We start from the raw sequence: 253,761 nt of genomic DNA, 5'->3' as shown, positions 1-253,761 counted from the left end.
CAGCAATAGGCAGCATGTTCAGTGATAAGCAAAAACTGTGAGTTGAAAAATTGAAGCACAAGCTGTATCTAACGTTTGTTAAAGGGCAAGCCAACTGGGTTTCTTCCCTAATCCAGTTGCCTTGCCCTGTTCAAACAATTGATACGTCCACCTCAGGGTTTGTGGACTGTAATTCTGAAAATAGTAATAAGCCTTGGAATCCTTGACATCATAAAGCTGCTGAATTGTTGGCAGGTTATCAGACATCTGTTCTTTTACTTAATCTGAGTTTTAAAACTAGGTTATGACAGGTGATAAGTATTGGAGTATGAAAAGCCAGTTGCCCTGACGAAGATTTGTCACTCTTGACCCTTCTTGCCAAACTCCATACACCATCCTACTAATTCCTCTCGATTTCACCCGGATTCCGTCTCTGACCCATCAGGTTTGGCTCCTAACCCTTGTAATGGTCCAGGCCAATCAGCCTAGTGATTTTTAGTTCAAACGTTGACAAACCTAATACAATATGCTCAGCTTAACAGTTGGTACATCCATCCTTAGAGCCTCCTTATAGGCACAGCACGTCTTATCAAGTGTTGTGTATAACCTGATCCTATTGTGTTTTGGGGAGGCACTCATTGCACTGTGATGTCTTCTTCCAGAACACACCTTACAGCAGCTAGTTGCAGCAGACTCCAGAGCTCTAATACACCCCAAAAGCCAATTCCCTAAATACAATTCTTAGGCACGATCCAAAGAAGTGTATGGCTTAGCACCATGTACAGCAGCTTCATTCTCAGGCTCCTTTCTTCCCAAAGTCATAATGTTGTGATAGCCACTAAAAAGAGGAAGTCCAGAAAATGTCAATACACACATGTGAATTTTGGGGCATGTACGCAGAGCTTTGGAGGTCCTGATAATTGAGTTTGTGGCTTCTTTGAAACAATATTTTTAATCATTAATTGATTATAGTTGTGTCCCACCCTTCCTACAAGAGGTACGCAGTGACTTTAAAGACATTCTTAGCAATAATGGAGTTTACGGAGACTTCAACACAAATTGTGAGCTACAGCACTTAAAAATAAAGACGCACATTGCACACCAACAAGGTGAGAAAGTTGGTGGTATTAAACATCTGAACATGTACATCCAAGGCTTGGTGACATCTTTGTGACTATGAGACTGCAGAGTGAAATTCACAGTCTAGGGCAGGAATGGACAACTTGTGGCCCTCCAGAAGTTGTTGGACTACAGGTTTCTTCATGCTAGCTACAGCTGAAGGGAATTGCAGTCCAGCAACATCTGGAGATCTTCATGTTTCCAAGCTCTGGTCTAGAGGTCATCTTCCTTTTGTTATCCTTACTAGCTCAACTCTCTCCCCAACCAGGAAACCTGAGACCTCAGTGTCCAGCCAAGTGTTTCCCCACTCTGATATGTGAGATGCAAGTTAAAGCAAATACATGTATTCAAATGTCTGCAAAGGTTACAATTAGATGGAAGCTTGTAACACAAGATATACACACAAAATAGGAGCTCACAAATCTAAAATGTAATGTTGTGAATGGCTGATTCTATTATATTCAAGGGTATATAACTGTTACAAATAAATAAATTGATCAAAATCTTGGAGGACAGATTGAAATCCAGGACACTAAATCCTGGCTTTTACCAGGATTATCCTTGAATGCAGTTGCTATCTAATAACCAGTATCCCTGTTTCCAGAGTGAGAGAGTTGCTCTAAGCAGGAGCAGATGGCCTAACACATAGAGTTTGGTCTTCAGTTATGTTCTAATGACTTGGTTAGGGTGACCATATGAAAAGTTCACCATATGTAAAGGTCACCCCTACAAAAGAGGGCAGGGCTCCTGCAGCTTTAACTGTTGTGATGAAGAGGGATTTTCACGAGGTGCTGCGTGATACTTGCTGAAATTCCCTTTTCTAAACAACTGTTAAAGATACAAGAGCCCTGTCCTCCTTTTCATATGGTCACCCTAGACTTGGTTGTACTAGAAGTTGCCCTAGCCAAGGCACTGTGGCAGAGGAGCTTAGATCAGTTTAAGAACGCAATTCAAGCAGTGATGCAGCAAAATGGCAGCAGTAATTCCTTTACTTTTCAGGAGATCAATCAGCTCAGGCAGATGACCAGCAGATAAGTGGTATGCAACAGTTCCTTTACCTCATAAGAACAGTGTAACAGTCTTTGCAAGATGGACCTTTTCTCATGAATATTTATTAGTTTGCAGTCAACATTTATATAATGTATAATAAAGAAGAAGGACCCTAGTCCCTATAAATACTGAAGACAATGTTGGGTGAAAATGCTAGATGAATGCTATAATTATATGAGTATATTTTTTATAAAACCATGTCTGGTGCTTTTTCAGTGCTTTTCCAACATTTGCTTGGAACAAATTCTAGGCTTTCCCACATTTCCCCTTCTTTGTCTAAGGCACTAATAAACTGGCAGGTAACACATTGCTTTGTTTTGCTGAGCATGAAGAATGCTCCTGATATCAAATCAATACTGCTATGTACTAACTCTTTCACTCCAAACCAGCTAAGGAGACCAATGAGTGGTAACTGTGGGGACTTGAAGATCCCATGCCCTTGAACAACCAAAATAGTTGTACAGGGAGTGCTAAGTGAGGGGACGATCAGAACACAAGCTCCATTTTGTGCTGGAACATCACCCAACTACTAAGGAAGGTAGAATGTGTGCATAAGCTGAATCTGCATCCATAGCTTGTGCAGTTGCTCACCATCTTCATTAGCTCTAGGTATTCTTGCAGGGTTTATTCAGAAAGACAGCATGCTTTATATACCTGTGCTGTAAAATGCATTCTCTGTTCAGAAGAATGTCACACAAGTTGTGCAAGAATACCCTGGAGATAAGAACATAAGAACAGCCATGCAGAATCAGACCAAAGGCTCATTCAGTCCAGCATTTTGTTCACACAGTGACCAACCAGCTGCCTGTGAGAAGCCCACAAGTAAGGCATGAATGCAGTAGCACCATCCCACTCATCTTCCCCATCAACTAGTATGCATAGCCATAATGGCTCCAATACTGAGAGTAATATATAGCCGTCGTGACTAATAGCCGTTGATAGCCTTACCGTACATCAAGGCTGTTTTCTTTGCATTCTAGACAGGACGTGGCCTTCTCTATGGTGGGCAGAGATCGATCGCTGTGAAGAGATCAAGCACAGTGTAGGATCCAGGTTTTGAGGCCCTTTGGTCAACAAACCCTCAGTGGATTCCCTCCTTCGGTGACTCTACCTTCTCACTGCCACTGTCACCAGCTGCTCCTCATCCTAGCTCTCATCATTCATGCCATTTGACAGACAAAGAGCAAGTAGGCAGTGACATCACCTGCCCTTCCTCTTCACCACTATCGTTGTCTGGGCCTGAGTGAGATGCAAATGAAAAAGTAGTTTTCAATGGTAAGGAGGAAGACTGAGTCCAGGAAGCTCCTGTCATTGGGCCCCTGCTGGGGTGTGGGCTCTCAGCAGGTGTCCAACCATGACTACCCTTGATGCCAGCTCTGGTCAAGCAGGTAAAGGAGCCCCAGGAGTGGTTGTGCAGCATATATAGCTCCATCCTCAGAGGGGAACAGTTGGGGAGTTCAGGAGGATGAGTCAGGGGGCTGCCACTGTTGCCCCCCCTCCAGAATCTACCACCTGAGGCAGATTACCTCACTCTGCCTAACGGTAGAGCTGGGCATAGTATGAGGCGTTATTGTGGAGATAGGGCCTGTGATAACGGTTATAGATGGCAAAGACACTGGTTGACAAATGTTTTCCTGTTTTCACAAACCTGGTCAGTGCCATCTACGAAAGATCATCTGTGTGGCCAGGGATCATGAGGAGGTTTCCAAACTGCACAACATTTTATTTTCTTCTGGCTCACCCCTTGTTTGATCATTGACCTTCCTGCCATTTTATTTTACAACGTCTTCATATATTTTTCAAGGCCTGAAGTAATTATGATAATCTAGCCTGCTGCCTTATGTTACAAAATCAATACACTTTTACCCCAGTCACCCTCCCCCAGCAGTCCATCACTCCTTGCTTGCGGTTCTGTTTAGATCCTGAGGCAACAGCAGCAGACTCTTAGAGCCACAGTCTGTGAGGTAGATCCCTCCCACAAAATGGAAGATATTGTATCAGGTTTCCTTTCTTCTTACACAAAGAACATTTGCGCTTCCTGCATTTGTTGGCTTGAGGTCAGAAAGTTTGTCATGGAAATAGCAGTGATTAAAAATTTAGTAGTCTGAGTTCCTTTTCGGGTGGGGGGGAACCTCAAGGTTTGTGTCTCCTTCAGCAGGAACAGTGAGCTCATTAAAAAAGAAGAAGGGTGGGGGAAAAGAAATAGAAAAACGTAATGCTGTGACTTTCATTGATTGACAAAGGAACAAAGCCTCCCATTATCAAAAATTAATGGGACCACTTTGCCAAACCCCTTCAAACATCTCTATACTTTATTAAAAATATATAATTTTCTAGTTATCATCACAAGGTCACTAATCCTTATCACCTACCTCAGCATCAGCAAGCAAGCTATAATAAATAAATACAAAATCCTATTCCTCATATCCTGTCATTTTAGCAATCGGATTCAAACAGCAGACAAAAAAAGAATTTCTTGGGATGTGTTTGAGAGAATTCTTTGAGTTCCTTTCCAAGTCCTGCAGCTTTTATAAATGCAAGGGATTTCACTCCAGCACATTCACTACTGAGATGTTGAACTACTACAGAAATTGCCCCAACCTTCAGAGCCTTCCCCAATGGGGTACACTCCAGATGTGTCAGACTACAAATCCCATCATCCCCAGCTGGCATAGCCAATGGGCATGCTGGCTGGGGCATGCTGGGAGTAGTTCATTCTATAGTGTAGACATCTCCTGATGTAATTTACTTAAGCCCCTCTGGTGGAGCATAGCAAAGCACCTCACACTGGATCAGACCATTTATCTATCTAGCCCTGTGGTTCTCACAGGCAGAAGACTGACACATCACCTGCTACCATATGGTAGAGGGCAGCTGGCTGACCATGGGTCATTCTTCGTGCAAGGTATATGCACATATGCTCAACCGATGAGGTCCCCAGCTTTATTGCAATGGTGTATGGAGTGAGGGCATAATACAACGTGTGGACACTCCACCATCAGCAGAGGACTAAGCCATTATGTACGGTTTAATTCATGCATTCCCTTCTTAAATCATTGGGTTCATAGCTCTTCCTCAGATGGAGGGAACAAGATGGAGGGAACAAATAATTACTTATACTATGGGCACATGGACCAGAGTTAAGAGGGGCGGTTGTGAATGGGCTGGAGGTTGGGTGCCAGATCAGGCAAGCAGGGCCCAAGGGCTAGAAGCATGAGACACGGTCAGGCAGTCTGGAGTTCAAATACTGGATTGGATGATGAAGCCAAATTAAGCAGGGCACATAAAGGGGGAGGCTAGAAGTGAGGTTAGGCAGGTACAAATCAAAGGTGGAGAGAGAGAGGAAGAAGGAGACAGCATTATTACTCAGTATGGCAAGTTGCTCCTACTGCTCTCCTAGGCCAGAAGGAAGACTATAGGTCCAAGGTGTCTCATTGGTTTAGGAGATCAGCTGACTCTGTTCAGGATATGGCATCAGCTGACAGCACTCAGGCAAATACTGCACCGTACAGGTTACCTTTGACTAGAGCACTGGTGACACAGGAGATTCGGTGCCAAAGACTAGCTGCTGGAGCCCCCTTTTCAGATCTCGTTTGCCACCTTGCAATCACCTTCTGAGAAACATAGCTAACAGGACTATCACAAAAAGTAACTCTGCCCCCCCCCCCCAATCCCACATAATTTGAGGACGGGCCCTCACAGAACGTACTCCTTCTGACTAACAAAGCCACTTGTGCAGTAGTTTGCAGTAAGAGTGTGAACAAATGTATCAGAAGCTGATAACAAATATTTTAGGGGAGGAGGGAAATGAGATCTGTCGGGTAAAGCCCAATGTGGAGGAATTTTATTACTGGCAGAACAGCATTAGTTTAAACATTCCTATGCTGGATGTAAATACAATAGAATAGGGCTAGGTAAGGACAAGATTGAGATAACCTTATACTATTAAAACCTTGCCCAAATCTCTTATTATGGCTGCTGTGTAGAAGCCCATGCTTAAACCATGTAATTCAGAGAGGGATTATAAGGTGACTCTGCCAAAGTGCCCTGACAAGCTGTAGTGAGGCATTTCATTGGTGGCCTCGAGTGAGAAAGCCGTCACAAACTGTTTGTTGTGGGACTAATGAGAAGTAAGCTTCTGTGGAGATTAGCAAAGCCATAAAAACAACAGGCAGCTACTCTGGGGTAGTTTAATCAAAAGCAGATGATTAACTTATCTAATTAAATCTCAGATGAATCATTTTCCATCTCCATACTGGAGCCAAAAGTGTATGTGTCCTAAACTACAAATCACTTTGCTTTAGAATCATAGAATCATAGAACAGCCGAGCTGGAAGGGGCCTACAAGGCCATCGAGTCCATCCCCCTGCTCAATGCAGGAATCCACCCTAAAGCATCTCTGACAGATGGTTGTCCAGCTGCCTCTTGAATGCCTCTAGTTTGGGAGAGCCCGCAACCTCCCTAGGTAATTGGTTCCAAAGGGTCCTCTCCAGTGCAACTAGCTCCCTGGGCTGGTTTATTGGGGACCCACGGGCTATGAAATAGGCAGCACAATGACTAGAATGCAGATGACACAAATCTCATAGTGAAGATGACAAGTGAAAGTACCTTATCTTGCAAAAAATTGTGGTACTTTTGGAGGCTAATTGATTATACTCCTCTGCCTCCTTGAGGTAGCTGTCCATGAGTACCTGTCCAACAGAGCTTTTCAAGGTGATTAATATGTTGTTGAAATCAGACCTAAGTGGGGATGTGGTGGGACCCTAGAAGAATTACTGTGACAACTTTGCAAGGAACTTTAGGGCAAAGTCACTCATATCTGCACTAAATTTGATGCCATCATTGATACAGTTCCACTACAGATGTCCAGAGCATCATCTAGTCTGGTTTTATGGGATCAGTTTCAATAAATTATTTATTGATTTATTTATTTATTTATTACATTTCTATACCGCCCAATAGCCGGAGCTCTCTGGGCGGTTCACAAATGCAGCTTGAGGATGTGGACGAAGTGCTCAGAGGGGGAGTGTCCGCCCACTTGCATTCTTGATTCCTGCCTATCTTAGCTATTAACAACTGGGTGGGGTGGGGAGCTCACTAGAATGGTCCAGGTAATACTTAATACCTCCTTGAGGGGCTAGTGCCGGCTCCCTTGAAAAAGGTGGTTGTGTACCCTCTCCTTAGGAAACCCTCTTTGAATTGGGAGGATGTTAACAAATATTGCCTGGTTGCTAATATACTTTCTTGGACATGATTTTGAAAAGGCCAGTGGTGGATCAACTCCAGACCCTTTTGGAGGAAGCAGGTTATCCAGATCCATTTCAATCTGGCTTTAGGCCTGGATTTAGTACTGAAATGGCTTTGGTCACCCTGACAGATGACTTTTGTCAGGAGAGGGGTGAAGTGCAAATCTATTGACCTTGACCTCGTAGTTTTTGATACCACTGATCATGGTATCTTACTGGATTGGTTCTGTGGGTTGGGTATCAGAGGTATGGTGATAAGGTGGTTCCAGATTTAGTGATAGACCCACTGAAATCAGTGGGCCTTGAGTTACTCATGACTAACTCACTTCCCATTTATTTCAAAGGGCCTACTCTATCTGTGACTAAATATGGATCCAACCCATTATATTTGTACACAACAGTGGTATCCACATGGTCAATGCTTGTGGGTTCCTAGTCAACAGCTGGTCAGCCACTGGGTGAACAGAATGCTGGACTAGATGGACCCTCGGTCTGATCCAGCAGAGCTCTTCTTATGTTCTTATGAAGGGTAGTTTAAAAATATTTTAATAAAAGATAAACCCTATTATTATTATTATTATTATTATTATTATTATTATTATTATTTACATTCCCTTTTCCTCCAAGGAGCTCAGGCGGCATACACGATCCTCATCATCATCATTTTATCCTCACAATATCCCTGTGAGGTAGGTTAGACCTAGAGTCAGTGAGCGGCCCCAAATCACTCAGTGATATGTGGAGAGGAGGTCACTGTCTTCACTGGTATGCCACCACTAAAGTCTATCACCTGTGGGGAAAACAATGCCACCTATAGATTATCTTATTTTTAGCAATGTTCATATTTCAGGGCCCGAGGAACTCATTGCCATTATAACTCAGGGTTCCACAAGTTTTGTGCTGCAACCAATTGTCTTAGAATACTTTAAAAAAAAACTAGTATAAATTAAAAACTGATTAGCAAGAAAGGATACATAATTATATGTAAGCATTTAGAGACAGGAATAAACAAAGAATCCCCAGGTTGCTTCAAGTCAGAAATTGGCCTCTGACGAATTGTAAGATCCAACAGCAAACCTCCTCTAATATTGAAGGGCTGAAGGGCCTTTCTCATGTGCATGCAAGCAGAGTGTTTGAAGTGAACTGAATTGTTATTGCTTTCACACCATCTGCCTCAGAGCTGCCATTTCCAGTTGCCTGCTTAAGGGCGGCGGGGGGTGGGGGGTGGGGGGAGGGATGACTTTGAATTGCTTCGTGCTCTTGAGCATCCATTGCCCCTGAAAAAGCAAGACCACTACAAAAGATGTCCGTGTTCTGGCTATTTTTATGTTTGGGGCCCAACATTGAATCAGTGCTCCACTGAAAAACAACAGCAAGTAAGAAAGCAGCATCCGTATGGCTGAACAATGGATTTCAATGACTTTCCCTTCTCCTAACCCAGCCACAATGGTAAGAATGAAAATCTGTTAATTCAATGCCAGTTTTCACTTCCATGACACTCCCCAGGTGCACTGACAGGAGCAGCTGACTGATGGAGTGTTGTCATAGAATGAGCTGAGTTTCAGTGGCTTTGATTTCTAAAGCTAAAAGGCCACAGGGAGCATCCCGTAGAATAACAGGCCCATTTAATCACACAGTAAGGAAAACAATAAAGTAAAGCAACATGATAAGTTAAAATGCCCCACTTTAGTAAGCACACAGAAAGAGAAAGACCCCCTCAATTTTCAGGGATCCCTCCTTCACCACTGCCTACCCCCAATGTTCTGTGTAGAATTGGGATGTACGTGTAAGAGCTGTGGTAGGGTGGGTCAGGGGGAATTTGCTTCAACCAGATAATAGGAAGGTACTGTGTAAATGAACATAATTTCCCACAAACACTATATACTGGAAAGCCCACAGATGCAATTGACACTTTCCTTCCTGCACAATGATTTTAAAATATAGGTATTACTGTTCAGGAACATTCAATAACGTCTCCCTCATTTAGCTTTAGATGTATTAATTGCTTGCTTCTGGAAACCAATCAGCAAATTCCCCTAATATTTTAAAATTGCTATTATTATTTTTCTCTTTATCACCACTGCACATCACTCAGTTATGTGTTGTTTGTATCCTTCTATTCGCAAGATCTGCAGTCTTCCAACATGATTAAATGAGTCCCGAGGAGGGGGGGAAAAGTTTCGGTCTTCCCAGCTAAAGTTGTAGTCCTATACATACTTAGTTTGAATAAACCTCATTAAGGGGTTTACTTCTAAGTAACTATATATAACATAGGAATGTAAGAAGCTTCCTTATATTGAGTCAGACCATTGGTCCATTTAGCCCAGTATTGTCCACACTGACTGGCAGTGGCTGTCCAAGGTTTCAGGAAGGATTTTTTCCTTGCCCGACCTGGAGAAGCCAGGGATTAAACCTGGGACCCTCTGCATGCAAAGCAGATGCTCCATCACACTGAGTTCTGGCCCCTTCTTTGACAATGAAGATATTGCTTTTTAAAAAACAAGCCATGTATTGGAAAGCACGTAAATGCAATGGACGGTGCAAGAGAATTCATTTTACGCAAATACAAGGACCTCGTGAGTTTGTTGAACAGCATTCAAACCAAGAAGAGTGCAATGATGTCTCTACTGACGAAAGAGTTAGGCTTTGAACTGCCCCCCGAAGTGGTAATATCCCTGTGCTCTTGGGCCATGCCGATTTTTCCACTTCTGATTTTGCTAAATTAAATCAGCAGCCAGAATCCCCAAGAGACTTCCAGTGAATGCTCTCTTTAATAATGCACAGTTCAATTCAAAAAACCTTCACTTGGAAGCAGAGACCATGTGCTTATTGTCACTCGTTGGTCTTAGAAAGGAAAATGATGTTCCAGTAGTCTGAGCATAGGGCTAGAAATCAGAAACGCTTGAATCCCAAGGCAGGATCTGCTACTGTGGTCTCGTGCATCATACTGAGAAGCTTCTTTGCCCTCCCCCTCAGACTTGGGCTGGGGTGCTTCTAGACCAGGGTTGTTGAAAACCTTTCATCCCACGGGTCAAATTCAACTTTGGAGAAACCTTCAGGAGCAACATTACAGTGGTAGGTGGGGCCAAAGGCAAAGGAGAGGTGGACCAAAATAACAAAAACACCAGCATTTTTAATTAAAAGCACTTACTGTCCGTAACTAAGCCTTAGACGAGGCATTTCCTAAGTAATATCAAGACTAGACTACTGCAGTCCGCTCTAGGCAGGGCTGCCCTTAAGGCCAGTCTGTAAGCTGGAGCTAGTGCAGAATAGATTTTTCAGCATGCAATGCCTTTGCTGAGTGGAACTACAGTGGTTGCCTATTCGCTACCAGGCTAGGATTAAGGTTTTGGTACTAGCATATAAAGGTTTTGGGACCACAATACCTGAGAGAAAGCACCTTCTCCTTTATTGATCTTCCGGACCACTGAGGTCATCAGAGGGGAATGCTCCGAGTGGTTCCACATGGACCAATGGCCTGATTGGAGTCCACCTGAAGAAGACCCTTCAATGTGGTGGCCCCCTGTCTATGGAAATCCCTGCCTTTGGAGATCAGGTAGGCACCAACATTGTATTGTTTTCAGACCTTCTGAAAACATCTTTAATTCAAGAAGCTCACCTTGATGACCAATCATTTTTTTATTGCTACTCTGTTTTAACAACATTTTTTTAATACGGTGTTTATTCTTTTTATCTGTTATTGTTCACCACTCCAGAATCTGTCTAGATGTGGAGCAGTATATAAATGTTGTATAGAAAAAATAAATAAATGTCAACCTTGAAGAATGGGAGTGGGGGGGCCTGTGTGAAAGCCAGGAAATCACTAAATGATCAGCTGTTAAGGAACGGGTTGGGGCTAGAGGAAGAAAGCATAGCCACCTAGAGAACCTTGGAGGGCCAGATTGGGGACTCCTGATAGTCTGTATTTGGTCCATGGGCCTGAGGTTCAGTGCATTTTGGCAGCAGGGCACAAGCTCAAAGGATCAAGCTCTGATGGTTAAAAAAAAGTTGTCATATGAAACAAGCAGCAGAGGAACTTCCCAAAATACACAATGATAGGAAACACCATTTGACTAAAACTGAACAGACCTCAACGTAGCACATCCTTCCCACAGGGTCTTGTTTGGCCAGCTTTCTTCTGGCTTTTAAGACAATGGGGGAAACATGTTCATTTTAGCAACCTTTGGGGGCAGGAGATTGTAATCGAAAAAGAGTATTTTCCTGTTATTTACCTGCTGCTTTACACAATATAATTATGTATTTTTATGCTTTCAGTTCTTTTTGATATATTGAGGGATTTTACTGCTGCTTTCAGTTTGGTTGTTTTACTATAAGCCAATTCTGTGACATTTCTATATAGCTGTACTGGTGAGACTAAAAATACCCAATTCCAAATAAATACATAAAAAATCCCTTTTTTCAATTTGAATATTTAGACTTCATTAAACTGCTTGAGAAAGCATCTCACAAAATTATGTGGAGGGGGGATCATGTGAATAGTGTTAGGTTGTGATACTATGAAGTGAAGTGGGAACTCTGACTGCATGCAAAGCAGAAATCATAGTTTGGCTAAAGGGTATTCATGCCAAGGTCATGCAGTGGTCAGGTTGCATTCTATTTCATGAACTGTTGCCACTAATGATATTAAAAAGCACATTAACTAAATCCATGTATAATACAAACCCAGAGGAAGACTTACATACATGGAAAGTACAGACGATAAATGGAACAGACCAATTAGACAAATAGTCAGGAATTAACAATATGAGATTCTATTTGGAAAAATGCAAGCTAATACATTTAAGAGGAAATAATCCAGGACACATCTAGAAAACTGGACAACAATGCTTGTAACATAATCTTTTTTGCTGGCAAAAGGCTCCTGTGAAGCTACAGTGTGAGAGGGCAGGGGATGCAGGTACCCGTACTGTGCTTGTATTTTTTTCAGCTGCATGGCTAATTGTAAGGCACATTGGGTTTCATGCAAGAGAAAAAAGTGGAATATAAATGTGATGATGATGATGATGATGATGATGATGATGATGATGATGATGATGATGATAGAGAAAATATATACCACTGGCTACGGAAGTTAAAGAATTATGGCAACTATGTTATATTGGTTTTTAAATCTTATGTGATTTAAAGAGCTTCGGCTATGGGCCGGTATACAAATGGAATAATAAATAAATAAATAAATAAATAAATAGGAAAAAGTTACAATTATTCCAGCATCACCAGCATGACATCAAGTTTTTTTGCAGAAAACCTTCAGAAACTGGGCCTGCCAAAATACATCTACACCAGCATGCAGAAAACACTCACACTTTAAACATGTTCAATAGTTAGGAAATTTCTGAATCAGTAAAAGACAGCATAACCTGGCAAAGTCCATCATGACCATCTAGGCAAACCGCCATAAGCGAGAAAAGAGACAACAACATCCAGATGGCAAATGTAGTTCAATGTAAGCAAGTGTAAGGTGACAAATTCACCTGCACATCAGATTCAGCAGAGAAATGGAATTGTCAACCCAAGGAATTGTCTCTTGATCTGGGAGACCAGTATGGTGGTTACTTATGCATCGCCAAAAAAGAGGACAGGTTTGTATAAATTCTGCATGTGTTAATTTATATGTGTAGAAGCAAATTTAGAAATAATTACTGTAATTTAAATGGAAACACAACACCTCTTGGAGTAGTGGGGAAGACTGTGATGAGATGACCTGTATACCTGCTCAGCTAACTGTTGTTACACAACTTCAAGACCCTCCTGCTCCACCTTCTTATGATTCTTTACCTTTAAATTGGACTTGGGCTGAAGGTATGCCCTTCACATAGGGCATACCTTCAAATAGAGGACTGCCCTTTGACAACCATTCAAATGGGACTGTCCTCTGTAAATTAGGCCACATGGTCACCTTAGAGGCCAGGGTTGACCTTGCCATGCAGCATGGTGAAGCAACTTGATTCAGCTGGAACCATAAATTTAGGAATTGCTGCATGAATGGTTCAACAATACATTTTAAAGAGTTGGCCTTGTGTGTGTGGTGGTGGTGGTGGGTATTTGGCTCCAGTCAAGGCAGCAAAATGTCTTTGACCAGAACTGTGGGAGATGGTTTAACTAGTTAACAAAAGTCAACCGTTCCTTTCATTTTTTAAACAATCTTCAGGTTTAGCTACTTGGGTAAATAAATGCACATATAATTTGTATAGGCCAACAAAAGCAATGTATAGAAATCATTCAATGTGCCTTTCCTGCCCAGGCAGCTGAAATTCTCATGCAGGTTTCTGTCATCGCATTCCTTTCAAATCCTTCTAATTTGTACTCCCTAGCCTCCATAAAATGCAGTTATGACATTACTTTTCCTGATGTATACAGTGCAATTACAAGGAAATGTTTTTAAAAGAGAATTGCTATGAACAGTATAATAGCTGTACTTAACCATGAGAGAAACAGACATGCTATATTATTATTATTATTATTATTATTATTATTATTATTATTATATTATTATTATTATTGAACTGTCCCCCACTACGATATCTCTTTATAAGCTACTTCTACTAAGTATTCTCATTCATAATGTGATACAATTGTCAACAACCTCATACTTACTTTGTAGGATACTGTCTTGCTAATGCTACCAACCTGAGAAAGTATTAAGCAGGTGGTGGCGGTAGTAGTAGTAGTAGTATCACCATTATTATTATACTCTCCCAGCATGAACCTAACCATATACTATGCTTAGCATCTGAGAGGCCCTCCAAGAAACTTTTCCGAGAAAGACTTGGAAGACAGCAATGGAAAGTTCCTTCTCACTGGTGGCCATGTGATTATGGAACAGTCTCACCAGTGTGGCCGGCCTGGAGCCAACACTGTCATCATTTTGATACAAGGTTAAGTCGTTCCTCTACTCTAAGGCATTTGATAAGGTTTTTATCTGTTCCTGACATTTCTTACTGTTGATTGTTAAAATTAAATGTGTGTGTGTGTGCGTGTGTTTGTGTGTTGCCTGTTCATATGTCTGTATGTTAATGGTTTTTATATTATGTACAATATTGTACTTCTAAGATTTTTTTATCTTTGTAAACAACCCAGAGTTTTGGATATTGGGCAGTATAGAAATGTAATAAATGAAATGAAAATATTATTAACATTAATATTATTATTATTATTATTATTATTAGACTAAATAATAGTAAGGATGAGTTCTCATCTACAGTTTGCACAGTTCTTTTCAATGCGCTTTTTCTCTGCTCGATTCATTGGAAGTGCTACCAAATACTTATTTCTTAAATGAATGTCATTTACATAAGGTTACTTCACTTTAGTTGGGCAGGAGCTGAATCTAGCTGATCACATTAGAGCTCTTCACCAAGAGCTTAGATCCTCTGCAAGCTGATTAGAGCTGGGTTATCTGAGGAACAAAAGAGCAGAATAAATGGAACTCTGGCTGCACAATCCTTGAGGCCCAGCATTGGGCAAAAGGCGGGATACAAATAATAATAATAATAATAATAATAATAATAATAATAATAATAATGCTTTTCATGGAGCTGCTGCCTCTGCAATTGTACTAATACAAGCTAATCAAGAACATCCCATTTAGGCTGTAACCCTGGAATTTGTGATGGTCTGTCCATCACTCTATGAGCCCTCTGTGTACTTCTCACACACTCCTTTTCCCATCCTGAGTTCTCTACAGTCAAGATATACCCAAGACTCAGTGAGGCACAGCACCTGATTGGGTGAGTGGGTTTATTTATTTATTTGTTTATTTATTACATTTTTATACCGCCCAATAGCCGAAGCTCTCTGGGCGGTTCACAAAAATTAAAACCATAATGAAACAACCAACAGGTTAAAAACACAAATACAAAATACAGTATAAAAAGCACAACCAGGATAAAAACATGCAGCAAAATTGATATAAGATTAAAATACAGAGTTAGAACAGTAAAATTTAAATTTAAGTTAAAATTAAGTGTTAAAATACTGAGAGAATAAAAAGGTCTTCCTCTGGCGACGAAAGGAGTACAGTGTAGGCGCCAGGCGGACCTCTCTGGGGAGCTCATTTCACAACCGGGGAGCCACAGTCGAGAAAGTCCTCCTCCTAGTAGCCACTGGGAGGTACAGGGTTGTACTGTCACCACATTACATGGCATGTGATGTTCTCCTCAGAGAGTCTCCACTTGGTGCCTACCTTAATATATTTTGGGCACTAAGCAGAAACCTTATATCAACCACTTAAAGAATTTGGAATGTGGACAAGCATGCCATAGAAAAGCCAAATGTTTGAGAACACATATGCTATGAACCAGGAACTTTTTGAATGACTCTAGGCAAGCAACTCTACCTAGGTCTTTGTGTTGTGACAGTATTTATACAGCACTTAATGTTGGATGAGGGAGATGATGATCTCAAGGTACTTAGGGTGATGGCCAGGGGATACAGTGGAGGAATAACAGACTCCAGAGTCCCTTGGATCATCTTAATTTACAAAGGGGAAAGTAATTTTCTAAAGGGAAATCATCATCATCATCATCATCATCATCGTCATCGCCTAGGGCCAAACAGCAGTATGGGATATTTGCATCTGGCTTCCCACCTTGACATAATCTCCAAATGAGATAAATTATATCTTGCCACCTTGCTTTCCTTTTTTCTGATTGCTTTATGCTTGGCAAGGATTTCATTGCCCTTTGCTCATTTGACACAAAGATGAAAGAGAGACCCTTGCCAGGTCAGAGAGCCTCAGAAGCAAGAGCAAGGGAAGGGAGTAACAGGCTCCTAGGCAAAGGCAGTACCAGTAGCACTGGATCTCCAGCCAGGAGGCAGCAGCTACTGGGCCTTGGTGCTTGGGGTAGACCATCCCTATGAAGGGAAGCCATGCCAAATAGTCCCCATGACTAGGGAGGCCATGTATCCTCTTTTTACAGAAGTCAGCCCTCTATTTGAAGGTGTCTTCTATTTGAAGGGTTGACCAGCTCAAGACCAGTTTAAAGATAAAGAACCATCAAAAGGAAACTCTGAGCCTTAAAGTTGTCCATCAACACCACCTGAACAGCAGACTGAGCAAGGCACACAGCCTTTCACTCTAGGGTGACATGTACTGTATTTCTATCTAAACTATTATAACAATAATTTCTAGCTTTGAGCTATATAGCATGTACAAATGAAATGCATGCTGGTGTCCTCTTTTTTGGTTAATGAATTTCCTCTTTTTTGGTGATTCTTAAGTGGTCACTCTTTTTGTGAATGCACCCAGAGGTTGTATACCAGAAAATCAGCATGACTGAATAACAGAGGTGTTGATCTATAATGGCCTCATGTGGCGCAGAGCGGTAAAGCAGCAGTTTCTGCAGCTGAAACTCTCTCCACGGCCTGAGTTCGATCCCAGCGGAGGCTGGTTTCAGGCAGCCGGCTTGAGTCGACTCAGCCTTCCATCCTCCCGAGGTCGGTAAAATGAGTACCCGGTTAGCTGGGGGAAAGGTAATAATGGCCAGGGAAGGCAACGGCAAACCACCCCGCTATAAGGCCTGCCAAGAAAACCTCCAAGTGTCAGTAATGACTCAGTGCTTGCACGAGAGGTTCCTTTCCTTCCTGATCTATAATGTGGTGCTGGATAGAACAGCTGTTCCTGCTGTAAAAGATCAAAAGGAATACAGATTTGGTTTCTGAAGTTCCACTCTTTACTACCCAAACTGGAGACAGCAATCCTATGAATCTGAGAAGAGCCTTACTGGATCAGACCAAAAGCCTACAAGATGCCTATGGGAAGTCCACACCAACAGGACATAAGGACAATAGCTCTCTCCCACTGCTGTTCCCCAGCAACTGGTATCCAGAGAATTCTTCTTCTGATTCTGGTGGTAGCATAAAGCTATCATGACTTATATCCTGGATAAGTGGTTGAACTCCATCTAAATTTGGACAATATCTTCTCCATCTCTGTTCTTAGAATGTGGAGGTAGGTCTTTGTTGGAGCCAGGGTTGCACATTGTAAGTTTCTGACCCCAATGCCCTAGAAGTGAGTGCTCCTTCTGCATAGATTCAGAAGAATGGGAATGATATCAGACAAGGGATGGCAGCAAGGCAAAACCCCAGCTAACTAGCTGTCTGTTAGCATAGCACATAGTTCAGCAAATAGTGAAATCCCAATGATGGGCGCAAGGAGAGGGAACATTAAAACAATGTGTTGGCATCTTACTAGAATGCCGGGGAGTGCAAAGTGCACAACTCAGCAGCACATTAATTATTTATTATGCTATATTTACTTATGGCTTTTATATTAAACTGCAAATTATGTATTGAAGGTTATTGGGGGGAAAGCAAAGGGTCTGCCTCTGTTACTGATGAGTGAAGAAAAATGAGCCGCTGGCGAAAACTCACAAAGTTGACCAAAGAAATATTTCTGTTTCTCAGGACTAAGAAAAGTAAAGGAAAAAAATATGCAGCCCACCCTATGTGATCATCTGAGGAAAAATGTAAAAGACTGATAGCTTTCCCAGCAGGAAGAGCAAAATTAGCATACTTCCTAATTTGGAAAGAAATACTACTGAATGATTCAGTGGGGGAGAAGCAGGTTTCCTGCTAATGTGAACTCAATCTATCTCTGTGTGTGTGCAAAAGAGCGTGTAACAGACAATGTTTTCACAGAGATATGGGAGCCCAGAATACGGTCAATGTAGACAAAGCTCCCATGTTCTTTAATCCAGTAATAAAATGCTATGATTGGCAATTAAAACAATCATGCTGGGCCTCATAAATTGCTCAGTACACAGTTTAATTCCCAAATATTTTTTTAAATGAAGCTCCAATGGAGCCATTGCAGAAGCAGCTCCGCCTACAAATTCCATTGCACAAACAAGACCCATCACTTGTACAATGGAGATTTAACACTTCCATTAGGAAGTCCCAAAATTAGTGGAAACACTCATTTCTGGAATGCAAGTTCCGCCTACCTGCCCTGTCCCAGAAAGGCCTGTTTCCACCAATCTCTGCTTGCTCCAAAAGTGCTCATTCTCTGTTGCACAAGTAGTAGTGCAAAATAGAATTGGCAGGGGTGCAACGGAATTGAGGGGGGGAACACAGCACCCTGTTGGATAGTGTCCAGTGAAATAATTGAGAGGAATTCAATGACAGGGGAAGGTAAAGTAAACTATAAACTATAACGATTTTGTTTTGGCAGGAAAAATAGATTACATGCCCAAAAGGATTTTTTTTAAAGTTTGCTTTTGGAAACTCTTTTGCAGTTATATCCTGTAAAATCTTCACAAATAGCACTTTTTTTTAGAGTTTACTTTGTTCAAGAGCTCCGTGGTTCAAATCTTGACATAGGTTAAAACAGTGAAGAGCCATTGCCTTCATGGAAGACATTTAACAATGCAGTCTTCTACAGATGTAAGACCCACTGACAGTTATTACTCTCTAGTAACTGTCTACAGGATTGCAGTTTAAATCACTCACCTTTCAAATAAATCTACCTAGTTATGAAGAGTATTAGGTTCATGGATAATTTTCCTTAAATATATTCCTTAACCAATAGCTGGGATTCTTCCATAAAGGGTTGGTTTGATTATTATTTTCCTCTACTGCAAAACATCATTTTACCATAGCTTCATAGCACACATGCACACCCACCCACAAGAAATTCAACCTGTTTGCTGCATGAATTAAGAGGCCATTGTAAACAAATCAATTTTTTCAAGAAATAAAATCTATTTTCGGGGCGGGAGGAATCAGGACAATTGGGAAAACCAAATGCAATTGTTCAGAAAATCCACCGTACATTATAATGTTCTAAAATAGGTGTAGACAGTTGTCATGACTTTATGAACCTTTGGCCTGGAATACAAGTGGAATAAGGTGGAAATGAGATAGTAGGGTCAACAGAGGCTCTTCTCACTCGTCCACCGCTAGGGGCTTTTCAATGGTTGAGTATAAGGGAGAGGTCTTTTTAGTAGTAGCCCCAGACCTCTGAGATGAGCTACCATCAGGGGTACATCAGGCCCCTTCTCTGCAGAGGACTGTCTATAAGCAGCCAATGCTCCACAGTGCCTGCGAATCTGTGTTGCGTCAGTTATATGACGCAGCTGCAGATTCGCAGCCACCATGGGGCTTTCCCATGAAGTTGCGCTTTGAAAAAGTCGAGGACTTAACCCAACTTTTCCAGTGGGAGCGAGGTCAGTATGGGTCTTCTGCTATCTGACCTCACTCCAGAAACTAGGAAGAAGGGGGGGTCCAATACCCAGATGAATGCGGGAAACCCACACTCCCTCCTTTGCATAAGAATTACCCAATGCCAACCCAGGTTAGAGAAACTGCGGGATTTGGGGTGAACGCGGCACCAATTCGGCAACATGAAGACAGCCTACAGGTCTTCAGGAAAGCTCTAAAGACCAGCTGCAGATTTATCATTAACGTCTACATTCTAATAGTTCTAAATAATTTAGCCTCAACTGAGGCTCTTCTACCTTTGTTTTGAAATGGTAAGTCTGCTTACGGTACCAAACAAGATATGCTTTCTAAACCAATGTTAAGTTTTATTGAAATAAAGATTTTTCAGAGCTTTCTCAGACTGCTACACCTCTCTTTAGACCAGAAGAAGTGGATGTTGGTCTTCTAACTAATTCCTGGTTCCTCCCAGCAAGTGTAACACAACGAACTGAATCTTGGTTCTTCCATATTGTTATTCTCTCCTCTCCTCTTCCTTTCCTTCCCCACCCCAAAATAAAATATTGCCCTCCCATTTCTTTGCAAGCTACGCCCTCCACCACTTAAGCAGACATCTTGCTTTTTGAAAAGAAGAAACCCTACAGCAAGAATAGTCAATATTTATTACATCTGGATACATGTACTTTTGCTCTAACAAAGCAAATAGGGACCTGGAGAAGGGGGTGATTGTTTTCAGGGGAGGGGGAATGGCATGGGGGAAACCTCCACTCCTTCCAGTGCATTGATCCCTGCCCAACTCTCCCATCCTCCACTGGCTGCTTTTTATTAAAACTTAGAGGCAGGCAATCTGGACGTAGACATCATAACCTGTCATTATCATCTAGTTTGGGATTAAACATTTCATTATAGTCTTACAGAAGTATTCCATAAAAAGGGGGAACCCAGTTAGGACATATTTTGGCAGATCACTTGGTGTCACTTGGGCAGGGATCAATGCACTGGAAGGAGTGGAGGTTTCCCCCATGCCATTCCCCCACTCCTGAAAAAAGGTTCCTGTTTGCTTCGTTAGAGCAAAAGTACACATATCCAAATGTAATAGATATGGACTATTCTTGCTGTGAGTTTGAACATGCTTTATGAGGTTGAACATGCTCAACATTACTGGGAACACAAAATACTTAGAATAAAAAACAAAACATAAAATAGAAAAAATGGAAATTCTAATTTGTTTTACTGAGATTTTATCCTCAGGACATGACTATTTAGGCTAGGTAGTGTACAAGAATGGCATTCTAATGGGAAGAGTTATTCCCACCTTTAAAAGGACTATTGCCATCATACTAAAGGGAAGACAAAGAACAATAAGCTGATAACACATTTTAAAAATGCGTACTGATCTCTAAATACATATCTTCTATAAACAGAGCGTAAGAGTTGTTTTGTTTTTTAAATAATTATACTAAGTGATTTAAGCCTAATGATGCTTATCCTTTTTTAAAAAAAGCCAAGGGCAGAATTAAGGGCAGGATTAAGCACATCAGATGTGTTGTTGTCATTATTGAAAGCAATCATATATTCTCAGTGGCCAAAGCCCTTTCTGGCAGCAACCTCTCTGCGGATTTATCATTAACATCTACATTCTAATACTCCTAAATAATTCAGCACAGCTTTCAGCCTTATGCCCTTGCCTGCCTACCCAGAAACCATTTTCACTATTTACATTATATCAAATAAAAATACAAAATGTGGCTGGTTTTTCTTCCTCCTCTTCTTTGTGGAGCATTTTATTCTCTCCCTTTACACACGTGGGTGCTCCCTTTCTCCCCATCCCAGACGAAAAGAAGTATTTATTAGATCTCTAAATTTAGAAAATTATTTATCCACTCTGAATTAGGACCATGTGGTCTCAGATGCTCATGCAAATTCCCCTTTAATAATCCTAATGCAGGCAACCCTCCAATCAGAACACTATCCCATCTCTGATACCTGATGCCAGCTTTTCTGGTAATGTAGGCCACTGAAGCAAATCCAGAGAGATTGAGTTGGAAGACGGAGTAGCATCTGAGATTCATTTGGCCACTGCGCTGCTACTTTCCCCTTCTTTGCTTCCACCCGACAGGAAAGAAATTCAACATGTTTTTTAGCTGAGACAATCCTAGCTGGGCCAAGCATAAGAAGAAAGGGCACTGTTGAAAGGAAACCAAAAAGCAAGGACCCGAATGAAAGCATGAGGTGGCTCTTGGGCAGCAGCTGGAAGAAATTTGGACATGCGGACAGGGGAAACTATGACTGGTTAACTAGTGAGCCAGATGTGCCATTGCCGGAAACACAACTACAGGTCTGTACCAGAAATCCTTTTGGTGCCCTGTTTGCTGGAATCTCACTCTTTCAAACTGTCTTGTTTTAATGGAGGATGTTAGATTGAATGACCGCTTTGGTAGAATTGTGATTTTTGAACATCACAGCAGATAGAATGATTTTTAGAAAAAGCAATTCATTGTTTTCCATTGATTATTCTGTTTCCCGTCATTGGTCTTCTGTTTTGCAACTTGAGAGGAAAATACATTTGCAGACAGCAATGCTAAAAGTTTAGTCCGAAACTGACCCTGATGACCACATCATCATCAGGTTTCTTTCTGCAAACCCTTCCACAGATGTTAGAGCAAGTGATATCCAGCAATGAACTCTTGTTCTCTAAAGCTGTACAAATTACTTCACAGAGTGGTGGGAAGTGGCAAGGGGAGGGAATGAGAAATGCCTGCCAAAATTGGGCACGGGATGGGTGGGGGAACTGCCATGTATATAAAGGGAGAAAAGAGAGAGTTTTGATAGAAAGAGACTTTAAGAGCCACCTTTGCTAATGGTGTAAATTAATATCCCTTGGTGACATTTAATCCAGAAAATAGGTTAGTCCACGGTCTCTAAGCAAGGGCCTATATATACTGAATCAAAAATGAAATTATGGGTCTTAGAGCAGCATGTGTGTATTAGTTCCAGATTGGCAGTGCAATCCTAGGCATATCTCCTCAGAAGTAAGTTCCATCGGGCTCAATAGAATATATTCTCAGGTAAGCATGTGTAGGATTACAGCCTAAATTAAGCAGAATAAAGCTATTTTCAACAAGAGCAGAATAACAGATTTTAGATGCCAATAAACTGTTTTCTGTGGTGGTATTATTTCAGTAAAATGTGCAGCTGGAAATATGTACAATTTTCTAGACTCACTCACATATGCATACTTTTTTTAATCACTTGATGGTTTTCAATACCTGACTGCGTGTCTGAACTAACACTACTGAAAAGTATAATGTTGAAGTTGATGCTGAGTGATTTGGAAGTTCTGTCTGGGGTATTTCTGTGATGGCTTATTTACATATGCTCATCATTATTTGATACTAAAATCAACAAGTTATAACTTGCATGTGTGGATTGGACCTCTTGTTAAAATGTCACATCAAACCCCTTACACAGATCCTTTCCGCTCTTGGTTGAAAGAACTTGCAGTTTATGCATAATTCCTGCCATTAATTTAGTTATCAATTCCAAGCGACCTAAACCTTATCCACCATAGTCACCAAACTAGTTTTTCCTTGGGAAACCTGCTTACACTTACATATTCATGAAAGACCAAGCAATCCCATGCAGACTTAGAGATAAACACACCATGCAATGCTGTACCTGCAAATATTTATTTGGCAGCAAAAGTCAACCTTACCCATTCATTAGTTTATGAGTTCCACTTAGAAAGAAATTAGAATTGCATGTGAATCAACAGGTTTTTAGTTTGTCACATCTTAGTATTAAAAAGTACATAGCATTAGTAGCTATGCCTACTAATGTTGGAATCAAACAATTCAGCTCTTTCTAAAAAGGGGGGGACGGCATACATCTTATGTGGTGTTTTTCTCCCTTCTTTTGCAATCAAAATGCATAACAAGGGGGATTAGAACTGTCAAATGAAAATAAAGAACACTAAAAATGGTAATGCTTCTTCCATGGAAGGATACCCAGGTTCAAAATCAGGCAATAATTTTTTTAAAAAACTTAAAGTAATTTGCTTCCCTTGGCATTTCTTTTCAACTGTCATGTCTGATTTTTCAGGTTTGTGAAACAATACAAAAAGCTGCAAAATTTGCCAAATCTGCTTACTAGGTTTACTAGAGTGGAATCCAGTGGAATCAGTGTATATATGACACAACTTTCCAGTAAAAGATTACCCGTGATCTTTCTTTCTGACTTCAACTATCTGGGGGGAAAAATCTCCAGCCACAGTTGCATTTACCAAAAGCAACATTTTAAACAATCAGCAAACTGACTACAATACAGGTTTCTTTATGTACAAAGCATAGGATATTCAAACACATCTGATTACTCATATTGAAAATCTATGCAACAAATGCTTTCACCGCTCCTGCGCTTGGAAATATTGATCCATTTCTCTTTTCCCTGATGAGACGTAAAAACCAGAAGATAGAAAGCACACTTAAGAGTCATTTGGAATGCATCCTATTTATGATGATACCATTAGGCCGTAAATAGTACTAAAATGGATTTAAAGACAAAAGTCACAGCTTTCCCTTATTTTTTTCATATTACAAAGCATTTATTTTCATGGAAACAGTATTTGCCTGCCTGATTTCAAAATTCATATTTGGGGTTGGGTTTTTGTTGTTGTTGTTGCAATATTTAATATCCACAGTAACCAATCTGCAATAAACAACATTGAATATGCATCCAATGAGGATGCAATTAAGGAACTGTCCATATCGTACTTTTAATTTAGGCTGTTTTAATCCCCAGCCCTACCCCCGTTTTCTTCTGTGTCACATTTTCACGTTTAAATGGGTAGCCAACTCCTTTTTTGTCACCATGTTACTACACCAGTCTCTCTCTTGGTACACAACAAATGTTATACACAAACCCCAACTTAAACTTGTATACAGCATCTACTTAGTAAACAGGTTTTTCTTTGTAGTACAATTCTTGCATATTTGATACCATATTGTAATATAGCACCAAAAAAAAATACACAAAATGCTCCCACCCATTAGGTGAAGCCAGCAAAGTCAAGCCGGCTGGGTGCCTCCTTCAGGCACTGTACACTATCCCGATTGGTGTGGTACGTGAAAGTTGTGTCCCTTCCCTTCCCTTAGGATGAGTGCTGTGCCAGTGTTTTGCAGGGCCACTCCTGCAAACAGTGCTGAGTGTTACAGTGCTACTCTCAGTCCCAGTTGGGATGTCCTTTTATCTCTGATCTGATAACCGATAACAAGGGAGTTACGCATTGCACCTGCTTGTCCTGCCATTGAGAGGGGGAGCGGCACACTGGAGGATCCCCTTTTTATTTCCGATCTCAGATTGGGCCTATTCAGACAACATGCTTACCCATAGTTAGGCCACTATCCCTTTTGCAGCAAATGGTTAGTGAGCATGTTTGAGCCGTTATTATGTAGCCACCATGGTTAAGAATGGTTCACACGATACACTATGTCATAATGTTTAACTCAAAATGCTTAACCACCATGTCTTAACATTTCGTCTGAACAGGACTATTGGAGATAACAAGGGGATTCCTGTCCTACCTCCTCCAAAGCCCCTGATAGCATTTCGGACAGCTGGCAGGGCTTGGGATAGAAGAGGAAGGGGCTGGTGGAGGGAACCCAAACCTTCACGGGCTGGATAGGGAACCGCCATAGATTACTCCCATGACCTGGGGATTCCCCAGCCCTGTGTAGGGAAAACGTGGCATGAACCAGTTAGCACCAAGTAAAGATTTTAATCTACTCCCAGGCATTGGATGGCATATAATGAGGTTTTTAATAATTGTGTTTTATCTGGTTTTGGTATTTTATTCTTAAAAACAAACAAACAAACAAAAACTTTAAAATGTTTGTATGTTAAAGATCTTATATTATCTTTCTGTGTATTTAGAATTGTAATTTTTGTGAACTGCCCAGAGAGCTTTGGCTATTGGGCAGAATAGAAATAAAATAAATGGATGAATGAAATGAATACATATATGTCATCATATGTAATTAATCCTCAGGCATATTTTGCAATGTGTACACGCAAAAGAACACTGTTGCTGGTTTCCTATCATGTATTTGTGATGAAATAGACATGCTTGGAACTGTGTGTGTGTGTTTCACTATGCATTGCATAGCAGTGCAATCATTCAATGACTGAAGTTATAACAAACATGTATTTGAGTGGAAAACACACTTACCAAACACAACAGCACCCACAGTCCCTCTCCTCGTTCTCCTCTAGCTGCCTCGTTCCTGCCCCCTTGTTTCTTTCCCCCTCAGCACGGGGAAAGTTCACTCTTGCGTTCCTTCCCATGCAGATGCCGGGAAGGAACGCAAGTGCGGGAGCCAGGCGCCAAAGCGCCACCATCAAGCTGGGGGCTATCTCTACTTCTGTTTGGTGGAGCTCATTTCAGAACTCCAAACAGTACTAGGCACAGTTTGAGAACATCCTCAGTAGCACACACAAAAAGCAGTAGACTGGACTGCTATTGTAGATGGAGCAGCAGATATGTATGAGTGCTGGTGATAAAGAGGAGCATTGGTAGAGCATTCCCAAATGTCTGACATATTTTCTTTCTTTGGATGCTTTTCCAGAGCCAACATAAAATAAGCTCAACCAAAGAAGATATCGAGCCATTCTTATGCATCATCCTGCCGGCTACTATGATGCTCTTCCTGGCATTCCTGTTGCTATTCCTCTACAGACGCTGCCAACGTCGCAACCCTCAGGCTCAGATCTTTAGTATTGACCTCCCAGAGTCCCTTCCAGAACATGAGGTGACTGACTTCCTCTCAGTGCTGCCCTGGAGTAGTGAGCAGAGTTTTCACTACTCTACTCTTCCTCCTGAAACTGCCTTTCTCACCGTGTGCTTGCCTCCATCGTATGAGGAGGCCACCATGAAAGCCTCCATGGAAGAAGAACACATCCAGCTCTTTCAGGATCCAGTGCCTCCTTATGAAGAGACCAAACAACAGTAAACACATGGAAATACCTTTGGTCAAAGTTCTCAGCAAGCTATGGGCTTAAAAAACAAGCAAAACTCCAAATAAGGGAATAGCTAAAAGCACAAAGAAGCTTCTACTGATTAATATGTTTAATTATGCCATTTTAAATGGCATGGAAAACTAACTGCAACAAATTGCTGTGTAGGATGGAGAAAAGTATAAAATTAATGCTGTACCTCAGAATTTTTTGCAGTGACAGAGTTGTTTTAGAAGGCTATATCTGAGTGATTTGGAGCTCCATCACACCAGCGTTTAATTGCACTGTCATCCTGCATTGTTTACCATTTTGCCCCACAACCCTCAGATGACATCATCCCCGTCTTGCAGTCATCTTGCCTCTTCCCCTCTATTTTCCAGGTTTTTCTAGGGCGGGGAAAGTGCAGTATTTTTCCGCACACAGGATAAAACTGCCCTTCTGCCCCCATGTATTACCATCCTCACACTCTATTGCAGAACGTCCCTTCTTGGGGGCGTGTACGTTGAAGGACGGACTTGCTGAGGACGGGGGCAGTTCTCCTCCAGTGAGCTGGGTGAGTCCAATGGACTTGTGCTGCTCCAACTCCACTCTCATTGCTCTATCATCCACCCATTTCAACTTCCCTCTTGTTTTTGCCCACTGTATGAGCTGCCCAGCCGATGAAACGCTAAATCACTAAACTTTAGACAACAAAACTGGAGCGAGGGGGGTGGAGGGCACCCATGTCCATCAGAATGTCCATCAACCACAAGAACCAATGAACTGTAGGGGGAAGGAGAAGGTGTGGGGTGGGGCAGTGATATCAGGAATCATGAGCCAGCGCAGGTGAAAAGGTAAACAAGGCGAAATAGTGCAACAACGCATGCAGATGAAAGTGACCAGCACTTTGACACGCTAATGAAATGGGAGGTGGAAATCGTGGATGCATACCAGGAAAAAAAAAGTAGGTGTGATGGAGCTCTTGGACTGCAGCAGTGATGAGGAAAAGAGCTGTTCTGGAGATATTACATACATACACCAATCACTAAAAGGGCTTTAACAGATTTTTTTAGTAATGCACTAATCTATAGGACATTTTATGAATTTAACAAATAATCAACCACGAATCTTTACATACACAAAATACAGGCTGTGTAATGATAATTAACATGAATCTGAAAAGTGAGGCCTGAAAATGCCTATATATCAGTCTATTCCATTATGGTGTTTGGCAGTACCCTGCCACCATGGTTCAGACCTTCTATTGTTCCAAAGGTTTGAATATAGGTAAAAAGGATTCAAAAAGATCCAGCCGTTCTGTGGATGACACAATGGTACAACAAGATGTTCACGCATCAGTAAGGTAGAGTCTACAAAGTATATAAAATGATTTTACCTTGTTTTCTACTTTTCAATAAAGAAAACACAAAGTCTGTAACCATTCAGTTTAAAGCATAAGATGGAGTAAATCTAGCTAAATTAAAACCAAAATATTAAAAAAAAGTTTGTTTGTTTTTCAGCCTATATGACTTTGTCCTTATGGTATTAGGAAAATATATGTAGAGACAGTTTGCTTAATGCAAGAACCTAAGGAATTTTGAACACACATGAATTAATTCAGCTGATAATCTTACCATACTGTATAGTTTCTTTTGTGGGGAGATAGATCTAGGTTGTACCTGTACCATCAGAGAAAAAGGTGGGGAGATAAAACCCTGAGGATGGATTTATTTATTGATTGCGTTTTTATACCATCCAATAGCCGAAGCTCTCTGGGTGGTTTACAAAAATTAAAACCATAGAAACCATTCAAATTATAAAACAAACAGTATAAAAGCATAATATAAACTACAATACAAAAACACAGTCAGGATAAAATCAAGCAGCAACGCAGAAATTACTACAGATTTAAAATAGAAATTTAAAACAGCAAAGTTAAAATTAATTTGATAGACTGTTCAAATGCAGAGAAAATAAAAAGGCATCTAAAAGAGTATAAAAGAGGTACCAGGCGAACCTCTTTAGGGAGCTCATTCCACAGCCAGGTTGCCATAGCAGAGAAGGCCCTCCTCCTGGTAGCACCTGCCTCACCTCTCCTTTGGCAGTGGCTCACTGAGTGGCTCACGGAAAAGGACCGCTGAGGATGACCCTGGGGTCCAGGCAGGTGAGGCTTGATCATGATTTTCACTGCCACCTATATTCTCTTCCTCCTTTTACAAGCATTTACAACATAAATTCAATACATTTTACTGTCAGTCCACTCCCTTTGTTATATTCCCACATTCTCTGACACTATATTTCATTTTAAATCTTTATGTCACAAGAATTTTATCATGGCATGCATCTGGTACATATCAATGTAGATGTGTGCCTGTGCGTGTCAGCAGTAGGGGTAGGGGAGAACAGTTTACACTCCCAAAATAACCTATGGCACCTACCATGATGGTGTCAACTTGAAGGCCAACTTGCACTCCAGAGCTTTAATTTAGGATTCATCACTGAAGGCAAACTTAGTGATTACTTGTCAACTAACCCCCCCCCCATGTGATGATATTAATTGACCCAAACACAAGAAATTCTAGGCCAAGTTAAAAAAAAATACCCCAGATGAGCTACGTGTATGCTGCATTCATATATATCTGTTTCAAGTGCAAATGTTCATTCCAGATAGACAGAATATTCCATAACGGCCAAAACAATGCTGACTCTACACTAAAAAATGAGTTATGTTGCTTCAGTTCATCAGTGATGCACCATAAGATTGTTTTCTATTTGCATCAGCACGTGACTTCTCACACAGTTGTTAACAAAGTTGCTCATTTATTCTTAGCTGCAATGGTTATGGAACAACTAGGAGGTCAACAGGCCAATCTTATTTCAATTCAAGCCAACTGACACAGACTTATCTAGTTGGATTTGGCCATGTATTGAAGTAATAAATATTGAGGAAAAACAATATTTTCAGACTGCCACTAATCTCTGTGATGAAAGTTTCTTTTCAGCTCCTGTTTTCTTTAATTTTTACTGAACTGCGATATATTATGAAAGCCAAGCATACTACAAATAAACAAATTGAAACAGATAAGGACTAGTGGGAGAGATCCACTGAACACATGAAGCTTTATGGCTTTTTGTGGCTACCTCATTCATTTCAATGGAGGAAGCATATTTACATGAAACAAGGGGGTTGTCTTCACAGTGCAGGGCACCAAGGAGGAAGCAAAGGATTTTTGAGCAGCCATCGAGGTCATGAAGCCTCCTATTGGAAGGAGACCAATAGCTGGTTGCCTTCCACCAGGCTCTGCCCCCAGGTTGGCCACAGAGCAACGTTACATGGCCGGAAGCCCCGTGTTGACATCACTCCTTTTGAAAAAGTTGGGGTAAATCCCCAAGTTTTTCAAATCGCTGCATCACAGAGAAGCCCTGCAGTAGTTGTGAAGCTGCACCTGCATCATTTAAGCAATGCAGCGCAGATCCAAAGCCACCACAGGGCTTTCCCCACATGTAGACAGCCCCCAGGAATATAAACAAACATCTGCTAATTCAGTTGAAATTAATAGGGATAGCCTTGGCATACAAAGCTCCATGGGTACTGAAGAAATTAAAATTACAAGTCCTTAAAACTTTGGTTTTACTCAGGACTAGTTCCCAAAGTTCTCCCAGTGGGTAGACTCAACATGCAATAGAGCACAACAGTAATTCTCGGGTTCACATCCATTATGTGTAGAATGACACTTATGATTGGTGAATATAGCTTATCCACATTATCTGGCCATATTATGTGGATAGGTATGCACACATGTATCAATGATAAATGTATCAAGCAACATGTGATGTTCTACAAATGGTATATTGGGACTTGTGGCACAGGTGAGCCTGAGAACTGTTCACACTCCCCATAGCATCTATCATATTCCTCCAGTCTTGGTCTCCCATTTCAAATCTGACACTTTAGAGCCAAAACTATCCAGAATGTAAATGATGAATGCTATTTTCTTTTTGTCTGTTAATCTTCCTATTCTTCCCTCCCATTTTATTCCATTGAACAGCAGACATGATAGCAGCAAATCTTATTGTAAAGGGGGACTATTGATCAATGTCTTTCAAAATTTGGAAGAATGGGGTTCCAGAAATAGTTGGCTTTCATTTTAATATGGGTTTATTCTACGGCAGTGCCAAATGGCCTCTTGAAATTCTCTGCCCTAATTGTGGATAGAGAAACTGGCCAACCGTTTCACCAAATTTCTTCAGGGGAAGAAACAGTTTCTTGGAGGTGGGGCTCACCACTTGCATCTTCCACAATGCCCTATACCCAGCATCAATCTGGGGCGTTGTATATTTAACAGAGAGGGGGGGGAAGGGAGGCAGCCTCCCTCCCCCCAAAAAAATGTTGGACAAAATTTGAAGAAAATTCTGCAAAATAGCCTTCTATATAAACAGGAGCTTTCCTCAGAACAATTTCTTTTTAGATATTTTGGCTCACCACCTCCAATTGTCATTCTTCATGGTTCAGCACCTTCCCCAGGGTGTCACAAATGTTAATTTCTGAGGGGTGTTCATGGCTACGTTTTGTCTCTAATGAAGATGCTTATAAATACTGCTACTATCTTGCAATCCCTAAAGTGGGGAGGGGGGGCAGTGTTGTGTTCCACTTCAGGGAAGTGGTGTGCTAAAGCCTACCCTCTAGTTTCCTGAAAGTTTGCTTTCCCCATGAAAGTGGCTTCTCTTTTTGTCTCATTCTCAGGACACTTTAATTTTTAAAAAATTATTCTGTTTTGACCTTACCTTACCATTGAAAGGTAGCTGAGGGTGCTGTGTATCCTGATCTGAAAAAGCCATATGGGAGGAATTACTTCATGATGATTTCCCCTGGGATTTAACTGAAGTGTGGGAAATCAGTGAGGCTGCTGGAGTGATGATTTGGGACTCTTACCTTGCAAGAAACATAAGCGCAAAAACTCCAAACCCCACCCATGAGAATTTCTCTCCAAAATTTATACTTTTTACATTTTTTTCAAATGCAATTTATTTTCTATCAAACTGACTGAGAATGGACACAAAAAAAGTGAGATCAATTTTTGGCACAGCACTCCGAAGGAAGTCACAGCTGTGCCATGTTGCAATTAATACAGGGAATTCTAACAGTGAGCTTTTGTGCAAGATGGGACTTGTGGGAGAACTCATACCATAACACTATCATAACTCTCTGTCCAGCACACTGGAGATTCCCAACAGGAAGGGGCCTATACAGAACGATGGAATCAGAGATGAAAAGTAATAACAGAAAACAAGCCCAGACCAGAAGTAAGCCTCTTATGAACCTGCTTTTTCCTCCCTAGATTCCCAATCTCCAGTTATCTCTCAGCCTATTTAATTCACTTTTATGCCAGATACATAAAATGAATATAAAAGCTGCAACCTTAATTCTATATAGCAACTTTTTCGGCCCCTCAGATCAAAGCATAAATGTATGTGCAATTTCTTAAGTCATAATCTCAAATAAAAAACAATTTTGTCCATTACAAAGTACTTACAGGAGAACAAACATGTTAAGCAGATACTGACCTAGTTCTCACAAGTAGCAGCTGAAGTAGTAAACCTATGTCAGAACTGTGAAGAAGACTACAGGTGGGAACTCACATGATTTGGGGGCTTTCCTCCATTTTAAGAAAAATACATAAAGTTATTCATAGGAAAATAGAATGTCCAGGTATAAAGCTAAGCTAGAGACAATATGGCTGTACACTAGCTGTTTGTGGAGGTCAAACAACACGCTACATGCAGAGCTAGTCCTGCGATGCAGCAGCAGAAGTGACCTGAGGGAAATATAGAGGAAGGCAGGAATTAAGTGTCTGAATTCTGAAATGTTTTTAAATGATGGCCCTAATGAAGGAGATGCCATTTGGGCTCTGCTTAAAGCAGCAAAATGTCTGTGGTTACACAGATTTGCATGTAATTTTGCCTAACATTTTTTATTTACTTATTTATTTATTTATTTATTTATGTTTTGTCTTTTTCTCCAAGGAGCGCAAGGTGGCATTCATGACTCTCCTCCTCCCCATTTTATCTTCATAACAACCCTGTGAGGTAGGGTAGGCTGAGAGTTACTGACTGAATAAAATTCACCCAGGAAGCTTCAAGGCCATGTATGGACTTGATCCTGGGTCTCTTCAGTCCTAGTCCAACACTCTAATCACTACACCACTTAATGAAACTTAATGAAAAGAAGCTGTGTAAAATGCAATCTTGAGCTGAGGAACACTGGCAGGGGAAAGCTGGAAATAAGTGCTGGGAAGCTGTGACTATTAATGGTCAGAGTTCCATATTATTTTATTTTATGTATTTAAAAGAGCATTTCTAGAATGCCTTTCAACCCTAAAGGCAATCCCCACAAAGAACTTTACAATACATTCAAAACCAATAAATCCCTGAGGCGAGTAAAAATGTTTTTACTGCTTGCATAAAAACCATCAGGGATGGTACTTCCATGAAGTGACACTAATACTATGGGACAAAACAAAACATGATCCAGAATTACAACAGAGTAATGCTGGTGCTACCTTCTTAGTGCTACACTGGTGCTCTGCTGCTTTTATGCAGCTACAAGAAAATTTAGCACCGTCAGCAAAAATAGATGGGTGATGGGACCTGTTTAATGTCACAACAATATGTGATATTAAAGGTAAGTTCACATTTCCTTCCCTTATTTTCCTCTTTTTCCCCAATCCAGGAATGGTATCATTATCAATAAGTGTTCTCCACTGGAGCCTTACTGTCCTTGTGGTTCAGGGGATTTAGAGACTGCAATGCATGCATTACAATATTGTAATTTTTATCATGATATTAGGAAAGAACTAATTTCGCTGCTATTATCTAAGTTCTCAGTAGAGAGATAATGAGCCTGTTCATTGCTTACCGTATCATGTTGGGCTCCCCATGGTTAAAAATTCTGTGTAAAAAACATGATGACCATAGAAACTGCCACCTAGAACAGCTGCAACTTCCAGCAACACTCTAGCCAGCATGGACTTTATCTATGGTTGAGATTGCCACGTGCCAGGTACAGCATTTGGTGTGACCCAATTCCTGCTGCTGGGATATGCAGGTGCAGTAGCGGAGGACGACAAACTAACCACGGAGTGGCAAAAGGTAAGGGAACCACACAGCGCTGCATCATTCCACAGTCATGTGACAGCCCATGTGTCGTTGCTTTGTAAACTCTTCTCGCTCCATAGTCCTAACCACCCTTCCTCTGTGCTCATGTGAGCAGGATCAATATGTTCTACATGTCTTATGTTTTAGCTGACATAATACCTTTAGTTAGTAAAAAGATGGCAAAGTTCTTTTGTGTTGCAGTTAAACTGAGAGTCCAGGTAACTTCTTGATTTGTCTATTGCTGATTTATTTAAAATGCTTCATTTTTCAGTGTCCTACTTTTTTGTATTTTAATCTGGTAACTGACTGCAATAAAAAGAAAGGTGTGGTATCTTTCTTATATTTTTTCATATTACATAGCCAATGTTAAGTTATGTGACCTTTACAAACATTTTTGTTAAAGCTACGGCATAAGTTTGGCTACTTTAATGCTTGCAATGTGTGCCATAAAGATCAGGAGCAACTACAGTTTAAAGAGCATCAAACCCTTTTAGAAAAAGATAAGATCCACATTCTGGATATTATCTTTACATCAACTAATTCCCCTTAAATCTGATTTTCATTTGGTCTGGGCCTTCATTTATAAAAGCAGATGCAAAATAATTGCTTAATATGTCCAGAGCTTCTCTTATCCTCTGGTTCTAATTCCCTGCCAGTCTTTCTTACCCAGGATGATCTTTTCCCATTATGTTTTCTGCTGTGCATATGCTTGAAAAGCCTTTTATGGTGTTATCAAAGCTTTGACTATTGGCTTCACTGCAATTTTTTTACTAGGACTTCTTTATTGGACATGGTCTGCGAAAGCATCCAGCCAGACAGCTCCTAATGCTATCAATCAAAAGACATTGTGCAGCTATTCCATCCTTTGGATCTTCTGTGGTAAGGAAGAATCTGGAAGAAACAGTGGGAAAATACAGGAGGGTTACAATTGGAAGAAGATGGCATCTGGACCCTCAGTAAAATTCTGTGAATGAGGCAGGATGACCGCACAATAAAATATCCTTTTGCAAGCACCCTGCATTACGATTATTTCCACATCTAGATTTTATTTATTTAGATTTTTACCCCAGACTATCACCAAAAGGGACATGACCATTTACAATAAAAAGAAAAGAAAAAGTTTAGTAGATAGTGATTTCTCAATACCACAAGTGCACTGTTCGGGTTGCCCTATAAAGTGTGAAGCAGCATAGCAGAAAGCTGGTCTGCAGTTCACAGATCACTTACATCAAGAGTTAAATTCAAACTAAGCCGAAGAATTTATGGATCACCCTGGGAGTAAATTCGAGTGCCAAAGTTGCCTCCGCGTTTCTGCTTCCTTTAAGGGCTATTATGCACAAGTTTCTTCTTGCTCTCAGTCACAGGAGGTGCCATAGAATGCAAGGAACACACCCTCGTCTGAGGCAAAACACTCCCCCGTACATTCTATAGTACTTGATAATAGCGGCACCACTTATGGGTCTAATAGTTCCTCACAAAAAAGCAGTGTAATGGTGTGGGAGTGAAGAGGAGAGAGAGACATGCCAATTCCGTCTGTTTCAAAAGGTCCTATTCATCTCTGCTCGCCCTCCCTCTTTAGGCATAGGACAATATGCCATTAGCTCACTCTTGCATCCCCAGAACCGCTGTGCCAGCACAACAAGCGACATCTGACACCGAGTACCACTGCAGCAGCAGGGCGAGAGAGAAAGGGCGCGTTTCCCGCCCACCTTCCCAGCGAGCAAAACAGCCGCCCCTTTGCCGGCCGCCCCTGAAACATATACACACGCGCGCACGTGCCTAGCCGCCACTTCCGTGCAGCCAATCACTGCTCTTCCCGTAGGCTGACTCGAAGGGGAGCCAATCCCCACCCCCCGCCCCACAAGTGCCGTCAGCGTTCTTTTCCACAGCATTTCGAGGGTGGGAGATGGGGGGACGTCGTCTCCCTCCTTTGCAGCCTGGACGAGGCAGCTCCGCCCCACCGCCCAAGGGTGTTCCCAGCGCCACGGAGAGCGTCGCGTGTCGAGCGTTATTATTACACAAGGCGCTGTTGCCTTATGCAAGTTTCTGGGTTGGAGAAAAGGAGGAGAGGTCTGCTTCATACCGTTCTCAGAGAAAGCAAGGCGGGAGGCTAGCAGAAGGTGAGTGTGTGGGGGGGAGGGGGGAGGAAGGAGGCTTTGAACCTGCGCCTTTAACAGCGGGTAATAAGCCAGAAGTCAACAGGTGCAACTTTTTCCAACACTGCGTCTCAATTCAGGAAAAGTGCTTCACCGGTTTGAATTTGTGGGTATCTTCAAGCTGTTCAAAACACAGAATCTCTGTGTTGAATACAAAGGTACCTATCCTAGAAGGAATAAATCAGCTTTCCCAAGCCTAGTGCCCTCTAGATGTTTTGAACTTCAGCTCCCATCAGCGTTAGCTAGCATGGGTAATGGTCAGGAATTCTGTTAGTTATAGTCCAAAAATCTGGAGGGCTGCCCGATCCGTGAAACCTGGAATATGTTATTCCAGTGATGGGCAGACTTGTGGAATCTAGTTTTGTTTTTACTAGAACCTCGAGGTCCACCAACTGGAAGCTGGTGCTAAAAAGTGAGGGTGTGTGTACAACGTACTCCTACAATTAAAGGAGAGGGTGCCTCTGAGCAAATGCTTAGGCCTGGAGTTTGTTTTCAGAACCAGAATTGAGCTTCCAGACATTCACACAAAAATACAACCCAGTGTGTGGAGGTACTACTATAACTATTCTTTTCCTTTATCCAGGATGCTGAAGACTATAAAGCAAGCACTCTTTTCTACTGGGCTGGAGATGCCCAAATGGACAGCACTGCCAAACCAGGTGACCAGTGTTTAAATTTCTAAAATGAGTGGAGTTTAATTAACTTCCATCTAATTCAAGAAGTTTAGGGGTTTGGTTACCTGAATAGTGAGAGAGAGAAAGAAGATTTGCACAGGCATAAAGGAATTGGCCACATGTTCCTAAACTGACTCTTGAGACCTGGTTGTAGGGCTATTCCCAGAGATTGATCCTTTCATCATGAGTGAGACACTGGAGCAAAGGTTCACACATGGATGATTTGCTAATGGAACTACTACTGGAAATAATATAAGCTACTGACATGAAGTCTGCACTACACTGGTGCTAGTTTTGTATACATGCAGATTTATTTTCACTCCATGATTCAGGAGTCTATACAACTATCCCAGGAAAAACAATGTTAAAGGGAGAATGTAAATAGTTTTGTCCCATTTCCAACAGAAGCAATTTAATGTAGTCTTTCTCCAGAGTGATGTTCGACATCTCATACTTATTTATTATTTATTTATTTATTTATTACATTTTTATACCGCCCAATAGCCGAAGCTCATACTGCTATATTCCACCCTTTCCTGTGAAGTGGAAGGACTGGAAATCCCCAAAACTGGCCCTATAGTTAGGCAGAGTGAGGCCTGAACCCCTTTAGCTGTTCCCCTGTAGCTCCCCCATTATTCCCACCTTCATGAGTAAATGCCTTGGCAGTGTGGCTTACTAGCTTCTGACTTGGGGGACTGTCTGGCTCACCTAGGCAGGATCTACACTACACTACATTATTATTATTATTATTATTATTATTAACTGCATTTTTATACCGCCCAATAGCCAAAGCTCCCTTGACCACATTGAAGTGCACTGACAACTGTTGGGGCCTGTGACACATTCCATATATCTTTCTCAAACCACTTTCGAAGTGTTATATCCTGCTTGGTGTAGATCTGGCCCTAGTCGCAATGCATCACGTACAGTACTGTTGGAAAAGGCCCAAGTGAGCAAGCAGGCAGAGAGGCAACCAGCCCAGGGATACATTCCAGCAGGCATTATTAAAAGTGTGTGTGTGTGGTGATGAGTTGTCAGGAAAGGCTGAATTTCAATGATTGATAACTAGCCGAATCTTTGGTGACTGTTCTTGAGTATATATCTCTGGAGTGTTACTACATTAGAACTTCAATCCAATTAACACTTACTTAGAATTACTGCCAGTGTACCCAGCAAAGCCATGAAATATTCTCTCGACTACTTTTTGTCCTTTTTTAAAAATGAAAACAGCCATGGGATTGTGGGGTAGATATAGAAATGCTAGGGGAGAGACTTCTTAATACTTCACCCTTTAGCACTTTTTCCCACTCAAAATTACCCTCAATATCTTTCCCCATGTACATGGAGAAGCAGATGGAAAGAGATTTTAACTGAAAAAAATGGACTGAGGAGTGAAAGTTTACCAATTCCCCACCCCCTCTGCAATTCCTTTGCTCTGGATTTCTGTTTCTTGTGGCTACTTTTTATCCAAATCATTAGCAAGCTGTTACAGTCACCTACATGTGATGACTAGTTTGGTCCTAGACGCTCAGTCTGTGTAGTATAGGACGTGGCAGCAGGATAGCAGTAGTAAAATTGAGAAAAGAGATTTGCCTTTTTTTGTTAGCAAGAAACAGTGATGTAGTAACAATATACACTGTGCAAATGTGTTTTCTTTGTCTAGAACTCATAGGGAACATAATTTAACATAACTGTTTCTTAGTTGCTGTTCTCACTCCACTTTTAATGAATTTATTAATAAGTGAAAACTATTAGTTAACAATGTCTTGATTTTTCTTCCATGTTTTTGTTAAGGCTACTGATTATGAAATTCGACAGTATGAACCAGCAAAATGGGTGTGCACATCTGTCAAAACTGTGGAGTGGGACTCCGCTATCAATACTGGTTTCATGAAGCTCTTTAACTATATTAAAGGGAAGAATGAAAAAGGTAGGAAGTATTTTGCTCTGTTTATATTGTAATGTTTCCTTGCAGTCAGTCTCCTCCATGCAGGAGAGAAACCATAAATACTAGGTACACATACTTCATTGTTCTTGAAATGTGTTAGCTTTTCACATGTCTCACATAAATATTCTAGAATGTATTTGTTGTTGTTGTTAACATGCAATCAAAGTTTTTAGACTAACATTGGGGTTGTAAACATTTCTAATATTTTACCACATAGATGAAAAATATGCGGGTCTACAGTTTATGTGGGGTCTTCTGCAGCACTTTTGTATTCTCTGGAATGAGCCCTTCTTTGGGCCAGAGGAAGAGGAGTTACAGAATACAACCTGCTGTTGGTTTGTCAGACAATAATTTTGCTAGTGGAATGCAAGGTAGTCTGGACTCTAAAGATGAAAGGGAAATAAACACAAAGATGGTAACTTAAGTAAAAAGGTGATGATGAAACTATGTTTATATGAAAAATTTAAATATGTTATTTATAATTGTGCTCCTCAATTCAAAGGGATAGCCCCAATATTGCCCTAGAGCCTGCTTTCGCAGAGCCACTTTGCTGCTAAACCCCGCAGTTTTGCTACTGCAGGGGGCAGCAGGTAATCCCAATGAAGGAGGCAGCATGGGCTGCTCAGTGGCCATTCGGCTTGCTGGGCCCGCCCCTTGCCCGATTTCTGGCAACCAATCAGAGGTTGCATTCCACCCGAGTATGCCCCCAGCTCGATGCCAGAGTGAAGACAGATGGCGGAAGAGCCATGCTGACCTTGCTCCAGCAGGAAAAGTTGGGGTAAGTCTCGGATGCTTCGTCTATTTGCCCTGCAGTGGCTGTGAATTGGTGGCTGCGTCATGTAACCAACACAGTGCCAATTTGTAGCCACCACAGGGCAAAGACAACATTTAGACAGCCCCCTAGTTGCAGAAAGCACATGGCCATATTCAGTCACTCAAAGAATATTTCCTGGGCTGTAAAGTCCCACACTGACCTTGTTGGCAAATTGTGGATTAATTAACCTATCATTTGCAATGATGTGTGCATTCTGCAGCTATTTTGTCCAAACCATGACACATTTCACACAACATACTGAGTTATCATGGGTTAAACAACCAAAAATGAGTTGTGATGACTGCCATTTTGAATATTCAACATACAATTTGAGGTTGTGTCATGTCATACCAACCTGGCCACCGTGAGTTAAAAGAGGATTAAACAAGCCTTGCATAATCCTTGATCAGTGGTCGGGTTTACATTTATTTATTTATTTATTTATTTAAAATATTTATTTCCCGCCCTATATCACTAAGATCTCAGGGCGGCGTACAGATAAAAATATACAGTATAAAACAATAAATATACACAGTTAAAAACAAATTAAACCATAATCCAAGTTAAAACAATATATAATTTAAAAGCAATAGATGCAGTTAAAATAGTTAAAACAATGTGCCAGTGAGTTTAACCACATGATACGACACAACCCCCAAATCGTCCAGATCAGTGGTTGCATATTAAAAAATCGTGGATTATTGTGGATTAAATAACCCATAAAGGCCTGACCGTGTTGTGTGAACTGGCACTATAGGTTAATCATAAATTAAACTACCCACAGTTAATCTGCAATTAATGGTTAGGTGTCATATGGCAAATAGGCTGAACACAGACATAATACAAAAACAGAGCTCATGGTGAATGTGAGTCTTGTTTACTCTAGTCCTTGCAACTGAAATGACAGATGTCTATACTAGGAAATCCAAATCCAATACTATTTCAGTGGTAAGTATTTCTTCTCCTCCTGTTCTACAGTTTGGCTGTCCCACATAATGTTAACTAAAAATAATCATTGCTGCACACCCCTGGCTTCTGCTTGACCTTCGCAAAGCTCTTTCCCCCTCTCCCCTCGACTTCAAAACCAGACAGGAATAGCTGCATTTGAACTGAGTGTGGCAAGGGCAATTCTAGAGAAAACTCTTTACTCTAAAAATATGTTGCGTCCCTTAACCCCTGATTCACTGAATTGGCTTTAAGTTATCTAATCCTGCTTTAAATCATTATGAGCACAACACTCTGCCATTGCTGCTCAATAGAGGGCTCCAAGGTCCATGCCCAAACTTCGTGCATAGCACCCCGTAACATGCTACACAGCTAAGGGAAGTAACGGAAAAATGAGAACATGAAGGGGGCATCTGGGGAGATGAGACACTTCTAGTTTGGGGTTGAGTGGGCGGGTGCTGCTAGATCCAAAATTATAGCTAAGGGGATGAGTTCCATGGGTGGTGGTGTTTTTTTTACTTTTGAGACAGTTTAGTGAGCACAGGTATGTTTTGCGTATAGGTTGCTAACTGAACTCCCCCCTAACATGATGCATGACAGCAGCAGTGGGCAATCCAGTGCTGTCCAAGCCACCTATCAGCTTTTAACAGCTGTGGGGCATTCAATGGGCAGGGTTAGGGCTCTGTGCACAATCTGTTACTAGGCAGATCTTGGAATCGAGTTGTGCTGGCCAGACTAGAGTGCCAGCCACCACTTTGACTGCTCTTGCCTCATGACTCTGTGGCTGATAAAATAACCAACAGTGGCTGATAAAATAACCAATGGTACGTGTCACACACACGATAACCAATGGTGGTTCAAATAGCCAACGCTCCGCTCAACATCTAAGGTCCTCCTCAAGGTGCCTACTCCGAGGTAAGCTCGGAGAACGGCAACAAGCGAGAGGGCCTTTTCAGTGATGGCCCCTCAATTGTGGAATGATCTCCCTGATGAGGCTCGCCTGGCGCCCATATTGTTATGGTACCCGTCACACACACGATAACCAATGGTGGTTCAAATAGCCAACATTACGCTCAACATCTAAGGTCCTCCTCCAGGTGCCTCCAGTTGGCCCCTCAATTGTGGAATGATCTCCCTGATGAGGCTCGCCTGGCGCCAACATTGTTATCTTTTTGGTGCCAGGCCAAGACCTTTCTCCCAGGCATTTAACAACATATGCTGAGTTTTTTAACTGACCCCAGAATAGTTGTTTTAAACAGATATTGTCTTTTTTTGTTTGTATTTTATGCTTTTATGGTTTTAAATTTTGTATACTTGTTTTTAATGTTCACTGTTTTTAACTTCTGTAAACTGCCCAGAGAGCTTTGGCTATGGGATGGTATAATAAATGTAAATAATAATAATAACAACAACTCTGTACAGCGTTAGTTATTTGCATTGGATATCTTGGTTGTATAACCAACCATGGTTTAAAAATACCCACTAGATGACCTAAAAACCAACTGTTATTCAACCCACTATTGACTAAACCACTGTTAATTATTCTGTCATCTGAACCCAGTCACTGTTTATTGGATGCTTCCTCATGAGGAAAACCTGCATAAAATTTCTTCCCATTCCTGAAAACTTTCAAGGATTTCGAGCCACCCCCTTTTTTGGTATGAAGTATTTTTCACTTGCGCAGGGTTTTATGTGTATCTGGAGCTTCCCCATGAGTGAAACTTGTGTATGAAATTTCCTCCCATTCCTACGAACTTTCAAGCTAGGATGCCTGCCTGCCCGGGGACAGGCGACAGACGAAGAAATAAGCTATGCTCAGTAGCTTATTTGCCTGATCATGTGACAGGGCACAGTGGGTTAGTTCCAAAATAAGCTACTATGCGTAGCTTATTAAAGTGACATGTGAACCTCTTGTTTAGACATCATCCCAGTTTTGTTTACATTTGACAGCATCATAGAACTTACAGAGAACGGGCTTGTTTCCATGCCTAAAATGACCCAGGATCTTTCCCTGGAGAGACGAACTCTTGACCTACAAAAGAAGATACTAGGGAAATAGCCAGGGCTAGGAAATTGCACCACTTCGCCTAAGCCTTCAAAGTGGACACCAAAAAGGCTTGTTACTAATAAAAGTGCTTTTTTACTTCTTTCTCATGCCACTTATTCTAAGTTGTGATTATTTAAATATATTTGTTCTATATCTGACCATCTGCATGATTGCATAGTTACAACATACTGAAATATCCTGTGCAGCTGGGAATCTGCATAATATATCTGCAAATTCCAGCCTCCTTTCTGAGCAGTCATGTAAGAGTTTTAGATGATAAACTGGAGTGTTTGTTATTCCATATAAAGATATTAAACACCCAAATTGTCCTACCAGGAATTTATAAGGGCAGCATTTGAAACTAGAATGAATACTTTAGATTCATTTTGGCTAACGTGACAAGTTTATTTGCTCCAATCCTGTAAACCTTTCTTGACAAACTGTAAAAGCCTTTCATAATTGCATGGAACAGTTCATCTATATTAGTTGTGAAGTTCATTCCCAAATATTTTAAAATTTTATTAATCCATTTGTGTGGAAGTTGGGCTTTTATGTGGTGATGTTCTGTCCACTAAGGCTAATAGGCCTAATTTTTGGTTTTTATTGATTCGCCTTAAAGCCAGACACTTTACCGTAGTTATATATTATCTCCTGCACAGGCAGTAAGCAAGGTTCCATTGAAGTGACGTATAAAACCATCAGAAAACAGTCCTATTTTATGTTGGACAGCATTGGTGGTAGGTCTCTTAATCTCTGAGTCTAGCCTAAGCAGTGGCACAGTTCCCACTGGTTCTAGGGGCAGATGCTTCTCCCTTTTATCTCAGCAGTAGCCCTGCCCATCAGAGGAGGAGCATTGCTTTAAGAAACTTCCAACCTGCAGCAGTGAGCAAGTCTTCACTCATTCACTAGAAACAGAAGCTCCACTTCCACTGCTTTTACTTTGCTGCAAAATGTTGTTTTCTTTAAGTGCAGTTTCAATTGCAAACTGCACACAGAATTCAGCAGCAGCACAGACTTCGCCATAACGGAAATTAGGAGCTCATCTCCCAGGAGGCAGGAAAAAGAGCAGAGGTGGCAGGGTAAAAGAAACAAACTCTTATTTTATTCCTGGAATCAGGAGTCTTATAATTGAGAGTTTTAAATGCAAAACTGCACATGCTCAGAGTATTTTATAACTGCTCCCTCCCCCATTAGGTAATACCTTTATCTGGACCAACCAAATGCCACAAAAGTGTGTGCAAGCGTTAAAGTTCTTAGAACTGCTCTTCAAGCTAGGTCAGGTACCAGCCCCTGCTTTTTATACCACCTCGCCTGATGAAGAATTCCAGAGAAGCTTGCACACACACCCTTGTAGCATTTTGGTTGTCCCAAATTAATGTATTGCTTAATTGTAAATATATGTACTAAATAATAAACTCTGGGGGGTTTTACTCATGGATCACCGAAACTATCTTTTTAAAATGTTTTTGTTTCTTTGGCTCTAATGTATCAGGCGTATAGAAGTAGTTGTGAAACATAGTGGTTGTGAGTGGGGAAAAATCAATGTTACTTGGGTGCTTTGCAACTGAAATAATAAAAATGGTCATCTTAAAGCATCTCCTTACTCTCCATTTTGGGAAGTCCAAGATCTAAAATTACCTAGCTGCACCACTGGGCATTTTCCAAAAGGCTCAATAGACAGAACAAAGAGCAAGGGAGAAAGAGTACACTCCTATGAAATTCCTCATCCCGTTGGAAACTCATCTGACCTAAAATAATTGATTTTAACGTGAGCTATATATTTAGTAGAGAGAAACTTCATTGGCCAGTGGAAGCCAGAGCTTCTGAGCAGCTTAAAAAGAGATCATAGAATCATAGAGTTGGAAGGGGCCCCTGCTCAATGCAGGAATCAATGTACATGGGGTTCCCAGGTAGTCACCCTTCCAGAAACTGACTAGGCCTAAACCCGCTTAGCTTCATCAAGGTTGCAGGTGATCAAAGGGAAGGATCATAGCTCAGGGACAGAGCACATGCTTTGCACAATATCCTGGAGAGCCACTGCAAGACCAGGGATAGACAATATGGTGCACATGGGCACCAATATGTCGCCGGTCACCTTTCTTGGTACCCACCAAGGTACTCTACCCCTCCCACTTTTTTTAAAAAATTAATGTTTTCTTACTGGCATCTTGGATTGTTGTGAAGTAGGTTTCCATTGATGCTAAAAACCGTGGGTTCAGGTCCCACTTCTGCCTTGTAGAGGGAGAGTCCTTTTGGCAGGTTACTTGTCCTTTGTCATGCCTTGCAGGGGAGCCATTTTGTAGTGGTACCCAGAAGTGTTTTCCAAATTGCCAAATGTGCATATGGGCCAAAAGGAATGCATATCCCTGGATGATGTTGCACTAAATTGACCAGTGGTCTGAATCAGTATAAGGAAGCTTTCTATGTTCCTAAAGCCTTCTCCACATCTGGTAAAACTGCAAGTAGGAGGCCTAGATGCTTGCAATAATATTTAAAGTTTTCTGCTCCTTTGTCAGCTGTGTCTGCCCAGGATGAAGCCATTTTGATCACATTTGTATGCCACATGAACTGATGATAGTGTTTAATCTGTGTTTAATCTATGAACTAAGACTAATGTGAAGACCTTTGTATCTTGGTTTAATACTTTCTTTTTAAATGTTTTAAATCTTTATTCTCTTGCAGGAATAAAGATCGATATGACTGCTCCTGTGACATGCTATGTGCAGCCGGGTGCTGGCCCATTCTGTGAGTCTATCACAACTGTTTCTTTTTATGTGCCATCTCAACACCAGGCAAATCCACCTAAGCCCTCAGAGGCAGATGTCTTCATTGAAACCAGGCCAACAATCACTGTGTTTGTCAGGTAAGCATTAGGCTATGTGTCGCTGCAACCTACAGATTATAAATCTGTATGTATCTTTAATTTAATGCCTATTAAAGGGTCCAATTAGATGTTCTATAGCTGCTGCATTTTACTTTGCCCTGAATTTGGGAGCTTCTCCTCCCCCTCTTCCAGCAACCTTTATATGCTCTGAACCCAAGCAGAAACAATAACTGGGAAGGAAAATAGCACAGATCTGGTGTGCATTGTCTAGCTTGGCCTAAGATTCCCTCATTTCTGCGATGATTTCTCCTAGAAAAAGTAATTCTGCTAACTTCTGTCTGCCACCTTGTGGTGACTGAAGTATGTAATTCAATGTATTTTGTCCAAGTTTAATTAGGTTCAGAATTCTGGGGACTTAAGTTTTGGTTCCCAGAATTAAATTAGAAGTTTTAGAAATATTATTCGATACTTTTGCAGTTGTTTAAAAGAGAAGACATTTCCCCAATTAATGAATAATTTTGTACCAGTTCTACTTGCTGAATAGAGCTGTAAAAATTGTAACTGCTCTTCATGTAATAGTCCTGGATTAGTGAAAAAAGTTCTGCTAACCCTTTCCTAATATAAGGCACAGATTTGTACCCACAGACCCTTTTTCTGTGTCGTCTCATTTCTTTTTTCCCTTAAAAGCACCCTGAAACTAATCTACACATTATTGGTCACACATAGAGGTCACATTAAGCAGCCTCATGTGGCAACTGCAATGTTAAGAGCAGGTTTATATTTGCTGTCAAGCCCCACAGAAGCATGAGTTCACAACACACTTTAAGTGGGCTGTGCTCATATGGAGGCACTGTTACCATCCCAATCGGCACAATCATGTCAGCACTTCTAAGCCACTAGTTGTGAGAATTATCCCTACTGGGTGTATACAGCTTCTTTGTAGAGATGCTGGTTCACACACTAACGAGGCATCTAAGCTCAGCCAAATGCAAGCTCATTATTGCCCTACCTTCTCACATGGCGTTCTCACAGGGACTACCAGCTTGTGGGAACTTCCTTGCAGAGTGGCTTACGAAGTTCCCATCATGGACCAACTCTACATGGTTGCTGATATTCCTGCCTGTGGAAGATTATGTAGCTGCCACAAAGAAACGTTCATGTGTGTGTGTATAATATAAACATCAGGAACCTTTCAGAGCAAGCTTCCTACATCTCTTTGGATCTGTGCACTAAAATATTTCTTTCACAACTGGAAGGATTCTCCTGTTGAATCAACATAAATTAACTTAAGTATAAACAATATCATTTCTTCAGTTTTACCTTGATGAAGGGAGATTCTCGTACAAAACATTGGTGCTGCTGTCTTGTATCTTGTTTTGGCTTTTACAATTGTTTCTTTTTAAATCTTTTGTTGCTGCAAACATGTATCGACACTCTTTTTTCTTTTTTGCTGTTCTTAACAGATCATTTGGAGGATTTACCAATGCTAAAAAGAACCAGGAAGAAATATTGGCACTTGCTGAAAGTTTGAGGCGGGATGGGAGAGGCTTCCAAGAAAAGGTCTATTATAGCGCTGGCTATGATAGTCCATTTAAATTGCTGAACAGACACAACGAAGTTTGGCTTATCAAGAAAAGCTAAAACCTCAGCAATGCAGATTATAGTCTTAACATCCAAATGTGTCCTTAACAAAATTTAACTTTTCCTAACAGATTAAAGCCAATTTTTTGTATATTTTTCTAATATAATTCCCTAAGTTTCCTGCTGCCTAATTTTTTGTGCCCTGGTATGTATCAGTGCCAATATGGAACAGATATGTTGTTTCAGTATGGACTTGTGTGCGGCAACATATCTAAAGGCTGAAGATGTATATTACTACTAAAGTAGTAATATTTTCAGTAGATGTGAAAATATACCTTGAAAATGTGACCAAATTCTCTTCCTAACGTTAATTCTCTATCCATATAACCTGGCTAAACTTCTTGTTGTGTTGACTGAATGCAGTTAACGTAGGTTAACATGTTGTCTGAAAGCAATAAGTTTTCTGCAAGGTGGATTATTGTGCTGACTGAACCATTGTATTTTCTGCAGGGCAGCTTCTTAACCATGCAGTGTGATTTATTTTTCTCGAACAAGCCACCTTGATAACCCATATCTTGTTGGGTTGTTCAGGGCGGTTAATTAGTCACACTGCCTGGTTAACAGGCAACCCTGTGGAAAACGTGCTACGTTCAGACACCACGACAACCCACAGTTCAAGAACAACACATACTAGATGGCTTAGCGTGTTGTGCGAACCCAGGCACTATGTATGACTGATTAATATGTTGCCACAATGAAATTTAGCACAGTTGGGCCAGAGAACCATGTTGAATAACCAGTTTGATGGACATATTTTAACGAGGAAGTTAATATGTCATGTCCATCCTCATAGATACTTCACTCTGTATTATCACATGGGGCCAACTGTAACATTTTAATTACTCATTAAGCTTATTGGGGCAGGTACTTGTCTATTTTTGCCTATGAAGCATTGCAAGGTGCTATATAATAAATCTTAATGTGGATATTGTGATGTGGAGTTCAATCCATGCACCTCAATTGAAAAGTGTAGAATATATTAACCCAAATTTTAACATGAAATTGAAAATGGTGAATTTATTACTTCTACTAGCTGAATTATTGACATATACCAGTTCTCCTCTTACAACCTCTTCCACATTTATACTTCTGAAAATATTGAGAGGAGCCAGAGAATAGCAAACTGTGAGAGGAGAAGAAATGTATGTAACACATGAATTTCATATTAACGTGAAGGGGCACTTGCACATTTTAACACTAACCTCTAAACTGTGGCAAGCCAGAAAAGCCTTTCTTTCAGACAGGGTGAGGAATTAGTGCCCCTCCAGATGTTGTTTGACTCCAACTCTCAGGATAGCTAATGATCAGAGGTGATGAGAGTTGTAGTCCACCATCATATGGGGCCCCAGAAGTTCCCCATTCCTGCTTTAAGATGTCATGTTAGCTTGCACAGAAGCAAACACAGGTGCTTTCTGTACGGAACTGCACAGGTAATGTTCAAAGTAGATAAACCTTTGACAGGCTATAAAGGTAAGTGTTGTCTGTGGCAGCTTTTCTGTAACCTGGTGCCCTCCAGATATTTTCGATTAAACTCCCATCATCCCTGACCACTGGACCATGTGGACTGAGGTTCATGGGACTTGTAGTCCAAACATTTGGAAGGTGTCAGGTTGGAGAAGGCTGGTCTACAGTAAAGTATGAACAGACAACAGGAAAGAAAGTTTTTATTCCTTCATTTACTTAGCTACAAAAAATACTGACCATCAGTAATGACTCTCCTAATGTGGGAAGCTAATGTTTTTTACAATTTATTTACATTAGCACCTGTGACATTTATTACTAACCGATGAAAACACAATGGGTATTTCCCTGGCATCTGTTCCGTTACCCTGAAATTGTAAACTTTGTTCAGCTGCAGTGGGATGCTGCAAAGCTGCATATTACACTTGCAATTAATATCAATAATAAGTCTCTTGTCAGCTGTTAAAGGGTCCGGTAATAAATACATATTCAAAAATGTAAGCTTCTGCTTTTAAAATAACAATGTTGGAATATTTATAGCTGTTAAAAGTTCTTATGGCTATACATTTTCCAAGGTCCATAAACATTACTGCCCTCGTATGTATGACAACGGGATTGATCCTCTTTGAATATAAACCTGAATTTTCGTTGATTCGAATCTACGCAAAGAGCATCACACTGCAGCAGCAACAGCAATTTATCTCCTGATTTATTTATTTTTTGTAGTGGAGTTATTAATGCACACATATGATGCTATGTAGTATAGATGAGCGAAGTTATAAATTTTATCTGTGGAGCTCCGGTGGGGGGGGGGGGGAAATGAGCCAGCACAGGAAGATACCCGGGGAAGCGGGGGAAGCAGCGTGTTGCAAAGGACAACCCTCCAAAAAGAAAAGTTTTCCCAAAGGCAGAAAAAGCACAGGGGCGGGTGGAGAGGAGGTCAGCTGAAGAGAGAGCAGCCTGTCAGTAGCGTTTAAACACTGAGCTTTTCTTCAATGAGCGAGAGGGGGGCTGAACATGTCTCCTCCTTCTGGCTGCCCGTTCCCCCCTCTTTGTTTTAATAATATAAGCTCTATCTGCAGAGCTCCGCAGGAACGAGGGAGCCAGAGGATGCTGCGATAGGTGGGAAGGCAGGAAATTGGCCAATCACTTTGTCATGCCGAAAGCTACACCCATATGTCAAAATGTGATTTAACTCCCCCAACGACAAAACTCTTAATGCGGTGCAAACTCGGAAGTTAATCCAAAAGTCGCAGTAAATTGCAACTACGAATATGCACATTATCGCTTTAAAAACCTGGCATAACGGCAAATAGGCACCTGCGTCCCAATCTGCATGTTTAGGTTGGGGGTAAAGAACAAGTATAGACATCCCCACGGTCATGCACAGACAGGGACGTTTCATCCTTTTGTGAAACAGGCTAACACTTAGCCAATAATAATGGGAAATGCCTACATTAGCATTAATACCTACATTAGCATTTCTTTCAAACAGAGAACTCTGTGGAACACAGATAGTGGCTCAGCTCCACTTGTGTTAATTCCCATTTCCTTCAGTGGGATGTAACATGCGTACAGAGCCTACTGCTCCTGCCCAAGAGCCAGGCCCTGTACAAGAGCGCCACAGGCTGGTTTTCCATGGAATGGCATCCACCATTTTCCAAGTGTTATTAACTTGACACACAAGATGACAAATGACAGCCTGTTTATTGAAGCAGAGTCACAGCATTGTCCCCCTCCCTTTCTTGAGCTGAGTGAAGGCCCCTGAAACTGACAGTACTAACAAATACAGAGATGGAAAGAAAAGAGTCAAGTGTTTATCAGTAAAATAAATTATCTACATAGAAATCTTTCTTAACGTCTAAAAACGTAGAACTTTCAACACTGGCAGGACAAAAGTTACCTTAAGAACTTCGTTATGTACAAATATTATAAAAACCATACAGACTATCAACTTATGCAAAATTCCTTTTCAAAAACTAAACGCTTCTTTAAAAAACGTGTTCAAAATCGTAGCTGATGTTTTATCAGTAATTTTTTTTACAAATAAGAAAATGTTATTTTTTTTAACACATTGGTAAATACTCAATAAAATTAAGCAAACTCTCCTAAATGTTTACAGTTTTTTCCTCAAGTCAAGGAAATTCTGACAATATAGTAAAAGTAATTGTAATGTATTCTTTGGTAACTAAAAGTTAGGAAGTGTTGAATATTTCAAGTGATATGTTATTCAAAAATCTTCCTATTTTGATGAAGAAAACCTGGCAGTGCTGCAATTCCCACAGAGTTTAATTGAAAAGTAAAGGGAACTCTGTACAGTTCTGTAAGTTCTCAAATGTTGGATTTGTTTTCAGATTTAGAACCTAATGGCGGTTTGCTTATTTTATCTCACCATTACTCTGAATTTATGTACACCCTAATTACAAATCTGCAGCTACATATTTTTGGCCTCCAAAAGGATTTCTCAATTTCCATTCAAAGAAAGAAGTCCATGATGGGGAGGCATCTGAAAAAACAAACAGGTGGGCTCTAATATGGCTGCATAGCAGCCACTTCTGTATTTCAACAGTGCCTTTTCCCCTGTTGGATTTTTAAAAATTAATCCAGACTCTGGATGGCCTGTTGTTATCCTGTTATGAGATGATTAGTCCAGCAAAGGAGCCCACACTAGAAGAAGCAGTGGGACAATGTCAATCCTGCTAACTCATAATAGGCTGCGTATTTCATTCCAAAAGTCCCTGCTCAAAAGAGATTACGTTTCATAAATATAAACTTAAAAAGCTACTGCCACCCTGTACCACTGAAGTTTCCCATTTTCTCTGCAGGCTTACTTTAATTTTTTACACCCTCAAAAAAAAAAAAATCACAAGTAACCCAGAATTTGAGAATATCTGGCTGTTTGTTTGTTTGTTTTTCATCTAGAGGATTTTTAAGGCTTTAATGGAGAAGTCTGGCTACTGCTTTCAAACCAAAATGTCTAATCCAACAAAGCCATAAAAAGAGGTATCAGTACTGCAGTATCCGTACATGAGCGGATGTTAAATGCTTGGCAAAGAAATTGTACTGAATAGGCGTTTCTGCTAGGCCTGGCTCTCTTACTCATTACATACACCTTCTGAAAGTTTAACATCACAGTGCCTTGCTCCTTCCTCCTCACTTTAAAGTTTTTCAGCTGATGGGCATACATACACACTTAAAAGGATTCGGTGTCACCATTAAGATATCAAGTCTGGGTGCGTTGTGGTGTCCTCACTGGAGCCCACATCTTCATTCATGTCTATTTCGTCAAAGTCAAACACATCAAGCTGACCCTCTTGTTCCTCTTCGAAAGATCTATGAGTCCTGCCCTCTGAAGTTTCTACTGCTTCCACATCTCCCTCGCTGATAACAGTCATAGGGCTACTCTGGATCCGGTTTCGAACATTGTATTTGCTACTTGCAGCAGAAGGTGGGGTTCGAGATCGGCTATACCTGGTGCTGGAAAAGGACAGACTCCTTGGCATCAGGCCTTCACTCTTGGCCCATTCTTCCTGAGCCCGCCTGCTTTTAGTAGGAGAACAACTTGTGGTACTGTCAGCCAGGTCCCAGGGTGAATCTACCTTGGCTCTTTGAAACCTTGGGTCTGTATTCTTTAACATCTCTGCCGCTGACATGCGAGAACTGGTGTCTGAGCGACTCCCTTTTTTAAGCAGCAGTGCTTTGAAGTTATCGTTGCTGGTGCTACTCTTGCGAATATTTCTCTGAATTGATCCTGCCTGCTTAAGGGAAGAGAGATTTGGGGAAGCACCAGTAGGTGTAACTGGGGGTGATGGAGAATGATTTCTGGTGCGGTCCTCTTCAGAGTCTTTGCGGCCAAGGACTTTCCTTTTGGATCTGTGATTTTGAGGAAGAAAAAGAGGAAAGCAGTATTAGCCTCTCACAGAGAGCTTCCTATTCCACAAGTTAATATAAGCAGTTTATGCTTATTAACAAGCAAGCAGATGAATAATAGCTATTGCAGAACTTAACAGGGAGATGATATTGGAAAAAGGAATAGTAAAATTCCAGTAGTAGGAGTCTAATTCTGAAATAAAACATTTATTTCCATGCACTAACATGGAACTAAAAATTATTTGTGAGCTATAATGTTTATTTTCTCATTCGTATTTTGTGAAGCCAATATCTGAATCCTGCCAAATCTTACTTTCTTAATGAAGCACCTTTCCACTATAGTAGGGATCCCTACTTTCCACTCTCTTCTAAATGAATGCAGGCTACAAAATATATCCTAGTTATATTTGTCAAGGGATTCAAAATGAAAATGCCAATGGAAGGGAAATTAATGGTATAAATGCAATTCATATTGTCTGTGGGAAGCTAGTAACCTAACAAGCTTTTAACTTGCCTATCAAATATGTATAATAATACAGCATGTAACAGCTGTATTATCTTGAGGAGAGAGAAAGGAATAGGTCTTAAAATAACTAATTAATATGCACAGAGGCGATACCACAAAGCTTATAGGTTAAAAGCAGGAGTTGTGACATAGGAGCGCGCCCAGGCACACCCTAATGTCTTAAGCAATAAGCATCAAATTTGGGGGCCACTGAGGGGAATTCCCCTCTCCAGAGGGGAATCCAGATGCAGCAGGAATGGTCCTCCAGCTGCCCTCTGGCTGCTCTGCTGCCCCCAACAGCACGCTGTTGCTCGCGGCAGCAGGAGCGAAAGGGAATCGCTCTGCCGGGAGCCACACTTCAAAGAGGCCAGGAGGAGGGCCCCCGAAGGCTAATATCGCCTCTTAAGCCCCTCCTCTGGCCAGTGTCACCACAAAGCCCTTCCAATGCTGGGGATTGAGGAGCGTCTCCTCATCCCCCCCCCCCCGCACACCTGCAACAGCCCTCCTGTGGTCAGGCAAGCTGAACGCGGAGTAGGGCATCAGGGTGCACACCCTAATGAAATGTACTGCGCATGCCTATGATGCGTGATTATAACTAGGTAGGATAAAATACAAGTAGTGTTCTTTTCAAGTTAATGCCAACCAAATATGAATGTGATCCAAGCACTCCAACTCATTTAAAAACAAAACTGGAGCCTTTATTTGAACAAGTATGGCATAGCCATTTCCTTTGGCTTGTGATTATTGATGATAAAGTAATATCACTTTTTTAGAAAATATTCTGTAGTTAGCCAGTTCGGAAAATTGAGCAATGTATTCACTTGCCAATTTCCAGGAATAATCTTCATCCCGGTAGAAGTCTTGGATATTTGCATGCCCCTCATCCTCACCACAGGGAGAAAGTAAAAAATGAATGTGACTGTACTGTATTTATTTAAACACTGTATATCTCTGGGGACACAATTTTCCTCTGGAAATAACAAGGTATATGTTTAAAAAATCAGGGGTCACAGATATACTGCATTCAAATAAATTTTGTTCACTCATTATCTTTTCCAAGTAATGAGAAAGAAGGGGTGTATGCACTCCTGGGTTAAAATAAATAGGCCTAAACCATTTGATGATGTATATGGATACATGTGCCTAAACTAAAAACAGGTTTCAAATAGAGCCTTGCAAAAGAGTTCATATAAAATTATTTGCAAAAACAAATCTGCAAAGCATTTACAAAGTTAGGATTTCAAGAAAAATAAGGAAAATGTCCTTTTTCAATGTTCATTTCAGCTCAGAAACAGAGAGAGAGATAAGTTTATTCATATAAAATCAGAAAAGCCTGGAAATGCAGATAAAAAATAGAGCCATATAAATGTGTACTGCTGATTTTTATCTTTATGGGTCAGTAGTACATAACTAAATGAAAGATTATATATATAATACTGGGTTCTAATATGGATATTAATATGGACGGGCATTCTCAGTACTTATTTGTACGTAAGTTTAACATAAAACACACACATTCCTTTGTATAAACTTGCAATACAGACCATTCCCCATTATTAAAAACATAAAGAGCGCCATTCACAGAAAATTAAATAGCCCTAAGCACAAAAAGGCTCAACAACACTTAAGAAAATGTACTTTTATTACGGACAAGTTATTTATTCTGTGAGTCCTTTCTCTAGTTAAACAATCCAGAGTTGATCTACAATATATTCTTGGATTAACTCTGGGTTTTTAACACCTAAAAAAAAATCAGAGTGCCTAGGTTTGGATGTCACAAAAGCATCCTATGATCAGGTGAGCATAGGTTGCAAAATGAAACTGGAAGAGAGAAGCGCACCAAAGACAATGCACTCACTCGCTCCCAGCAAATCTTGGGTTTGTTTCCCTTTCTATAAAAGTCATCATTCCTTCTTACACAAAGAGAAAGTATTGGGATTCAGCTCCCATGTGCGTAAGTGAATTCAGTCAAAATCTAGGAAGTGTGTGTGTGACCCATGTAGCCAATTTCAATTACACTTTCAAAACCTGTTCAATAAATGACCACCAGATGGAACCAGTGTTGCAAATTAGATATTCCAAGTGGAGATTAGTCAGTTTTTTTCAGGGTAATTTTTCCCTTCCAACCAAAGTTCTCAAAAGTTTGTGGTGGGTTTTTTTGTTTCTTTGGGGGGGGGGGGGGGAGAATAGGCTGTTTTCTCAGGGAAATTTTGTTGAAATTACTAATTAATGGAGCTTTCTTTTCCTTTTTAATCAAGGGAGAATGGGTCAGGGAGGAAATTGTCTGTATTGCAGTTTTCAATTAACAAATCCGTGTGCCAAAAATTAGTCCATCTTCAACTGGATTATGGCCATCTATAATCCAGCTATTGTCATATGTTTTGCCATATGACTGATCGATTTTGTTTACTTGCCAGTTTAAGCCAAGCTTGCCATGAAGCATTAGAGTTGAGCCTCTGTCCCAAACTGCACCATATAATCAGCGGAGAAGAGTAAAAAAGGATGGAGGGCAGAGGGAATGAAACAAAAAGATACACAGAGAAAGCAATAGTATATGTTAAATCAAGCAGACTGAGAGCAACAGTACAATATAAACAAGGGGTCATGGCATGAAAAAGGGGGCAAAGGTACCAATCTTATGAAACTGGATTTTGTTGTTAGCAAAGTTTAGTTTCAAAATTAGTAAAACGTTATTACAAATCAGTGAAAGATGCATATTTATGGTGTAATTTGATTACATAATTCTGGCATCTAAAGTGAGTTTCTTTAAGAATTAATATCATCACCATCCATCAACCTTGTGCATGAAGGGAGAAGTATATTAAAGAAACTACAAAGGGTAATGGATGGAGGAACACAAATAAGCCAATTTCATCAATACCTGTGAATGGCTGCAAAAAGATCCTCAGTAGTCCTTGGTCTAGTTGGCATTGCCAGCACCTCATTGCCTTCCCCATAAGTAGGGCTTTGCAGTAAAATGCTGTTCACTGCATCTGATTCAAACACCTCAGCTAAAATGCAAGTATGAAAATTACATGGCTTTAAAAACTCCCAGCATCAGAAAGAGAAGTTATCACAGTTCAGTAGGCAATAGAACAAACAAACAAATACCGTTTGTAAATTTCCTTAAATGTACACATGACCATCACAAAATTATTTTGGGTAATTGCAGTCTGCAAAAAGCTTTTGTTTTCAAGGAACATAAAACTCCCTTTGAGGTTTGGGGGTTCCTCTCCCCTCCAAAATGGCTACCATTGCTGTCTCAATTTAAAAGCTACAAATGCATACCAGGACTTTTTAGAATAGGGATACAAAACCTTGATCTTAAGTGAAAAAGGCAGTACGGAATTTTTTTTTTACACATAACTAACCTAAGCTCTATGACTTTCTTTAAGATATGTATGCATTTGCACTGAGGGCTTTGATACAATAACCTTTCCTGCTCTACTCCACCCCCAAGTATGTTCAGTCACTAATACACTAGGTGAAGATGGAGAACAAAATGGAAAACAGACTTACCACTTTCATCACTTTGAGGCAGGTGCCTGTCTGCTCTGGAGATGCTGTCTCCATTTCTGTCAGAACGGCTCCTCTCACATATGCCAGGCTGCTCCCCCTGCTTGGGCTGCAGTGTAGAGACACTGGTTTCCAGGGTTTCACAGGAGGTGGAACCTGCAGCTCCTCCTTCTGGAACAAGGCTGCCAGAGTCCATTTCATAAGAACAGAGTCCATCTGAAAGACAGTCTTTAGGCTGACTGTACTGTGCAACTGCAGCATTCCTTGTAGTTACACTCGGAGAGCTTCTGACGGTTTCACCCACTTCAGCTATTTTTTCTGCTGTAACATCAGGCTGTGGGGGTGGCACAATCAGGAACAGTTTGGGTTTCTTTGAAACAGGTGGCGGCTTCTTGTTTGGCGATATACCCTGAGGCTTGTTGAGAGATCCTGACTGTCCCTGAAGTGATGAACTTGCAAGTTCACTGTGAGAACCTTGATTCTGCACTGGTGCTTCTTCAACACTGGCTGGTGGTAAATCACTGACAACAGAGTTAGCTAGATTGGCTGCACTTCCAGGCATTTTACCCCAGGTAAGTTCAGGGGTACTGCCGCTGCAACCTGGATAAGGCCTCTGACTAGGGCTGTAAACAAAGCTTTTCTCAAAAGCTCTAGGCGGGAATACCTCGTCTTCATCCAGGCTGTCGCTATACCCTACTGACACACATGGTTTTAAAGGCGACTGAGATATGAGAACTTTAGACAATTTTTCCTGAGAATTGATTTTGCAATCTGATTCAACTGTCTGTTCAGCCTCTGACATAGCAGTTTTCCTCACAGACCTCAGCTGTACCATTTGCAGTGCTTGGGTAGTTACTAGAGGCATTGCAGGCCGAGTGGGACCTTCCTTATTTAATAGTGTTTTTACCGGGCTGGGACAAGAATCTTCCTGTTTACGTTTCTTGAAAGAGTATGGTGCATGTTTATATGCATCTTTTGTGAATTTGGGGTCCAAGGGTGGTGCTGGTGGAGGAACTGAAGAAAGGAAAGGAGGTGGAAGGGGAGGAGATGGGTCAGGTAATGATGAGGAATAAAAATGACTCAATGATCTATCTTGACAATTAAACCATGGAACACTCTGAGGAAGTGATGCACCTATAACAGCTTCTGGTGGAGGTGGTGGGAAATTGGGAGAGCCAGGTAGAAGAGACAAATCCATAACATCTGTTAACGGGGGTGGTGGGGGAGGAAAAAGAAGATGGTCAGCAGAGTCTGGAGACATTAGTGGAGAAGTGACAAGAGGGAAGCTCGGACCAGGATCGGGCTTCTTCACACTCACATTCCCTTCAGCAGATGTATTGGAAGAAAGAGATGTGGAGGAGGAAGACATGGAAACTGAAGACAGCAGGGATGACTTCCTTTCAGGCACTTTAGGCTTCATCTTTGTTTTCCCATTCCCTGTCGACATAGATTTTAGAATGACGGGCACTGGCGTAAGTGCTGTGGGTGTGTTGGATTGGCTAGAATACCCACTAGATGGCGATGTAACTCTGTGTGACTTTTCCGGAGAAGCTGCCTTTGGTTTGGTCAACCCGCTGGGCACATGCGGTGCAGAAGCCCTTGACCCGTCATTAAGGCGGCTGACGTGATAATCATTCAGCCTGGGTGCAGTATTAGCTGAATGCACTACGGGGGATTTTAAATTATCGTCAGGCATCCCGGGACAGTCACTGTAGTAGCCCCATTGATCAGCATACTCTGACTTGATACTGCTTGTCTCACTCTGGGAGGGGGTGACAGCACAGATGGAGTACATGTTCAGGCCTGCTGCAGACATCATGCTGCTGCTGGCACTCACAGAGCTCTGGCTACGAGAGCGCAGCACCCAAGGGTCATCATAATCACTGCTGGGACTTTGAGATGGTGAGCTGCCATTTTTGCACTTGAGGTTCAACTGCAGGGAGTGTTGCAGGCTAGCAATCAGCATGTCATCCAGAACTTGCCCATTGGACTGAGCTTTCTTCTTAGGGACCCTTCTAAGAGAGTCTGTTCTAGATGGTGGCAGAGGTGGCTTCTTTGCCTTTTTTAAGGAGATGCTTCGTGAGAGGGACTTGTCGCTGCAGCAGGACAAGTCTCCCAGGGATTTTTTCTCAACCCCATCAAACACATTAATGACACTATGTCTGGGATTTCCAAAGCCATTATTACTACTGCAGCTGTTACCAGACTTGAGGCCCGAGTCCACATGCATGGAAGTATAATAGCCGTCATGGTCCACAGAATATAAAGAGCTTGAGTCTTCCTTGACTGAAACTCTTTCAAGGCTGCCCGTACTTAAGTTGCTCACAGGTGTGGAGCATCCTGGAGTGGCACAGCTGGGCTTGTGTAAAGGTGTCCCATCATTTCCAGCATGCTTCAACCCACAATGTTCTGTGCTATTCTGAACTTTGCCCTGTGTTTTGTCCATCAAGTAACTCGATTCACTCCTGTTGTCACTGTCCTGAGAGTGGCTTGGAAAACTGAGGTTGTTTCTACAGCTGTAGATCGTATTTTGGGGGGCATTTTCCACAGTTCCTGCACCACTAAGACACACCCCTGAATCTCCAAGGGCAAGCACCATCGCAGCATTTGATGAGATAGTAATGTCTGAGGACTGTGAGTGATGAATTGAACTGGTCTCACTCCAGGTACCACTAGAAGAATGGTGTTGTTGATCTTTTGTGCTTACTATGCTGTTGGCAACAAGACTGTCTCTAGCCTTGGAATATGAAGAGGAGTTGGTGATTTTACTATCTATTGATCCAGCACTTTGTGGTGTGTGAATAACAATTACCTCTGAAGAGGATGAGAGGGTAGCATTTGGTATGATGCTGGTTGAAAACGTAGCATGTGGTGAGACCACACATGCTGGGCTTTCTGCTTGTCCACCCTCAGGGCTCCTTACTTCTTGAGACTTTGGCCTTTGAAGCACACCTGTTCTGCTGCTATTCCTCATGTGGTCTATACTATTGTCCACTTGCAATTTGCTTATTGGATGCGACAAAGCTCCATCTTCTGTTGACTTAGAGAGGCTATGCCTACGTTCCAGTAACTGTAAGGACACTCTTGCCCCAGGCCGAGGTAGACTGTGAAAACCTAGGTCATCATTTAGGCGAGAAGCAAATACTACCCCAGCAGAATCACTCATCACAGACATGTTTCCAGAGGAACTGGACAACTGTGACATCTGGGCTGCAATTCCGTGACCTTTCTGTGCACGTATTCGCCTCACTGAAGGTGGCACCACTTTAACTTCTTCTGTCTGACAGCTGGAGTCCTTGGTGTCACATTGCTGCATAGAAGAATGATAGCTATCAAGTCTTCCTAGCGTGGAATAATGATCAGGGACACATAAAGAATGGCCACGGAAGTCACTTTTACCACTGCCAACTGTTGAAGTTAAAATAAAACAACTGTTACACAACTGACAACACATTTAGACGGCATTAATTTGTTGCTGTAGCAGTTATAAATATGTTCGTTTCTTCCAAATATCAGCAAGAACTTTAAGTCCATTTATATTTACATTAATGATTCTCCTCTCCTGTTCTTGGATATTTTTTTTTAAATGATATATGATAATAGCTGCTGTTATCCAAACCAAAAGGTGGAAACCATTTGATACCAGCCTACTTGGCTGCCTGTGTACTTCACTTTAAATACATTTAAAATCGTATCAGGCATTGTTATTGTTGCTTCCAACAGTCCATAATGCTTGTCACAATGTACTACACTATTCTATATACATGCCATAAAATATCGCACTATCCTTAATTCCTGGGGCAAACACGGAAGAGAATATCCAAATTAGACAAGCGGTTTCCCTACCCTTGTGCTTTCCAAACCTTGGCCATGACTTCATGTTGGACCCATTCAGACAACACGCTAAACCATGCTACTTAACCACGAAATGGTTAACAGAATGCATTAAGGTTGCATTCCATTAACCATTTTGTTGTTAAGCACCATGGTTTAGTGTCTTGTCTGAACAGGGCCGTTGTATCTTCCTTTCACAAGGAGTATGGAATTCATGAAATCCACACAATTCCACAGAGACTCTATTTCTACTCTATTTCTATTATAGAATCATAGAATAGTTGAGCTAGAAGGGGCCTATAAGGCCATCCAGTCCAACTCTCTGCTCAATGCAGGAATCCACCTTAAAGCATTAAATTGTTAATGCTTAATGCTTAAATTATTCTGTTTGCATTGTGATATATTTATTTGGGGGCCCTCGCTCTATGTCACAGAGGAAAAACCCAGCCCTAAAAATTGTCTTTAAAATCACCAACCTCCTTAAGTAAAGTCAGAATGAAGAAATTTCAGCATATTTAATAAAGAAAACCAAGCACTTAAGAACAGTGGTTTCCAACCACAATTTTCAATGAATATCAACAGAATTGTGGTTCCACTTTTGATGATGAACAAAATGTGCAAAACCAGCATTGGTCACTACCTATTGAGGCAAGCTGTGCTCCCTAATTAGTCTGTGGACTAGTTCGGACAACACGATAGCCCATCATGGACTAATAAACCCTCAAGGGGCTGCATTATGTGATGTCTGCCATTATGAATATGTAACCACTGACCAGGGGTTGCCATGGCTTGTCGTGTTGTCTGAACCCAGCCAGGGAGGGTTATTCGAGGGTTTAAAAACCCTCATATGACCCTAGACAAGACCATGGGTTATATGAGTGTTTAACCCTTCCTGGCCGGGTTCAGACAACATGACAAGCACTGGCAGCCCTTGGCCGGGAATTGCATATTTATAATGGTGATGCCATGCGCTGCAGTCCCTCGAGGGTTAATTAATCCACAGTGGGCTGTCGTGTCATCTGAACCAGGTCAATGGCTGCAGTCTGAAATGCAGATGAAGAGATTGCTCATGAGATATTGAACCTGTCCACATGATTGCAGAGTGCTTAATAAGCCATGGTGGCTTATTAACCATCCTGTGTGTGCCAGCCAGATCAATATAATTACTCTTGCTGGCGTGGCTTGTTGTGATGTCCAAGTCCAGCGAGGGTGGGTGATTGGGGTCTGAGGATGATGGGGGTTGTAGCCCAAGACATTTTGTAGTGCTCCAGGTTGGTAAAGGCTGTTCTAGGATGTACTAGAACAGTTCACATGAAGTGCTGACTTCACTGTTACGCACTGTGAGCTGAGACTGATCTCGATTACAACCAACGTTCTTCTGTCATTGTGCATTGCTGGGGAAAATCAATTGTGGTTTGCTGTCTTTCAAAGATGCTTGCTTGCCATTACTGATTGTTTTAAATTGAGGAACACCAACAAACCTCTGAGGAACCTTTACCAGAACAGTTTGAAAGCCATTGAGCTAAGACTAAGTCTTTCAGGTGTTTATATCCTTATGTATTATTGCATTACAAAAGCCATTTTTGTATTGTACCTTTCCTTCTTCTTCACTACCCCAAATTGTACTGGGATGGTGTAAAGAACAGAAAAGGGGCAGGGAGAACTTTGTTATCCAAAGTGTTGCAGGTCACTGAAAAGGAACAACCCAGACATTTAGAAATGCCTGCTTCTGAGCTGCTCTTGAGAGTTTTTATGGCATGTCAGATAAGGAGTTCCCTCCCAGACCCTTTCAATACTCTTAATTGTTCAATGCAATTGGACTGTGAACAGCAAGGGCGTTCTTTCCATAAATTTTAATAGCTGTTTAAGCTACATACACTTGTTTTCCTTGGCATACAGTACACTAGCATTTGAACAGAATACGAGACTGGGACGAAAAGTTAAGGGCAAGGGCATTTATGAAACATTAACTTGCTTTTACTATTTCAATTCAAACAAAATTAACCCTTTACATACATTTTCCTGCATTTGGCCTGCTTTTGAAGTATTTTTGTTTTCAAAAGGCATAAATTGAAGCCCTGATCCCACTGAAGTTAGTGAGGTTTTACCAGGGACTTCAATGCAGTGAGAACATGACCTTTAGAATTTTTCCAGGATAATGGGTTCAAGTGAGAAATTACATCACGTCCCTTCAACTGCTGGCAAGCAGCAGGGTAATTCCAAACAGAAGAACTTTATCAAAAGGTCTATAGAAACAAAAGCTAATCAAAGAAAGAGGGGGGAAAACCCTCCACTCATATGGACAAACTGTGAAATTATATTTACTCATTTTTAAAGTGAGAGGAAAAAATGGGCATTTGCCAAATGCCACAAAATATTTTGTTTTTATTTAAATCCAAGCATGGACACAACATAAATCTGCATGGAAATACGTAACATACCTGTCTCCATCTTTTAAAGGTGAATGCACACCATCACATTTTTCACATGCAATAATAGGGGCCCTATGAAAATGACATCACATTAAGAGTCCTTTGCACTGCGATCCTATGCTTGTTTACTCAGAAGGAGTAAGTTTGTGTTCAATTGGACTTAGTGCCAGGTAGATGTGTATAGGGTTGCATCCTTACCTATATGAAGGCAGCACTTGTAAGCGGGGTGGGCAACCCACAGCCCTTAGCCATTCTTGGTCTGTAAGAGCCAGTAAGACCCCCTCAGATATATGATGAGCACTTTAAGTCCCACTGTATGTAGGCATCTGTGTATGGTAAGTAAACTTTTCTTTTTCCTAAAGCTTTTAAAACTTGATGTTGTGCGGACTTTATACTGTTAGTTTTACCCTACCCTGTGCCTGCTTACCCTACCCTGTGCCTGTTTGCATTCTCTTCCCCTCCTTATTGTTTTACTATGATTTTATTAGATTGTAAGCCTATGCGGCAGGGTCTTGCTATTTACTGTTTTACTCTGTACAGCACCATGTACAATGATGGTGCTATATAAATAAATAAATAAATAAATAAATAAATAAATAAATAAATAATAATAATAATAATAATAATGCAATCACTTGCAATAACCTGGTTCATAAGCCATGGCTACCCACGGTTTGTTTAAACCTGAGGTAGTCATGAATGAGCTACCCAGCTCCTGGATGCTCGCCCACTCCCACTGAGCTAATGATGTCTGAATGCAGAATTGTGGGTTTTTGGAAAAGAGCAACCCAGTTTGCGTTGAACAATCCTCAGTAATGCTAGTGTGGCATTCTCACCTTGACATTTTGTTCATTTTCAAAAGTGAAACCACAACTTTGGGTCACATTTCATCCCAAATGAAAACAAGAATAATTGGAAACTGAACGTTTAAGTTCGTCTGAAGTGGGTATGGACAAGCTAGGATTTGCAGGACTAATTTGTAGAATGTGGGTGGGAACTGATCCCTTAAGACTCTACCAACACTTTTCCCACATTAGGTGCTTAGGACTTTGAGAGTGTACATTTTGCCCAAAACAAGTCTGCCCCACTAGAATTTCCTCAGTCCGACTGAGGTAAATTTTCTGAATGCAGCAGTGTCCCTAGATTTGGGTAGAGAGCAATTACAAACTGTCCTTTTCCACACGACTTACTAAGTCGCAGAATGAATTATAAATGGCCTAGAGGCAGGAATAAATTAAGCAGTTCCTGGATATGAAAAGTAGTGCAATAACAAAGGAATGATTGAAAGTTGGTGTTAATCTCTTGCCAAACACTAAAAAAACAACAGTTTGGTCACCATCTAGTCAAGATTCTTTTCATTTATGGCTAGAATCCACAGAACCATGCAACTAATTTTGTCTGCCTAAGGAGGCTTGTCTTTCTCAAACAACAGTTTTTCATATCAAGGGACAAATCACTTTTTAAACTAAGAAGATTTTCATAAGAGCTGTATGGTATTACATGAGGATCTGTAAAACCTCTACTATATACGATTTGGGTATTACTAAAGTAGCTTTTCAGATCCAGCCTACGTTTTAGTTATTTGTACATATTCAAAAACACAAACCTTCCTTCTTTGGAAAGCACTTTAAATAGTTATTAATCTCTGTTCCCTTGCTCCCCCTCTTGTTCTTGATATATGTGTGACTAGACTTTGCATGAACCGTACAGCCACAGTAAAACTTGAAATAATGTAGAACTCACAATGATTTTTGATCAGATATAAAAACCTTGACAGAAAAGAAAATCTATAGTATATACTATTGCAGTTTTCTTTCATCTGCTCAATATGGCAGTATAACCTCATGACACTTTAGTCAATTGTAACAACATATTGCATCTAGTAATCCTAATTCTAAACCATATTGCCTATGTCAAGTCTTTCACACAGTTCGCATGTTATGACAGCCCATAACTGGACCCAACAGTTTGGGGCTGTTGGGGTGAACGGAAGAGGGCAGGCACACTGCCACTTTTACTTTTAATTAACAACATATGATTGGCCTGTTCATAGGTTGAGTATGACGTGTGAACAAAGAAGGGAGGGTTGTTTAGGGGCTAAACAACCCAGCAGTTAACCCAGCAATAAACCATGGGTTAACTGCAGGATTATTAAACCCCTGAACAATCCAGCCCTCTGGGTTTCAAAGTCACAACCTATGAACGAGCTGATTAAAAGCAGAAGTGGGGGTGTGCTGCAAGCAACATGCCCACTCTCTCCTGTTTGTTCATGACGAGCTATAAGTTGTTTAAACTATGGGTTGTCATTATGGTCCATGTGTCCATTTTAGCTTCCTACAACAATTTCATCAACAAATGAGCCGCAGTTGGATTTCCTTTCAGGAGTTAATCAGACAAGTGTATGTTTTGTTTTTAAATTGTTTGTTTGTACTGACTTTATAGTGCACTCAAGGAAGTCATCCAGAACTAAGCTGCTGTGAGTGTGATTGTCCATAAAGAAGCCAAACTGTTTGGCATCACAAGGCATGGATCTTCAATTCTATTTTTTAACCATTAAAGAAAACTATTTTTGATTTTATTCCTCCTCATCCACTTAGCAAACTTGTGACAAATGGCCACATAACATTTACAAAAAAAAAAAAAAACCCTGCTAGTTTAGGACCAGAGTTAAGGCTATCTCATGTTGGCTCAAGTTTCACAAGACCAAGAAACTGAAAGCTAGGGCTAGCACTTTAACAGACATGCCCTATGATGTTGTGCAATCATAAATTGTGCTTGCTTACTACTTACCCTCCCCACATCCACACTTTTCCTTGATGTTTCAGGCCCAAATCCAGATGGGGAGGATGTACTCCTTTTGGCACCTCCTGCAAACATCATTATTCCAGGAAGCCTTTCCTTTATGTCCAGCCATGAGTCACTGTATTTGCTTCTTTTAAAATCTGTTTTAAGTGTTTTATTCTGTTTTTATTTTTATTTTATCTTGTATACCACTCCGAAATTTTCAATGGGAAGCAGTATATAAATATTGTAAATAAATAAATAAATGGAATGTATGGGACCAGCAAAGATGCCCCCATGTTGTCCTAATCTTGCATTGCCTTATGCAGCATCTGAGCTTTACTAAATTGCTAGAGGAATCCTCCTGTGAGATGTTGCTTGCTTGATTACATCAGTCACTGACAGGCTAGGTTAAACAGTGAAAGATGGGGGCCTCCTCTGAAAGAGGAGGTGAGAGTGGTACTGCTCATGATGATTTGGGGTGTGGTGCTTGTAGCTGTGTTTTTAAGCATCCTCACAATTGATGATGTAATTATCAGTAATTACTGATGTCAGTAATTAAATATGTCAAAGCAAGATTTAAAAGTAATCCATCTGTGGGGATGTACTGATTTTGAGCAGGAACGGGTTACTTGTTTCTTCCACTCTCAAAGATGTTCACATGGACTTACCTAGAATATCAAGTTAGACAATTGAGCTCACAAAGCTTAGCCTACACATCTTTTCTGTTTTGAACTGATATTGGGGAGATGCAATCTGAAGCAAAGAGGTGGTATTCTGGAAAAGGGCGCATTACCCTTCCACTTATCACTTCTTTTCAACTGCAACACAATACCACCCAGTCTGTTTTATCTGCATCATGCATCTTGGGTTCCAAACCAATGGCAGATGTCTTACCGCATGCCTGCTTGTGGAAATCTTAACATGATACTGAATGAATATTGTTTATTATGTTACAGTTCCAAATCCAGAATTTGAAACTTAAATTCTCATGTCATTCAGTCTTACTGCAATGCCACACAAAACATTTCTCTCCATTGAGCCAGCATAAGGATGATGAACGGTACTATAAGAGGGATCCCTCCCATGGTTTAACCCAGCCTTCCCCAATCTGATGCCGTCCAAATGTGCTTCAAACTGCAACTCCCACAATTACCAGACAGCATGGCCAGATTGGGGAAGGCCATCCTGCCAACTACTAATGGAAGCAACGAACAGACATGGGTCAACTCATAGGAGAATTCTTCTCGGTATGTCTTTCATTGATGTTTGTATTTATACCGGCTTTTAATTTGCCTGCTTAGACATTTGTATTCTGAACTTGTTATTTTTAACTGGTATGATTGTCTCAGTTTTATTGATATTTATGTTAAAGATACTGGTTTAGGGTTTTAGATAAATTAACTTAAGTTTGTGGAAATAAGGTTTCCCATTCTGTCTTCACTTCTGCAACCAACTTTACCCCTCAAAACATCTCTCTGAAAGGTTGGGGAACCCTTCTGAACAACGTAGGATGGCGCCCTGGAGGCCGTTGGGGAGGGGAGAAATGTCCCAAACTGGCCCACAAAAATGAGAAAGGATAGGTCACAGCAATTAAGATGAAACTGCATACCCCAGAGATATTATGTTTACCAAGCCATAGTTGCTTTCCTGTATTACAGATGGCATTCCTGGGGATGGTGTGGGGGGTGGAGAAGGACCACCTATGATGGATTTATTTATGATAGTCAGATTGGCTTTCACTCATTTGAAAAACATACTGAAAAATACTGTTTTCAGACCAATTAAGGATTGCATTCAATGAAGGATTACATTCAATGTCAAACACAGCAGCTCCATATCATATTATCTTGCCTCTCCTTATAATGTTTATTCAGATTTAGCCATACTATTTCCCCATGTTTCCCCATTATCAGCAGCAATGATGTGGAGCAAGGCAGGGAAACAATACAGGTCAATCAGACTAAGGGTGCAATCCTATGCATGTTTAGGCAGAAAAAATCCAAACAACTTCCAGCATTGTAGGATTTGGGAATTGTAGGATTTTTTCTGTCTAAACATGTGTAGGTTTGCATCTTAAATGTTTCAGAAAAAGGGAAGAAAACTCAACATAGTCAATTAGGTCAAGTGTCATATGTAGTTCTGCTCTGCAGCACCCTTAAATAAAAAGTTGAGTTGAGTTCAATAAATAATGGAACATTCACTTGCATGACTTTACTTTCCAAAAATATGATTATAAAAATGGCAGAATAAACAACCCAATCAACAGCCGTATTAAATAAACCTCATGGATCGTGGCCATCAGTTTCCCATTTACAACTGACTAGAAAAGTATTTGTTTGGAATAAGTACTGAAGGAATGTAAACTTCCACCTATGTCATGCACTCTGTTCTGACTGCTGCAATGCATTGTCACAGTATTCCAAGTATGATGGAATATGCGGCAATAGATTCAGAAAAGGTGTGATTCAATTTACACAGATGTACGTAGGACATATTCAGTAACAATTCTAAAGGCCAAGTCTCACAGTACTGTTCTGCTACATAGATAAACACATCCATATAAAAAACAGCATGTACACTGCCATAATCAACATGCATGTATTTCCTTCACCATATGGACATGCAATGAGAATATCTCTGTAGTAAAACCAACTGGCCTTGAAAGTGAGCAGAACATAGATCTGCTTCATTTGTTACCCTTGAATATGTCAATAGCACTATTGATTGACATTGAATTTAGACCAGTTTTAATGCAGCCAAATCCAGTCATGTATATTTCCTGCATTATAGGAATAAATATAATGTGAAATGGACATACTCAAATGTCACCCTGAGACATATCTTTAAAGTCAATGTAAATAAAAAGCAAAATCTGAAACAGTTCTTACATTCCTAATGATTTTTTATCGTCTCAGTACGTAAGTTCTGAAAATGGCAGCTTTTGCATTCAGTAAAAATGGAAATTTAATTTCTAGGTGGGGGCAAAGTAATCAATTTATGCATCGACTATTCTTTTTTAATGATTAGGCACATATTCATTTGAAACTTTTAATAGGCTATCAGACTGTATTGGCTTCATGAGCGCAGGTAAATGTTACGAGTTTAGTTACGGTAAGCAGTGACTATTAATTGGAATGGAATACAGTTCTGATGAGCCATACCTAGCTCTCTTTGGATGTTGTCTGGGATTCCTGTAATAGTCTTTCTCCTTTTCACTTTCTTCGGCCGCCTTACCACAGTGTCTGTGTAAATTAGAGACCTCCGTATGCTGGCTTGGCGGTCAAAATTCTCCCCTGATGTACAGTAGAACAAGCAAAGCACCATTACTTTCAAGCACGCTGACATCATGCACTTTCTTCCACTTGCTTATTGTAGAAATGAAGAAAAGGCATTAATATATGATGTTAGCTCAGTCATACAGAATGGATATACACTGAAGATAAGATACAACATACTGTCACTTTAAGGCTTAAGAATGTAAGGGATTATATGCTCCCATCAAAGGCTTTTGTCTCATCAGACTGAATCTGTATCTGATCTAAACATATCAACAAGCTTTACAGCTTGTACCAATGTTGATCACTTATAGGTGCATTATGTTTATGCTTAAGGGAGAGAAAAAGAGAGGCAGGTATGAGCTTGAGTAATAGGTACTGTATAGTAAGCCAGGTATTTTTTCATTTGCCCATGCCATAGTTAATCCTTTCAACTAAATTTCTAAACAAAGTCTTATGACAGTATGTGTAAGGTGAGGAAGAATTTGGAAAACATTCAGAGAAACAGGTTTCAGATTTGTCAAAATGAAATGGGCAGAATCTAAAAGGGTGCTTAGGCCTCTGCTGATTCTCTTGTGCCCCACTTATTCTGTTGCACAAGCAGTGGGTCACGCCAGTTCCACTGCACGAGCGGTATCCACCAGATGTGCAACAGAAACCCTGAAAGGAACAGAAACACTTATTTCTCAATCGGAGCAGGTCAGTGGAGCTCCCCGATGTGAACTCCACGGACCTGACCTACACCAGAAATGACTGTTTTACCTTGTTTCTGGTTTCTTCATAAGCAGTAAATCCTCCTTCCGCAAGAGGGAGATACCACTTGTGGACACTAATCAGTAGAGGCTTAAGCGCCCCATTGGATTCTGCCCCGAATGCCTGTATCTCTGAATTCTACTGTATTTTAAACCAGTGTTGTTGTTTTCCCTTTTTTCCAATATTGGAGCCCACAGATGGAATCAGAAACAGCTCCCTCAATACAGTTAAACCTGGATCAAAAGTTTCACACTCTGATCACTCCCAAACAGCCATGCCAACTGTCAGTGGTATTTAACTGAATAGTGTTATAAATTCTCTATATCAGGGGTAGGCCTATGATGTTGAAGAGATATCCTGCCCCCCGAACTTATTTCTTTCATCTTTTTAAAGTAACATGGTGCATGAGTGTGTGTGTGTGTGTGTGTGTGTGTGTGTGTGTGTGTGTGCAAAAGAGGAAGTAGAGAGAGCGTGTCTATGAGCCAGGTATGGGTGGTGAGCCAGGGTGATGAGGCAGAGCAGATGGTAAGCAAGGGTAAGAGAGAAAGAAGGGGGGATGAATTGACTAGGAGAGGAGGGAGAAAAGGGGTTTGCCTTCTGTGAAATAGATTTCTGATGGCACAGAAAACTGGGTTCAAAGGAATTGTTTTGTGCATTTAGATTCGAACTGCACCCCTGTCCTGTACTCAGTGTTTTAGACAGGTTACTTGTTCTTTGTGACTAGCCACTCTTCCCATGGTAGCCATTTTTCGGTGGTGCTCAGGACAGTTGTTTGAATTGTCAAATGTGTCCCATGGCACAGAAGGCTTGTCCATCCCTGCCCTATATAGGTTACACTTATAGCAAATTGCTCCTGCGCTTGTAATCTTAGCTATATTTAATTACCAGTAGTTACTGCATTTCCTAAAGCCATTGGGCCCAAATTAAAAACTTACATGCTGCGTGTAAAAGGAAAAAGCCTTATAGTTGACTGTATGTTGTATCATAACTGGACCCAGCAGCACTGCTACAGGTTGAGTAGCTTTAAACACATTCATTTTTCAATGATTTAATAACATGGCCATTTTTATTTTATGTATTTATCTACTTTTCTGTCATTTAAGGTGGCTTACAAATCACTTAAAACATACAAGTGGTTTAGAGTTAAAATCTCCTTTACATTTTTCTCTATCTTATAAATCCACAGGATGCTTAATACAGATATTTGCTTTGGCAAAGTTCTATTATACAATAATTTCACTTCACTTTAATTCAAGTAAAGGAAAATTGCAGGTATCTGAATACTTCCAAATTTTATTCTAAATGTCTGGATGGCCAAGTTATTTCTCATTGAAAAGTGCCTTTGGTATGTGCTAGAGTCTGCCACGTGTGTGCATGTGTCCTCTTTGCACCACGACACTTCACCAGAGCTTCTGACACAAGGAAAATGTGGAGAATGCCACTGACTTAAAAGATGCTACACAATGCACACTAATAGGTAGCACATGGGCTTCTGCAGAACACAGGAGCACAGGCTAAAGGACAGCTGTTCCATCATCAGTTACCATACGCAAAGTATTTGTTTTTCCCTGGATAACATTTGAGCACAAAGATATGTTGTTCTTGTTAAGCAAAACCTTTGCAACTCTAATAGTATGGCAGATGAGGGAAATGAGGAGCATTGGGAGTTTTACAGATTAAGGATTTCAGACCATCAGCCTGCTCCGTTCGGGAAGGGGGAACGCTTTCGATTGTTTATCTTTGAGCAGCAGTCCCCCATTTCACATCACAAATGCTACTGAAATTCCTCTGTTTTTCAAAAGGAGCTCACTCTGTGGCTTCAGCTTAAGAGGGAAGGAAGACTAGTCGTTGCAGGAAAAGGGTCTAAAATCCCACTGTGAACACAGAACTAGTATCACAGTTGTGTACATTGCACCAAAACCTGTGTTAAGGATACAATGCCAACTTTTATAAAATAATTTCTTAAGGGTATATACAGAGGATTAAGTGGTAACTACTTGGTAAGGCTGTAATACTGCACTCAATGGTTAAGGAGAAATTTACCACTCCTCTGCTTCATCAGGTTTCTGATTCAGTTTACACATGTGATAAAATTAGGAAATTTGAAAATTGGTTGTTACACTTTATTTCAAAACGTTAAATTTGATTTTTTTTATTAAAAAAAAATTAAACCACTCTTCTCAGCAGCCTTCTTTGGCCACAATCAGATAGAACGTTTACATACGCCTGCTTCAATGTCTCTTGTTCATCAAGGAGCGTCCCAATTAAGTCAGTGGTACTGAAGCAGATACTTCAGTAATTTGTGGAATGAAGCCCTTTATTTTTTAATTATGCCTTAGCTCAGCATCACCAGCTCCCATTGTCATGTGGCCCAGGATTAACAAGTAGAACAGGGTGTTTAAAAAGCATATGCTGCCAGTCCCTTGAAGACCACAACTTTGATTATATCCTTTCCAAAGCAAGCTCAGCTCCTGCTGACCCAAGAAACTAAATCCACTCCCAAACCTGGATAGTCAGTCAGCAGCTTGTCAGATTAATGCAATGCCCCCAACACCTTCAGGTTACCCACCAGATTTGCAGTACTACAATCTGTCCTACTGAACAAAGACTAACTAATGAAACCAAAGGGGGGAGGGTCTCATCTGTTGTGCAACCAAGTGAAAGGTCATGTTCATTATTAATTTATCTTATTAAAAAGGCTCTTAATTTCTAAAAAAGTACATCTAGGGTTAATATTTTATTTCAGAAATATTAATATTTTATTGTGATGAATAGCCCATTGCACTGTTGCTAGCTGAGACAGGCATAAATATCATCTTCCTATGAAAAAATAGACAAGGACGAAAATACATATTTCCTAGTCTTTACATCTCACTGTATTTAAAGAGTGACATAATTAATACAAGTTAAGAACTCATATATTTCTTCTTCCTTTCTCAGGTAAGAGTTGTAGTCAAAAACATCTAGAGGGTACTAGGTTGCCTACCCCTGGCTCCAAAGCATAAAAATTTACACTACTATGGCTTTCAGCTTTAGTATTTCAGTTTATCTGATACCTTTTTTCCTAACTCTATGAACAACCTTACATACTTTGAGCATTAAATAGGATTAAACCACAGACTTCTTCTCTAAATATATTTCTCTCTTACTGTAAAAATGCTGATTATTTTTCTGTCTTTTAACACCTGTGTGTTCTATGCTTTCAAGAAGGCAGAAACGGATAGGGAAAAACCTCAATGCAGTTTGTCTAACTGTTGAGTGCGCAAGAATATTTAATTCTATTTAGAATTTCTTCCTCTAGAATTTCTGATTACTTTTAAACGTTTCTTAATCATCTCAATCCATTGTATAGTACTGAAAATCTTGTTAATAAAATATTAGGGTTAAATGGTTATTAGTAAATAGATAGGAAAAGGTGTAACAAAGTTAATAACGTACATCATGTAATCCCAAAATCTAAAGAACAATAGAAGACTATGGGGCTTAACTGACATCAACTACTTGTGCCCAAGACCACTTAGACTGTGGCTTGTGGTTGCAATCCAGTAATGGTGTCATGAGCCCTGGTCTCCTGTTTTACCACAGTGCACCAGTGAGGAGGAGACACCTGCATGAGAATGACGGATCTCCCTCCCTAATGGAGCTGGAGGTCATCTGGAAGTCAGTTCTGTATTTTTCTTCTTCCAGTGCATAACTGTACAAAGAAACTTCACAAAATGAATATCCACCTTTGCTAATATAAAAATTGTGATATTTCTCGTTACTTCTATTCTCTACCTAATAAGGACCCTATGTGTTTTGCTTAATGCTGGAGACAGAGCTGGATAACTGGTGGATATTTTATTTTGGAAATGTGTTTGTTTTTGATCAGCCTCACTAGTGTAATCTGAAACCTGCATCACAGCTAGGTGAGCCTAATCCAACTAAGTCTGCAATCTCTTCCTATCACCATTTTAAGACTGTGAACAATACAGACTTTATGCCTTTAACACCAAGCCAGCCTTTGTTTTCTATACACCCCACTCTGCACTGTTTAAAATCCAGCCTGGTTAAGAGTTCTAGAGAATTCTAAGACCTGCTTCACACGTAATGATTACCCAAGGGTTGTTTAAACCATTGGTATTCAGGACCACACACACAAGTGAGCTAACATGCTGCCTACTGACCTCTCGAAGCTTCCACTCCTGTTCCTAGGTTGTGCTCCATGATGTCCAAACCTGGAACTCTAGGTTATTAAAGGATACACAACCCAGCGTTTTAACCCATGGTTTGTTGTTGGTTTAAAACACTGGATTGTTTTTCCCTCAACAACCAGAGTTATGGGTTGAGACATCATGGGGCACAACCAAGGAATGGGATGTTCCTGGGCTGTTTACGAAAACAGAAGCAGTGAGTAGTTGGGAGCATACTCACTCACAGTACTGATTTCCTGTGGTTTAAACAACTCATGGGTAGTCATTGGGCCAGTCTGCATGATCAAGCAAGCTTGTTTAAATCCCAGGGTGCCATTTGCCTAATTACCCACTCGGGTGCAGGCTGTTGCATCATCCTAACAATCAAATAACAAAACTACAGGATATTAGTTATTTGAGGGTTGTTTCCCCTCAAACAAGCCATGCTGCCTAGGTCTGCACGACAAGACAAGCCCTGCCCAGGTGGATAATTAGGAAAATGGAACCTGGCACACGCTGCAGATTAAAACAAACATGTTTTGATCATGTGAACTGGGTCAATAAATGCAAACTGGATCAAAAGCTTGTTCACTATTATGTGACATCTTAGTCGATCTTAATGAAGGCCCTACTGTGGATTTCAGAATTTTTCTTACAGGCCAATATATATATATTTATTTATTTATTACATTTCTATACCGCCCAATAGCCGGAGCTCTCTATATAGCTGCCTTTGGTTTCTGTATTCACACACAGTGTCTTGGATCTTGCCTAAGACTTTAGCAGCATAGACTTTCTATTGCTAAAATTTCATCTGTGAAGCCAACACACAGTAGTTGTAAACAGTTTCTAAATTGCTCCTATTGATAGTTTATTAAGACTAAGAAAGTACATGTCTCATCTCCAAGGTCCTCAAGTATCCCCCCATCACTATATGTACCAAAAGTATTTCTCCTATGATGGTGCAAGTGCCACAACAGAGAAACAATGTAAAATTGTTGGCTTGGGTGACTTTTTAAATATCCTTCACGGTTTGAAAGAGAAATAGATACTAAATTTTTATTAGGAAATCTTTTTGTTGAAGACCCATTATCCTTGGGTTTCAAGGTCATTATGCTAGAGTTGTCCTCTTACCAATATTCTTTATGTTCCCTTAGAAGTGGAGGTGCCACAATTGTTCGTTCCTCAAATGTTGGCTAGTAATTTAATCAGTACTTTCAACAGAGTTACCCTTCCGTTGCAAGTTTCATGAATACTTATGTATCTAAAGTAAAACTACAGTCCCCAATATTTATTGTCACATGAAATAAAAACCAATATCCATTTGAAATCCTCTTTTCTTCCTTACCACACAGCAACAAAATTAAAAGCCTACCCGTTACGTTAATAGGTATAACATCAGTTTGGACTGCTTGAGCCTGCTGTCGCATTTTCTCCTCTGGTGTTGGCAACGGAAGTGATTTGGTCCAATTTGTTTGAGTGTTGATATCAGAAAATTCATTTGGAATTTGTGCTTTGGGTCTCTTGATGCTAATAAGCTTTTCCTCTTCAGGAGAAGGGGTTGAACACTATAAAAAAAAAGCACACTATAAATTTATTGCACATATATGTATCTTGCTAGTGTAAAATAAAAACTACTGAAATTGTTCTTAAAAGAAAGCATCAAATACTGTAAATAACTCCTATGATTTCACCTTGGCAACTTCTAGATAAATTACTCAGTTCTTGATCTATGTACACATGAACCTACTTTTAATAAAAACTTTGCCAGTTCTTGTACAAAAAAAATTGTTACATAGTTTTAAGAAGGGGTTTTGGACATTGGTTTAAAACTTCTTATAACAATATTCTGAAATAAGTGGCTCTTTAATGGACACATCTAGAAAGTAACCACTCACCTCAATTCATACCTTAGAGTACTCTATGTTTTAAAAGTTCTCATATAAGGTGACATAGAGAGTTACTAAGAGACACCCATACCCCCTATCGGTTCCTGTTCTACTTATCTATCTAGAACAAAACAAAATATAAGCCCAACTCCATCTATTCTAAATGAAGGTGCACCCTTTTGTGCTGATGGTCAATGAAGAGGGATCAAGTGAGACAACTCCTATATTTTCTGCAAGTTTTATGCTTTTCGGAAGAATCCTTAAAGTAAGTTTCCTTTTGATGTGCTTGTTTCTTTACCAAAAATGAAAAGATTGCGCTCTTCTAGAACAGTCATTTTTCGTTTGTAACCTTAAAGCCAAATACACATTTATAAATTGTTATGTGAGCAATGCAACTTTCAAGAATTAGGAACTCATTCTTCAATTTAAATCTTAAAGTGATCAGTTTCTTACTCTGTTCCAAACAATAAGTACATACACAATACTTTCAACAACATCTATATATTCACAGGGGTATTTTAAATGTCAATAGTTTGCACAATGAATAGCAGTTCTCTATACTGTTATACTTGTGTCAGTTTGGGTTAAGTTTGACTAAAATTATGAGAGTGACTAATATCAGATAAGTATAACTAACACTGTATACTTTCTTGCTATTTAAGGCTTTTCTTCACAGCGAGTATGCACAACACAATATAATTATGTTGCCAAAACACAGGAGTGAACTGATTCAAGCATGGCAATTTTCACTAATTTTATAATATTAAAGGGAAAGGTTTTTTCTATTTAAAAACCCACACCTTTAACATTTGTGTAGCAATGAACACACTAAATGACAGAGCTACTCCATTTTCTCTCTGTAGCTTCATTTCTTAGCCATTTGTGTGTTCCCTACAACATGATGGGTGTCGAGACAGCATGCAAGATGCTCATTATGAAGCAGCATTAGTGCATTAAAGAAAAGAAAAGAGCATTTTAGTTGTGCACCAGTCTTAAAATGAAGCATTACATTTGGTATACTACCAAATCAAAGCCATGCCAAAGTGATTTTTCATTCTGCAGGTCCAGGGATAGTTTTGAAGATATATGGCTAGCAGAAATGGGAAGATGATGCCATTACTAGGATAACACATCTCCTCTAATGTTTTCATTTCTGAGTCATAAAGACAGAAGTGTAAACAATGATGTTATGCAATCATAAAGTATGTTTTTTATTTATTTTACTATAATGGCCAAATAGGCTCTCCCCCACCCCTCTCTCCTAGACTCGTGTGCCAAGAGAGTGATACCACAAGCATGGTGCTGCTATGTGATAAGCTCCAGTAACCTACTTTTTATTTGGTTGGTTGACACTGTCAAAATGAATAACTGTCATGTTATGTTGACCCCATATTGTATTCAAGAGCTAAGCTGCCATAAGCCAGTCACCAGGGGCTCTTTGAACATGGCAGGAAACAAAGATGTAAATACATACTACACAATTTTCCTTCTTTTTCGAGGCAACTGCACAGCTATGAATAAAGCATCTTTTAAAAGCACTTATAGTGATCCGATGGATGGCAAAATAACACAAAGTCAGAGAGGGAAGACGAAGGCAGAAATTCGGTTATACAAAATAATATAACATCCAGACTTTTGACATACAGGAAGCTTCGGCTATTGGGCGGTATAAAAATGTAATAAATGAATGAATAAATAAATAAAATAAAGTTAACTAGTCATTTGGTCAATAAATTAATTTGTTAAATAGGCAATCAGCAATTTGGGGGAAATGTATCAGATTTGTTCAAAACTCTCAACAATTTAGTGCATTAAAATGTTTTGGGTCAATTAAAGCATTCATAGAATCATAGAATAGCAGAGTTGGAAGGGGCCTACAAGGCCATCGAGTCCAACCCCCTGCTCAATGCAGGAATCAACCCTAAAGCATCCCTGACAGTTGCTTGTCCAGCTGCCTCTTGAAGGCCTCTAGTGTGGGAGAGCCCACAACCTCCCTAGGTAACTGATTCCATTGTCACACTGCTCTAACAGTCAGGAAGTTTTTCCTGATGTCCAGCTGGAATCTGGCTTCCTTTAACTTGAGTCCATTATTCCGTGTCCTGCACCCTGGGAGGATCAAAAAGAGATCCTGGCCCTCCTCTGTGTGACAACCTTTTAAGTATTTGAAGAGTGCTATCATGTCTCCCCTCCATCTTCTCTTCTCCAGGCTAAACATGCCCAGTTCTTTCAGTCTCTCTTCATAGGGCTTTGTTTCCAGACCCCTGATCATCCTGGTTGCCCTCCTCTGAACACGCTCCAGCTTGTCTGCGTCCTTCTTGAATTGCGGAGCCCAGAACTGGACGCAATACTCTAGATGAGGCCTAACCAGGGCCGAATAGAGAGGAACCAGTACCTCACGTGATTTGGAAGCTATACTTCTATTAATGCAGCCCAAAATAGCATTGGCCTTTCTTGCAGCCATATCGCACTGTTGGCTCATATTCAGCTTGCAGTCTACAACAATTCCAAGATCCTTCTCATTTGTAGTATTGCTGAGCCAAGTATCCCCCATCTTGTAACTGTGCCTTTGGTTTCTATTTCCTAAATGTAGAACTTGGCATTTATCCCTATTAAATTTCATCCTGTTGTTTTCAGCCTAGCACTACAGCCTATCAAGATCATTTTGAAGTTTGTTTCTGTCTTCCAGGGTATTAGCTATCCCACCCAATTTTGTGTCATCTGCAAATTTGATCAACGTTCCCTGCACCTCCTCGTCCAAATCATTAATAAAAATGTTGAAGAGCACTGGGCCCCGGACTGAGCCCTGTGGAACCCCACTCGTTGCCTCTCCCCAGTTTGAGAAGGTTCCATTGATAAGTACTCTTTGAATCCGATTCTGTAGCCAACAGTGAATCCACCTAATAGTTGTTCCATCTAGCCCACTTTTAGCTAGTTTGTTAATCAGAATATCATGGGGCACTTTGTCGAAGGCTTTGCTGAAGTCAAGGTATATGACGTCCACAGCATTCCCACAGTCCACAAGGGAGGTTACCCGATCAAAAAAGTGAGTTCAAATTAGTCTGACAGGATTTGTTCCTGACAAATCCATGTTGGCTTCTAGTAATCACTGCATTGATTTAAAGGTGTTTACAGATTGACTTCTTTATAATCTGCTCCAGAATTTTCCCAGGGATGGATGACAGACTGACTGGTCTGTAGTTCCCAGGTTCCTCCTTTTTGCCCTTTTTGAAGATAGGGACAACGTTTGCCCTCCTCCAGTCATCCGGCACCTCACCTGTCTTCCATGATTTTGCAAAGATAATAGACAAAGTTTCTGAGAGTTCTTCCGCTAGCTCCTTCATTACTCTAGGATGCAGTTCATCGGGCCCTGGAGATCTGAACGCATTCAAGGAAATTAGGTGTTCTTTGACCATTTGTTTATCAATCTCAAACTGCAATCCTGCCCCCTCAACTTCTGCTTCACTTTTTCCAGGGGGGGTCATAGACCCACTTTTGGGAGAAGACTGAGGCAAAGTAGGAATTGAGCACTTCAGCCTTTTCTTTGTCATCTGTTATCAATTTGCCATCCTCACTAAGCAGTTGAACCACCATTTCTTTCCTCTGTCTTTTGCTACTCACGTATCTGAAGAAAGCCTTTTTATTGCTTTTAGCATCCCTCGCTAATCTCAGCTCACTCTGAGCTTTAGCCTTCCTGACGCCGTTTCGGCACATCTGTGCCACCTGTCTGTACTCTTGTTTTGTAGCCTGGCCTTCCTTCCACTTCCTATATGTATCCTTTTTTGTTTTCAGGTCATCTCTAAGCTTTTTGTGGAGCCACATTGGTTTCCTCTGTTGTCTTCTATCTTTTCTCCTTGTTGGAATTGTTTGTAACTGTGCCTTTAAAATTTCCTTTTTAAATACTCCCACCCATCCTGCACTCCTTTTCTCATTAGGCTCACTTGCCACGGGACCTTACTTATCATAGTTCTGAGTATATTAAAATCAGCTTTCCTAAAATCCAGAGTACGGTATGGCTACACTCAACTTTTGTCTGTCATATTTTTAGATCACCCAATAACAACAATTCTCTACTGGAGTTCTTTTGTAAGGTCAATCCACTTCAATAATAGTTTTATCTTCCTATCATTATAGATAAAAAGTCCAGATTTAGTTTGTCTCCAGACAAATGGTGCCCCTCTCACCAAGTCAAAGTGCATAGTACTCAAGGCTAGTCAAGTTATTATGGCACCTGAAATAGAAAATCTCACAGGTGTCTCTCCTCTTTGCTGACAGTAAAAATGCTATTTTTAAAAAATATTATTATTATTATCATCATCATCATCATCTCCTCTCTTTTCTCATTCGTAACTTGTGACCCTCCAGGTATTTTGGCCTACAACTCCCATCAGCCTTCACCATTGACTATGCTGGCTAGGGGTGATGGAAGTTTTAGGCTAAAATATCTGTAAGGCAACAAGTTGCTCACCTTTGCTATATGAGGAAACATCAAATTGAACAGATTAATTAGGAAGCAGTCCTTACTTCCACCACCAAGAAACTAGGGCTACTCTCAACAATGGATAGGGAAATCTCAGAAGCTAAAAAGAAAGAAAAGCAGACTTACGCAGTTGAAGAAATTGTGTATTTTGAATTTACTTAATTTCACAATACATACAAGTCACACCGTACAGTTTTTCTTGGGACAATATTCCTCTTTCATATGGTGTCAATCAATTTCTTAAGGAACTTTCAAGAACATAGTCTTCTCAAGATGGGTTACAGAATAAAAACAATACAAATTTATGGCCAAGATCATATTAAATATAAATAATTTTAAATAAAACCAATTTCAATAAAATACCATTTCAAAATATCCCTAATAATCATAAGCCCCCAAACTCAGAAGCTTATGGTCATTCTATGCAGGACAGGAGAAGTGGCAGAGGCAATCTTTGATGCCCCGTCCTCACACCATTTTTTGCCAGGTGGGCTTTTTTTTTTTTTTTTTTTGCTTGTCTAGCTGGGACAATTCGGAGGAGGAGAGAAGGAGGCTGGCAGAGGCTATGCACAGATTGTATCCTAGCCTCTCCATTCTCCTCTGCCTCCTGCCCACCAAAATGCTCTTCTTCCCTTCTCCAAGGCCGAGTTCCCAACCTCAGAAAGCAGCCGGAGCAGTTCTTTCTGCACTGACTGCAAGGGGGAAGTGGGTCAGAGCTCTGATTCCCTCCTCTGAGGTCAAAGTATTGTCTCCAACGCTCAGATCAGGGAATACGAAATATCCTATGGCCCCTCATACACTCTTTAGGGGCCATAAGATTACTCCCTCAGGCTGCAATTCTACACACACTTACCTGAATGTAAGACCAACTGAATACAGTGGGACTTGCTTCCAAGTAAATATGCACAGGATGTGCTGTTAATTTACTTGCTTCAGCAGCCAAAATGTTAGTAAATTTCTTTTCTGCATATTGCTCTCTAAGTGTATTCTTTCTATATACTTTTCTCTAATGAAAGAAAAAGGTTTTGTTGTTGTATATTCTATTCAGAGGTCACCCAGAAATCCAGACTACTCAGGTGGCAAACTCAATCTCTAAAAATATCCACTTACAACAAAGAAACCTGAAACTTTTAATCACTTCTTTTTCATTTATTGAACAATGCAACCATCTCAGTAAATATAACCCATGGAAACACATCTTTAGTACAAATGCAGCCAAGCATACACACCGAGTTCTCCACAACAGAATAATATCAATTCCAGTTCCTATTTATCATTTTCATTCTGTTTTTCCCCTTACACTACACCTTCAGATTGAGTTTTAAGTTATGCAAATTAAAACCAAACCAAAAGACACAGGTGTCTGTCCTGACCAAAAAACACAGAAGGTGTCTGTCCTGATCAACTTTTGTTTATTTTATAGACTTGAGTGATGTCTATACTATCAGCCATGAATCCAGCTGCTTGTTCTTCTTCCAAACATTCTGAAGAGTTATTATTGACTTTGAGGCCAGTGTCTATATTTGAAATAGTAATTTATGAAAATGTGCACAAGGCACCGGTTTGCACATCATGCTAAACAACAGTGCATTGTCACCATGGGTGGTTGCAGATTGGATTAGCATGATGCCCAAACTTGGTGTGGCTTTTCCCATTGTGGTCTGTTTTTCGCAAACAAGAACCTACAGCTTGTTGTAGATAGTTTAGGGTGGCTTGTCATGACATCCAAACCCAGCAGAATTGCTTCAATGTGAGTTGTTTAAAACGGCAAGAGCTGTCTGGTAAGAGCAGCAAAAAAAAATACCTGCTGGCTACTCCTCACAATCTTGCTAATAATATCCCTTCTCTGTTACATCTTGAAATGACACTAGTCAATTTACTCCTGCACTTTGTCTCCTCCCTTGACAGTGACACCTTTTTTTTCACCTTTGGGAAGATTTGCACAAATTTAACTTTAAAAAACAACAACACAGAGATTTGCCCAAATCCACTAAAGTGCAGTAACTACTCTGCTTTAGTGCAGTAACTGCTGTGCTAAAACAGAGTAGTTACTGTGCTTTAGCAGATTTACACAAATCTCCCAAAAGGTGAAAAAAAGTTAAATATGTGCAAATCTCTCCGAAAGTGGGGTGGGTGGGGGGAGGAGATATTAAATGTGCACATTTCCCTGAAGATGAAAAACAAATTATACAAAAACTTTCTACTCTGCTAATGAGCACAAGGTTGCAGCTGAGGTTGTACTGCAAAGGCCCATGAGATATGTGCCAGGAGTGGGCAGGAGGACTTGGGGGCAAACAAGCCATGGCAAGCCATAGAGCACCTGATCGTTTGTCAGAAGTAACGTGGGTTAGCAAGCAAACAACCAATCCAACATAGCTTATTTTCAGGGTGGCTTACTGTGACGTGCAAAGCAGCCCATTGTCTCCCTCATTCTCTGTTGCTTTTTGAAAAAGAGATAGTTTTTTATTTGGCTGGAACACCTCCACTGGAAGAAGCCAGCTTTGCGTGCTGTCCTTGGTAGAAGGCCTTTGTGCTAGGAGGAACCTAATACATTTCTACATTAGAAATGTAACCTAGAAAGTATTTTCCACGTGGAGATATATTTTTCTATTTCAAGTACATACATTTTTAATTTGCAACAAATTACTGTGAAAACCATAACAAATTATGAAGAAGTTTGGAATAATTTGTAAACGTTAGTAAGTATTTATAATGTCCATTTGAAGAACTACAAATGTTAACAAAAAATGACGGACAGCAAAAATTAGTTGGTCCATTAGTTAGTTCTGGACTGCCAGCAAGTGAGCTAATAATATTTAAACAAAGAATAGGAGAATTCAGTGTTATTACAAGATTTCCTTTGTACAAGGGAATAAAGAAGCAGGAGGTGATAATTTAAAAATACCAACACATGTAAGAGTTGAGGATATTCTAAATGACAGCAACATCAAGCTGCAGAGATTGCAGCTGGATGATCCATTTTGGGGCTAGATACCTTGATCTTCCATGGAATCAAACAACAGCAGGCACTAAGGCAAGACTGAGAGAGGCAGTCTAACAGACTAGACTGTTGAGTGAGAGAGAAAAAGACAGTGAATGAGTGGCAAAGAAAAGAGAATGGGAAAACACATAAAAAGAGACAGCAGACACAATACATAACATAACATACACTAGAATACATGCTTTCAGAAAGGAGAGAGGAGTTGCTATATTGAGACACACATTTTCCATATGAACCAAATGTACTCAGAGTGATGGAGAGAGGAAAAATGGAAAACGGTTACTCTACTGGGTGATCATGTTTCAAGTAAAAGGGCAAATCCTTTTTTTTTTTAAAGAAAAACAACCAGTTCCGTGGGGAAGAATGTGGTTAAATAAGGGCCCACCACAATGACCTTACAAAAACTGGCTTGAATTGGGGCCAGTTCACACATTAAAAATCAGGCTTCGCATGATGCACCCCAACCCGTACCAAGGGATTAATTTGTGTGCAGAATGGTAGTCCAGACCTTTAGCGTGTAAGCTGGCCTGTTGCTGAAGCAGGTTCTGTTAAGTTGGGTGCTGTTTTTTAATTTCTGATAGTCTTGCATTTTTAATGGTGTTTTTAATGTATTGTTCTTTATGAGTTTATTTTAATCTTGGTTTTATCACTGCTAGTCATCTTAGGGACCATTCTTTGGTCAGAAAATGGAATATAAAACAAATCAAATCCATCAATAATATGTGAATCAAGTCACAAGCACATACAGACTATTTGTTTATCTATCCCAGTACTGTCTACTCTGACAGGCAACAACTCTTCAGAGTCTCAGGTCGAGGTCTCTCATATCACTTGTTACCTGACCTTAAGCATAGTTCAGTTTTTCACAGCATGCACTTTTCCAGAAAAGGTCTTAATTTACACCAGTTGTGGACTAAATAGATGGACATCATTTTTAGATATGGGGACATGTGCTACCTATGGCATATGAATGCACATGTGCAGCAATTGTTCATAATATAAAACACAATGACATAACAATCATGCACTTTTTCATAAAAGCACCAAATGTATATAATTTGCAAGTAATTCTATATAAGGAGACATGTGGTATAGTGCATGTGTGCACATGCACAGCTGACTGAAATAAATCTGAGCATGGTAAAACACATGTGCAATATCACATGCATGATCTAGAGAGTCTCACAATGTTTTAGTCAACCAATAGTATAAATTCGGTGTTTTTATGAAAAAATCCATGATTACAATGAGTCACTGTGTGTTAGAACAAAGATATGAAATTATCTGGTTATGCTTGCACACACATGCGCTGTAACAAATATCTGAAAATTCACTATACTTTTGTCCACAAACACTGTAAATTTGACAGTTTTGAGAAAAAGTATAAACATAACAGATTTTACTATCTCCACCAGGGACAAGTGCTGCCAAGAACAGCTTTTATACAGATCATAATGAAGCAAATGTTGCACAAAAAGCCATGAAAACAGAGAACATAATAGCATTAAGTCCACGTTATACAATTCAATGTGTGAATTAAGGAGAATGCAATGAAGGAGCGACCTTGTCATTTATTTGTGGTATCTTCTATGGGAAAAAATGGCAGGCCTGAAATCAAATACAAGCTGAACTTTGAATTTTCATTGTATTTTCTACAAAGCTAGAGGATTTACAAAGGGAATAAGGGCTCTATTCTCTGCTTGTTCATAAAAGCACAAAAAAACCAACCTAACCTGTTTTAAAATCAGTGCTTTTGTCTGGAACATTGCATTGTATTGTTATTTTCTTTTTTAAGTTGAGCTGCAGTATAGATCTTAAATGTAGTGCTTTTAAAACGGTTTTCAGCCTTTTCTAAATATGGAATAGAATAAATATGTAATTTGTGCATCTATAGTTTCATGCTAACTTAATTTTAGATTATTTGTGCAATATATTACACTGACCTGGCTCACACAACATGACAACCCACCATGGATAACTACCAATTGTGAGTTTTCATGATGTCCAAACCCAGCACGGTTTCCGCAGGGTAGCATATTTCTCACAAACAAACCACCAGAGAACCCATGGCTTGTTGCTGGGTTGTTCAGGATGGCTTGTTTTCAGGGTGGCTTACTGTGACTCTGAACCAGCAGGGCAACTTCATCATGTTTTTTCAGCAAGAACAGGACAATCTCACTAGTACCACCAGCATTCTTCCTCATCCCTTGTGAGTGCCCTCTGTCCTGTGCCCTTAAAAATCTAGAACAAAGGCCGGAGTCTGTTCCAAACACATTGGCACTCTTTTAAAAAACTGTTTTCAGTCTTGTGCAAGTGCGTTGATGTGAAAGTGGCTGCTATGAAATTTGTGTAATTTCCTACTCAGCTTTACTGCTTCACCATGAAATTTGTATATATTTATTGGCCTCCTTTACTGCTCTGCCATGAAAATTTGCAAAAGTTTTCTTGGAAATTGTGTATCTTTACCAATTCCCCTCACTGTTCTGCCTTGAAATTTGTGTAAATTTACTGATTGCCCTCACTGCTCTACAACTCACAAGTATATCTGACAGCTGACAATGGAGACCAGCGGAGGAAAGCTACAAACACAAAGATGGGTGTGAGCAGGGGAGCCAAAAGCAGCCAGCAACTGCAGGAGAAGGCTCTTTTGGGGTTGGATGTGTTTACCGCGGGAGTAGGTAAAGCAGCCTTTTAAAAAGACGTTCGCAAACAAGGGAAGCACAGAAGGCAAGGATGAAATTTAAATGGACATTGACAAGAGGGAGATATCAATATGCTTAGCTAAACAACAAACAGACGATCTTGAGCAAGACCGCGAAAAAAAGCGAACACATCACCGTCTTCATTAAGGCTCAGAAAATGAATTCCATTTGGCAATCTGATGCGGGGAGGGCAGGGAGTTTCTCTCATGAGCCATCAACCCCAGGGGATCAATTGCATAAAGCATGTTAATGTAGGAACCGAGGAAACAAGGAGTTCTGCTTTAAAGGCCCCTGGGATACGTGCGGGCAGCCAGTGGGAGGACTGAGGGGCACTAAGGGAAGGAACATGTCCTGGCAAGCACAGAGCACCCAGTCATCCGTCCGATTCTCAAGCCAAAAACCAATCTATAGTGACTTATTCTCAGGGTGGTTTAGCATGGCATGTGAACTCACCCACTGTCTCCTCAACCTTTTGTTCAATTTCTCACCTTTTGCTCAATTTCTTCATAATCATCTTGGTAACTTCCACAGAGTGCGCTGGAAGAGGACGAGAAGGTTGGACCCTGAGAATAGTACTGAGAACTTCTATAGCCATCTCTCCGTAGCTTGTCACATTCTGTAAGGGTAAGGGGAGATACATCATTACTGATCTTGGTGGTATACAGACTCTAAAGCAAGTGATGAAAACAATAACAAAGTCAATTTATTTAGCTTATACAACTTCATCACCCCAACACCCCCTCTGGAAAGCATCCACCTGAAAAAAACTGGCACGGTCTCCAGGCAACTGGCACTGATGGAATAATATCTGGGCAGGGATTTGAAACCAAAGGTTCACCCCTATATTCTGTGCCCAAAAAAACTCATTTCAAGGTGACCTAAATTCTTCTCCAGGAAAAGCAAAAATCTCAGACCTGAATAAATTCTACAAATTTAAAATATTTGAATATATTTTGCTATTTTAATAAATTCTGGCTTTGCTAGATATACATTCCACCTCAACCTCTGAAAGTCCTGCTATGTCTAGCTCTGGCTTCTGAGGTTCTACCAATGCACATATTTTCAAGTCCACTGTTGCAGCTAGATAATCTACTAATATGTTATATATAATAATGGATGCAGACATTCTCTGAAAATGGAGTGTTGTATCTAATGCTGTACTCCTAGCAAAATGTATTCCTTCTCTCTACTACAGCCCACCCCCACCCCCGTGTTCCCCATAAATTTGCTCTGGAAAGAAGGGACCCTATAGAGACAATTTGGGAGCTGTGCATAGGTTGCAGGGAGGGGGATCCCATTGTGCAAGCTTAAGTCCATTTGCATGATGTTGGATGTAGCTCTGAAGTTTATTCCCCACATGCAAATCATTTGATGAAAAATAGACCTAAGACAGCCCAAACTATGCTTTTCTCCAAACAATACTGGAGATAAAGCAGTATTTACTGTTTATATAACATAAAACATGTGCTATGTATAAGACATGCGTACATTTCACTTCTTTTTTAAAAAAAGTTGTCAAAAACAGACTGAGATCTTCCTTAAAGTATAGTCTGGATGGACAGATGGCAGTCTACTGCACCATTTAGGTAGAAGATTGCTTGTAACACAAGGCAAGGGACAGGGGTCTTATTCACCAGTCTGATAGTCCATAATATGCTTAAAATCTGAGTAGAGATCTTGCTCACAACTAAAGCGCCATCTGCTAAACAGCTTTGGCACAGACCACTCAGCAGACCGCTCTGCATGGGGATGAAAAAAGCTACTATAACATTTCTCCCCAACAGTGATGGGGGAGACAAAACACCAATTAAAACAAAAATTCTAACTTGGTCTTCTTCAGACCAAATAGGAATTGATGAGATGGAAAAACAAAACAAAAATTGAAATAATCTTTCCATGCAACTTCTAATCAGCATCCACTACATTAAATTGGCTAAAATCCCATCGTTTCGGTAGATGCTTTCCAATCTCTGCCTTCTTAATTGATATTCAGTGAAATGCTGCTAAAGAGTAACAGACGCTGGAGCATAAGGGAAAAATGAAATCTTTAAAATGTGAGTGAACATACTAATCTGCCTAGCCCAACTGCTTCTTTTACCTACCCAGAAATTCTGAGAAATTTCTTTTCTTCTGTACAATATGGATTGTAATGTCATTCCAACAGGTTTCATGAAGGATCAGGGTAGAGATATAGTGAAAGCCATTTAACAGTCTCATATATACACATATTCTGAGTCCAATTTAACCCTACGTTTAAATAAAATGTACTGTTAACAATCCAGTTTTAGAATCAAATATTTGTCCCATAAAAATACCTGAGGATGTATTGCAATTTGTTAATTCCAAATGAAATCATTTGCAACTAACAAAGCATGCTTTTATGGAGAACTTCCCATTTATAGTAAATAATGTCGAAGAAACAACCAGGGTCAATAATACTGCACAGTACATGATACCCAATAACAATGTGTGTGATCTAATAACTCCACAGTTTTTTAAATATAACACACACACAGCCCACATAATTATAACAGTTACATAAATATGACAGTAATTAACAGTGCAGTAATCTGAGTAGTTCAGAGAGCTTCGGCTATTGGGCAGTATACAAATGCAATAAAAAAATAAAAAAATAAAATTAACTTTAACCACAGATATTACAGAACTTGCAATCAAAGCACATAACAACCCAAACAGCCTATGTACAGTCATCAAATTTCACAACTGCATGCATATGATAGACAAAATGGTTTCATGGAAGCACATCATTGCAACAATTTTGTATCACTGCATCAGCCACAGAGATGGCACCTGCTCCTTTTCTTGATGTCAACAGTAGCTGGCACTAACAGTTCTCAAGCTACATCTCTTGACATGCAAGTTGATTATGCTCCAAGAATCAACCCAGTGTTTAACAATTCCAGACCCAGGTCCACGTCCACCTATATGCATGGTTTTTCAGTTTTCTCTATCATTCCAGAAGGGGCAGAATTGATCCCAGTAGCTATAAAGAATAAAAAACATCAATTTTCCACTATATTTACAAGGGGGAGCTGAAACATCACATAGTGCAGTATCCAACAATGTCATTCTGCTAAGGCAAATTATATTGCGTTAATGTAAGGACCTCTACTGCAACGCCAATAGTGTTAGCTTGCACAACAGGATTCCCCGGAAAACCTGTCACACCTCATCATGTGGTTGAAGAATAACAGAGGTGGGTAACTTTGGGATGTCTGGGGGCCACTTTCACCCTCAAGATTCCCCACAGGCCACATACACACACACACACACACACACACGTACGTGTGAGAAAAATAGAGAGGGGGGATATATGCTAAAAGATCAGCATTTCCACATTCAGATAGATAACATCTGTTTTGCTTCATTTTAGTTTTTCAGTGAGGTCTAGAACTTTCTCTACTGTCACCACTATTTTCCTCAGTTCGCCAGACTCACTTACTTTAAAGTTCAGGCATGAGCATCTGCCCTACTTCTTCTGCAATGAAGACAGGTGCAAATAATTTATTGCAGCATCTCATTTAACTCTCTAAATGATTAAGTAGACAATCTTTTAAGTATTCTTACTATCCTTTTGCAGGCCACCATTTTTATCACAGAAAAATATAGACCGGTTGACACATAGTGGCCCAGTTCAGATGATCATATTTCAGTTAATTAAACTAGAATACACACAAGCATTTTGCCTATGCAAACAGAACCTTTGCTTTTCCCTTTGTGAGAGCCATGATTAAACTAGTTCCATGCATATCTTGGTTTAATAAGCTCAGATAAAATAATCCAAGCATGGCCATTTACAAACCATGGTTCCCCATTATGTCGATTCAGGGAGCCATGGTTTGTTTTAACTGTGGTTAGTTAACAAGCCAAGATATTAACCCATACTTTGATCCTAGTTTCTTTTAACTAACTACCATCAGAACAAATCATAGTTCCCAGATTTCAGATGTAATGGGAAACTGAACTTAGTTCTAAAGTGGAAGTGGGCAGTTTTGATCTCTTCCTCTCATGTGCAAAAAGGTTTTTGCCTTTAAAAAAGAATGAGCATTTTGTGCTTTAAAAATGTATTTAATTCAAACGAATTTAATTTAAATGAAGTAGAAATTGTTCCCCAATTTTATTTGTTAATGTATAAGCAGAATGCACGTCCTGACCGTTTTCTCCTCTATAAAAAACTCACAGCTCCCATACAGGTGGAAATATTAAGACTACTTTTCAGGAGAAATTTTCTGTATGGAAATATTGAATAGAAGTATAGAAAAGCTGAATGTAAAGTACAACCAGGAAACAATGTTTCCTTTTGTTTTCCAGAAGGTTTTGCTCTTACTAAAGCCTAGCAAAGCCAGACCCGAAATTTATGTAGTCTAAATTTATTCATCAATTCCATTACCTAGTTTCAGTAGTCTTCCACAAAAGCACCAGTAAAAAAAGAACAAATTAAAACATGTTCTATGTTCATTTCTAGAAACAGAAAGCCTTTTTGTTGAGCCCAGGAACTGAATCCCATCTGACAAAGAGAGATTTTAATTGCAACGTTCTGAATAGGGTATAATGCCAAACTTCATGATTAAATTCAGAGGCGCAGGATTATGAGAGATAACCAGGTTTATTGTCTTCTCATCAGTATCTCTCATCTCCTAAACTCATCATATTACATGGGTACTTATCTCTTTTAAACACTACAGGAAACTGAGAAGTTCTAGCAAAACCTCATCAGATTTCTCGTCTTCAAAGCCAGCCTTTGTTAATAAAGACAGCATATTGCAAGCGCTATACAATACATTAGCAGAAATAATATTTTACAAGATTATGAAGATTATACAGAGGGATACTGAAGACCACCTACAAAAATGAAAAGGCAACTCTTAAAAGTCACCTTGACTTCTTATCTTATTGTATTTTTGTTTGTACTGATTCACAGTATTTTGGGAAACTTCACAAAACGCTTGACTACTTCCTTGCACACACATTACATTAAACACATTATATGTTAGCACATAATCCAAAGTATTCCACATTTACATATATCTCTTGCCCATCTGTGGCCCATGCTTGAACTGTCCATGCACATGGACTATAGTGACTTTCCCTTGTCTGGGTAGAAAAGACCACAAGATCAGACCCTGAGCATGTGGTTACAATTTATGCACCATGATATAGCACTGTAGGTTCTCACATGGCTGTGGGTTGAAGTTGAGTAGGTCTATGGTGCTACACTTATGAAACATTGGGAGGTTTTTCTTCACCAGTGTTAAACCTACAACTCAAATTGCATTGACTCAAGGACCCTTATACCCAATTCCCAGGATCCTAATGACTTTTTTTTTTGCATAGCTCAGCAGATCATGCAATTACAAGCCTCTAGCAATAGCTGCATCTAAAAATCTAAATGTTCAAGTTGTGTTTTTGAATCCAAGGGAAGACCAGACTACCCCCATCCCCTGTAAATTAAAAAGGGGAGATATTATTTAGATTTCAGAAAACAATACAAGTTCTCAGATATCTTGAGAAGCTGTAAGCGTACATTTTCTCTCTCTCTCTCTCCCAATCCCCCATCCCTTTTCTGAAAGAGCAAGCTACTCAGTAAAGAACCGGCTGGTTTTTGTGGGGAGGGGGGAGCAGGAGAAGCCAGAATGACAAGCTTCCCTCCTGCCCTTTGAGATTACTGCCAATTTTGTGTCATTTTGATGTCTGAAGCTAATGTTGCTTCCTATGTAGTTTGCCAAATTTTTAGAAATGCTTGGAAGGGGCAGATTTATGACTTTCTGGTTAGAAATAAATATATTCAATATATTTATGAAGAAAAAGCCTATGAATAACCAATCTTACATTATGGAGTGCTTCCTCACAAGGTTCTTATACTGGAACTCCAGGGCTACACAGAAAACTGCCTTTTTCTTCCCTTGCTCCTTTGATAACAGAACCATACATTAGTGAAAACCTTATTTTATTTTAATTAAAACACTGTGGGTATTTTTAGGAAGAAACGATTCCAATTCTCAAACATGCAAAGCTTTTGACACCTGGTTGTAGATCCCTTAAAAGATTTCATTATTTTCCCCACAAGTAATTTAGTCCAGGGGGAAAAAATGCTAGTTTGCTTCTCCTCATTCTGTGATTATTTAAACACATTTTTAAAAGCTCTATTTCTTTTAGACCTTCACATTAACTCTGTAGGCCGGGGTTCTCCAGATGTGCTAGACTGCAACTCCATCTTTTCCGGCCAGTATGCCATACTTCCTGGGAATGATGGGAGTTCTAGTCCAACGCATCTGGGGGAGGGGGCACCAGGCTGGGGATGGCTGCTGTGAGGAAATCATGTCGCAGTATGGTTTAACCATTTGAAGGCATGCAATTATGCTTACAAACACTATTGGGAAATTTATACACACATGTTGATCCCACCCCTCAAAACAGAGTAAAAATGGGGCTTTTTCAATGCAGAAAGACTAAACTTAGGTATGCCTTAAAGAGGTGGACAGGCTGCAGCCGTCAGGCTTCTGCAAAGTGATCAGTTCAAATCCTGGCAAGAGTGACTTGTGAGGAAAGGGAGAGGGAAGAAATGCAGCGTCAGAAGAAATTGGGATTTTAGAAAGCAAAAGAAAAGCAGATGGCTTCACCCACTACTGGCACATTGGAATGTCGCCGTTGACAGAAAAAGGGTGTCAGCTCCTGGTTTAAACGTTTAAAGTTACAAGGGAACATCTGAAATGGCCTTATACACGTAAGGACCAATCCACCATTGGTTGGAGCTGCTCAGGAACAAGCAAAGATACTGCCCCACACTCGTTCACCACTTTCATTTTGCATCTGGTTTAGTAAACAACCTAGGAATACCCTGAATGCAGACTCATCATTCAGGATTGTTGAGAGAGAAACAAAACAGATTTTTAACCCAATGACAAATCATGGGTTAAAACTGTGAGTTGTTTCTTCCTCAACAACCCAGAGCGCCTGACTTGCACATCACAGGAAACAATCCTGGAATGTTTCTGGGTTGTTTGCTAAACCACATGCAAAGCGGAAGCAGTGAGTGGGCATGAGGCAGTGTGCTCATTCACATGCAGCCACTGAGTCAGACCACTGTTCTATCTAGTTCAGCACTGCCTACTCCAACTAGGAGTGAGGATTCATATTCAATGTTATTTAAACTGTTGCCAAACAGTTCAGACAAAAGAACTGAATTTACATAAAACAAAAATCCAATTATGATTTATTTATTTATTTATCACAATCCAGATTGGGTGTTTGATTATTGTAATGCCTGCAGTGGTATAAAATCTGATATTTACAAACTTGAAATCTGGTATTGGGTGCAGAACTCAACATGCTTCAAGGCCTTAGCATTCTGGTTTTGTTTTTTTAAAGAAAAGTAAAGACCTTTCTAGCATTTATAGCTGAAAAGATGCACTTTCAAGCCTATGGGCAACACCTGGTGAGTCTCACAAGTCAATAAGGTGAGCCTAGAAGGAGGTACAGTGAATGCAACTTCAAAGGACAGCCTTACTCTTTGCCACGATTAGCAGAGGCAAGATTAAGCAAAATAGGCAAATATATTTACATGTCAGATAAATCAGATAGTGTTGATGCAGGATTTGGCTTAACTCCGTGGGAAAATTTATAAGCATATTTACTTAACGAAGCATTAAAAGCCCTGATTATACTACTTTCTACTAGCAATTCTGGGACAATATCACAGATCTGCTCTTACAATCTGCCTTATGGAAGTAGTTTTAATAGAGCTTTCCTGCATTCTACACTTCTGACATTTGGGTAGACCCAGGTGCTTCAGAAATGTTATATGGGTAACTATTTGACTGATACATTGCCTATTTGACTGATACATTGCACCCCGGTTGTGGAATGAGCTCCCCAGAGAGGTCTGCCTGGCGACTACACTGTACTCCTTTCGTTGCCAGCTGAAGACCTTTTTATTCTCTCAGTATTTTAACACTTAATTTTAACTTAAGTTTAAATTTTACTGTTCTAACTCTGTATTTTAATCTTATATCAATTTTGCTGCGTGGTTTTATCCTGGTTGTGCTTTTTATACTGTATTTTGTAATTGTGCTTTTAACATGTTGGTTGTTTTATTATGGTTTTAATTTTTGTGAACCGCCCAGAGAGCTTCGGCTATTGGGTGGTATAAAAATGTAATAAATAAATAAATAAATAAATATATTTTCAACAGCACATGCAGAAAACAGTCAAATTGGTCAACCACGTCATTTCAGGTAAAACAGTTCCACCACAATTTCAGAACAAGGATTAGAAATTAGAAATGAAGGTTGTAAAATGATTTTAACAATGGATCAACAATGGATACTGCAGGTACTGCTGCTGACCCATTACAAGTTTTACTAGCACATTGATAGGCAAAGCAGAACTATCACTACAAAGCTGATTCCATGGAATAGGAAAAACCTGAAGACTAAAAAAGAGAAAGTAAAAGAGCATATAGGAGCTATCATTAGTCCGGCAGTATCCCTGCAGTAGGTGAAGAGTGAAAATCTATTGGCAACATTTGCACGCCTGAAATGCTCAGCTTCACTAAATTCAGTGTAAATTCTTGGTTCAGCCTGTCATACTGTGTTCAGGAGAAAGAGGTGAGAAATTATGGCTATTTTTCACATGGTGGTCCTTTCAAGATAAGAGTTCCATGAAATTTCAAAATCTGACTTGCTCAGCACAAGAAAGCTGACTTGCTCAGCATTAAAAAAAAAGTGTGTGCATACAGTCATACTACTGATTTCTGACTGTTTTCAGTCTGGCAGCTGAAGGAGTCTGGTAATGATGGAGAAAGAACAGGTAAGTTGAAGCAGAAGGAACATGCACATGCAGATAGGGGAGGATGCATCCTGCATAATGCCCCCTGCCCCAAGTGTCTAGGTCTGACAGTGCTCTATGTAATCTCCTAAAATAGTTCATCTCTGCTATGTATTCCAATACTTGTGTGGGTTGATTGACCAGAAAACAGACTTGGGCTCTTCCCTACAGGCCTCTCAACCATATTTTACACTTCTGGTCCATATGAAGGTTCAGATATGAATAATGGAGTTTCTATTATATTGTTGATTTTATAATCCATCAACAATAGATACTGCAAAAGCACAAACCAGCTGGCAAAACATCTAGTTTCCAAAGCCATTTAGATCACAACAGCAGTTTGAAAGAGAATTCTTTCGGCTCTGATACAAGATCTATTTCTGTCTCACAGTCTAAATAAGGCGAACATCAGCTATTGAACCACACAAGAAGGTATTCAACTTGGAACAGGACCCATTTCTGTAGATAAAAATCCCCATATCAGCAACAGAAATGTGTTGTCACAAGGACTGCTCCATGTCAAGCTTAGTTTTAAAATGATGTTGGAGAGAAAAACCATTGCAGCTCTTGGTCTGTTGCTGAAAAACAGCCAGCATGGAATATAAAGCAGGTTCATGAACTTTATCCATAATACAATACACAGCAGTTTTGAAAAGAGAAACCCCTTTACTTTTTTACTGAGTCAGGAATTCCAACAGATGTAATGCCAAAGCAGATTAACTGAAATATGTTTGGTTTAACAGAATCTAGCTGATTTTGCTAAATTTGGCATGACATAAAATTACTCTTCTTCCATCATTAAATCACCAGACAACAGAAGGTTAGTTGTCCAGTCCACATAAATTATCTACACATGCATACAAGAACCAAACATGTAACCAGTCCTTCTTTTTAATTGTTTCCAAAGCCAAAGAGGCAAGCTAATGCTGAATTTTAAAAGTAGTTTGTTTGTTTTTGGCTATCAGAGATTCTGCTGTGAACATTTCAAGCCCTTTTTGTAAATAGCACCTTGGATCAACATTGAAATCTGAGTTGCAACAACTCCATCTCCATCTCTAAAGTGGAGAGGAGGAGGAGGAGGAGGATTATGTATGCCGCCTTGGGTTCCTTGCAGGAAAAAAGGTGGGATACAAATGCAAAAATAAATAAATAGCTTCCTATACCACTGAGATTTACGTGGGATAAGCCAACACACACTTTTAAAATAGAAGCCAGTGAAAGATGACACTAGCCACCTCTTGGTCCACAGCACCAAAAATATTCCTAATAGTTGTTCCATCTAGCCCACTTTTAGCTAGTTTGTTAATCAGAATATCATGGGGCACTTTCTCAAAACTTTTGCTGAAGTCAAGATATTTGATGTCCACAGCATTCCCACAGTCCACAAGGGAGGTTACCCGATCAAAAAATGAGATCAAATTAGTCTGACAGGACTTGTTCCTGACAAATCCATGTTGGCTTCTAGTGATCATCGCATTGATTTCAAGGTGTTTACAGATTGACTTCTTTATCATCTGCTCCAGAACTTTCCCAGGGATGGATGTCAGACTGACTGGTCTGTAGTTCCCAGGTTCCTCCTTTTTGCCCCTATCTTCAAAAAGGGCAAAATGCTGTGGACATCATATATCTTGACTTCAGCAAAGCTTTTGAGAAAGTGCCCCAGGATATTCTGATTAACAAACTAGCTAAAAGTGGGCTAGATGGAACAACTATTAGGTGGATTCACAGTTGGCTACAGAATCGGATTCAAAGAGTACTTATCTTGTGTTTAATCTTTTTTTATTATTTCCAAACATCAGTAAATAAAAAACACTAACAAAACAAACACATCCACAAAATAACACAAAACAAAATCAAACAAACAAAACACCAAATAAAATGTTCTTTCAATATTCTCCTCAGCAAAAATATATAATAATATTGTCATTATTATTGTTTTTCTTTATCACTGTCAAATCCAAATCTCTAATTTCTTATCAATGGAATACTTATCAATGGAACCTTCTCAAACTGGGGAGAGGCAACGAGTGGGGTACCGCAGGGCTCAGTCCTGGGCCCAGTGCTCTTCAACATTTTTATTAATGATTTGGACGAGGAGATGCAGGGAACGCTTATCAAATTTGCAGATGACACAAAATTGGGTGGGATAGCTAATACCCTGGAAGACAGAAACAAACTCCAAAGTGATCTTGATAGGCTAGAGTGCTGGACTGAAAACAACAGGATGAAATTTAATAGGGATAAATGCCAAGTTCTACATTTAGGAAATAGAAACCAAAGGCACAGTTACAAGATGGGGGATACTTGGCTCAGCAATACTACAAACGAGAAGGATCTTAGAATTGTTGTATATCGCAAGTTGAATATGAGCCAACAGTGCGATATGGCTGCAAGAAAGGGAAATGCTATTATGGGCTGCATTAATAGAAGTATAGCTTCCAAATCATGTGAGGTACTGGTTCCTCTCTATTCGGCCCTGGTTAGGCCTCATCTAGAGTATTGCGTCCAGTTCTGGGCTCCACAATTCAAGAAGGACGCAGACAAGCTGGAGCGTGTTCAGAGGAGGGCAACCAGGATGATCAGGGGTCTGGAAACAAAGCCCTATGAAGAGAGACTGAAAGAACTGGGCATGTTTAGCCTGGAGAAGAGAAGATGGAGGAGAGACATGATAGCATGCTTCAAATACTTAAAAGGTTGTCACACACAGGAGGGCCAGGATCTCTTCTCGATCCTCCCAGAGTGCAGGACACGGAATAACAGGCTCAAGTTAAAGGAAGCCAGATTCCAGCTGGACATCAGGAAAAACTTCCTGACTGTTAGAGCAGTGCGACAATGGAATCAGTTACCTAGGGAGGTTGTGGGCTCTCCCACACTAGAGGCCTTCAAGAGGAACTATCAGGGATGCTTTTGGGTGGATTCCTGCATTGAGCAGGGGGTTGGACTCGATGGCCTTGTAGGCCCCTTCCAATTCTGATATTCTATGATTCTATGATTCTATGGTTTACGTTTTGTACAGTTTTCTGCAACAATGTAGGTTCACCAGAAGAAAGGACACCACTGGAGAGTTGTGGGCGTCTTCGTGAGCAAATTTGGAAGGAGGCGGGTACAGGGAGGAGGGGATGCAGGGGACGTCTGGTTGTTCAAGTGGAGGTTTGCTAACAATATGTTTGATGTTACCCAATGATTCCTATTTCAAATCACATTGCATAAAAAGCCAGTCAACTTTTATCTCTAGAATTACCAGTAATACTAGAATCATGTGTAAAACCACTCTGCAAAGTATTCTGAACAATGGTTCACCCTTTTAATTTTCCCATATGATGTTTCTGTCCATTTTATCAACTTTATTTTATAAAATATAATATATTTTAGAGACTGTATTGTGCTCCCTAGTTTTTTATTTAATATTTTATTTAATATTTTAATTTCCCCTAATTCAGAAACAACATGTAATACAGTCCTTTATATACCACACACATCTCATGATATAGATTTTCTGAGACTACAGTTTGGTAGAGGTAAGTTGCAATTACTATCTCTGTTTTGATATTGTTTTTTTCTATTCAAAAGGTATCTCAACAAGGTAGCTTACAACAACACTAAATAATAAAATACCATTAGAACAATAAAATATTCAGTACCTAAACACACTTATGTAGCACAGGGTAAATAAAGGAATTAACAGCAGTACTACCATAGACACCTCCTCCCACAAAAAATCTACAGCCCCAAACCTGAGGGAATTTTTTTAAGCCTGTTTCAGAGAATGTGAAGGGAAATAACCTTAGCATCCCCCTGAAACTCTATAGCAGTTCGATTCTTTTGAGCCAGCCTACTTTGCCTCAGATCCTGAGACAGTCTAAATAGTTCCATACTCCACTCAGAATTGTGCCTCTTCTGAGGCAAATGCACAGGCCTAGTACAACGTACAGCTACAGCTCCATGTCCCTATCCCTCTCTTCTTGTACCATAGACTTAAACACAATGCAGCATACAACACCATTGTATTACTTGATGCCTTGTCCCTGCCTCACATCAATAATTATGGCCATAGTGGTGGAACAATGCAAGATGCAATGATAATCTGTCACATATTTGCCTAGATGCTAGACTGAAGAGAAAACAAAAACAAGAAGCAGTGCAACTCCATGCCTCTCATAACATCTCATTAAGCCCTAACCTTTATATTAAAGGAAGTTTATACAGTTTTAATGTTATTTCCAAAGGCTTTTAATTGAAGCTGAAATATATACTAATAGGGTGGGGGTGGGGGGGTCTGTTTTAGTTAACTGCAAAAACTGCCTTTCTTTCTGTTTTCAAGCTTGTAAAATGTGGAGATAAGTAGGCATGACTGAAGCAATCTTGTTTTATCATCCATAAGTGTACTGAGATAACATTCCCTTAGAAATCTAAATTAGTCCCAGACAAATGGAGATAATCATGCTGAGCACTCCTCAGAGAGAGCCTGTTAACAAATATAATTTCTAATGTCTGTTTCAACTCCATGCCATTGAAGAACCTGTTGGGTTCCCCAAGTCATACTGACAGTGGCTTTTCAGCCAGTTTTCTGGAATTCTCTGTTTGAGAGAATGGTGAGAAAACTAGAGAAAGGAAAGGTTTAAGTATGGTAATATACGGTACTTTAAACCTGGATTCTCACACTGAGGTGTTACTTCTTTTCTAGTAAAAGTTCTTTTGAACTTTTATTTTCAGCATTAAAGCAGCTTGTCTCCAATACTGAATAAGGAAATAAAAATCACACAGCAGCTGTTCTTTGAAATAAAGATAAGTACATTGAAATCAACACATTCTAGATATTTGTTGTGAAAACATGAATATGAAAGGTGAGCTAGGAACACATTACATCAAAAAGTAAACAAAATGTTGCCATTTCTCCTGGTAGAAATAAATATTCCAAAGTGAGGTAAAACAAAAACCTTCTGAATCCCAAGATATGCAAAAATGTGACATATCTTAAGGTAATAAACCTACCCACACTTATTAGGCAGGGAGTGGCATAGATTGGGGTTGCAAAACTTAAAAGGACACCTCTGATAGTGATCATACAGACAGGCATGGAGATGTAAAATTTTTGCCTTTGACATGCAATTATACAGGATGAGCCATCTGTCCTTCCCTATCAAAATGGACTAGTATGGCCAGTCCAACGTGTGCATAATCTTTCCTTCTAAGATTATGCACATATTGGAAATTAGGCTATGTTTTATATGTTTCAGACCACAGATGAAGAATATGATGCTCTTATCATGTTATGTCCTACTCTAGAACTTTTTCATGTAATACTGCTCTTTTTGCTTAAACCCTCCTAGCTATTATCTTCAAGCATGTACTTTTGAGAATGGTAATTATCATAGGAAGTGACAGATTACAGGGCATAGAACTTTCCACTTAGAAATACTATGATTATGGAGATATAGTCCCAGGCAAGATCCATAAGCACCTGGCTGGAGCATTTCCATTGAACTAATCCCAAGACATCTGAAGGCAAGAGACTGAACATTATTGACATATCCTCTGAAGCCAAACAATTAATTAAAAATATATAAATACAAATTTGCTGAAAATAAGACTTAAAAACAGTAATGGCTACTATCCTGACATTATACTTCAATCCAAGTTCAAAATAAACCCTATACAATCAATGAGTGGGAGGGTGTTATTGCACCATGTCCTACTTCTGGGTTTCCCACAGGCAGCTGGTTGGCCACTGTGTGTGACCATGATGCTAGTCTAGAAAGACCTCTGTTCTGATCTAGCATGGCTCTTCTTATGTAATTTTTCAGATCTTTCTTGAGGGATGTTTTAAATTTAGTTCTCAAACATAGCAGCAAGAAATTCATTTAATGGACCTCTTAAAATGCCACGAAACAGTCAAAATTTATGAAAATGAAAAGGGTCTATATCCAGGCACTGACAAATCCACTCACCATAGCAAGTGTGTTAGTGCACTCTGGCAAGCCTGACAACCTGGGCCAAACCAAGAAACCCCTTTTTCCTACTACTCAGAGGTGCCAGAGGTGCTTCAATGCAGCAGCACCTAACTTGGTGTTTTAAATTTGTAATTTTGTAAATTTTGTAATTTGTAATTTTGCATTGCTGCTGTTTTTATCTGGTTGAGCTTTTATATTGTATTTTATATTATGGTTTGATACTGTTGTTTTATACTTTGAATGGTTTTAATTTTTGTGAACTGCCCAGAGCTCCGGCTGTTGGGCGGTATAGAAATATAATAAATAAATAAATGGTTCACTGGAAAATGCCATGGGGAAAAGGGATCATACTACTGTTCAGAGGCACAATATCCCAAGCAGTCACTTTCCTGACATGCTTTGCTGACTGGAATGGCTTTTGTGTTATGGGATAGAACGTTGGATGCCACTGGTTGAAAGCACTTGGGGACCTCTGACCAACGTTGTCCAAGCAACTACTCTCCTGCCAGCAGCATGTGACTGATGACCCTGGTTGGAGGTGCTCAGGGAATCTTTGACCAGTATTACTCAAGCGGCTTTTTTGACCAGTATTACCCCTGGCTTTTTTGTTAGGAAATGATGGGGGGGTGCGGGGAGGGAGGATGCTGGTAGACAGGAAAGGAATATACCCGGTCACTACGTTCAACATCTAAGGTCCTCCTCCGGGTGCCTACTCAAAGAGAGGCTCGGAGTGTGGCAACAAGGGACAGGGCCTTTTCGGTGGTGGCCCCCAGACTATGGAATGATCTCCCTGACGAGGCTCGTCTGGCGCCAACGCTGCTATCTTTCCGGCGCCAGGTTAAGACTTTCCTCTTTGCCCAGGCATATGGCAGCACATCTTAATTACCCACGTTTTAGTTTTTTTTAACGGTTTTTAATGCTTTATGTGTGTATGTTCTACGTTTTAGAATTTTAAATTTTGTATACTTGTTTTAATCTTAATTTTAGAATTTCTGTAAACCGCCCAGAGAGCCCTGGCTATGGGAGCGGTATATAAGTGCAATAAATAAATAAATAAATAAATAAATAAAATTTCCTCACCAGCCTTTCCCAACAATAGGATAGATGGACACTGAGCCAGTCCCAGACCTCTAAGGGCATCACAGACCTGTTATTGCTCAATCTCAGGCAGCTGAATGCCACACATCCCTCTAGGAAGTTGGAGACCGACCGCTTGGGGGTCTCATAACTAGTTAGCACACAACAGTCTTGCTTGTTATCGGAATTAACTAGACAAATCACTCCACCAACTAAGAATGGCCATGCACCACTACCCACAGAATCGAGAAAGACTATCAATCTGACAAGTCTTTCACAGTCTAGGCCAGGTGAGGTTTCCCACGTTGAATCAAATTAAGCCACAGACTCCACTTCTAGTGGTGCTCTTCCATCGATTCCTTTACATTTCAGCTTCACATTCTTATTCCCCACCAGAAGCCAAGGACTTTGTTTCCTGGAATTTGCCCAGTGGATCATGGGAATAACACTACTGGATTGTTAGTCGGCATTGTTTACTGTCAAAACTCTTACTCCTCAGATACTTTACTGGTTGCCACTGCTCAGTATAAAAAATCTACCTGATTTAAAAAATATTGGATTAGAAATTAATCTACAGTGTCTTGTATGTTGGTTATGTTTAATTAATATAAATAGCAATCATTCTTATAGTTTCGCACCCATGTACTTCAGTAGATTCCTTTTTTATTATTTATTTATTTATTGCATTTCTATGCCGCCCAATAGCCAGAGCTCTCTGGGCAGTTTTCAGCACAGAAAAGGCATTCATTATGCACAGAATAGATTCTTCCCAGGTTTCTATGCACAGGTCCCTTCAAAATTCTTCAAAGAAGCACTTGAAAGATGGAAATTTGCCAAAGCCAACAACGTATGTACTATGAATGGTTCAAGGAGTAATAAAAAGCGTCACATTATGATTAAAACTGTTATTCATATTAAATGGTTCCCTTTTGCTTAACAGCTCTTCAATTGTACATATGATTAATACAGTAATCTTCTCAGCAGAATTAAGTGGGGGATGACCTATTTTGCTCATCTGCATATTGATCCAATGAATCATAGCAAAAACAAAGCCTGAGCAAGAACATGTTATTATCAGTATAAGATTAGGGAAACATGTAGGAAAGTCTTCTGATTAATTTTTCAATTTGTTCATTTTACGTTAACCAGATGCCTTTTGGGATTTAATTCAAGCACTTAAATCATTGCTGCTTAAGCCATGGCAGGAACCAGAGGGCATAAGAAAAGATCTCCAACCCTAGCCTGCAATTCCAGTGCCCCAATAAGATGAGATAACTAATGAATCATCAGAGATACTGGGGCCCTGCAGCAATAAGACCAAACGTATATCTATGCACTGATAGTATAGAATCAATATTTACTGTAACACATGAGAACAAAGAGACTGAAATTTTTACATATAGAAGACAGAAGTTGGCTTATTTAGTACAGGTTTATTAAATCTGAAATTGAATCAAGGTTAAAATTAAAACCACATGAAAGCTGCAGCTAGCATAAAAAGTGATAACTTAAAGCTCTCATCTTGTATTTTATACTGTTATATTTTAAATATGATTGTTTTTATTGTTATTGTTGTTGACACCTTAGGTTTTTTGCCCTGGGAGAGAAGCTGTCGTTGGCAACCTCCTCATCTTCACTCACTGCAAGCTATTTTAAAAGGAAAAACAAACTAGGCAAATATTATCTAGTTTGGCTCCTGGTGGTGGTAGACAGGCTGAATTAGTTCCCTCCCTTGGGCTAAAGTTCCAAGAGCTCCAGGTCCAGGACCCATTGAAGGCTCAAGTCTTGGCACGATGCATCGGTGTAGCTAATTCAGTCTAGGTTTAGTTGATAGAACTGAAGCCAGATCCCATGGCTGATGAACTCTAAGTTCAAGGTTCGCCTATGGGGCGGTATATAAATGTAATAAATAAAATAAAATAAAATAAATATTCTTCCCTTTCCATACTCTTGCTGGTCGGCTTAAACTGTGACCTCAAACAATATATTCTTAACAGTACTCTCAACCAATCTTGCCACTCTCCAAAAGTTATGGTACGCTACAGTTTATGGGGAAATGCTTCTGTCTTATACCCTTTAATGGCAACTCACAACTCACTTGGCTGGAGTATGAATACAAAGGAATTTATATTATAGATAATATTACAGATAATATAACATATGCTAAAAAAAAATCTACCAAGGAACAATTTTTAAGCCGATTGCACAGGTCTTTTGTTATTAGAAATTGAACATGTCCTGAACAAGGTGCCATGACAGCAACCCAGGAACAGGGTTCACTTGTGTGAACCAGGTCGGTGTATTGAGACAGACTCAAGAGACTATATGCACATGTACCAATTTTACTTTGGCTCTGAACTCTAAAAATCAGAGTTTTCCAATGCCAAATACTTAAACTTCTCTGTTCTTGCTTTTTATAGGATGTCCTTAAAACTTTCTAGTATGGCTATTTGCACTTACTTCTCTAGTCCCTTACTAAGAAATATTAGGGTCTTGTAAACATACTATTGTGACTGACTGAAAACGACAGGAGCTATAAACTGCCTAAGAAAGATTTGCGGGGACAGCTTTCTTAATGGCAGGACCCAACAAAATCATCTGAAGCACTGATCTGATATTTTCTTTCAAGATTAGTGTGGTTTGGCTTGTTTAATACCTCGAAAAGGTAGCAGAGGTTTTAGGATTACAAAAGCAGATAGGTCTGACTGCTGCAGAGACTCTGTGTTATTCATAATGTTACTGTCAAGTTCTTACCTCTCAGTACCGACTTCAAATTCAGCTTGGCTTGACGGTGCAGGTCCTCGACACAGGGTGGCCTTGTGGAAGGTAGAAACACATTCTCCTGCTGGTGCCAGGGTGCCGTGTAATGGACTGTCCATCTACTCTCTTCATCTAGATTGGAGACAGCTGTGGAAAGGACATAAAGAGAGAATGTAATGTTGCTAGCTTATGGAAGCACCAAAGAATAACTGACAGGCTTGTGGAAATGGAGAGTGAAATGGAGAGGGAAAATTGTAATTTTCTCCAAACATAAAGCTTTTCCCCCACAAACATTTATTATTAAAAGGGCACAGTAGCACCCCTTTAGTTATGATGGGGGGGTCCACCATTATGAGCCTCAATATTCTATTGTGTATAAAAATGGCATCTGTTGAGCTAATGGCTTAAAAATGGACATCCATAATCAATGGGATGACGCCTACAATTGCACCAAATTTCAAACTGATTGATTAAAAGTGTCGTAGGAAGCCCAAAAGTGCTGAAAATTGACACATTTACCCTATTTAGGTCAAATTTTTAAACAGGCATATCATACATTTCTTCCACGTTTTTGGTGAAAGCTACTGATGGACTTTATTCACGCTAGTAGAGGAAGGCAATCCTTCCATAGGTTTGCTAAAGCTTTGAGCAGTGGTTCGAAAGGTATTAAGGCTTTCCTGTCCCATTAAAACCTATGGCAAAAATAGCTGTCAAAGGTATGCAGGGCATGTTCAGTTTCATTCTGAAGCTAGAATGCTGCCGATATTTGCAGAGAGATTCTATGTTGCAAAGGAAATCTAGTAGTTTCATTACAGAATGTGACTCACAAGGTCAAATTAATGTTACTACACAGGTATCGTACCATAATAACAGAGGAGGTTTAAATCCTTTGCCCACCCATGTCTGGTCCTGCTACAGACTGGCCCTCCTCCGTACCTACAATATATACCAAAAAATGACCCAGTTGTAATAAAAACTGCAGGAACATGGGAGATGGCCCAGATACCAACTGCAGTGAGTTAGAGCACCCTATGTCCCATTCTAGAGTCCCAATTTATATTGAATTCTCTGCACTTATTTTTCAGTGTAAAAGAAACACTAAAAGAAACCCACATCAAGCTACTAGCTACATCTTTACAGTAACTTGTAGTTTGGCCCTCAGGGAATTGGGAGTACGTAACTTCAAAGGTGGGGGAAGCAGTGGGATCAGGGCCTCACTCTACCTTTCTGAAAGCTGAAACACAGCACTGCTGCTCTTCCTTTCTGTCAAGAGGAGAAAAGAAATGTGGGGACTGAGGCCCTTGTGCTGCCTTTCTGAATACAGTGCAAGGGCCCTGACCTTCCTGTTCCTTTCTCTGAGGTGGGAAAAGGATGTGCAGGGAACAGAACTCAAACTAGGATCCTTAGAAAATTACAAACACCCATCAAAACAAGTAATACAACAATAATAAAATAATGATCTGGAAATGATAAAAACCAGCATCATATAAAAAGGGAAGATTAAAACAAGTTTAAAACATGCAGGACTTTAACCCAAGCCAAAGAAGCTCAGAAAGCATCTTTTGCATAAAATGAAGTTTCCAAACAGTTCTCAGAGGTATTCATGTAAAAGGGTTTACAGCAACCCAGTCTGGATGGGGAAAGCATAATGGTAATACTTCGATCTAATCAGCACTCGTGTGACTATGGGGGTAGAGCAGCAGACACCAAACTATCCCCTGAAGCTGACTGGACAGTTACAAGTGGAATCATTCCCATCCTGTATTATACACCACTAAGGCTGGTGGTTTCTCAACCAATCATTTTTTAGCCAGTGACTGGGGGCACCCAAGTTCTCCCACTACAGAATAAAAATTACAGTCCCTCCAGCCACAGAAGGTAGATGAAGAGGTGAGAAGAGAACCAGCAGAGGAAAAGCACGCAAGGCACAGTAGATGCATTCTGTCTCTGTATATCAGCACTGTAAAACTGTGCAGGTCATCCAGCTCCAGACAAGGTACTTCAAAGGTATACAACACTGACTAGGTGCTATAACTAAGCCAGGATAACTTTCAGCTAGATCCAGGAAAATTCTAGCTGAGATGCAGACTTGGCATCTCCTTACCTTTGGGGCCTGATTATAGAAAAACCTTTTGGCTGGCAACATTATGACAAAGCTATCAGAACAGGCACTTTAAAAAGGATGCGGCTGAAATTGTGATGTAGAAATATTGCGATGTAGAAATATTCCCATTTCAAATCTTAGTACAATAAAGATGCAAAGTAGCTGGCTGGGGGGATACTGGGAGTTGCAGGCCTTTTTTCTGTCTAAGCATGCAAACAATTGTGCCCTAAATAGAATCATAGAAACATAGAATAGCAGAGTTGGAAGGGGCCTACAAGGCCATCGAGTCCAACCCCCTGCTCAATGCAGGAATCCACCCTAAAGCATCCCTGACAGATGCTTGTCCAGCCGCCTCTTGAAGGCCTCTAGTGTGGGAGAGCCCACAACCTCCCTAGGTAATTGATTCCATTGTCACACTGCTCTAACAGTCAGGAAGTTTTTCCTGATGTCCAGCTGGAATCTGGCTTCCTTTAACTTGAGCCCATTATTCTGTGTCCTGTACTCTGGGAGGATCGAGAAGAGATCCTGGCCCTCCTCTGTGTGACAACCTTTTAAGTATTTGAAGTGCTATCATGTCTCCCCTCCATCTTCTCTTCTCCAGGCTAAACATGCCCAGTTCTTTCAGTCTCTCTTCATAGGGCTTTGTTTCCAGACCCCTGATCATCCTGGTTGACGCTCCAGCTTGTCTGCGTCCTTCTTGAAGTGTGGAGCCCAGAACTGGACGCAATACTCTAGATAAGGCCTAACCAGGGCCAAATATTATTATTAAATAGAGAGGAACCAGTACCTCACGTGATTTGGAAGCTATACTTCTATTAATGCAGCCCAAAATAGCATTTGCCTTTCTTGCAGCCATATTGCACTGTTGGCTCATATTCAGATTGCAATCTACAACAATTCCAAGATCCTTCTCGTTCGTAGTATTGCTGAGCCAAGTATCCCCCATCTTGTAACTGTGCATTTGGTTTCTATTTCCTAAATGTAGAACTTGGCATTTATCCCTATTAAATTTCATCCTGTTGTTTTCAGCCCAGCACTCTAGCCTATCAAAATCACTTTGAAGTTTGTTTCTGTCTTCCAGGGTATTAGCTATTCCACCAAATTTGGTGTCATCTGCAAATTTGATAAGCGTTCCCTGCACCTCCTCGTCCAAATCATTAATAAAAATGTTGAAGAGCACTGGGCCCAGGACTGAGCCCTGCGGTACCCCACTCGTTGCCTCTCCCCAGTTTGAGAAGGTTCCATTGATAAGTACTCTTTGAGTCCGATTCTGTAGCCAACTGTGAATCCACCTAATAGTTGTTCCATCTAGCCCACTTTTAGCTAGTTTGTTAATCAGAATGTCATGTGGTACTTTGTCAAAAGCTTTGCTGAAGTCAAGATATATGACATCCACAGCGTTCCCACAGTCCACAAGGGAGGTTACCTTATCAAAAAATGAGATCAAATTTGTCTGACAGGACTTGTTCTTGACAAATCCATGTTGGCTTCTAGTGATAACCGCATTGATTTCAAGGTGTTTACAGATTGTCTTCTTTATAATCTGCTCCAGAATTTTCCCAGGGATAGATGTCATACTGACTGGTCTTTAGTTCCCAGGTTCTTCCTTTTTGCCCTTTTTGAAGATAGGGACAATGTTTGCCCTCCTCCAGTCATCCGGCACCTCACCCGTCTTCCATGATTTTGCAAAGATAATAGACAAAGTTTCTGAGAGTTCTTCCGCTAGCTCCTTCATTACTCTAGGATGCAGTTCATCGGGCCCTGGAGATTTGGACTCATTCAAGGAAATTAGGTGTTCTTTGACCATTTGTTTATCAATCTCAAAGTGCAATCCTGCCCCCTCAACTTCTGCTTCACTTTTTCCAGGGGGGGTCATAGACCTGCTTTTGGGAGAAGACTGAGGCAAAGTAGGAGTTGAGCACTTCAGCCTTCTCTTTGTCATCTGTTATCAATTTGCCATCCTCATTAAGCAGTTGAACCACCATTTCTTTCCTCTGTCTTTTACTACTCACATATCTGAAGAAAGCCTTTTTATTGCTTTTAGCATCCCTCGCTAATCTCAGCTCATTCACAGCTTTAGACTTCTTGACGCCATTTCGGCACTTCTGCACCACCTGTCTGTACTCTTCTTTTGTAGCCTAGCCTTCCTTCCACTTCCTATATGTATCCTTTTTTGTTTTCAGGTCATCTCTAAGCTTTTTGTGGAGCCACATTGGTTTCCTCTGTTGTCTTCTATCTTTTCTCCTTGTTGGAATTGTTTGTAACTGTGCCTTTAAAATTTCCTTTTTCAAATATTCCCACCCATCCTGCACTCCTTTTCTCATTAGGCTCATTTGCCATGGGACCTTACTTATCATAGTTCTGAGTTTATTAAAATCAGCTTTCCTAAAATCCAGAGTACGTGTATGGCTACACTCAACTTTTGTCTCCTTCATAATCAAGAATTCAAGTATGACGTGGTCACTTTCCCCCAGAGTTCCTGTAACTGCCACTTTATCCACTAAGTCATCCCTATTGGTCAATATCAAGTCAAGGATTGCCGATCCTCTAGTTCCTTCCTCCACTTTCTGTAGGAGGAAGTTATCACCCACACATGTCAGGAATTTCTTGGAAGGGCCGCTTTTGGCAGTATTGGTCTCCCAACAGATATCAGGGTAATTGAAGGCCCCCATCACTACTACATCACACTTCCTTGAAACACTGGCAATTTGTTTCTCAAAAGTTTCTCGAATAACCTAAGTTCTGTTCCTGGTACCTCTGTCCCATAATATCTGCATATAGCAAGTTGCAAGAACAGAGCAGCGATTATTTTGGCTTTCCTCAGAAGACATAGAATCATAGAATAGTAGAGTTGGAAGGGGCCTATAAAGCCATCGAGTCCAACCCCCTGCTCAAGGAGGAATCCACCCTAAAGCATACTAGACAGATGGTTTCTTGCAGATATTATCTCTTTTTAATCCTTATGTACCACACTATCCCATATCAACTTTTATCTAGAGGAAACTGGCAACAATGATGGATCCTCAAACAACCATTTGAATATATATATATATATATCACACACACACACACCTCAATTCACACCTAATGATCTATATAAATTGAGCAATGTCCAGATTTACTTCTACATGTCACTGTTTAGACATCCATTTTGCAGTGGAAAGCAAGTGTGGAATAGCCCTTAATAGCTTTACTTAAACCAGCATGCCATCACTATAGCAGACCACACTATATATATTTTTCAAAATCCCACCAGCCCCATCTTGTTTTTATGTGCATAATCTGATACCCATGAACCAAATTCAGCAGCATTTTACCTCCTTTTGTAGTAGTAGTTAAAAATAAGTTGATTAGTGCAACAGGAATGACAGACGTTAGGGACAGTGTATTAGTCCCTAGGCAGCATTTGGCCTTCAACTCACATAGTGTTCTTTCATTTTAGCTTTCCCAAAGAAAATCCTACACCTGTCCTTTGTTCCCTTTAATACCTATTATGCATATGCGAACTCACCAAAGACCCTACTCATTACCTCATTGCACTGCTGACTGATCTTTCATTACTCCTGCATTACTCAATACTGAGACCACACCTCTTCAGTGCTACCATGAAGAGAGATTATCAACATTATTCTTTTTGTCTTTTTAAAACTGCTTTAAAAGCCCTGGCTCCTCAAAACCATCAATCCCCTCAAGACATCAGGCGGGTAGACTTAACTAAACATAAGATGATTCAGTATGAAATGCACTTTCAAAACTAAGTAAGCACCTGCTTTTATTGCATGTATGGTAACTGCACAAACTCCTATCTAATTAGTACATGTTAGGAACAAATGTATGCTATAAAGGTATACAGATGAATGGGAAAACATTCAATAGTGCAAAAAATGTTACACAGTAAACATGTATCATGTTAGTACTTCTCCATTATTTATTCCTGTTAAGACATCCTCAAATTAGTGGTTATGCTATATGATCTTACATATGAGATCTTCCTTTTTAACCACAGTTCCAGCACTTACATAAGTATATGAATGTGATATGGTTGCCCTTAATAGTTCCTCAAGTGCACATGATGTGCTTGAGGAACTCCAAGGTCACCTACATTCATTATACTGGATATGATTTGAAACACCTCATGTAGCAAGGTAGATAATGCTGACACAATATATGGGTTGTCCTCTCTGCCCTTCCTAACCAGCAGTCAAAGCCAAACCATAAGAACAGAGTTCACCCATTCATTACCTGATCACATCAATCACTCCTAGTATTATGGAAAATGAAAACTGTACTAAACAACTCTCACTTAGGAAACAACTTACAGAGAAGACAAATGTTGGATGCTGGATGCAGAAATATATTAGCCTGGTCATGTTAGTGACCAACAGCCTAGTCTTACCACACCAAATTCGGATTGGACTAAATGCAGAGTACTTTGTTTACACATATTTATATATGCACGCATGTTGCTAAGAAATTAAACTCAGAGCTATTTGCTGTTCTGAACCAAGGGTATTTTGAGAATCATGCTGGATTGAAACCACTAAAGTATTTATTAAAAATTTACATTAGAGCAATAAAGCAAAAGATCTCAATGGAGCTTTTTGCCTGCAGCTGGTTCTGCATGTGCAAAATAGGTAACGGGGATGAGAACTCAACAAGATTTTACCTGGGTAAGCATCACAGCACACTTATCTACTTTCTGCATCAAGTTAGTTAAACAAAGATTTTCAGCTTCACTATCATTTCATTGCATCAAAAAGTAGATCTACTTTTCCAGGGATGATTCAGGATGACAGAAGAAAATGAACAGGCTCAGATTCAAAAGTTTACTACAACAACAACAGCAGCAGCAGGTGCTTGGAATACTGCCTTTAATCAACTGTCCCTACACCCTAGAAAAGCATGAAAAATTAAACATGCTGTGCAACTGGAAAAATGAAAGCAAGTTATTTAACATTTCTGCAACATGGAATTTTACTTTTCTGAAAAAAGATCTAATCATGTTGAAAAGCCATTTTACTTACTCTTTTTCTTGAAAAATTTGATTAAGGATTTGAGCTTTGTATTGATAAGCACCACCATTTCAGAGAAGCCTGTCCTGCTTGCTCCTGCAGTTTGGATCCCATAGAAAGCAGCAGTATGATGCGGTAAACTAATTTCCAGAGCTTTCCCAACAGTTCTTGCAAACGCTACTAACTTTTTGCATCCTTCTACCACCTCCACCACACTTTGTTTCTCCTTTAAGGGTAAGCTCAAAGTTTCAGGGAACGTCCCACCAATTAGAAACCATTAACAGTCCTTGAACCTGAAAGCTTCCTCCTGAAACATAATGCGGGTGCCTGCAACAGCCAGTCACAACACGGAGAGGGGGGTGGGGAGCTAATCTTTGTTCATGCTTGCATGGAAGCAAGATGGAGATTTCTGCTTCAATGCTCATTGATAGATGTCTCCCTCTCATCCCCCTCCCTTTAGGAAATCAACAGTTTCCCCTCCCTCTGCAGGTTGTACGCTACAAAGATGAGTAACACTAAGTAATTTCCCTCGGTAGTAATCTAATGGGATCTGGAAATCCTTTGCAGGACAGAAGAGGCGGGTGCTTTCTTGGCTATACTTTGTATCCCCCTGGCTAATTGTGAATATGCAGAAAGGGAGACTTTCAACTATTGTTTTCCAAAGCAGCATCCTTCTTACCATACCAAGGGCAACCTTTATGCTCAGCAAGGCTCCAGTCCCGGAACAGAATCTCCATGGAGCTGTGAAGAAGCATTGCTTTTTTGTGCAAATCACCAAGACCTCTTTCCCCACCCTTTTATTAATCTCTTAATCTCTTCATTCTGACTGTTTCCAACAAGGAATTTTTCTTCACACCACCTTTTCTACAAATCACACATCTCCTATCAACTACAAATCTGGAGACAAACAAATAATATTGCATGCATCTTTCAATTCATTCACTCATATGCTTTGTTAAAGTCAACTTAGAAATAAAATCACCACAAAAATATATATGAACAAGTCTATACAACCTAATACATAAGCTATAAGAAGTTTAAAATAATATATTCTCTTTCCTGGGATGAATGCAGAGAATTTGAAATGAAAACAACATCTCTTTCCACCGTTTACAAACGATACACAATTTCTGCAGAGAAAAATGCTAACTACAGCATCAATGTGCTCAGCAGGGCATGCCTGCAGCACAATGCTTGGGCTCAAAAAGTCAGTCCGCCCTTTCAAAGGAAGGCTAAGTAATGGCTTGGCTTGGCATTGACAGGAATTCTCATTTCTCCAAAGAAACGCCAACAGCAGGGGCTGTCCCAGCATTTTCTGAGAGAGGCCACATAGGTTCAAACCTTTGGGGTAGGACATGCAGAAGCAGATGCTCTTGAGAAACATTCCCTGCCTTGGTGGATTTTCCAATAATCATACGTGCACAGAACAAAATACAAATGCTTTTTTTTTTTCTTAAAGAAAACTTGTAGAAAAAATGTAAGCAGCACTTAAATGTCATATATTTCAAAGTGTCTGAACACTGTAGAAATAACACTGTAGAAACTTCCTCACAGGAGGAGACTTGAGACTTAACAGAGAACTGCTCTCCAACTGAAGAAGGAGAAAACCTGCATTAGCCCAAAGGCAGCCTGAAGAACCCCACCTCAGGGATGCATAACCTGGGTCCCCCTCTAATACTTTTGACCCTTTCCTGAGCCAGGCATTGATTTGAAATTCTCCTCTGTCACCCACTAGCCCTCGATAGCAGCAGTGGGCCTGCTGCGAAATCCAGAGTCACCGTAGGAGTTCCTGTTTGGATGTCAGAAGGCTCTATCACCAGGGGAATACTTGGGTGGAGATAGAAGATCCAGTTGAAACCAGTGACACTGCTAAGGGCCAGGAAGAGTTGGGGCTGGCAATTAATATATAAGGCTTTCAATCTCCTCTGGACATTTGTTGGGCTAACAGCTCTCTTTGAACTGTTATCTCCAGCTTCCTTCACTAGTGGCAGTTGGAGAAATCAAGTTAGAAGGAGGACACAGACTATTAGAAGGAGGTAGGGAAAGTGGGAGTTAGGATGGAGAAATAGTGAAAGGAATTAGGGGCCAGAGTTAGTTAAATTAGTGAGTGAGTAGAATCAGAGACAGGGTGTGAACGAGAAGGAAGGGAGAGAAGTGATTGAAAGCAGAGATGTGGTGTGAGGCAATGGAGTGAACTTTTAAATAGTGCTTTAGTCATACTGCAGTGGGACCATGATATAAGGTATAAACAAAGAAAAGCGTGCAACTGTTCAGGGGGAGAAGGAAGGCCCTCCTGCCTTATACTTTGATCTGGTGTATAAGGAAAACAGCAAACCAATGTCACCTGCTTTAATACAGAATGCCTGGGGTGTTGGGGAAGGTAAAAGAAATATGACCATCAAATTTTGAAACCATGATCATCATATTTGAGCTATTTGAGATGAAACATTAGTTAGCGCAACTAGTTTCTATTCAACTGTGCAAATTCTGTCACTACAAACGTCATTTTGTTGTAAAATAATTGTGCAGGTTACTTTTCACATTTCTAATAAATGAAAAGTAATTACTTCTCTCTTTTAAAACTATATAGTGATCTTTATAAAAATGCAGAACTGCTATTTTTAACAGCTTTCACATGTTATAGCTACTGGGAATACCAGGAGAGGCAGATGTTTTAACGTTGTGTGCTCGAAGTATGTGTGTTCTGCCCATCCCCCTGTCTATCATTTTGCCCTCTTTACACATATATTTCCAGTTGACCTGTTCCACGGCAGTCCTCTGGGACAGTCACCCAGACAATCAGGATCACATAAAAGGTTTTTAGCTGTTAAACAATTAGAAGCATTTCTTTTCCCACATTATATTAGAAAGAAACCTTAGGAATCATTCTTACATTAGCTAAAAATTCCAAAATTGTCATACTATGAATTGATGCTACTAAATCATCAATATATATTTTTAAAAAATCGTAATTCTGAAATATGAAAAACCATTAACTAATATGAATGACATTTTACAATGTAATATTGCAAGAAAGATGCATTAATTTGTTCATCAGTATTCCAACAGCCCACATACCCCATTCAGAAATTAAAACCTTCTAAGAAAATTGCTGGATTCAAGCTTAGATTCTATCAATATTCTAGAGCTCACAGAAAGATATTCTAAGGTTTAGCCACTGCTTAACCAAAATAAATATGCGCAAAAAACACAAAATCTCAGAAACCTGCAGAATAATTCACGAAGCCAAGAACAACATTACTGGCAATCTCAGAGCCTCTCCTTCTCTGATCAATTAACTTGGGGTGAGGGGGAGGTGTTCATACCAGTAATATTATAAGTCAACAGAATATTATAAGTCAACAGATCCAGTATCTGGATCTTTGGCCAACACAAAATAAGCTATACACATTTGCTAAGACCGAGAGAGCCAATGTGGCGTACTGTAGAGTGTTGACCGGGAAGAGCGGGGGGCAGGCTGTAATCCTCGCCTCAGCTATGAAGCCCCTCTGTGACCTTGGACAACTTACTATCTCTCAGCCTAACCTACCTCACAGGGTTGTTGTGAGGATACAATCAAGGAAGGAGACATATACACTGCCCTAACATCCTTGGAAGTTTGGTGGGACACAAATTATATCAATGTAAGTAAATACTAAGTACATGTACCCAGGAGTAAAACTTAACTTAATGGAACTTGCACTATGCTGTGCATTAAAAAGCTTTTACACCATATGTACACAAAAATAACTAGGCATGTATGTTGAAGATTCTTGAGAAATTAATCCCCCACTCCCAAAAAACTTTAAAGTATCTCCACTTTATGAAGCAAATCTGTTTTGTTATGTGTATACTGGTGGTAAATCAGTATTTCCCAAAGCAAACATCTTTGCAATGTACAGCAAGGAGATTTCACAAATGCTGCCAATGAGCTCCCACAAACCAGGCACGTTTTACTTGCCAGAAATGCATTTATATTTATAGATTTTCAATCCAGACAAATTGACAAAGCAAAAGAGAAATCTCCTTTAGGAAGCACTGAACCCTCTCTCAGATGTAGGCTTTTGACTACTTTTATTGCTTTCAAGAGATCTCTCCAAGAACGTCTTTAGAAGCCATAGTTACTCCGGCCAATTAATTCTGTAATAAGTACCTAAGAAAAAAGAAAAAAAGGCCATCCAGCCTTCCCCACTTACATTCAGGCTCTATTAATCTAATCAACCTTGTGATGTTCTTCTACAAGAAGCAATGATAAATAATTTATAAATTATGAGGCATTCTTTTCTCCTCTCAAACCAGCCAGACCCAACCATCCACTGGCATTTTCCTTGAGAACAAAAGTGAGTTCCTGCCACAAAGACACTCCCAAGAGGGAACGAATTCAGCTGCCCCCCTCTCCAAGTCTTGAACTCAAGTTACTCACAATGGTCTCTTTCAACTAGCCAGTCCTTAGCCTCATGCATCTCAATGATTCTCCAGCTACTAAGAAGTGATAATTAAACTAGGGATCCAGAAAGGAATCTGAAAAAATGCTGCATTTTACCCATAACAGCTGTTAAAGAAAGAAAAAGAGCTGTGTATCACTTAATCCAAAGGGAGAAGCATGCATGAAGTGGGGCTTTGAAGAGATTATAGAGTAGGTAACTGCTTTTTAAAAAAATCATTGCCGCTCCCTCATTATCCACTACACAGGAGAATAGAAAACTCTGGGAATGAAGAATAAAATGGATGGAGAAACAATGCAGCATAAAGTATATAAAGGAAAAGCTGACAGGTTATTATAATAATCTCATTTAGACCATAAAGTAATAAAGCTTGACTAGTGGGTGGGTTTTTATTGGGTGTTTTTTGTTTGTTTGTATGTTTTTTGTTTTGTTTTGTTTTTGTTGGTTTTTTTGGTATTTTCTGATTCACTCTCTGTCTGCCATTCTGAACTACCACCTTGAGCACCACCACAACTAGGCAAAATCTGTCAGGGTCAGATTTTAATATCAGTAAGGATCTCAAGTTTTGAAATGTGTGCTTATCTAACCCAAGTCTTTGGAACAAGGAAGGATATAAATAAAAATAAAATAAACAAAACACTATTCTATCCATTACTAAGCCTTAAGTGTACATGCAGGAAAAACAACAGTTACTTACACAAAACATCTCTAGTGAAATAGTTCAAACAGAAATGAAATAGGTGTCATGAGTTTTTAATCAGCCCCTACATTCAGTACATATTAACTTACCAAATGTACAATATATCCAGCACCAGTGCCTGCCAACAGTGGAACAACTCTTCCTATCTCATTTGGAAACAGTCCAGTTAAATCAGATTAATTTATAGAATTTCAAAATCAATCCCATTTTAAATCATATCAGGTCTGAATCAGCACAGAACTCTCCCTGTTGTGTCCCCATGCCAGCTACCGTATTGACAGTCCTCACTAAGATTCCTGCTCCACTTTCCCATATTTGCTAGAGTGGTAGGAAGGGTTTTGTTATCATTGTTGTTTATTCGTTCAGTCGCTTCGGACTCTTCATGACTTCATGGACCAGCCCACGCCAGAGCTTTCTGTCGGCTGTCGCCACCCCTAGCTCCCCCAAGGTCAAGTCTGTCACCTCCAGAATATCATCCATCCATCTTGCCTTTGGTCGGCCCCTCTTCCTTTTGCCTTCCACTTTCCCTAGCATCAGCCTCTTCTCCAGGGTATCCTGTCTTCTCATTATGTGGCCAAAGTACTTCAGTTTTGCCTTTAATACCATTCCCTCAAGTGAGCAGTCTGGCTTTATTTCCTGGAGTATGGACTGGTTTGATCTTCTTGCAGTTCAAGGCACTCTCAGAATTTTCCTCCATTCCTGCTATAATATATGACAATATCCAGGACCAATATGAACTATGTGAATAATATCTACCACACTTTCCAGTGGTGCTTGTGTGCTGCTGCACATCTTTATGAGACTGGGGTCTGAAGCCTGAGGCTTACCACAACAACTGAACAGTCTTCATTTCAGAAAGTATGCAGAAAAGAAAAGAGCAGTGTCAACAGGATGTATTTCAGATTAGCAGAAACTCTAAAGTGGATCCAGTTCTGATTTGAAATGAGTTTGGGATGCAACCATGATCTCTTGATGTCTCAACATTTATGTTGAGACATCAGTATAACGAGATTGTTATACAACCACTGGTCCACTACAGAACAACCACACACTCCAGTTAGTGGTTTATCATGCAAGTATTGCCACCAAGCCCAGCATAACTGTAGAATTATGGGCTCTATGAAATAGGATTACTCAGAAAGCAAAAATACTTATAAGCTTGAAAACCAATGATTTTAAAAACTTAAGAAGAGCCCTCTTGGATCAAAACAAAATCTAATTAGACCAGTATCCTGTTCCCATAGTGGCCAATCAGATACCTCCGGAAAAATCACCACAGACTTCTTTCACATGATGATTAAGCTTATCACAGGCAAGATACCCTACTATCATATAGAACCAATTTGAGATAAAGAAGTCTAACAACCTGACTAGATATTGCAATTATGATATTACAATTATGTATGATATTACAATTATGATATTACAATTATATCACAATTATGTGATATTACAATTACGGAATGCTGCAGGATAAGTTTCAGATATGGTTTTGGTATTAATTTTCCTAATTTGAGTCTTTAAGCAGGGCAAGTCGCAATGAAACCACTTGCCTTAAAGTGGTGCAGGTAGGTAATTTTACACCCTGGACATAATGGTCTTATGGAAGGGAGGGGGCTTTAGAAAGCCAAGTGTATTACTTCAACTGTGAAGCACACATCCCTTCCCAGCCCGCCATTTCATGCTTTAAAACTGCTTCTACATTCCTGATATGTTAGAGCAAACAATTTTTTAAAAGAAGTTTGTCTACCCTAATAAAAAAGGCATACTCTGAGCATGTGCACTTTTGCACTTTAAATTCACTTAAATCATACCCCCCTCATGACATTACAAATAAAATGGAATTTGCTTCTGCTACCCTGATGCTTTTGTTTGGGATTAAGGAGCTTTTTGTTGTAGAGGATTATATCAAAAGTATAAATAATATAAAGAGCATTAATATTACCATATACATCCTGCCCAGCCTATGACTATAAAATGTTTTAAGCTTAACTAAAAAGGATACTGCAGTGATCAGTGTCACCCCCACTGGGACCCAGCATGTGAGCCACTGCCCCATCTCCTGTCACTCTCTGCCTGGTCCATCCCCTTGGGTTGTGGGGCCCTCAACTTTCACACCAAAGTCCAGCCCTACTTGCACCACTGAACAAAACTAAACAAAAATGAAGCATCATTTTCCAAATACAAGAAACTGACAGAGCTTCCAGTGCTCCTTTTCAACAGTACAAAGCAAGGGAATCTGGTTAAAATCTGTTTATTTATCCTCTGCATTTTAGAGATTGCACAGTGGAAGGCCAGGGCAGTTGAATGTGGGTTGAAGACAGTTGTTAACAGGCCCAACCAGTCTCTTAGTGACATTTGTTTATTGTTATGCATGAAGTGTCATTAATTTTAAGTGTGATTATTTTTTTTCAAACTAACATATAAATTTAATATAATAAAGCAACAGCTAACTATTAACAGAGTACAGCAACTAATTAAACAAAATAAAAACAAAGCCTACAACAAAGAGGAACATTTCTTCTAAAATGTCTGAAAGAATAGGAAGGTCTTAATATAGCAGCAAAAAGATTGAAGTATCTGTGCAAGTCAAGCCTCTTTGGGGAGAACACTTTAGAGTCAGGGTACCACCACAGAAAAGGCCTTTTCCTTTTAAATACATAACAAAGCTTTGCTATATAATATTTTAAATCATGAGCAAACTTCTTTCATTCAGGCGAGCTACTTCATAAGGATAATGTATTCTAGACTGAAACTGTTTTAATACCGTAGTTACATCTTTCTCGTACAGAACCCCAAGAATGTAGTCTCATGACAGGTACTGAGAATTTTTCACTAGCACTCTAGTTCCTTTATATATTCATTGCTTTGGATCCAAGACAATTGAATATGTTTGTAAGTAGTTTGCAGTAATACCCATGGTTTCATAGAATTCTTTCCAATTTTGTGGTACTATTACACAAAATTAATTATTTTTTTCTAAAGTGGTCACTACTCAGCCTAAACTCTGAAGGTAATCAGGACATAAAGTAAAGGTTCAGTTTTGAAATTATTTCTTAATTCAGAAAACAAACACCACAAACCTCAGATATTTGTAATTTCAGTAAAACAATCATGACAATAATGTTATGTATTCTGAGTCAGAACATTTAGATTATGGAATTAGAATAAAAGTGCTTCCCAGATAATGTGTGGCCTATTTCCACTTTCTTGCACAATCGATAGGACAAATAATGGCACAAACCAGGAATATCAGAAAATAATTTGGGTTTATATGAACCTTTATACAAAAATAGATTCAATTAAATGCTACTAAATGTAGCCAACTAAATAAGGTGTCCAATTTGAAAGTAAACATCCAAGTCAGCAGCACACAGAGGAGTCAGATATGTTACTGGGGGGGGGGGGGGGAGAATCTACTTTAAGGTCAATGGGAGGAATGACCTTAAAAGAAGGAAATTTGATTAAAGAATTAAAAAAAAGTCAATGATACAATCAATACAAATGAATTACCAACTCCCTTAGGAAAGCTTAACCAATAAAAGCCCAGAACTGCAAGCTTATCATGCTTGCGATGTGAAAAAAGCTTGATGCTCCTTTAGCTTATTTACATTCAGAGCCCGAGTGTGGAAAGAAATCTGAAGCACAAAGTCCTGAGCTCCCCAGTTACAAAATGAACTCACCGGATGGACCTCTACTCTCTAGCTCAAATTTACATTTCAATATACTTCACAAGGTTGCTGCAAGTAAACACAGAGCAGAATGATACATTTCGGAATTATTAATAGGGTTGGTAGTTATTTTGGAAAAAATAAATATATCGTAAAACAGTTATTACATTGCAAATCCACCCTAATGGAGACTAATTACAGGATTTACCTGTTTGGCAGGAATGGGCAGCAGAGTATTTTTTTCACGTGGCACCACATGCAACATTACACTATGTGGACTAAAAAACATCATGCAATAATACATTTATATCTATAGATGCATACAAGGAAATACAGAAGGTAAAACTGCTACACATAATCCTTTATTCTGCTTAGGTAATAGTCAGTTGTACTTCAGGTTTGAACAGCAACAAGCCAATTCTTCTCCCAGTTACCCACTGATAGCACACTTCCACTTCTGATTCTGTTTAATTATTTAAACCTAATACTATGGTTACCATCTGCTTGTTCATTTTTCAAGGCACAAGCTCACCATCTTTGACCCACCATGCTATCATGGTTCAAGGAAGAAACATTTATCAGCAAAAAGAAACTACAGCTTTAGAATGCCAACTCCCAGAGCAAAACTATAATCAAACAGAACAACCAAATTATGAACCTTCAAAACAGAAACGTGACATATGTCCGAAATATATCCACTGTATGAATTATATCCAGCTAAAAAATTATGACCCTCAGAGCTGACAAAGCTGCCTATCTGTGGCTAGAGGGAAAGCAGACAAAGTTTCTTAAGAAGACAGTAAGATACGATAATACACCAGAAAGTTCATAAAATACAGTTGAGACACCAAAGAAATTTCTTAAATTTCCTATTATAAAGCCCAACACCTTGTCACTTTAAGAATTCCAGGTTTCTTTCAATTTTAACCTTAGTGATTCTGCTTCACCAACAGAGAGATGAAAGAAAAATATTTAGGATTACAACACTCTCAGCTTTTGACTGATCCGAAGATCACTTGTCTTTTCCTTGAAAGCAATGAAACAAGAACATAATGACCCTGTTCAGACAGCGCGCTAAGCATTTAAGCATTTTGGTTAAGCATTTTGAGCTAAGCATTAGGGCATTAGGGTTTAGTGTGTTACATGAACCCTTCCTAACCATGCTGGCTACATAACCATGGTCCAAACATGTTTACTAACCATTTGCTGCAAAAGGGTTAGCGTCCTAACCATGGCTTAGCATGTTGTCTAAACAGGCCCATTGAGTGACATGTTGGATCAGTCCAAAGGCATATCTAGATCAGCATTCTGTTCCTACAGTGGCCATCCAGATGCCTATGGAAAACCCACACGCAGGACATGAGTGCAATAGCACCCCCTTCGCTCATGTTCCCCAGGAACTAGTATTGAGAATCATACTGTCTCTGATTTTGGAGAATAAATAAAATATATTCTGCTAGTAGCAACTGACAACCTTAATCTCAATGAGCCTGCTTAATCCCCTTTTCAAACCATCTACATCAGTGGTTCCCAAACTTTTTCAGGTCACCGCCCCCTTGGTTCCACAAACTCATGCCCAGTGCCCCCTAACCTACACTATAAAAATCATTATTCAGAATAGCTGTTTTCAACGCCCCACGAAGGAAGATAATAACGATAAAATTCAAAACAGTAACAATTAATTGAATATTTATTCAAAATCCGAAGCACCAGGCTTGCCGAGGGAGGGAGGGAAAAGAGAGCGAATGCCTCTGTTTTGTAGCCGGCGTGGCAGGCCACACCAAGCAGGCTATGTCTCTTCATTAGCGTTTTGGTGCTTTTGAAACATTTCAATTCACTGTTAAAGGACTCTTCTTAAACAATATTAATACATGTGTGGATTCTTCCCCTATATGGCTTGGGACCAAACTACCTTCTCCCATAAAAATGTCCCTGGGTTTTAAGACCTTCTGGAGAGGCGCTTCTCGGAAAAGACCACCTTGAGTGCCCCCCTGCCGCCCCTTTGCCTCTTAGCGCCCCCCTGCTGCCCCCTTGCCTCTTAACGCCCCCTATGTAATCCTACCCCCCCAAGGGGGCGGTACCGCCCACTTTGGGAACCACTGATCTACATAGATGGTCATCACTATATCTTGTGGTAGTGAATCACATAGTTTAACTATGTACTGTATGAAGAATCTGTCCTGAATCTCCCAGCATTCAGTATCATTGGATGACCCCAGTACTATGAGAGAGGGAGAGAAACTCCCTATCCACTTAGCTGATTTGAAAACTTCTAATTCCATGCTGTCCACTTCACACTGGTTGAATCCATATAACATAGTACTTTGGAATAATGTTTCTCCTAACCAAATAAAAAATCCATATATATCTTTGACTGGTAGTCCTTTATATGTTCATTGTGAATCACTAAAGCACTGTATTAGCAAGAAAAAAATGAAATCAAATATTCTTGATACATTGCTATTTGTTATAGCAGAATAGAAAACTGCAAGAATATGATATTGTTTGTTTCGATGCAACCAAATCATTGCTACAGAGATATTCTGCTCCAGCAAAATTATTTTAAGGGCATTTAAAAGTAGTTAACTCATGAGTTACCTGTTTTAGTCATTTTTCTGCAATGACAAAATCAGAACAGATGGTTGGGAGTGGGAGAGAGACATATTTAGCTGGATCCCCAAACAGTAAAAAGCGCCATAGAATATCTCAAAGAAGGCAAAATGCTGCCATCTACAGGATGTTGACACATTTCTTATTAGTTTATCTTTCTATCCCCACGGATAATGGCAAACAATATTAACGTCTCTCCACCAGTAGAATCTGTTATAAAGGTATAGATAAACAACTAAGAATTTTCTAATAAATATTTTTACTCAGAATTCATTAAAATGAAAATATAGACCTGTATTGAAACAGTTACTTAATATAATAAGCCCAAATTCAGACCAAAATCCAGTTAAAATTATGTAATTCAAGTGTCATTAATTTGTAATGCAAAATAAATAAATAAAGCATGTGATTAACTGTCTCATTTAAAGCAGAAACTGAAATGGATCAGCTTTGCCTTGATTGTGCTTATGTTAGGTGGCACCTTTTATTAGGCTACATTTTTAAAAAAATCTAGTTATTTTATTTAAATTTATTTAAATTATTTACAGGCTGCCTTTTAGGGGAAACCCTCCCAAGGCAGCATTCAAAATTAAAAGCACAAAATAAGAATAAGAGCAAAATATCAACACTTTACATGGAAAACCAACTAGCTCCATCTATAAAACACCAACCAATAAACTAGCTCAATTATAGGCCAAGGTGAAAAGGTAAGTCTTTAGGACCCATCTGAAAGCCTGTAATGATGGGGACTGGCTGGTGTCAACTGGGACAGAGTTCCATTAGCGAGAAGCCTCTGCCAAAAGACCCTATCCCTCATGTCTGCTAGCCGGCCTCCAAGCAAGTTGGTTTCAGTAAAAGCAGACATTCAAGTAATTTGGACCCAAACTGTTTAGAATTTTAGGACTTTAACAGCCAATACCAGGGGTAGGATACAATGATGCTGCAGCGCTTGAGCTAATAACATTACACTAGCATAAATCAATACTATTGCAACATCATTAGCACTTCCTAGTGCAAAGGCAGAAAAATGGCAATTTGGTACCAAAATTTGGGGGCAAATCACTGCCTTTTCCTTTTGCACATCACACACAAATGATGTTGTGCTAGCATTGATTTATGCTAGCTTAAAATCATTAGCCCCAATGTTGAAACACCATTGGATCCTACCGCAGCACTTTAAATTGGGTCTGAAAATGCACGGGTAACCACTGCAGCTGGTACAATATAGGTGCCACATGATCTGACAGCCTAAAAACTACCAGGACTCGAGCAGCCACATTTTGTAGCAGCTCAAGTTTCTGAACTGTCTTCAAGGCAACCCCAAGGAAGGTCATATTATAGTAATCCAACCTGTATGTCAGTAGGACAAGGGTGGGAAACTTTGTGGCCCTCCAAATGTTTTGGTCTACGACTCTCATCATCCTTGACCACTGGCTATGCTGGCTAGGACTGATAGGAGTTGTAGGCCAAACTTCTGGAGGGCCGCAAGTTGCCCACTCCTGTACTACAGCATGGATAACCAAAGCGTCTGTCCTATTGAGATTGGGTTGCAGTTGGCGAACCAGCCTAAACTGGGAGAACACACTCATTGCAAACGCCATCCTAACTGACCAGCCATGGCTGTATTGGCATCATATGATTTTAAATATTTTAATGTTGTATTTTGATTACTTTTTCTTTCTTTTTATTAATCAGTACTAGGGAATCTTGTTAGTTTATAGAGCAGTATATAAATCTTATGAACAAGCAAACTTAGCTTCGCCAGTTAGCACAGAGTCCAGGAGACCTCCCAAACTTTATATTTAGTCCTTCAGGGGAATAAAACCCTATCTAGGCTAGGTTGTAAGCCTTAGACAGAGTAGTTTCCCTACCCACAGGACCTCCATCTTGTCCAGATTACGTTTCGGCTTGTTTGTCCTCACCTATTCCAAAATAGGCTCCGAACACCAGTTCAAGGGTTCCACAGCCTCTCTGAGTAGATGGAAATGAAAAGTAGAGCTGAGTGTAATATTGACAACACCTCAGCCCAAACCCCCAGATGACTTCCCTCAGGTGTTCCATGTAAATATTAAAAGGCAAGATAGACCCTTGAAGCACCCCATAGGCAAATGCATAGCCTTGAACACGGAATTAACAAATAAGGAAGATACCTGCTGTAATATCCAACTTAAAAGCCTGCGATTCCAGACAATGCCATCCAACTTTAGAGAGGGGAGATTCAAAAACATCCCTAGAGAACAGTGTTTATGTATTTGTGGTGACCAAGCAGTAGAGGATACAGTTCATTATGTTCTATACTGTAAACTATACAACACCCCTAGGAATAAACATCTAGCGAGATTTCTGGCTTCAATTACTCATTATACAGATCTGGATAAAATTGGCTACCTATTTACAAACACTGCGAAATCCATCTTGTTAAACCTGGCTTGCTTTGCAGAGAAAGCGGCAAAAATTAGGAAAGACTTAGTGTCCCCTGATGATAACTAAGATTGCTGGTAAAAATCCCAGCACTATATATAATGTTTTATATGTAAAAGTTCAATACTTGAAGTTTAATACAATGCTGTAATGTAATGAGAAGACAGGATACCCTGGAGAAGAGGCTGATGCTAGGGAAAGTGGAAGGCAAAAGGAAGAGGGGCCGACCAAGGGCAAGATGGATGGATGATATTCTGGAGGTGACAGACTTGACCTTGGGGGAGCTAGGGGTGGCAACGGCTGACAGAAAGCTCTGGCGTGGGCTGGTCCATGAAGTCACGAAGAGTCGGAAACGACTGAACGAATAAACAACAAAAAAATGTAATGTAATGTTTTTATATCATGACTCTTGTATCTGGCTAAAACCCATGTTGGGTTGCCTTAATAAAATTTGATTTGAATATCCAACTTATGAATTTTGCCACATAAATGAGACCAATATGGAAGGTTTCTCTGGGGCACAGGAGAAGAAATAAATGATGTACAGAAAAGTTGAGTTTTGAAAGAGATGGGGTTCCCAGTCACAGAATTACAGCTATCAAGCACAGAGAACTACAACAGCTTAGGTCTATTCTTAAACCTTAAAAGGGCAGAGGGAACACAGATGTGTCATATTAGTACGAGACACACATCCCCCGTGGTTCCTACGCTCTGTTTTTTAAAGATACAATTGCTCTTTCGTTTTCCTGCTCTCATAATGAATTTGCCTCAGTGCATTCAGAGATGTCTCCCATATGGTTAAGATACATGCAAGAATTAATATGCAATTAATAAGATGGTTTGATCATCTGCTTTTGTTCAAGGAGGCAGCTGGTCCACATATCAGATGCTAATTAGACAAATCACTTTTGTTCTGTGATGAACTGATAGCCTACTGTAACCAATCCTCTTAGGTCTTCTGAAAGGGTGTCAATAAATGAAGCAAATGAGATAGCATAAGACTTATTTCCTTCAACAAACAAAACAAAACCCTATTGCAGAAGTGAATTAATGACATCGTTTAACTGATGGGATGATCCAGATACTCTATCTTGTTCTAGCAGGCATCATGTGAACTACAGCAGGACCTTCTTTGAGTTTGGGTCTGGTGAAATAAACAATAAATAGGAGTTTTAATGCCTTCAAGAAACATGTAAGGTCTGAAGCTACATTGGGTTGGATCTAGAATACATCTCCTATAGATGAATGGGCTACTTCTGTCCATAGAATGCTTCTGCTGATGAAACAGGGGAGGTGGCAATTTTCACTGATTTCCCATCATGCTGCAATCCCCTATGCTGCCCGAAAGATTTAGGGGACCCTTTGGAGGAGCATGAGGGGTGGCAATGAGGATTGGACAAAGAGGAACGAACCAGAAAATTCCCCCTCCCCCTTCCTGCTGGCTAGAGAGGCCCAACAGGAAGTCCACTCAGGAACTGCTCCCATTGGTGGCAAGAAACTATAAATCCAACTTCATAATATTTAAGTTCCTGATGCTTTTTCCTTTCCATTACAAGAAATGTTGCTGGAAGAGGTGCCTTCAGTATGGATTTGCTAAATATTTCAAAAGTAGACCAGAAGTTATTTCTCCACCACAAAAAATCCAGTATGTAGTGATAAGATTACTATTAACTTCTTTGCTAGTAGCTAGTAAATCAGTTCACTATATGACATTATTATAAAGAAAAACAGATAGCTGTCAGAATTGTCTTGTTTTTCTCAAGTTGTTTGTTCAATAAGGACTCTAACCTGCTAGGCACCCAACATTCACAGTTGCTGAAATCCTATTTGCTAGTCGTACACAAAGGATTAAAATTTCCTTAAGTTTTTATTTGCAGTCACAGCAAAACACAGATTACACCAATCAGGCTTTTATTGGCACCACAGTATGTCATGGCCAAAAGCAATCTCTTAACAATGCTATCTATATATCAAGATGATGATGATTAAATTCAATTATTGCATTCCCACTACAAAAAGAGGTCTTTTTTGTGATGTGGGGAAAAAAGAAACTTACACACTCAAATACAGAAATCCTTAATTAATATAAGGATTACATTAATTATAACGTAGACAATCTGGAACGTTTTCAGAGGGGGGCAACCAGGATGATCAGGGGTCTGGAAACAAAGCCCTATGAAGAGAGACTGAAAGAACTGGGCATGTTTAGCCTGGAGAAGAGAAGATGGAGGAGATACATGATAGCACTCTTCAAATACTTAAAAGGTTGTCACACAGAGGAGGGCCAGGATCTCTTCTCGATCCTCCCAGAGTGCAGGACACGGAATAACGGGCTCAAGTTACAGGAAGTCATATTCCAGCTGGACATCAGGAAAAACTTCCTGACTTTTAGAACAGTACGACAATGGAACCAGTTACCTAGGGAGGTTGTGGGCTCTCCCACACTAGAGGCCTTCAAGAGGCAGCTGGACAACCATCTGTCAGGGATGCTTTAGGGTGGATTCCTACATTGAGCAGGGGGTTGGACTCAATGGCCTTATAGGCCCCTTCCAACTCTACTATTCTATGATTCTATGATAAGAGAAAAGGTATAAGAGATAAACAATCATAAACAATATAATCAATATATAATGATATAAATAAAAAACACCTTAAAAGCATAATCTAAAATTAATGCAAAATTTATCTCCCCTTTCCTCACAGCCTAGAATAAACACCACAAAAAGTAGCCCACAACAATTGGTCCACAACTGATGTCCAAATGCCTGGGAAAATAAGTACATTTTTGCCTGGTGCTAAAAAGACAACCGTGTTAGCACCAGGCAAAATTCCCTGGGCAGAGCTTTCATAAATGTGAGGCTATCCCAGAAAAGGCCTGTTCCCAAACTGCTACCTGAGTTTCTTTCAGAGGAGGCACATAGAGACCCTGTTCAGATGACATGCTAAGCCATGTTCGCTAAGCATTTTGAGCTAAACATTATGGCTTAGTGTGTCATGTGAACCATTCCTAACCATGGTGGCTTCATGACCACGGTTTAAACACAATCACTAATCATTTTCTGCAAAATAGTTAGCATCCTAACCATGGCTTAGTGTGCCGTCTGAACAGGTCTACTGATGGGTCGCTGAAGCTGATCTCAAGGACTGGGTAGGTTTATATGGGGAGAGGTGATCTTTGAGGTATCGGGATCCCGGGCCACTAAGGACTTCATAGGTTAAAACTAGCAGTCTGCATTTGGCCCAGAAACAAATTGGACACAGGTGCAGGCAAGCCAGGACCAGACATATATGTTCATATTGACAGTCAGCAACCTAGCTAGGACTATCATGCAAATGCAAAGAGGTGCTCTTGACGGCTGCCACAAAACTGTGAAACTTTGTGCTCCAGTCCAAGTTTATTTGGGAAGAATTGCAAGGATTTAATTAGACTGGCTATTGTGGACAATAACTTTCTGCCATGTTTATAATAAATGGCTCATATATTGGGGAAGGGATTGAATCCATGCACCTTCTTCCTGATCAGCACTTCCTTTTCAATGAGCAATGTCACAGCTGACAGCACCAGGATTTATGTGAGTATGTACAAGTTAGTAGCAAGTCAAGAACATATCTGAATTAGAGCTATGACTTCCTTATGTCCAGCCCATGAGAATTAAACTGAGCAGAGACTAGTATTCAGCTCCTTGAGGTAAAGATCCAATGGGGCTGCAAACCTTACTGGTTCCATTACACTAAACAGATTACAATGGTCCCATTTAGATTACCAGGCCCATATGCTGCTTCTACTTTTCCTTTTGCTCAAGAGGAGAGCGTGAAAGTTTCTAAGCCACAGTTTTCCTTTAAGCACAAACTTAACTACTGTGGTTTATTCTAGCTCTAGTTAGTTAACAAAACAGGATACCAAAACACCTCCTCTCAATCTTTCTACTGCTATATAGTCAGAGCTATTCAATTTTTACAATGAATTGGCAAAATATCCATCATTATTTAGGGAAAGGGAAGCTCATGGATTGCAGGAAAGAGACAATGATGTATGCCTTTCCCTTGCCACCGGATGGTTCCTGTCAATCCATGAATTCTGAAACATGCTAATAGCAAGCTCTTCTCCAAGGGACAGGCCAAGCTGCATGGAGAGACAGAGTATGCCTTCCAGTCTGAACCAGTGCAACAGGACAAACAAAGGAGGAGAAAGCCTTCCCTCCCAGATCTTTGCACAGAAAGAGCCTCACAACTGATAGAAACACTTTCTGTCTCACACTGGCTGTTCTGATGAACACTTAAAGCGTGCAAGGCCAAGCAATGTAAACCTGGAATGCCTGGCTTTTCATTGTATTATAAGACATCTGTTCAGTGTAAGTAGTCAATCATTGAATAATGTTTTTAATAGAATAAATTTACTTTTGTCAGTCTCACACTGCATTTACGTCAATTCCCATGAATGCTTATTAGTATCATAACATTCATTCTATTTTCTCAACATACTTTCTTAAAGGGTGTTAGTAAAGTAGTGACTGCTAAAAAATAAATATCAAGGCAACATGATAGAGATGTTGAAGAGAAGAAAACCACTGAAAACGATTTATTCATAGCAAAGTATTATTGTATTAGACAATAACAATACAATATTTTACAATGATACATGAAAAACATGTAAAAACACACCTGCTGTAGCCACTATTGTAATTGCTCTGAATCCCAAGGTGGGATGGGTCGTGGCATTAGGTTTATAATTCTAATAATAAAAGTAAAAGTGGTTTTTTAGTTAAAATAAGTTCATTTTGATCTTTCAATTATCTGCTGTTGATAACTGAAGGATATAATCTAATTTAACTGAGGCAAACTGACAGTTCAATTCTAGGATTTTCTAATTTCACAATGATGATGGATGTTTTATTAGGAAGGCCTTGCCCTGACTAATTCAAAACTGTGGTGTGAGAAAGAAAACTGTCTAAATCTATATGGAATAGCTATTTGTGACAGAAGATGCATCTAGAAGTTGAAATACTGCCTCAGTATGTACTGTGACTGGCCATCTGCCAGCAATCAATCTAAGTTGCTGGGTTTGTATGTCACTGTGGACGTGCAAGAAATGACGAAAAGGATATTAGTGGGCTGCTTTGCTGTCCTATTGCTTCCACTGGTGGCCTCCGTCCAGTCCACTTCTTAGGAATGAATCCGTAACCAAGACAGAAGGGCAGTGCGATATATCCACGCTCTTTGCAACCAATTGGTTTATATATTCAGACTGCCTTGATAAATTAGCCTTTTATATTAAAAAACATTTTTAATTTATATTATAAAAAGTATTGGTAGTTCATAAGAGATTTAATAATCATACAAACAGCCATAAATGGGCTGCTGCCAGCATATCTGTCCCAATTGGGTAACATTAAAGATCAGAATAAGGGCAGGCATTATTGACAAAAAGACAGAGCATAGGGAGATGGATGGATAAACAAAGTAAAGAAAAGTCTAGGAGGTCCTGTAAATAGGGTTGTTTAAAGAAGGGTGACAGAATTGGCAACTGGCCTGATGGACAGAAGAGCTGAACAATGGGCACAGGCAGCAGGAAGGCAGCTGGGCCCAGGGACCGTAAGGGCTGTGCGGTAAAGGGAGCAGAGAAGAAAGGCTGAGACTGAACAGGACCACAGACCAGGCAGGCAAGGGAATACGTCATTTTACAAACATATTTCCAATAACCAACCAGATCTTTAATTATTTGGGCAAAATTGTAGTTAGATATTTAGTTCTCAAAGTTCTTTGCGAGGGGCACAAGGAAAATTGCTAGATGAGGCACCAGTCTACCCTTGTTATTTTCAAGCTACCTTCTGTTTGGGTTTCTGTAGGTTAGAAGGAAGATTTGATCTAGATCACACGCCTTCAAATGAAAGATGGTGATGTCTTGCCCCTCTGCCAAGCTGCACTGATTGATATAACTGGTAGCCAATTTTCATAGGTTTTTGATTTACACACAGTCTCCCCTTCATCGTACAGCCCTGTCCCTCACTAGACAACCTTAGGAACACATAAGGCCCACCAAACGTCTCCAAAAAACTGACTGTTCCCTGGCCTATTTCACTCACCTCCTATTTCAAGAACTATTGCTGAACCCCTCCCAACTTTTCCAATAGCCACTAAAGACCCAGTCACTAAAGACCCAGTTACTTTTATTTCCCGACGTAAAAACAAAACAAAAACAAATGAAAAGCCAGCCAAGCCATGGTTACCATTTACGTATATTAACCCCCACCTCCATACTTCTCTGTACAAAGGAAATATGACTGGAGAGATCACATATGGCAGCAGATGCACAGGGACCTGGTGATGGCCCTGAGGTCAAAGGATATGGTCAGACCAACAATTAACACTGTATTAAAGCATATAAGTACATATTGACCTATTCTGTCCATTTTGCATGTGATCTGCAACTGCTACTGCGACCAGAATGAAAATATGCAGAGTTAGATAAATATCTTATCTTTATTCTGGCTTTGAAACATTGGCAAAAACTATTTCTTTTTACTTAATTTTAAAACAAACACGTCTCCATCAATTGTAATTGCTGAGTTTCCATTTAAAGTACCCTAAGTTATATGAGAACAGTCTGAAGAACAACAGACAGTAACATTGTACATGGAGGGTTTTTTTCAGTTTGGGAATAGACAAATTTTCCTATGAAGTGCTGTCTTTGCCTCTTGACTGTAGAAAAATGTATTTTAGAAAGCTGGTGCTATCTACTTGCACCTCAAAAGCAGCACTGGAAGGAATATCATAGATAAGATGGAGAAATTGGGTAATGAAAAAAGAGGAGTGAAAGAATGCACTATGCAATTAAGTAGTTAGAATTTATATTACAGGGCCACTTTTAACATTTGGCAATCAGGGACAAACACGTAAGATCAGAATAAATGTAAAGGGAAAAATAAGATCAATATAGCTGCTAATTAAGTAAGTCACTCCCTTTTAAATACAAAGCCAATATCGCTATGTCTTCAGTAGGAAGGTTTTGCCAAGTAAGTTCTCTTGTGCATAGTGTTTCTTTTTTATATTAAATAATTCAGTGATTGCAACAGTTATTTAGTCCTTCAAAAAGTCAATATTATACCATTTTAATTTACCTAAATGTTCTGTAAAAGAATAAAAATAGGAACACTTAAGAGGAAGCAGTAGCCACCTCATTTTATTATAGACAATACTACTTGATTTCAATGTAGGAGGATTTATTGTTTCTTCAAATGGTACATCTTCTAACATTAGAGAGTCATTTATTTAATGTATTGTATCTCGACAACAACAACAAAAAACCTTATCTATATACAGAATAAAGACCATAAACAATTTTAGTAGAGCACTCGATCTACAACAGTTTTAGTAAAGGACATGATCTAGTCTTACTTGACCACAAGGTATCGTTGTCTTTGCTCAGCCATTTTTTCCTGAAGTGCTCATGGATCTGACTGTGATTGATCTCCTTTTTTTTGGAATACAGTGGAATAAGTTCTTCATCGTCATAGTTGGCCTGCCAGTTGTTTCTGTGCAGGCAACCAACCACTGGATCTGAAGGCAGGCAGTGCATGTAGGCTATCATTCTAGGATTATCGCTCTAAACAATATCCCTTGTATCTGTGATGATGACCTGTCCATAAACATTTCAGCTAAAAAGAAGCAGTGATTCTGCAGCACTAGAGATCTTGCCCTTCTAACTTGACTAGAACCAATCCAGTTCTATGAGCTATTTAACATAAGATTTTATTATCCCTTTGCACTGATTTGACTAAGTAGGTGCCATTTCAGTTTCAGTCCCACAGTCAGACCCCAACTGAGGCCCAAAGAAATCCCAACAACAGCACTGCAAAATACATCCATCTGAGACGGATTTCAGACTGGCGTCTTTATGTTCCAGCTGAACTCTGATGCTTTTCTTAAGCTTTATCCCAGATTATTTGTCACTCTCTGAACAACAGGTACTGAAGTCACCCACACAGATGGCCATATATTAAAAGCTTATTTAAAGCTAAGTTATCATGTTCACTGCAGTAGAGACAGATACAAAATCAAAACACAACAGATGTATGTCACAACTTATTTCCTTACCACCACCACACATAAATATACGTGCGTACATATAACAAGAAAAGTTAAATTTTAACATTTATTTATTTATTTTAAACATTTGTATCCCACCCTATATCCCTAGGATCTCAACACGGTGTAGAGATAACATGTGCATGCATAGACTGGAACACAAGGAGAATGAAAGAATCACAAAATATTTGCTATCAAGAGTCTGAGGAAAGCTCTTCTCAGTTAAATCAGAGGCAAATAATTAGTTATACATCATTTTGTAAATGATGGTCAAACAAAATAATCCTTATAACACCTTCTTGAGGTGGGCATTATCCCTATTAAAACATGAGAATAGAGAGACTCAAGAGAGATTTATGCTGTTTGTGCTTTAAGTGTAAAAGCCAGGATTAGACGGTATTCTCAGGGCTCCCACAGCTAAAATTCACAGCAAATTGGTACCTTTCCTGAACAAGGAAATACCAGTATTAAGCACCACACCCCCTAAAAAAATGCAAAGGCATAATTTATATTATGAATGAGTCTACGTATGACTGAAGGGTGGGCGGAGCCCATTAGCCCCATCCCCAACAACCATCCAGTCTCATGGCCAATTAAGGCCACAGTAACCAGGTTCACATAATCATCGCAGTTCACCATGGGCTTATTTAAGCCCGGTGGGTTGTTGTGCGTGCTGGTGGTCATTTTGAATATTCAGATTCCAGCAGGGGGTTGCCATGGTTTGTCGTGTCATAGAAACCCAGACCCCAGGGATTGTTTGAGGGTTACCAACCCTCAAATAACTGATGGTCTATTATAGGGTTATTCAATTCTTTATTTATTCCTCCTACTTACAGCCCAATGAGGCTTATCAGTATCCCACTGATTCCATTCCGAAAGTGGTGGCCACCGCTTGCTTATTGGAGATTTAGTGTTTCAAGGAGCTACCAGAGATGAGTGGAAATGCTCATTTCTAGAATGGGCAGGTTAATTAAAAGGAGCTCTGCCAATCTGTCCTTACCCAGAAACTATCATTTCAAGGCTTCCTCTAGGAAGCGTTAAATCTTCCTTTCACAAATGGTGCATCCCACTTGCACAACAGAATCAAAGGGAGAGGGCGCTTGATGAACCGAATTGCCAGGGTGGAAACAACCCTGTTGGATACTACCCTATGAGCACTTACTAGAGACTTAGGCCTTAGCTAGACCAGGCTTTATTACGGATCATCCCTGTGTGTCCACATGAAGCACAGGGGATCCTGGGATCAGGGAGGGATCATCCCTCCCTTGCTCCAGGATAGAGCCCTCCCCTTTGGGCCCGTTGTGGCCCGTTGCTGCGGTTTGACCCAGCTCCACGCAACGAGCTGCGCCCATCGGGGCTAGGGTGAGGGAACCGGGGAAATTAAGTTAATTTTTTAAAAAATACCTACCTTAAGTGCATGAGCATTCGTGGGCTGCTTCTCGTTTAAAAATAAAAAATGGCGGGCACAGTACCTCTCTTCCTGAGGTCGTTGTGCCTCACGTGTAAATGGAGGAGGGATCTCGCATTAACCACAACACAAGATCTTCCCTCCTCCGTTGTAGACTATGAAGTAAGTCTAGCTAAGGCCTAAGACTCACTGAATTCAATGGGATAAGTTCAACAATGATAAGAATGCCTCATATGCATGGAGAAATCTCCTTTGTCCTCTGTACTTAAGTGGGTTGCTTCTGCTATTTCTAAGTGGAAGTATCAGGTAGAGCAAGGTAAATATTAAGTCTGAAACCTGTTACTCTATATTAAAGCCTAGGGCTCAATGATTATCTGTTGAATACTGCTGAAATCTTTGGAAGAAAGATAGCAATGCAATGACAGCCTGGGTTTTCCTCCACTGTGCACCCTAGAAGCATTTTTGAATTCATGAAAATAGTATACACTAGATACCGGAGATATGACCTTAGATTAATATTACATACATAATCTATTCAATAAATGAATATAAATTGAAGGAGGATCCAATGTTTGTGCTGCTTTACAGGTCTAAGGTCAAGTTAACTAAAAGAATTAAGAAGTTATTATTAATGTGCAAACGGCTTTTAAAACAGAAATAACAAGGTAACCTAGCAATTATCTAATGCTTTAGTATAGCAAAGCACTGGGTGACTTCAAGGCAATGGGTGGAAAATGTTTGGCAGACTACCAAATAGAAAAAAGGGATCTAATCCACATTAGAAATGGATATACTGCGTTCCAGGATTACATAAATGAATTGTTGAGCTTTGAAAATGATTTCTACTTAAATAACCTTGCAATTAATATACGAAACGCTGCAAAAACGTAGACTAATTTAATCCCAATATATTCTAATTTACTTTGACCAATCAGATTTAAGATTTTCAAATACATAAGAAGATCACATAGGTCTAGAAACCAAACAACAGTTTAACATGCATTTCTAAATTAGCTGTATTTCAATTAGATGCTACGAGATAATACTGATAAAGAGTAAAGAGATCAGCCCTAAAATCCAGTTTACAGAACATATTTACCATATGGCAAGAATTAGTGCCAGCAGAAATTCAAGTAAACAACCAACATTTTATAATTGCAGCACTACATCTATATGTGAAATTCTGAACAATTAGGATATGCCAGTCATCAAGTGGAAACTGAACTACACTGTTATTATATTTTTGTTGTAAACTGTTGAACAATTGACTAGACATTATTCAGTGAAAGTCCTATTCCAACGGCTAATTAAAATATATACACACAAAGTCTTTGATGCTTCCCCTCAATTAATTGCTGCTTGAGTTTCAACCATCTCTTTCTGGGGAAGTAGATTGTTAGGAGAAATGATATCAGATTAGGTTGTGTGTTTTTCCTTTTGTCTATGACACTGCTGGAACCAGTGCTCAAAGGGGAGGAGGAAGTGGGATGGTTTCATTTCAAATTTGGCCAGACTCAATTTTTCCTGTGAGCCATTCACCATCTTTTGAACTGGGAAAACTGTTTTCTAATATGCTTGAATTAGTACATGCATATTTTGAAATAACTGCAGTCAGTTATCAATCATTACTGTGACATTAAATGAAGTCAAAACCATTGATGAATGTGGCCTATTAGGCCTGGCATTCCTTTAAAAAATGTTTCCAGGTATTCTAATTATGTAATGGTTTTCTCGAATTCTACCATGTCAATGAAGAAACTACTTGTGACAGTGGATTTTGCCAATCTTACACACAGTCTTTTTATTAATCACATAGGTTGGAAAAGCCCTTAATTTGATGCAGCAAAGCCTTCTAGCAAACTTGCACAGCTGTCAATATTGGACACATTATGCTCACCCCATCGTGAAGGCTACTGGAATCCCTAGTCATAGCACTTGGCTTGGTGAATTCCTAAAGCCTCCTAAAGGAGAGGTCTGTCTATCAAGTTTCCTGAGGGGAGGGGGCTGCCCCACAGCTGGATAATGGGGACAGGTGTATAACTTTTCCCTTCACCCTAGTAATCTCCTTCTTTTCAAACGGTAAAACTACTTGTTGGTTAGGAAAGTCTACCTCTAGTGGCCGAGGATGTAACTGCAGGCTTCAACCTCCCTGGCACGTTTAAATTAATTAAAATTAACTAAAACATTTAAGTCCAAGTTGCACATCCCTAGGGTCCCTAGGGATGCCAAGTTTCAGTTGTCTAGGTTTCACGGTCTTGGTGCTATTGTGCTGACGGACAGACACACACATTTTGTTATCTATCACAAAGCCCACCTGCTGATAATTTCTGATAATTTCCTACTACAAACCTCATACATTTCCATTACAAAGTGATGGATAATATTTGAATATGCATAGTGTCCCATTTCTAGACTGCTGTCTAAGGTCAATTAAAGCCCCCAAGTCTGACATTAGGCAATTTGATTTTGCCATATAATAAACTATTCAAAAATTGCAATATATTGTTTCATAGTACTGTGGTTGTGCTTTCAGGTTTAGTGTTTAAATTGTTCTTTTATTTTTTTCACAGCTTCTATTTTCCATTTTTTCATATATGCAGCTGATTGTTTATGACTATTTGTCCCCAAATTGTTGTTTCTCTTTCATGTCACTGTATTTTATAATCTTCTTCCATTCACTCCCCAAATTCAGTGTGTCTTTGCTGGTCATAGATTTGCCCCCTACAGACATATATGTAGAACATCCTAGTCCTTTCCTCCTGTTACCATGTAATTGCTTTTCATACCACTAACCTGGAAAACACTTTTCCTTTTTGTGGGATGGGACAAATCAATCAACTGAAGCCCCAAGTCTTGGAGGAAGAAGAAACTGCTATCCAGGTGCATGTATGCCTCTTCTGTGCCTGCATGCTGCCTCACCCAACTCCACAAACAGGTCTGGCCTGTCTCAAGTGACTTTTCACAATTCTTGAACTGTAAATGGGACCACATCATTCTCCTGAGGAACTAAACATGATTTCCAAACTACCGTATTTCTTCGATTCTAAGACACACTTTTCCCCCTAAATAAACAGGTCTAAAAATGGGGTGCACCTTAGAATCGATGGCGTCTTAGAATCGAAGAAATACGATATCTACCCCTTCTTCCCACCCCTTCGGCGCCAACCAGCTTCCACTACCAACAGAAAACCCCAGTTCAAAGTCCATATAATCCCCCTAAGAAAGGCTCTCTCAAAAGCCTCACCAATAAACAGCCAAGCATTTTGTGGCACCGTAAAGACTAATAACACATACATTTGGGCACACAGTCCACTTGCGCGTGATGATGTGGGCACAGCGTCCACGAAGGCTTGCGCCCGAATAAATGGGTCAGTCTTTAAGGGGCCACGAGACTCTCCGCTGTTTTTAGCGCCACACCGCCTCACGCGCCTACGGCAACACCTCACAAAGTGACTTTCCCTCAATCCCATTCAGCTGTTACCAGGGCGATGCCGCCACTGCCCCCCACGTCCTTCCCCTCACGTTGCCAGGGCGATGCCTCCGCGTCTCCTCTTTCCCACCTCACCGCCCACCCGGCCGCCCCCGCTTTGCCAGGCCAGGCCGCTTACTCCTCCTTTCTCCACCTGCCCTCTGGGGAACACCCCAGTTCTGTACCTCACGCTTCCAGCCCTCAAGCTCCTGCGCCTTCTTCACCTTCAGCCAGGCTCTCCTAGCGCCGCTTCAGAAAGCGCCTCCCTCAGCTCACGAGGGAGAGGCGGAGCGCGAGAAGGAAGCGCCGCCTCAAACTAAAGAGCCGCAGTGAAGGCTAGAACGGGGGGGGGGGATGTGAGGCCAAGGCATAGAGAGGACAAGGGACAGAAGGGCGCACGGCGGAGCATAGAGAGTGCGGCACAAGTTTGAGGCCTCTTCGGAAAGTGTGTGTGGCGGGTGGGCGTGCAATGTCGGACCGTCACAACACGCCATGCCCCCTCCCTTTCCTTCTCCCGCCTCCTGGGAGTGCGAGGTTGGCTGGCCTTGACAACAGGCCCCGCCCCCGCCCTCCCTCCTTCTCGCCACCACAATCTGGAATTGTGCAATGTCGTCCAAGCGCGTGTGATCTTGCTCATGACGAGAGTTTTATAGAATCAAAGCTTTTTTTCCCTGTTGGTGGCACTGAAATTAGTGTGTGCCTTAGAATCGATGGCGTCTTACAATCGAAGAAATACGGTATGTGCGAAGGCACTTTAGTTTTGAGAGGGACTAAAACATGTCTTGAAAAATTAAGCCACCATGTTGGATGCAGTCATTATTTTTCACAGAAAGGAGAGCATCTGCAGATCAAATATCACCCACACTTTCTGCCAATAGGGTAGGGTGTATGGCTGCAGAATGATTCCTTATGCAGCCTACACTATGGCTGATAAGGTTCCTTTCTGATCATACGAAGCCCTAAATAACTCAGGATCAAGATACCTAGCAGACCACATTCCCCTAGATACAGCCAACGTACCTCTAAGATGTTTAGGGGAGGCCTTGAAGGCCATTCAGTAGCCAACAGAATATTGCCACGTAACATATTGACAGCAGGACTTCTCAGTAGTGGTACTCACCTTATTTATTTATTTATTTATTTATAATATTGATATCCCACTCTCTATCCCAATATTTCAGAGTGGTGGACAAATAGCACCAAAAACAATACAAAGTTGGCGTCTAACTGACCTCCAAAGGCAGGGAATCCCATTGGAAGGGGGCCACCACACTGAAGACCCTTCTCCTGGTGGACTCCAATCGAACAATAAGTCCATGTGGAACCACCAGGAAGATTCCGTAAAATGATCTCAGGGACCATGAGGTTGATAGGGAAGAAGGCGCTCTCTCAGGTATCCTGGTCCCAAGTTGTTTAGGGCTTTGTACACTAGTACTAGAACCTTAAACCTGTTCCGGTAGCGAATAGGCAACCAGTGCAGTTCCCTCAGTTAAAGGAGTTGGATGCTGAAAAGGGGCAGCTCCCGACAACAACCAAGCTGCTACATTCTGCGCTAGCTCCAGCTTCCAGAGCAGCTTTTAAGGCCAGCCCCACATAGAGCACGTTGCAGTAATCCAGTCTTGAGGTTACTGATGCCTGTACTACCATGGCCAAACTATCCTTGTCCAGGAGAAGCTGTAGCTGGTGAACCAGGTGAAGCTGGTAAAAGGTACTCCAAGCCACTGCAGCCACTTGGGCGTCCTTCTAGAACACTCCCACACACAAGAAGCAGATAATGTGGTGTGTTTTAAACACCTCCTGAAAACATACTTGTTCACGCAAATTTTCCCTGCCTTATAATTGATTGTCACAATGCTTTTCCTTTTTACTGTGTTTTTATTGTATCTTTTAATCTTACCTTTGTTGTCGTAAGTTGAAATTTGTCAGTGTTATGTGTGTACTTATAACTGTAATTTTTAATATTTGTATTTGTAAACTGCTTAAAGGTTTATTTTGCAAGACCTATTGCTTTAGAATCTAATTAAGAAAATGTACATACCTTTTTGAGAATAGAGTATGCTTCCTGTTTTATTCCAGGAAAAAACTGTTTCCAGGTGCCAAAAGTTTGAAAGCATCGCTCAGGATGTGGAAGACATGTTCAACCAAGGGACGGCACAAGACCTCTAACCTATCCTAAGATTTTTCAAATGCTGTTACTAACGATACTATAAATAGCACATGCCATTTCATAGGTTGAATGGGATAAAATGTTTAACCACTAGTGCATGGATTGTATTATTATTATTATTATTATTATTATTATTATTATTATTATTATTATTTAATTTTATCACCTTTATTTTGTTTCCCCCTTTTATTTTCAATCAAATTTAGATTGTGAGAGATATGCCCTTCAGGGTTATGGTGTGCCTCACTTTTTAAAAAGAAGCTTACATGTCCCAACTTTTGGGATACAATGGGCTCTAAATTTAAAACTAACTACATTCTTCAAAAGAGATTCTTGCTGATGTTGAAAGAAAGCCATTATGCTGCATGGTATTACAGTATTTCAGCCTATCCTATGCAGCTGCTGAGGCATCTGAAAAACATGGGACCAAAGATGGGCTGCCAAAAATAAATAAAAAGAAATGTTTCTAATCTAGAACAACAATGGAATGACAAAGCTACTAAGGCTGGTACATCCTAGCACTATGAGAGCAAAGCATTCTTTACATCTGCGAAAAGCAGCTAAATTTACAGTTCACTTTAACTAGCAGTTCAGATACAGTTGGGACAAGATTAGCAATGTCAGCCCTGCTAATTCAAATGCATTACAATCCTGGATTACTATGGAAACCAAAAACAAGTAGCACCCCTATTTTGCCTGGACTTCCACAATCCTTTTAGTAATTTAAAGATCCAAAAGGAAATGTCCCCCTTTGATATGTACTGTGGCAATAATTTTATTATCTTTCCTAATATCCGGCTGGACATCAGGAAAAACTTCCTGACTGTTAGAGCAGCGCGACAGTGGAATCAGTTACCTAGGGAGGTTGTGGGCTCTCCCACACTAGAGGCCTTCAAGAGGCAGCTGGACAAGCATCTGTCAGGGATGCTTTAGGGTGGATTCCTGCATTGAGCAGGGGGTTGGACTCGATGTCCTTGTAGGCCCCTTCCAACTCTGCTATTCTATGATTCTATGATTCTAATGCTTAACTGTTAATGAATTTTACTATTCTTCAAATATTAAGGCGAAATGATACTAAATGGGAGCCCAAGGGATGGAGGAACATATTACAGTTTTGTTCTTCTGCCAGTTTGAACCTAGGAGAGGTAGGATGAGAGCAGCACTTGTGTATGTTTAAATGCGCAATAAAGAATGACCCATATGGCATAGTGCAGTGTTCTTCACTGCAAGTCCTGAGGGCCCAGTGGTAGTTCCCAATTTCTGCTTGTCTCTCTGTCTGTCTTCAGTAGCTGCTCAGTCTCAGCAGGAACTCTCTAACTTTGCCTTGTGGCTTACTTTAGCGGTGGGACAGTTGCTGGGATCTGAGCTACCAGAGGAGGCTTTAGGGCTTATCAATTGTACCTGGGTGGGTGGCCAGTGGGTATGCAGGAGCAATCAGCCAATTAACTGGTGGGGGAGAGACCTCACAGGCAAAGAGCAATGTGATTAGCTAGCTGCAGCAACGCACTGTGCAGGCACTAGAGATAGAGGTGGAACTGAATGTGCAGGTGAGAGGGAGAGAGAAAGAACACGCATTATGGACCTGCGCTGGGACATGTTGCAGCACTTTTACAGTGATGAAAAAGACCCATTGCAATCTAACGGCCAAGTGATCTTGTCAGAATTGCCTAGTTTCTTGGGGACTGACTGATGAGGACTTGCTTGGACAGCATAAAGCGGGAAGGGAGGGAGAGACCCCCAAAGACCTCCAGTCCAGTGCACAGCACAATTTTACTACGGGGGGCATGAGGCCCAGGAAAGACCCCCAAATGGCATCTTTCATGGTGCCTGGAACCAAAGTGGTTCCTCCTGGAAAAAGAGTGAAGATCACTGGCATACTGTGTTCCCATTCATGTCAGCACTAGGTAACTGATGGATACACACAAAATATTACATAGGTGCGAGCATTTAAAATGAAGCTTGACATTCTATTTATTAAGATGTATTCCACCTGTAAAGTGTGTTTTACTTCATAATAATGCACTTTGTAGATTACTGTCATTTAGAAGATATCTATACAAAAGAAGCTTTTACTAATGGTTGGACATGGTAGTGGAAGGATGGGGAATGTCCTTTGGCCCCAGTCCATTTCTGGGATACCTCATACACTGAGAGAAGAAAGCAATATTTCAACATGCACAGCAAGGCATCTGTGGTATTCCAAAAAAAGGGGGATCTTCAAGCCATGACAGCTATTACCAAATGTACTCAAAAGGAACAGGAACCAGCAATGAATTCTGCAGATTGTTTTAGTCTCTTCTCTTTTTGCAACTCTGGACGACACTGGGCTCTGAATTTGAGTGAACTGAACTATCAACGTATTGATGTAAGACAGTATTACACTCTCTGGACAGCAACTTCACTACAGATTTCACTTCTGTGAAATACTGTAGTTTAAGGAAATCTGTATTCTAATTTTTCTACAGGTACTTTATCTATAGTGAAGTGGGGACCACTTAAAGCATAGATAGTTCAAACTATAATTTCCTATAGAAAGCAATTACTAAGTTTACTGCATATATCACCTACCTCTTATACTGGACAAACCAAGCAGACAAATAGCAATATAAAAAGAGTTAACTGATAAAACTTGTAGTAGTGACAGGTTTAGTAAAATATTTCAAGTAAGAAGGTTTAATAAGAAAGAAAAGATATTCTATTTCAAATTACAGTGATAACCAATATGACTCTCCTGCAAAAAGATCAAGGCACTCGAAGGTTGAACATGGCACAGCAGGGCAGCATATCACACTTTGCCAAGAATTATAGCATTTATTTTTCATTTCAGCAATTCTGCTCTTAAGCGGATGCACACTGTGAAGCTTTACAACAACTGCTGTACTAAGCAGCAGTTCCTAGCATTTAGAGAAAACGATTTTAGTGCAGCAGCCATGTAATTGTGAACAAATATTATCAGCAAGTGATAGTTATGGTATCGCTGACTGCTGTTTGCCCTGAATAATAGCAGTGTTAAGCATTCTCAAGAATTTGGTAGCAAATAAAATAAAACCAAAAAAAAAAGATTACATTTGAAAACTAGCATCTTAGAAAAAGTATTCCAAACAGGCAGCTCTCACTGTTAACCTCTGAATATACGGTAAGGTTTTATTTACCCACATGTTATAACCTACAGACACTTTGGAAAATGTGAAGTTCAGTTGGATGTAGGAAATCTAAGTTTAAATCCCCATTTCACAGTCACAAAGCTTAAGGTATCTGGGGGAAAGTCACTACCTTTCAACCTTTTCTGTCCTCAAAGATTTAGTTAGGTTAGAACATCACTCTGAGCTCCTGAGAAAGCACAATATAAGTGTCACAAATAATATAAATATAGGATTTAATTACTATGATCCAAAGAAAGCCTGTGTTAAATTCCTGTGGAACATACCACTCCATCCCTACAAACGGCCATGCCATTTCCTCATAACTCTTCAAAATTGGAGATGTTTGAGGAAATTACATTTTTGCAAATTCTTATATTGAGGGCGCAATCCTATGGAGGCTGATGACTATCCAATGCAGGGCGATTCTTGCCTCTGTGGTCCGGGTGCCCTGCATTTTTGGCTAGACAGGCAATTTTGACTATCTAGCTAGGGACCTTCAGAGTGGAAGGGGGTGGAGAAGGCCATGCAACACATAGGAGGCTGCAGAAAGCAATGTATGTGGTCTCCTCCCCTCCCCATCCCTGGGACTCCTCCCTTCTTGCCCTCTCCACACAAGTGGAGATACTTTCCAAGTGCAGATACATAACTGCACCGGTTATGAGGGGGGCAGGGCAGAGAGCATGGTTTCTGGGAACTGAAATATCCTAAGGCCTTCCAGAAGTGTCTAGTGGCCATATGATTGTACCCTAATTGGCCTATTTCACATCAGTAGCATTCACACACCTTCCTCTGGGAGGCAATGTGGATACCGGCCAAGAGAGAGAAAGAAGCAAGGTTATGAGTAGTGGCAAGAGTGCAACATGAAAGGGAGGACAGCCCATTGGGAGCATCTTGTCTAAGGAGCTCCAAAACCTGGAACTGGTAATTCTCTTTATGTCTGGCCTGGTTTGGCTAGGGAATATTCATTCATTAGCTATTAAATCCTTGCCCAGTTCCTCTGATTCAAACCATCAAATAGTAGTAACAGACTGAACAAAAAAGGGAAATGTGTCCTGCAGTCATTGAAAACAAGCTCCTGCTATCAGTTAAGGAAGGTAAATATAAGTTGTTTTGTTGTTGTTGTTACTTTGCTTTGGTGGCCTCTGAACTGAACTTTGAGCTGTACATATCAACATGATCACTCACCTGAGGGTAAAAAACTTGTGTATTATTATTTTTAGTTTATTTTACATAGCAGGATAGAAGTTCCTCTAAGAGAACCTGCTTCTAATTTAGAAGGTTAAATTTTGTATGTTCTAGAGTACTGTTGCTAGATTTATTGTGTTCTATGAACAGTGTGTTTGAGATAAAACCACAAGTGTTGAGTTAGTAATAGCTAAGGGGAACTTAAGAATTTGCTCCTTCAGTCTGATAAGCTTAGTACTAATAACAAATACATTTCCATATAGGTTATCCAAAATAAGTTATTTGCAACTACTATCCGGGCTGCAATCTTGCTCCATTAAAATCAGTTAGATTCTTGCTATTGAGTTTAGTAGGAGTACAACCAGACTGATCAAACCTAGCCTGATAAAAAAAATATTGCTTCAAATGTCAATTTTATTGTAGAGGAATCATGCTATAAAAATAAGTATACATTTCTTTTCTTTCCTTCTTAAATGCAATAGAAGAATTCACCTTTAAGTACAAGCTGACTTGCTCACTTAGAAAATGGATGTTCTTCAAGACACCAAAAAAAATCTGTTTCTGATTCCAAACTTTACATATTTGCTAAGAACATTGCCAAGAAAAGAATCCAAGGAATGTCCTTACATGTATACTATACACAAGACAACTGGTGAACAAGCCATTGATGTCTTTTAAAAAATGAAAGAAGATAAATTGGCATTTCTAACACAGACCTTTCCTCTAGGGAGCAACAACCACATGCTCAGGATTTTTCAGGGATGGTCTCCGACATAACTTCTTACTATTATTAGCAGAAAATATTTCCCCTACCCTCCTTCCCCAAATCCACAGCTGTAAAACAAGTAAGGCTATGGAAAATGCTTCCTAAGTGCAGCTACAGAGCTTACACACCCAGTTTAAAGCACTCCCTGTATTTTGTTTACAATGAAATCACAAAATGTGATTTGCTTGAAAGTAATTTCGCAACCAACAATATTTTCATCTTAAAAGTCTCTTCACTCTTTCTCCCTAATCCAAACTATTCAGAGCACATCAACAGTTCAGCTCCCTCTTAAATTCTAGCATCTTGAAAGCCCTTGCATTCCAGTCCAAATAATTATACATTAGACAGTATGCAGTACCACCTAATTGAAACTGAAACTTTGGAAATTATGTATGCTTATGAGCCTGATAAAAATACATACATTCAGCTTCACTAGCAATTTGTTCCAAGAGCAATATTAAAACACAGGGGAAAGTACATCAAAGCAAACGTCTTATATGTCTTGGGTCCTTCAATACTGTTTGTATCCCGTCCTTACCAAAGGCCCAGGTGCAGACATTAACGTTTCCTTATTTCTTACCCATAGTTAAGAGATTAGAAGCATTCCACAGGCTGTGTTTACCTCTCCTGTATTATATCACTTCTTTCCCTTTCCTTTTTAGCATCAACCATGGTGCATAGTTTCATATCTGCACCAGTGTTAACGCTACCATTGTTATATTAATGCAGAGCTTGAAAATGGATCACAAACACTGGTTTACGATAACCTAAGTGAAAAGGCAGCGATTAAAGAGGTGGAGGAATGATTTGTGCAGCATGGAATATGTGCAGAAAGAGTTTATGAGTTTTCAGGGCAATCCTGATTCTTTCACCATGGCTAACCTTTCCATCTAATCAGGAAGTGTAGGATCTTATGTCCATTGCTGGAGAAGTCTTGCTGCTTCAGAGACCCTCCAAAGCCCAACAAGACTGCAGGGATGAGCTTCCCTCCCATTCTTCTGAGCTTGGGAGAAGAGCAAGGTTTGTGTCTGCCTTCAGTCGCATCGTTTATGAGCATCTCCAAAGCCCAACATGAGGTCAGAGATAATCCCCTCCACACTCTTGGATTACTGCAAAGTTGGGCTGTCCTTAAGATTGGTCCAGAAGCTGCAGTTGGTGCAGAGTGCTGCAGCCAGGTAGGTAACGGGAGCCAGCACACTACACCTATACTGAGGGGACTTCATTAGCTATCCATATGCTACCTGGTTAGGTTTATGTTGTTGATACTTGTCTACAAAGTCCTAAGGAACTCAGGACCAAGATACTTAAGAGATCACCTGGCCCACTTACCTGTCTGTTGTTGCGCTCCTCAGGAGTTACCCTCTTTGCAGTGCCTAAGATTTCAGAGGTCTGGTCTATGATGGCTTGGAATAAGGGCTTTAGTGTCGTAGTACCACTCTCTGGAACTCCCAACCAGTACAAATCAGACAGGCACCATCCTTCCAGGTTTTGGGTGCCTACAGCAAATGTACTTGTTCCAACAAGCTTTCCCAAATGGTGAACTTGTCTTCAGTTTAAAGTAATAAAACTGCTGGTGGCTCGTCCCTATTACCAATTACTTGCTACCCTTTAGGCCTAGGATATTCTCCCAGAATACCAATGCAGTGGTCTGCCTCTTTTCTCCTTCTTTAAATCACCCTCCAAATTCCTATTTTTCTGTGACTCTCAATAGAAACAAAGCCTTACTGCATACAATTGCAGTTCCCCATATTCATCGCATGACTGTTTCCTTTCCCACACTACTGAAATTTAACCTGAGGGCTTTTTGCTTATGTCACTCTACCCATGTACTTTAATGATGTAAAATAAAAAGTATGCTGAGTGGGTGTAGCCCTGAGCACAGAGGAAGAGATAAATCCCAGGAAAACACAATTCTCATTACAGAAATTCGCTAGCCCAGAAATACGGAAAAATTAAGGTGCAGTTTTGAAAACATAACTAACTAATTTTTAATTGTGTTCAGTGATTAGCAAATACTTTGTTTGAGGTTTGCTTAATTCTCTCATTCCGTCTCTTCTACCACAATTTTAACTAAGCTAGCAGTATCGATTCCTCTGAGGTAGCCTACTAATCATAGAAATACTCAAGACTATGTGTTCACACATGGGAAGCTGCAGAACCACATCAGAAACATCAAAAGCTGGTCAAGCTCTCCAAAGAAATGCCAAACATAATGGCCAAAGAACATGCCCCACCATTTAAGAAACTGAAAACAACCCCATGTTAGACTCATGCCTTCCGGTATTTCCTTCTGATCTTGTTATATCTTAAGCTGTATGTAAAGAAGTTGATTAGGCTAAATCAAACAGCTAAAAGCCACTGAAAGAAAGCCAACAACAGTTGAAGAGATCACAACACATGGAAGAATTGGGAAAGAAACTGCTGCTGTTACTGTACTTCAGAAACAAACCATTTCCTGAACTTCAGTTGAATTTTTATACCTCATGAAAAAGATACGTCATAAAATGGCACTAAGCCCTATTTGCACAGTAATTATTAATGGCCCCATTCAGAAGACACCTTAAACCACGGCTTTAACCATGGTGGTTCAGCCAGAAAGCCAGGCTATGTTCAGAAGACACCTTAAACCATGGCTTTAACCTCGGTGGTTAAGCCAGAAAGCCTTATTCCCCATGGTTAAAGCCATGGTTTAAGGTGTCTTCTGAACATAGCCTGATTTTCTGGCTTAACCACCATGGTTAAAGCTGTGGTTTAAGGTGTCTTCTGAATGGGTCCAAAGTCTAATAGTAACCACACAGTGCCTTGTTTCCCCTGCCCCACTTCATCTCTACACCTGAAGAATGTCCCCTTGCAAGCTGAGAACAACATTTCCAGTCACATAGGAAACTTTCCTTGTCCATCGTTTTTCATCAACAAGTGTTAACTTCACTATATCAAAGTGTGTTCAGAAGACCAATTCACCATATGAAAAAATGATTCAAGGAAGTCGCCTCCTATTCTGAGTATTGTAATTATAACTTCAATCACTTAAACACACACATATGCTTAAAATGCATATTAGATTCTTTAGGAACATTTTATCTGGTGGGGAGGGGGGACCACAGAGACATTCTACCAGGGCCACGATTCTTTTTTGAAATCCAGCATTTGCTGTATTTTATTCCACACATATTTAATGTGTAAGCAGGAGTCAATAGTATGGATGAAATAATAGTTGAACAGAGATTTTTGAGACATAGATTTTTGAGACATAGTACATGTAATTATGGAAGTATCTCAGCTTCCTGGCAGGAGGTGCAGAAGAAAACAACCTACAATGGAGGTGCTCTCATTCCATTGGCAAACTGCTAATCCGCAAATTACACACACACACAGTATCTCTGCAGAAAAGAACCTGTTAGGGACACCGCAAGAATACACTGCAATTGATGATGTTCATGGACATGGAGAATAACAGGAAGCACAGTGAATTTGTGCTTCCTCCTACTTTTGCAGCCCGACTATCTCTAAAGCCACTTTATCATATGACACATCCCCAGCTACATTGTAGGGGAGGAAGAAGGAAGTATTAGCATGCCTGATGCTTTTGACTTCTTTAAGTTGCCCGATACAAATGCAACCCAAGAAATAGATAGATGCAGGTGAAGTTTAGACAAAGCACTTTCAGGTGTGTGGCTGGAGATTCCGATCAGGCCTATGAACAGAAACATTTGTGTTCTGTTTTTAAAGCAAAACAACTTATTTTTAAATTTAAGATATAAACAAAATAACCCAGTAACAATAGGTAAGTAATCTGTGTTCTTAAAATCCACTGAGATTATAAGGTGTTCAAAAATCTTCAGTTAAAGGTTCTTTACCCAAATTGGTATAGATGGGGTGCAGTGGGCGGGGGGGGGAGAGGATGTACCGCTACATTTCATCAACATCATGATGAGATTGAACTTGTAAAATGTTAGCAGCGTCCTAGTTTACAATGCATGCAGTGATGTATTAAGAGTTCTGAAACTGACTCATACTCAACTGCAAGAAAAATTTTCTCCATTGAAAACATATGCTCTGTTTCTGCCTCCCCCAAAACATATATAATAGACAGCTCCTAGCACAGTAATAAACAACATATTAGCTGACGTGGTAATTAGAAATCATATTTTTAAAATGTTTGAATTTAATATGCCAAAAATAAACGCCTTTAAGGGTCTCATATTAATATTTATTTTATTTCTATTCATTTTGACAAAGAGTACACGTAATAGAAGTCAGTAGCTCTTTACTTTAGCAGCAGATCACTGATTTACTGTAAGAGCAGATATGCTTCCATCAGGATTTTTTTTAAAGCCCACATACAAAACATTTGACTATTCCTTAATTTCAAATGGAAGGACTCAATTTGAATACAATTTTTGTATAGAAACACAAAATTGCAGCCATCTTGCTTCTTAATCAAGAACACACACACACTACTTAATCACCAACATGACTTTCCATATATAACTCATTCTGAAAATAAATCACTGGTATAACTAGGTTTTGCATTTATGTAATGACAAAAAAAAAAAACCCTCATCCTTCCCTCTGGGCATTCATTAGACCTCATACTGATTTGAGCATAATTAAGTGAAGGTATTGTCCAGTGGATCGTATTACGCAACATGGCCAGTGCACATACTTTATCCAATAAATTCTTCCTAAAATTCTTAAAACACAGACAGCAATTCTTTAAATATTTGGCATGCTCGGTGATTTGCAACCTACAAAGCAAACTTGCTCTTGTGTACAGGGAAAGGATTACATGTAGCAGTTGAAGTATCCCAAGCAGGAATGAGTCTTCTACGCCCTGCTCATAAAAGACAAAGGGTTATTATGTGGATTGTGCTGCTCTTAGACTCAACTTTTCATAAACTTTTGACTATTGTTAAGAGGTTGCTAGTCTATGAAGAGAACCATTGAAAACAACAACAACAACCCAGCAGCACAGTCCTGATAGCTCTATACAAAAGTCATATCACTGCCAAAACGTCCCCTTACCTTTCAGACAAAACATCCTGAGACTGTTCCATGGAGGGAAGTGAAAGGGTCCGGCTTGCAGAGAGTGCAATACACCAGTGCTAGGTACAGCTGTTCCCCAGTCCACCCCATTCAAGCACACAGCCAGAGAAGCATGGCAGCGAGCCAACTCCTGCTGCTATAGGAAGCTGCTGCCCAACCCACTGATTCCTAAACAAGCCTGCTGCTGACACCTCCCTATCTCCCACCTCTTCCAGTTCCCCCCTCCCCAAAAGCCATTAAAAATGATATGAGGGAAAGGCAACTGTGCCTCTTCAGCCACGCCTAGCACAGTACAAACCTGAATACATTTGTTTTATCTCCTTTGTCAGCATTTTTTCCATTGAAAACAGTTCATACTCATCAATTGGTCAGCATTAGAAAAAATAAATCACCCTTAATCCAGCTCAGCTGTTCTCTATGAATTGCAAATTCTGGCTCCTTTTGTGTGTGTGTGTAATTGTTTTGGAATGTGTTACTATTTGAAGTGCTTTGTTTGGACAGTTTTCAACTTTTCGTAATGTCTATGCACACGTGCATGCATGGTACCAGTAAGTAAACATACTTAATGAAGTACTAAACATTATTGCACTTGAATGCTGGCCACGGACTCCTGCAAACCTAAGTTGTCCTGGCATGTTACAGCTAGGCATATGTACAAACAGGATTTTAGCAAATGTTAAGAGTTACTCTTGCTCCAGGATAAATCATCCTGTTTATGTATATTATCACTTTAGATTAAGCAGCCACCATTTTGACCCTAAATGGAACTTCACATAGGGGAGTGGGCTCGTGTTTTTAAATATGAGTTGCCAAGCAGCTACGAAGTGGAGATTTTGGGTGGAAAAGCAGGAGAGAATACTCAACTCTTCTGTTGCTAACTTTCCCCCACTCTCTGCATTTTACTTAACAAAGCTCTATTTTCAGTCTCACGAGTCATTCACTGACCTCGTTCACATGCCACACTAAGCTACGGTTGGTTGTTATCGAGGGTGGTTGCAGGATGGCTTAGTGTGATTTCTGAACCTGGAATGTTTTTTTTCCCCCTGTTGTGGGTTGTTTTTCACAAACAAGCCGCTCTTAAAAACCTATGGCTTTTAGTAGGGCAGCTAGTTCTCAGGGTGGCTTGTTTTGATGTTCAAACCCAGCAGAGCAATTTTATCACGGCTTGTTGAGAACAGCTAGAGAGCTGTAAAGCAAGAGCAGTGAAAAGCCCTGCCATTCATTGTGATTTTCTAGTGTCATGGCCATTCTCCCTCATTCCTTCTCAGCGCCCTCCATCTTAGGATGGATTTTATTCCCCGCCCCCTAGAAATCTTGGAAAAAAGGACCTTGGAAAGTGTTCTGAACGTATTCACAATTTTAACATGATTACTGTTGGTCCTGCACAAGTGTGAATGTGTGAATGTCTGCTACCAGGAATTTTGCATAATTTTCCTCTCCATTTTACTACTCTGCTTTGAAATCTGCACAGTTTCCCCCTCCATTTTACTGCTCTGCCTTGAATTTGCATATCTTTACCCATTCAGTGCCTTTCTGCCTTGAAATTTGCATATGTGTAGCAATCCTGCTCACTGCTCTGTAACTTCATATACATCTGACAGCTAGCAATGGAGACTAGTGGAAGGAAGTGACAAGCACAGGGTGGGGGTGGGTGAAGAGCCAAAAGCGGCTGTGAGAGAGAAGAGTTAAAGGCACCTGTTATTACTTCATTAGAATGTGAAGCAGCCTTTTTTAAAAAAGAAGGGAAGCAGGAAGTGGAGGATGAAATTGGCAAGGACATTGACAAGAGCGAGATATGGCTCTGCTGGGCTCAACAGCAGGCAGCTCACAGGTTCTCTCCTACTCATCCCCAACAGCCTGTAGGTTACTTAACCCATGGGTTGTTGTTACATGCAAATTGACCCATTATGTTAGATAGGCTTTGATCTTCTATTGCTATTCTATTCCTTTCACTCACATATTTATTCTATCTGTATGTTGTTCAACCACCTCTCTTGCACCACATCTGTGAGGTTTGAACAGGCTTCACCCCAGAAACAGTATCTAAAAATAAAATAAAAAATCCTTGTGGTTTTAATGCTGTTTTAAGAAGAAGAAAAAGTGCACATTATATGCTGTTTTGCTTCTCTGGGAAGTTATCCAAAAGATTACAATTTGCACATGTACCACAACACACACCAATGCTGTAATAAGCATTTGGATGAGAGCCACAGGGTCTGGTGTTAAGTCCAGTCTTTTTAAAATGCATTCATTAATTACTTGAATGGGAGAAATAACAGCACATTAATGAAGTTCCCAAGGGACTGTAAATTGGGAGCAGCTATAAAGCCCAGTACACAGTGAGAAATATTATAAGTTGCCATTCATAATAGGAAAATGTGTGTCGACTTTCCTCTTAGTGAGCAACAAACATAAGATGCAATAATGTTCTGTGGGGCCGAAAAATTAGGATAAGATTTCTTTTTGGTAATGTGGTCTTAGACATTAAAACTCTGGGTTATTTATATTTTAACAACCTAGAGTTCTGGATTCGGATATCTCATAAAAGGTTTTTATAAAAACGGATGTAAAGCAGAAGTAGCAAGCTGGTGGGAGGTAGCGCACTCACTTGCTGTTGCACAGCCCCAACTAACTATGGGTTGTTAATTCGTTACAGGCAAATTGGTTCAATGTGTCCAGAATCCTAGCTTACAGGACTTTGCAAACAGACTGTATGAGGCACCTAGGATTTCTGTGATCTGAGGCAGTCTTCCACAACCTCATTCCCTCCAGATGTTTTGGACTACAGTTCCCAGCATTCCAGATCTTTCCCCAACCCCAATGCAGATCTACCCACAATTTCTGTTGGATGCATTTTGGGGCCTTGATTCCCTTTCTAAGCAAATGCTGAGAAATTAACTCCTTGAACGTGGCCATGCAAGGAGTATCTAAATAAATATTCCACCCACCCACGAGGTTGAGGTAAAAAGCAATGAAGGGCACACTGGCAGTTCCAAGCCTGGCCTTCCTTGGTCACCTGATTATTTTTTCCTGAGCCTTGCATTGCACTTGGGAAGTTTCACTGAGTGTAAATGGCAAGAAAACACATGTAGTGTTCAGGGTGGCTATGCTACAACTAGAGTGCCCTTTGACTACAGTTCATGTTGTTGTAACACCTTTATTAGTTATTGGCCTAATCATGATATTACAGCATCATGGATTTTGGAAATTTTCTTATGGTAAACACAGCTACTTTTGCTTCATTTGGTTTGACTATGGGTTTCCTAAAATGAAACCCTTACATTTCCTTGAGGCAGTGTACAGCTTTATTGTTAGGGTAGCATTTGGTAATGATGCATTTGGTTTTCCCGCCCAAAACATTGCTTTTAGCTTTGGAAGTACCGATACGAGCTATGCGCAGGCGCAAAGCCCATATGTGTGATGCATAGAGACCACGAAGAAGAAATAAGGATATATAGCTATAGATATATAGATATATAAAGTAGCCTCTGGGTCTGGCGCTACTCACCACTTTTTAAACAAAAAGAATTGGTTAAGCCACAGTAAGACTCTGCATGAAGCCAATCCCCAGCTAGGAATAAAGTCAGACTCAAGAACAAGTTAAACAAAAGCCATAGGGCAAACAAAGGGCAATGCCTCATAACATTTGTGACAGGTCAAGAGAGGAATCTGTAAGCTCATTTTTCCAAATGGGTTTGCCTAAAACATTCCTGTTTGTGCAGAGGGGACAAAAGCAAAAAAGGATTTAAAATGCAGGGCAAAGGGGAAGTGATTTAATAAGAAAATAAATTACTAACAGTTATTTCCCATCTTCTATTTTGTGGGGACAGATTATGTTTTTCTCTGTGCTTTTGTTATTTATTGAGAGAACACATCATTACAGAAGTGAAGTAAAAGTGATGTCATAATAATGCTACTGTCAAGTTATTCAAAACATTTGATTTTTATTATTTTCACTTCTGAACATGCTAGGTTAATGTATGTTGGTGACGTACATTATAGATAAGCATTAAATTTAAGAAAAATAAATACTTTTAAAAAAATCCACTGCTAATCACCAGCATACTCTTCAGGCAACATGTATGTCACTGAAGTTAGCAGTGCTTTAAAAACCATTCATCTGATGGAATCAAAGTTCGGTTGCCAAATATTGCAGTTACTGTATTCAGGATTATTATTATTTTCCAGTGCAATTTATTCCTTCCAAGACAAAACACAAAAATTATACAGGGTTCTAATGGTTGTTTTGGAGCGAAACAAGACCTGTTGCATATGAACTGAAGCCATTTTCTAGCAAATTTCTTCATTGTTGTTCAGTGATTTAGGGGTATTTGAACGCAAGAAGTAAATTGCATTACTATGCCAAGCAAATTATTCAGGTATACATATCTGTGTAAACATGGATATTTACTAAGTTAAAGACCAAGCTATAACTAAAACAGGAATCCTGACTTCCCAATACTTTGCTTTAAGAAATTGATGTTAGTTGTTGAGGGGTAAAACGAGGGATGCGCTGCTAAATCTGGAGTTACGGTTTTATTCTGAGTTTTGCTCCTGATTTAATGTTGCTCTCCATAGCTCCATGTTGTTCAACAGTATTTTAATTCTAAATAGAATCTGTTTACATTCTAAAAAAAAGTGATTAACATTTCTTGCATCATATTTTCAAATTAAATTGCTATTGAGTCCTAAATTTCACCACAAAGCTCTCTTGAAAAAGAAGCAGAGAAAATACCTCAAGAGAGAGAATCAAAACACAGAGCAGTTAAATATGTCAGATCCTGTCACTGGGGAATCCCAAGAATTATATTCGATTCACATTTGTACTGTTTAGTAAAGGCCTTGCTGTGAGTAGTTTTGTTTTGAAATGGAAAAAAATATACTTCCTGTTTTATGATATAGGTCAGGGGTGGGAAACGTACAGCTCAGCAGCCGAATCTGGCTCTTTGCTTAGTTTCATGTCCACCTCCAAAACACTCCAGCACTGGGCCACCTCCCAGCTCAATACATTTTTCAAAGATGTCCTTCCTGAGGTAGGAGACTGCCCAGCACTGAACAGCCAAAAAACGGAGGAAAACTTCAAAGACGCAGAACAGGTCCTTATAGAACAAAAAGGTTCTCTACCCCTGATAAAGGCACTCCCGGAAATGTTTTTCAACTTAATATTGGTTAGTTTCAGGATACGTGTTATTTATTTGTGTTACGTTTTTGTGTTATTCTATTGTAACAGAAGTAGATGATATTCGAAGGAATACTCTGGCCTTATTGTGGTTGATCATTCAGATCTATAAAACAGGGACAGCTTTGGGGGGGGGCAGGTACTCCCATATGTACCTGCCTGGACTCTAAGGTCATTCTCGGGGGTCCTTCTCCGCGAGCCCCTGCCTAAGGAAGTGAAGCAGGTGGCTACCAGGAGGAGGGCTTTCTCTGCTGTGGCACCCCGGCTGTGGAATGAGCTCCCTAAGGAGGTTCGCTTGGCACTGACATTATATGCTTTTAGACGCCAGGTGAAGACCTTTTTATTCTCCCAGCATTTTAACAGTCTATAAATAAATTTTAACTTGGTGTTTTAAATTTGTAATTTTGCATTGCTGCTATTTTTATCTGGTTGAGCTTTTATATTGTATTTTATAGTATGGTTTTATACTGTTGTTTTATACTTTGAATGTTTTTAATTTTTGTGAACTGCCCAGAGAGCTCCGGCTATTGGGCGGTATAGAAATGTAATAAATAAATAAATAAATACTTCCTTGGATAAATACACACTACAAATGCTGGAATATAGCTGTTCTCCAGGGTAAAGTGTACCAGATAAAACAATCTGCTTCATACTACAGCAAGACAGTTTCTCAAATGGAACATACGTAATGGTTTCATAATTCCATTATGCGGGGGGGGGGACTAATAGAAATGTTAAAATATGACATTTAGCAGTCCACCAAACCTGTTAAATGCATGACTTAAACTGTGTGTGAATTTACATGTGTATAAATATATTTTTTAAATTTTAAATCATTTTTGATGGTATAAAACCAAAAAGGTAAGAGTCACTCTGTTATAGGCAAACAAAATGCAAAAGAAGGGAGAAAAGAAACAGCAGCTATCATTTGAGATTTATACCAATGGGCAATAAAGCCTTCACTTTGCCCTGGGGATGGTCAGCAGGTGCAGCTAATCAGGCAAAGTATATTACTGAGCCCGTCTGTGTTGTCTTCCAGCAGGGGAACATGATTTAAGTTGGTAATCATTAAATCAGGCCTGCCAATTTGAAAACATGATTCCTTAACCTAATGGACATGCTCTATTGCTGTCTTCCCAAACCTGGTATTCCAGCTTTCATTTGCAAAGCTCTGTACCATGTTCTGAACTCTGTTCACCTCAGAGAAACTTTGACAGGAAGGTAACTATCCTCATTCCACAAAGGGGCAAATGAAAGCTGCACCATTAGTTTTCATTCATATAAGGCTATTGATATGCCCTCGCCAGTTTCCCAAGTGGTGAGAAGTTCCAGGAGCAGTACTGCAGAGTTTGTCTTCCTTTGGGACAGAGGTCACGGGAGACTTATGGCATTTTGTAATATTTGATTTATTTACAATTATATAAGAAGATCATAGGTGGATACAAGCGGTATCTGCACTCCTGACATGCAGCAGACCTGCTACCTTACATCAGCCCACCCACCCCAGAGGAAGGCACCCTGCATACTAAGATGTTCTTGTTCTTCAGCTGACTTCTCTCTCTTGCAACTTCTATATGTCTATAGTCTCTTTCATACATAACACTAACTCCAAACTCCTGGCTTACCTGCAGGATATGCACAAGCACTGTGCGTTCACATGCAACCCAGTTTGCACTTCATTTCAAGCCATGATTTAGTACTTAAATCAGTAAATCAGTTTACAAGTAAACTGGTAATTATGTTTAAAAGGGGCTAGCAAACAAACCAGGATTTTAAACCAGCTTTAAACCAGCTGGCTTATTGATCCTGGCTTGTTCACAATCCATTAACCATAGTTCCCCGTTCACCCATCTCAGGAAGCTACAGTTAAGTGCTGAATCCTGGATTGTTATCTTGCTCTTGTGAAGAGAAGCCAGCTGTATGCCTTGTGTATACCCTGCGACAAAGACAGGATTTTTGGCTTAGTTTATGTGTGAACTGGGTCTGTCGCATATGGCTTGAGTTCAGAATATCCACGGACTGCCTGTTCCTGTACTACCCTGCCTGCTCCCTAAGATTTGAGGAATCCTTCTCTATAACCCAACTCATTGACGCAACAAATCTCATTGAAGCTAGATTTGTTGTGATGTGTGCAACAACCTTATCTGTAGCCATATCCAAACTGCAACTTCCTCAAAGAGGTCCTTTTTGCCCAGTCTGTTTATCTTCCACTGCCTAGCTTCTTTATTCAGACAAGCTTTCAGTTTGCCTGGTTAGTTTTTAATGGCTGACCCTTGTATTTTAGTTGGCTTTTATCTGCTGCTGTTGTCTTATTGTTGTTTTTGCTGATACGTATTTTTTTTAAAATGATGTAAACAGCCCAGGGTGCTTTTCTTTTACTGTGAAAGGGTAGGATATAAATGTTCTTAAATAAATAAAACTCTCATAGGTAAACACATATTTAGGCTATTATAAACAAGTATTTATATATTTAGACCCTCAAGATCAGTCTGCAATTTTCTAGATATATTGAAATCTGGCATAGGCAATTTGCTCTAACCAAGCACAACAACTCATTTGCTTAGTTCATGTCTCAGTATTCATGCCTTAGGGTTGAATTTTTGCATATACTTTTTTTTCTGAAAAATGTTACTGAATACATTGGAGGGGAAATAGAGATAAGAATTACAACCCCTGAATTCTTCACTGGCTTGGATTTTAATCTGGGACAGAAACAGCATTGCTCCCTCCTATTCACCATCAGTTGTTTCTGCTTCAGTGAGAACATAGGAATAAGGAGGCAGATTGGTATCTTTCCCTGACCCATCCTTCCATCACTCTCTCTTTCTAACTCTCTCCTGTTGCTGGCACCTGAAATTCTGAGAAATTCCCAGAATACTTGATTGTGGGGAGAGGAAGAAAGGACAAGAAAAAGGAAGAGAGAGAACTTGACTGACTGGCCAGTGTAGTTCCAGCAGCCATCCTGGAGAATAAAGAGAGATGCAGCCACAGGCTGCAGCCATCAGGTAAGTCGATTTGGGGGTTCCCAGGGAAGGCCAATAAATTACAAGCAAATTTAAATACTGAGGGTATGGGGTAGGAATAAGTAAAAATGTTTCTGCAAATATTGCCCACCCTTTGTCCCAATTACTGGTCCTAATCTAAGAGGTTTTTCAGACAAGCGTTTTATCGCACACTCGCTATTGCCCACTTACAGATGTGTCTGCGTCCCACGTGCCTCCTGCTTCCCACCACCTTTTAATCCAACTTTTTTTTAAAAAATGGAATGTGCCACGATCTCCTGCTGTGTGCAGGAAAAGTGGCATGATACAAACAGTCCCTGAAGGGGCCACGTGGCCTTTGTTTACTTCCTCTTTCCCCTCCAGACAGAAAAAAGGAAGTAATGAGGGACGAAAGCAGGGGCAGAGAAGCAACAGTTAGGAAACATGATTTTCCCCATTGTGATGACGCTCTAAAAATGATCTTGGAGGTGATCTCCAATCTCCATCAAGAACCACTTTTCTAAACAAATAAACAGCTACGTATCACACTCAATAAAATGTAAATTATGAACTAGTTTAAGTTAATATGCATAGTACCTATATAGCAGAATGCTTTTTATAAAGGATTTTTTAAAACTCAACTTAATTAAATCTGCCAACTGGAATTTTGAAACAAACCTTAAAATTAAATGGAAACAAAACAAACAAAATGCTATGCTCATCGAAGACGTAAGCTAAAAGCAGCTTTCTAAAAATTAACTCTTCGAATCTGAAAGTTCTTGGAATGTAATTACTTAAATAAATCACAGACAGAAAAGTATTAACATGCTACTTCTGAAAATATAGGAAAGCAGTACTAATGCTACTGCTTTAAGTCAAGAGTCTATTTTCCCCCCAAGCATATTCCAAATTTAACACGCTGATAACAGTCCAAATAAAGACTGAAATACACGCTTGGAAACCACCAGAAGCCTAACCTATAGTTTTAGCATGTCCAAGTTAACATTTGTTGTCAATACAACATAATTATCTAAACTATCCATGTGATTATGGCATCACATACCAAACCACAAGTAGTTATTACTCTGGAATTTTAAGCAATTGCTGGTATTAAAAAGATTTAAGTTTAGAAAATTTGCATCAGATGGGTGTGTGTGCATGATGAGAGGGGGTCAGGACAACTCATTCCCTACAGTTCTGCAAATTATGTAGCAAAGTAACAGTAGCAACTTATGACCAAAGGCTGAATGGTTTCTATAATTCACTGCTCTGATTTATCATAGATATTTTCAGGGGTTTGAAATTTTGGGATGGCACTGCTGATTTAGGAGCCTGCCCCCCTGCCAGCTTTTCTCTGGCAGAGAAGACAATGTGCTGGGTTGGAAGATGCTGCTTTGAAATGTCCAAGCACCATCCATGCCCTTGAGCCTTTCCTGCTCCAAGACAGGAAAGACCATCGAGTGGAGGTTAATGGGTTCTGACTTGCATGGCCAAGGTTCTCGGGGTGCCCTTGGCCACACAGCTGCCAAACAACCCATGACTCTTCTACCCAAAATTTGGAGCTGGCAGGGATCACTGTGCAACTGATGGGAAAAACCCCACCCACCTCTGCAGCTTCAACTTTGGGAGGAAAACTCTGGCTAAATAAAATCTGCCTGTTCATCATGCTCACCCATTTTATGCTTACTGGAGTGGATGAATCCTTGATGCTTTTATCTTGTTTACACTATAGAAGTATGGTTAAGATTGAAGTAATCTCAGTTATAATTCAGTTACATTCGCGTGCGCAGCACATTTCATTAGGGTGCGCACCCAGGGTTTGTTTTGTTTTCACATTTTAAAGGCAAACATTTATTGAATACTCAATCATAAAGGACATTGTTTTTATTTAACACTTTAGACACTAATGGCCTACTCCACATTTGGCTTCTCTGACCGTGGGAGGGCCATTGCAGGTGGGGGGGGGGAGAATGAGGAGACACTCCTCAAGTCCCAGCATTGGTGGGGCTCTGTGGTAGCACTGGCCAGAGGAGGGGCTTCCGAGGCAATATTAGCTTTCGGGGGCCCTCCTCTGGGCCTGTTTGAACTGCGGCTCCTGGCAGAGAGACTCCCAGCACAGCAATTTCTTTTTGCTCCTGCTGCCAAGAGCAATGGCACGCTATTGGGTCCGGCGGTGGCAGAGCAGCCAAACTGCCATTCCTGCTGCGTGGGTGACATTTTCGCATTCCGTACGCCCAGTATCATGTGCATGCGCCTCTGTTGGTGCAAGGTTGGTCAGCACAGCTGCTCCAGCAGAGGCCTAGTGGCCGAGGGGGTGCGACTCCTGGCAGAGAGGCTACCAGCAAAGCGATTCTTTTTTGCTACTGCTGCTGGGAGCAATGGTGCTCTCTCGGAGGCAGTGGTTCTTCCACTGCATCTGAATCCCCCTCTGGATAACTATTCAATGGCTCCCTCAATTCAGCACACCCTTTGAACATGACTTTGTTCAGCTATGTAACTTACACGTCAGCATTCTCTCAATAATTAATAAGCTTCTCTTTAGGTTGTTTTACTCAAATTGTCCCACAAACTTACCCATGATATATTTTTAAAAAAACTGTAATCCCTTAGTGATCTTGTTGTATTGTTTTATGGTGGTCTTCTTCAATATAAAAATACAATGTAACAAGAAGAGGAAAAAAGAAATGTTACATGGGGTACAAAGCTCTGATAAATATTATTTAACATACACAATGGCCCCTTTCCATCATGTATATCATAGTGTCTTCTGCCACTAGTGGAAAGGCTCCAAAAAGCTCCTGCTTTATCATACATCATTGCCACCCACTGTTTTGAGAAACCTAAATTCCATAGCAACCCATACTGGTGTCATCCTGTTCAGGTCAATGATAAACATGCTAGTGCGCATTCACTGAATCACCTTCTAAAAAATGAAACAGGTTTCTAGTAAAGGAAGCATTCTCTAAAATTTAGAACTGTGAAGTTTACCAACAGGAGGCCATTAATTAAGGAGATGAACAACCAGAGGAATTTTAACATAGCTGAGCATATCAAATGAAGCTGACCAACCCACCATAATCCCACACACCCCAAATCTATGTTTGTACAAAAAGCAACAACTTTAATTCAATTTACAATTGAGGATATCTAGCAGCATATTCAAAATGGCAGCTAACATATATCTTGGAGTCACAGGTTAATTAACCAATGGTGGCTTATTGTGACAGGTGAACCCTATATAGACCCAGCCAACCTTTAAGATCTTCAGAAGAGGCTTTGCTGGTCATTTCATGACCAAAAGAATATCACCATGTAATATCTTGAAAGTGGTCCTTCTCAGTGGCGGTACTCACCCTTATGCTGTTCAAAATGCAGAAAATCTGTTATGCGTCAGGTTTCAAACACTTCCTGAAAACACATTTGTTCACCAGGCTTTCTTGTAATTAATTGCTGCTCCATCTTACTAGTCCATGTGTTGTTTTTCATTGTTATTATAGTTGGAATAGTTTTAATAGTGTATTTAAATGTGATTTTTAGTATTTATGTGTAAACCGTTTAGAGATTTTATTGTATTAAGTGGTAGATACATATTAATAAAAAAATAGTGTAAAAAATTATTGTTCAACCTCAAAGATGTACACAGTTTGCCAAATCCCATGGAAAACTCCCCCAAATGAAAGACAGTGCTCAGTTCGCATGTCATGATTTTATTTATTTATTTATTAAATTTTTATACCGCCCAATAGCCGAAGCTCTCTGGGCGGTTCACAAAAATTAAAACCATAATAAAACAACCAGTGATAAGCCACTATGGGTTAATTAATCCATGGGGCTCCGGGATGCATGCTGACCACCATTTGGAATATGTAAACCTATGTGAACCTGGGCGTTGTGGATTATTTGAGGGTTAATCAACCTATTGTTCTACAGTTGTCTCAGGGTTGTTTAACCCTCAAATAACCGATGACACGTAGGATCATATGACATGACAAGCCTCTGTGCACTCCCACCATGGTTTGCATATTCAAAATAGCAGCTAGTACATATCTCGGAGTCCTAGGTTAATTAACTCATGGTGGCTATCATGACATGTGATAATGAATTTCATTGAATATGGTCCTCTTAAGTGGTAAACTTCACGTCTAAATTTCTATGCTTCCAAGAGACAGTTCACACTGTCATTTCCCCTTGCATATTATCCATCATGAGAATTCCCATCGTCCTATAAACCCAAAACTGATATACAATCCAAAATAGGCTTCAGAAACTCGACTGAATGAAAAAGGTGGCAAGCATACTGGTAAAACTAATAAAGACTTACACATTGGACACAAAGTCAGCTTGATATCACGATATCTGAACTTGATTACCATAAGGATAATAATTATGTTATCATGTTGTATTTCTTCTTATTCTGCAAAAATCTGACCAATTCCCAAGAGCATTTCATTCAATGTTTCTTGCAAGCAACCTCATGAAAAGCCCAGGCTTCTGTTCCTGTGTTATATGGGCCATTCATATGTGTTAACCAGGGTTAAGGACACAAGTCTGAAAATAAATGTAGTGTCCTACTAGACAGGATTACATTAATCCTAAATCTTTTAGGCTGCAATCCTATGCCCACATGCCTGGGAGTAAGGCCCACTTAATTCAATGGGACTTACTTCTGAGTAGACATGTATAGACTTGCACTATTAACTGTTCTCAATTCACATACTCCTCAATTAAGCCCAAGGTGGAAAAGAAGGGGAAATAATGCCCAAATACTTTTGTTTAAAGGATGCAAAAACAGAATGTAATTTACATAGGACAGAAATTTTCCTACTCTGTAAAAAAAAATCCCTTTAATGAAAATAAACAAACAAACAAAAAAAAAGGGACCCGAACAGTGTCTTTCAAACCATTTATATTTTCTGTGTACAACAAAATATTTTTTTAAAAAAACCAGCAGTCACTTCATACCTACTGCAATTCTTTTCCTGTATTTTTCTTTAAATAAACCACCCAGAGAATTTCTATTGAAGGGCGGTAAAGACATTTCTATAATAAAAGAAAAAGCACACAATACCCCAATAAATTTAATGTGGCATTTAATGTGGCCCAGCCACAGACTCTGTAACCTTTGGGACTGATCTTCATTCAATGTTTTTCAGCTCCATTACATAAAACCTGCTAGCTTGATAATGTATATAGTTTGTGGCCTTAGGCATTCACAGCTACACGTGAAGTAAATACACCCACAATGATACAAGAGACTGACCTCTTTTCATAATTGTTCTATCTTAGATTCATACTCTAATAGAAAAACATCATATTCAAGTGATATATGGATTCTCCCCCCTACCAAGTTTATCAAGAATTCATCTTACTTCTGACCAGCAACAAGCTGTTTCAGTTTGTACCATCTCCCCTGTATTGGAAACTATTTTGCAGCACTTGACACTATTTTACTAAATTCCCACAAGCATGTCTCTTTAGGAAGCAGCATGCACCAATTCATGTACATTGTTGTGTGTGTGTATTTAGGGAAATTTCAATTGGCCATGGCTTCCTGGCATAGGTATTCCATCTGCACGCGAAACAAACTATACAAAGCTATTGTCACATATGGCATCTACAAGCCATAGACTTTTTTTGCATGTTTGGTACATTCTTCATTCGTATATCTTATGATTCCAGCATATAACCCACTAACTAAAATAAATGCACAAGCTAATTTGATCCCAACCATCTCCAGTGATTTAAAACATTTTACCATATCCTTCCCCCACTCTTCATGCCAAAAAAAAAAACCAAAAAACCCAAGCCAAGCCAAAACAAAACATGCATTGCAATCTCTGTTATTACAAGTGATTCAGGCTTTTATAGTTGCTGTCCAATTACAGGGGAAAAATGGTTCTCTCCTCCCGCCCCTTGCTGTGCTCTGTACAATGGCCTTCTTTATTTTATATAAGTCTAGTGTACAATAATGCTACAATCAAAATCAATGCACTACGTTCACCTCCCCCCTCCCGCATCTTCCTCCACCCCACATCACTGTCGGACTGTGTGAACTCTCATTAAAAGAAAAACTAGCCCTTGAAGAAAGTCTAGTGGAAATGTAATGAACAAGAGAGAACATAAATCCTAATGGAGCCAACAGTACATAACATACTGACTCATAATATATCACACATGAGCACATTTGCTTTGCCAGTTTTGTCATCCCTTTAAAACTAAAACAAAAAAGTCAGTTGCAAGCAAAAGATCCTTAAACTATTTTCAAAGTACTGAAGCAGTGAACTTCAAGCAAATAAACTAACATCTGGGTAACACCCTCATAGCACATCTTGATTAAAACCACTCCCCCTCCTTTTTTCTTGCTTTTGGCCTTACATCCAAACCACAGTTTATTTCTGTCCAACATCATGCAAAGCTGATGATCTGGTTGAACACTCAGTGCAACAACTGCCAGAAAAAATAAAGAAGACATCGACTTGCCAGCATCTTTCCAGCATCTTTATTACAGCTTCTTCTAAAACAGAGGTTGGCAACTTGTGGCCCTCCAGATGTTTTGGCCTACAACTCCCATCAGCCATACCCAGCATAGCCAATAGTAAGGAATGATGGGAGTTGTGGCCCTCCAGAAGTTTTGGCCTACAAGTTGCCCAATCCAGATCTAAGGGTGGCCTTAAACTAATGGGGTTAATATTACAGTCATGTGAAAAAGAAAGTACACCCTCTTGGAATTATATGATTTTACATATCAGAACATAATAACAATCACCTGTTCCTTTGCAGGTCTAAAAATTAGGTAAATACAACCTCAGATGAACAACAACACATGACATATTACACCGTGTCATGATTTATTTAAAAGAAATAAAGCCAAAATGGAGAAGCCATGTGTGAAAAAGTAAGTACACCCTTACTGCTTCCATAGGAATTAAGATGCTAAGTAGCAGACAGTTGCTGCTAATCAAATGCCTGTGATTAATTGATCATCAGCAAGTATGGCCACCTCTATAAAAGCCAAAGTTTTTCAGTTTGCTAGTCTGGAGTATTCAGGTGTGTGTTAACACAATGCCAAGGAGGAAAGACATCAGCAATGATCTTAGAGAAGCAATTGCTGCTGCCCATCAATCTGGGAAGGGTTATAAGGTCATTTCCAAACAATTTAAAGTCCACCATTCTACAGTGAGAAAAATTATTCAAAAGTGGAAAACGTTCAAGACTGTTGCCAATCTTCCCAGGAGAGGACGTCCCAGCAAAATCACCCCAAGGTCAGACCGTGCAATGCTCAGAGAAATTGCAAAAAACCCAAGAGTTACATCTCAGTGAACATGTTAAATGTTAAAGTTCATGACACTACAATTAGAAAAAGACTGAACAAGTATGGTTTGTTTGGAAGGGTTGCCAGGAGAAAGCCTCTTCTCGCTAAAAAGAACGTGGCAGCACGGCTTAGGTTTGCAAAGTTGCATCTGAACAAACCACAAGACTTCTGGAACAATGTCCTTTGGACAGACAAGACCAAAGCCATAATGCACAGCGCCAAACACAGCATATCAGCACAAACACCTCATACCAACTGTCAAGCACGGTAGTGGAGGGGTGATGATTTGGGCTTGTTTTGCAGCCACAGGAACTGGGAACCTTGCAGTCATTGAGTCGACCATGAACTCCTTTGCATACCAAAGTATTCTAGAGTCAAATGTGAGGCCATCTGGATGAAATTGGGTCATGCAACAGGACAATGATCCCAAGCACACCAGCAAATCTACAACAGAATAGCTGAAAAATAAAAGAATCAAGGTGTTGCAATGGCCCAGTCAAAGTCCAGACCTCAACCTGATTGAAATGCTGTGGCGGGACCTTAACAGAGCTGTGCATAAACAAATGCCCTCAAACCTCAATGAACTGAAGCAACAAAGAAGAGTGGGCCAAAATTCCTCCACAACAATGTGAGAGACTGATAAAGTCATACAGAAAACGATTACTTCATTATTGCTGCTAAAGGTAGTTCTACAAGCTATTGAATCATAAGGTGTACTTACTTTTTCACACATGGCTTCTCCATTTTGGCTTTATTTCTGTTAAATATATCATGACATGGTGTAATATGTCATGTGTTGTTGTTCATCTGAGATTGTATTTACCTAATTTTTAGACCTGCTAAGGAATAGGTGACTGTTATTATGTCCTGATATGTAAAATCATACAATTCCAAGAGGGTGTACTTTCTTTTTCACATGACCGTATATCACACACACAGGACAGTTGCAGTAATTTGCTCAGTATCAATCAACACTTTATTATATGGTTTACTTAGTTTCTCAGATACTCTTGTGGGAGTGGATGGACCACAAATTACCAGGGTGACATCAATCCAAGGTTTTTTTTTACACTCAATCCATGTTAAATATGAAGGATGCTTCACAAAGAGGGCTTGTGTTGTCTTTTTATTTACTCTAGTGTTAAAAAGCCCAACTTGTAGCACAGGGACAAACTGCACATTACTTTAAAGACATAGCTGGCATTTGTTTTAAATGATCACCTTTTTGGCAATTTAAATCGGACTGGAATCATAGCAGGGGCAAAGTTAAAACTCTCCTAGCCTTCTCCCACTCTAGTGTCCTAATTCAGATCGGGTCCCCTGTGCTCACTTTAGAGTAAAAAAAGAAAAAAAGTAACGTAACATGTAGTTTGATCCTTAGCAGTTCCACAAATGAGGATCTTGCTCAGAACACCCTCTTCGAAAAATAAAGCATTGGGAAAGATGAATGGGTCAATTACATTACGTGCGTATATCTGCCTTTCTTCCAAGGTCATCAGGGTAGTGTATATCTCCTTGTTTTTCCATTTTACCCTCACAACAAACCTCCAAGGTCAATTAAGCTGAGAAGTGGTCAATTGATGACTTTTATGGGTCAGTATGTTTAGGACTGAGCAGGGATTTGAACTTGGGTTTCCATGGTCCAAGCCCAAAACACGCTACTAAGCTCCCGCACCTTCTTGGCAGTATTTCAAAGGAAAAATAATCTCACCTCTCATTTGTTCACATTACTCAGACCTGCTACTCTTACCTAGATTTACTGTTCTGTGCCTGCCCACACCTAGCCCTAAGGTTTCTCTGCTTGATTAGGAAATTCCTACAGCTGGGACTACAACAAAGTCAGGGAGTTTCCCATACTGTGGGAGAGTCAATTTAGGGGCCGTCTTAAGATAAGGCTTTGGACTCAGACAGACAGACCTTGTAAAGCAATCATAGAAGGAAAATGTTATTAGTCATCCACTCCAGTGCACAGAACCAGGAAATGTTGTAGTATTTTGGTAACGCTACCTAAAGGCACTCATGATTGGGCTCCAAAACACAGACCATGGCAAGGTTCACATGATCATGGAGGGGAAAGTTGCATGGTGCGCAGATTTGCATAATTATCCTCTCCAGTGCAACTTGTTGTGTTGTGCACACCTGGCCAGGGTGGCTTGCTGCTGTGGTTAACAAACCACCCAGAACCCATGGACTGATGTGTGGGTCTGGGTGGCTTATTTCCCCTCCATGATCATGCAAACTGGGCCTACAGAAATTGTCCCCGGATTGTTAAGCAAGAAATCCATTAATTCACAATTAATTTTTGTGAACCGCCCAGAGAGCTTCGGCTATTGGGCGGTATAAAAATGTAATAAATAAATAAATAAAATAAATAAATCCTTGGCTAATGCATCCTCCTTCATTATGCTACATTAGTCAGCTAAATTTTTTACCTTGGTTTGACTGAAGAATCAACAGTCCTAAACAGCCAGCAGCACTGAGTTGGAAATTGGTCCTGGAACAGTGTAAGCTGTTTATAATAGACTTATTTGTACAGGATATGTCTTATCCATCAGAACTTTTTTTTATAAATTACCAGGTCACTTGGTTGTCACCATCAACTTTGGTCCTTGCAAATTCTTCCCCCCAGGAGCCCCAGAGTTCTGAAAGCTTTGGCCAAACACCTCTCCAGACTGCCAAAACTTTAAAAGGCTTTCCAACTTCCGAATGTAAACACAGCAGAGGGCAGCTCAGGAGATGATAATCACACGTAATTGAATAGTTAACTTCACATAAAGAAGGCAGGCAGGCAGGCAGCCTTAGCTCGTCTTTTTAATTCAGTTCTATAAGACTGTGTATGATTTCTGAGTTTTTGGCAGAATTTAAAAGAGTACTCAGTATAATTAAAGGCTGCTTCCTTACTGAATTCCTTTTACAGTATCCACTACTTATAACATGCAAGGCTTTGGACTAGTGTCATTCTACTCTTACTTTCTGCTATCCCCACCTCCTACAAGCAGAACATCAAAACAGAATGAAAAGAGGAGAAAATATTCCCTGGCAGTAGTTAGATGGGACACAGCAGGTGATAATCATGTTGAAAATTTAATAGTTCACTTTGCTGGCACTCTTGTCTGTTCATTTATAAGATCCATAAAAGTGCAGAACAAGCTCTAGGTCAACAAGATATAAAAAACAAAAACAAATCTAATATCCAAGTAAGGATTTGGCAGCCTCTAGGCTAAACAACGCACTCTCCCATACTTACCTTGCTACACAAAGAAATTTGAAAGTACTTTGCTACTTACAAGGTTACCCGTGGAATATTTGCTCATTTCATTTGTATGAATTCTACAATTTCCAGTGAAAGTGCCAAGAATTTTCCAAGAGGGTTATCACCTGCTAAGCACAAAAGGCCTGCCAGGAAAACAGTACTATTTTATAAATAAAAGAAATCCATGCCATAATTGGTAACTCACTGGATTATGACGACGACATGTGCTCTTTCAAGATCTGCCAAAATGGGTAATGATTACTTCAATATGCAGTAAAACCTAGTTTATCTGTACTGCCAAGACCTGATTATGTGGGGCGGCAAATAAAGCTTTTGAATATTCTTAAGTAGAAAATATGTTTGAATGGTAGGAAAGAAGTAACAACCAGTGTTAAGAAACAAGGGCCTGGAAGAAGGAAGGAGTAATAGCCAATGTCCCCTGAAAAACAGCTGCCAAGGCCGGTAATTTTACCTATGGCAGAATGCAACACAACTTGGGTGGGTGGTGAAACTGGGTAGGGCCATACTGTGAGAAAAGTATGTGTCACTGTCTGCAGAAGTGGATGAAGTAAAGCCAAATGTTCCTCCCATATTACACTGAAATGTATTTAACTGTATAGCACAATATAGGCACATCAACAGCTCTTACTGCTCTCGCTCTCTCTATTGCTTGGCGCCACCTTCCAGGACATTTCTCTACCCCTTCAACAGGTGGAGCAAAAAACCACACTCATTCTTTACCATTTGATTTATGTGCATCTCTGTTACTTACACATTTCTCTGCTTTATAAAAATGAACTTCTATAAAATTAATCATATAGTTCTGCTATGTTTTTGTTTTTTGCCCCTTTAGACGTCTGTACATCCCTGCATAATTTCAATGAAACCCGTGCTATGGGCTGGGTAGTTATCACAATACAGCTGCCATGCTCTGTTTCCTATTGGTGGGATTCCAAGGATGAAGGGTTTTGAGCAGCATAGTACAAAGCAACAGGATGCACTTATGAGGAAATACTTGTCACAAAATCCAGAAGGTCAAATGAAAGGCAGCAAGAAAAAGGAAAGTAGGGGGAAGGGATTAATGAAGTAAAAAGATCACAACCAACAATAAAACTACACTATTACATGTTCATTAAAAGCCAAAACAAAAAAAACCCAATTATCACCATTTCTGTGCTGTGGTCTGTAGGTCCAGCTCTCGTCTTCTTCCACCTGCTGCCCACATATAGATGTGAGTTCTCCATCACTACGAAATAACCTTTTTGTCTGCTTGGACAGGGTAGAGAAGTTTATCCAGCTCACAGCACGCGAAAGGGGTCCTGGATTAGGTTTAATCCGAAATGACTTTGAGGCACTCTCCTTTTTCATTTTTTCCAAAAAATCAAGAAGAGCATGCAACTGTTAAGAACCCCGTTGTCAGCCTTTCCCTTTTTTTCTATGCTTCTTTAAACTTAATGGAAACACTTGCTCCGTTTAAACCTGCATGGAGTATAGAACCAAGTGGATGTGCCTGTACAATTCTCCGGAGGCTGCTTCTGCCTACAGTACTTTGCAAGCCGCCAAGAAAAACACAGTGGAAACAAGACAAACAGAATGGCACTGTGAAAACAATCCTCAGAAGAAGTACAATACCGAAGTACACTCCTTTCAGCTTTTCCCAGCTTCCATCCAAAGTCCATCTCCTCTCCCCAGTATCATTCTCCAACAATATGCTTGTAATCCAGTCTTCTTTTCTATCACGTATGAAAACAACAACAGCTCCTCCGGTCTGGAAAACATACATGCTGCTAACAAGTTGCCAAACCAGGATATAAATTAGAATGGCTTTCTCTTTTCTGTGTAGAAAAAGCACTGCCGCTCTGGTTCCTAAAACCATCCATCCTGTTCGCCCCTTTAATGAAAAGCCTAGAGAAAGATCTCCAGAAGGATTCTCTTTAACAATAAAAGAGACTGCCTGGCTATAGCTATCAGTTAGGATTAGGGTGAAATATGATAGGCTCCCTCTCCTAAAGGCATGGCTATAGAAGCAGCAAACTCCTCCTTCCCATGGCAGACAGCTAATAGCAACGCAAACTTCTGAGCAGGGAGCAGAGAAGTACAATAACTCAAGGGCACTTCAGTCGACTTACACAACAAGCAATAAAAATCTCAATATAAAATGGCACATCGTTCTGTTTAATGCTGGACATAGATTACACACATGGATGGACACACATCGAATGGTTATTGATAAGCCTTTAAATCAGTGTTAGTTTTATTGGTGGTGAGAACAAGGGCTGAAAACAAACAGCAGATTATCAATACAGAGCTGCAAATGTTTCTTTTCTGCTTAACATACACTACCAACATTAACAACTGTCAGAAACACCTTATAGAATATGCTATGTTTTAATAACTTTCACTTTTCATGACAGAAGCATGTAGTTAGGATTACCACATATTCTTAAATTAAATTAAGGATTTACTAAAAAAAGAAAAAAAAGAAAATGAATTACTGAAAGTCATATATTAGTGTTCAGTATTCAGTTTCCCTGAAACTGCTGGAGGAAACTGACAAGAAGAGGGTGAAAAAACAAGGTAACAAAAGTCCCAAGGCACAAGACAAGAGCCAAGTATTGCAATACATTTTCATTGCCCAGCTGTTTTTGAGAATCTGATCCCATGGTCATGTTTGTCTGTTAAGGACTTTTGTTGATAGAAAACTGTAGTTCAAAAGGGCAGCTCATGGAGACACACCAAAAATCACAATATATCATATATTTCTAGGTCAACACATTCTGGCCTAAATCTAACATATCATCAGCTTAAGAAATTGCTGCACTAGTGAAGCTTTTGCCTGCTGCCTTTTCCTGTTACAAAAGTGGGTTGCTGCATTGCTAGTGGACCATTCCATAAACCTAAGATCTTCCGCACATGCAGAACTTTACTTGGATTCTCCGCTTGTACCTAGTTCAAAAATTGTTTTCAGTTAGCGCAACGTCATTGGCACTAGTGGATACAGCCCAATGTAAGCACCAGATTTGAACAACACTGGTTTAGTCCCCTCAGTTCATGGGATCTATGAATATATGGTTGTACAAGGCAATTTCCAAAACTGCAAATATTACCTTATTAGATTCAAACAAAACAAAATATTGGCTTTTTGATCACATCAGGCAACGAATAGCTAAAATAACTTGCTTTTCTGGCAGTGAAGTGCCACAAGTTATGATGTAATTGCCATCATAAGAGCCAGTGTGGTGTAGTGGCTAGAGTGTCAGACTGGGAGTCAGGAGATCCGGGTTCTAGTCCCCACTCGGCCATGGAAACCCACTGGGTGATTTTGGGCCAGTCACAGACTCTCAGCCCAACTCACCTCGCAGGGTTGTTGTTTTGAAGATAAAATGGAGAGGAGGAGGGGGATTATGTACGCTGCCTTGGGTTCCTTGCAGGAAAAAAGGTGGGATATAAATTCAATAATAAAAAATCTCAGACAAAAAACTGTGTCAGTATGTATATGCATATTTCCTCACAAAATTAGCTAAACACCACCCTTCAAAAACTATTTAAATAACTCCTTCACCCCTAAAAACTCATGGTTCTGTGACTCATAATGAAAATATAAGGTTCAACTGTCTGCCTGGGAAGCAAACTAAGTAGTGTATCAGATTACCTATGAATCAGCAAGGCACACCAAAGTGACCTTTGGCTCCTTGAACAATGGATTGGCCAACTGTCTTCAGTAAATAATTTAATAGGGTGTATTTATATTGAATCCCTTTTGAGGTAAAACATATACATTCCACATTCACTCATTCTCTCACATACTCTTTCTCTCCCCCCTCTGTCTATTCCCCCTCCCCCCACACTTCCTCTCCAACCTACAAGTGAAGTATGTGGCATCTACGTACATACATATTGCATATTCTAGCGAGATAACTTCAACCCTACAAGTAATAAAACTAAACTGACTATTGCAATTAATAAATATTGGGGAAGCATGAATTGTATAATCATCATCATCATCATCATCATCATCATCATCATCTCTACTAGATTACAATTTATGTGACAAGACAGTTAGAAGAAAGTAGGAAAACAAGATCTTAAATCTTGCAATTAAATTTCAGACAAGTCCTGCTCTGCCAGAAACCAGAATTTCAGTCAAATATTTTCAAGTAATGCTATTAATGGAAACACAGCTGGATAATGTACAGAACTCAACACTGACCTTATGATAATCAACTGAGAATTCTCCTATTTCTACAACACACAAAAAGTAATAATATGACATTTATTTTAAAGCATGGTGTCATTTTGCCATAATATTTTATTGGAGGAGGAGGAAGATAGCCCAATTTATTGTGACAAGGTCAGTAGTGTTATTAGGTCCCTGTTCATATAGATGAAGCAACAACTACAGAAAAGTCTGTAAACCTGACATCCCATATTTTATCTCACAAAAACATTTCCCCTGCTTTATGAGAAGGAAAGGAGAGAAAAGAGACTAGTTTGCACATTGGACAGATTTTAAATCTCCTGGAAACATGACAGTTGTACCACATTATTTGTCAAACATAATTTATACAACTAAAATTAAAAACTATTGCATTTACATTACACTGGATTCTTTGTATTAACAAGTAGTCCCAAGCGAAAAGAGTTACTACAATTTTCAGGTACAAACCAGTCGGATGCACCCAACATTATGCAACTGGAAGTCCCATGCACTTTAAAGTTCCATTTATTTTAATGAAAGCACTAAACACATGCTTAATCTGTTGAAATAGGGTGACCATATGAAAAGGAGGACAGGGCTCCTGTATCTTTAACGGCTGCATAGAAAAGGGAATTTCAGCAGGTGTCATTTGTATATATGGAGAACTTGGTGAAATTCCTTCATCACAACAGTTAATGTGCAGGAGCTATACTAGAGTGACCAGATTTAAAAGAAGGCAGGGCACCTGCAGCTTTAACTGTTGTGATGAAGAGGAAATTTCACCTGGTTCTCCATATATACAAATGATACCTGCTGAAATTCCCTTTTCAGTACAACTGTTAAAGACACAGGAGCCCTGTCCTCCTTTTCATATGGTCACCCTAGTTGAAATCAATGGCCCAGTTTGTATGTCATAAACCAGAGTTCTCTGGAAGTTTCACTTATTGGGATCAAGCAGCTTTCTAGTGTGAACTGCCCAGAGAGCTTCGGCTAGTGGGCGGTATAAAAATGTAATAAATAAATAAATAGTGCTCGCTCCTTGATCGCTCCTCTTGGCATACCATATATACACCAGCATCTCTGAACCGGGAATTCTGGCTTGTGTCTCTCAAAATTAGTTAGTCATGACTAGTGGTTTGTTGTTGGTTTATGACTCCGGCTTGTTTGGGAAGAAACAAGCCAGAGTTCCTGGTTCAAACATCTCAATAAACAAACTACGGATGCCATTGCTTGTTTAGCTGCTCCCACTTGTAACATGAGTGATCAGGCAGTATGCACAAGCACACTGCTCATAACCAATAAGCTAGGATTCTCCAGAAACCTGGCTATCACTGCATCCAAATGTGGTGAATGAGACCCAAACGTTCTTAACTGTCACTAGATTGTGCTCTACCACTTTAAGCAGAGCATTTTGTAATGCAACTAAGGATGGGAAACAGTATATAAGAAAAGGACATAATATGCAGAGCAAGTATTTTCTAGTCTCATATTTCTATATGTGCTATCCTTTTCATACAGCATGAATCTTGATTTAAAAAAATCAAATATATGTTTCCTCGTAGACGCATATCCCTCTCCTTGTTATTCCATCACATCTAGAGGATTTGGAAACAGAAAACGTTAAGTTGATAGTGGGCTGTATCCAGGCTTGAGCAGATCAAAATTCCTCAAAGTGGACACTTCTGCAAGCAGAAAATAGAATTGATTTTTACCAACCCACTCCCACACCCTAGCCAGCTATGTCCTCCAAAATGTGCTCCAGATGGTTGGGAGAGCATCCAGAACAATATGGGAAATTGCTGGAGGCTGCAGGGATAAAATGAAATTGGTGAATGTCACTTCTCCCATTCTGCCTGCAGGAAAATCCAGCTTCCATTGGATCCAACTCACTCAATGAATGAAAGCAGGCCTTCCATTTACAGAGCAGCAGCAGGTCTGGATTGAACCAAATTATTTTTAATACTTTAAATTTGGACTTCTTTACATTTTAATTAATATCACTTTAAAAACAAAACAAAATAGCCTTACAATGAGATTTAATAAAGCCAACATGTTAAATTCTACATCTACAATCTCAGACTGAAGCCATGAGTTGAAGCCCTTTTTTGTCATGTAAAGGAAAGGAACAGTGAAAAAATACCTGATTTTGAGGTAAGCATTATAAATATGATTTGATTGGTCCTGTATTTTGTTAATATGGCATTCCTACTAAACTCAGGACCTGACAAATCATCACAGGTGCTAGGATTCAGAAGACAACATCCTGTGCCTTATCAGGATTGCCACTGACCCACTCTGCATAATCTTATACTTCAATTTTATATCCTGCAACTATGTAATGCATTTATTTCTTAAGTTCTGGATATTTATAATTCTAGCAACATGCAAGAACAACATTTATTTTTGATATTCTGCCCAGTAATTACCAGCCCTTTCTGGATATTTCTATGCACCTAGTGAGTGATGTTGCTTAGTGCCCCATATAAATTAATTTCTCAATTTCACAGAATTCTGCAGTACAAAAATAACTGGGGCTGCACACGGAAAAGATTTCTATTGGGCCACCCCTATTATTAGGCAGAGTGAGTTGGCAGAAGCAGGGGGACAAGAATAAGTAGTAGGAGTTGGAAGAAAGAGCTGTATGTGCGCTGTGGCCTGCCCTGTGCCCCTTAAACTAGCCTGCTGCCTTCTGTTGCAGTGACAAGCACCACTAGTGTTCAAATAAGGTGTTCAAATACATAGCATGTTAAATATGTAGCATGTAGTTCTATTTGTGAGGGATTTTTTAACTTAAAAGTGTGTTGTTGTTTATTCGTTCAGTCGTTTCCGACTCTTCGTGACTTCATGGACCAGCCCACGCCAGAGCTTTCTGTCGGCTGTCGCCACCCCTAGCTCCCCCAAGATCAAGTCTGTCACCTCCAGAATATCATCCATCCATCTTGCCCTTAGTCGGCCTCTCTTCCTTTTGCCTTCCACTTTCCCTAGCATCAGCCTCTTCTCCAGGGTGTCCTGTCTTCTCATTATGTGGCCAAAGTACTTTAGTTTTGCCTTTAATACCATTCCCTCAAGTGAGCACTCTGGCTTTATTTCCTGGAGTATGGACTGGTTTGATCTTCTTGCAGTCCAAGGCATTCTCGGAATTTTCCTCCAACACCACAATTCAAAAGCCTCTATCTTCCTTCGCTCAGCTTTCCTTGTGGTCCAGCTCTCGCAGCCATAGGTTACTACGGGGAATACCATTGCTTTAACTATGCGGACCTTTGTTGTCAGTGTGGTGTCTCTGCTCTTAACTATTTTATCAAGATTTGTCATTGCTCTCCTCCCAAGTAAACGTCTTCTGATTTCCTGGCTGCAGTCAGCATCTGCAGTAATCTTTGCGCCCAGAAATACAAAGTCTGTCACTGCCTCCACGTTTTCTCCCTCTATTTGCCAGTTATCAATCAAGCTGGTTGCCATAATCTTGGTTTTTTTGAGGTTTAACTGCAACCCAGCTTTTGCACTTTCTTCTTTCACCTTCATCATAAGTGTGCAGGAGCTCAAATTTCATGAACTGTTCTGAGAGCTTCAGCAATAGAGCAGTATAGAAATATAATAAATAAAATGAAAATGAAATGAAATCCAGATTGGGACCACAGTATGCAGAAGGAAAGTTTAATTCTTCTCTTCCCTACCATCATCCTGACAAAGATCACTTCACCACGTGCCAACCCTATTTAATGCCAACCATATAACATTGATTTAAATAACCCACCATGGTTGGAAGCTACACAGCACATCCCTAGAAAGCAGCTACTACTCAGGACTGGAATGGAAAAAAATGGTTTCTTACTCAGCTTTGCTGCAGTGGTTACTTATCAAAAATTACTCAAAACCTCCTACAAAAAATATATATTAAATAAGAACTTAGAATCAAAGCATGTGTGCATACAACTGTCCATTCTTTTTGTTTTTTTTAAAAAAAGCAGCCATGAGGAAACTGTTCTGGATCAAGACCATGGTGAGATTAACCTTTTCTTCTCTGCCAAAAATCCCCTTTCAGATGATGTTTGCTATCGAAGATGCAAAAAAGCACCTTTGGGGGTCAAACAGTAGCATCAGGTGGTGATTTTCTGTAGGAAAACTGCACCAGTGGGGTCAACATGTGGCCCATGGGCTGCATGTAACCCCCACTGCCCCCCCAATTGTAAAATTGTTAATTTAAAAAATGGCATCCACAATGGCCATTTTGATCTTTTAGTGCTCCAGAGCTACTCCCAAGCACAGAAGAGTCAAAGTTAGCTTTCAGACAAGCTAATTTTGACTGTTTTTGTGCTCCATAGCTGCTCCGGATGTTTGTGTGTGGTGTTAATTACTCTTTTCAGCACCACAGGGGAAGGAGCTGCAGCCAGTAAGGGGAGAGGGTCTGGAGAAACAAAATGGGCCCTCGCCCTCCCAAAGTTGCCCAGCTTTGGATTAAACCCATAGAATCACAGAACAGTAGAGTTGGAAGGGGCCTGTAAGGCTTAGTCCAACCCCTGCTCAGTGCAGGAATCCACCTTAAAGCATAGCTGACAGATGGCTGTCCAGCTGCATTTTGAATGCTTCTAGTGTGGGAGAGCCCACCACCTCCCTAGGAAATTGGTTCCATTGTCGTACTGCTCTAACACTCTCCTTGTGGTCCTGATCTGGGACATCCTTCCTCTGCTGCAAAGCTGCTATATGTGCAGACCATTCTAAGCACATCCCTAACATAGGCCTTTTCTACATTGTCACAGCCGAGTCCCTGTGCGTCGGGAGGGACGAGCACGTGTTTTCTCAGGGATAAATAATCTGTGGGAAAACCTGATTCCTCCTGCATTCTCGGGATCATCCCGAGACTGCGGAAGGTGTGTGGCCGCCCATCCCGGCTTTTTCCCTCCTCCCCGTGAGTAGCGGGGATCAGTAGAAGCAGGCCAGGAGGAATTGGAGGGGGTGGGGGAACAGGAGCGGGGGGGGTTTGCATGCACCTTTTGCTGGAGTGCAAGCACACTTGAGCTCCTGTAACTTAAAAAAATGGCCACCTCGACTGTAACTTTTAAAAAATGGCCGCCTCCTCTCATCTCAGACATCGTGCTGGCCATTTGGACACGTGGGACAATCCCAGAAGGAGGTACGTCCAGGATCGCCCCCTTCCTCTACACCTGTATGGTGTAGAAAGGGCCATAATGTGCAGTTTGATCCTAAGAGAAGCTAAGAGAAGTGAGAAAAGAGCAGAAAAGAGATGCCTGTTTTTCTTTCCTAGCATGCAAAAATACACATGGAAAATTGGGGGCTCTGTACTGCCCTGTCCGCAACCACCATTACCTTTCTTTTTGGCAGATAACAATGTCACCGTCTGACCAGGCATTGCCAAAAGCATGAGTACACTGCAGTCCTAGCCAATTTTTGGCAAATCCCACCTAAGCAAGTTACTCTAAGAAAAAATAATGTTTAAATTTTTTATTCAAGCAGATATGGACGGACATGTTATCATTTCAATGCACTCAGAAGCCTCATTGTACATAGTGGGCAGTATCCAATCCATCCTGCATGCTAGCGGGATCCATCATTAGTGCAACAGGAAGCTAGTCATTCCAGGAACAGCTGGAAACAAATAGAAAAGTTTGTTTCCGAAACTGGGCAGGTCAATGGAGCAAGCTCCGCCAACCTGTCCCAATCCGGAAACAAAGTTCCCATTTCTTTTCAGGGTTGCTTTTTGAACTATTTCTTTCTGTTGCATGAGTGGTAGGTCCCACTTGTACAACAGATCAATGGGAGTGCAGCCCAGTGTCTCTTGGCTGACATATTCTACCAAGCTTCAACAAATACACTCACCATGGAGAACATGGCCTGCCCTCTTGCGAATATCACAAGGAAATGGCCTTGCTCTCAACTTTGAAGCTGCAGAAGTAGATAGGGATTGTCCAGGAAGCTTTGCAGCAACTCCTACCTCCTACCCACTTACAAGGTTGGAAGGACAGTGGTAGGTGGGAAGCACACTGCCCACCTCTTTTTCCATAAGAAGTGAGAAGCAGGGTAAGGGGGCACAGGGAAGCATTGCTCAGCAATATATATCTGAGCCCACTGCTGAGCAGCATTTGAAGTCCCCACACTCCCCACGTCTTTCTCATTAGAGAGAAAAGCAGGGAGGGAGGATCCTTTGATGGCTGCTCAGGATCGCTGAGCTTTGCTTGAAGCTGGAATGTCCAGCACGAAAGGGATTCCTTCGCAGCAGTGCTTGCCGCCAGCTAGCCAGCAAAGTGGAGAAGGAACCTGGCACCCACAATTTTTGGCTTAGCTAGCAACGCCAGCCAAAAATTGTAGACTTTAATATTTTACACATTTTTACCAATACAAATAATTTAACATTCCTTTAGAGACATGATATATTTTCCACATATTTCAGCTGAGTTTAAGGGTTAAACGTTTCTATTCAGCGAACAAAACAAGCATCTGGTTGGTTTGTGTTTTTGGAACTGCTCACATGCTAATTTAATTCCTGCAATCCTTAGAGTTTCATCTTTGATGATTCAGCATGGCAGCTGGTGAACTTTCCAATCATTGCTCCCTGAGGTGTTTTTTAAAAACAGTAAGAATATCTTTTCAATAATAATCTATTTCCTCAGCCATTCCTTTACAGGTATACAGGATTCATTATTGGCCTTCCAAGGTAAACAATGTCAAAAGTTGTTGTCCTTTTTCTAGACGCAGGATTTACACACACTCTGTAAATAGCGAATGACTGGCCAAAATGGTTATCATTCTTACTTCCTCAGACACTGCTTTATGAGAAAATTGTTCAGACCTCAAGATACTTCGAAGTTAGGTAATTCTGCCTCAACAAAAGCCTGGATCTCTATCACAAAATCTTACTGCTCCATTGAGTAACAAACAAGTCACTTGATCCACCTCTGTTACTGAGTGGTCTTGAGCAACTATTCTTTAAGCTCCACTTATCATCTGTAAAATGGGAATATACAGCAATTTACTTCATATAATTGCTGTGAGGATGATCACTTATTTCACAGTTATTTGTTGCTACCACTACTGAGGGTGATAGAATACAGTAGCATGCAGGAAAGGGAAGAAGAAGGGAGGGACGTTTCCCTTCTTTTCTATTGTCAGCCTATGAAGGGAAATAAATGTACAAATGGCATGGAACAGATGTCAATTTTGGTCTCTTAATCAGGATGAGAGTCAAAGAGCCCTGCTTGCTACCGCTGTGTTAACTAGACACTCATACAGAAGTCTGGCACTGTAAATATTTAAAAGCTATGGTCAAGTTATGGGTTGCCAGTTTAGTTTTCCAGCTTACAGCATCTAGCATGGCAAACACACGGTCAGACCACAAGATGGCAGTGTGAAACAAATGATGCTTTCTTACTATTATAAGTGTCTGAAACTTTATGAACTAAACTAGATAGGAACACTTGGGTGTAGCAGATAGCAACAACTCCAGCGGTGGGTTAAAAATACACTGAAATGCTGACAAGGAGTAAATAACACACAGAGAGAAGCAAAGAGCATATTTTCAAAATGGGGAGGGGGGAGTAGATGAGGCCAGAAGCATAGCAATTAATACTATTATTAATTTGTTCACTTTAATACTACTTATATAGCACTAATATAATATAATATAATATAATATAATATAATATAATATAATAAAGTCTCTAAGCAGTTTACTTGGACAGTTCAGTAAAAATAATTTAATTTTTTTCTTTTTATTCTGAGTATCAACAAAACAACAAAAAAACACATCACGCAAACAAAAATAAAATACATTACATATAAAGGAATGTCCTCATTTTTCATCAGATATATCATTAATTTTAAAAAAATGATAGTTCAGTTAAAACAGAGCTTCAACACCAGGCATAAAACACATATTGTTCATACTTTAGACCACGGGTGGGAACCTATTCCATCCTAAGGGCTGAATTCAATTTCAGAGAAACTCTCAGGGGTGGCCATAACCTAATGCAAAGGGGGCTGAAGGCAAAAAGCAGTGTAGCCAAAAAAACCCAAAATACCAGCATATTGTAGTTTAAAGCTAAGCCTCCTTCAGACTAAATTGGCAACTACTGATAAAAAGGAAATTTAATTCACATGATGGGAAAAGCCATCAAGTCCACAAAGAACTGTTCAGGCAGTTTTTGCATGCTCAGAAACCTATTCTGACCCACAAGAAGAAAACGTGGCCAGTTGTGACAAATTTGTAAAACATTTTGCAGAACAAATCAATGATATCCATGCTGACTAGGGGGGCACTGTTGATACATGTCCAGTTGATGTAACTTTGCCCCCTGGCACTCCAGTTAGTGGATATTTTTAATTTGTACTGCCTGACGATATGGACAGAATCCTTAGAATGGCAGAGACCAACCAAGCCTTTTGCTTGACCATTGCCCTTCCTGGCTTATAAAAGGGGCAGGGCGGGATGGGGGCAAATTCATAAGGGTAAATGGTCAACAGTGCTTTACAACAGGGTGTGAGTCTATAATGCCTGAAAGAAGCGTGGTGAGGAATTCATTGTTTTAAAAGAAGACCCTTCCCTGGATTTCAACCTGTAATAATTCCCTGTATTATTGGATAATTTTTGTTCAGTTTGGGGCAGGGTGCTAGAACTTCTGGAATACCAGGGACACCAGGAACAGGGATTACACAGCTCACCCTCTGTCCCTCAACCCATCACAAAAAGTCCCCCTCAGTTTCAGTACAGCTCAGTAGGTGCAGGTGGAGTACATGATGGTCTCATCATGAATCAGCCTTGGCTAAACCAACACTGAAGTTCTACCTTCGCTCACAACACCATTCCAATTCTCCTATGCCTTTTGCACATGGAACTGCATTTCCCTGACATCTGCTGACAAAGCAGAAGGTTCTTAATGTTCCTGCAGGATGGGAGAGGGTGCATTTTCAGGCCAGAAGGAGGTTCTTATCCGTTCCTTTCCCTGCAGAGCCAGCAACGGATCAAACGGCAGCCTTTGGACCCCGTCCTCTCCGTTAGTTGAAGTTTCGAATATATATATATATTATTTTATATGCAATTCCATTTCACAACTTTGAGACATGATTTGCATGCATGATTTATCCCTGTCAAATAGATACGATAAATTAGCATGCATGAATCTGATCACTCACACCTTTTGTTCAATGGATACTGAAGCTGGACGTTTTCCCACACATTAAAAAAAAATGCTGGTGTGCAGATTGCTTTACAAGTAAAGATGACTTCTTTGTACTATTTGTTTCCACTGCTGAACGGATAATTAAATAGCTAGGACAGGCACCCCTCAAGCTCAGCATCCCAAAGCCTGGCACCCAGGAGAACGTCTGGTTCATCTCCCCCTACATCTGGCCCTATTTCCCTGCCGATTCCACCTGCCCACATACACACTCATTTAGAAAATCACTGCCCAGCCCTACTAGGATTCTAAACTAGAAATAAGCATGATTGGGAGGGAAACAGCTTTGGGAAGGCAAAATTTGCATGAGGGACTCAACAGGCAACAGAATGTCTCCCCCTCGTTTCAGTGATCTCAGTAAAGGTGTATTTGGAAATGGTTCACAGCATTGTGGCGCTCCAGTCTAATCTGTAAGCTTTACCCACAAGTGATCCTGTCTTCAGTTGGATGTTGGGACCAAACCCCTTCAGCCAGCCTAGTAATTAGATTTAATCTGATTTTTCTTGGGGATTTTTGCACTCAAGTATGCTTTTTCTCCAGGCAACAGTCCCAATAGGAAGTACCACATCTAAGACCGTGCTGACTTTGTATATCATGTTCCACATACGTTCTTCAATACTGGGTGTGGCTGTGGCATCATAATACTGAGATCTTCTGCGGGAAACTATCCTAGAGACTTTTAACCACAAATAACCACTCCCTTTCTTTATAAAGAACACTTGGCTATAAGGAAACGGAGTGTTTTCTTTAAGAAAATTATTTTTCTCATCCATTGTCAAAGAAACGGAATCACACTGGATTTGAGATGACTCTATTATTTTCATTTTCCCTATGAAATGTAAAATAGATTTATGTCTAGCAAATGTTTAAGTTCTTTTTAGCAAAGAAAAATCCAATTTTTAAAAGGTTGTTAACAGTCTTGTCTCAGAATAAGCAACAAAATAAAGAACAAAATCTAAAAGTCAAAACTTAAGAATTTTACAATATACCACAGAATATTTAAACGCTGCACTTAAAATACAGCAAAAAATACAATGCTACAATACATACAACAATGGCAAGAAACCAATGCAGAGCTATTAATAGCAAAACCTCACCAAGACAGCAAAGAGAACATCCAAATTAGGTATCCTGGGAATCCTATTATAGTCCATACGATTATATTTTGTAGTCTATATTGTTATGTTATATAACAATGGTTATACCGTATTTCTTCGATTCTAAGACGCCATCGATTCTAAGACGCACCCCATTTTAGAGATGTTTATATGGGGAAAAAGTATTCTGCTATGCATGGGGAGCGGATTGCAGGCAGGTAAGGGAAGAGATGTGGCCAATTCTGATTGGGCCAACGGTTTTGGCGCCACAGGGCTGGGACAGGTTACAAGTAAGCCAAAAACAAGGCACTTACCCCTAATGTCGCAGGCCCACGTTGCCTGGTGGGGTGGGCCTGCCAGGCGGAGGGTACCTGCTGGGGGTGGGGGCCAACCGGGGAGCACGTGCAAGGGCCTGGAGGCTTTACCAGCTGCCACCACTTCTTGCAAGGAGCGGGAGGGGGTCGTTCGTGAGGCGCCCACCTTTGGGCCAGCTCCAGCTGCCAGTGCTGAGGGGCCTCTTTCAGGCATGGCTAGATGGGCTGTGGAAATTTCCTGAGGCGCAAAGGAGCCGGCCGCATGTGCACTGCCGCCCCTGGCCCAGCGGTGCCCTGGGCTCCTCTCCCACACACGTTGCATGAGAACGGCGCAGCTGCAAGTCCCAGAGCACGTCCCACCCACACCCCAGCCCAGCAACTCACCTCCCGGGCATCGCCTCTGTCTTCCCGGCCGGCGCTGCTGCGCCTCCTCCACCGCACAGAACCAGCAGCTGCAAGAAGCCAGCGGCGCTTGCCCGCCTCGCACAGCCCTCCGCAAGCCCTGCGGTGTCCGCCCCGGCCCCATGCGCAAGGTGAGGCGCGCGCCAGTCCCGACCCGGCTGGAGCCGCATAGCCATGCCACTAGGCCCAACCCGGCTTGCTGTGCTCGTGGTGCGGTGGGCGGGGCCTGCTTAGGGCTTGGAGCTCCGTTGGTGAGTGTGTGAGCCCGGTTAGCTCTGGGGAGCACAAATAGGCCCAGGGCAGCCGTGGATCGTCACTGAGGCCCCCAATCAGGCCAAGCACATTCCCCAGCCTACATGGTGAGTGCAGGGCCACTTAGGTGCTCAACAAGCCCTTGAGACGCCTGGGCATCGTGAGCAGGGTGGAGGGATAACAGCGCACTTTGCAGGCGATTCTAAGACGCCATCAATTCTAAGACGCAGCCCGTTTTTAGAGATGTTTATATTGGGGAAAAAGTGTGTCTTAGAATCGAAGAAATACGGTATTTTGGAAAAGTTGCTTAAGATATACAGCATAACCCCCTTTTTACGTACTTCCTTACATTGGGGCTGTTTGCACGACACAAGATGATGGACACTGTAGGCCAAAACATCTGGAGAACCACAAGTTGCTCACCCCTGCTAAAATGATTAAAATAATATGTGTAGCCTTCATAAGGAAGTGCCTTATAGTTCCTTGTTCTAAATCAGCCTTGCCCAACATGATGCCCTCCAGGTGTTCTGAACTCCTAATCCCATCAGCACAACCAATGCTGAGGAATGATGGGAGCCATGGTTCAAAACTTTTGAAGGGTACCACTCCATTCTAAATTAAGCAGAATGCTGACCTATTTTTAAAAGAGAAATCTACAAAAGCTACATATAAGGGCTACATATAAGGTCAACAATCTGGGCATTTTCAGCTTCATATCCACCTACTCACAGAAAAACACTGATATATTTACAAGCTATGTGGATACACACAAACACATAACCTATACATACAACCTATAAAAGAAGAGGCTTGATGTGTGCCTGTACATGTTTTCTGTGTCACAGTGCTTAGCATCTGCTTATTAGACTGTCTACTTATTGGCCTTAGGAAACAAGCACTCTCGTGGCTCCTATGTACTTCTTTGAATAACAGTAATAAAATATTGATTGGAGTTGCTGATATGTTTAGAGTCACAAATACCTCTTTGTTCTCTCTTCTCCACTTACTCAAAATCCAGCAGGCTGTTACAATTTAGCAGCTCAGCTTAAAAAAAACCCTCACTGAAATTAGAACACAGATAACCTGCATGTGACATTAGGAGTTAAATTATTGGCTGTGAGGCTAAACTGTATTTGATGAACTTTTTTTTCTTATTTCCCACAAAATGCTAATCAAACCGATCCATAGATTTCATGAGAATTGTTTTGGGATCTTTTCATTTATTATTTATTTAGTTATGTATTTTAAAGACTTTTAACCTCCCTTTCAGATTACAAAACATGAAATACAACTACAATTTAAAACACACACACAGGTACAGCTAAATATTCTTTTTAAGTACCAAATGCAGACCGGAATAAATGTGTCTTCACTGCAACACCGTGCCTCCAAGTCCAATGCCAAAGAGATGGTCCAGAAGGATAGCATGGCCAAGGCTATCAGAGGCTGTTGAAAAGTCCAGAGATCCAATAGGGTAAAATGTTCTCCATTCACTCCCTGGCGTAAGTCACCCACAAGTTTCTGTCCAGAAACCAGAAATGGATATAAATCATCAGTGTCATCTGAAATTGTCTGCAGTGATGTGAGACCATGCACTCCAATATCTTGCTCAGAAATGGTAGATTCTCCATAGCCAAGGGATCTAGACCTGGCTTCTTCAAGAGTGATTTTACTACTGCCACCTTCAGGAAGAACCACATCCTTTAATGAAACATTGAGTGTATTGTAAGCTCAACCCTGGAGATTTTATTACCGAGGCAAGGATCTAAAATGCAGGAGGTAGGCCTCAATCCTCCAAGTTGCTTGTCAACATATTCTTGCATTTTAAGCATTTCCTTTCCATCAGCAATATGAACAAAGCAGGGAAGTTAACCAATGAAAATGTACTCCAAGGTGAAGATGCTGGTGATGCTAGTGAAGGCAAATACAGACGTATTTAAAACTTCCACGATTTATAATATTGTATTTTTATATGGAAGGTGCATAGGAAAAACCAAGGGAATATCCCTTTGGGTCATTTTATGTCATTATTATCATTAACTTGGGACCAGGATACTTGAGAGAGTGCCTTCTTCCTTACCAACATGCCTGGTCACTGAGATCATCTGAGGGCATGTTCCTAGTGGCATGTTCCACATGGACCTATGGTCTGATTTGAGTCCACCAGGAGAAGAGCTTTCAGTGTGGTGGCTCTCTTCATATGGAATTCCCTACCTTCAGAGGGAATAACACTCACATGCATGTCAATATCTGATGCTGCTGCCCTGTATAAACATGTATTTCTGAACTAACTTGACCTTTACTATTATTTTGAATTTGATTTCACCATATATATCTGTTCCTGAAGGGCAACACCCTTTGGCCTGTGCTCAAGATAATTATCAACCCTTCTACAGCAACGTAAACAACCGTTCTCAAGAAGCCTTTTCTTAAGCAATTTGTCTGATGGTAGTTCTGAGGGTGGCTTAAAACCTGGAATTTTAATTTTGGACTTTCTTCAGCCTTTTAATTAAAGTGGCCACTTTCATCACATGGAGCCTGTTCAGACAACATGCTCATCCGTGGTTACGCTGCTAACCATTTTGCAACAAATGGTTAGTGAGCGTGTTTGAACTGTGGTTATAAACGGTTAGGAATGGTTCACACATCACGCTAAGCCATAATGCTTAGCTCAAAATGCTTAACTACCATGGCTTAGCAAGTCGTCTGAATAAGGTCTTTATCTATATTTTCTAGTTGGAGGCTGGGAAGGGCAGACAAGAGAACCCAGCTGGGGGTGGGTGGGGGGAATGTTTAATATCCTAAAGAATTTAGTAAGAATTTAATTAAGCCATTCCCACAATATTTCAAAAGCAAGCCACTGTACAAGTTCTTAATCTTTATATATTTTAATCTGTATATTTACATACACTGGACCATTAGTACAGAAAGCCTCTGAAAAACACTAGCTCACAATCCTATTTTAAAAGAAAGTTTAGCTGTTTTATTTTTAATGTTTAATGCTATATTTTAATCCTTTTTTCTATTTTTTAGGTGTTTTGTCTCATCTTTTAAAATTATTTTAATTTTTTTTAAAAAATTAAAGTATAATTTTGATGCGTTTGATCATTGGTTTTACTGTATTTGTTTTTATTGTGCATGTCAACCTGCAATGTCTGGTTATAGGGTGACTCATTAATTTTGTTGTTGTTGCTGCTATTGTTGTTATCTCTTTTCTCCCGCTTGTGGTGTTTTTTCCAGACGCACATGACGGGCTTTTATTTATTTATTTATTGCATTTTTATGCCACCCAATAGCCAAAGCACCCTAGGCGATTCACAAAAATTAAAACCATTCAAAGTATAAAACAAATAGTATAAAAACATGACATAAAATACAATATAAAAGCACAACCAGGATAAAATCAGCAGCAGTGCAGAAATACAAATTTAAAATACAAATTTAAAACAGCAAAGTTAAAATTGAATTTATAGACTGTTAAAATGCTGAGAGAATAAAAAGGTCTTCACCTGGCGCCTGAAAGAACATAGTGTAGGTGCCAGGCGAACCTCGTTAGGGAGCTCATTCCACAGCCAGAGTGCCACAACAGAGAAGGCCTTTGCCAAGTCATGCTGTCTTTTACTGGTTCAGAAATTTCCTGACTATTGATCATGTCTTAAGTATGACTGCTTTCTGGATGTTGATGTATTTTGGTAGGTCCAGTTTCTGAAGGTTTTCTGTAGTTTTTTTTTATGTGAAGCCGGTGACTGATGTGATAATGGAATAATTGTGACTTTTTCCTGTTGCCATATTTCTTAAACTTCCATAGCCAGGGGTGTATATTTTTCTCTCTTTTCCTCTTCTGCAACATTTTTGTTCTTAGGTATTGCTGTGTGGATGAGATATGTGCATTTTTCTTTTTTGTCTATCATGTCTGGTTGATTGCAAGGTATCGTCTCATCCATATGAACTGTTCTGTCCCAGTATATTTTACGATCTGCATTTTCCAAGATTGTTTCAGGTGAGTGTATAAGTATGGTGTAGGTTGTTTGATGAGGCTGAATTTAATGGCAAGTTGTTGACTTATTTTTGCAGCTATACTGTGTCTGTCCGTACAGTCTATTCCTGCCAGAATTTTACATCCTCCAGTTACATGGTCTATTGTTTCTTGGAACTGATGACATTTCCTACATGAATCTGTTGTTACACTGTTATCTTTCATGATGTATTTATGAAGTATTTATTATGATCAATTTATGATGATATTATTATTGTTGTTGTTATTCTACACAAATTTATTCTGTTCCACAATTAATTGAGATGCCAATGGGTTGGATGCCAATTTCTTCCTTGAAGCATCACTTTGGAAGGGATGCTTCAAAGGAGTAGTTTCCCTTTTTAGAATCATAAACCAAAGCTTTCTTTGGTTTACAAAGAACAAAACAAACAAAACAAATCAAGACACCAAACCTTGCTGTTTGAGAAATTCTGAAAATCCTTGCCAGTTAGCTGTATTATGCAAGGGAAGATCTTTTCTTCTGTACCAAGCAGATTTGTTTTGTATTCAAAAAGCAAGCAAGAAATGCAGGCAAAGAGGGAAACACAGCTAAGCTGCTTCCCAGTTTGGAGCATGAGGAAGCCAAGACAAATACTGCAGAAGCGTACTGTAACTAAGGCAAACTTTTCCTTTGGTTTCTAGATTGGCAGTCAGTTAGATACTACAATTTGCTGGGAAAGTCTTTGAAATTTAGTGGAAATCTATTTCCTTTCCAGCTTCCAGAAACTATTTCCTTTACAAATCTTTAACTCCAGATCTTACTGGCAATGTTTCTTGTTGGCTGCTGCAAGAATATCTGAGTAGGCTCAGAACCTTTCTGTTTCACAGTTACTGCATTCACACAAAGCAATAGGAGCCAGAAATGCTGGGAATTCTGACTTATTGGTAATAACCAAGTATGCTGGTACACTCTGCCCGATTGCTCCTGCTTTGCCCCTCCTTATAAGTGGTATTTGCCCATCCGCACATGTACACACACACACTCCCCATACACTCATCCTGATACAGTTCTCTGCGACAAGAGAGAGACTTTAACCTCACCCTCCTTCCTCCCAGCAATCCTGAGCAGGATTGCTGGGGTTGGTAAGAGTTACCCCCCGCCCCATGATCTTTATCCCTATTTCTGGGATAGTGTCAAGATTAAAGCCTCCCCCCCACCCCCACCAATGTTGAGCAGGATTGCCACTCCAGTGAGCTTGATCCAGATTGCTGGGAGGAGGGAGAAGCTCTAACCTCTCTCCCATCACAGCCATCCTCCTGGAAGGTGAAGATGACTTTCCTCATTGGCTTTCTTTCCCAACACATCTGGGCTGTTTGGAGCCCAATCGTGCTAGGAAAGAGGGTGCATGGAGAGAGTGATCAATGCATGCCTTCTTTCCCACAGCAATCAGGCTCCAGACAGTTTGCCAATCAGCTGTTGATGGGCTGCTGGGAGGCTGACTGTCCTAGGAAAGAGCATATAAGGATGAGTTTTCTCATGCATCCTCTTTTGCAGTCATGGGGGGTGGGGAATTAACCAGGGAGGGGCAGCACTGAAATAGCACAGCACCAGCACCCATGGCAGGTTACACAGCTGGCTATGGACTGCCCACCCCTGCAAGAGAAGAAAACCCTTGCTTTTAAAAATTTGGGCAAGGAAGAAGAGGGAAAGGCACTGCAAACAGGCAACAAAAGAGGAGGCAAACTCCCGTGCTCAATAAAAGAGAAGAGAATTTTTATTGTGCTCAACGTGTTTTGGAGATGTCTCCTTCTTCGGGAGCTGTATATAGTTACTCAATTCCTTGATTTCAAGGCGGTCTTGAAATCAAAGAATTGAGTAACTATATACAGCTCCTGAAGATGAAGACATCTCCGAAACGCGTTGAGCACAATAAAATTCTTTTCTCTTTTATTGAGCACGGGAGTTTGCCTCCTCATTTGTTGCCAATTTTAAAATTTGGCCAGGCATAGCAGAATCTCATGTGCATACTAAGTAATGATGGTTTCTTCATATACTTACCACATTCAACACTAATCAATTCCTCTGCACTAGCATAATATAGATAGAATAAGAAAAATATTTTAACCGGCACATATCACTTACACAGACCATTTTCCCATTATCGTATACCTATTAGAACTTAATCCCCATTCCCTATTTGATTTATGATATTTCTGGGTTATCAAGACAGAGGCTTAGATTTGTAGTCTAAAATGTGACTGTTTGAACAAGAGCGTCTCAGGAAATTTAGGAATATTATAGGCATATAAAGGATAATGTGTCTGGGAGAGCAAGGGCTTTAAAGAAAACAAATCTGCTTGTTAGGATTATAAAGTCATGCTGAAAAATCATTTTTAAAAGCTTAGAACAGTATTAAATTTTGTAAAGTATACTAGGGTCACGAAAGCATTTGTAACTGATACAATGAAAACAGAAACTGTGGAATGTGCCATGTTAATTTAGCAAAGCTGACCTGTTCCTAATCATGGGAATCACACAAGATATATGAATTTTACATTCAGATGCCAGACATTTCTGCCTCTGAGTATGAAAGGTTCACTCAGAAAAGCCATTAGGAAATATTCAAATATTTCTGTAGTGTTAGATCTCTTTTAACAGACAGCTTCAATTATCACATAAGTGGTAGTTCTTACAAATATAGAAAAGAAAGGTATGTATGAGTGGGAAATCCTACACAAGCCAGATAATATGCATCTGCCATACCCAGCATAGAATTGCTCAGCTCCTTACATCTGGGAAATATTAATAAGAAAGTTAGGTAAATAACCTGGAAGAAAATCTCTGCTATCCTATACAAAACTAATTTGGTAATTCCTAAGTTACTAAAACATCATAAACAACTATCTCAAGATGTAGAATGAAATCAAAAGAGCCTAAATTCCCATTATATAAAAAAGTGTACATCTGATTCGCAAATTTGAAAGTTTTCCTAATGATTAGCAGTGAGCAAAAGCCACAAACATATGCAGCAAGTTACCAAGAAATCATAAAGAACTGTGCTCGAAAGGAAAGGAAAGGAAAGGAAAGGAAAGGAAAGGAACCTCTCGTGCAAGCACTTGAGTCATTGCTGACTCCTAGAGGGACGCCTGCTTTCGCTGACGTTTTCTTGGCAGACTTTGTAGCGGGGTGGTTTGCCATTGCCTTCCCCAGGCACAGTTACCTTTCCCTCAGCTAGATGGGTACTCATTTTACCAACCTCGGAAGGATGGAAGGATGAGTCGACCTGAGCCGGCTGCCTGAGAACCAGCTTCCGCTGGGATCGAATTCAGGCCGTGGGGAGAGTTTCGGCTGCAGTAACTGTATTATTATTATTATTATTATTTATTTATATAGCACCATCAATGTACATGGTGCTGTACAGATAACACAGTAAATAGCAAGACCCTGCCGCATAGGCTTACAATCTAATAAGTTGTAGTAAACAATAAAGAGGGAAGGAGAATGCAAACAGGCACAGGGAAGTGTAAACAGGCACCGGGTAGGGTGAAGCTAACAGTATAGTATAGATAAACTGCTGCTTATCACTCTGCAGTTACCAAGAAATCATAAAGAACTGTGCTCACTTTATTCAATAAAATACTCATATATGTAAGACCTATGAAAACATGCAACGTATTTGTCCTGCAACATTATAAGTGTCTTGCAAGCTATGGCAGGGTATCACATAAGAAGGCTCCATTCAGGCAAAGTAACTCTGATAATGTTTCTGAGTTATTAACATCCAAGTTATTTGTGCTTCTCAACAAGCCACTCCCAGAAGTGGGGGAGGGATATTGTTTCTCAACTTATTAAACATTATTATGAAAGGAGGACAGATTACCAACTTGCAGGTATAATGAGGATAGAATAAGGGACTTTGACTGGGGAGAACTGAGCTCAAGCTATAAAGGTCTCTGGATAATTGGGTTACTATCTCTCAAATATGTCCTACCAGCTTGGAGGCAAGAAATAATTAATCTGTAATAAATTAGATTTTATTTTATAGACAGACTCTAGAGAAATGTTGGTCTAACCATACTTCTTGACGACTACAAAAATATTTATTTCTAAAAAAAACACAACCCTGTATTCCTGCATTGCTATTAACACAGAAAAGAAAATGTAAAAAATCCAATATACCCAAGTGCTTGGAAATGACATATTTAAGTAAACAGCTCCACTGCACTTCATGAACATGAACTAAGTAGGGTTTTTCCCCCCATCTTCCATAGTTCCCCCCTTGATATCTAATCATGCTAAAAGGCCAGGTTAATATTACAATGTTTACAAAAATGTAAAATAATTTGCAATTTAAATGTATATCCATACAATGAACCTCCATCCAAAACACCTGCAAGATGCTTTCCCTTTTACATTTCCAACTCCAATTCTAATTTAAAAGGGCAAATGAAGTTCTTTAACGCTTAAAATACCATACAAATCAGTTCTGAAAGACCAAGGAATCAAATGGAGCATGTTCTTCTAGGAAAACATGTCATGCTTAGAACCATTTCTATACAGCTTCCACTCATAATACATGCTATAATTTTGTCCATCTGGAGTAAATTAATATAAAATACTGAAACCAATTTGGCTCAGCTGTAAATCTGAAATTATCTTGAGACTCTGTGCCCAGTTCTTAAATCCTCTCCTGATACAAGGCTTGTTAATGTATGTGGCACTTATGGATGTCATTAAACCCTCTTGCTACCAAATGACAAGTGTCTCTTATTCTGGTTTTAAACGTTTGAATTAGTTTTATGTATTTTATGGTGTTTTTATTTGTGTTGTACCCCGCCTCGATCCAGAGGGAGAGGCGGGTAACAAATAAATAATTTTTATTATTATTATTATTATTATTATTATTATTATTATTATGGCTGATCTTCATCGTTTACTTTTGATTAGCAAATCAATGTTTATATTTATCTAGTTTGCTATACGTTCAAACAATGGAAAAACTAGCAGTAAAAAAAATTGCAATCATTAATTTATAGTCAAACACTAGTCTGCATCTTCATATTTATACAATCATCTCCAGCAGAAAAACAAACAAACTACTACTTGCATAGGAGAACTTCACTTTGCTGTAGCAGCAGTGAGCTCAACTGAGGCAGCATCAAATTATTCATAGGCCCGGTTCTCCTTGTCTTAGAGACTCCCTCATATAAACACTGGTGTACCAGCTACAGTTAACAAGAGGAAAGTCAGTCTTAGGCCGTAGCTAGACCTAAGGTTTATCCCAGGATTGTCCTGGGGTCAGACCTGTTCATCTAAGTGCCACACAAGGCTTCCAGCGCTCAGGCAGGGACGAACCCGAGATGATCCTGGGATAAACCTTAGGTCTAGTTACAGCCCCAATATTCTATCACACTTTTATGTCACTAAAAAACATGTAGCTTAGCACTATCTGATACTGTATTTTAAATCTTTGCTGTGCTGCTGGGTTCTATTTGGTTGTTGTTGTTGTTGTTGTTGTTGTTGTTGTTGTTGTTATTATTATTATTTATACAGTAGATTAAAAAATTATATTTTATATTGACTTGTTTTTTATGGTTTTAATTGTTGTAAGCCATCCAAAGAGCTTCTGCTATTGGTTCTCAACCTTCCTAATGCCGCGACCCTTTAATACAGTTCCTCATATTGTGGTGACCCCCAACCATAAAATTATTTTCATTCTTCTCTACACGATCCATTGTCATGGGATGGTTTGCTAATGAAAATAATACATAACAATAGCTTTAATAATACAAAAGATGATACATGACATAGTTCAGTCAATACAGTTTCCTAAGACCATCGGAAATATGTGTTTTCCGATGGTCTTAGGAGACCCCTGTGAAAGGGTCATTCGACCCCCAAAAGGGTCCCGACCCACAGGTTGAGAACCGCTGTGCTATTGTGTAGTATAGAAATGTAATTAATTAATGCATATCTATTAAAACTGGACCTCCGTCTGTGTCAAGGGTTTTTTTAAATTGTCATTTTAAATGTTTAAATGCTTTAATATTGGAATATGTTTAATATACTTTTAACTTTTGTATATCTCTATTTATACATTTTAATGTATATGTTCTAAATTTTGTGATGCCGCCTTGAGGCCCAGCATTAGATAAAAGGCGTAAATCATCATCATCATCATCATCACCATCATCAGAAAATAATATTTTCCTGGAGATATTTCTTATCCAACACAGTTGAGTGTCTGTTTACAAGACTGTTTTCTATAGCCAGAGACAGATAAGGAAATTAAATACTGCATTTCAGTAGTAAAGGAGGAATAAAAATTGCTAGCATGTTTAATTTCATGCACCATTAATTATCATGCAACAAAATACACGCATTCTTCACTGACAAGTTGCTGCAGAAACTCAGCACTATCAGATATAATGTTCTGCTTAGTTAACTGCACAGCTTTCAAAAGTCTGAGAAATACTAGCAAACACAGCAGCTTTCTATGAGATAAATGGCAAGGGAAAGATGATTGAATATTCCTTCCATAAGAAGTGTCTATAGAGAAATGGAGCCACCGCTACACAGTGTTTTTTCACCCTTCCACAAGGGATCCCAAGTTGGTATGCCTCAATTCTTTGCCAACTATACACACTTATTGTGAATAATGTCAACTGAGCATTGTTCTGTGTATTATTTTTTATGAATGACAATTTATTACATCTGTTAAGACTTCCTGAACCTAACAAAAACTTCAATCAATGAAATAACATTGTTGAAAAATAAGAAAAAGATTAAAATGCACAGTGACAGAGATGACTTGTAAATATATTCCAAACTAAGGCTTTTTCCATGGCACATTTTCAATAGCCTTAAATAGGCTTGCAACAGTACCTGCAAGAAAAAACAAATTAATATCAGCCTAATACAAATCTCTGCATGCAAGCAGCTACCAGATTAGGGCTAGTACACTGTATTAACACACCACACCTTATAATCTTACATTAATTCTGTTTCAACATTGATTAATTCCATTTTTAATACTGGATTATTTCTTCTGTAGGACTTCCTATGACAGTCAGACTGACCTATTTTTAAAAATCAGATTACAGATGTTAAATGAGTATGGGATGACACTAGGCCATGGGAAACACAGAGATATGGTACGGTGGGGAGCAGGAGGCATCAGTTGCTAGGACTGTGGAGAATCCAGTAGGAAGGAAAGGAGATTGGAATAAGAGACACACAAGGACAGTGCTGACCTCAGCTGCCTGGAGTCGCCCATTTAGTCTGCAGCCTAAAGAGAAAACTACACATTATGTTAATTATGTAGCACGCAGCTGTTCCTCTCTTTCTTACTCTAAAGTAAGTCCAGAGCCCCCAATCCTGGATCAGGATCACCATGCAGGGAAAAGAGAGGTTTAAACCTCCCTCTCTGCTTGCTTTCCAAAATATTTCCCCTTGTAGGGGTTATAAAAAGAAAAAGCCCCCATTGGTGTCAATAGGCTTTCCCTCCACCTTTTTAAACTTCTGCATGGATATCTGATTTTGGAAAGCAAGCTGGTGCTGAACAGAAGGTTTAAATTTCTCCATCCAGTGCATTGCGGTCCTGACACAAATCAGGAGCCTATGCATTTACTTTAGAGCAAGGAAGAGTCAACTGTGTGCTTCACTAACGTGTAGTTTGACCCTTAGTAGATCACCACAGGGGGCAGCATAGCACAAATCCAAAGATTCCCAGTACTAAGCCTGACAGCGCTCAACACAGAGCCAGACAATGTACCTCCAGGTTGATTCAAATCTTAAGCTTCCATGTTCCCTTGATCAGATCTGATAGAAGTTTCCTTAGGGAGCATACTGTCATGTTCATCAGCAGAGTGTTATCGAATGCAGGAGACAGCTATGCACACTTATCTTGTCTATGGGTAGCAGCCTTAAAAACTGCTGTCTGATGAAGCTTCACAAAAGACTTTGAGATGCTTTGCCTGAAGGCAAACAAGGGATCAATATGTACAGTCTATTGTAACACTTTTGTAAACCTCCTAATCTTTTTTATCCTTTCTTTTAGCTTTAAAGGGGATTAATGTCACACGCAATGACAACAGACCAATACAGTTGCTGACACTTCTATAGCAATATTACATTACTATCGCTCAAGTCAGACAGCACAGAACCCCAACCATAGTCTGAAGATAGGAAAAGTGGTGTTTACTACATGCTAACTCTTCTCTTCCTCCCCCTCACATAGATTCCTCTCTATGTAAGTACTGTTTTTTCTTTCCTTCTTTCTTGCATTTCTATACCACCTTCCTGGAACCAACGAGGGTGGTTAACCTTTTACCATATTTTGCTAAGATGTTTAAAACACCACATGGTTGAATGTAACTAGGATTGTCAGAAACTATGGACTGTAAAATTACTTCAAGCCATTGTTACAAATAATGATTTCTAGGCAATTCTAGTTACCTTGTAGAATCATAGAATAGTAGAGTTGGAAGGGGCCTATAAGGCCCATCGAGTCCAACCCCCTGCTCAATGCAGGAATCCACCCTAAAGCAAAGGGTGAAAAGGTCTAGGAGATCGTAATTCCTCCTTGAGAGAGAGGGAGGTGCCAGTCTGTTTAAACCAAGACCCAGAAGGTGTTAACCATTATAGGCTTTTTGCCAATGTCTATTTCTGGGCAAAGTCCTTGAGCAAGTAGGTGGTTGCCAGCCAACTCCAGACACTGTTGGATGAACTGATTAACATTAAAAACATAAGAAGAGATCTTCTGAATGGAAGGGCCTATCTAGCCCAGCATTCTGTTCACATAGTGGCTAACCAGCTGTCTGTGGGAAGTAACACATGAGTGCAGTAGCACCCTCCCACTCATGTTCCCCAGTAACTAGTATAACAAAGGCATCTTGCCTCCAACAATGAAGGTAATTCATAGCCATCCGTACTAGCAGCCATCGATAGTAGCCCTTTGGGGTATTTTTTTAAAAAAAGGTTAAAGGGACACTAGAGTGCCCCTGTAGTTAAGATAAGTCACAATAATAATAATAATAATAATTTTATTTATTACCCACCTATCCCTCTGGATCGAGGCAGGAAATAACACCAAACACAATATAATACAAAAATTAGTTAAAAGAGCATATAAAACCAATATAATATTAAAATAACAATCACAGCATTTTAAAATTCTTAGGTTTAAAATTCGTCTGGGTAGGCCTGCCAGAAGAGACTAGTCTTTACGGCTGTCTTAAACTGAGAGAGAGCTTTAAGCTGATGAATCTCCTCCAGCAGGCCATTCCACAGTCTGGGGGCAGCAGACGAAAAGGTCCTCTGGGTAACAGTTGCCAGCCTAGTTGTGGGTGCCTGGAGTAAACTCTTCCCAGAGGACCTGAGTGAGCAGTGCGGATTGTATGGGAGAAGGCGATCCCGCAGGTAACCTGGACTCAAACCATGTAAGGCTTTAAAGCTAATAACCGACACTTTATACTTCACCCGGAAACTAATTGGCAGCCAGTGAAGTGATTTTAAAGTTAGTGTAATATGGTCACCCCTAGGTGTACCAGTGACCAACCTGGCTGCCATATTTTGAACTAGTTGAAGTTTCCGGACTAGGCACAAAGGTAGCCCTATGTAGAGTGCATTGCAGAAGTCGAGCCTTGAAGGCTTTGGGGCTTATCTTGCTGCCATAATAAGCCCCAAATTTCTACTGCTTATAAAAATGACATCTGTAGAGCCAATAACTTTGAATACAGCATCCATAAACCATCTGATGAGGCCTATAGTCATGCAAAATTTCAAACCATTATGACACAAATTGAAACAAATACAATGGGCCTGTTCAGACAACACGTTAAGCCATGCTTAGGCCACTAATCCTTTTGCAGCAAGTGGATAGTGAGCGTGTTTAAATGGTGCTTATGTAGCCACCATTGTTAGGAATGGTTCACACAACACACTAAGCCATGGTTTACATGATAGGTTAAGCCATTATGGGCCTGTTCAGATGACACTTCAGGCTCTGCAGTTAGCAAAACTTTTTTTTTAGCACTAACCACAAGCCATGGTGTCGCACACAACACTTTAAGCCACTATTAGAGCCACTAACCCTGCTGCAAACGGTCTGACTGTGATTAGTGAGTGAGCAGGGTTTAGCAAAACGTATCACACAAGACACCTTAAACCCTGCTGCTTAACCAAAATCCTTAACCAGCAGGGTTTAAGGTGTCTTCTGAACAGGCCCACCATACAACACAATAATCAATGGTTGTGCAGATAATCAACCATGGTGTGGTTTTTCTCCGACAGACAACACAATAGTTAACAGTGGACTATTTAGTCTACCGTGCACTATTTAATCTACCGTTGACTATTGTGTAGTCCGAACCCAGTCAGTGAGTGCGTTTAAACTGTGGTTATGTAGCCACCATGGTTAGGAATGGTTCACAAGACACGCTAAGTGATGGTTCACATGACTCGCTAAGCCATAATGTTTAGCTCAAAGTACTTAACCACATGGCTTAGCATGCCATCTGAACAGGGTCTCTGAAGCTAGAATGCTGCTGTTGTTTTGAATTCCACTGTTCCTGTCAGCATTATGACAGTTGGGGATGGGTAGTAGGGAACTGTCAACCGACAGAAGAGTGAATTAATTTTGAAGCTGAGGGAATCACTCTCATGAAGAAAGGAAGGAAAAGGAAAAAGCTATATCGGAATTCTGTCCAGGCTTACTCATTAGTAAACTATTCTGAACATGTAGGGATATCTATATTCATTTGTACACCTCTACTCAGTTAATAAAATGTTTGTGTGTTTTGTTAAAACACTGTAATAATAAATATCCTTTTTAAAACCAGGTAAATTCCAAATACAAAAAACCTGCTAGTTTAAGACCATAGTTAAGGCTATCACATGTTGGTTCAAGCTCCCCAAAGCCAGGAAATTAACAGATGTGCCCTATAATAAGTAATAATATTGTGAAATGTCACAAATTGTATTAAATGGATATTTCATTATTGTTCATGATTTCTTGAAGATTCTACTTCCTGTCTTGTTCTAAAATCACAGTTTCTTGTAGGTATAATAAAACTGTTCTTCACAGTTACTGGTAAAAACAGAGGACCCTAGGTATTTTTGTTTTGTTTACAGTTAAATGTCATACATGCTCTACTTTTGGCTGCTGAATTTGTTTTTTCAATGTAAGACAAAAGCTGACCTTAACATTTGGTGAAGTCTACTTTGATCATTTTAGAAATAGATCAGATACATTGGATGTATGCCAGGAATCTAGAAAATTGCAAAAAGCCTATGGGATCACTAAAAGAAACTTTATGAAAACAGGGAGCTCTGATTTCCAACAAAGCAATAAAATTCCATTGGACATGGAATTTTCCCATTGGATATGGGAGAAAATGCCTGTCAAAACTGAAAGCAATATTTTTCAGAAGTTAAACATAGTACATTAATGAAAATATATGGAATCCAAGTCAATAAAGTTCTGAAATGTGTAACATTATTTTATTTTGTTTTCTCTTATTTCATAAATGTGCACTTGGAAAGGATTACAAACTCTGAAAGGCAAATACCCTTGCATATATTAACCAAAAGCCTTAACTAGCAGGGTTTAAGTTGTCTTCTGAACAGGCCCATTGTGTGAATGAGCAGTCAAGAGCCTCGAGTTCATGTACTTTTTTGTTCACTGTCCCTCATGTGCAGCAGTTTCCTGACTCCTGTCCTATTTGAGGCAAACCACAGTTTGCTATTTTGTATGAATGGCAACCGATAGTTTGTGCTTGCCCTGCTAACTACAGGAGCCACTGGGGCCCTGTATTAGAACAGGAATCCTCGGCTTCCTGAATGTCTGCTTAATGTAGTGAACTACCAGAACTGTAATTTGAACTATCTTGCTGGACAGTTACATCTTTTCAGGCTCTGGACTTCCCTTTCCACCAAGACTGGTCAGTGGGCCCTCCTAAACAAGAAGAGCAATAAAGAGCCCTTTGCTGCTTCCTGGCTCTGGAAACTTAAGAGTTTCTTCCTTGGCTCTGACTCCTTTCTCAACTTTCTGGATCCCCTGGCATCATTCTTGATTTCCATATTCCCTCTGATAGAACTTTATAGCTCAGTATTTACACCAGGAGTTAAACCAAGCCCTAACACAGATTGGAGAAACTGTTCATTAAACGCTAAGGTATTGTGTTTCGTCTGATTCTAGGGTAATGTTTAAACTGTTAGTGGTCTATCCTTCCTACCACAAGCAATCTTCTATAGCTAGGGTGACCATATGGAAAGGAGGACAGGGCTCCTGTATCTTTAACGGTTGCATAGAAAAGGGAATTTCAGCAGGTGTCATTTGTATATATGGAGAACTTGGTGAAATTCCCTCTTCATCACAACAGTTAAAGTGCAGGAGCTATACTAGAGTGACCAGATTTAAAAGAAGGCAGGGCACCTGCAGCTTTAACTGTTGTGATGAAGAGGAAATTTCACCTGGTTCTCCATATATACAAATGATACCTGCTGAAATTCCCTTTTCAGTACAACTGTTAAAGACACAGGAGCCCTGTCCTCCTTTTCATATGGTCACCCTACTATAGCAATAAAACTCAGGAAGATGTTCTAGGTCACATTCTAAAATTGATTCAGGGGAATGACTGGTGCAAGATTGACCAGCACTTTGCATGAATCAACTGTGCACCCAAAAGACACAGGAATTCTACAGCAGGCAAATCAACATGGGGAAAAGTGCCATAAACGCAAAAAAATTTTTTTTCAAAAGGACTGCACTGTGAAATTACCACGGGAAATCAATACAATAACAAAGTACTTATTAAAAAAATAATAGTACAAATTAAGCCCTTCTTTTAAAAAACACACACCCTATACTTATATATTCTTAGGCTACAATCCTATACATAGTAACCTGAAAGTAAGTTTGACTGAATTAAATAATGCTTACTTCTGAATAGACATGTAGTTAAATCCACTTTTAAAAACATCTTCCTTAAATCCCCTTCTCCAAGTGCATTAAGTTACAGACAATTCAACATTGTTCATGCCGACCCTTGATTAATAATACTCCTTGACTAAGAAAGGACAGGTTGCTTACCTGTAACTGTGGTTCTTCGAGTGGTCATCTGTGCAGTCACACATATGGGCTCTGCACCTGCGCGAAGCCCCGCTTCGGGAATTTTCTATAGCTAAGAGCCATTTGGGGCGGGAAACCCTCCCCTCTCTACGGCGCATGTGCAGGAGGGTTCCCGCCCAGATTCCCCAGTTCTTCTGAGACCTGAAGGCCACTTCTGAGGAATATAAACACCTGCAGGTATACCTGAAAAAACTACTAGAAGTAACATTAGCAATACTTGATGGACACCAAGACGGGAGTATGGTGGGTGGGTTGTGTGACTGCACAGATGACCACTCGAAGAACCACAGTTACAGGTAAGCAACCTGTCCTCCTTCTTCGTGGTCTCTGTGCATCACACATATGGGCAATTAGTAAGCTTACTCACCGGAGGAGGGTTGGTGTCCTCAAGTGAAGACCGATGATAGCACTGCTCTCCCAAATGAGCAATCGGACCTTGACCGAATATCAAGTTTGTAGTGTGATACAAACGTCATCGGCTGAGCCCATGTCACTGCCTTGCATATCTCTGGGACTGAGATACCACGGTGAAAGGATGATGAAGTGGCCACTGCCCTTGTAGAGTGTCCCTTGACTGAGGTCAGGGGCTCTAACTTCTGCAATTGGTAGGCTAGAGTGATTGATTGCACAGCCAGGCAGAAAGTCTTTGTGATGATACTGGGAGGCCCCTGTTACGGTGGCCATGACACACAAACAACCATTGTGATTGGCGAAAAGGGGCAGTGCAATCTTTATAAAAGGCTAGGAACCTTCTAACATCCAACGAATGTACTGTTTTTTCCAAGGGAGTTGAGGGAGAGGGAAAAAAGGTTGGTAAAATAATGTCTTGGTTAACATGGAAATTTGAAACCACCTTAGGCAAAAAAAGGATGGAGCACCACTTTGTCCAGATGAAAATTTAAGTAAGGTTCATTCATTCTTAATGCACATAGCTCGCTGGCCCTTCTCGCAGAAGTAATTGCCACCAGAAAAACCACCTTTGAGAAGACGTAAGTCAGTGGTCACGAGTGGTTCAAAAGGCTTAGTCGAGAGTGCATGTAAAACAACAGATCAACTCCAGGAAGGAGAAAAGATTCTCACTGTTGGGTTTAAATTTAACAATCCCTTCATGAAACGTTTAACTGTAGGGTGGGAAAAAACCCTAAAACCTTCTATGACCTCATGAAAAGCGGAAATAGCCACTAAATAAACCCTTAGTGAGGAAACTTTAAGGCCTTTGTCCACTAGAGCCAACAAAAATGACAGAATCTGACTAACAGAACAGGTTGCAGGTACAAACCCGTGCTGAGAAGCAAAGGTTGAGAAAATAGTCCATTTCCTGCTATAATTCTTTCGTGTCCACAGCTTTAGAGCTGCGTCCAAGACTGCTTGGATTTTAGCTGCAAGCTCGTTATCCCCTATTGGGAGTAGAGTCTCCACGCTGTCATGTGCAGTGTGTTGAAGTCCGGATGGCATATCCGACCTTGATCCTGGAAGAGGAGGTCTCTCTTCATTGGAAGACGGATGAAAAGACCCTGTGACCTGCTCAGCAAGGTCACAAACCAATTCTGTCTGGGCCACCAAGGGGTGAGAAGTATGCAGTCCTCATTGTCTTGCATGATCTTGGCAAGTATTTTCGTTATTAGAGGGAATGGAGGAAATAAGTATAGGAGTAGATTGTCCCACTGGTGGATGAATGCATCTCCTAGTGAATTTCCCCACACACCTGCTCTGCTGCAAAATTGGTAACATACTGCGTTTTCTTGCGTTGCAAACAGATCTATTTTTGGTTGTCCCCAGAGGCAAAATATTTCTTTGATCACCTGGGGATGAATCCTCCACTCGTGGACTACTGACGACTCCCTGCTGAGGGTGTCTACCAGAACGTTGGATAGTCCTGCTATATGGACTGCAGTGAGGAAGACATGATGTCGAACGCACCATTCCCATATGTGTATGGTAAGCCTGGTCAAGGGTAGAGATCTTGTTCCCCCCTGCTTGTTGCTGTAGAACACGACAGTCGTGTTGTCTGATGTTATTTGTACATGGTGGTTGTGAATCTCAGTATCGAAAGCTCTCAGAGCCTTTTGGACAGCCAGTAGTTCGAGATAGTTGATGTGTCTTCTCCTCTCCCTGGTAGACCACAACTCTTGGACCTTTAGGGAGTCGAGATGGGCTCCCCATCCTGTGCATGAGGCATCTGTCGTGACCAGTTTCGTGGGCATCGATTGCTTGAACGGTATTCCTTGTACTAGGTTCGGGTGGTGTGTCCACCACTTCAGGGATCTGGATATCCTTGGTGGTAGGGAGAGATAGATGCGTTTGGCATTCATTAGCGGGTTGAACATTTTGTTGAACCAAATGTGCAAAAGTCTCATCTTCAGCCGTGCAAACGGGACCACCATGGTGGTTGATACCATTAGTCCCAGTAGTGTCTGCACTGTGTGTGCCGAGACTCTCCGTTGTTGCATCACCTCCCTTGCTAGATTTTCGATGGCGAGTGCTCTGTCGAGTGGTAAGTATGCCCTTGCAGTGTGTGCATCCAAAATTGCACCTATAAACTTTATAGTCCTTGATGGGCGAAGATGTGACTTTTCTACGTTTATCAGAAGCTCCAGGTCTGTCATTAAATTTAGGACGTAGGTGAGTTGATGGTAAAGGGTGTCTTTGGACTCTGCAACTAGGAGCCAATCGTCGATGTAGGGGTGTATTTGTATCGCTCGATTTCTTAGGTGGGCAAACACTACTGTGCTACATTTGGTAAACACCCTAGGCGCTATCGATAGTCCGAATGGGAGGACTCGGAATTAAAAGTCGTGATGGCCTATAGCAAATCGTAGGTATTTTTGGCAGTTCTGGTGGATGGCTATGTGAAAATAAATGTCCTTGAGATCGATGGAGGCAAACCACGATTTGTTTGTGAGTAGTGGTAATATTGTTGGAAGAGAGACCATACGAAACCTCCTTGGTGTTATGAAGGTGTTGATGTCTCGTAGGTCTAATAAAAGGCGGACGCCTCCGTCGGTCTTTGGAACAGTGAAACAGCGGGAGTAAAAAAAACCTTGTAGTTGTTTTGGAATTGGAACTATCGCTCCTTTCTGTAGAAGTGAGCGGACCTCTTGCTGAAGTGGCATAGATGGTATGGTTGTTCTCAGGACTCTGAGGGGTGGTAAGGTGGTAAAAGTAGGGCCAGGATCTCTTCTCAATCCTCCCAGAATGCAGGACACGGAATAACGGGCTCAAGTTAAAGGAAACCAGATTCCAGCTGGACATCAGGAAAAACTTCCTGACTGTTAGAGCAGTACGAAAATGGAATCAGTTACCTAGGGAGGTTGTGGGCTGTCCCACACTAGAGGCATTCAATAGGCAGCTGGACAAGCATCTGTCAGGGATGCTTTAGAGTGGATTCCTGCAATGAGCAGGGGGTTGGACTCGATGGCCTTGTAGGCCCCTTCCAACTCTGCTATTCTATGATTCTATGAAGGAATCAAACTCTATTTTGTAGCCTTCGTTGACAATGGCTAGAACCCATTTGTCTGTAGCGATTTAATTCCACGATTCCCTCAAGGTCGAGAGATGGTTGCCAAAAGGGGTGGTCACTCGATTCGGAATGGTTAAGTCAAAGACGTCGCTTTTCCATGTAGTCAGGCTTTCGACGTTGAAACCGGGGCTTCAGTGTCATAAACTGCCTCTTGCTCTGCTGAGGTTGTTGAGGCTGTTTGAAAGATGGCTTATCCAGTTGGTACCTTGTGGAATTGTAGCCCGGTTGTCTGTATCATCTTCTTGGCTTAAATTGTTGCTGACTAGAGCCTATGCCCATGTTCTGGCTTTTTTGGACAGAGTCCATAGCCTCATCCATAGTAGAGTTAAAGAGGCCAGCCCCATCGAAAGAAAGACTTTCGATCCGTGTCCTAGCTTCCTGAGACAGTCCCGTTGATCTGAGCCAGGCATGCCTTCTAAGAGCTACTGCTCCCACCATTACCTTTGCTCCACAGTCTGCCTGGTGTTTTGCTGTGTTGATTTGTTGGCACGCCATGTTCGTTGCCTCCGAGTGGAAAACCCTTGCCAGTTCTTTGTGATCCTCTCCTAGATTATTACAGAATGACAGCATCTCGTCCCACAAAAAAAGCTGGTACCTCGCCATAGTGGCTTGATAATTGGACACCTTGAGGCTTAGTGACGCAGTGGAGTAAAATCTGTGTCCCGTTAGATCGAGGCGTCTGCCTTCCCTATCTACTGGTGCTGTATGTACTCTCTGCGAGCGGCCCTGAGCCGACTCCACGATGATCGAGTTTGGTAGAGGGTGCGTAAAAAGGAATTCTGCCTCCTTCTCCAGAACCCTGTACATATTATCCAGTCTTTTAGATGGTGTTAATGACAACGGATCCTTCCAAGATTGTTTGACTGCCTGAGTCAAAGTTGGTAGAAACGGAATAGCCACAGGAGTTGTGGAGTCAGTGTGTATGGCATCAAAGACAGGGTCAGCTAGTCTCTCTACTGTTTGTTGAGTTTCTATGCCCAAAGCCTGGGCCATCCTTTGAATTAGGTCCGAAAAATGAGCAAGACCTTCGGACGGGGAGACAGATCCCTGTGATTCCACCATTGCGTCCAGTGATGCTATGGATGGGGCAGCCGAGGAGTAGGAAGCTGTGTTGGAACAATAATCCTCCCCCGATTCAGGAGGGGAAGCAATCTGAATAGTTTGTATAGTGTCTGACTGTTGTGTTGCTGGAAGTGCTGGAGCAACTTGTGAGATAGTGTCCATTGGCGCAATGGCTAGAGGTGCAGGTTGTTCTGGCTCAGGATCGTGAGCGGGGCGTGAGATCAAAGCTGGTGGTGTATGCCGACGTCGAGGAGATACTGGACGTTCATAATCGTAGTGATACTGATCATGATCATTGTGCCAATCTCTGTAATAATAGGTCAGTCTAGGAGGGAGCGACCATTCTGATTGTCTTTCCCACTCTCTAACAGGTGAACATGAGCGGTGGCCGGAATAGTAAAACTGCTCCCTCTCTCGATATCGACCATCGAAAGACCTGACTGAGCGAGCCGAGTCAGGCGATTGTCGAGAGCTGGGTCTACATTCGAAAGTAGTGGGTGATCGCCGAAGATCAGATCTGCATTCTTCAGGAGCAGGTAAATATCTCCTAGGAGAGCTTCTTCCCGATCCCAGACCTGATTGGCCGCCATTTGAACATTGGAGGGATGAGCCGTCCCTAATTTCGCCCCCAGATATTGAGAGCGTCGGTATAGGCTCGATCATCAATGTTGGCGGAGCAAGTGCGGTCGATGCCGACACTTCTGTCGGCGGGGCCGGAATAGACGGTATCAGCATACTCAATGTCGATATCTTGGCTTTTTGTTTGTCATGTTTATGAGAGGATTTGTCCTTTTTCTTTTTCTTTGCAGGTTCTGAGGACTTAGGAGTCCTTGCTTTCTTCGATAGCTTTTTTGCTACAGAAGATGTCAAGGATTGCCCCAGTGTTACGGGGGGATCCTGGTGGGGTCTGTCTGCCCGACTCGTCGAGGGCAGGAGAGGAGTTGGAGGCACTGATAGCTCTTGTTCAGAGGCCACGGTCAGTTTATCTACCGCCACTAGTGCTCTTTCCCACAACTCGGCCCGTAGTTTGTCAGCTCGATGCTTCCTTGTCTGCTTTGAAGAGGCTTGGCAATGAGGGCAAGCGTCTACTTTATGTCCTTCGCCAAGACAAATGATGCAAGATTGGTGTCCATCTGAGGGTGGTAGTTTCATCCCACAACGGACACACTTTTTAAATGGGGCCTTGGGGCCCATGCGGTCCGAGGTAAAGTTTGAAGAAAGGAGAATGAGGTAAAAAAAAAAAATTAAAAAAATCTTTATAGGAAAGAAAGAAGTAGGTAAGACTTAGCTATTTGTTTAGTTTGTTAACGGAGAAGTTCCCAACGAGGCAGTCATGATGACAGTCGAAGAAGAACAGGGGAATCTGGGCAGGAACCCTCCTGCACATGCGCAGTAAAGAGGGGAGGGTTTCCCGCCCAAAATGGCTCTTAGCTATAGAAAATTCCCGAAGCGGGGCTTCACGCAGGCGCAGAGACCATGAAGAACTAGTATTCTAGTTATGAATTATCCCAGTTTAATGACGAGCTATATCAACAAAGCAAGAAGAAATATTAACAAAGGGCAAATGGCCCCTTACTATACTTGACCTTAGCCAAAAGGCCAAAAAGCAATTACCAATTGTCGGTGTAGTTATACTTATTCCCCAAACCAATACTTGCAACTGAGACTTTTTTCTGATATAACAAAGGGTGGCCAAAGACAATGACCAAATAGAAAAAGTGTCAATTATTTATTAACTTATTTCACAGCTTTTAATGCAAAACTCCCATTCATTTCAACGGAAGCAATTTCCCCCTATTAAAACTGACTTATGTATTAAGAATCGCCCTGGTTTTACAAATCAAAAATAAATATCAGGAAATTACCTCCTGTAAAATGGAAGGTTTTGTTATAAAAGAGGTCCTGTTAGAACAAATTCAAGCTTGTTGATTCACACCCCCAAACAGGTGTGCTCTTCAGCATTTTTGCAAACAATAAAGGAGGAGGGAAACACAGTACACTGTTGTTAAGAAAGCAGAATACAGATGAGGAGCTTCAGTGATACTGGTGGGTGTTTCCACCCCACTCCCAACCTATACATCAATTTGCAGTGCACTGAAGACAAAGAATCTACCTTTGTTAGAAATCATTAGGAAAGTATAACTGCACCTTATTTGAAAAACTATTCCAGCTCATTAGCTACTCTCCATGCTTCATTAAACTTCAGTTATCAAATAATTACGCTCTGCTCCATTTCTTTCTGGCTTCTTATAACCTGGCGGAAGCTACATTCCTTTCTAGGTAGTAAATTTGGCTGACCCTACACACTTTGCAGAGGGTCTAATATTAATACATCTGGCTAGTTCTTGCTCCACAAGTGACCCAGGGCAGAAAATACAAGGGAAGTATTATGTGCAGGGGGAATTCAGTGGGTGGGAAAGACTAAAAAAAACCTCTTAGCTGCTGACTTTTTCCAGCAAATGCCCCCTCCGTCCACTACTGAAACTACATGGATCATTGGTGATATCCAATTAACCCTTTCCACTGACAGAATGACTTCAATCAGCAGAAAGGAGAAAGGACTAGTTACCCTCCTCCCTGCACCCATCCCTGGTAACCTCACAATCAGCCCCGAGGACTCTCTGGAACAGATTGGGGGTCACACAGGGCAGCAAGGGGAAGGAGAGGATGGGATACTCCCATTGCATAAGTTGAAGTCTGCTCACAGAATACTGGATTTGCTCTTACCTTTGGTAATTAATATGTTTATGAATTTAGAATAATTCCCTATAATTATATTTGAATCTTCAATATTTTTCTTTTCAATGTATACAGTCTTCAAAATGTGCAACTAAAAAGATCAATAGATTCACAGCTCAGTGATAAAAGGCTAAATAGCACTAGTGTGAATGCTTAACATCTGCAGCACGTAGGAGATTACACTCCATCATAAAAAAATTAATAAACCAGGATTATTTTTGCACTTCACACAAATTTGAAAAGCAGCCAATTACCAAATGCATTTAGCCAAAGAAAATAACTATTACACATACCATGTATGCTTACAGAAAAGGAAAAGCACATGTGCAAACAAATATGCATATCAAGTATATCTCAAACAGCACATTTGCAACATGTGCAAAATTAACACCTCTACAAAATTGCCAGCTAATTTAAACTAGCTGGCAATTTTACTATTGCCTTATTGGGGCAATAGTTTAAAAAGCCTGGTATTTTATTCGCCTCCTCAAATAAGAAATTCTTGCCTGGTCCAGAATTAACACTTGTTTAGTTTTAAAGACTAGCAATGCATTCTTTCCCCTTCAAGTAATGTGTCAGAACTCATAATATAGAAACTTTATGACTACCTCTGTATCCACTACTTTATTAATTTTTGGCAAAAGTATCCACATGTCTTTGTATGTGTGTATATATTCCCTTGTCTATCCGGCCCCAGTTCCCAACATTTCATCACCTTCAGGCATGACAAAAAACAAAAAAAACAGATGGAACTTTCAGAAAGAAGCTGGCTTGATTGTTAATAATGGCTTAGATTGCAAAGTGCTGGAAACAGTTTACCCCCAAAAAACCAGTGGTGTTCCTGAGTACACCAGTTTTCTTTCTTTCATATACCTATTTCTTCGATTCTAAGATGCACTTTTTTTCCCATATAAACATCTCTAAAAATGGGGTGTGTCTTAGAATCGCGGGTGTCTTATTTATTTTTTTCTGTTGGTGGTACTGAAATTAGTGTGCATCTTACAATCGATGGTGTCTTACAATTGAAGAAATACGGTATGTGTGAATGGCTGTCATTTATTCCTGTAGGGAAAGTAAAGCACTGTTGTTGGGAACAACACTGCAGCGCAGGCAAACCATGACTGCAGTAGAAGGGGATAGCCAGCCGATCCACCCACCCACCCACCTAAAAATTAGATAAGTTCCGTTTCCTTCTCCCATCCCAAATATAGGCTGTGGTCAGCTTGAGGTGTCAGGGAGCAGAGACAGGTTTACAAAGTAGAGCGGATGAGGCCTGCCACTAAATAGCAAGAGGAAGGGGGTTGAAAGAAATTCTTTCCATATCTTTTTCACTGATGAAGTGCTTCAAAGTACAAATAATAGGACCTCCATTCTTAATTACCTTCTTTCTTTCTTTTTTACACCTCACCTATGTTTTTCTCTGTTCTTGGAATCATAACTGACTAACCTAAGATACAAAAAAAATATGTAAAACACTCCCCTCATGGGTTTTTTTTTTCATGCTTTGCACTTCCAGTAGGCTGAAAGTTTTAAAAATGCCTAACTGAGAGTCAAACTAGACCTCTCTTTAATTGCGTCGTTAGCAAGGAAATCTAGGCATCAGATGCTTATCAGAAACTCAACACAGGGAGAGAAGTATTGAAAGTAAGATCAAGAAATGTTATTGCTGTTACACAAGCTTTCTATCTGCCTCTATGTTTCTAGAATATGGACCACTTCGACAAAGTGTATCTTTTGTGTGCAGCATGTTTATTAACACTGTTACCCTGCCTGCATAAGTACACCTGTGTTCTATAAACAAGAGCACTGATTTTTTTTATTTACATTAAATTGGAGTCAGTATGAAATACACTGGTTGTTTTAATTGTAGAAAGCCCTCCTCAGAGAAGATGACCTGGCTCCTGTTCTAACATCTTTACAGCACCAGGCAAAGACATTTTTATTTCCCCAGGCATTTTGTAGATTTAATATTGTTTAGCTCTGTGGATTTTTATCCCTCTGCTCCTGTTTGGATTGATCTGATTCTGTGGTTTGATTTTTTTGCTTCTGTTATTTGTTGTTTTAGTGTATTATTATTATTATTATTATTATTATTATTATTATTATTATATCTTTATCTTGATGTTGTAAGGTTCAGGGAGAACATCTATTAGCGGGTAGCATATAAATAACGTAAATAATTTAATTTAATTTAATTTAACTGGAGTGTATTTGACTTCTAATACCTAAATTTCAATGTGATTCTTCCAAGCACACGAGAGCTAAGTCATTGTGTAGTCTTTTAGTTTACACAGAAAAATATGAATTATAGTGAATGCGTTATAAAGACTCATACATCAAGGAGCATTTTTAAAATATATAATTTATGACACATCTGAGACTTCAGACTGGTTTTTAGCAGATCAGCAATAAGATACCAAAATTATACAAAATGTTCAAAGTATAGGGGTCCAATATATCACATACATTCCTGACAATCTGTCTTTGAAGTCATGCAATACAAAAGAAAGGCTATCCCTTTCTTTTTGTCACAAACATCCAGACTAATACATCTTCTTCGTTACAGTTATGTGTTGGAACCTAGTAGCATTGTTCATAATCTGAAGGAGGAAAATAACCATTTCTTAATATTTCTAAGTTCTGATCCATTTCCATTTTAGATATGCTTTCTTGGGGACATCAAAACCTTACAACACAAAGAAGAAAGATTGAAATGATGTAATTGCTACATCCCTTGAGTGCAAAGTGATACCAAAGTCTCCTGGCTTTAGTTTTCCTTCCTTTCTCACAAATGTGGAATTTAGTTCCTAGGCAGGAACATACATCCTCCCATGGCTTTCTAAGTTCAGGGGTTAAAAAGCATTATTCTTTAGAAACATCTATGTTAAATAGGCTATAGTAGAGCTGAGCAGCTTGTTCACTGTAAGGAGCCCTTCAGAGACGGGTAGATAAACAAAATAAAGCTACTTAAAGCATACAAAAAATGATCACAAGAAACAAAATCTCCATATAGGTAACTTGCATTATGGGATATTACTTATCTCTATGATCTATGGCAATTCAGAGCCCTTTTCTAGCTACAGTACAGTTGAACAACAAAAAGCAGTCTCTATGCCCTTCCTAAAGACCAACTACATCATGATAAACACAAGTGCACTGACAAAATGGCAGTTACATATCTGGTTCTCCACTCTCCTTCTGCAATATCTAGCAGAACTTACCAATGTCCTATTATAAAAGCAAGTAGACACATAGTTCTCATTTTTTTTTACAGCAACCAATAATGTCTAGTCTTGCTTTAGAGCAGTGATTGTGTTTCTCCTCAGAAACACAGATTTTACAAATTTTGTTGAAACTAACAAAAAATAACCTATTAATTTTATAGCATAAACAGTTTTAAGGTTGAGACAAACTGCAAGCAACATTCTGCTGCAGTTACCCAGACGGACAAAACTCTAGTTAAATGTATATCATCATTTATGATATTTTTATGACAGTGGTATCTTACCATTTCTCCAAGGAATTCAGGACAATACTCTTGGGATGATGATGATGATGATAATTATATTTTGTATCCTACCTTTTGCCCAATACTGGGCCTCAGTAATCCCCTTTATCCTTTATGAAACAAGATATTCAAAGATAGTGACTGAGTTTGGACAACATACCATGGCTCATCATGGGTTATGCAATCCCCACTCGAGGGTTGTCATATAGTGTGAACCCAGAGAGCATGCTCACTCTCATCATGCTTGGACAACATGACAATCCCCGAGTGGAAATTACGTATTCAAAATGGCAGTCACTTCAGCCTTACATACTGCAGCCTCACTATGGGTTAAATAACCCATAGTGGACTGTCATGTCATGCGAACAGCCCCAATAAATTGTTCAAAATGTCCCAGTCTGCTTCAGGACATCATTGTAAAATGCCTAAAGACTTTTATTTTATGAGCCATTTAATACATTGAATAAATAAATGGCTGAATTAAGATTTATACACCATGAAGACTCTCTCACACATACACACACTCTCAAAGCTATCTCTATCTATAAAGGTGAAAGTATGTGTGTGGGTTTGTTTGTCTGGAAATGTTCATCCACTTTCTGATGAGGTACAAGCTTGAATTTTTCGATACTGATAAGTCTTCATGTACAAAGTAGGAGTGTGCGCTCCACACTGAAAATCTGGGGGTCCGATGGACCTCCAAAATCGTGGTGTGGTTAGGGAGCGATTTTAAAACCGTCAGAAACCTGCGGTGCGGTTAGATCATTCAGAGCCCCAATGGATCCGTAGGTATCTGAAGGTCTTTTAGGTGACGTGAAGTCTCATTTCATGTTGATGGACAACTAACTGAACACTTCCATGTTAGGAAGACACTGTCACTGAGGAATGAGGGAGGGGTAGTTTTGAGATTGACATCTGTGGCTAACCAATAGTCACAGTCTCCTCCCTGTCCCCTCCCTCCAAGGATTGCAAATGATAAGCCATTTTTCCCCACCCTGGAACTCATTCGTTTACTAGCTCGTGCAGTGAGAAAGAGCCCAAGTTCCACTCCTCATATGCACTTCATCTTCTCTCAAGAGAGCTTGCAGAACTTTCAGAAACTAACCTACAAAAATCAAAGTCTCCCATGTGTGTCGACTTGGTACCACATGTTTAAATTATGGGAGCTAGAATGAAACTACAACCAATTTTCTTCACTTCTTGAAAAATTGATGTTGGTTGAAAGGAAGTCTTTAGGAAAAATGGCTCACATTATGAAAATAATTAAAACCATTCCATGTAAATGAATTATCCCAGAAAGTGATGACTGCTCACAAGCCAATATCAGGATACAGAAAAGTATCTTCTGCCAAAGGCTGATCTGTGTACTGCAAGTACGGATGCAACTCAGCCAGGTGTAAAGTCAAGAGAAGGGGTGGTGAGAGAAAAGTTTGCTATTGCTAGTACTAATATTCCTCTTGTATTGAAGACAGGACTCAGGTTTATATGCTTTGGGGAAATGTATATAAAAATAAATGTATCATAATATTTATGTTTGTTCTTGTCCAACCTCTCATAGTTAGAGTACACCCTCCTATTTAACCCCATTAGATCAAACAGTCAGGAAAAGCAGCAGATCTCTATTTTTATAAACTGAAGATGCACAACTGTGCATCAGCAAAGTAAAGGATAAAAGGTCCTGCATCATTGTGTGTGTGTATGGGGGGAGGGTAGAAATGGTTTGATGTAATAGTCTGGGACGTGGGTGGCTGGGAGCGCAGACTGAGTGCCGGGACCCGGGAAAGTGAAGGTGTACAAAGACAAACAGACACAAGCTGTTAGAACAGAGCAGTTTACTGGTATAACCATGACGTGGCGGGAGCAATAGGCAGGGGCAAGGTTCTGTAGGTAACCCATTGGCAGAGACCAGAGTCCAACAGGGCCCGTGGTAGTAGCAAGTCCAGGGCCAATCAAGGGTTCAAGAGTAAGGTCAAACCTGGGTCCAGACAGGGCCAGAAGCAAGGGTGCAGTCCAGGGCACAGTCCAACGTTCAAACAGTCAAGGCGTGGCAGAGGCAAGAGCAAGAGCATAGTCCAGAGAGCAGTCCAAGGTCAGGAACAAACAAGGCATCAGCAAACCGAGCACCACAGGAACAATGTTGCTGTGGCAAATGCTGGAGTCACAATGTGGGTCTTAAATAGCCCTGACTCTAGCTGCTCCCAGCTGCACCGAATTACTCTATCATGAACTGCTGCTGGCCAGGGCCTGAGTTCTGCCAGCACTCTGCAGCAGAGCAGCCCTTTGAGCTCGGGCCTGGATCCTTAAAGCACTCATCACTACTACCTGATCCTGACATTTGAGGGGGATTTTTTTCTTTAAAAATCCTAAAAATCAAAGGATGAATGGATCTGCTTTAAACTTGGCATGGCTAAAGCACTACCAGGGTGCCAAGTTTCATCTCTTTAACTTTAAAAATGACGGAGATGTATGCATTTTTGTTAATTCTCATTGACAATAGTAGTGTGGTTCTCCAAAAATGGAGCAGTTTTCTGATGAGTAATCCAGAGGTGCAGAGAGGACTACCTTTGGAGTGGGGAACCCGCTCAATGGAGCTCCACCACAAATTTCAGGGAGAAGAAGATCCGCTCTGCACACCCCTAGTACAATGTTTAAAAACAACAACTTTAATCCAGAATTTTTGCGGTTTAACTATTTTTTAATAATTTAAAACCTATTTTAAGCTAACACCTACTACACCCATCATGCCTGCAACTGCAAGCATTCTGGGAGATGTAGGCATAAAACAGAGCTGAGGAATCAAGCGCAGCCCACCCACCATTGCCCAATGTCAACGGCAGTGTGGTGGGCAAGTCACTGTGGAGAGTGGTGGTGGTGACGGCGTCAATGGTGGGGCTGATGGCAGCAGTGGAGGCAAGCATGGTGACGTTGAGACAGGTGAGGGAGAAGGACTGAGGGGACAGAGGCATTCTCCAAGGACCCAGGCAACACTTGGTATATCAGCTAGTCTACTCTAAATCTCACAGGCCCATGGTTCTTACACGTTATTGTACTGAGGATCACAATTCTGGTTACTTGTTCTTTGTGTTCAACATCCCATTGTTGTACTCTATACTGTCATGTAAGAAAGATGCTTGAAATGGGCTTTATCCATTTGCTTTCTACAAAATTTTGTCCACTTGGTTCCATATTTTCATGCATATAGCCTTCCCCTTCTCAACATACAGTAGGAGAGGTAAGTCTCTCCTTCAGAGTTCCTAATCTCTTGTCCAAATTGTACCAATGGAACCTGATTTTGTTCCATGTTATCTTCTATTTTTGAAGCTTCGACAGATGCGGCTTTTAATTTTTACATTTTAATTTTACACTGAAAGTAAGCTTGTCTCTTCAATATCTTGCATAAAAGAATGCCTCAGGTTGTCAGCACTTTTTCTTTTTATCATAATAAACAATAAATGCATCAGGGAGCATAGTTTATGAACTACTGCTGTATAACGTATTTTTTACAGTCCTTTCTTTATGAAGTCTCCAACAGTAGTAGATTGAGTTCTGACATTTGGTACTTTGCTTTAAATAGGATTTTCCTACTTCAACACATAATGATTACCTACGGGCTGTTTAAACCATGGGTAGCTGGGACCATGTAGAAGTGAGCAAGCATACTGCTTCCTGACTACTCACAATTTCTGCTTTGTTTCTGCTTTTATCAAGCAATCTCTAACAACATGGTCCTAACGTTCCCCAACCTAGTGACCCCAATTATTTTGGATTACAACTTACATTAGCTTCAGTCGGCATAGCCAGAGACAGGAGTGATGGGAGCTGCAATCATAAATACCTAGAGAGCACCAGGTTTGGGACGGCAATGTTAGAGTAACAGTGTTCTTCAAAAATGAAAGGAAGAAAGAAGCAAACTAACCAGAATGCTAGACTTCGATCAAAGAACTTTCAAGAACCATCTCATTAACAAATGCTAAATATCTCACCACATCCTATGTCTTACTCTTCTGCAATTTGTTGCTCCAATTTTATCTTTTATTCCATTCTTTATCAAGTCATGTGCAATTGAAAGTGGATCTCCTGTGCCTAACAGGCAATCTGAATGCATTTTGCTTGTTACTCTGTTTCCTGTCTTTGATGGGGAATCCACGAAGCAAATATTTAGCACTAGGCCACAAGCCAAGCAAACAACAGAAAGTTTTTATACTTTTGCCAAGATTTCTTGCTCTCTTTTTAAAATGAAAATCGTGACAATTATGTTGATGCTCCTTCTGAATTAGATGTGCCTCTAAAAAACAAGAACCTATTTTGGGCTTCCAATACGCTATTTCACAAGCTCATTCATTTATTTTTAAAAGGCAGCTTACATACCGATTTAGAGGCTAATGTTCTTGTCTGAAAACATTCGGAACCAGTCAACCTGCAGCGATTTTCAGGCAGTAATCTTGAAATAGCAATTGAGTGAGAGATAGAAGGATTCAATAAACGAAGAAATCTATTGGTGTGTTCAAAAATACTGTTATTGTTTCTTTGTCAGCTTCCTTGCTTTTGAAATTATGCAATTAGACAACTTGCTCTTCCAATGCTTAATGGTAAGCATTTTAAGAAAAAAGAACACCGACAAACAAGTAAAGCTACATTTAAGAATAAAAACAAGCAATTCCACTACTCTTGCTACCCCAAATACATATCCAGTTAATTCCTTTGTGTAATACAGTTTCACAGATGTGTTTACCCATATATCTGCAAATGGCAGCAAAGCTGGGAAGGCTTAAGCAAAAAGTATCTACTGTAGATACCCCACCACTCAGTTATGCTTCTATTATCTCTCCCATGAACAGTCTGAACGTATTATCAGATTTATGTTTCTTCCCTGGGTCGGGGGTGCGACTGGAAGTAAAGAGGTTTGCGGATCCTTCAAATCCACAGACGCTCATGGTAGCTACTTCCCCACCCGCCACCACCCCTCTAACGCACCTATTTTCTCCCCTCTAATCAGCTGGAATTCCAAAGGTGGAGTTCTGATCGTGTAGAGGGAGCCACCATGAGCTGGAAGGGTAGCTCCAAAGTTGGGTACAGAAGGGTAGCTCCAAAGTTGGACAAACACCTTCAAGGTCAGACCTTTGACGAAGACCTCAGAGTTTTTCCAATCAACTTTACAGCCTCAGAGACACATCCCTGAGACCACGGGATTGCTCTCTAAGTAGCTATATAGTTCTATTAGCAACTACAGTAAAATGTAACACTTAGAAAAAACAATAGCAGAAAAGAAACAAACATGGAAGAAGAAATTTTAGCATTCACTTAAATTCTCCAATATTTACTAAGCCCTTTAAGAATCCGGAGTGAGGTTCCTTCCATCTTAACCACCTAAAGATTTGTTTTATTTATTTACTGCAGTTCTATACCACCCAATAGCTAAAACTCTCTTTTTAATTTCTATTGACGCTGTGTGTTATATCTGCAATTCAACACATAAAATCCCTATGACATTTTGACTCTAAAGGCATAATGTCTCACTATATGAATTCTAGCTCAATATTAGTGAAATTTATGAGAATTATTAGGCTGACAAACAAAATCAATGGAGACCCAGTAACCCAGTTCACACAATGATGGCGGTCTACCATGGCTTGTTTCAGCCATGCTGAGCCACGGTGCATGCCAATGCATGCCAGGTGGTTTTGGACTATTTAAGATGCAGGTGCAGCTTGTCACGTTGTCCAAAAGCAGGCAGCATGAGTTCTGCATAGGGGTGTCACGGGAATCTCATCCGTGGGGTGGGGGGTGAAGCTTGCCGAGCTTTCATCAGCTGACTCTCCTGGACTTCGGCTTGCTTACCTGTGATCAAGTCGGCCTAGCTCACAGATTTTATGGGGAGGTTCCCTAAATCGACATTTAAGCAAATTGCATTTGCAATTTGCATAATAAGCTTAATTTGTGAAGACTGCGCCCACAATTTGCACAAACCACAGGCGAAATTCATGCAAATTAAGCATATCACGGGTGCACTTTGCACAAATTACAGCTGCAATTTGCACAAATTAGACATAAATATCAATTTGGGGGGGGGGGGGAACGGACCCAAGACATATTCCCAGATTTCAGGAAAAATCATGCAGCTAGGCTCATAAATGCATGATTAACCGGGGGGGGGGGGCTCCAGGGAAATACAGCAAACCTAAAAAACCAACCACCATCTGGATTTAGACAATCCAACATACTGCAGTCACAGCTTGAATATTCATAATGCTCACACCCCACCATTAAATAAGCCACAGTAGCTTATTTGATCATGTGGCCATGTCCAATTAGTGACAGGAAGCCCACACTGAATCAGCAAGTCCCCATCTTTCTTCCGGTCTTTAGATGCTGTACACACAATAGCCTAGTTTACTAGTTACCCTACAGAAGAGTTTGGCTGTTTCAACAGAATGAAAAGAATCCAAAACTTGATTATTTCTTCAGCTCTTGAACACATTTTTTGTGTGTAGAATTTAGTGTGGGTTAGTCTAAATGCTGCTATAACATTTTAAAGATGCCCAACTTTAAAGATGTATACTTAGAAGTCATAGATTTAATTGCACTTACACCAGTGTATGCATGATTAGGACTGCTACCTTAGTCGTATCTTTAAAAAATTCAGAATAGTTTTTACTTACTGGAGCAGCTGACAATACATAGCCCTAAGAAATGCACCAAGATCTGTGTGGCTATATACTTACAAAATGTTCCAAAAACCTCTTTCGTAATTAGAGACCAACAGCCATTTAATAGTGAAACAAAGAAACAATTTATTACCTCTTAAGGCTACATCTAAATAATTAGCCTCTTTACAATGCTAATTCTGGTCGACAATAAAAAAAAGTATCTCATTCATTGAGTTTTCAGAATTTATGACCTAGACTATTCATCTCATCCTGGAAATGGTTGCAGATATATTCCTCTAATGCTCCGGGTGGTTTGAGGATAATAATGTGTAGGAATTACAAGAAACATTACAGGAACCAACAAGAATGGTGTTTTAATAAGAACAGTAGACAGAGAGTTACCACTATAGGATGGCTGCAATAAGCCATGAATGGGGTTAAGAGGCATAAACCCTCTTTTACTAAGTCTGCATTTCTACAATAGTTGTTGCAGTAGACAAGACAGTATTATGAGTCAATACAATCAGAATTGGAGATGTGCTGCCATACTTGGCGGAACTCCTCTCTGACATGAACCTGACATGAACTACGCACAACGTCTAACAACTTCCTCCAGGTGCCTACGCTGAGGAAGGCTCAGAAGACCGCAACAAGGGAGAGGGCCTTCTCAGTGGGGGCCTGCAATTATGAAATGATTTCCCCAACGAGACCCACCTGGCACCTATATTACTATCTTTTCAGTACCAGGTCAAAACTTTACTCTTTTCCCAGGCATTTAGCAGTATGTGATGAGTTTTAATCCCCCGCAGATCTGGGGTTTTTTTAGATTTGGCTGATAGCTCAAAGTTGTTTTTAGATATATGTTGCCTTTGTGTATATTGTGTGTTGTATGTTTTTTTGTTTTTAAATTGTATATGTCATTGTTACTGCTTTAGTCTTCTGCAAATTGCCCAGACAGCTTTGGCTATGGGGTGGTATAGAAATGTATTCTTGTTATTGTCGTTGTTGTTGTTATTTACTAAGCATTAAAATATTGCATGTTATTCCCCCAAGGCTTTAATTCACTCTTGTTAACAGGCACAGCAATCCTATAGTAAAGTTATGCTGGGAAGGAGGAGGAGAGAAATACACTGCCACTTTTCTGGCAGAATGTATCCTATAGTTATTTATTTAAAATATTTGTATCCTGCCCTATATCACTAGGATCTCAGGGTACAGATAAAATCATACAATATAAAATAATAAATATACCCAGCTAAAAACAAATTAAACCATTAATCGTTAAAACCAATATATAATTTAAAAGCAATAAAAACAATTAAAACAGTTAAAACAATGTGCAAGACGTGTAGGGTTTATATAGTGGTGGTGTTCTGCAATTAGATGCTGTGTAACACTATATCTGTCATGGCAACATGGGTGCAAGGGTGGATGAAGTAAATAGAAGTTTTTTTGGGGGGTTGGCCGTATTCAGAGCTGGAGTAGAATTTCACCTTCAATGGGGGCATGGTCATGGTCTAGGAGTCCTGAATATGGCAAATATGCTCCTCCCCTATACCACCACATCCCACTCATGACTCCTCCCTGTTTAATTGGTCCACCAGCATTATCTGGGCAGTTTCCCTAGTGTATCTGTTATTATGGCAGTGTACATTGTGTTCTGCCAGAGTAACAGGGCTTCCACTCAATCCTACAGCCCTTCAGCAGGTGTAACTGAAGTATAGGGTTGCTCCCAAAATTTCTGTATTTGATACAGTGGCCAGGCTATCACTGAAATACTGAATTCTTAACAGAAATATCTGTACATATTAACTTTGTGGGCATTCAAGATTAAATGATCTCAACCTTTCCTGAGCCAGACAGTAATTCAATCTTTCTGGAATATAATGAGGTGAAGCTCTAGGAAACAAAAGGTCTTTCACTGAGAGGCTCAATAACCCAGGGGAGGATTCTTATAACATGCCTACAAAGATGTATCTTGATATAAACAAAGTTTATGCACATTTAATCCTAACCTAGTAGAAAGGTTTAAGCTCTTACCTATTTTTACAGTAGGATTTTATACAAGCCAATTCCCTAAAGTCAGAATGGAGGAAAAGTCACAACACCTTCCTATTGAAAAGGCAAACTTGAAATTAGTTCAAAACTGAGAATCTGTTTATTGTCATTTCTTTCCTTTTTAAGCTCAGTCCGATTTTGATATACCATAATCACTGCCAATTATTTTGGAGGAACATATGTAATTCTTTAATTTCCACACACAAAAAAAGTACTAATACACTTTCAACAAGCCTACTTTCATGGCTTTGTAGGAATTGCTAAATAATTGAAATCATCATCAGTAACTTCTGAGTTGCAAGTTTACAAAGAGTTCAAATATGGAACAGCACAATCTACAAGAGGGACTTGGTAAAAATATGTATCATACAAAGAAGGGCTGAAAACTATTTTAAATAGAAATCAAACAGGTCCTACCAGTGTGCCATTTATTTATTTATTTATTTATTTATTATTATTATAATACCTTACTATCATATATTCAATGTTAACCTATTAAACATAATATAATAAACATAACAGTGCTCCCCCCACCTCGGGATCTCATTCTTGTTTCCAAAAACTCATAGTTTCATCTGTTGGTGGATCCCCCCTTCCTTTAGAAAATACAAACTCCAGGAACTTTTTCCATATACTCTCAAAATCATTCGTTTTTACTATGTCTCTTTTCATTGCCATTTATTTTTTCTACCAGGATATTTAAATCTTAAACCCTTCAAAATTTCTAGCTTTGGGGATCCCCATCTACATTGCAGAACAACCTAGGGAGTATTCTAGGATTCATGAAGGATGCTGGCTTTGTCTATTTTGTCTCACCATTGGCCCACATACAGCAACAGGGCACCCTAGAAGGCTAGAAGCTGCTACACATTGGCATTAATGCATTCCCTTAACCATTTTGTGGTTAAGCAGCATGGTTTAACGTGTTGTCTGAACCAGGCCATTGTAAGAGAACATCAAGTGGCTTGTCTGCCGTTTCATTTTTCTTCACTGAGTAATCCAATAAACTTCTCAGGAATCATTGCATCCCCCAAAACGTAATTTGAAAGCCACTGGCTTAGCAAACACATTTAGGCAGAGTTGCACAATGCAAACTACTCCAAGGACAGTCTTGTAATTAAGCCTACAAAAGTTACTAGCTTGCAAATTTCTTCATTTGCCTGCAGTAAGAGGTTAGTAGCCTGTATTTATATGCTGGCTGTAGAAGTGCATAGAAACACAAGCAACTAGCCTCTTAGCAGGGAGTAAAAATGCCTTCTACTAAGCAGTGTGATATAGGAGGAAAAAAATCACTCCATTCCCTCTCTGTCAGCTCATTGCATTTCAATACTGGTTACAGAAGAGGGGAAGCCCCTTCCCTCCACAGCCAGCATGGAAACCAACTATAACTGACACAGGTGGAATGAAGCAATCTGCCTCCTCTCTACCAGCCAAATACTTGAACTAATGGAATTCCATGCACCTGCTATGAGATTTCTTGTATTATTGTTGTTGTTGTTGTTGTTGTTATTATTATATAATATAAGTTAAGGTCAGAGTGTAGAAAAAGCATTCTACCATTATAAAGGGGTAATTGGGGCTGTGTGTCATTCTAACGTTCATAAAATCAAAAATGTTTCACCAATCTTCCTTAAATTTATGTGTGCCAAAAAGAAACATTGGTTTTACATACCCTGAAAATTTCAAGAAGGTATAGTGTCTTATTTGCTAAAGATATATCAAGGCGGTGAACAACAATTTAAAACAGTAAAACAAGAACATTAAAAACATTAAAATAACTACATAATTTAAATGTATAAATTAAAAAGTTATGCCTTCAAACACTTTCTAAAAGCCAAGAGAGTGGTGGCCAATCAGAGTTCTTGAGGTCTGGGCTCCACACATTGGGAGCAACACAGGAGAAAGCTCTTTCACGTGTGCCTGAAAAACGGGCCTCTGAAATCAAGGGTATACCTTAAAGTTAGATCAAATCTGAGCTAGTGATTTTGCAAAAAGGAAAAACGCCAAATTATAGTATTTATAAAATATCCACAAGTTCTTTTCCAATTACAAAAAACTGAGACTGCAATCTTATGCACACTTACCTGGGAGTAAGTCCTACTGAATTCAGTGGGACTTACTTTTGAGTAATGTAATGTGATGTAAATTGTGATGTAAATTGCTTGGTTAGATCCAAATTATTAAGTTCCTTTGATTTCAGTATGTCTACTCTAAACATGATTCTAGTTTAACCCATTATACTCATGTAACGATTACCCATGGTTTGTTAAATCATGGATATTCAGATCATGCAGGAGTGAGTGTGCTGTCTGCTGATTGCTCGCCACTACCACCTTGGTAAGCAACCTAGGAACACCTTTGTTCCTGGTTTGTGCTCCATCATGTCCAAACCCGTGGGTTCTTGAGGGAGAAACAACCCAGAGTTTTAACCTGACAACAAATCATGGGTTAAAACTCTGGGCAGTTTCTTCCTCAACACCCCAGGGTGCCAGGTTCAGACAGCCCAGAGCACAACCCAGAAACATTTACCAAAGCGGAAACTCCAGCAGTGAGATGGCAAACTTATCAAGAAAAAAATAAATTTTATTTGGTCCTGTCAAAAAAACCATCTCAATATTTTCGTAAGTCCCAGGTAAAACACGTCAGGCCAGTTCTGCAGCACTTTGAGATGTGACAAACATGAACCTATATTCTTGTCTAGACTAGATTTAAAAAGTGTGATGCCAAAATATGCTGGCTAATTTAACCAAACATATATATGGTTGGATCCTTAGTCCTACTTGGAGTAAACCCACTGAAATCAATGGGACTGAATTTAAATTAAGGTTATGTTAATCTGGATCCAAACATATAACTAGCTAAGGCCAGCTGTAGTGAATTCATCATATCTCTTCAGAAACTGGAGTTGTCAGTGATATATATATATACACACACACACACACTAAACTATTCTGGAGCAGAGACCATAATAGAAAGACACTAGGATAACTAGAAGTCTGCAATCAAAGAGAATTGGCTAAAATGGATGTAAAGTTGCCTCAAACAAGGCACAAATCTGAAGCAAATACATTCACTTCAGAAATATTCATGGTGCTTTGGAATTCAATGCAACCAGAACTGGCCCCAAAGGTTTGGATCCAACCTGAGAAAGATATTTTGTACTGTGGTGATACATATTTGAACCTCCCACAAGCTTTCCATAATGGAAAACACAGGGCAGATCAGAGTGGAGAGGCAAAGGAAGATGTGTCCTTTTGTAACTAGCAGCTCTAGCTTTTACTCAATGCTTTAGGAAGCAAGTAGAAAGAACATCTCAGAAGCTCTTTCAGCCTGTAATCCTAAACACAACAATATCCCACCTTTCTTTCATCATGGAACTCAAGGTGGCTACATGTAGTTCCCACATGATCTCCCCTCCATCCACTGACCAGACCTAGACTTGCTTATCTTCAGCAAGGTGCCTGATGCCTTCCGACCATGCCCTTGGTCTTACTTGGTAACGGGCCTGTTCAGACAACACACTAAGCCATGGTTAGGCTGCTAACACTTTTGCAGTAAATAGTGAGTATATTTAAACCATGGTTATGTAGCCACCCTGGGTAGGAATGGTTCACCGTGACACGCTAAGCCATAATGTTTAGGTCAAAATGCTTAACCACCATAAGTTAGCATGTTGTCTGAACAGGATCAGTAAGTCCAACTGAACTCAACAGGACTTACTTTTTAGTAAACATGAATTGAATAGTGATTTCTTTGTTCTTTACCAAGCCAAAAATTATAGTTGCCAGCCCTAGCCTTCCTCCTTTCTGAGAAAGACCCTCCCGCCACAGCCTTTCCTTCTGGAATGGAATGTCAGTAGAGTGGTCAGTTAGGCACTGCTACTTTAAGAGCCTTTAAGCAGTGGTGTCAACGCATCCCATTGCCCTTTCCCAGCCCGCTTAGGTCCCCTATAAACTCTGGTGCTGTATGTTATGCTCTTGCAAATTACCTCACAGAAGATCATCAAACCTTTCAGATGCCTGCAAATTTCTCTGTTTTTTAAAAAGTAAACATTATAGGTGATCTTTGATTTTCCCATTGTAGTGGGGAATACATCCGAGGCTTCAGAAAATGACGTAAGCTGAACCTCCACCTCAGATCTGAGGTGAAACACAATGTCAGTCTGAGCCACTAAGCCAAGTCACACATACATGCACACACACACTGCAATCCAAGCATTGGGTTTCAAGGTGAGTATTTCTATAGCAATGTTGGCTAGTAAGTTCAAAAACGTGCCCTTTATTTTTTTTAAACCTAGCTGCCCAATGTGCCAGATCATTTATATGATTTATGCCAGATCATAAATATGCTGACATGAACACATCCCGTTTTTCAGTTCCCTCAAACCTCCACAGGGCCAGATTTAAACTTGTTGTGGCCCTAAGCTATAGCTATAACATGAGTGAGGCCCTTCCCTCTTCAACAAATAATAAAATTTAAAAGGCAAAATACAGGCTGTACAATTAAACGGAATTTGATAGTCATGAAAAATGCAAGTTATATGTGTGCACATTCTTCATTTAGGAGTTTGTCAAGCATAACACTATTCCCCCTTCTGAAGAGGTCTTCATTTTGTATGATGTTTATGGTTTCCCCGTGGCAATGTTGTAAATATTTTCTTTCTAACGCAAGTCCTGCTGTAATGTGAGGCCCTAACCTGTAGCTTGTTTAGCTTGTACGTAAATCTGGTCCTGAACTTCCATCACCTTTATTTACCCTTCCTGCTTCAGATTCTGATTTTTCAGTACACTGCCTACTTCCTTCAGCCACTTTTCCACTAGGTTTCCTTTGTCCCCAAGACCCTCTTTGCAATCTGAGCCTGCCCACAAAGCTACTTCTGTTTTAGACTAGGGTAACATTTAATCCCACCAAATTGAGAAGTTCTTTCACACAGAGAACCTAAATTGCAAACATTCTGACACTTTTGTTCCCTAAATATCTGGAATATTCATGAACCAGCTAACCCAATTAGGGACGGAGGTTAAACTACCACAAGTGTAGTGCAATATAGATTAACAGGGGAAAAATAAAGTACTGCAAATTTCTAGTAGACAGTCTCTATTATCATTATCATTAACTTATATTGTACCACTATACATGGTCAAGTAAGAGCCTCGCAGAGGGCTGAAAAAAATACAATCAAGGCACCACTATCAAAGTTCTGAGTTCAAAAGGTATAAACTTCTCTACACTCAGATGCCTGACATTTTACCAGCCTACTTAGCTAGCTCAAGTGTAACTTGTTTGGGGTTTTGTATAGCTTTCTTCAGAGATAACTAGCATTCCTAAGATTTTTGTCCAGATATATGAAGACAAACATTTATTGTTGTTTTACTTGTTTTGATTTTTTGCAACCCACCTTGAAAACATGAAAACAGTATCTAAATGTTTTTAAATAAACAACCTCCCCACAGCTAACAGCTACCCTTAGGTAACTGCATTTCTAACAAGCATGCCTTAAAGGATCATAGAAAAGTAGAATTGGAAGGGGCCTACATGACCATCAAGTCCAATCCCCTGCTCAATGCAGGAATCCATCTTAAAGCATACTTGACAGATGGCTGTCCAGCTGCATCTTGAGTGCTTCTAATGTGGGAGAGTCCACTGCCTCCCAAGGTAATTGGTTCCATTGTCGTACTGCTTTAACAGTCAGGAAGTTTTTCGTGATGTCCAGAAGGAATCTGACTTCCTGCAACTTGAGCCCATTATTCCGTGTCCTGCCCTCTGGGAGGATCGAGAAGAGATCCTGGCCCTCCTATACGTGACAACTTTCCAAGTACTTGAAGAGCACTATCATGTCTCCCCTTCAGTCTTCTCTTCTCCAGGCTAAACATGCCCAGTTCCTTCAGTCTCTCCTCATAGGGCTTTGTTTCCAGACCCCTAGTCATCCTCAATGCCCTCCTCTGAACCCCGTCCAGCTTGTCTGCATCCTTCTTGAAATGTGGTGCCCAGAACTGGATGCAGTACCACCTATGTTAATGTGATATAAATTCACAAAGACTATGGAGATCTCCTGCATGATTAACAAAGGTAAATTAAGGTCAAATAAAGATAGATAGCAAGATTTAACATTACATATGTAAACCCTAGTTTCTACAACAAAATTTAAAAAGCAGGAAATCTATAAATTTGGTGTTATTGTAACATTAGTCAATGGACAATGGTAAAGAATCAGAAGACATTGGATAATTTAAGGGACAGAGAATTGAAGCCTAACTATCCCCAATAAGCATTACTCTGACAAAACCTGCCTGACAGGTTTTGTTCTGTGTGCAATAATTAGTCTGAAACTAATACCAAGAGAAAGTGGGTGGAGTGCTAGTCCTGTTATTTGAAGAGCTGTTGTTCTACACAGCTTTCTTTCCTATCGTATTTTTCATCTGTTTCCCATGTAGATATTTGTAAATAAACCTCCTGGTCCTCATTAATGTATTTCTCCATCCTCTCCCCTACCACCTGTGTTTAATGCAACAACACATAAATCAAAATGGAGACTAGCAAATATAGGAGATAGAAGCATACATTATATTAACAACTATTGTGCATCAACTACCTATGTTTTCATTACAATCCAGTTTTTTGTGTTTTCCATTATATATAGATTATATCCTCACTTTTAGAAACAATCACTAAAAACATGACAATTTGAATTCTACTGTGTCATACAAAATGGGTTTGATCCAGCTGAGTTTAGGCATGGTGCTCATATGTAGATGAAGCCCAAAGGGCAAAATAGAACCTTATTTTCCCATCAATTTCCCAAGATGAGTGGTCAAGTAGGTAATTAAAAAAACAGGAAGTTTGTATATATCTCCCATTTCCCCTTTACCCTCCGTACACCATGCAAATTATTCATGCTCTAACCGACAAGAAATTTGCACGCTAGGGAGGGAGGGAGGAATGAATAGGGATATGGGATATATGCAGTCCCCTGCTGTGTCCCCCTGCTCTCCTGCACTCCCTGAACATTAGCTTGTGTGTGCACCCTGGCATGTGTGACAAGAAAAACATGGCTCTGTTGAGTACTGTGGGACTCCTCCACCCATGGGCACTGTGCCCAGGCTCAACTAGGACAAGCCCAGTACGTTTTGTGGAGTAGTTCCTCAAAATCAGCTGCTGAATTAGTTGCAAAACAGCAAATAAGAGTCAAAACCAGCTTTATGTAAGTTTGAAGTAAATGTGTGTATGTGTGCAATAATTTTAAAACCTGGAAACAGCTTTCAACAAAACATATACGTTAGCAAATAAAAATGCATTTGGATCAGAAAAATGGACATCACACAAACAGAGTAATTGCAAACTCCTAGAATAAGAGAAATGAAGGAAAAAACCTGAACATTCTACATTTTGGTCAAATTTTCCATCACCTCAAATATGTAAAATATTATAATCAGGACAATCAGGTTTAATTGACCAGACTGCAATTTGACCCTAAGTAGAGGAAGGGGAGGCATGAATGCTTAATTTCAGCATGTTCTCTGTTATACATGTGAAACAATCAATAAGCTAGAGAAAGCCCACAAAGCCAACTTCCCAAGTCCTCATGGGCTCCCTCTGAACAGGCTCCATCTGTTACAAAAGCCATTGCTAATACAAACTGAAAATGTGGGGCAGGAGCCAGACTGCAGCAAGGCACATAGCAATAAAAAAAGTAAATCAATACACGATAAATTCAACCTAGTGTGACTAATGAGGAAACAACAAGAAAATTTTCCATTTGAAGAAAGCAGCAATGACTGGATAGTAGCAAAAGGGATTGCTGTTGAGAAAAAAACAGAATTATTAGATTTATAACATCTATGTCTGGTTGTTCTGTTTTTAATAGTTACTGGGATGGACCCAGATTTAGACATACTTAGGGCATGTCTAAACCAGTGCTTATCCTGGGGATCATCCCAGGATCATCCCAGTGTGTCCACATGATGCACGGGGGATCCCGGGAGCAGGGAGGGATGATCCCTCCCCGGGATAAGTGGGGCCACTTTTAGCCCGATTCTTCCTGCAGTCCCAAGACCGTGGGAGGTGTTGGCGACCCTCCCGGCTTCGTCCTGCCTCCTTGCAAGTAAACGCAAGAAGGCAGGAACAAAGCACGGAGCTCTTCAGGCACTCCATGCCCATCTGGAGGAAGGGAGCAGGTTTTCTCTTTTTTTTAACTTACAGTTCTGTTGGAGCGCAAGTGCACTAATCTCTGTTAAAAAATATTGCAAGATCCTCTCCCTTCCCCTGGTATAGACATGCCGTTAGGGTAGAGTCATTGAAATCCACAGGACTTAAGTTCCATTAATTTCAATGGGCATACCCTAAGTATGACTAAATTTGGAACCAACCCACTGCAAACAAGGAATATACACACTTATTTGTCATTTCTGCTACTACTATCCGAAAAATACTTACATAGCTAGTGACGTTTTGCTTCCTAGTAGTTCAAATACTTGACAGCTCAATTTTCAGCATATTTGTCACTCACAGTAGCTATTGACCTCGTTTACATATGATATCAATGCATGGATTGCATAACCCATAAACTAACAGGGCCAAGAGTAACAGAGCAAGTATGCTCTCTCCCGCCCACTTGTTGTTTCCCCTTTCAATCAGCTTCAATCAACAAGCAACCCATAGTTTTAACCCAACAATAAGTCATGGGTGAATGCTGGGTTAAACTCTGGGTTGTTTAGGGTTAAACAACCCTGAGTTTCAGGTTCTTCCATCACATCAAACAACCCAAGAATGGGGTATACCTGGGTTGCTGATTAAAGCGGATTCAAAACAGAAGTGGCAAATGCGCACTCATTCAGTCTCTTGCAGCCCCACAAACCAAGAAACCAAGAAACTAACTTTAATTTGAAACTAGGATACAAATCAATAAGACCAGAAGAAAGGAGGAGTGTATATGCTACTCCCTTGTACTGCTCCATTATGTCTTCCTTTGAAATGACACCTGCGTATTTACTGACCAGACCTAGGGATTCTCCACTATTCTGGAATTGGGGAGGAGAAATACCTTCTTTCTTTCTTTTTCTTTCTTTCTTTCTTTCCTTCCTATTTATTACCATGGAGACACCTTGTCATCGCCCAGAGAGCTTCAGCTGTGGGGCGGTATATAAATGTAATAAATAAATAAATAAATAAAATAAAATGAAAACTCACTACTGAATCAACAGGCAATGGCACAGTACTACTTACATAGCCAACTTCTTCATTCAGCCAACTAATTATTACACAACACCATCACATTTTGTCTCATATTAACCCTTAGAAAGCATTATCATACAGAAATATTCTCCTCCTCAAGTAAGCAACAGCAAAAATTCCCAAACTAAAGCCATACTTGTTCTACCTGACTTGTAGGTAAACAATACTTTCCAATATTTCATATAACAAGTACCTGACAACCAAAGGTAATATTTGCTCCCAGCCTACACCCATTAATTAATACTGTAATTAGTAGGTTGGTGTCATTTGTAAACAGTAACCTAAACACAGCTTTGATCACACTTTGCTGAGAAGTATTCACTGACACAAAAAACCCCAAAACAATGATTTCTAATATTAACCAGATATTTCCAGCGCACTTTTTTCAAGACTTTCTTCTCTTGAGCAATACTAAAGCAAATTTATAAAATTGAAGAATTCAGTGAGCACATAACAGGCCTACCTTTATATAAAACTAATGCTGCATGGTTAAAAAAAATAGTTAGGATTGCCCTACTAATCTGTTTAAAGGAGACTTTTTTAAAAAAGTGAGGCCTAATATAACCTCAAAGACATGACCACTAAATTCAGGTATATTAAACAGCAATTATGAAACTTAGACAAAAGAATCTTCTGTGAAAAGCAAAAAAGAGCATTCCTATTATTTTCAATTATTTCACAAATGCTATTTTTCCACAGAGCTGACGATGTTGTCCATCAAGTCTTCTCCTGTTATCTTCCTACAAACCCTGTGAGATAAGTAAAGTTGAGAAGCTGCTGACTAGGCCAAGTAACCTGATAAGTTGAGTTGAAATTTGAAAATTGGGTTCCCTTGCCAATGTCCACTACACCAACTGCATTCAATTGGATTGTGATCATAAACATAATGGACTTTGAAAACTACGGGCTTATGCTTAACTCTGCTGGATTGTAGCTAAAGATTCAGAATCATTGTGTAATTCACTGCTGTTTATATGGAAATTAAAAATATTGTATTTATTTTGCATTTAATATATCTGAAGTGCATCAACTGCCTCCATTCAACTGCATCCATTTTCCACTTCCCAAATAGAAAATACAAAACATGTCCAATATTATCTATTACAAATCAAAACATTCCTAATATTATCTGTTATTCATCCAGTAAGATCAGATTGGGGGAAGATGCTATTATTATCCATCTATTGCTGTAGCACCTAGTGGCTAAACTACCGTATTTCTTTGATTCTAAGACGCACTTTTTTCCCTAAAGTAACAGCTCTAAAAATTGGGTGCGCCTTAGATTCGATGGCGCCTTAGAATCGAAGAAATACGGTAATTACATTTGTCGAGTCTGCAGCGCGACAGGCAGGGAAAGAGGGTAGGGGGTGTAGAGCGAGAGAGAGAGAAGGGAGTGGAGAGAGAAGCGGGGGGGAGAGGGGCAACGTCTCGGAGCATCTCAAACGTTGCCGCCGGGAGCCAGCTGGGAGGAACCCCAGCTCCGGCAGGCCAGCGAGCTTCCAAAGAGCTCGGCCTCGCCTCTGTTAAGGAGATGGGAAGCGGAAGAATAACCTGAGCAGCGCTGGCTGGGCTCGCTCGCCCGCCCGCCCACCCCCTCCCGTCCGTGTGAATGATGCAGACCAGCTTTTGAATGCATGTGTGGCTGTCCGTTCCCAGGCAGGGGACGATTGGTTCCTGCTTCCCATTCATGTAAAACTGCCTCTATGCGTGTGCGTGTGGGTGCGCGCGTGTCTGTGTCTCGCTCGCTCCCTGTTCCTCTCCTCCTCCGCTGCGTGGATGTACCGTAAAATTACCTTGCTGGCTGATTGGAGAAATTTATTTTTTCTTCGAAACAAAGCTTTTTTTCCCTGTTGGTGGCACTGAAATTAGTGTGCGCCTTAGATTCGATGGCGTCTTACAATCGAAGAAATACGGTACTCTGCATTTCACTTGCAGGTGTTTGGGTTTTGTTTGTTTTTTTAAATGCCAACAGCATCAGTGAGCATGTGAAATATTTACTTGTATTACAGAAGGCAGAAGGGAAGTTTAACTAATTCGTACCAATGGTAAATCCCCCCCAGCAAACACCAGATTCAGAGGAGAGCTGTTCCCCAGAACCACAGCAAGGCAGGAAAGGGCTAAATTCCATCTATCCACCTGGAGATGGATCTCCCCACCAGGAGATGCTACTTTCATTTTTTAAAAACAGATTTAGTTCATGTCAAGTGTGGTTTGGCTTAAAATTCAAGGATTGCTGGCGAGGGTGGGGCAGGTGTTTTTTTAAATAAGCACACCTGGCCATTCATAACTACCTCTTCAAGTAAAACTGCTCTTTTGAAGATTATTAAAAGTTCTGGCAGTAACACGATGCATTTTAAAACTTATTAAACTCTGTTCAGGCTGCATAATATACAAAGCATTTTCAAATTTCATCTAAAAGAACATTTCAGTGCAAATTCATCATTTATTCAAATAGAAGCTTGCCTTAGCACAGCAAGGATTTGCACCAGTTTCCCTGTGGGAAAGGGCTTTTGTTTGAATGTGACCTTTTTGCCCTGTTCTTGCTTCTAGTTTCTTTAATGACATAAGCTGAATTTCAACAAATAATGAGTCTTGCTACTAAGCATTCTTATATATAATTACAGAACAAGGGTAAAATGAGGCTTGTTAAGTCCAATGATCCCTATTTTTACAGAGGTTTTGCAATAATGCATTTAATGCAATTTAGACTGTGCTCAACATTCTTCAGATAATTTTGATGTACACTGAAGAGAGAGAGATTATGTTCAGAGCAGCAACTGTATATCTCCTGAGGGTCTGGGATCTTAGCATTAGTACAAGGATTTTAGAACAGGAGTGTTGTATCTTAGTCCTAAAGGTCAAATTACACTGTTGTCCCTTTCCTATTTGGCATCTAGCAAATCTCTATTGGCCGTTTATTAATCTGGCCTATCCTACTTCTCGCCCATGCTCATTCACCATGTCAACAAAGGGAAGGTGTCAAAAGGAGAATAGACAAGAAAAAGCTCAAAGAGTTCTCACCAGCAGAAGAGCATGGGCATCTTGTGAACCGCCCGGGGAGCTTCGGCTATTGGGCAGTATAAAAATGCAATTAATAATAATAATAATAAGAAGTTCAGAAGAAGAAAATTAAACCGCTAGATCTCGTATTGTGTCACAGATTCCATGTAACCCTCTTCATCCCAGCACTGGACGAGTGTTTTTACAAGCAAAATGCTCCGAGAAGAGAAGTGCTGTGGAAAATGGGCATGGAAGAGAAAATTCTTCTTTCATTCCTGTGCTGCTGCTTCTTTTTATTATTATTTGCATTTAATACACAGGAAAGCCTTCTCACAGTATTTTTCTTTGTTGCAGCAGGAGGTGTAGTGAGCCAAATGGGATCTTCTCTGCGGAAACAGCTGACTCCAAACAAAACAAAAACAGTCACAGGTTGCATTGCACAGCATTTCCTTCCTAGCACTCGATGGCTATAGAGGAGGCATGAGCTGCAGCCATCCATCTGCATGAATCACTGGCATAAATGGAAAAGGAAATGTTCATTCCAACAAAGAAACCCACCCGCATTACTCCAATGCTTTCAACATTTTTAAAATCTCTGTAGGGAACAGAGGCAGAACCATTTAATCTGTACTTGGTTTTCAATACAAGATGTAATCAAAATGCTTATGAACCAAAACCATGTTTAAAGTATACTTCACATACAAGAAAAGCAAGCATATGGTGTAGCATCCTGTAGAATGACTGATTTCCCACCCTCAAATACACAGGGCATTTTCATTTTAAATGCTTTTATTATCATCCAAAGTTGTTAGTAGTATTAGTAGTATCAAAGTAGTATTGTTAGTAGTATTAAAGAGCGAAAAATAAGGATGAGCTCAACAACTCTCTAAATTTTCAAGTCAGAGAAAGAAAAAATGAATGTCTTCACATGATAGCTTTAGGAGACTTCATTATACAATTATTTGTAAAAAATATTCAATCCAGCTTCATTATTCTCAAGCAAACATATTAAGAGTCCTTTCTTGGAAATGGACAATGGTCCTTCCAAGAAGTAACTTATACCCAAAAAAATAGCATCCATTTGAAAATGCACACAGAAATTATATTATAAATAATTTATATTATAAATTTATATATTATATAAATTTATTTCTTACCCACCTCTCTATTTGGATCGAGACGGGGAACAACAATAAGTGTAAAATACATAAAACTGAATTAAAAACAGTATACATTATTAAAACATCCTAAAAACATCCTTAAAAAAATCCACTGGATAGGCCTGCCGGAATAGATCAGTTTTATAGCTTCCTTAAATGCTAAAAGTCTGTTAAGTTGATGAGTCTCCTCCGGCAGGCCATTCCACAGTCTGGGAGCAGCAGAAGAGAAGGTTCTCTGGGTAATACTTGTCAGCCTAATTTTGGCAGACTGAAGCAGATTCTTCCCAGAGTGCAGATCGTACGGGAGAAGGCAATCTTGTAGGTAGCCTGGACCCAAACCATGTAAGACTTTAAGGGTAATAACCAACACTTTATGCTTCGCCAGTGAAGAGATTTTAAAAATTGGTGTAATGTGCCCGCACCCTAGATGTACCAGTGACCAACCTGGCTGCCATATTTTGAACTAATTGAAGCACAAAGGTAGCCCTATGAAGAGCTCATTGCGGAAGTTGAGCCTCGAAGTTACCAGAGCATGCACTACCATCTTTAGGTCATCCAACTCTAGCAAGGGGCGCAGCTGGCATATCAGCCAAAGCTGATAGTAGGCACTCCTGGCAGTCACATCTATCTGAGCTGTCATTTGGAGCGACGGAACCAGAAGCACCCCCAAGCTGCGAACACAGCCTTTCAGGGGGAGTGTAACCCCACCCAGAACTGGTTGACACACCTCCAAACCCAGGTTGTGGACTTTGATAGCGAGCACCTCTGTCTTGTCTGGATTCAGCTTCCGTTTGATTTTCCTCATCCAGCCCATTTCCGCCTCCAAGCATTCATTCAAAGGAGACACACTATCCTTAGCTGACGCAGTTGCCGAAGGCATAGAAAAATATATTTGGGTGTCATCAGCATACTGATAGCACCCTGCCCCATACCTCTGGATGATCTCTCCCAGGGCTTTCATGTAAATATTAAGTATCAATGGGGAAAGGATGGCACCGTGTGGTACATATTATCCCGCAACTACTTAAACCACACCTGCATTATCGTAAAAAATGTCAACTGGCTTTCAACAACTTCAACAATCACATTTCCCTCCTCTACACACTTTATACCAGACTTCCCAAACCTGGTAACCTCTAGAGGGTTGGATCCAGGAACTGCCTTTCGCAAGAAGTCTATTTGTGGAAGGTCCCTCTGCCCAATTTTGGGGGATACCATCTACACACACACACACACACACACACACACACACACACACACACATCACAACACCCTGACTCTCTGTGTAGCATTTTCAGGGGGCTGGGGGGACTGCAGTTTTAAAGAGACATGTGGAAGTCACTTATATCAATGCAGTTGATCCAGTGTAAATCATCATGTAAAACATGTCCTGAACATTTTGACTGGGACTGATGAGAGTTGTAGTCCAAAACATCTTTTTTTTGGGGGGGGGGGGACCAGATTGGGGAAGGCTGCTTTACACAAGCAATGAAAACCCAAGATGGGATAACAATTTCTACTGGTATATCCATTTTTATTTGCAACCCTTTTAAAGACCTTTTCCTATATAATTAACAAGGTTTACATACAATTGGCAACAGAAAAGTTGTATAATAACTTTGTTTTGCATATACTTCTTTTAGTGTTGTCTACAGCGAAATAAAGCATGCCGAAAAGTGACAGCAGCCTTCCTCATAAATGAATTAATTACGTTAATTCTTCATTCCCTACACCTTATTTTCAAGAACACAAATTTTAGAACCCATGACATGATGAGCAAAGGTATTAAACAGCAATTTTCAATCAGATTATTTGTATACTGTAGAAATAAGCTAGAAAGAGGAATGTATGATATTTAAAAACTAGAATGAAATACCTCTTTTGCTACTCAACTTATGCCAGTGCAGATTGCTATGCAGTTACATTTCAAGAACTCTTTACCTAATCCCATTTTTAAATCAGGTGATGCATACAAATATAAGGGGCAAATATCTTCATTAGTGGCTTGAATTTAGAGATATTTTGTGTCACAAAGCAAGGAAAAAATATAGTGCAAGAAATGATTACCATACATCTAAATGTAAACTTCAGTTATGACACAGACATAGATTTCTAAAGGTGAGTAAAATAAGTAAGCCCTTGTCTACTATAAAGGGATAATATACTATCCTACATACAAGAGTTTTATAAATATTGTTGAGATAATGTATATGAACCAGTTTGAACTCTTAATAATAATATTTATTTATTTATTTCCCACCTCTCCCTCTGGATCGAGGCAGGGAACAACACTAAATAAAATTTATAAAATTAGTTAAAAGAACATATAAATCCAGTACAATATTAAAAAAAACAATCACAGCATCTTAAAATTCTTAGGTTTAAAATTCATCTCGGTAGGCCTGCCAGAAGAGACTAGTGTTTACAGCTGTCTTCAACTCAGAGACAGCATTAAGGCAAAATCCTATCGGGATGGCCATGTATCCAAACTTGGAGGCTTACAGGCAACCAAAGCAGGGTGGGCGTCACCTCTGCATGCCTCCTGCTCTGCATTTTAGCTAGACTGGCATTTTCACCCATCTAACTCAGGCATCAGGGAAGGAGGTTGGGGAGGGCTAGGGACATCTCATATCTTTTCTTCGCCAGCCCTCTCCCCTTCCCTTCCTGCTCACAGGAATGCCCCCTTTCTGTCCTCTCAGACGTCTCCTTTGCAACCTCGGAGAGACAGCCTGCGCAGTTCTCTCTGCACCAGCTGTGAGGGGGAGGGGACGAGCAGTTTAGATTCCTGGGTCCAAGGTCAGAGCACTGTCTCTGGCCTCGGATCCAGGAATCCAAACTATCCTATAGCCCCCCACCCCCACCAGATGCTGTCTAGGGACCATGGGATTGCTCTCCCCAACTATGCTATATAAATGTTAACTATCACATAAGCCTTATCTTTCAAAATGTAAACAGAACACCAGGCCACAGAAACTATTTTCTAGCCTTGGATCTCAGTGCAACCTTTAAACAAAAATTGTTCTCATCTAAATATGGTTAGGTGGTTGTGTGGTCCTCTCTCATCATGAACTGAACTGGGATATAACCAGTAAACTTGAAATGCAGTAATAATTGCAATTGCTTCTCAAGAAGTAGGTTACCTGAATAAAAGATGGATAGGAGTCGAAGACAGACGACATGTGTTAAGAGAGCTGAATTATGTACAGCTGCAAAACAACAAACCTATTACTAGACAGTAATAAACAGAAATTAGTTGCAAAAAGATACAGGTTTTAATCCTGAGTTTGCTCCCGCCAGTGGAAGTGCACACAGTTCTGCTCATGGGTCACTCCTGCTGGTGTGACTTTTGCTGATCAACCTCCTCCCTGCAGCCCCTTACACCCTCTAAAATCTGTTTGGGAGGTTTTGGGAACCTTCTGAAGAGCATAGGGGGACTGCAGAGTGTCAAGAGCCTACCTCCACTTTTGCCTATGCAATCTTCTACTGGACTGAAATTCTTTCAGGAATGGAAGATGCCCTCCTGTTCTGAGAAATCTAATTTAGGATTCAAGCCATTGTGCTGAAAGAATTAAGCAGATATATTTCAGATAAATGTAATGTCTTGTAACAGATTACTTTCTTTTTTGCTATTTTAAATTGTTTCATAATAATTGAATTTAAAAGAAATTATAGCTACAAATTTAATTTAAAAGAAAGTTATACTTTAAAAAGAAATGAATGGACGCACAAAATCCAGTGTAAGTAAGCAAGCAAAAAGGCAAAATACCCTCCTAAGGCTAATGTGCCAAATTAAAGTAGAAAAATGATATGCATTAGAAATGCTGACAAACAAGCTCCTCTACTCTCTTGAGTGCTCTCTCTCTCTCTCTTTCCCCCTCCCTCACACATTGAAAGCCTTCCTTTTTACCAAGTGGCACAAACAGCAAAACTGAAAAGGGGGAAGGGAAGAAAGGACATGTGTGCACGCACACACACACACACACACTGAAATTTTCACTGCACAGAGCCAGCAGGAAATTCCAAACACTCCACTCAGGAGCTAACAGAGTTCCTGAAATAAGGCTGGAGCCTACAGTGGGAAAATCATGTCATGCTCTCTGCCTCTGAACTTTGGATGACAGAATCCCTGATAATACAAAGGAAGCATTGGCTTGTTTGGCTTGGCTTGCATATACCTTGACTAGTCAAAGTTAGGACCCAAATACTTAAAATGCACTATATAAACACGAAGTATTATTATTTGTATAATATTTACATAAGAGCCGTTGCTTTCAAAATGAACAGAACCTTGTGGCATCAACTTCATTCTAGCTGTGGAACTCTGGATAAAACAGAACATACTGAAAACTTTAAACTAATAGCAGAGGATTCATAAGCAGGCTTGAATTCATAGGGCCTTACCCCCCAGGAAAGTGTTCATAAGACTGCAGCCAATCAGTAATTTTAACCTGAAATCAATCACTTCTGCGTGTTGATCATTCAGTACGTGCAGGTATCTTTCCTTATGAGGCCCTCCACTATCTTGAGGTTGGCCAGGGAAACCTAACTAGAATTACCACGTTTTCAATAGAAAGATCAGGAAGGATAAACTGTGAATATTCTCAGTGGTAGTTATAGAATTTCCTCCCAAGGGAAGTCTGCACAAGGTTAGCTCTGCAGATTTTTCAGGAAAAGGCAGGGAGTAATATTTAATGTCAAATTTGATTTGTTCATTTAAAAGGTCTTTTATTCCACTTTTCCACTAATATGATAGCTTCATGGTGGTTTACAATTCTAATCTAAAATGTACAAAGCAATAGAAACAACAAATTAAAAACAAGTTAAGCAGTGCAAGTAAGCAGTGATATCCAAATACCGATAAAAACGGTTGCAGCCAATTAATATTAATATTAATTAAAGGCTATGAGGAACAGGACAGACTTGGCCTTGTGTCTAAAAACCACATTTGCCTGTGGAGGGATTTCCCCAACCAGAGTGATGCAATACAAATCCCTCCTTTCAGTGGACAGCTACCTAATGTCTAAAGAAAGGGGCTACCAGAAAAAGGCCTTAACAGCAGATCACAACTTGCAGGCAGGCTCATAAGGAAAAACCTCCATCTGACCTAATTATGGCTTTATACACTTTACAGCACTTTTAAGAACCTGGTGAGTCCCTGTTAAGAACCTGGCTTCTATGTACTGAACCTGCTGAAGTATCCAAATCACTTTTCAAATACCTTTCAAAGGCAGATCCATGTATAACATGTGGCAGTAATCAACCCTGGATGTTACCAACACATGAATATCTGTAGTAAGGTCATCTGTTTCCAGAATGGAAAGGAGCTAGTGTACCAAACTGAAGTCAGTGAAAGGTTTCTTTGTGCTGAGGATATCACTTGTGTGTCCAATAGCAAAGCTAGATCTAGAAGCACACCCAATATACACATACTGATCAGTGGTTCTCACATGGAAAGTCAAATATTGAACCTACTTGTGACAATGCTCATAGCAAGAGACATACTGGGCACAAGCTAGACTTGCCCAATGATTTCAAGGGGTCTTAGATGGGTGTAGATTTCCCTTGGTTATGTTTTAAACTGAAAAAAGAAGACCTAGTTCTTACAAGGAGGCGCAACACTCTTTTACAAGCCTATTTACATGATTTTCCAAAACAATGTACTTTATAATGTTCATGATTTGATTCATCAATAGATCCATGAAAGAGGAGCTCTCCAAAATTTAACATAACCAAAAAAACTAGTTTCCTGTGAACAAAGTACATCAAGCAAAAATGACAATTCCAGTACCATCTGAGAAGTTGCTAAAATAATTAAAAAGAAGTTATTCAGGGAGCAACACAAGTGGAATCTGAACCTGATTCACTCACTACTCTTTTTTCCTTGTTCTTTTTTTAAAAAATCAGACAGATCCGGAAAGATGCTGGCCAGATTTTCCTTATTTTAAGGAGAACAGTTCCGATCGGAGATTATCTCAAACCATAGCTTGATGGCACACCAAACAAACAGTCTACAAGTAAATGATGACTTCATGAACAGGCATATTGTATTTCATGCATACACTCAAAGCAAAGCACACGTGTTGTGCACTGACATGTGAAGAAGCCCTAATCCCTGCCAACCCAGTGGCGGCTCCTCCTGATTTCAGAACAATTTGACCTACGCCCATCTAGAGATTAAACAGCCTTGCACTTTTTAGCATTTTGCTGTAGGATCTCTGTTTGGGAGAGGCAAAACAGCGTTTGAGCAATGTGACCAAACCCGTGGAGCCTGCACAGTTTGCAAGAAGAACCGCCTGACTCTTCCCTACGACCCACCTAGAGCTCAAGTGACGGTCGTCCAGTCCGACCCTCAGGTGGGGCGGGAAGAAGTGGCCACATTTTAGATTGGAAAGTGGGGCTCCGTTTGAAGGACCAAACATTTTGCCGCCCAAAATCCTCTTCTCACACACAAACACACGCAGGGCCACCGGCAGGATAAAGGGGCGCTAGGAGACAACTCAAGCACCCCCCACCCCGCGGTCGGGGCTCCAATCCATCCATCCATCTCGCCCACTCCCGCCAAATGAATTACGCAGGAAGGAGAAACTTACGGATCTTCACTTTGCGGTGGTCCAGTCGAGCGGCGACCGCCTTGAGAGAGTCCAGGCGGTGCTGGAGCTGGGCGCCCCGGCGCCCCAGGCTGTCCGCTTGGTTCTGGATACCGCCGAAGACGTCGCTGGCGCAGCGGGAGAGGTCGGAGAGTTGCCAGAGGAGGGAGACCAGCGAATGCGAGCAGACCTCCTCCAAGGAGCCGAAGAGTAGCCCCGCCGCCGCGCCGCGCCCGGCGTGCCCTTCTTTGTCCCTTTGAGCGGCAACATCCTCTTCCAAGCGGCACAGCTTGAGGGGGGACACGGTCCTCAGAGGGAAAGGCATCGCTCGGGCGCTAATCCGCCAAGGACGAGTTAGGGCTTTCCTTGGCGAAAAACAAACTGCATCCAAACACACACACACACACACACAGGCACCCCCACAAGCCCACCAAAAAAGTATAAGCTTTTGTGTTGTTTCGCTTCCCCTCCTAGAAGAAGGCTGAGCTTTTGGTCCTCCTTTAAAATAAATTAATAAATAAATACAGTCAGCAGTTGGCCGGTGAGCCCAAACTGAAGAGGCCGTAGTACCAAAAAAAAAAGGGGGGGGCTCACGTGCGGGAGCTGCGGCCGTAAGCTCGGCTGGCCAGGGGGCCAAAGAGGAGGCGCCACAGGTACATTGCGCCTCGGCAGGCGAGGGGGAGAGTTGCCCGGTCTGGCGCTTGTTGCTCCTTTTGCTTCAGGAAAAGGCACCGAAAGAGCGCGCGGGCGGAGGAAGCTCTCCCCTGGCCGGCGAGAGGGAAACCCAGGACCCTCGCTGCTGCGCGAAACTAAGGAACAGGAAAGAGAGCCGAGTTTCTCCCCGAAGTGGAGTTGAGGAGGAAGCGTGGGAGGAGGAGGGGGGAGCTTGGAGAAGCGCCTTTTCTCAAAGCAAACCGAAGGGGGAAAGCTGAAGAAAAGAAAGGAAGAAAGGCGACCTCCGCACGGTCACCTGGGATCCCCTGCTCTGGCTTTTCGGAATCTGCCGCACTCCAAACCAGGAAAGCGAAAGCAACAGAATGGGAGGAGAATGCAAAGCGACCCGACAGAAACCTGGGGAGAGAGAATATAAAAATGAAAAACACACGCACACGCACACGCACACACACACACACACCAATAATAAAGGCCGCCGCCTACCTGTAGCTTTCCCAACTGTAGCTACTGCCCGAGCTACTCCTTGCCCGCCAGCAAGCCAAAGGTGGAACGCCTCTCTCTCTCTCTCTCTCTCTCTCTCTCTCTCCCTGCCTTAACTCTTTCTGCCACTTGGTGTCAGCGAATATGTCACCCTCCGGTTCCGAGAGTTACTTTTCCTCTAAGAAGTCTCCCCGCACACTTCTGCTATTTCCCAAATAAATATCATTTTCTAAATAACTGCTATTCTATTTGTGTACACCTTTCCCTTACGGTTTCCACCTATTCACAACTTTATGGGCTGTTAGTAATATCTATGTATGGTGGAGATTCCCAATTCCATTTCTTCCCCATTATCATCTGGGATAATATAATAGGTAGATGGACAAGTTAAGGGGATAAACCTGACCTGGACCCTGCGGGAATTGCTTGGTAAATGGGTTTGGATCTTTAAGAGCACCACTGTGGCCCTCCCTGTTCAGAAGACAGCTTAAACTATGGCTTTAACCACGGTGAATAAAGCAAAAGGCCTTACTCACCATGGTTTAAGGTATCTTCTGAACATGGCAAGAAAGAAGAGGCGAGGCTCTGGTGCGAGTATCAACAGTAAAACTGGCTTTAATGTAGTTATTTTTTAAAAAAATGTTTTTCTTGACAACTCTGTTGAATAACAGCCGGGCTTTTTGGCTGCAGAGGCCTGTCACAGCCGAGGGAGGGGTTATTATTTTTTTAATAAAAAAAACCAGGGGGGAGAGGAGAGGAATAGCTCCCACGCATCTGTAAATAATAATAAAAATGGGATGGGGAGAAGAATGGGGTCCGGCCCCCATCTCCTGATTTTTTTTATCTTTATCAGCGCAACGTCGCAGATACAGATAAAAAAATAATTTAAAGAAGAGGGGCAGGAGCAGGCAGCCAGAGGGAGGTCAGAGAGATAGAGATGGTTCAGGTGCCCCACATCCCTCTCCTCGTCTTCCTTTGGTTGCCCCATTCCTCCCCCATCCCTCCCGGTGCTAAGGGCAGCGGCAGGGGCAGCGCCAACTACGCACTTGCGTTCCTTCCTGTGCAGATGCCAGGAAGGCGCGCAAACGTGGGAGCCTGAGGCCTCACGGCGCCATCAAGACAGAGGCCTGTAGTATTTACAGTCCAAGTCAGTAGTAATTTTTATTCAATGAAGCTGACTCCCAGATAAATTAACATAGGATTGGGGCCTTAGCAAGTGAATTGTTACTGTATTTGACTGCATGGCCAGAGCAAAGAACTGTCAACACAGATGTCTATTTTGCACCCATGCCGAGGTTGCACTCAAGTGTATGTCTCTGTTCATATATTCAGAGCTTTGTCCATATGTAGGGCAATTATTATGGGCAGACCTTGCTCATACCTGATGTTGATGTGACTTATTCATCATAAAGTACCCACAATAAGTAGGGTTGGTGGGTTTCTTTGGGAGCTGGTTGCACACACCAGGGGCAACTACTGACAACATCTAATTTCTTACAACTTGCAGAAGGCAAGGTCATTTTATGCAGAGCCTCCTTGAGTCATCCCAAACACTTAAGTTGTATATTTTGGAGAGTATGTATAGCACTTTAAAGCTTAGAACCAGCACAGATACACCCAGTTTATCAATCCAAGATACCTATCACACATACACACACAGTGTTATCCATCCCTCTTGGCTGACTTTGGATGCCCAACGTATTAGCATCTTTTTGGGGCAGAACGCAAACATTCTTCTAAGCCCCAAAGCTTCTGAAATTGGCTTGTCTGAGCCGCAAACGTTTGTTTATTTATTAATTCATTAACTTATTCAATTTATACCCGGCCTTTCTACCAAAACATTGGTGTTTAAGACCTGAACCCCAAATACTATTTTCCCTGCTTTGGCCAAACTTTGTCTGAACCCAAAAAAAACTCTCTACTCCCCTTTCAGTTAATGCTAAATCAGACAGTAGACCAGCATTCCACTTAGAATATTAATTGAATTTGTTATTTTTTTAACAGATTTTGAATCCATATTGGACTCCACTTTAAAATGCATTTGGATGTGTTGTATGCATTTTTGTCAATAGGTCTGCAAGAAAAGTACATACTTATTTTCCAAGATCTATTTTAGTTATGCGTATATATTGCTTTTTAGCATGTTCAGGTAACCTTCTTCTATGCTACTTTACAACTTTTGGCACCCAGTTCCCCCTTCTTTCCCTCTCTTTCGTTTGATCCTTTTTGATCTGTGTCATCAGCAGTGCAGGAGCATTACCTCTAAATATTTTCCAAGATAACAATTATAATCAAACAATTAAAACAAGTATAATTTGTTTCATCAGTAGAAAGGATTCCACTCCTGCCAAACTACTACTACTTCTCCAAGAAGGAAAGAGTAGAAATTCCTTCCTTCCTGCTATCCACTATAAGATTTCATAGGCAAGGAAGTTAAGATTATACAAGAGTGGATGCTGACCAATCAAATGAATTCAGGGAGATCTCTGAGGAAAATAAGTTTTATTTTTTTTTAACAAAATGTATAATTTTCGGACAGAGCACTTAATTTAGATCCTAAGATTCAACTACATTCATCTTCAATAACTTTTTATGGCAAACCAGATTTTGCAGTTCAAATTACAGATTATATACAATTGTCACCTTCATACATTACATGTTTATGTCTATGCATAAAACTTAAGGTTTATGGTAAAAACTTAAAATGTAAAAAGGTCTGACTTTTTCAGATAGGTCTGCAACTGGCAAATAAGATGAAGCTAATAAAAGGCTCACCTGGTAACTGATGCCACCTGCACTTCCATAAATAGTGCAAAGTCCAAGAGAATTCCCACACTATACACTTGGTCCTTCCAGAGAAGGGTAACCCCATCCAACATCAGCCTCATAGCTCCATCCAGAACAGTGGCTTTCCCCAAACCATGACCTCTGTCTGATCTGAATTAAGCTGTTGTTCATTTGCCCTCACCAATCCCAAAACTGCCTTCAGACACCTGTTCAGGGTTTCCACAGCCTCTCTGGGACAAGTTGGGAGGAAAAAATAGGTAGAGCTGTGTATCAACTGGATATCAATAACACTTTAGCCCAAACATCTGCTTGACTTTCCCAGTGGCTTCAGCACAGAAGACAAGGTAGAAACCTGGGGCAGAACAGGAGCCACCCAGCATCACCTTTTGGATATCATGCCCCACCGCAGTCCCACACCACCTAGGTGCCTCAGAAGGATGTGTTTATTATGAACATTTATATACTGCCTTATTTGCTAAAAAGCCATCAAGGTGATACACAATTAAAAACAATAAAAAGAGGAATATAAAGCATTAAAACTAATTTGAAAGGCTAAATTAAAAAGATGTGTCTTTACATCCTTTCTAAAAGCCAAGAGAGTGGGGGACAATTGTAGTTCTTGGGGGAATGCATTCCACAGTTTGTGAGCAACCCAAAGGAGAAAGTCTTTTCACATGTGGCCAATAAATGAGCCTCCGCAGGGAATGGTGCCCTCAAGAGGGCCTCTCCTGTAGATCTTAATAATCAGAGGGCTAATTATGAGACAGGCACTCTCAATCAATGGTGTCAAAGGCTCAGGGCTAGCCCTCCCATGAGGTGGGGTGAATCTCCTACCTCAGGTGGCAGATCCCTCATATCACACTGCTGACAGGGCCATGGTTCCTAATGCTGCCGCTGCCCTATGCCTCTTAAAGAGAGCCCTAGGATGGCTGGCCACTCTTCCGCTGCAGCAGGACAGCCATTGTGGCTGCCCCTACCCACCCTAAGCTTCACTCTAAGTAAGTCATAGATGGGTGGCTTCCCCACTACAGCAAAGGACACAGCAAAAGTGAACCCAGTATGACTCTCTAGAGCACTGCCCACAAGCACTGCCTTGTTCTGCAAACCCCTTAGAATGAGTCATAGGGCAGACAGCTTCTCAGGGGAGCTGTGCCAGTAGGTTCCTGAAGTCTCTCTCCACAGAGCCAATTGTCTCTCTCTGAGGGATCTTTCCAGATACGAAGACATTGTTGGAGAGGTGACTCTGAATACTGCATGTGCTATGGTCCTAGCTTCTCCATCCATGGATCATTGCCCCCTAAAACAGTACAAAAAAACAAGCCCAATTTATGTCACATGCATTGGGACAGATATTGAGATAGGCCCATGATTTTCAGAGCAGCCAGGATGGTCTCAATGTGTATGCTGAAGTTCCCCCAAGATCACAAGCCTTGGAATCATCCATACCACCTCCTTCAGTTCAGACAAGGAGACTGATACTCATTGGAGTAGATAGTACACCAACAGAATCCCTGTAGTGTCCAGCAGACATTCAAAACTAGCTGACTATTGGATAAGGGATTTGTATAGTCCAAGACCACTCAACCCTGCCCTATTAAACTCAGCTTCTCTGCATCTGATTATCTGGTGGATACATCTGGGAGAGATTGAAACCATCCTCCTCCTTCTAACAGGTTTCGGTTATACATACCAGGCTAGCATATTCATCTTGGATTAGTTTACAGATGGTTATCACCTTTCCATTGGCCAACCGAGGATTCACCAGTAGCACCTTAAGGCCATGGAGACTGCAGTTAAGAAATAATAATAGACATCACTTCCAGCCAATCTCGCATCCTCAATGTCTATTATGCGAGATTGGCTGGAAGTGAAGAGAGCACATAAGATATCTGACTTCCCTTCCCTTCACCCAATATCTTCACCTCTCACCACTATAGCATACCCAGCCTCTTACAACCCTAATAATGGCCCCTCCTTCCCTGGTCTGTGCAAAAGCCCTGTTGAGATGTAAAATAGCATTAAGGGAATGCCTGACATGGGCCAAGAGTTGGATTCTTTTTTGCTTAGCTTCTCGCCTGCTCTGATAGAATGGGGCAGGGGCAGTGCTAGCCAAAAAACAAAAATGCTATACAAATGGTATCTCCTCTTGTAAATAGGTTCTTCCCTTTTCTGGACCCCTGGTCTTTCTTTGAAAGAAAGAAAGAACATGCTTATTTCAACATCTAGCAATAAATCAGACTTAGGAGAATGTCTTAGATTACTTTTTTAAAGTACAATTGGTAAAAAAAAAGGGGGGGGGAGAAAAGCCAAGTAACTACACTGTAAAGAAGAATGGAAACCTCCAGTAATATAAATAAATACTGTAATTTAACACTCCATTCTACATAAATGATTTTTTCTTGCAACATCAGCATGTAAGCTCTACTGTATGACTGAAGCATATGCTCCATGTACAAATAACTCCATGATACCACATGATACCTTCTTGATTGTGTAGAGAGCCTCCATGGATACAGGAGTTTCTCTTCTTCAGTAAGTTCCCTTCCACAAGTAGAGAGAGATGAATATGACATAAGAGGGAAATACGACTAGCGTGCTCTCCCTCCCTGAGTGTTCCGGATATAGACCGACTGAATAGGACTTGTTTCTCAACATTTTGAATTTGGACCTTTTTCTAAACTTACTCTACTTTCCCCACTCAACACCCACAAGCCAGCACTAATTTGCTCTACATATGCTAAGATCCTTTCCCTCAGTCATATAAATACAGACCACTTTAGATCTATAGATAGTTGCATATTGTAAATATATTGTGCTTAAAACAGTCTGCTTCAATTATTACTTGACCAAGGCAAAAAATGTCAGTCTTGTCCAGCTAAAAAATAAAGGGCCAGGCATTTACCCAAGATGAAGCTCAAAAGAACCACTCTGTCCTTACGCTCAACTACATCTATCTACAATTATTGTACAGGTAGTCTTCAGTTTACAAATGTGTTTTTATTTCTACTTCCCCATATCCTAAAGTTTTGGAGTGGGTAACAGTAAAGCATCAAATCCCATTAAAGCACCCTCTATCAGTTGAGCCCTTTCTGTCAAACTTGTGATTAATTCAGTAACCAAGACACAGAAAAAGAAAAGAGATGCAAAGAGCAGTAAGCTGAGCCCCCTGCTGCTCTAACTAAAGTGAAATAGTCTGAGCCCAGCAGTATTTATTTACCCCAGTGAGTGCAAAAGCTTAGTGAATATTTTTTTTGTTTATATATGACATAAGTGTCTCAGAAAAGTGAGTCTTACAAAATTCCAGTGGTGGGGGGCTGCGTGACGATGTCATCAATATGGCTGCCGTGCTACTATGTAGTTGCCACGTTTAAATATGCATAACTTCTCACCCGTTTATGCTACAGAGATTAATTTTTGAGGGAGGTTGAGATTGGGGCAAAAGTTGCCTCCCCGCTTCTGCCAGTGGGAATCTCCTCTGGAGCTGAATCCTTTCAATGAATGGAAAGAGAACTCAGGATCCAAGTGCATGATGTCTATGATTTGATATTCTCTATTGACTTGGTTTACATGAAGAAAAACAGATCAAGATTATGAAGTAAAGCCTATCCTTATAAAAGGATTAATGTCTTAAATATGGCTTTGTAGGGAAATTTAAAATGGTGTGTTGGTGAGAGGGATTAAACATATAGTGAAAAAAGCTTTGAAGAAAGGGCAAATGTGTAGCAAAGTCAATTATGTAGGTCCAAATGTTACGCTTTAAAATACTGTCTTTGATTTCTAGAAGTCGAACATTATTTTCCAGTCTTTCAGGTTGATTATCCTGAAGGTGCTATGTGTTTCCCACTCTCATTTATTTTTTTGGTAGTGTAGGACACTCAGTTCCAAGTAAGATTAGGCCTGAAGGCCCTGTTTAAAGAGATAACATATTCTGTTACTGCTGAGCAGACAAAAAGAGGGCTAAAGCAGCAGCAAGTCCAGTGTAAATACACTCGAAAAAAGCTGATACAGAAAAACATTAATTGTCCCCAAAATGGATTAAATCCAACACATGTTGATGTAAATCTGTTCCTCAGGGGTCATATAGAAGTTCTGTGAACATGTTCCAAATCTCAATGAGACTGCCTCGGCTACAGCATTCTCCAACGTTTTTCCATTATCAGCATTTTTTGAGGTTTTCTTCGTAATGACAAACTAATAGGCATAATAAAAGTCCACAACTCTGATAAATGCAGGCATCTGTTGCACTGCTCTCCTTATTTATTTATTTCATTTCTATACTGCCCAATAGCTGAAGCTCTGTGGGCGGTTCACAAAAATTAAAACTATGAAGAGTACCACTGGGTTATTCCAGGTTGACATTTCTTTGAAGGCTTCTCTGCACACAATCATCTGTGTACTTGAGCCTGCATATGATTTGGGATTAGGCTTTATGATCAAGTTGGACATTTGTCAATGTGTACTAAAAGCTTAATCCTAAATATTGTGGCAGTTGAATACAGCAAGGTTGCCACAGGCATGGGGCCACTATATGGAGGACTTTAGAATGGTCACTATATGCACATGTCTTAGGGCCAATTTAGAAATATTTACTAATTCGTCTATAAAGAAGAATCCAGCCATACTTTTGGATGGAACCATGTGAAGAATGTAATACCTTACCCATGCTTTCTGGACACAGCTGCAGTTTCTCACTGGCAATTCACACCAGCATTGCAGTTAATCATGTAACTGTTGTCCTGCAATTTACTACCAGGAAGAGTCACCTATATCTAGGGATACACCAAGTTCTACATAATTTATCCTTGCGGATGCCTGGGTTGCTCCACTTGGAGCTATTTATTTATTTTTAATATTTACACACCACCGTATTTGCTTACAAGCCAAAAAGGCGATGTACAACCATCTAAAATGCTTGGGCCTTCTCTGCTGTGGCACCCCGGCTGTGGAATGAGCTCCCTAAGGAGGTTCGCTTGGCACCTACATTATATGCTTTTAGATGCCAGGTGAAGACCTTTTTATTCTCCCAGCATTTTAATGGTCTATAAATAAATTTTAACTTGGTGTTTTAAATTTGTAATTTTGCATTGCTGCTGTCTTTATCTGGTTGAGCTTTTATATTGTATTTTATAGTATGGTTTTATACTGTTGTTTTATACTTTGAATGGTTTTAATTTTTGTGAACCGCCCAGAGGCGGTATAGAAATGTAATAAAAAAATAAAACAAAACCTTAACAAAATAAAAAACCAATAACATTAAAAGCAGTAAAACATTAAACAGCCTCATAATATAAAAGGCTAAATTAAAAGGCAGCATCTTCACACCCTTTCTAAAAGCCAGGAGAATGGGGGCCAATGGTAATACTTGAAGGACTGCATTCCAGAGTGCGCTTTCACACGTGCCTGACAAATGACCCTCTGCAGGTAATGGTGCCCTCAAGATGGACTCTCCTGCAGATCTTAACAATTAGGCAGGTTCATAACAAGACAGACACTACTTTAGCTAGCCAGGTCCTAAATGTGAACAATATGTGTAGCTGAAAAATAGACTTCATTAAAATTAATTCAACACAAAACTGTAGTTAACTTAAATTTGAGTCCTTTGGCCTATCTTTGTGCCACCTTTCCACCAACTAATAGACCATTTATCTCTAGATGTATCCCTATCATAATAATTTCCAATTGGCAGAGGTAGTTTCCACTTTAAAATCCAGTATACTGAATGTGCTTTCACAATAGGTTTCCATTGCACCATCTCTGTCTATCTCTCCTCCTCATATTGAAACAAACTGGTTAAACAGACTCTTGCAAGAAAGAAATAGCAAAGAACAAGATTCCACAGCTCAGTGAAGGGTGAAGTACAGGGCAAGAATTTGTGACTGCAGTGAAGTGGCTGTTTGTGGACTGGTCTGCCAATTTCTAGAACTGTGTTGACAATTCTAAGTAATAATTTCCACAGAAAGTTACAATTACACCCAAAATTACACACTGGACAGTAGAAATCCTTTCCCGGTCTATCAGAATATAAACACAGAAGAGACAATATGGTATTTTCCTTCCAAATTCTGAGCAGCAAACAGCTTAGAATCAATAATACTGACCTTGACAACACATGTAAGTCAAACTAATGGCCAGATTTGTTTTTCTGCCTCATTCACATTTTAAAAAATGTCACTCCAGAATCCAATATAAACTTCTCCTGTTGACCTTCAAAGCTCTTCACGGTCTAGCTCCTGCCTATCTCTCCTCTCTCATCTCACACTATTGCCCCGCTCGTGCTCTTCGCTCCTCTGATGCCATGCTTCTCGCCTGCCCAAGGACCTCCACTTCCCTTACTCGGCTTAGTCCTTTTTCTTCTGCTGCCCCTCATGCCTGGAACGCTCTTCCAGAACACTTGAGAACTACCAACTCAATCACAGCTTTTAAAACTCAGCTAAAAACTTTTCTTTTCCCTATAGCTTTTAAACATTGAGTTTGTTCTGACTCTATACTGTTAGCTTCACCCTACCCGGTGCCTGTTTACACTTCCCTGTGCCTGTTTGCATTCTCTTTCCCTCCTTATTGTTTACTACAACTTTATTAGATTGTAAGCCTATGCGGCAGGGTCTTGCTATTTACTGTGTGGTCTGTGCAGCACCATGTACATCGATGGTGCTATATAAATAAATAAATAAATAATAATAATAATAATAATAATAATAATAATAATAATAATAATAATAATGTGTGGAACTGAGCTACGCTCCCTCCTTTGTCTCATTTCTCTGCACTCTATGGATAGGATTCGGGAAGGTCTTTGGTGAGATTTTGGGGGATTCCCCCTATCTCCCATACCATACCACATCTCACCCCATTTTTTAGGGTTCCCTGACTCCCTGTACAGCATTTTTAGGGGCCTGGAGGCTTTCATGGGAAGGAGAAGGCAGGGAAGTCCACTTCTTTTATTGGAGTTGATCCACTGTAAATCTGGATTCACCCCTATCGCTGCAGGCTCTTTTCTCTCCAGACTGGCTGTGATATCATGGCATAACCTTTCAAGTAGTCTGTTCTGTGTTAATTTTTTCATAGCAGGAAAGGATTTGGGTAATTGGTGGGCTATAGTCCATGAAAGCTTATGCCCTAATACACTTGTTAAGGGTTTAAAGTGCCACAAGTCTCTTCGTTGTTTTTGTGATATCAGCTTGTGCCACAAGACTCGTCGTTGTCTTGTGATATCAACCCCAGCCAGGCTGAGTAGAAAAGTGGACTTTGGGGGGTGGGGTGGCCAGGAGGGTAAATTTAGGAGAAGCACTGTTGTCATACTGTGCCAGGAGCTCTACTCTTTCATCGTACTGATCAAGAGGATGCAGGGAAATCTTTGATGGTATTATAGGGTTAAGTTTTAAGGCTGCCTTCTCCAGGCTGGCGCACCCACCAGCATGACCATTGTGGCTGGGGGTGATGGGAGTTGTAGTCAAGGACATCCGAAAGGCAGCACGCCGGGGAAGGCTACCTTAAGGGGTCTCAGTGATGATGACCAGTCGCGGCAGAGTCTATCCTCCGCTCAAAGTGGTGGTGGGGGAAGGGGGAATAAGCTAAGCACACAGGGCCGACGGACAAGGACGCCACACGTCTCGGGAGAACACGGAACCCTTCTCAAGGGAGAAAGTAAGAGGGGTCCGGGAGCTTCCTTGGCTGTTCTGGGTCCTTCAGACCGGAGCCCAAGTGCTCTCGGGAGCAGCGGACACGGCCTGAAGAAGAGCTCCGGGAGGGAGCCCGGCGACTTGGGGTCCCGTTCCCCCCACCCCCGTGCGCACGCCATGAAGCGCGCAGCTCCCATGGAGCCAGGTAAATAAGAGCTTCCGGGTTCTCTCCGTTGCCGCCTCCTTCTGGCCGTTTTCTTATGACCGACGCGGAAGTTTCGCTCCGCAGCGCCGCCCTCGCTCGAGCCGGGTGCCGCGGCCTTTGGACTAGGCCAGTTGCACGGCGACCCGGCAGCTGGGCGCCTGGCGGCCGTGGTGTTTCGGACGAGCTCCCGCCTCTCTTCCTGAGTTCCGCGGAGCCAGTAGGTAACGGGGCCCGATCGAGCTGAGCAGGTTTGGGTGGGTACGTGGGTAGGCAGCCTCGCCCCGTTACGGGCAGGTCTCCGTTCCCCTCACCCTCCTTTGTAAAATCAGGCTCTGTCCCACCTCCACTTTCTACAGGAATGGGCCGGCGTACGCACCACCAACATGGCTGCCCCGGCGGGTCTAATTCTCAGAACTGAGCCAGGATAAATCCAAATTGTAGGCTAGACGTTCTTTCGTTTATATGAAACCACCTTCTAGATTAGCGGGTTCACGATGGGCGTGTCAGATGCACCCCAGCCGTTTGCATTTTAAATGCAAAAAAATAATAATCATGAAATAGGTAAACATCTATTCAGTTTTATAATAATTGTGGAGGCAAGTGTCGGGATCCAGTTGTGTTGTGGGGGCACCCTGGTGATAGTGACTACTACTGCTTTTCCTGGATGAGGAGGGGCCAGTCAGTCATATCAGAAAGACTAGCAGCAACTGCCATGGCAGAGCTACCTAGACTAGGGTGACCATATGAAAAGGAGGACAGGGCTCTTGTATCTTTAACAGTTGTATTGAAAAGGGAATTTCAGCAGGTGTCATTTGTATATATGGAGAACCTGGTGAAATTTCCTCTTCATCACACCAGTTAAAGCTGCAGTTGCCCTGCCCTCTTTTAAATCTGG

The 253,761-nt window shown here is 40.4% G+C and overlaps 4 protein-coding genes across 7 annotated transcripts in view; 3 read left to right on the top strand and 1 right to left on the bottom strand.

Moving 5' to 3' along the window:
* Window positions 1-21,617: 21,617 nt before the first annotated feature.
* Window positions 21,618-26,705, top strand: SMIM28 (small integral membrane protein 28). Its single transcript, XM_063125703.1, has 2 exons — window positions 21,618-21,912; window positions 26,198-26,705. The coding sequence occupies exons 1-2, from the start codon at window positions 21,802-21,804 to the stop codon at window positions 26,579-26,581; spliced, it is 495 nt and encodes a 164-aa protein (XP_062981773.1). The 5' UTR covers window positions 21,618-21,801; the 3' UTR covers window positions 26,582-26,705.
* An 8,977-nt stretch (window positions 26,706-35,682) lies between these two features.
* HEBP2 (heme binding protein 2) lies at window positions 35,683-46,936 on the top strand. The gene is made up of 5 exons (XM_063125702.1): window positions 35,683-35,839; window positions 36,459-36,534; window positions 38,344-38,479; window positions 44,986-45,166; window positions 46,591-46,936. The coding sequence occupies exons 2-5, from the start codon at window positions 36,460-36,462 to the stop codon at window positions 46,766-46,768; spliced, it is 570 nt and encodes a 189-aa protein (XP_062981772.1). The 5' UTR covers window positions 35,683-35,839; window position 36,459; the 3' UTR covers window positions 46,769-46,936.
* Window positions 46,937-49,917: 2,981 nt separating this feature from the next.
* NHSL1 (NHS like 1) lies at window positions 49,918-241,456 on the bottom strand. 2 transcript variants are annotated; one of them, XM_063124615.1, is made up of 8 exons: window positions 241,104-241,456; window positions 104,069-104,221; window positions 85,928-86,055; window positions 74,746-74,938; window positions 68,332-68,463; window positions 56,124-59,528; window positions 55,486-55,615; window positions 49,918-52,102 (listed from the first exon to the last, which is right to left on the bottom strand). In XM_063124615.1, exons 1-8 carry the CDS (start codon window positions 241,423-241,425, stop codon window positions 51,445-51,447), a joined length of 5,121 nt encoding a protein of 1,706 aa, XP_062980685.1. In that variant the 5' UTR covers window positions 241,426-241,456; the 3' UTR covers window positions 49,918-51,444. The 2 variants fall into 2 exon arrangements, with proteins under 2 accessions (XP_062980685.1, XP_062980686.1); XM_063124616.1 differs by lacking the exon at window positions 68,332-68,463.
* An 11,510-nt stretch (window positions 241,457-252,966) lies between these two features.
* CCDC28A (coiled-coil domain containing 28A) overlaps window positions 252,967-253,761 on the top strand; it is a 10,537-nt gene continuing 9,742 nt past the window's right edge. For 2 of the 3 annotated variants that reach the window (XM_063124606.1, XM_063124608.1), the window contains exon 1: window positions 252,967-253,083. The gene's annotated coding sequence lies outside the window, so the exon portion shown is untranslated. Of the gene's footprint in view, window positions 253,088-253,761 lie in introns of all 3 variants that reach the window. The other variant, XM_063124607.1, reaches the window with a different exon arrangement.

This window comes from Elgaria multicarinata, chromosome 4, assembly GCF_023053635.1.
Source record: "Elgaria multicarinata webbii isolate HBS135686 ecotype San Diego chromosome 4, rElgMul1.1.pri, whole genome shotgun sequence".
Taxonomy (NCBI): Eukaryota; Metazoa; Chordata; class Lepidosauria; order Squamata; family Anguidae; genus Elgaria; species Elgaria multicarinata.
The sequence above is the reverse complement of the archived record's forward strand: the minus strand, read 5'-3'. Positions and strand labels throughout refer to the sequence as shown.

Coding starts and splice junctions, on each gene's coding strand:
- SMIM28 (XM_063125703.1), top strand. CDS start 21,802: ATGAGGTGGCTCTTGGGCAGCAGCTGGAAGAAATTTGGACATGCGGAC. Junction 21,913..26,197: donor TGCCGGAAACACAACTACAG/GTCTGTACCAGA, acceptor ATGCTTTTCCAG/AGCCAACATAAAATAAGCTC.
- HEBP2 (XM_063125702.1), top strand. CDS start 36,460: ATGCTGAAGACTATAAAGCAAGCACTCTTTTCTACTGGGCTGGAGATG. Junction 36,535..38,343: donor GGACAGCACTGCCAAACCAG/GTGACCAGTGTT, acceptor GTTTTTGTTAAG/GCTACTGATTATGAAATTCG. Junction 45,167..46,590: donor ACAATCACTGTGTTTGTCAG/GTAAGCATTAGG, acceptor TGTTCTTAACAG/ATCATTTGGAGGATTTACCA.
- NHSL1 (XM_063124615.1), bottom strand. CDS start 241,425: ATGCCTTTCCCTCTGAGGACCGTGTCCCCCCTCAAGCTGTGCCGCTTG. Junction 104,222..241,103: donor CCACCGCAAAGTGAAGATCC/GTAAGTTTCTCC, acceptor TCCTTTCCACAG/CTGTCTCCAATCTAGATGAA. Junction 86,056..104,068: donor TTTGAAGTCGGTACTGAGAG/GTAAGAACTTGA, acceptor TTACCCTTACAG/AATGTGACAAGCTACGGAGA.